Genomic DNA, 288,358 nt, shown 5'->3' on the forward strand with positions numbered 1-288,358 from the left:
TGGCAACTGTCATTTTTACTTTACACCTTTTTGTATTTTCTGGATTTATTTCTATTAATGTGCTATTTTCATTATAAGAAAAAATTAAGTTATGTTGATTTTGAGCAGCAGTCTAGTAAAGGAAAAATAAAAGTGAAAAATTTTAGGAACACACAAGAAAAATCTCCAGGGCAAAGATACCGATTGGCTCGGCTAACATTGGAGTCCAAGCTTAACTAACGGGCTTAGGTTCCCACCTGTGAATCAGGACTCTTCTTGACTCATCCTGAGCCAGCCGGCCACCCCGTTCTTGTATAATTATGCGAGTTCAGTGAGTTTGTCAACACCCTGAAGGCAATTCTTAGGCCTCTAGGTTTAGACCAGGAGTTCTAATCGTGGCTACACACTGGAAACACTTAGATTAACAGGGTGGGTCTGTTGGGTGCTGCACAACATCTCAGACCTTGGAATCAAACTGGACACTGCTGTCCTCATTTCCTGTTCACAGGAAAACCACTGGGTCTTGTGTGGTATTTGCTTTCTATTTCAACCACTCTGGAAAACACCTTTGCAAAGGTAGAATGCCATAGAAGGTAAGTGGTGTGATCCAATGTTGAAATTGTGAACCATTTTAAGCTAGCGATTCATGCGGTGCCTGAAAGATGTCCAGTGTCTCTGTGCCTTGAGCGTGGTACCCGTGCGTCTGCTACAGCATCTCAGCACGTGGAGCAGTTGGGGGAGGGTGTCTCAGCTGAGACGACTTCTTTAACTTCACCTCCACCCTCAGCCGACTCTTCCCATGCCACACTTGTCCTTGTCATAGCCTGGAATATCTTGACCTTTTACCCTCACGTTCCACTCCTTCATACCCTGATCTGCTTTTATCCATCACACACTCTCTCTCCTAATTCCTACTTTTACTTCATGAAGCTCTCAGAGTTCTTCACTTTTCTGTTTTCTACCTGTCTATCAACCTCTTTCTGCTTAAGCATTTCCCTGTTTAGCCAATCATTCCACTTCTCTGCTTAAGACCCCATCCTGCCGAACATGAAAAGCTCCACGTAACACACACTACTAGATATAAGATAGGTAACCAAAAAAGGACCTGCCGTACAGCACAGAGAACTCTACTCAATATTCTGTGATAACCTATATGAGAAAAAGAATCTGAAAAAGAATGATATACGCATATTTATAACTGAGTAACTTGGCTGTACACCTGAAACTAACACAACCTTGTAAATCAACTCTACTCCAATAAAATTAAAAAACAAAACAAAACTCCATGTAAATTGGGATCTGTGGTCTCCAACATCATCAAGATTCTAAACCTGAAGACCCTTTGCATAATCTTAGTGGCTATCCCAAAATGCTTCCAAACTTTCCCCTCATTTTTGGAAAGTCCCACTACGTTGCCTTCTGTCTTGTAATTAGCAGCTCCATGAACTTTACCAAGAAAATAAGAATCATAATCCTCACGCTAGAACTCACCCAGCTTCCTACCACACTCCCACAAATATCGCCCGTTGACCCAGGCATCTCCTCTCATGGTCAGGAGCTTCCCTTCCTCCTGTCAAGGCGAATCCCCCCACCTCTGCCCAGGTCCTCCTCCGTTTGTCCCTGCAGATACGCTCTCCCCTCTTCCCCAGCTGCACTCCGCTACTGGGCGGCGGCGGGGGGAACCACTCCCCTGCCCTCCGGCTTCTCCTGGAGTTTTGGCCAACAGGCCTGTGCAGAAGGCTGGAGAGGGAGAGGAGGGGAAGTTCGGCTGATACAGCCCCCTGGGCCCCTCCAGGCTGAGCCCTGAGTTGACAGTGGCCGTCTGTGTCTGTCAAGCCACAGCTGCTCCTGGGCGGCCCTGGCTTAGAGCTGGGACAGGTGGTCTCTAGCCACAGGTGGTCTCTGGCCCAGGAGTGCTCTCCTGGTCTCCCTTACCCCTCCCCCTACCATGGTAACTAGGCCCTTCGTTCGTCTCACTTGCATCACCACTTTTGACTGTGTCGTCTGTCTCCTGTTGGGTCCCTGGTGGGATACAGATGCAACTTTTATACATCTTTATGGCAACTCTTTCTAGAAAATGTCATTCTCTGGCTAGTGATAATGCTGATAACAAACTAATAATAATATAGCAACAACTACGGCTCACTGAGCAGTCGTGAAGCTCTCGACACCACGGCAACAGTGAGACACATGAGATCTTATTCAATTCTCACATTGAAACTGCTGCTGTCTGTTCCCAATCCCCTTTCACGATGTAGAGAGCTGAGGTTTACAGGGGGTAAGCAACCCTCCCACGGTCACACAGGGAAGGGGCAGGCTGGAACTGAGCCCAGGGCCATGAGGGACTCACCTGCACACATTCCTCACCATCAGTCCAGACGGGCTGGACTTGACCTCCCCCAAGCTGGAAGAGACCAGGAGAAGGTCCCATGTGGTTTGTGGTGTCGCGCTGATGATTTCTATGATTTTCAGGTTTTAAATTTGCTTCTTGAATCCCATGGCTTAAGAGGAATGCAAGCCAGCCGGCTCTGGAGTTGCAGCTTGTTCCTGCAGAGCTGGAGGGCAGTGGGGACGAAAGCTTTGTGGCTGTGAGCAGGGATGAGCCGAAGGACGAAGCCCATGGAATAAGTGTGCACACACTCCTCTCGCTTCTCGTTCCATCCGGAGAAGGACATTTGCACGTCACTGAGGACTTGCTTTTATTTTAAGCCCTGCTCTGCCCCAGCATGAAAAAACTCCCCGCACTTTCTGTGAGGTGTTTCCCTAATGAAGGGACTGAGTTCATCTCAGTTGGCAGCAGTGTCCACTTTGATTCCAAGGTTTGAGATGTTGTGCATCACCCAACAGACCCAGAAACTCCACGAGTAAGTAATTGTGTTATTTAAGAATACATTAAAATAAGTTTTTTTTCTTTCAAATTTATGTGTAGTACTTTTTTCAAATGGCTAAATTGTTCAGGTTTGAACACCTATGAAGTTGTTTAGATCTAACAATTTAGTGAGTGGAATTGTTAGGTACTACTCTTGGCCTGGGTGTCCCATACAAGATTTACTGGGACGCTAGGAATCTGTGACCTGAGAAAGTTTGCAAACCTCAATGCTAATATGTTTTCAGCTACATCTAAAAGAAAATCCTGTTCTTTTCCAAACTCCACGTGCAAAAGAATAACGTTGGACCTGCATCTTACACCATGTGCAAAAATGGATGAACTCAAGTTGCATTAAAGACCTAAAGGTAAGAACTAAAACTATAAAACCTTTAGAAGAAAACATAGGAGAAAACTTCATTTGGACGTGGATTTGGCAATGATTTCTTGGATATGACACCAAAAGTACAGGCAACAAAAGAAAAAAAGTAAATTGAACTTTCTCAAAATTAAAACTTTTGTCCATTAAAGGCCACTGTCAAAAGAGTGAAAAGGCAGCCCACAGAAAGGAGAAAATATTTGCAAATCATACATCTGATAAAGGATGCATATCTAGAATGTATAAAGAACTCCTAAACCTGAACAACAAAAAATTCAATTCAAAAATGAGCAAAGGGGGCTTCCCTGGTGGTGCAGTGGTTGAGAGTCCGCCTGCCAATGCAGGGGACATGGGTTCGTGCCGCGGTCCGGGAAGATCCCATGTGCCGCGGAGCGGCTGGGCCCGTGAGCCATGGCCGCTGAGCCTGCGCGTCCGGAGCCTGTGCTCCGCAACGGGAGAGGCCACAGCAGTGAGAGGCCCGAGTACCGAAAAAAAAAAAATGAGCAAAGGACTTGGCAGATGTTTCTCCAAAGAAGACAGGCAAAAGGCCAATAAGCACATGACAAGATGCTCAGCATCACTAACCATTCAGGAAATGAAAATCAAAACCACAACGGGACACCACTTCACACCCATTAAATGCCTACTATCAAAAAACCAGGCACAATTATTGGCAAGGATTTGGAAACACTGGAGCCCTTGGGCACAGCTAGTGAGAAGGTAAAATGGTGCACTGCTATGGGAAACAGTATAGCAGCTCCTCAAAAAATTAAGCCCAAAGCGGGTCCCATACCAACCCCTGAACAAATTTCTGGCAAAGGGAAGGGGCTTCGCTAGACTGATCAGCAACTTTTAGGTGCCTTGTGGGGAAGGTGGTCACCCAAACCAAAGTGTGGCCCTTTAGCAAGGAAGAAACAGGAATGCTGTTTCAGGATGGACAGTGGACCTCCAGCGTCAAAGCCAGTGCAACATAGAACGCTGAATGATCCATTCAAACAGATGTCGCAGGGGATCCGGGGGCACAGTGGGGTAGTGTGGGGAGATTGTTGATTACATCAGGAGGTTAGTAGGTGGCAGCAGCAGAGACACGTGAATGCTGCTGAAGCAGAAGATTATGAAAAGATGCTTCTGTTTTTGTTTATGTTTGGTTAAAATGGGCAAATAGTGGTCTCCAAGTGGTAACAGGCATGACAATGCAAAGTGCATAAAGAATCTTGTCACCCACCTTTTTCATAAAAACTAACATCACCCATGTTAGTAAGAAAGAAAGATGAGAGAATGAATACATGCTCAAATGTGACCCGAGTGGAGGAGGGAAAGGAAAGTTCTTTCAGGAGAAAATGGATGGAATGTGTCTTTTATGTAGTATTATCTTAAAAAAAAAAAAAAATCTCTCTGGGCTTCACCACCTCCCTGTCCAGCCTATTATAGTACCTCATCACCTCGAGGCTCAAGAAACTTAATCGATACCACACTCGCCTAAATTTAACGCCAATTATTCTTTTTCAGTCTTTAACGCACACAAAATACACTGTTCTTTTCCAAAAGTTATCCCACACAGGTCTCACAAAATCCATTTAATTGTATCCTGGAACAGTTAAAAGAAACCTCTTTGTAGCATTTCATGATGGTAGTACCAATCGATGAAAATGAACAATTCCTAGATTCGATTTGCAGGAAACTCAATGCAATACATTTCACAGAGAGGACTTGTTTGCTGTCTCCATTCTAGGGTTAGTGCAGTCCTGAACATTGATCTTTAGGGTATCAAGTTATTTTGATTAATCAATAGAGCTAATTATTTTTGAACTGATTCTAATATTCTAGCTAGTAGAACTTGGGATGTCAATACAATGGTGAGTTTTTACAAATCGATTAAATTGCTTTTTTATGTGAAGTCAGTCACATGACTTCTTTTATCCCAAGAAAATATTTTAGTCTTCTCATACACTTTGTTCATTTATTCAGTAACTGTTTATAATGTGGTAAGTATTCTTCAAGGAACCGAGGGCACAGCTCTCAGTGCTATGACTCTTAATTTGCTGATTCTTAATATTAACAATATATGACTCCTGGTCGGGGGTGGGGGTGGGGGGCGCCGGGGGTGGCTAAAGAGCTTCAGGGTGGGAGCTGGTTACCAGAAAAACTAACTGTGTGATTAGAGGGTTACAACTTTCAGCCCCACGCTCAACGTCCAGGGAACAGAGACGGGTTAGAGATGTAGTTCAACCACCACTGGTGATCACTGCGAGGTTTGCGAAGGCTTCTGGGTTGGTGAACACTTGGACATGCTGGGCAGGCAGTGCACCCAGAGGGGGCGTGGAAGCTCTGTGCCCCGCCCCCTGTAGCTTGCCCTCTTCCGTTTGGCTGTTCCTGGGTTGAATTTTTGATAATAAAATTTTTAGTACAGCATTTTCCTGAGTTCTGAGTTGTTCTATGGAATTATGCCACCTGAGGGGATGTCATGGGAACCTCCAACTCTGTAGTAGGCCAGGCGGAAGTGGGAGTGGCCTGGGGCCCCACTGGCAGCTGGCATCTGAAGTAGGGGCAGTCTTGTGGGACTGAGCCCTTAGCCTATAGGGTCTGTGTTGACTCCAGTACTGTCAGACTTGAATGGAATTGGAGGACACCCAGCTGACGTCAGAGAACTGGCGTTGGAACTATGTCATTTGGTGTCAGGAAGGAGCTCAGATATTTATGTTAAGTGAAATAAGCCAGACACAAAAAGACAGATACTGTGATTCCATTTATATAAGGTACTTAGAGTGGGCAAATTCATAGAAACAGGAAGTCGAATAGAGTTTACCAGGAAACGAGGGAGAGGTGAATGGACAGTTATTGTTTAATGGGTGCAGAGTTTCTGCTTGGGATGGTGAAGAAGCTCTGCAAATGGACAGTGGTGATGGCTCCACCATATTGTGAATGTACTTAATGCCAGCGAATTGTACACTTAAAAAGGGTTAAGATTGTAAATCGTGGTATGTATATCTGCCCAATAAAAAAGTAACAAAAATATATTTTAAAAATAGGAATCATATACATAAATACAAAAACACACGCAAGTTAACCCTGTAAATGTCTATTATTTCAATGGTTCATAAAATGTCAAAGGGTCTCATATTTAAATCACTTAAGAGTATATATGCATTATCCTTTAAACAAAATATGAACCTCAGATGATAGGTTGAGTGTTTGGGGGGTGTGTGTGGGGGGGTGGAAATTGGGAAGTTTCTTCTTACAATAGGATGCCAACTCATAAATGTAGAATAATAGAATAATAATAATAGGGTTTCACACGTTGAAACCCTCAGAGTAAGAATTTATCCCGGCAATACTCAGTTCAAAGATGCTAAAACTAGTGGGTGAAAGTTTGATGAGGAACAGATATTTACATATTCTCTCCATAAACATATTCATTACAAAGGAAATAATAACTTTACAGGGAAGAAACCTGGTGGGAGCCACTTTAACCAAGTGATCAAGTTACTATGATTACTAATGAAACAAACCAACATTCTATGCCTCCTGATATGACTCACTGGAAAGAGCACAGCATCATTTATGTAGCATTTCTGGAATAATGCATAACCTGAATCAAATCATGACGGAACATCAGGGAAAAACAGATTGAAGAGATGGCTACAGAACAGATAGTCTGTCTTCTCCAAAAATGTCAGTATCATTAAAGACAAAGTAGGGCTGGGGAATCATCCCAGATGAAAGGTGATTAAACACGTAGGAAAACTAAATGCAGTGTGTGGTCCTGCTATGAACCGTGCATCAGGAGGAGAAATTGATGCAAAGGATGTTATTGAGACAACTGGTGAAATTTGAATCCGGTCATTAGATCAGATAATACTATTATCTCAATGACAAATTTCCTGATTTTGATCATTGCTCTGTGGTTCCGTAAATGGACGGCCACATAGGAAGGGGCACGGTATCTGCATTTACCATCAGACGATTCAGGAGAAAACTTTATAGATATATATGTGGGGAGGGAGGAAAGAGAGGACAGAGAGAAAGAGAGAGAGAGAGAGAGAGAGAGAGAGAGAGAACGTATGAAGATAATAAAACAAATGTGCCGTAACAGTTGGGGAATCTGGGTGAAAGTATATGGAGTACTGTGCACAATAATTGCAACTTTTTGGTAGATTTGTAATTGTTTCAAAATGAAAGTTTTTTTGAAAGGGTATGAAAGATTTCCCATAAAAGTGGACCAAGTTCATGCTTCTGGAGGGAGTCCCTGGCTTTCATCAGGTTCTGACTTGAGGACTCATGTTTCAAAAAGCATGAAAAACACCCCCTCCTTGAAAACCACAATTTGAAAAGATATGCACTTCCCAGTGTTCACTATTTACAATACGAAATGGAAGCGACCTAAGTGTCCATCAGCAGATGAATGGATAAAGAAGATGTGGTACATATACACAATGGAATATTACTCAGCCATAAAAAAGGATGAAATAATGCCACTTGTGCAACATGGATGGACCTAGAAGTTACCATACTAAGTGAAGTAAGTCAGACAGAGAAAGACAAATATCATATAATACCACTTATATGTGGAATCTAAAAAACTGATACAAATGAATTTATTTACAAAACAGAAACAGACTCACAGACATAGAAAACAAATGTATGGTTACCAAAGGGGAAAGGTTGGGGGGGAGGGATAAATTAGGAGGTTGGGATTAAAATACGCACACTACAATATGTAAAATAGATAATCAACAAGGACCTACTGTATAGCACAGGGAACTCTACTCAGTACTCTGTAATGACCTGTATGGGAAAAGCATCTAAAAAACAGTGGCTATATGTGTATGTATAACTGATTCACTTTGCTGTACACCTGAAACTAACACAACATTGTAAATCAACTATACTCCAATATAAAACAAAAAAATTTTTAAGTGTAAGACAAAATGGTAAACAAAACAAAAACAAAGAAAAACCCCAACACCTCCTCCTTTCTATTATTACTTATATCTCTATATTTAGTCACATTCCCTCATTCTTCTAAATGGCATTTAAATTCAAATAGCAAAGATAGAGATCTTGCATCAAACAAGACAGAAAGCCTTCCTGTTAATCTGAGTATCAAAGAAGAAAAAAAGGTTTTAAGTAATGCAGTAAAACTTAAATACTGTAAAAAAATAATGGCTTTTGCTACATTAGCAATGAATGTTTCTTTCTACAGTTTTTAAAACTCAATAGTTTCCAAAAAATATTATTCTCGTTCATAGTATGATCATTTATTTCTTTGTTCCGGAAATATTTATCAATTTTAAACAAACACTGCTCACTGCTAGAGAGGGAAAAAAGCTGCAAATATCATTAGTTGACTCTTTTCGTTGAAACTCGAATTAAAAGATATTTAATACATTGGAAAGTCAGGTTTATTCATTGCGGCTGAGATTGATGAATATGATTGTAGGTGAGGAATACATAAATAGTAAAAAAAAATCAGTTTAAACTAAGAAAATGTCACATATGTAATCTCACAAGAATATGAACTTCAGTTCAGCTTCTTTTATTTTTATGCTGCTTTATTTTATATACATTACACGTATCATACATACATACTTGTTATACAAAAATTTATACAAAAATCCAAGTAATTTAATATCTTAAAAAGGGAGAGGGACATACTGCTTTTGATTCCTGGTACTATCGTGTTTAAATACTTTTAAATTCAGATTTCAAGGAGACAACAAATCGAAAGCCATTAATTTTTCAGAAAGACATGTTCACATAAATTCATTATTCAAGTATATTTTTATTGAAACAATAAACCATCTGACTGGTTGCAAAGTCAAGCTGAATAAGCCATGATGTTGAGCAAAAGCAGAGCTTTCTCTCTGTGCTTTCATCAGCCTAGAATCAGCTTCTAACATATGAGATGCAGGGCACAACCGTGATTTCTATCCTGACAGTATTAAATGCCATATCATAGGGCTGAGAATGCACACCCTGTACGGCTTGTCTACAGAGTCTCATTAAAAATATAATACTAGAGGGGGCTTCCCTGGTGGCGCAGCGGCTGAGAGTCTGCCTGCCTGCCTATGCAGGGGACACAGGTTCGTGCCCCGGTCCGGGAGGATCCCACATGTCGCGGAGTGGCTGGGCCCGTGAGCCATGGCCGCTGAGCCTGCACGTCCGGAGCCTGTGCTCCACAACGGGAGAGGCCACAGCAGTGAGAGGCCCACGTACCGCAAAAAAAAAAAAAAAAAAAAAAAAAAAAAAAAAAATATATATATATATATAAAATACTAGAAAGAATAATAACAATAATTAGAAATTTTACTTTCCCTAATTTCTTTTTTACTCAACTTGAAAAACAGTACATCATGTTCATTGTCCTTGGCAACTTGACATCATACCTGAAGGAGTAATTTAAACATCCTATGGACAAAATACATAAACTTCTAAAAGACGTTGGTATTGTTTAATTAATTCAGTTATAATTTCGTTCTACAGTTATCAATCACAGCAAATATAAAGAATTTAAAACAATATTCCTCACCAAAGTATTAACATGTTTTTAAAAATTGAATTGTTGAGGCATAAAAACATTATGTGATTTGCCCAAGGTCATGAGAGGAATGAGGGGCAGAGGAAAGAGCATTTTTTTTCCTAACTGAAGTGTCTGTACTAAACCCTAGGTTATGCCACCTTGCAAAACTAGCTCAGTGCAAGAGATACAGAAACTAGATGCATTATTTAGGAATGTTTGTTTAACCTCCATTGCTGTTATTAATAAACTTAACTTTAAGAATCTATGTTTATGATACATTATTAGGAAATTATAAAAAGAACCATGATCATTTTCTGAATAATTAGGCATGTAACGAGTTATTGTTTAAATCTGACACAATGGATTGCAGAAACAAAATTGACAATACAATGTTAAACGAGTTCAGTGAAAGATGCTTATTAACATGATTTTTTAAAAAATACTAATTACAGAACCCACAAAATTTTGAAGACAGTCCTACAGACATAGATGTATTAATATAAATGTATTAAAGAGTCTTCTAGTCGATCTTTTGTTTGTTATGAAAACGTTCTAGCAAAGCACTCATAATGTTTCCGGGTATTCTTTGGTGCTTATCAATCAAAGCTTGAACAGCATCCTTCGTCTATCAAGAAAACAAAAGAAAGGCCGTTATTCTTTTAGTTCTCAATGTAGATATGTAGTTAGTAAGGATTTTAATATACTATTACTTATGAGAAGTCTTCCCTAACTTAGCACCCATCACTACTCAGAATAAATGATTTCCTTCTCAGCATGCCCATAGCATATTTCTTTTTTTTTTTAAGGTAATACTGCTTATTTAACTTCAAAACCCTTTCAGCATTCTAAACATACAAAAAAGTAACAGAACGTTGCAAATTGTGTTTAGTACAGAAGGTTCTTGAACTTTCACTGATGCAGTGGTTCTTCCCTGTGCATAGCATATTTCTTATACTTACTTTATTACACTTGAATTACAGATACTGTCTGCATGGCAACTTTCTACACCAGGTTGTAAGCTCCTTAAAATACATCTTAGCATTTCTCCAGCACTGAGCACAGCAATGCCTTGCACATAATAAACACTAAAGAGAACTGAAGGGAAAAAAATCAGAAGAAAAATGTAGTAGGAAATTTTCTGGTAGGCAAATGGAAGTTTTCACTCCTTTTCACCCATTAATAAACTTTTATGTATTTGTCTTTCATGACCATACACACCAATCACATCAGGCAATGCGACAGGAAAAAGTGAGGAAAACTATGAACGAGCAGATGTGCTTTAGTCCTTTACCCCAATTTCTAGATAATTTAACAGGAATTTAAATTAAGTCATAGCAATGGAAAAGTCAATTAGGATATATCAAGAAATCTAAAACTATTTGTTCCCATTAAATTCATGACAAATTTCAACAATTTTTAATTTATTGTTTTTAATTTATTTTATTGAAGTATAGTTGATTTACAATAACAATTTTTACTTTAAATCAGCTTGTGGCTCTCTAAAAAACTTTTTCTGCGTGCACATAGTACAGGTAGGCACACCCGTACACACTTCTTTTCAGATGCTAACATTTATTAAGCCTTCTTTTTACAAATCTTGGACCTTCATTTATTTTTAAATATAATTAAGAAACCCTAGCCCAAAGATGTATTTTAAAAATATGCCTCTCTAATGCACAAGTTTTCACATCTGTGAGATGAGAACAATTTCATACGCTTACGATAAGGATTACATGAAACTGAAGCCATGTCTTCAGGCACTGAGCACAGCGACTGACACACAGGTTGTGTTCTCTGCCGTATATTTTAAAAATTTTATTCATTCACTCAGAAAATACTAGATGCTTTGGAAGCTATAACGTTAGTGAAACAAGTCTCTAATCTCAAGGAGCTCATAATAAGCATAATCAAGGACAAAGGAGTTAGAATGTAAGCTCATTTGTGAGCTGTATCATCTGAGACGTGAAAAGAACACATCTGAAGTTCATCGGTGGCCGGTGACCAGGGAAGTTTGCGTGGACGGGGTACTGTTTGGTCTCGGTCTCCCCCGGCCTGTGAGATTTCAATAGCAGTGAAGAAAGCAGCAAGAGCGAAAAGACCACAAGAAAACAGTTAAGCGACGGAGAGCTGGCATTTCGGGTATGTGTTCATTTGCTGGGCAGTATAAGGCTTTACAGGTAGGTTTCAATTAAATCACGAAGGGAGTTAAATACCAAGTGAAAAAGTAGAGACTTTGTTTGGTATGAATTGATGTATCAAGGAAGAACTTCTGGGTGGAGAAGTATGAGGTCTGTGCATTAAGAAAATGCAGCTCTCGCAAAGATCACTAATGACCCCCTTGTGTCACTAACTCCCACGGACATTCTTTTCATCTGATGTGACCATTGATCCTGCTTCTGGAACTCACACCCCTGGAGGAAAAGCTGGGTTTTCAGGACGCTCCCTTTGCAGATTTACACTCCCCAAAGCAAGCACTGACTATTCCTCCAGGGCTCAGGAAGCTTTCCACAGCGTAAATTACCATCCATTTGCTGCCGACTCCCAGATGTATATCTCCAGCCGCCCAGCCTCAGATAGGAGTGTTCAATATGACTTCCCTTGAATGTTTTAAAGGCACCTCAAACTCAACACGCTTCAGCAAACGGCCATGAATCCAGCCCAGTAACCCAAACCTGGGAATCATCCTTAACAATTCCTGCTTCTCATTCACTGAGAGTAAGAATCCGTCGGTGGCATCCGTTAGCTCGCCTCCCAGTACCACTCAAATCTACGCACTTCTCCCCAAGTTCCTTCCACCTTAATAGGACACGTATGTTATATATACCTGTACATATAAATAAATCTGTACTTAACGTATGTGTGGATGTGTGTATGCAGAATGCAGAGAGAGGCAGAGACAGATGGAAACAACAGATTTCTTTAAGACTGAGAGAACTTCAAGGCCGTATCCCAAGTGCCCTCTTCAGCATGAGTACAGTGTATTTTAATTTAGATTTAGTGTCTACAAAATGAATCATCTCCACAATCAAATGCCTGAACAGTCTAGCTCCCATTTCTTAAATGAGGTTTCATTTCTACCTTAATTTAGATGTTGGTAATTTTGAATTTGCGATAATCCAGGGATCATTATGCTACAGTTTATGCTTATATTGTAAACAATGGAGATTGGAAATTCATGCAACGTATCCACAAAAGGAAAATTTCAAGTATTCTTTATTTCGAGTTTACTTTAGTTCAGCAATGACAACTTACCATCAGAAATACGGATATGACAACTATATATTTAAGGAAATTCCCTCAAGAAATTTTACTAAACTATGCTTTCGTAGACAACTTCTGTTACTTTAAATACTGATAACAAAGTACATAAAGTAACTGGAGACAGTGACTGAGGTATTTCAATGATTCAGGAAGGCCTCTTCTTTTTACCAGTTTGAATTGGTAAATATATAAATATATATTTTAACGTCTAAAATATCTAACTCTACCAGTGCCATGAATATATTTCTCACTCATGAAAAATCAAGTCCCAGGAATTTAATGATCAGTAATATATTCTCCTTAACTGAGAAAAATAAGGGAACAGGATTCACTTAATTTTAGACCTGGACGAAACCTCTGAGATATCCATTTTAATCTCCCCATTCTACAGTTGAGGACTCTGAGACTCAGGGAGGAACATACCATTTACCCAACCTGACTCTGCTGCCTGGTGGGAGAGTTAGGGTTAGGACTCAGATCCCTAAACTTCCAGGCCAGTTTCTCTTCCCTCTCTCTCCATTACCTTGTATCTTAACCATAAAAATGGATGGTATTTGTAAAAAAGTATTCCTAACTTGCTCTGACCCAATTAAATCCTAATAGTTAGGCGGGAAAAACCTTTTTAAAGAACAAAACAGAGTTCAGCTCTGTGCTAAAGGAGAATGCATTTGTCAGGGAGCTGCGGAGATGTGGTACAGGAACAATAAAGTGTGTGGGCAGAAGCAACATGACAGGGTGAGGGCTGAGCCCTGGTGTCATCTGGTCACCACCGTGAGGCATCACCTGGGGATGGGAGAAGTGCTGTGCACAGAGCCTGCCCGGACTGGGAAACCAGTGTGGGAGGGGTTTCCTTTCAGGAAAAGGATTGCTACACTCTCTGAGTTAACTCACCTAATCAGTTAGTAGAACACCTAGCAGGAGGTACGTTTTCTCAGAATGAAGCTCACAGACAAGGAACATAAGGTATCATTAATGTTACCTTTGTCAAGCTTCCTACATACCCGCTGCTTGATGTGAACAGTCTCATCTGATGTGACATTCTAGCTGCCGCGGCTGGGCATCCTTTCCTAAGTGCCAGACCTTGCTGAGCCCTGGGCATTACAGGTGCTCGTCTGCTCGGCCTCTTCTGGGCCATCCCTGTGGAAAGGATCCTGTCCCGCCCCGTTAACGCCCAGTGTGGCTGTGTGCCTGCCTTGGCCAGTGTCACTGCGGGTGAACGGCTACTTCCAATGGCCTCTCCTAAACAAAATCCCTAGTCTGCTATTCACGGGCCGAAAAATAGAGTTTCCACTTACTTTTCCAGTTTCCTCTCAACCAAATGCTCGCTACCCACTCAGCTAGTGATTCCCCCAGTTTATTCCAGAGCTGTTATTAGCTGCTATTCCAGGAAAAACCAGGAGCTGGTTTTGGTCAGATGAGACTGGGCAAAGCTCTTTGAAACAAAGTTAAATAGACCTCTTTATTGCGGGGCTTCTTAGAACCTTCACAGTGTTCACATGCTTTGCGAAATTCCCGAAGGCGAATTTATTAGGCACCCTTCCCAACCTCACTCTCCTAGTCCTATCAGGCTGCTCTACACTGTTGGTGTGTGCAGTTAACTTTCCTACCACTGTTCCTCTGTTGGAACTCTTCCCTCCTGCCCCAAGTCCGCATGTCCAAGTCCCGTCCGTCTTTCAAGACCTACCACAAATGCCCTCAATTCTAGGAAGCGTTTCCTATTTTTTCCCTCACAAAGCAGTCTCCTTCCCTTTTGAGCTTCTCCTGGTCTCACTCAGACTCGGCCTCCCTACTGCTTCTAGTGATCTTTCTAAAAGCAAACCTACTACATCAGTCATCTGCTTTCAGTAGCTACCCCTGGCTTTCAAGAAACAAAATCAAGGATGTGCCTTCGTGGTCCAGACACTCCTATGTTTCCAGCCTCATTGTCTATACTCTCTATCCCTTTAGCTACCCCAGACCACCCTCAACTCCCTGAAGACTTTACGCCAGTTCGTGCTGCCATCCTTTCATACGCTGTTTCCTCTACCTCTCTACTCTTCACCCAGCGAATCCCTTTTCGCCTTTCAAAACTGAATTCAAGCATCACTTCCTTCAAGGAGGCATCCCTGGTTTAATTTAGATGTTTTTCCTTTGTGTTTCCATAATACCCTAAAACAGCAGGTCTCAACCAGGGGAGATTTTGTCTCCCAGGGGATAATGGCAACGTCTAGAGATGTTTTTTTATTGTCACAGTGAGTGAGGGATAGCAATGAGATGCTACCAGTATCTAGTGAGTAAACACCCTACGGTGCACAGAACAACCGCACAACAAAATACCAATAGTGCCCAGGTTGAGAAATCGTGCCGCAAGCACACCATTGTGCTAACGCGTCACCTTAAAAGCATCGATTTAGTTATTTACCTGCCACACTGGGCCACAGGTTCCTAGAGTAACAGCAGTAGCCAGCAGTCATGGAACACCTGCTAGAGGGCAGACACTGCTCTCAATGATGGATGTCCTCAATCGCATGTGACCCCCAGGGGTAACTCTGTGAGTGGGCTCTGTTCTCTCCCCTGCTCCCCTGCCCGAGCAAACACACAGTGGCACTAGAACAATCTGACTTCACAACCCACACTCTTAAACACGATTCCATGTTCCTCCCGAGGTATTTCTACCAGACAAAAGCAATTTCTTTTCATGGAGGTCAAAGCTTTCTTCTTCTGAATATCACTTAACGAAACCTTTTAATTAACGGTGCCAAGAACTTTAACCTCAACACAATTGGCATTTTAGAAAGAACGGTTCTTTGCTGGGGGCGGGGCGGGTGTCCTGTGCACTATAGAATGTTTACCAGCCTCCCCGGCCTCTACCCACTGGACGCCAACAGCGTGACCTCCTCCCAAGTCTCATCCGTGGTGACAATAAAAATGTCTCCAGACGTTGCCAGATGTCCCCTGGGGGGAACATCACCACTGATCCAGGACATGCTTGTAGAATTATTTAATTTTTAAAATAAAACCTGAAAGTACAAATGTGTCCTAAAACTAAGAAAGAAAGAATAATTTACCTTTTCAGCTAGTTCTTCTGCCGTGATCTTTGGATCGTACGGAATAGGGTCACCTAAATAGGTGCGTAACTTCACTGGAAAACCTCCATACATTGGGGCAAACGGATAACGGAACTTCTCATACAGCCACCTAAATAACCCTGTTGTAAAGAAAACAAAATCATTTTAATTGGCTAAATATTCTGAGCATGTAACTGTAAACTTTCAAATTAATTATGTAAGACTTAGAGGATGGAGGCAAACAGGATCACCTCCTGGCAATTAATACAATACTTTTTTAAAAGATGAGCTTTTCATTGATCGTAGCAAATGTACCACACTAATGCAAGATGTGAATAACGAAGAAACTGGGGAGTGGTAAGGTTTATGGCTACTCTCTATGCCTTCTGCTCAATTTTTCTGTAAACCTAAAAATGCTCAAAAAAATAAGGTCTATTAATTAGGGGGGAAAGATGAGCTTTTAAAAGTGTAAGAATTTAAAAAGGCAAACTAATTACTATTATTGAAAAACACAGCATAAAGATTGCAACAAAAAGCTAGAAGCTAAAAAGTCCAAAGACTCACAAATACGTGACTTATACAAACAAAAGAAAAAATGAAAGCATAAAATAAATTCAAGTAAACGTGAGACTAAAATGCACCAATAAACTAAGTAAAGGCTAAAAACATTACTGTAAACTAGGAAAAAGAATTGTTAATGCTAATGACCAACCATGAAATTTAGCAAGATTAAAAGTGGTAATAATGTAACATAAACTGACAGACTAAGACTAAGTTTAAAAAAAAAGAATCCAAAACATGACAAGCAACATGGAATACATAGTTAAGAATTGCACTGAGGGCCTCCCTGGCAGCGCAGTGGTTGAGAGTCCGCCTGCCGATGCAGGGGACGCGGGTTCGTGCCCCGGTCCGGGAAGATCCCACGTGCCGCAGAGCGGCTGGGCCCGTGAGCCATGGCCACTGAGCCTGCACGTCCGGAGCCTGTGCTCCACAGCAGGAGAGGCCACAGCAGTGAGAGGCCCGCGTACCGCAAAAAAAAAAAAAAAAAAAAAAAAGAATTGTACTGAAAGTTTAAAACACTTTATATATGGAAACACAGAATATACCATAAGACCCAAAGTAATACTCAAAAAGATATACCACTACACACCAACTTTTGAGATATTCAACTTTTAAAGTAAAAAAAGCAGTCAAAAAGAACTTTTTTTTTTTTTTTACGGTACGCGGGTCTCTCACTGCTGTGGCCTCCTCTGTTGCAGAGCACAGGCTCCGGACGCGCAGGCCCAGCGGCCATGGCTCACGGGCCCAGCCGCTCCGCGGCATGTGGGATCCTCCCGGACCGGGGCACGAACCCGCGTCCCCTGCATCAGCAGGCGGACTCTCAACCACTGCGCCACCAGGGAAACCCAGTCAAAAACAATTTTAAAACCACTTTACAATTAAAGAAACAAAATTAGGAATAATTTCTGGTATGCAACTTAAATTCTAAAGAAATGATCTGAGAGAAAATTAGAAGGATTAATTACACAACAAAAGTTAAACATCACATCAATCTGCCTTTCCATTCCAAATTTGAAGAAAAAGAACTAAAAAAACCCATAATGGAATATCAAGAATATACCAACACAGACATAAAAGGAACAACAGAAGTTTAAGGTTTTCAGGATGGGATTTGTATGTGGGTGGGAACACTAACAATATAGCACTAGGGATAAAACATAATCAATCAAATATAATATATAAACCATAGGGTACAAAGCAAACTATAAAACTAAAAAAAAAAAAGAGAGACTTTGCAAAGAGAAAGCACATTGAATTGTTATCACTCTTATAACTAGGTTCAAAGCTTACTTTGTTATCAATACATTAAAAGTAGGCAAAAAGAACTTTTCAATGTAAATCTATCATGGTTCAAAAAAAAACAAGAGGTAACCGAAATAAATTAAAGCAAATGATATCTCCTTAGGTTGTTAATCTTAATTCAATATTTTCTTGTCTAAGAAACTACTGTATAGCACAGGGAACTCTACTCAACACTCTGTAATGACCTATATGGGAAAAGAATCTAAAACAGAGTGGCTATGTGTATATGTATAACTGATTCACTTTGCTGTACACCTGAAACTAACACAACATTGTAAAATCAACTATACTCCAATAGAAATTAATTTTTTAAAATTTAAGAGATTTATGCAAACATATATATATACTTTTTTCAAGATAAATAGACTTTCAAATTCTGCCCCCCCAATTTTTTTTATTGCCATCCATTTTTACAGCTGTCACTTCTTCAGGAATGAGTTAGGAAGATAGTCTTTATTTACAAATAAGTACATTTGTTTTAAACCTCAACAACATGGTTTAACACAGTAAATTAGAAAATTCACTCTGTAATTTTAAAAAGCCCATGATAAATAAGCTTCAGTATATACGTGAGACTCTTAACAAAAATCTAACATCTAGAACCACCATTACTTAGAACCAGTTATCATTTAGAGTTTAAAGAGAAAAACATCTAAATAGTACATGCATTTTCTAAAGCAATAATTCAAAAAGTTTTCCTGTAGTGTTCAAAAGCCCAAATATTTAAAATATTACATTCTAAATATTACATTATAATTAGCAAAAACATATGAATCAGAACTTACTTGTTCCTCCGAGGGATCTAAATCCTTCTCGAATATTTTGTGTAAACATAGGAATAATGGGCTAAAGAGAGAATTTGAATTAAAAAGTAAATACGTTAATCCATTTGATGTCTCTAATGCAAACTTTTGAGGGCCTGTTTAAGTCACAGAACCAAGGCATTTTAAAAATAAAGGTATACTGTTATCACCAGTGTGATTTATCAGACTAAAATTAACATGATCATTTGTAGAAAAATATAAATTGAAAACACTACCTTCTAGTGGTAATACATAATATTTCATTTACCGACTTTCCTATCATTCCACATGAACTCTTGAAACTCAAAATTAAGCTTAAAGTGATCATTAATTTCATTAAGTAAAATGAGTGTGATAATTAAACTGGTTTCAGTGGGCTACTGAAGAAAAAGTTTCAAAACAAATTCTCTCTATGGAGAAACTTACATATGTTCAAATGACAAGTTTTAGCAAGATGCTGTCATGGAATTAGTGAAACACCATGTTTTTGTGAGCTTATTAAATCTAATAATGTTCAACATCAATGAAAAGTAAGTATAATACTCAACACCAAAAAAAAGTAAAAAAAAGGAAAAACATATACATAAAAGAATCCTTTCTATCATTATTTTGGAGGATGTCTGCTCAAAAGTTCATGGTTTTTATTTTTCCATGAACATTATTGGTTAAATATGATTTTTTAAAAATGGAGAGCTTATCTAAATGTCATGAAACAACGGATAAAGTAGCAAAGGATCATGCAAGGAAGTTACGCCACGGCGAAACTGAAGTAGATAAAAAATTGAATAAAACACTTTAAAAGGTACACAAAATATACTGAATTAAATGATGTTTTAGAATAGATAAAACTGGAAGGGGGGGGCGAGGATCATTTTACTTACAGTCTACTATCAGCATTTGTTAATACAGAATTACTTGCCTGAGTGAGCAGGGTTTGAAACATTTAAATAAGCTGACATTTAAAAAGCCGTTCCTTTTCAGCTTTGGAAACCAGTGAAATCTGGTGGACCAAAGGGAAGAGTCTACAGACACAGCTTTCTTCATAAAACATACTCCCTTTCAATCACCTAACTGATCATTTAGTTTTTATCACTCTCCCCTCACTAGAAGCAAGACCCCCCCATAGCAGAGACTTGGTTTCGTTCACTGCTGGAAACACCTAGAACAGTGCCTGGAATAAAGCAGGTACTAAAAGACAGTGTGACAGGTGAACTAAAGAAGGAATGAATCAACAGGACAGAGAGAAAATGCTTCTAAGGAATTAGCTTGTATTCTCTGAATACAAAGGGTAGGAAACAGGCAGCAGCAATTTTAAAACCAGAAAAGCCGGGTAAAGAAGCAGCAGTCCGATGAATAATTTAAAATCTGATGGAGTTAATTCATAAAGCTAACACCTAAGACAAAGTAGACTGACTCTTTTGTAAAAAAATTCAGATTATGATTTTCCTAAAACCACCACTAGTTTTGTAGAATAAAGTGATGGTTGGAATTCTAATGTTTTAAATACTTCTACTATGTCTTTAGAGTTGAGAACTTAAGATGCCCAGGAAGGAACAGAAAGCTTTCAGCTCATATATACACCACTTTGCCTTCTCTGATCAGTGCTGCTAGGTTTTTGTCTACTGACTGGCATGAACCCCGAAGTTAGTATTGAAGGCTGCACTTTATAAAGACTCTTCAGGTATATATATATCATCCTTTAAATGGCTAACTCTCCAGAAGCTGGGCATTTCTAGAAGATACTAAACCGGAGAAGGCTTACCCTACAAACTCAGTATTCCAGGCTATACCCTGGTTTCTAAATTTACATTCAAGCTTGCAGCCTTACAGCTGCAAGCATTACCTTATTACAACTTCATACTGTAGTTCGTTCCTTTGTTTGCGCACACTTTGTATAACAAGGTAGTTGCATAAGTAACCTAGAATCAAATTGATCACATGTATACATGTATCTCTGTACGTGTATGTACACGTGTGTGAAGAGGTAGAGAATGTGTATTTTGTTAAAACTATTCTTGGGGAATAGAGCGTGGCCTTGGAGTCTTAACTTTGCCACAAAAATTTAAGTGGGAACCATTGGACAGGTCACTAAACCTGTTTCTTCATGTATGAAATGACAATAATAATAATGATCCAATCTCAAGGTTTTTATAGATTGAGATAATACATATAAACAATTTTATTGAAACGAATGCTATTTTCTTTTACATCTGTTATTTGTTTTCCAATTAGAGTAAATGGGCTCATTTTTTTCCCCAAATTATTTAGCTACGAAATTACCTAAAAATTCTTAGCAGTCAGAATTCTCAGGAATTCACAAAATAAGAGTGATTTAGATTATATCAAAAAGCCTGTAACTTGCAGACGAGCCTTAAATATTTTCTGCCAATATTTTGTGAATTTCTGTTGATGACCTAGGTTTTCACTTGAATTTCCATTCCTTTGTTTCAATTTAAATGTGGTTAGTCTTGTAACAACAGTCGTAGCTTTTTATTCAAAGTTTATGATAATTCTGTGAGACCTAAGAAGGGCTTTTTCAAATAAGCTGCTGGTACCATTTACAACTGTATCCTCATGTGACTGAAAGGCTTCCCTCGCGGATCTGCAAGGCCCTCTAATCTTGGGGTTGGCGGACTCACTGTGCAGTGTACCAGCTGCCTGCAGTCCTGAACTGTAAGCTCTGCTTCTGACTTGCTGTGTGACAGGGTCCCTCCATCCCTTCATCTCTGTGTGCCTGAGTTTCCTCATCTGTAACACTGGAATAATTACATATGTCACCTACTTACTGTACAGGGGTACCAACATAAAGCCTTTAAAAGTGCTAAGAAAGGTTAGGGTGGTACAAGATTTATCAGTGATGCAGTGCTATTTTGTAAATCAGCAACGTTAAAGATTTTTGTTTATTAACTTGTAAAAGGCTGTTTATTAAATTTTCTCAAGTTTTGTATGAAAAACCTTAAATTATCTAGGTTATCGGGGGTTTTTTTTTGGCTGTGTTGGGTCTTCGTTGCTGCACATGGGCTTTCTCTAGTTGCAGCGAGCGGGGGCTACTCTTCGTTGTGGTGCGTGGGCTTCTCATTGCGGGTTTTCTCTTGTGGAACACGGGCTCTAGGCACATGGGCTTCAGTAGTTGTGGCACGTGGGCCCAGCAGTTATGGCTCACGGGCTCTACAGCGCAGGCTCAGTAGTTGTGGCGCACGGGCTTAGTTGTTCAGCGGCATGTGGGATCTTCCTGGACCAGGGCTAGAACCCGTGTCCCCTTTATTGGCAGGTGGATTCTTAACCACTCTGCTACCAGGGAAGCTCTGTCTAGGTTATCTTAATTAATTATCTAGAAACTCAGGGATTGATAAACGGGCTTCTTTCTCTATATAATTTTTTCTTTCAAGACTTCTTCCAGGCAATGGTCCTTAAAACTGTAACTTAAGGATGAGGAATTAGAATTCCATGATCAATCTGTGTGATTCCAAATCTATTTTTGTCACTTTTACCTTAAACCTTGGAAGAAATAATTCTCTCAAAATACAAACCTGAAGATTGAACTATCTTTAAGTTTTTAGCTGTTATCATTGCTTTAATGTACATTTACACTGATTATCCTTAATTTTGGAACAACTGTGCATATATCATCTTATATTCTACGTTATTCATAAAGTCTAAGGTTTTGTTTTCTACCTTAGTACATAAGACTTTTTGGAAAATAAAATGGGCTATAAATTAATTTTCTGTATCATTAATACTATTAACATAGACTTAAATTCAAAAGACTCCTTTCTTGTAGTATTTAAAAAATCAATTCAACAAATGCAGAGAGCCTACTAAGTGCTAGTCATTGTACTAGGAATTCAGAATATAAAAAGTGGCTTTGTCCTAAGGGAGTTTATAATCTACTATAGGACAGTAGTGTTTAAATTTTTATGTTGTCCATCATTAAACACTTGGACAAGTACATTAACTTATACCAAGATCACACTGTTAAAGCACTATAACGTACTTCTAGGAATTACATATACAAATATGTACAGAGAATAGAGCTCAATGTATTTTATTTTATTGTAACTCTGCAATTAAAAAATAAAGGGAAAATGTCCATTCTTCTTCAAATGTTGCTTTTGGGTTAGAAGGAGTCATCCATAATCCTTTCCTTTTTAATCAAAAGCCTGTATCTGCAAGATGGACAGGCAAGCTAAGGGTGCAGACTGGTGTCTATATGACAGCAGTGGAAACACACACACAAAAAACAGAAATGCGAAAGCATTAGCAGCAGTCCCTAACTAATTGGCCTGGAAAAAGAAAACCACCTTGTCAAGTGCTATGATTTCTTTTTCTGATAGACAATCTATAATGAAAACAAACAGAAAACAAAGAAGAAACATTCCATAAGTAATAAATGTTTCATAGGATAAAGTACAATACAGAGACCAAAAAGCTTAGATATACTTTCCAAAGCAAAAAAACAAGATGACATTCAGATTTTCCAGTTTACTAAGTAGAATAATTACAGTGAATCCCAGAGGAACACTTAATTTTATTGACAAATTCGTTCTTTTAAAAAGATCTAAATTACACCAATATCTCTTTCTCATCTTTATTCATACTATTAGAGAGCTGATCACATTTACTGATGAAAAATGGTAGGAACCATATATTATTTGGGCTCTCTTGTTATACAAATTGGTCACAAATGCAAGAATTACAATGAAACCAACCAACAGCCATCACTGAAACGTGCCAACTCAGTTGAACCAAAGGATTAAAATACAGAGTTGGATTGATTATACTTATGAAAAAAAGTATAAGTGAAGGAATACAAAAATTTTCATAAATCTGATTAAAAGAAGCTGGATTTTGAAGCATAAAATAAAGCTTTGCTAGATATTTGCAAATTTCCAGATTGAATTTTTTTATAAAGATGGCTTCCCATGCACAAGGAATATTTCTCTATTGTTATCTTAGAGTTACAGACACTAATTTTTAAAGCAGTTCAATGACAGTATCTAAATTCTGATATACTCTTAAGCTATTTAAGCATTTATTTTAAAGACACAGCTTTCCTTTAATAATCAGTTTTATACAACTCACCACTTTTGCATCAATTGCAACCTGAGCGAAGCCTTTACGATTACCCCACACGATGTTGTAGGTCTCATCGCTAATCAGGGCTTCTCGAACACCACCTGGTGAGATAGCTAACAAGTGACCACTCCGCAGAATTTCAACACATTTTTCTCTTGGTCCATGTATAGCACAAAATACATCAAGTAATAAACTAAACCCTGTAAGAAACATTAGCATGAAGATATATCTTAAGTACTTCTTGTCCAATTCTTCAAGAGCAAAAATCTTCACAACCTACATAATGTACTATCTATACTTAAATCAGTAAATTCTTTTTTTTACTTTTTTTTAAACCAACAACAACTCTTAAGGTTAACATAAGATTAATATTGCTGGTAAATTAATAGCTATGTCTCGCTGATTACTTTCTCAGTGATCACCTACTACTCTGGCTACATATTCAAATTCTTAATTAAAACTCATGGGACTTCCCCGGTGGTCCAGTGGTTAAGACTCCATGCTTCCACTGCAGGGGGCACAGGTTCGATCCCTTGTTGGGGAACTAAGATCCCACATGCCGTGCTGTGTGGCGGCCAAAAAAAAAAAAAAAACACCTGGGAAAATAGGGATTTTTTTTTTTTTTTTTTTTTTGCGGTACGCAGGCCTCTCACCGTTGTGGCCTCTCTCGCTGCGGAGCACAGGCTCCGGACGCGCAGGCTCAGCGGCCATGGCTCACGGGCCCAGCCGCTCCGCGGCATGTGGGATCTTCCCAAACCGGGACACGAACCCGTGTCCGCTGCATTGGCAGGCGGACTCTCAACCACTGCGCCACCAGGGAAGCCCAGAAAGTAGGGATTCTTATTCCCATTTTACAGATGAGGAAAGTTGACTCAGAGAATTAAGAAGCTTGCTGCAAGTCACACACCTAGCAAAGGGCAGGGCAGAGATTCCGGTCCAGGTATGTCTAGTCCAAAGCTCCTTCCACTGCATCTCATGGCCAAACACTGTCTACAGTATTTATTAGAGCAATCAGAAAGGACATCCCATCATCAATCACACATCTAATCTTCCATTAACCCTATAAGAAAGAGAATCACTCAAGAGAATGTGAGTCTGACTGCTCTAGCTCTACCAAAATTGGCAAGCCACAGTTAAAGCTATTGAAATTAAAAGTTAGATACTGCTAATTCCACAATAAAAATTTTTTTAAATCAACAATGATAGCAATATCATTAAGAGTTTTTAATAAAGTGAGTGGTTGGCTCAGAAACAATTAATTCCAGTCTTAATATTATACAGTTTTTCAAATTATAGCTATTTATGGATGAAAGAAATAATCCTATCAGTAATTAAATATTTTAACCAAATCCTAAACTGGAAATTTAGAGGACTGGTGTTTGTATACATTATCCCTTGAGACTGGGAAATATGGGGATGGAGAGTGAAAACTGTGCAGAATAATCCAACTTCTCACAGGTTTAAGGATCTGAAGCAAGATTATCAATATTATTGAGAAGAAATAATTCTCATCCTATACTATGTTAAAAGTTCACTGATTTCACTAGATGTATTCTCATGATAAATGAATAAACGGGAGGTTTAATAAATTACAAGATCATAAAGATCATAAAGGGGGAAATTTTTAAGTCAAATGCTAAATAAAAATATTCACATTTATTATTTATAAAAAGAAAAAAAAGTAAGCAACCTAATGTTCCATAAGAGAAAACTAGTTAAGTAAATATTTTAGTCATATATTTAAAATGTTATTTATAAAACATGGGAAAATGTTAATGCTACATTAAGTTTTTTAAAAAAGAACAAAACAGTTTGCATAACGTGAAGATGTGCAAATTAAAAATGAAGCAAAATAGGACTTCCCTGGTGGCGCAGTGGTTGAGAATCTGCCTGCCAATGCAGGGGACACGGGTTCGAGCCCCAGTCCGGGAAGATCCCACATGCCGCGGAGCAACTGTGCCCGTGAGCCACAACTACTGAGCCTGCGCGTCTGGAGCTTGTGCTCCGCAACAAGAGAGGCTGCGATAGTGAGAGGCCTGCGCACCGCGATGAAGACTGGCCCCCGCTCGCTGCAACTAGAGAAAGTCCTGGCACAGAAACGAAGACCCAACACAGCCAAAAATACATGAATGAATTAATTTTTTAAAAAATGAACAAAATAAATCAAAATGATAACTGGATATATGTTAGGAGGGTAAGACCATATAATGATGTTTTTCTTTCCTGTAGTTTCCAAGCTTATTATAAAGTGATCATATTACTGTCCAAAGAAATACATTTTATAGCCAATTTAGTTTATACACAAAGTACAAATGGCTTTTTAGTGGCCCAAGGATGCTGGAAACATTAACCATGTCTATGAAAGGCACTAAGAGAACTGTTATTTCATTCACTGTCTGGTGTTTATCTGGTTGACGGTTGGCTTTTGCTTTTACAATTCCAGAGAACATACCATAAACTTTCTTGGCTTGTTTCTGCTGACTTCCTGACAGAAGAAAATAAGATTTAATCTTAATGAGTTTACTTTAGAATGATATTTTTTAAAACTCTTATCATGTTTGAAACCATTCAGTTTATTAATCTTTTTAAAGAGGTACGAAGCCTTTATGAATATGAATATTTAAAAAAAAGTGGTCCTCAGTCTTAAGAGTTATAATTCTACCAAGCAAGTCAAGTATGATAAAAGACATAATAGGCTCTTTAGGTTAGGATTTCTGAGGCAATATTATATGATTATATAAAGACAAAATATATCCTGGTTAATTTTTTTTAACTTTGATTTGCTATCAAACTGACAGTAATCAAACACTAATTACTATAAAATTAAACTCCCAGATCAATATCTCATAGAAAAATTCACCATATGAAAAATCAACTACCTTCTATACCAAAATACAAATTAATTGTTTGGAAAAAGTTACAATTTCTTTTATGATTTAACTTCAAAAAATAATGACTACCTGTTAATAGAGAAAGAAATTAGATAACATTTTTGGCCATAATGTTTTTATATTTAGGTATATTACCTAAAACAGATACTAAACTCAAAGACATACAGACTGTCACATAGTTTGATCATGTTAATTAAACATTTTTATATCACCAGCTACAGTGAAAGTTTACCTGGAATTTTAAAAACAAAGTGATCAGCTACTACTCGGCAAGTTCTGCCTTTATGGATAAAAATTTTAGCCATGAAGTAGTAAAAATCGATGGGAATAGCTCCATGATAAAAAATGATCAGTGCTGGCCCTTCTGGTATTTTTTCCATCCCATGAACTTCATAACCTGTTAGAAAGACAAAATACAGATACTTAAAATGTATTTAATATTAGTTTATTTATACTAAAGGATGGTTACTAACTCAGACACTCAGTCTTTCTTTCGGGAGCACAAGCCCCCCTGTTTCCATCCACTTTCCCCTTCCCTCCCTCCCTGAATATATCGGTCCTACAGTGGTTGGGTGGGCCGGCGTGCAGTAGGTGCCTGGGTGGAAGGTGGCCTGCGGTGGGTGCTGGAGCCCAGGCAGGGCGAGGAGGGCATCCGTACAGGGTGGCCCGGGATGGCGAGTCAAAACCCAAACGGTCACGAGAGCCCACACACAGGAGAAGAGTCTAGAAAGGGTGCTGGGGCCTGGGCGGGCAAAGGAGGGGAGCCATGTGGCATGAGGATGGGGGTCAGAGCCCGAGTGGAGCAGGGTGGTGTCCCTGAGTGGCAGGGGACGGTGGCAGTGATGGGAGACTGATTACACCCAGGGGGACTGATCAAATCAGTTTACATATTAAGGATAATGTCAGCCTGGTTTCTCACTGTTGGAGAAGGTTAACAGTCGCAAATACAGAAAAGGAGAAAACTAAAATCAACTCTGCAGCCGTAAGAGAACCTCACTCCCACCCTAAGGAGAAGCAGCAGCACGTTAGAAAGCTGAAGTCGCTCTCTCAGCCGCGTGGGAGGGAGGGCGGGCAGGTGCCACAAAGTGGGAGAGAAGAAAACAACCAAAATGTTAACAAACACTTAAAGACCGAATGTGGGCGAGCGCTAGGTGTTGGATCCCCGGCAACCCAGAGACAAACAAGAGTCTGCACCCACTCCCCAGCCTCACGCAGGCCTCAGCGCATATGCACGAGAAAACCAGGGGCAGGGCAGGCCAGAGACTCACGGGAGACCCTGCTAAAGATTCAGAGAACAAAATCCCCCTCGCTTCCCGGAAGCTTCTCTTGTAAAAGCAAAACCTGGCCCAGGGAGAAGCGCAGGAAAGCCTTCCACCGCTTCTAAGAACCGGTACTTGCCAAAGGTACCTGACGCGGGCAGGGACAGAGTTCCACTCCCCCCCCCCCCGCCCACTACTGAAGGAATAAACTACTTGGTAATATTTCAAATGGGCTCAAGAGAATGTTTTTAAAAACTAAATTTAATGATATTTCAAGATTCTGTATGTGTCTATACTTTTAACATTTCTTCCCAATTACCGAATTCTAATTCAAATAATTCAATTTACTTAGAACAGTCACTGAAGTTGTCTGACGTTATCCAAAGGATCGATTGTCCCATCAGATAAATTTTCCAAGAAATAAAGAATACTTCTTTCAGGGATTCTATACAGCATATTCCTGAGGTTCTCTCGTGTTTTCCAGAATACTTTTTTTTTTAAAAAAAAGAATTGAGAAATAATTGTTACTTAATACCAGGTCACCTGATTGAAAGTAGAAAAATTCAATGAATCAATTCATTATTGACAAAAACTAGAGTTTACCATCGTGCCACTAAACATTAAGCCCCAATATTCAACTGTGTCACTCGTAAAGCGTGGATGTGGTCATACAGCCCCTCGCTATAAAAGCACCGGCAGATAATCACTCTGGTCAATGTCAAGGCCTTTTAGGTCCCAATTACCGATCAAGTGATGTCAGATTCTTTCGGTGTCACGTGGACTCAGGGCGCCTCCCTCCTCTGTGCTGCTCACGTGACCGTCTCTAAAGGAGCACTTCCTGTCCCATGTTTCCCTGTCGAGCAAAAGCAGAAATCCTGGGGCACGTTACCTGCTCCTCGCTCAGACTCTGTATTCCCCTGGTCACCAGCTTCTGTGCGTTTTACCTCCAAAAACTCTTAAATCTATCACTCCCTCTTCCCAGTGTTGGTTTTGAAGTGTGGCCCCGTCCTCTCCTGCCTACAGAACCCCAGTCCTGGGGATCTGAGAACGCAATCGGGACCGCAGCTATCGCCACCGTCCGTCCATCCGCTGTCCAGGGACGGGGAGCCTCCGTATGCACACTTTATGCACATTTCGAGCGGTCTCGGCCCCTTCAATGTAAACAGCCCTACCCTTGTGACGATTGCGGTTCTCTTATTGGATGCCAAGAGATGCGCATTTATTTACCTCCCCTGCTCTGTCCCCTGAGCCTCTCCAGATTCTTTGGCGAGGATCTGAAGGTCAGGGGAGCTCAGGTAGCCTCATCTATCTCCATAGCAATTCTTTATTATGTAAATGAGTTACTGCCCACTGGCTTTAGACATCAGCATCTTGAATCCAGATAAGGATGATCTTCTCCTAAGAGAGAGATCCTTTCTAAATTTGTCACCAATAATCCATTTTCAAGGCTATACGCCTACACATTATGGTAAAATAACAATACCATCCTTTTGAGTCTTCCTCCGGAAAGCACACAGAGGCAAACTACCTACAAAATAAAGTCAAACTCCTGAGCATAGCATTCAAGAGCCTTGAAAGCCTAATTTGTCTACTTCTCCAGGTTCATCCTTCCGCATACATCTCACCCATGAATGATTCATCTTCTGGTCCTGAATACACCCTGCCTTTTATTCAGTACTGAGGTGTGTGCATGTTTTAACCTAGGTAGTTTCCTATTAGGACTATAGCAATGAATCTCAGTTTTTCCATTCAACAACATATCTTGGACATCTATTTGATATACACATGTAGCGATTTTTTTTAATGATTTTTTTAATGGCTGTAAAGGATTCCATAATGAATTCCTATCACAGTTCATTTAGCCATTTTCCTATTTAGGGACCACTGGATTGTTTCCAATTTTTCAAATATTGGTTGCAATGAACCTTCATTTATATGCATCCTTGTGCACTGAATGTGTGAATTTATCACTAGACTGGATGCTAAGACAGGTAACTGTTGATCATATGGTACACGCCCATTTTAAATGATAACAGAAACTACCAAATCATCCTCCTGACTCGCTACACTACGGTACTTTCTCACATGCACCGAGTGAGAGTTCCCATCTCCACATTCTCATCCTTTAATGTCAACAAACTTTAATTATTTGCCAATCCTCTGAGTAAAAACGCTATCTCAGTGCAGTTTTAATGTGCACTTTCCGAATTACTAGTGGGCTTATGAATCTGTTATAATTATTGGCATTTATATTTAGACCATTTTTAGACCACATGCTTAGACCACTTTTAAGTTGGATTTCTTTTCTTACTAATTTATTATTTTCTAAGCCATGTTGTAAATGACTTGTGGTGATCTGCCCCATCTTTTGATGTGTCTTTTAGTTCTGTCTCTTTTGAACAGTTTTTGGTTTTTTGCATCTTCTTTAAGACCTTCCGTAGTTGGAGATCATCAAATATTTTCCTATATCTTTTCCTGCTGATCTGGAATACCACTTTTATCATTTACTAAATTCACATTTCTGACTTTTTAATCTGTTTGATCTGTTTGTGATGATCCTTTCCCTGTACCAACGCTGTAATTTTAATCATTATAAATGTTAATGGTTTTGATATGCTAGGGGAAAACTTCCTCTTTTGTTTTTTCAAATTTGTCTTGGTTATTCTCGTTTGCCCTTTTATATGAATTTTAGACGTTTGATGAAAACGTGTTAGAAGTCTACTGAATTGGTGAAGGAACTGGGAGTGTGGGCTGTAGAGCAACATCTCTACTACGCTGAGACTCTCTATCCACTTCACCTTTTCTGAATTCCATTTGTTTCTCCAGTTTCTCCATAAAGTTTTTACGTGTTTTTTGGTTAGATCTAGCCTCAAGTAGCATTTTTCCTTTCCATTTTAAAAATGATTATTGGTGGTATATGAGTAGTTACTAATTTTGTGTTTATCACACGCCCATTTCCCTTGCTAACTGATCTTATTAGTACTGATAGGTGGATTCACTTGGCTTTCAGGCATCTCTTCTCTTCTCGTCTCTGTACTTATTTCTAGGAGCTCCAGGACAATGTTAAATAGCAGTGGTGAGAGCCTCCTTGTTCTGGTCCCTACTTATGGGACTCGCTTTAATACTTCTCCACTTCTCCAATGTGGATCATCTTTGTTGAAGATTCCTGGTACATTCCCTTTATTGAAGTAGTACCTTTTAGTCTTCGCTTCCTAAGATTTTTTTTTATTATAACTATTGAATTTTATAAAACTACAATCTATGAGACTGACCTGCAAATCTCCTTTTTGTGTTCTCCTTCATTTCAATAGCAAAGTTCTGCTAGCTTTGCAAAATAAACTGTGTAGCTCCACATTTTCCCCTACACTCTCAAACACAGATGGGCATTATCTGTTCCTTAAAAGTTTAGTATAACCTGTGGGCTCTTGGCCCTTTGTGAAGGGAGGAGGATACAGACTGACCACTGTTCCAATTTATTTCATGATTACTGGTCTGTTCTGTTTCTCTCTCCTTCTTGAACCAATTTTGATCATTTCTCTTTTCCTGCAAAACTGTCTATTTAATTTTTAAACAAAATGGTGTGAAATAGTTACTCAATTTCTTTCCCACTCATTCTTCAAAGCCTTGTTCAAAAGTTACTTTCTCCATGAATAGTGCTTTCACTTTTGTCCCATAGAAACAAGAATGAACATTTATTGAGCATTCACCTGACAGGCACTGTATTGGATCCGTAATAACTATCTCATTTGGTCCTCACAGAATCCCTGCACTGATGAGAAAACCCAAGTAAGAAAAGCCCATGTAACTTACTTGAGGTCACACAGTGGTACCGCCAGGACGCAAGCCCACATGCATCTGACTCCACAACCTGTGCCCTTCCCCACACCACACCTCCTACTAGAGGTGTGCCCGTGCTAACCTGCACCTGTGATTTTCAAATGCTGGTTGCCATCACTCATTGAGTTATGCAATCACTTTAGTCAGTTATAGTCAGCATTTTTCTTTTTAAATAAGAGAGAGTAGAATAGAAAATAGAGCAGATCGCATGAAGACAGTATATACACTTTTGATGAAATAGTATATATCTGTATGTATATACTGGGTGGCAAAATGCATTTCTTCCTAGCAATAAGAATCAAAACTTTGATAGCCTAAAAATATACCTTGAAAATACTAGGAATCTTGAACATAGTAGGTGTGTGAAGTTGAACTTAATAGTGACCAAGAAACAAGTGATGTATTTTAGTGCTTTCCAAATTATTGCAGAAAGATGCTCTGTAATGGTGATAGCTAACATTTGTTGAACTTTTATTATGTAATAAAAAGTATTCTAAGTACTTTACATCAAGGCCCAGTGAATCCTTCCAACAACCCATTTTACAGAAGAGGGAAATGAAGTCCAGAAAAGTTAAGTATCTTGTTTGAAGAGAAGAGTTATTTACATAGTCTTAAAGGAGTTCTCCCAAGACATCTATCAATTACAAAGTAAAAAATAGCAACTTTGTGGTGGAGAAACCTAACAGACACCTCCTTAACCACGTGATCAAAGTCACCATCACCAATAATAAAACGTGTCAACATCATGAACCTCAGATACAATGTGCTGAGAAGGACCCACCATCAGAGGGATTCTTATCAAAAATGCACAACTTCAATCAATTTACGGAAAACATCAGCTCTAAATTAAGAGACAGTCTACAAAATCACTGAGCAGTACTCTTCAGAAGTCTGAAGGTCATAAAAGACTAAAAAACCCTCAGAGATTGGAGGAGACGTGACAACCAAATGCAGGATGGGATCCTGGTAAAAGGACACTGGCAGGGAAACTGGTAAGATGTGAATAAAATCTGCAGTTTGGTTGATAGTATTATACCACTGTTAATCTGATAACTATACAAACGGTTACGTAAGACGTTAACATCAGGGGAAGCTGAGTGAAAAATAGGAACTCTGCACTATTTTTGCAACTTTTCTTAATTTTAAATTTTTTTAAAATGAAGTTTAAAAAAATCCTAATTGTTGCAAAAGGAAGGGAGGAGGAGGAAGAGGGAGAAGGGAGGGGAGAAGAAATCAGGTAACCTGTCCAAGGTCCCCCCGCGGTGACTGGCAGGGCCTCGTTCGAACTCAGGAGTCGGACCCAGGAGTCCTTCCCTGGGGGAAAGACAGAGGAGGGGAAAGGAAACTCTTACCCAACTGAAGGACAGCAGGAATGTTCTCCTGAAATCCCAATTTAATTTTCCCATAAAAAACTCTACTACATATGGTTTAATTTATAGGACGCTTTTACTGAATAAAATATGTCCATTTCTTTAAAAATTAATAGTAAAATGTGAAGTAAAAAAGTCAAAATTTTTATAGTTTAAAGGCTGTAAGCAACTTGAGGGCAGGGGCTTCACTGACAGACTACCTAGAAATGCAGGTATCTAAGAAATACCAAATTCATGTTTCTTGATGTAGGAGAATCAGATTTTTTTGAAAAATGATAAAGCACTTACATAATATACACTAGAGGGTAAAATTTAACTTCAAAACAGGAAACACTGGATAGATTCTTATACAAAGATACTTACAGTAAACCAGTTATAAACAAACAACAGCTCAATAGGTAAGTAAATTAGTTATAGGATTTACAGAGTCCATATAGTCATTATAAGTCACGTAAGGAGGCTCAGTGACATGAAAATACTAGTCTGCCACACAAATAAAAAACAATAAACACACAGAATTCAACTGCATGGTAAATTTTAGGTGACTATTATTTTCTTCTTTATTTTTACTCGCCACATTTTCTAAAATGAACATTTTTATTAGTTAAAAAATTCCTCTGAAGACTCTTTACAAAGCATAAATTAAAACTGATCTGACATCAATACGAAATCCAAATACGCACACAGACGCCTTTGTGCGTCACCAAGGAGCAGAGTGAGGAAAATCATTTTAGAGAGCATCACTTATCTTACTAAAATACGTTAAATTATTATAAATAAAACACTAAAACATGGTAAGAACTATATATTTTACTTCCTCTGAGCCATAGGTGCATATTTTTAAATACCTCAGGAAAATAAATAATAAATACCTCAAAATTATATATGCTCCTACAAAATAAGTTTAACACTTGAATTTATCCACATTAAATCATGTCTCCCGAAACAGAAAAAAATTCAAATTCCTTACAACATATATTACCCTGAAGTATAGAGGGTTATAAGTGGGAGGGGGACATCGTTTCCCGAGTACTGTAAACGAGGCCACTGAATTTCTGTCTCACTGCTTTAAAGACAGTGAACGAGAGCAGTCCACATAGGCACGGTCTCTGGTCACGGAATGCTGAAACAGCATCCCACCTCCGGTGAACAACCACGAGCAGGTGTGAGAGTTGTACGGACTGGCAAGGGCATTCGTATTCATGGGTAAATACTAAGAATTCAACACATCGACGGCATGTGGTTCCTGTTTGCAAAGCTGCTGTCTGTCGACCGCTACACTCTGACCCTGAGCCCAACCAGGGACAAGCCTGCGGCACAGCACAGATCAGAGGAGCACAGGCCTGGAACCACGAGTCAGAGGCTGCATCCTGGCCCTTCTCCCTGGTGTCCTGGCGTGCCTCGGGCACCTAACAACCTCGCTGTTCTTCAGTTTCCTTATGGGAAAACTGTAAAATGGAGATAACACGTGGACTCTCTCTACAGCATTATAAGAATTATAAGAACTGATGCACGTTAAGCATTTGACTGTAATGGACAGTCAAGTGCTCAAAAAGATTTGCAGGCATATGTAGGATTAAAATGACAACATGTCAGCTGAATAAGTCACACAGCAAACGGAAAACGGGTACATTTTGGTATATATATTATATCTAATTTAATGTTATTACTATTTAATATTATTTTTCATTTTTTAAAAATCTCTACACTGGGGAAGTCAAACTTATTTTGAACAAAATGGAAGTAAACGCAAAATAAAGCAATTTCAAAACAGTTTTCTATACTGTTTTAATTCATCTCTTACTCTCTTAGATTCTTAACTATTAATTTTTTATTTGAGCTTAGAGTAATAGTCTACATTATTACGTGGTTCTTTGTTGAATGGAAACTAGTGTGCTCAGAAAAGATCATTTTAAGAAAGACATATATATGCACAATGCATGCAAACAGGTAACAGGAAATAGTAACTATCCCTTCCATTATATTTTTCAATATTTCCTCAATCAACAAAATGAAAGGGTAACACGGTTTCAGCGCCACCCACACGAAAAGGAGCCCAAAACTCAAAGTAATCTCGCTTACCGTGCCAGACGGCCGCGTGTCCATCCCACAGCGTTGCCACCGTCTTCCTGGCACCGTCCCATAAATTATGAGAGTAAGCTTCTTTTAATACATTCTTCCTCTTATAAATGTGTAAGAAAATAATAGTAAGGTAGAGAAGAAAGATAGTAAAGTAAGGAAGTATTAAAAGTATGAGTGGTGTAAAAACCCACAAGAGATAGTTTGCAAAATTCCAGTAGTCCTCCAGTTGCTCCACACCAAACCATTCTTCAAGTACGTGGATCAGACAAGTCATGGAGGGCATGGAATCCTGTCCTGTCCCACAGGTTTGATTTTTGTCTATCATTTTTCTTTAGGTGAAAATGACAAATTCAGTCTCTTTCTTCGACATCATGGCAGGTCTTTAATTTAGCCACTAAAAGGGAAAAAATAATCCAAAGTTATTCTCTTCACAGCTGAAATGTTAAATGTTTTAGCCTACATGAATACTGTGTAGTCCTTTCTTAATACCAAAAATGAGTAGATTGTTAACAAGTTAACTTTGTTGCAGATTTAAATGTGAAAATGGGTTTCATTTGTGAAGTGTTGGGTTTAGCTATTGAAATAACTCACAAGCTACAATTACAAGAGGAAAATAAAGCTGATGAATGAAATTTCAGATTGATCTTAATAATTTGACTTATATCTTAATGGATCATACTGAACGTTTGTATCTTAAACTAGGTTATGTTGAGATAACTATTCTTCATAGAAGAAAACATCAATATCTGATTCAATAAAAGTAACCTAATTCTTAGGAAATGATGACATACATTTTTAGATATTACCTTTTCCAAGCAAGTTTATAGAAAAGCTCTCTGTTCCTCTGACATTATACAATAATACAAATTTGTCAGTGTCATTTTTATCTTATAGTCACTAAAATTTCTCTTGTATCTTAAATGATTGAAAGAATACAGCATGGGGCTTCCCTGGTGGCGCAGTGGTTGAGAGTCCGCCTGCCGATGCAGGGGACAAGGGTTCGTGCCCCGGTCCGGGAAGATCCCACATGCCGCGGAGCGGCTGGGCCCGTGAGCCATGGCCGCTGAGCCTGCGCATCCGGAGCCTGTGCTCCGCAACGGGAGAGGCCACAACTGTAAGAGGCCCACGTAGCGCAAAAAAAAAAAAAAAAAAAGAATACAGCATGCAATTATTCTATGTCATTCTCTAAACCATTCACTTAACTTACCAGAAATTAGATAAATATCTTGTCCCAAGCTTCAATGTCTGTATTCTGAAAAACACAGTATATAAAAGGAAGAAAAATGATTTAAAAAAAGATAATCATTAATACCCAGAGATAGAATTTCCATAAAATAAATGGCAAGACACTTTCACCAATGTGTGACAATTATGCTTACAGCCCTATACTAGTGTATCACAATTAAAAATTACACTCACACTACCAGTGCTTTTAGTGAGGACACCTCTATATACTGTTTTAGTTCCACACTATAAAGCCCCACCTGAGACACTTTTTAAATTCACAGCTCTAGAAACTTCGCTTCTTCAGAGAAAAAGTATGAAGTTAAGATGTGTAACAGACTCTGTCTCTTTTTAGTCATTGCCAGATAACGAGCTGATGGGCAGACGTGATGTTCGATGGTGCGGCTGCATCAGCCTCATGATCATGTCCTCCTACAGAAGATTTCCTGCTTCCGTCACTATTTTCTCTGCTTCTGATTCTACCCTTAGAGATATTTTATCATTATTCCATACCATATAAACTTGATGAAAATCATCTCAAGTCCTTTGAGGATGAGGCAGGAAATGAAAAAATGAAAGAAAGGGATGGAGGGAGAGGGAGAGACAGATGTACAAGAGCAATTACATGTTGTCTTGAAGCCAAGATTATCTTGCTGATAACTAGCATGTTAGCAGGGCACAGAATTGACTTGTTCTTCCAGCGTTAGAGGATTTTGTCCAGTTTCCTTGTAACCAATAGCATTTATCTGTGAGAAACCTGGGCCTGTTACGGTAACAGAAGGTGGACACAGCACACATTAAGCCCACAACCTGTGTTTTATTTACATCACATTTTAATCAATCCATCTAAAGAGGCAAACTGCTAAAATTTACCAGTGTTTGATCATTTAGCGTGCAACAGAGCAAAACTTATTACTTTTTAAAATGAGAGCTTTCCTCACAAGGATGGCTATATTCAAAAAAAAAAAAAAAGGAAAATAACAAGTGTTGTTGATAATATGGAGAAATTAGAACCTTCATACATTGCTGGTGGGAATACAAAATGGTGCAGTCACCATGGAAATCAGTCCTCAAAAAGCTAAACACAGAGTTACCATTTGACCCAGTAATTCTAGTCCTAGGTATACACCCAAGAGAACTGAAAACATATATTCACACAGATATCTGCATACAAGTGTTGACAGCAGCATTATTCATAATAGCCAAGAAATGGACAACCCAAATGCCCATCCACGGATGGATAAAAATATGCTATACCCAGAAAACAGAATATTATTCAGGCACAAAAAGAAATGAAGTACTAGTTCATACTGCAATATGCATGAACCCTGAAAACATTATACTAAGTAAAAAAAAGTCAGATACTGAAGGCCACACCTTGTATGATTCCATTTACATGAAATACCCAGCACAGGCTAATCCACACAGACAGAAAGGTTAGTGGCTGCCAGAGGCTGGGGCAGGGGGCAATGAGAAGTGACTCCCAATGGAAACAGAGGTGCCTTCTGGGGATAATGAAAATGTTCCGGAATTGGATGGTAGTGATGGTTGTACGACCTTGTGAATATACTAAAAACCACTGAGTTGCACATTTTTAAATGGTGAATATTACGATGAATTACATATCAACAGAAAGAGCTTTCAAATAGTAATACATTAAAATTTATGATAGCCTCTCAAATATGTTAAAAGAAGCTCTTCCCAGGCCTGAAAACCAATCATTTTGGTGATTTGACCCTTACTGCTTAATACAATTGTCCCAATAATCTAGTCTCAGGACTTCCCTGGCGGTCCAGTGGTTAAGACTTCGCCTTCTAAAGCAGGGGGTGCAGGTTCAATCCCTGGTCAGGGAGCTAAGATCCCACATGCCTGGCAGCCAAAACACCAAAACATAAAACAGAAGCAATATTGTTACAAATTCAATAAAGACTTTAAAAATGGTCCACGTCAAAAAAATCTTAAAAAAAAAATCTAGTTTCATTTCCAATTTTTAATAGGATTGTAAAATCTTGTGATTTTAAAACCTTCTTTAGTACCTCGCCCCACCCAAATTGGTAAAAGAACTATACCTCTTGTCCATAGTTATGTTCTGATTTATTACACACACTTAACACACACAGTAGAGGGGAGAGGGGCAGTGCGAAGGCAGACACCCAGGGACAGGGGCTATGCGGACCACTCACAAGATCCTGCCGTCTGCTAACAGCGTCCAAGTGCTGCATGCAAGGACCTCCTCCAAAAATGATCAACCCAGATTTTGATTTAAAACCTTCCAGAACAGAAAACTCAAAAGGTGCCCTTTCCACCATCAGAACCGTTCATCGAAATGCTAAAAAGACCTTCCTTACACTTACTTCCCTGGAATTTTCCCCATAGACCTAGTTCTGTACCATTGAAACTCTTCCATTAGACAACCTCTTAAGTTTTAGGACAGCTATCACAAAGCTACAAAATCCTCTTTTCTAGTCAGAATCCTTATTAGTCCTTTCATCCACTCCTGGGACCTGGTTCCGTAACCTTTCACCACTCGGGTCACGCCCTGTGACTGACTCTGCTTATCCAATATGGAGCGGAGCAGGTAGAGTAACCCACCTGGGCCTGGGTTTGCTAAGATCTATAAAACTGGGATAACAGTAGAACTTAGATATACTACATTAGCTGATGGAGACGCCATGGAGACAACATCCCGCACACAAGGGGGTAAGGAGAAGGCTGCTACGTTATACAGCGTGGTCTCGGAAGGTTTCTCTAAAAGGATGTTTAAGCAAAGACCTGAGGACGTGAGGAAGCAAACCGTGCGGGCATTTGGAAGAGAATTCCAGCTGAAAGAACGGTGAGTACAAAGGATGTGCACTTGGAGGGGTCAGCAAAGCAGTTGGGTTGAGGAAGAGGGATGGGGCGGGGCGGGGGGTGGGGCAGTCAGAAGTGGGGAGCACTGCAGAACTCTGTGGGCCAGCTTTCACCTAAGTGAGATGGAAAAGGCACCAGAAGGGTGGGTTCTAAATGACTGCTGTGTTGAGAATACATTGCACAGGGAGCAAACAGGAAGTTATTGCAGTCACTGAGATGAGTGATGAACAGGTGTGCCAGCGTGCGGGCTGTAAGACATGATCAGCTTCTGGATGTATTTTGAGGATAAAGCCAACAGGATATGCTGGTGAATGCATGTAGAACGTGAGCGAGAGAAGTCCGGTATGGCCTCACGGTGTCCAGGCAACATGGGTTTGTATCCTGGGAGGCTCTGCCACTTACTGTGTGACCCAGACAAGTTACGTAACATCAGTTTCTCCCTCTATAAAATGAGAATAACAACAGTACCTTCCTAATGAGACTGTCGTGAAAAAAGCTCAGAAGAGTGCCTCCCACCATAAAGGCACTAAACAAGTGTTACTCTCATCATCATCATCATCGTTAGCCCGCTTGTGAGAGGATGGACTTGCCAGAGAACAGGTTTAGACACCCCAGGAATTCCTGGCCATCAGGAATTCAGGTCTGAACACGTTAAGATTCTACTGGACATCCACGTGGAGATGGTCAGAAGGCAGCTGGACACAAGCAGAGTTTAGCAGGAAGGTCAGGGCTAAAGAAATATACCCGAGATTCGGTGACATATAGACCAGTATTGAAAACCGTACAACTAAAGAAGGTCCCTTTAGGGAGTGAATATAAAATAAAAAAGTTTCCAAGACTGAGCCTTGGGGCATTCAACATTTTAGAAGCTGGGAAGCCAATGAGGAACCAGCATTCTCCTTCCAGGCGTGGCATCTTGGATGTCAAGGTAAGAAAGTGTTTCAGGAAAGGAGTCCTCAGCTGTTTCATGTGACACTTGGAGGTCTAGTAAGATAAAGATCATTGATCCTTGGATTTTACAACACAGAGGCACTGACAAGTCCTGATAAGACCAGTTTTGATAGAGTGGGGATAAAAGGCAGGTGGAGAAAGTTCAAGAAAGAATGGGAGGGAATGAATTGGAAATAGCAAATATGGACAACTCTTCAGAGAATTACTGTTGCAAAAAGGAACAGAAAAACAGGTGGGTATCCAGAAAGGAATGTGGATCAAGTTTGTTGTCTTACGATGAACAAAAATACGGCAGCTTTTAACACCAGTGATGATGTATCGATGAGAGAACAAGGAATGGATGACGCAAGGGAGATTACTGTTGAGGCCTAGGCCAGAGGGGATAGAATACAGTGGATAAAAAAGAAGATGCCCCAAAAAGACTTACATCACTCGGTTTTTAATTCATTTACTCAATAAGTATTTATCAAACAAGTATGTAGTTTGTGTTCGGCACTATTCTAAACACGGGGGATATGTCACTAGATAGATGGTTATGAGAAAACGTATGTAAAAGCAGTTAGAATACTATGCCTAGCACACACTAGCCACCTAACCAATGCTGGCTAACTAAATACAGATGGATGTAAACTATTTTCATCCAAATTTTGGACAAAAATGTGGACCAAGACAGTGTCCTAAAATCTGTCACTAGAGAACTATCAAAGGAATTTAAATAACAAGCTTTTGAATTGATAAAATACTTACTTATGATAAAATGGGAAAATGGCCTTAGAACTCAATGAATACAACCTCTTAATTTTGTGGAAAAGTTAAAAATAGAAAGCCAAGTTGACTTACCCAGTTACTAAATTAATTCAGTGAAAAACCAAGAGCCAAAATTAAAACCCAGTCCTCCTACTTCCTACTCTGATTTTCATTATACTTCAAGTCTCTCTCTCTCTCTCTAACAGAAAGGCTGAAAATATTAAGATTGCAATTTCTATCTTCCCTCTACTTCTGCCTGGCTCTTCTTCCCCTCCAATTTACCATAGGCTGTATGTGACTCTCTACCACTGTATTTTAATCCAATAAAAACTATAATTCTTAAAAGATGTTTTGGGGGAGATATAATATTTTAGTTACCAAAATTCTAGGTTATTTCCTAACCCCTCCCCCCCAAAAAATCTCCAGTGAAACAGTCCTATGCATCACATATTTTCCCATCTGGAATTCACGTAACTTGTAAGAAAAAGTTGACAAGCTGAAATATCAGCATGTTGATATTGATGGCAAGGAACATTTACAATAACTAACTTTATAGATGTTTAAAATCAGAATATTTCAAAAACGAATAAAACAGGATTTTTTTGTTTCGTTTTCTACAAAAACTTAAGGAAATAAATCTATTCCTTTTTTTTTTTTAACCATTACTGGTACTTTTGGCACCATGTATGGCAGCAGATTCATTTCTTACTTTTAGTATGTGAGCCACATTGAGGATGTGCTGAAAATGCCAATTACAAGAAATACTCACTGAAATCCAAATTAATTTTCCATTTTCCTTTGTGCAGATTTAATAATGGTTCAACAGGGCTTTTGTACTCCGTTTTAGTGAGTACACTCTACTTCAAACCATCAATGAAAATGAAGTTTAATATTTCAGTTATGATATCTGGCAAACTCAACCATTTTATCTCTAAAGCAATATCTTTTGGATTTCAAGCTTCGAACTCTAGGTTCTGAGATGAATTACCTTTCAAGGTGGTTTTTTATGTTGTTGTTTTTTTTTTTTCAATCCTAGAATGTCCTTCGACTCCTAGCTAGAATCTTCCACTCTGTTTCATAATTATTGTTCCACCCTTATTTTCTTAACTATCCTCATCCCCAAATGTTAACACAACCATACTGGTGTAACTGTGCAGCAGTCTTATCTTTCTGAGTCACTAACATGAGTAAGGCAGCAGCAAGGATGCGGGAATAAACATTTCATTTGAACATGAACCTTCTACTTCCACTCACCAGTAAATGCGGCCAAAATATTAGGGGCCATTCTAAACGTCTGGATTTTATCTTAGCTCTTACATATTCTAAAGGAATGCCAAACCAACTCCAGCATCCATCGCACAAGCAAAGTCCTAAGTGCCCCGACAACCTTCAAGTTTGAACGTGCTTCAAGAGGAAACTGCCTGGGCGATCTCAACCAATGCCACGCACCAAACACGGATTGCTGTTTTCAAATCCAGCAGCGCTGCTCCCGTTTTCGACATCCTGGTTTGTGCACATGTATCCTTCGTATATCATCAGCAGCTGGAGGGCTGAGCCCTGTTTCACAGGCTGCAGACTCCGGAGACCGAAACAGTGCCAGGCGCCTCCAGAGTATGGACCTACCCGGACTATGACCAGCACAGGTGAGAGGTTGGATACCCACTTCGGTCCTTCCAGCAGTCCGAGGAAGCAGGTCCTACGAATCATCCCTATTTACGGATGCTCACAGCGAGGCCCAGGAGGGTTCCGTGGCCCGCCTGGGTCACACAGGTGGTATAAAGGGGCATCGACCAGGACCCCCGCCGGGACTGAAGGGTGTGGACGCGACCCCCCTCCCCACGACCACCTTCGGCTTCACACAGTGGGCTCCATTCGCCTCCCTATCAGAGCGGCCCCGGGAAGCCCAGGGATCTGCAGGGACGGGGGAAGGCACCTGGCCCCGACCCAAGTGGAGGCCGCACCCGCCGAACTGCAGTGTTTGGGGCTCGAGGGGAGATGCGGGCCGAGGTGAATGGGCTCGCTGTGACCCAGGCAAGGCCTTCCCTCCCGGCCACTCTGGGGCCCCAGCCGAAGCCCGAGTCCTGCGGGAGGCCAGGGACTCCGCGCGGCCGCGGCGCCCCGGCCCCCGAGGCTGGCAGGGCGCCGAGGAGCGCGGGGAGGCCCAGGCGGGGACGACGCACCTCGGGCAGCAAGCAGAGGGGGCTCGGCTCGCCCTCACCCTGCAGCAGCGGCGGGAGCTCCTCGGTGGCTCACTCGGGGAAGCAGAGGCACTCGAACAGCCGTTCTCCCCGAGAGACCCGGAAGGAAAAAGCCAAGCGCCGGCTGCAGCCCGAGCAGCGTTGAATGTGACACCGCCCGTCGCCCCGTCCCTTCCTGTGTCCCCACCCCCGGAACCACTTCCGTCTGCGGCTTCTCTCGTGCTCCGGGGTGGAGTGCTCGTGGGTCCGTCTCTCCTCTGCAGCCGGGCGCGCCTCCAGTCCTGCCCTCGGTCCCCAGCAGCCGAACAGCGGCCGGGAGGCCTTCCCGCGCAATCTGCCGCGTGGCCGCCTCCTCTGAGGCGCTACGATGTACTGCGAGAAGTGGAGCTCCGTGGCGGAGATGTGTCTCTTCCTTGAAGACCTGCGGGAGGACTCCTGCATCCTCTGCCTCTGCTCCAGGGCGTTTGTGGAGTAAGTCGCACGCGGGCCTCTCGGTTTCCTGACCTGTAGGGGTTGGGGTGGCGATTGATCCCCGGGATCGGGGCCAGAGTGTCCGACCGTCGGGTACAGTGGTGCCTGAGAGAAAGGAAGAACCGTCCTCGGGCTTTACGGCGTGCTCGCCCACGGCCCTGAAGTGATGGAGTAAGTCTGCTCTGCGGGCTGTTAGGAGAGAATGTGGTGGCCCGTGTTTGTCATTTTACACTCGTCAACTGAGGGGACGGTCACAAGCTGCGGGGAAGTGAAATGAAAGCGATCTGGGATGTGATAGCACAGGGCGGAGGTTTGAAGATGAGTAACGTTTCTAGTTAACATCTTTTTTTAAACCTTAAGGTTTATTAAAGCACAAATGCACATAAATAGAACTTCTCATTACCCGGGAGAAAAGATTTAACTATAATCACATCAGTTTTTGAGCCGTGCTTATTTTTGGAAAATACTTGTTTCGGCCACAAATTGCGCTGCGTGGCAGACAGTTAGTGGGTAGGAAAGCACTGACTCAAGAATTGGATTTTAGGGATTTCTTAAAAAATATATATACATATATTAGGTGTGTGAGTTCCGCCACTTAATCCTTTTTTTTTTTTAATCTCTGAAACGGGTATATCTACCCTAATCCTCTCACTGGCTTATTGTTAGATCCAACTTGTGGAACTGAATTTTATGTGGTACTTTTAACATAGTTTATTTAGAATTATAGAATTAAGACAGAATTTAAGTTGGAAGGAATTCTTACTATTCGCCATGTGTTTTTGTGGAGTAATCGGCAAATTAATCCGGAAAAAAAATTAAGCGCTGTATTAAATTTAATGAAAAAATATTGTCGTCTGGGGACTTCCCTGGCCGTCCAGGAGTTAGGACTCTGCGCTTCCACTGCAGGGGGTTCGATCCCCGGTCAGGGAACTAAGATCTCGCAAGACACGGGGCTCAGCCAAAAAACAAAGCAACATACTGTCGTCTCTGTATTCATGCAGGCGTGTGTTCATTCAGCGAATTTTCTTTGTGCTCCGTCATGGTAGGTACTGGTTAGCACTGGGGTATCTGGCACAGCCCATCCCTACATCCTTAGTTTACTTTCTAGCAAAGGTGATCAATATTAAGACAGCCAGGTACGTAATTATTTGGTTAATTATAGTTGTAAGTACAAGATGGGAGAGAAGTGCCAGGTGCTCTTATAGCAAAAACCCAACCTTTTGCCATGGATCACAGAGATTTCTTAGAGAAAGTAGCATTTGAAAAGTGGCCCAAAAGGTGAGTAGAAATAAACCGGGATATGTTTGAGTGGGCGGAAGCATTCCCATCCAAGCAGAACTCTGTAAAAAGCCTCAAGGGAGCAAAAGAAAGCCTGTGAAAGGGAAACAAAATGACTGGGAAAGAAAAATAGAAGATAGGGTTGGTGAGATACGCAGGGTCTAGACATGCAGGACTTTGTAGAGGACAAGTTCAGATTTGCATCTCTGAAGATGCCTCTAGTAGCAGTGATGTGCGGGCCTAGAACGAATCTTGTGTACATACCAGCCAAGGCACATCCTTAGTTCTTAGCCTGCAGCCCATTTGAGTCTTGGTGCCGTCTTCATGAAGTCTCCTTCCCAAAAAAGAAAACGGGAGGGAATATAAGTTATAAAAAGTTGAGAAAAATACCTTACCTGTGGAAAACAATATGCAACTGGATTTCAATTAAAGCCGCTTTATTTAAAACACAATTGGGAGTTCCCTGACAGTCCAGTGGAACTCAGACTCAACACTTCCACTGCCGGCGCTGGGTTCAATCCCTGGTCGGGGAACTAAGATGGCGCAGCCAAAAACAACAACAACAAAGATAATTCAATTACCATATAAATCACCAGTTACGTTGCATTTAGTCTTTTTGAGCTAAAATGTGCATTCTTTTCATCACAGATAATTTCATACCTTTCTTAAAACTTGGAAGCTCTACTTCACTTTTTTAAACTACCTTCTAAGTTCAAAATAGATAAAGAGAAAAGAATGGCTTGGTCTTTTCCTTTAGATCAGTTACTGCTCAAAGTATAACCCTTTAGAACAAAAAGATCTTGGAGATACAGTCGTAGAATTGTCACCAGTAGTCACTGAAAAGTCCTTGGGAGTGGGAGACATGCTGGAAGCTCAGAGACTCGTGAGTATAACCCTGATTTTCTAGGTAGGGAAAAAGTCTGTTTCCAAACTCTAAGAACAATACATTTGATTGTTGGCCAACTTCAAATAGATTATTAAACTGAAAGTTCAGTACCATGTAGCAGAAAACAGAAAGTGAGCTTTAGCATAGGTGCCAAATAACTGCTCAGTAATTAAGAGATTATTTTCATACCTCCCCTCAAAGGCAGGAAATAGAACATAATATTGTAACTAATTTTTATTTTCTGAGGACATTACATTAACATACTGCCTTATGAGTTCAATAATTGGAGTAATAATTCTGTCTCATCTACACACTTAATTTTCTATACACTGTCTATATGAAGTGGACATATAATTACAGTGTTATAGGGCTGTTAAAAATAACCATTACAGGGCTTCCCTGGTGGCGCAGTGGTTGGGAGTCCGCCTGCCGATGCAGGGGACACAGGTTCGTGCCCCGGTCCGGGAAGATCCCACATGCCGCGCAGCGGCTGGGCCCATGAGCCATGGCCGCTGAGCCTGCGCGTCCGGAGCCTATGCTCTGCAACAGGAGAGGCCACAACAGTGAGAGGCCCGCGTACCGCAAAAAAGAAAAAAATAAATAATAACCATTACAGGACTTCCCTGGGGGCGCAGTGGTTGAGAGTCCGCCTGCCAATGCAGGGGACACGGGTTCGAGCCCTGGTCCGGGAAGATCCCACATGCCGCGGAGCAGCTAAGCCCGTGTGCCACAACTACTGAGCCTGCGCTCTAGAGCCCGTGAGCCACAACTCATGAAGCCCGCGCGCCTAGAGCCCGTGCTCCGCAACAAGAGAAGCCACCGCAATGAGAAGCCCTCGCACTGCAACGAAGAGTAGCCCGGTTCCTGTCTGAGCCAGCTACCTCGGAGGTTCCCAAAGAGCAGTTCAGTGTGTCCATCACTCCTACGTTTGTCAGTTAGCGTTCTCTGTGGAGCACTTTCCCTTCTCTCCCCGTTGTTTGTTCATTCCCCTATTTCTATTAACATGGACTCTGGACTGTTAATTTATTAATGGATATATTGTTACTATCATCATTTATTTTGGTGTTCCTTTCGTCTCAGATGGCTGGTGGGAGCCCCTTGAACTGACTCCTGAATCCTTTCGATGGGTCCCTGGCATTCTTTGAGCCCTTCCTAACCTTCCGGCACAATAATATAATTTTACAGCCTGCGCTCCAGCATGGACGTGCCATTTCTCCAAGGTGCCCTGGTCCCTTTGAGTGGAGAGCAGTGTTTAGAAACTAAGACTTGGGTCATCATTGTGCTCATTGCTGCTGGGTGTTCAGTGCTTCTCCACCCTGGGCAGACACAGCTAGGCAGGCTACAAGCGCATTTCACGTACATACACAAAGGTGTGTGTTGGAGAATCTTGGCTGTCGTTATCCTCAGTGCATTTACTTATTTGCTCGGTGTAACCAATCTTGCAACCATATTGACCCTCTTCTCCATCTGACACCTTCATGCCCATACCCTTGGGCACTAGCGGGCACACCGTCGATGCCCTTCTGTGGCTGCCCCCGCGCCCCAGGCTTCAAGTTGCTGGGGGTCCGTGGGCATGCTGCCAGAGCACATCTGCACTTCATCCCCTCCCCCGTTCATGTCCTGCTAAGTCACCACCTATGTTACGTTTTATAAAGTGTCAAAAGATAAATAGATGGGGGATATGAGATATATCAAGTACACAAGAATTTTGTTTTGTTGAATTTGTTGTTGCTCCCATTAGAAGAGTGGTAGTAGCTATTACTTGCAGATGGCCTTGTTATGGCAGTTATGGTGGAGTTTATTACAGCTTAATTTACCGGTAGGAAGATAATAGCAAAATTCCCCCCCTTCCCTTTATTTTAAGTGTTCTGTTAGGTTTATTTTGCTTATGAAATTCTTATCTTAGTAAAGAAAAAATTTAGAAGTAGATACGTAAAGAAAAGTTCAGCTATTCACTTTTTAAAACTCTGAGACTGAATTGTTTTATTTCGATTTATGTTTCGGTTTAATAAAATAAGAACTTAATTTTATGTTAGTCCCCAAAACAACCTTAGCTCAGACCATGAATATCTTATCTACTAGGCAGTGGATAACTTGGCCTATTTGCAAATGGACTAGGGTCTGCGTGTGGGTTTATAGAGGTGTAAGATAAATCTTTTCACGTTTATGCTCACTTTCTACAGCAAATTGAGAGAATATTTCACTGTTTGTATATCCCAAGGAGGATCAGATTCTTTCCCCAGTATCCAGAGCTGCCACTTAATTTTAATAAATTAGTAGTTATCATTATTGCGTGGTTTGCATGTGATATGTACCCAATGCTTTATGTGTGCAGTCAGTCCTTATTAGAACCCTGTGAGGTATGTATCATTACCTCTATATTACAGATAAGAAGAATGTATTAGCAGATAGCTTTTCTGTTTTTTAACCTTTTTATTAATCTATGCTGCCTTAAGCTTGTTTTTTCACTAAGTTTATAGTTTAATTTTTTTCAATATTGACTGTTTAATTTGCTTCACAGAGATCGGAAATTGTGCAATTTGGGATTAAAAGGCTACTACGTTAAAGACGATGGCAACAGTTCAGGTAATACAGTATGAAGCTACATAGCCCTTTTTTTGCTAAAACTAACCATGGTACTGTACAGAGGAGAGGCGGGAGCAAAGCAAGGAAATCACTTGCCTGGCCGTAGTTTGTGCAGCTGCCTTACTTGGGAGAGCTTTCTGGGCTGCTCGTGTGTGGCGGTTAAGCCCCGTCTCCTCAGGTCGGAGTTCCCTGGCCCTGGCTTAGGTTTTGGCTTGTTCGGGGAGGCCACCGAGGTATCAGAGCCACCCCGCGCTAACGGCCTCCTCGCTTAAATACTTCAACAGTTTTATATGTAAACCATTCAGGATAAACTCCAAGTGAACAGCCACAGCCTTTTGGCTGAAGTAAAGAGGCCACAATCTGGATTAACTTTCCCAAATAACCTACGCTTTGAGCCTCACCTAGTTACCTGGAAACCATCTTGGTCTCTGTCAGACTTCCCTCTCCGGGCCCCATTTGTCCTTTCCACGCAGATCTTTCATGTTTCTCCGGACACGGGGAAAACTGTGGCCCGAGGTGTAGGCTAAAATCAGCACAAGTACCGTGTCACGTTACCCTCGAAGACCCCCGCCTCTCACAATGGTGGAGCAAATCTCTACGTCTTCACTTACACACTGGATGAAACGTTTGGTTGCATTTCAGTGTTACATTGTACAAATAAGATTTCTCTAGACCCTGGGGCCCCACCTAACATAGGAACACATGCACACCACGAGAGGGGCACCAAGGTGAGCCGATTCATATTCCCTGCTCTGCTCTCTGCTGAGCTTTCCCAAGTTCATTCAGTGGAATCGCCTTCATTATTTAGATAGGTGTCTTTTTCCCCTCTTTCTTTTAATAGAATTTGTGCACTTAAGATCTCTTTTTCTCAGTCTCCATCTTTGCAGTGGGAAGATTCCCTGTTCTGTTGCCTAAGATCATGTAGCTGGAGTGCAGCTCAGCCCTAGTTGAGTATGCTAATATATAAAGTGTTCGTCTCCCATTTTAAAATAGAGCATTTGGATGGCATTTGGCCAATTAGTGGTATGATCTACTTTTAGATACCACATTAGGATAAAGTAAAACTTGTTTTGTTATGATAAAGCAGGTTTTCTCTAAGACCTACAATCAGAGAGCTTGAAAGGATCTTCCAGTTCAGTGGATTTCAGACTTTTAACAGCAGAACGTTTTCATTAAATGAACTTCCCCACAGAGTCCCAGGGTGTAAATCCAGTCATGACTGAAGTACCTGTGGAGGGCCTGAAGACCTACCTCTCATCTCCCGTGTTAATAGCTCCTAAAATAACTCCACGGGTCATCATTTTAAATCCACTGATCGAGTGCAGCAGTGCTGCAGATGGGGAATGCGGAAATGTAGACATTTTCCCCGGGGCTGCCCTGCTGTGTTCCCTCGTGCGTCCTCAGTACTGTGCCCAGTACCCAGCGAGAGGAGGTGCTCCGCGGAGGGAGCTGAGGGAGCAGTTGGGTGGACAGCGGCCAGCAGAGCCAGACTAGGGCTTGTTCTTGGTTCTTAGTTGGCTGTTTTCTCACAAGTCCATATTCCCATCAGTTCCTTTGTTTTTCCTTTTATTTTTCTTCCCCTTAAAAACTCACATTGACACACCTTTACTTCGTGCAAGTCATGTAATAACTTTGGGTCTCAGGTTCCTTTTCATTAAGATGAGGGGGATGAAAGCTGCGTCTAAATTTTCTCTGAAACTAAGCTAAAGTAACAGTGCTGTGTGTAGGAGAGCAAGCTGCAGAAGAGGAAGAGGGCGGTCGTTCCCAGGGCGCTGCAGAGTCCTGTGACAGCAAAGACGTAGGCCCAGATGAAAGTGAACTTGATTCTGAGGCTGAACTCATGAGAAGCATGGGACTGCCACTTCAGTTTGGTAGTGTGTCTGCACATAAGAATTTTGAGGTAAGTATTAGTTTACTTTGCTTGTTTCTGTTTCTTAGTTTTCTTTGTAAAATATCACGTGGAATCTTTTTATCCCAAATCTAATGCATTCATGAATCAGGGCACTTCACCTCTTCTTAAATGTACGTACGTATTTATAAGTTAACGAAAACTGCAAGTTGTGATATGTCCCATGTGTGGTTGTTCCTCCTCTTGGAAACGTAGATAGTAAGATTCACTTGTTGGTGTAACTGAAACCCAGGTTGGGGGGTTGAGGGTATTCTGTTTAATTTAATGTCAAAATAGATTTAGATTCTACCTCCTATAGTTTCTGAAGTGTAATTTATATTCAAGTTATTGACCTTTGTAGGCCTCTATGAATACTAGAAACAAAGTTAAAAGAAAAAAGAAAAAGAAAAAGCATCAGAAGAAGTACTTGGATGAAATTAAGAGAGAATCTTGGAGACGAGAATGTGAGGAAGGTGACATTTTGGCCTCAGATGATCCATCTTCATCTGAGAATGAGAACACCAGAAGGTATGAACTTCAAACCAAAAAAGACATTGACGGTGAGAATCTTCCTGCTGAAAATACATTACCTCCAAAGCTGGAAATTACAGAGCTCTGGGAGAAGTACTGGAAGGAATACGGGGGGGAACTGCTGTGGCAAAGCTGGCAAGAAAAGCATGCAGGTCAGACGCCGTGCTCAGAGCCCTGGAACGTCCCTAATACAAAGGCAGAATGGGAGCAGCATTATAGCCAGCTGTACTGGTATTATTTGGAACAGTTTCAGTATTGGGAAGCTCAGGGTTGGACTTTTGAAGCTTCACAAAGCTGTGATACAGATACTTGTGGGTCTAAAACAGAAGTTGACAACAAGAAAGACGAAAATCGCACGAAAGCAGATGAACTTTCTTCTGCATCTTCATCAGTGGGTAGCGAAAGCTCTAGTTCAGGTGATAAAGATCATAATGAAATTCTTGATGGACTTAGTAATATAAGCCTGAATTCAGAGGAAGTAGAACAGAGCCGATCAGATCCCTCTGTGAGTTGTGACGGACGTCAGCGTGAAGTGAACAGCAGAAGAGAATGCCCTGCTTCGGGCCAAAGTGAACCATGTAATGGAGGAACCAAGGAAAGCAGCTTGTCTGGGAACAGAAGCACAAGCCAACCAGCTCAGGGTAAGATTGGCCAAGATTCATCCTGCTGAGTAATGGTTACCAAAATTAGTCTATTTAGCAAAATAGCTAACACTAATCCTTTATGGTAGAGTTAAATAATGCCAGCTACATTTTATGGTGTAATAGTGAAATGATCTAATCCATCTTACTTTTATGTTACAAGTTATTATCCTTTTATGTAAATAAAAAGAATATTTGCATAGGGTTCTCAAAAGTATCACTCGTTCCTCTTGCACCTTGGTGGCCAGTGAATTCCAACTTGGAAATCCATTAAGAAATCTAGTTTTAGAGTGAGCTTGGAATGTCCAGGTTTCTCTGGAGCAACTAAGTTTATAGGAGACGTGCTAAAGAGTAGCTGTGAGCATACATTTGCTGTTAGGCAAATCTGAATGGGGGTTGTGTCTGGAATTCGTTCAGGACAAGTGCAGTCTTGCTCTATAGAGAGTCTCAACAGGGCATAAGATTATTTTGTAACTGAACGGATTGATTTCAGGATTCTCATCAAATATCCAGGATAGGGAACTTGGTTGACTCCTGCCTGAGTGATTAAGAAATAATTGTTGAGCAGACTGGTGCCACTGTCGGGACTAAAGAAAGCCAGTGAGAGGTGTGCTAGGAGAAGCTAGAGTAGGCAGATAAGAAGGCTTTTGTGAGGAGAAGGGGACCATCAACTGGTGCAGCAGAAAAGTGGGAGAGGAGGACGTTTTTATAACCTGAACTCCTGAAACCCACTGACTTGTTGTCTTGGCATCCTTGATGTTTGGTGCTGGAAAAGTCTGGTTCATAGCAACTTTCTTCTCAGCCTCATTCATATGTGTAAAGCAAAAGGTTTCGGCTTTTTACTTAACAAGTGGGTTTGCTTTGCTCCTCTCAGGTCACTGACCTTACTTCATCCTACAGTTTCCTTTAGAGAGTTACTAATGAGCTTCTCTGTCCTCTTACAATGGAACTTACTTCAGTATGGTGTTCTCATTCCTTTCTATTTTGCTGTTATTTTCATCCTTTTTTAATGTGGGTATTTTATGTTAGTCTTTTGATAAGTCCTGTTCTTATTTTGACCAGAAACCTTGGAGTGTGTATGTTGGTCAGTAAGTGCTTCCTGTCCCTCCTGTTGATCACGTCCCTTAGCTTCCTTTGTTAGACACAGTAAACCTCACAGTCTCTGCCTTCGTGTTGCCTGTTTTCTCAGGCGTGTGTGTAGACTGCTCCCGTTGCGTGTTCCCGTAGTGAGGTGTGTAATTAGACGTTTCTGCAGTTGGCTCCAGTGTGACCGCCCTCGGGATCAATTTGAGAATTCCAGGCTTTCATTTGTTTTGGATCCTCCTTGAGACCAAAACGTAAGGCATACACTGCATCTCCCCATATGTACGTGTTCCACTGTTTGTGGCTGGGGTCTCCTGAAATAGCCTGTCCTCGCAACACTAGAGCTCCCGCTGTCTCCAGGGTAGACCCCTCTCCACTTCTGGTCCCACCCAGCCACCTGGCTCCAGTCCGAAGGAATACAGAACACAGACACGTGCCTCAGCGGAGCCACCGCAGGTTATAATCACTCTTTGTAAATGGTGGTGTTTGTCTTTCTGTTACTTCCATTATTACTTTAAGAGCTATATTAGAGGCAGTTAGATGTATTTGCTTCTTAATAAAGAGAAGTTACTTTTAATCAAATGTGATCATGCCATTTTTAGAGTCATTTAGATTAGAATCCCATCAAAATGTGGTAGCTAACAGCTATCACAGAGGTAACTTTGTGGATTAATTTGTACAGATTTAGACAGCTGTGAGGAAAAAGTAGTTTTATCGTTCACTTTTTTTTTTTTTTTTTTTTTGGCTGCACCTCAATGCTTGAGGGATCTTAATTCCCCAACCAGGGATCGAACCTGGACCACAGCAGTGAAGGCATGAAAGCTCCGAGTCTTAACCACTAGACCGCCAGGGAATTCCCTGTAGTCCACTTTCTAAGTAGTTAGGTCATGGAAACTTTTAGACCTGAATAGACCGAGCTGCACACTCTGCACGTGGATGCGTGGAATAGATAGATGTGGTCTAGCATCAGTTCATTGCAGGAGAGGCCCCGGCGTACTTTGATTGCCTTTGCAAATGACAAGAGTTGTCAAACCAAGGGCGGAAATCAACTGCAGTACCTCTACCTCTTTAGATTCACAAGAGTCATCAGAAGCAAACACAGTCAAAGACAGCCCACGCCTCATCGGCACTGATGGAGATGAGAGTGGCGAAGATCCCCCTGAGCAGAAGCCAAGCAAACTCAAGCGGAGGCAAGTCTCACACTGCGTCTCTGTGCAGAACGTGTCAGCAAGCGTTAGAGGCTCAGTAGCTTAGTACATAAAAGCGGGCCTCTGCCGTGTGCCTTCCAAACGGTATATGTTGCTTGTTAACGCCTCTGGTTCCTACTAGTCCCTAGAGGCAGAGGCTCTGTGTGCACTGATATTCTTGGGCCCTTGTACGTTCTTGTGGGTCCTCCATAAACGTTCAGTGAGCTTAACGTAATTTGCAAGAGTTATTTCTCATCGTTTGCATTTGTTGCTGTTGCCCAGGTAGTAGGGATCACTAGAAGGTATCCCCCAAAGGTGGGGATTACTGAGTTACTTATATCACAACCTTCTTAACAATATTTTCTCTTTTGTAATTTTCTTGGTTGGGTTGATACTTCTCAAATGTTTCCTTGTTTGTTTTTAAGGAAAACCTCTAGAGATATCACCTAGGAGATTAGTTAAGGCTGCAGGTTAACTGGTGTTTTCCCGAAAGAAAAGGGGGAAATTTATATTTGTTCAGGAATAGAGATACTACTTGACGTGGTTTAAGATTTGAGCGCTTATTACTGTGTCCCGGACACTGCTAGGGAATTTATCTCATTTGCAAAATCCTGATTCAAGTACTCTTCTTCCTGTCTTCCTGGGTTGTGACCTGTGGTTGATTGTTGTGGTGGGAAAGTCTGCATGGGTTGACTGTATGTACCTTTTAATACTTGCCTGAACTGGTGGGCTCTGGAGATAATGACTTACCACTGTTGGCTTTGTTTATCTGTTTAGCCATGAACAGGACATCGATGAAAACCCAGATTCAGACTTTGATGTCGACGGTTCCCTTCTAGGATTCAAGCACGGCTCAGGACAAAAGTAATTTTCCATAAATGCCGTTGTCGTCCAGAAATCTTAACCACTTCAGCTATCCTAAAGCTCTCTGATACTCAGATAGCGAATAATGGTGATGTATTTCATAACATTTGAGGTGTTACAATTAAAACACTAACCCCTCTTGCTAGTAAGAATTGTAGAGCTATCACTGTACATTTGATATATTCACATGTATTAGCTCAGTTGCACTTCATAGCAATCTGATGTTTTTATTCTACAAAATTGTAATCATTTCTGTGTACTTCAGCCATATAGTCATTTAAGGCTAGAGTTCATAAAAGTTAATAATATAAAGGGTTTTCCTGATAACTGCCACATTTAAATCCCTGGCAGAATTTATTTCTACCCACACATAATTTTATTGAGAAATTACTTAGGTAGCTCTTGCTGGTATATACTCATAGAGATTTATTCTGTTACCTGGAATTTAACTATTCTTCTATTTTAGAGCACCCAATTTCACTTAAAAGAGAAGGATAAGATACACTTTTTATAAAGAAGTTTATAATATAGGTAGAAGATAACAACTGACATTTAAAACCAAACTGTTCAGAGTTTGTTTATAAGTGCTAAATTATATATTACACTGTTGGTCCCTAATAGTCCATAAGAGAGGCAATTAGTGAGGCTTAATAGAGTCAGCGAAGGCTTCATAGCAGACATATATCTTTTAGGACTGGAAAAATTCAGATGGTTAGATCAGCAGGTTCTCTAATTATTTTAGTAATGGGGGGTTTGCTTCTTAGGTTAGTTCATATTGATTTAAGAATCTAGTGGCCACTTTTAAGACAATTTGAACATATCCACATACGTGTTAAAAGAGCTTTGGCATCACCTCACTGTGAGAAAAAATTATATTTCCCCAACATGCATTGGGGTTATAGTTTCCTGCTGTTTTTTTTAATTACATTTTACAATGTAATTTCTCCTTTCTGTTATCTGTAAGATATGTTGATATTCCCACCTTTGGTGTTTCACATTTACTTGGGAATTAACATACAAGCTAGACCTTAAAAAGTCCTCTGCATTTTTCACTTTATTTCCTAATTTCCATAATTTAAAAAAATGAAATTAAAATAGTGGCTGCTAATAGGAAAATAGTGAAAACTGTTAGTTTTCTTGTCTTTACATATAAGGAAGCAGATTCTTAGACCCTGAGGTTTGAGTCCACTTCTTTTGCTTTGGTCACAGATATGGTGGAATTTCAAATGTCAGTCACCGGAGGGTCAGGTATCTGCACAAGAATGTGAAGTACAAGGCAAAGTACTTGGACATGAGAAGACAGATCGATATGAAACACAAACACATCTTCTTCACTGAGGAGCCAGGAAAAACTCTTCTCAAGAAAAGCAAAACTCTGAGTAAGGTATGTATAAGCTTTGCTTTGTATTTACAAATAGAGTCTCATTTTTGTGACCTTTGACTCCTTAAAGTTTCTGTTTGCAAACAGGAACCCTGTTTCTACCCAGATATAAAGGTACCTAAAATTCTTTTCCATTTGCTTCCTAAAGGCTTATCCTGTGTGAACTAAATTTGAAAAAAGGGTAATTGGGGCTGATATGAGAGGGGGATGTTTTGAAAGCTACACAGGAGTAGTGTATGGAACAATGAATAGGTGGAATCGCCCTGTGTGTAGTAACAGCTCGTCTGTTTCAGGCTAAGGGGGATCCCGGAAGTCCAATTTCTGATGCAGCGTTTATTGAAAGGCGTAATCTTGAGGTCTTCTAGAGTTGATCGATCAGACTTTGCACTATCGAGTTCATCCAAATGGCACGAGCCTCAAGGCTAGTTTAGTGATTCACATTGTTAACTGGGGTATTTATATCCCCTCTCTTAGACTTCGTTGTACCTGCCTTCTGTGTACCTGGAAAACAAAAGTAATTTGAATTACTTTTGTTCGGTTTGATGAGTGATCCTTCTTCATTATAAGAAAACAGCCCCATCCAGTGAGCAGAATTTTCTATCTGTCACCTCTCCAGCAGCTCTATAGAGCAATGGAACAAAGTCTCAGGTCCCGTGATGACTTTGTTTTACCCTTAGCGTACGTTATCCTTCCTTAACGTCACCGTTTTTCCAGAACATGCTACAAATTTATAGCTGGTCTTATTTTTATTATATTTCAGATTGGTTGGTTACTGGTCATATTTTAATATTTTAGTGGCCCTGGTTATATCTGGAACAAATTTCCCAGTATCAGTTCAGTCAGTCCGACGGGCCTTTTTATAATGTGTTGGATGTGATAATTCCCATACATTCATCTGTAGCTGAAGAGCAGAAACATAACTGCCGCGTAATTGCCGAGGAAGAAAGTTAAAGTGACTGTTGTGTTCTTAGGCGTCCCATTGATATACAGGCACAGTCCCCTCAAAGGAAGATTCTGAGCCGTGGTCCATGTCCATCTTCTGTTACTCTTGTCCTCACTTCCTGACTCTTAGGAAGGTCATGAAGATCTATTATGAAGCATATTCTTGTCACAGAAGGTTGCAAGGAAGTATGTATCATCCGACCTTGAGCCTTGTTAACATTTCAGAGAAGAAACTTAGTTCTTGGAATCATTTTACTGGCTCTACTGCTTCACTAGAAGGCAGCTCGCATTCTTTTCAAGATAGCACTGCTTTTACAGATTGGCACTAAATCTTCGTAGAGTTCATCTTCGATGCTGAGTACCATGCAACATAGATTGTATAGCTGGGGCCATTACAGAAAATTCTATATAATTTGAAAAGCTAAAAGCAATGGCTCAACAACAGGTAAGTACATTTGTAATGGTAATATATATTACGGTTATATTGTTAGAAGACTTAATGGAAAGTTACTGGCACAGTAGAGCTTTATCCTCTTAGTGTTAATTGCTAACAGGAAGGTCATAATCTTGTGTTTAAGCTGATGGTTTTTTTTCCTTTTAAAGAGCTCTTTAATAAGGTCATGGTACATCCAGACAACAAAGTGTAATTAGGTTGGAATTACTTATTCACATTAGCTTGTGTGATACAGTGTACTTATCAGAGCTAATACTGTGACACAGCTTGTCAAGTCACAAATGGTAAAGCAGGTGGAAATATTCTGTGTAATTGCCAATTAATTCATGCTTGTAACATCTTAAAATTTCAGGTAGAAAAATTCCTAAAATGGGTTAATGAACCAATGGACGAGGAAGCATCGCAGGAGGCAGTTTCTCATAACAATGTGCAAGATACGTGCACAAGCAGTGGTTCAGAGGAACAAGAAGTGTCTGTTGAAAAAGGGGATGGCCCACTGGAGACGAGTGAGCCGGAGCCTGGAAAGCGTCGTGCCGTGTCCCCAGCTGGGGAAGTGGGAACAGAGAAAACTGACAGGGACAGCACAGCAGCAGCAGTGCCAGATGAGGGAGACTGCCCCGCCCAGGCTGCACCAGACCGTCTTCAGGAAGAAGCCGAAGGTGAGGCTAGATGTGCTCCCGCTCGCTAACGGACTTCAGTTCCTTGTTTTAAGTATGTTTTTCCCTCGTTATCACTTACGAATCATCTATACCTAAGGATTCACTGCTGTTTATTCGTAAGTTGAAGGAAGGCGTATTTAGTATAAATGTGCTGATGGCCGTGGTTTCGCACCCAGAGCATCCTTGGCTGAGCAAGCATGATAAAAGAAAAGAGCAAAGAGTAGGGGGAGCTGTTTGAGCACCTCCGTCTGTGCCATTAAGACTGGTCTCTGCCGCCACCACTCTGTTCCCTGGGCTAAAGGTGCCAGTCCCTTTGATTCCTGTTGAAATCTAGTATTGCCCTGATTTTCTTTTGGATAATTGTTTTGTTCTTGTTGTTTTTTTGTGGTGATGGTGGTTGGTAGTGATGTTTGTTTTTTAGATGGTACATTGACATAAAAAAGTATTTACAGTAGTTGGCTATGATGAATGAAGAACAGTGTAGCATTTTCACTTTATGCCCTTTTGTAGTATTTGAATTTATTTTATAATAGTTATACTCAGTGGAACATTATGGCTTTTATAAGGCAGGAATTTTCATTTGACATAGTATTCATTTTTACTGATGAATTATTTCAGACTGGCCCTAATGAAACAATTATACTTGTGATGCTTTCTTATTTAGTATTGAGCAAAATACCTTATTTGAGTCTTGATTTTTTTTTTCCCGTGTGTGTGTGTAAACCTGTGATCTTTGTATTATATATTTCTTTGCCTTTCTAAACAGCATACTTAAGGTAGTTTAATATTTTTATTGCCATTGTACAACTGATGTTCACGTGGCACTTGGAGAGTTCTGAAATGAGAATCCTTATTCTCCTTTAATCTGTAAAGTAGCCCATTGAGATAGGTGAAATCATCCCTGTTCTATAAATAAGTAAAGCTTAGAGAAAATAAGAAATTCGCCCGACATCACCCAGCCAGTAAGTGGCAAAGCTAGAACTTGGTACCAAGTTGTGTGATTTCTAAATCCCATTTTTCCACCCTACCCTAGCTCCCTAAGCACCACTTGTCACGAGGCTGGTGTTCTCACCTGGGGTGATACCACCATCTCGGGTATTTGGAAGATGGGTTAGGTCGATCTGGGGGATTCTGGCATTTCGTACTTTAGATTACTTAATGTTAAGTCCTGTACAGGATGGTCTTGCACAATAAGGAGTTTTTGACTCAAAATCTTAGTGTCTCCTCTCTTGAGGAGCTCACTGCACTTGGCTATTGACGGCACCTTTTGCTGTTTGCACTGATCAGATGACCGTATTAGGACACAGTCCTTTGTTTGAGGACCGTTTCAATGTTTACTTTAATGTTTATTATTTGTCAGCATCAATTCTTGTCATCATACTTGGGTATGACAGCACTCCTGTCTTTCTAAGTTGCTGCATCTAATCTGCTCAGAACTGAAACCAAATAACCAAACAAATAAAAATCATTTATCTAAGAAAAAGTCAATGTGAATGAATGAGATCCTTTTCCATTGAATGGAGCTAGTGACCCCGGTTTCAATTTCTCAGAGCCTGTAGGACTCGTAGGTCATGGCTAGGTTCAGAGGATTGATGTGTCTGAGAGTTAGAGCTTAATCAGTCCTTGGGAGCTTTTGTGTTAAAGAAGGGAAGGGAAATGCTTGAATTTCCATAATTCACCCACTAAAGCAACTTTATCTAAGAAACACTTATGTAATAACTTTTATACCTATAATAGTACCTCTCCACATCTCCTAACAATCCTGTGAAGTAAGTAGCTGAAATGCTACCCATTCATTCATTCTTTTTGAGGAATTAAAAATTGGAACTTAGAGAGCCTGGGTTACTTTTCCAAGCTCAAGGAGCCAAGAAGTGGCAAAATGGAGGCTATAACCTGAAGCCAGTGCGTTTCCAGGTGCCTTCCACCCTCCGGCGTGTGGCTGCATACGTGTGCTGGAGCACAGTCCCAAACTGTAGCTATTTGCCTTGGCCACGCTTTAGATAAATGCACCTGTGACTTCCTCTTTCTATAGTGAGCATCTGTATTATTTCTATTTTTTTATTGTAGCTGAAAATAAAAAGAAGAAGAAGAAGAAGAAGAAAAGCAAGAACAGAAAGGGGATTGGTCTGCCTGCTGAGATCACTGCTGTGCCCGGGCTGGCAAAGTACTGGGCCCAGAGATACAGGCTCTTCTCTCGCTTCGACGACGGGATTAAATTAGACAGAGGTAAGGTGTATATGTAATTTTTAACTTCATTTTGAAATAATTTCAAACTTACAGAAAAGTTGCAAGAATAGGAAGAAATTTTCATGTCCCCTTTATTCAGATTGAGCTGTTTTTAACATTTTGCCACATTTGCTTTGTCATCCTCTGTATGCATGTATGTAGGTATGTTTTCTGATCCAGTGGCCCCTGCCCCTTAGTGCTTTGGTGTGCATTTTCTAAGAACACTGATATTTTTATGTCACAATGATAAAGTTACAAATTTCACATTGGTACAATATCATAATCAACAAATCAGTACTCTAGTTTCATCAATTATACTAATCATGTCCTTTATAGCATTCTTTTTCTTCCAGTATAGGGTCAGGTATCACATTTATTTTCATGTTCCTTTAGTTTCCCTTAATCTGGGATAGTTCCTGAGCTGCTTTGTCTTTTAGGACTTCGACATTTTCCAGAGAGCAGCTGCCGGTTATTTTCTACAGTGTCTCTCAATTTGGGTACATATGTGTTTTTTAAACTTCAGACTCGGGTTTAATCTGTATTTTTTGCATCTTAGGATAGATAGCAAAAGCAATTGATAGATTATTAAACAGAACATCTGATGTGCAGAAAGATGTAAGTAGATGAATTAACACTGGAAAATTCGAATTCTTTTTCAAGTTTTCCTACCATGACCTTGAAGAGCTAACTTAAACTCAGTTGCGCAAACTGAGGCTTGCTTTCATGCTGGGGCTATACCTAAACATTGGTCTTTATTTAAACTGTCCAAATCAGGAGGTATTGATCTGTGTGGAGTTTCAGGGCTTCTCTGAGCCTCTTAAAATTACTTGTAAAATGTTTTGTATCAGGCAGAGTACATAAGAGTTTGTTGGGGAAATAAGACTGGAGAAAAGCTTTTAATTCTATAAAAGGAATTTATGTTTTTATTCTTCCAGCAATGAGGAGCCATTTAAAGTTTTGATGAAGAAAGGGAACAGGAAAATCGGTGCATCATTTTGTTCAGAAAAATATCTTTCTGAAAAACGTAAATTCCTTCTCTTGGGAAAGAAGGAGGGCAGTGTCATTTTTTTCTGTGGAGCGGACATGGGACCTCATTTCTGAAAGTGATGAAGGCTCTGCTGAGCCTACAGCTCTGCAGTCTTGCTGTCACTTCCTCGCTTTTCTGACCCTTCAGACACGTGCAGATTTTGCTAAGTGTCCCGTACAGATGCAGTTCACTGCTTCCCCTCCAGGAATTAAATAATTAGGAACCTCGGTGACGTTTGGGGAGTTGGTCAATTAAAATAGCTAACTTTCCATTTTCCATGATAGGTAGTCAGTTGTTAATACTTCAGCCAGAAAAATCAGAATTGCATTCAGTTGTTGGAGGGATATTGCAAAAGAATCAGGCAAGAATTGAGGTGGTTGTTTCTGTGGAAATTGGGTCTGGGAATGATACTGCCCCTTTTATAACAAGATCCTTAGACCTTTTCCTTCAAACTAGATAATACATAATTTTTTGAAAAGAGAAACTGAGTATTTTCTCTTAAGCATTTAGTGTATAATCATGTTTGCTGTGTTTGTGTTTGCCTTGGCTTCTTGCCACCGAATGTCATAACAGAAACCCCCTCCCTTCGCAGAGGGCTGGTTTTCCGTTACACCCGAGAAGATCGCTGAGCACATCGCCGGCAGGGTCAGCCAGTCCTTCCAGTGTGACACCGTAGTCGACGCGTTTTGTGGAGTTGGAGGAAATACCATTCAGTTTGCCTTAACAGGAAAGAGAGGTAAGTGGTCATCAGCAGTTTATTCATTAATTAATTTCCCTTTATTCAGTAAAGGCTTCATTTTGCTTCAGCCTATCTCTACTAAGATTTAATCATTGATAATTTAATGCCAAATATTTAACAATAATAATTAACATATATTAAGCATATACTTTGTATACTGGTTTAAGTGCTTAATATGTATTTATTTAGTCAGCGATCTTGTGATATGTCTCTTTTACTACTATCTGTGTTTCACAAATAAACCAAGAAATAAAAGATGAAGCAACTTGCCCAAGATCACACAGACACAGCTTGGCGGAGCCAAGATTATAGCATATTATATAAAACTAAAAATATGAAAATGGGAGACTGTTCTTTGGAAGAAGAGAAGAGTAGGCAGGGACTCCCAGCTCTGCCCCTCACCATCTGGCTGACCTTGGACATCCTTTAGCCTTAACTGAAAGGAGACATTAAATTGAGAGAACCTCTGTGATACCTTTCAGCTCTGACATCCTAAGACACTAAGAACCTTTTAAATATTGGACTGTCCTCATGGTTGTTTGACTTCAGAATCACAAGAAAGAAAACCTCTGTTAAACTACTGATGTATCAGTATATATCTGCTAAGAGCTGTGTCAAGTAGGCAGAACATGTGCTGTTCCCAGGGGAAAGAAGGCTTTATGAAACTGGACAGTCTGTCCAAATTGACTTAGCGGAGTCGGGAAGCCAGGGCTTTTACTTGGCTTTCTCTGTATCTGATATCCCCTTTCTTTCTCAGTTCTTTTTGAAATGTAGTATAATGTGATATTTTAGAGATAGCAGCTGTTAAGTCATACTCTGAAGATGCTTTTTTTCACCAATGTCTTTATATATAAAGCTCCCATTTCAGTAGATTTCAGTTGTCTTATTGATTTATATAAAGTCCTTTATGTTAACTAGGAAAACATACGATTCTGGAAAGCATAATATAGGAGCTAGGAAATGATGAAAGGCAGCTCCACATTGATTTTAAGACCAGTGCTGATGGACTGTGGCCTCATGCAGTCACTCCGGTGCTCCGGAGCATCGTGACCTGTGCTGTCTGTGTGTGGTCTCCTGAGAGACTGGATGAAAGCTGTTTTCACATTTACTGGAATAGTAGTTACTTTCTTGTTTTTCCTGAATTTACTACTTTCTCTTAAAGTTCTTCTCTGCCTTTGCCAGATAAGCCATTCCTATGAGCTCAAATCAGTGTTTATTGCATGGAAATGATTTTTTCCTCCAAAGTTGTAAAATCTGTCTTCATTTGGCATTGTACTGTAACATGAATTAAAATATCTACCCTCTGATAAAACAGCAGATAGATCTGGAAATTGTTTCAGAATATTACAGAAACAGTCCATATTGTAGTTTTGTATTTCTACGAATACAGATCTGTTGCCAAGGCCCTCTGTAGCTTAGTGCACATTTGGTAAAGGAAAATGTCTAATGTGGGTCCCAAGCTAAAGAAGACCGCTTCTGCCCGACTCCATCACAGCCCCATCACTCACACCTGCAGATCTCCAGCCCCTGGGAAGAAAAGGAGGCACACCCAGACTCCACCCCTGCCGGGTGCAGCCTGTGAGCCGGAAGCTCAGGAGTCCTCAGTGTACTCACAGCGTGCTGTCCCGGGACCTTCTACCCGAAGCAGTAGGAGCTCACAGATGCTCTGACAGTCGTGGTGGGTGCTGCCCTAGTGTGGGCGAGCTGACTCCACTGGGGCAGGGAGTTCAAAGTACAGTTGTGTGTGTGTGTGTGTGTGTGTACACACATATGCATGTAATCAATTACTCTTTACACACACACACACACACACACACACTTGACCCTTGAACAATGCAGGGCTTAGGGGCACTGACGCTGCACGCCCCCACGTCAGAGATCCGAGCGTAACATGGTCGGCTCTCTGTACCTGACGTTCTGCATCCGCAGATTCAACCCCCCGCAGATCACGTGGTCCTGTCCTACACGTCTAGTAAGAGCAACCCACCTATAAGTGGACCTGTGCAGTTGCAACCCGTGTTGTTCAAGGGTCAGCTGTACACATGCGCGCATGTGCATACACATGAGAAAATGGCGTGTGCAGTCGGCACGATCCCTTTGTGTCAGACCGATTTCCACCCACATAGCTGCTGTCTATGCAGGTTCTCAACTGAATGGTTAGAGAATTCCCAGAGTTTGCATTTTGCTGTTAAATTTTTTTTTCCCCCTTTATATGAATTCCAGTGTCTCTGTATCAGGTCTGCCCATTAGGACTTCTGTAATGATGGGAATGTATCTGCACTGCCCAGCATGGTAGCCACTAGCCACATGTGGCCATCGAGCAATTGAAATTTGGCTGCGTGACTGAGGAGCTAAATTCTTAATAGTATTTAATTGGCATCGATTTAAAGGTAATATCCACATGTGGCTAGTGGCCACCATTATCGGACAGCACAGTTCTACGTAGTATCTACCAACATCTGTCAGCACTTCCTTCACGTGCTAGATTGAGTTGCTTGCACTCTCTTAGGCCTGACAACAAAGACGGCCTCCGAGGGGAGCGCAGATGAAAACTTGACAACTAACTGAATACATTTGGTGTTGAAAGTCATTTTTTTCTGTTGAATTTTTGCTATTGTCAGTATATCTTTGCATCTGTCTCTATACTATAAATGTAGCAGATTAAGCAGCTTAAAAAGGACATTTTTCTCTTTTATAAATATGAATTTTTTTTTTAGAACAGAAAAAAGTGTTGCAGATGCATGATTTTGCAACATGACTGGTGCTTATATTCACTGTTCAAGTGATTTATTTAGTGCATTATTTCTCAAAAGCATTAACAAATTTTGAAACCAGTATTTTCTGGAATGCAGTTGTTTCCTTGACAACCATGGTGTATGTATCAGGATTCCACTTAGCCCTTGCAGGTATAAAATATTGCCACTAACATCCTGGTGCACGTACAGGTGCACCTGAGTAATTTACTGCAAGACACGAGTGCGCCAGAATTAACTTAGGTTTGTGTTGCTAATTACGAAATTGCAATAAATTAAATGAAAGCCCGTGTGGTGAAAACATAACATCTGTTCCCTCTACCTAAAATGTCTCATTACACGTCACCAGCAGATGTTTTTACATCTCTTCTTCATAAGTTGGCTATATCGGTTTGTCAGAATGTGTTTTATTTTGCCTTTCAGTAGAAGTTGTCAAGTTTGGCTTCCTTTGGAAGTTGCCTCATTTTGAGGAAATTGGTCTTATCTGAAATCTTTTATAGGCTTTCCATGCAGCCATCGCCTTCCCAAGGGTTTGCCGCTCGGCTGTCCACAGCACAGAGCACGGTGTTGACCACAGACCGGGTTCAGTGGGTGCTGGGTGGCCACCGTCACTACTTGCCTCGGCCCAGTGGGCTGACTGACTGAGGCAGCTCTGAAGGCCACACCCTTCAGTCACATTTTCTTGGTACCACACAAGTGAATCTTTCTAGTTGTGATCAAAGTGTTTAATTCTTTCTCTCATATATATGGCCTAACCTCCCTTTAAAAAGTCTTTTAAAAAGGGTCTTGCACAGAAAATAAACCGACTGCTCAGAAGATGAACTAGTCTATATAACCAATAATCAGCATCATTTAACTCATCTTTCTTGTTCCCACTTTAGTGATCGCCGTTGATATTGATCCTGTTAAGATCGATCTCGCTCGCCATAATGCAGAAATTTACGGGGTAGCGGACAAGATTGAGTTCATCTGTGGAGACTTCCTGCAGCTGGCTTCTCATTTAAAGGCTGACGTCGTGTTTCTCAGCCCGCCTTGGGGAGGACCAGACTACGCCACCGCCGAGATCTTTGACATCAGCACCATGATGTCCCCTGATGGATATCCTTCGGAAGCCCTTAGAGTTTCCTCAAGCAGTGGTTGTGGAGAGGAAGGGTGTGTGTGTGTGTGTGTGTGTGTGTGTAAGACATTAGTGAAGAGGAGAGCTAGCAGCTAATAGCACTTGATAGATTCCAGTTTGTTTTGCATAAAAATTAACTGGTGAGTGATCTCCAAAAGTTACGTTGTATTTATGTAACTGCGAGGTTATGTTTCCATTGGTTGCTCTCCAGTTGTACCATTACAAAACAAGAACTAAAAGGCATTAATTGCGTGGAATTATTGTCTGGAAATGGGGGTTTCCTCAAGACCTGTCCCTAGAGTCTGGGTGACTATCCCCTAACTTTTCTTCAGCTCACACTGACTTGAATCCTCTGTGTCTCCAAAGTTTCCCTGTTACTCTTCCAGGACGCTGAAGCAAACCCTTGTTTCATAAAGAATACCATTTCTTATTTGTCCCTTTCTCTGTCTCTACTCCCCAGAGGAGTCAGGTATGACTCTAACAGGAATTGTGTTTTAAATTGCTAAGTAAAATTTAGAAAAATACAGTGGACAGAGTTACTTGTCTTTACTCTTTACTAGAAAGGGGGGTATTGTGCTTTCCTATTCTTCCTGTTGTCACAAAACCCAGGAAATGGCCAAAAGAAAGAATGTGTGTCTCCGGCTCTTGGTTTCCTACCACTAGGATAATTGAATAAATAGATTTAACCTCTAATCCCTGACCCATCAGGGACAGTATGCTACTTCATTCTCTTTTAGGTCCCATTAGAGGGTATTGTTACATATCGGAGTACATTTGGGTTATGATGTAGTAAGTGAAGAATATATCTCTGATCAGAAATTAACTACTGTTTTTGTTACTTTTCCTTAACTACTGTCCACCTTTGAAATTTTCAGACTTTCCCAGAAGATCACAAATAATATCATTTATTTTCTTCCAAGAAATGCTAATATCGACCAGGTAAGCCATTACTGAAGAACTTCTATGAGCCTCTTGTGTGACTGTTACAGAGGTTGGACCGAAAAAGATACAGGGTCTTTCTTTACTTGAGAACATGTTTATGAGAGGTCCCTGACTTTTTGACTATTATTAGAAAACTGGAAGTGCTTAGCAGTTAAGTCCATGCCTGTTTCATCCTGTTCGTCTCCACGGCTCCTGGCCTGCATAAACATAAACAGAGCACTCTGGGCTTTTCATTCCGTGTCCTGAAAGGATGAATGTGTTGTGTTTCACATGTGCACGCCTAGCCTAGCCGAGATCTCTTTACTGCAGCCTACCTTGAGAACAGGTTTTAGGTATTCCTCAGAATGGCAGCCTAGATAGAAATCCACAGACAAATAAAACCTCCATGTGTCCAGGAACAGTTTTAACCATAGGACACTTGACTAACATTCAGATGTCCTTGTTGCGTTCTTATCATAAACATTTATTTTAAACATGTTGGGTTTTTTCCCTAGAATAATAACTGCCTCACAAAGATTTGATGATGTCTTTATTTCATGCTTTTGTTGGTGTTTTTTATAAGCACTCATTACATGTCTGCTTTGTGCGAAGCATTCTACTGAAAACCTTTTGTCTTTGATATTTCAATTTACTCCGGTGCTGCTGGGCGCCGGTTTCTCCTTTCTCTCCCGTTTGGTACTTGAGAGCCAGCTCTGTCACTGAGCTTTGTTCATGCTTTGTTCTGGAGACATTATCTCCATTATCTGTTCAACTATGTTCTCACCATCTTTTTTCCTTTTTCGGGACATCTGTTACGTGGATCTTAGTCTCCCATAACTGTATTTTCTGGTGTTTTGTCTCCTTTTTCCTTCTGGGAGATTACCTCAGTCTGGTCTTCATTGCTCACATATATAAATTCTCTCTATCCCATCTATTGTGTTTTTTATATTCTTTACACCTAATGTTTCTGCATTGTGTTCTGTTTTCTTCTTTTGCACTCGAATATTTTTATTATTGTAAGAAGTTTAAATCATGAATCTTTTTTATCCTTTCTGCGTTTGATATAATTTCTAGGCCTGTTTGCTTTTCTTCCATGAAGTACTCGTGGTCCTCAGATGTCTTGTTTTAGTGCCTATTGGCTATTCTCGAGTAATGCAAAAGGAGAAAGGCCAGGCCAGAATCCAGTGAGTGTCAGACCTCGCTGCCCTTTAGAATCATTGGGCATTTGTAAAAAACTGACTCTCCGAGCCCCATCCCCGAAATCGATCTAACCAGTTTCTTAAGCTTCCTGGGTCATTCTGATGTGCATCCTGGGTTGCGAACCGCCATCTAAGGCTGTGTGGACCCCAGTGGCCACCTGCAGGGGTGGCGGTGGGTGAGCTCTGGGGTTGCTAACCCGCCAGCTCAGGACTGCAGTTGGGGAGGAGGCTGGGCAAAAGCAGCGATTGAAGGCTGTACTCCTTCACCACAGAGTGTCCGGCATCAGCCCGAGGATGTCTGGAGAGCAGGGTGGGAGGGGGCAGCTGCCAGGGCCGGGTCCCCACCTGCTTCTCGCAGCTTCTCACGTCAGAGCTTCTCTTCAGCCACCCTCGCTTTCCAGCTATAGCTCTGCAGGCACGGCACAGACGCTGTTGAGCTGAGGCCAGGGCGATGGGCGGGGAAGAGCGAGAGCAGAATTTCACGTTCCTTGTGTTCCTTCCTCCTGTTTTCAATTCCCACAGCCACTGCCTCCTGCCCCCGGCCAGAGGCACTGCCCTCTGTCCTACGCAAGTTCTCGTTCTCTCTCTCTCTCTGTCTCTCTCCCCCTCTCTCTCCCCCTCCCTCCCTCCCTCTCTCTCTCGAGCCACCCCAGGTCTCTCCATAGGTTTCTTTTGTTTGGTGGTTTCCCTCTGTTGTGTCTCCAGACCTGTCTTACAAGAGCCAGCAGGCGCGCTAGTTCAGCACCTTCTCCGGATTACAAGCTAGTGATAGCGCAACCTTCTCCTAAGCAAGGCAGAGATTAAAACGCTGGCTTTCTGCCGGATGACTTCAGGAAAGGCCCGGGATGATACATACAGCGGATAAACCAGACTTTAAGCTAAAGCAGACTTGGCTGGAGGAGTGGAGGAGAAGGTGTGGCCAGAACATCAGTGACGCGGAAGTGGGAGTATGTGGCTAATGTTCCGGTGATGGGCTGGAAAAAGAGGCGCTGAGAGTCAGACCCGAGTTTCGTCTCAGCCCTGCCACTTGTTGGTGGTGGTTTTGAAGAACAAATGAAATAAGGGATAAAGCATTTTTCACAGTGCGTCTAGCCCATAAACCCTCAAAAAGTCGTGTGTCTGTTACTTAGAAGATCCTGTCATAAAGTTATCGTGGAAAGAATGTAAACATTACTAAGATTCTGAAGAGGACCAATAGATGTCATGCTTTCTCTAGAGGAGAGAATAGACAGCTTTGATATTTGTAAAATGGGGGCTTCCCTGGCGGTCCGCTGGTTAGGGCTCTGCGCTTCCAATGCAGGGGGCGCGGGTTCGATCCCTGGTCGGGGAGCTAAGTTCCCGCAAGCTGTGCGGCACGGCCCCCACAAAAAAAAATGTGGTTTTTTTTTGTAAAATGACAGGATTTAATTTATAAACACACATCCCAGATTATAGATTTTTTTTCTCTTCCTCCTCTCAGAAAGCAGTAATACTTGTATTGGATGTACTCTTATTTTAATGTGTTACACTTTCCCGTCTTTGGTTCATCTGCTTAGTCTTTGGAACACTGGGTCTCTCTCAGATCTGGCTGCAAATTAAATCACCTGAGCGGCTTTTTTGTTTTTTTAATTGTGGTAAAATATACATGACAAAATTTACCGTAAGTCATTTTTTTTTTTTTGCGGTACGCGGGCCTCTCACTGTTGTGGCCTCTCCCGTTGCGGAGCACAGGCTCCGGACGCGCAGGCTCAGCGGCCATGGCTCACGGGCCCAGCCGCTCCGCGGCATGTGGGATCTTCCCGGACCAGGGCACGAACCCGCGTCCCCTGCATCGGCAGGCGGACTCTCAACCACTGCGCCACCAGGGAAGCCCTACCGTAAGTCATTTTTAAGCACACAGTCCATGGTGTTAAATACATTCATGTTGTTGTACAGCCATCACCACCGTCCGTCTCAGGACCTTTTCATCTGCTGAAACTGCAACTCTGCACCCATTGTACTCTAACTGCCCATCCCTCCACTACCTGCCCCTGACACCCACCATTCTACTCTGAGTCTATAAATTTGACTACTCATGCATACCTCATGCTTACATAGCTCATGTGTGTGGAATCGTACAATATCTGTCCTTTTGTGTCTGGCTTACTTCACTCAGTGTAATGTCCTTAAGGTTCATCCATGTTATAACACGTGTCAGAATTTCCTTTATTTTTAAGGCTAAGTAGCATTCTGTTGTCAGCGTACACTGCATTTCGTTTAGCCATTCATCCGTCCACGGACGTTTAGGGTCCATGGTCCACCTTTTGACTGTGGATAAGGCTGCTGTGAACATGGGTGTAGAGATATCTAGTCAAGTCCCTGCACTCAGTTCACTTGGTTATAGATTCAGAAGTGGAATTGCTGGATCACATGGTAATTCTAGTTTTAGGTTTTTGAGGAATCACCTTACCGTTCTCCACAGCAGCTGAACGATTTTACATTCCCACCAGCAGTTCCCAAGAGTTCTGATTTCTCCACAATCTCAGTAACATTTGTTACTTTCTGTTTGTTGTTGTTGTTCGGTAATAGCCATCCTAATGGGCGTGAAGTGGTATCTCATTGTGCTTTTGACTTGCATTTTCCTAAGGACAAGTGATGTTGACCATCTTTTCATGTGCGTATCTTCTGAGTATTAATCCATTATCGGCTATATGCTTCACCAGTATTTTCTCTCATCCCATGGGTTGCCTCTTTAGTTTTTTTTTGGCCACGCCGAGCAGCTTGTGGGATCTTAGTTCCCCGACCAGGGATCGAACCCCGACCCTCGGCAGTGAAAGTGCGGAGTCCTAACCACTGGACCGCCAGGGAACTCCCTCTTTACTCCCTTAATAGTGCTCTCTAATGCACGAAAGTTTTTAATTTTGATGAAGTTCAGCTTATCTGATTTTTTTGTGTGTTGCCTGTGCTTTTGATGTCATATCCAAGAAATTATTGCCAAATGCAATGTCTTGAAGATTTTCCCCTGTGTTTTCTTCTAAGAGTTTTACAGTCACAGCAGAGTAGCTTTTTTAAACTACTGAGACTCAGGTCTACTGAGAAAGGTTGTCTCTAATTTATTTTCTGGGATGAGACCCAAGCATAATTTTTTAAACCCCCCACGTGATTGTCATGTGCTGCCAGAGTTGAGATTCTCTGGGTTAAAAGAAAAGGAAATAGAATTAACGAGTCTGAGCCCCTGCTCTGAGTTAGCAGGGGCTGCTCTTAGATCTTACCCATGAGCCATTGCATCTAAACATTAGGTCTCTCAAATACTTTGTGCTGCTACAAGACAAAAGAAAAAGCACTATCCCCTTGCTTTTTGCATTTTTATATCAAATTGAATATTAAACCTAATATCTGCTACTCATATGACTCAGATCTGCGTTCTAGATTCCCAGATAAGGCTGAGCCTATTCCATAATTCTCTTTTTCTCGTATGTAAATATTATGCATCAAGAAAAGAAAAAAAAATGTAAAAAGAAAAAAGATATCATGCATCATAACTAGTCTCATGAAAGGCTAGATGATCCTTATATTAAACATTAGACGGGCATATTTGGGTACTTGAATGACAATAGGAAATTCACTATTTTTTGCGAAAGTTCAAGCGAGCACATTTTTTTCTAGTTAAATTAACACTTGCCCAAGGAGAAAGTTAACTTTTTTCCCTTCGTTTTGGTTTACTTCGCACCCCCGCCAGAATTCTGGCTTGTAGTGCATTCACATTTTCTGCCTCTAGAGGGAGTAACGACACTAGAGAATAATGAAAGTCAAAAAGAAAACTTAAGATTTCAAGCACATTATATTGGTATTGAATTTAGATCAAATTACAGTGGGAGATCACCTTTTCTTTTTATAATAAAATGAAGACAGCCTATCCATATGTAGGATTTCTTAAATGAGAGAAGAGACGGTGCTCCAAGATTTAGAAAGAGCAGAGGAGCAGAGGAGCGTTTAGAAGATCACAGCCACCTGAACTGACAAATGGGTTGTTGGGTTCTAAAAGTTTACGAATCTCTGCTGTTTGAGACTCAGCCTACATTCTTCTCATGGAAATGCCTATAGAGAACAGTTAAGTTCCCATCCAGGGAGATCTGTACTCTGGATAACATTTATGTTTAGGGTAGTTAAGCTGACTGTGGACTCAGTACAAATATAAGTTATCTTATAATCTTTCCATATAAGTAACAAGTCTCATTGTTTTCAGGATCTAGTAAAATATTTTTCCAGGTCGCCTTTTTCCTCAGCCTCTTATTCCCTTCCTCTGTTTGGGGTTCATTCCAGGACATGTGTGTCCCTTGTTATGCAGACTCTCACTGTCAAACTCAGGCTCTTTGGAGGCAAGGTATATCTCACTCATTGAAATCACTGTCGATGGAGTGCGGGATTATTGTATATTTTCTGCTTGACGCCTGTATCTTGCTGTGTTTTCCTTCATTTCTTTCCTTTGACAGCCATAGATTTGCAGCCGGTACTAGCTTTGGGTTTACCATGCTTTCCAAACATGAGAATCTTCTCTTTTAAGTGGTAAATGTATACAATGTGGATAGAGGTTTGAGCAGAGTAGAATGCTTAGTCTCCACAAAGAAGCCACACGGCAACGATTGTCAGACACCGTGTTTGTATGAAAGCCCTGCGGGTGGAACGTCTAACAGGAGGTGTCCTGTCTCCCAGACAGACCTGGGAACAGAGAGAGGAGTGGCTCCTGGTCAGTTTGTTATAGTGCCTCCTTATCCTTGTTTTTTTTGTTTTTTGTTTTTTTCATCCTTATCTTTGTTTGATTTCGTAACTCTTAAAATGTGATGACTCAGAAAAGTGAGAGCCTTTGTACTTTTCAAGTCAAGTTAATTTAAGTTACTTTTCCCTATAACTTGTTCATACCAGTACAGAGGGCAGGGCAACACTCAGCATCATCCCTAAGGGCTGTGTTGAGAAAATTAACCAGGGCCTTCCTGGCACCTGTCTAGTAGGCATGCTCCACCCTTCCATGACTTCCCCGATACGCTTCATGATAACAGGCCAGACCACACCTATTTCATTGCCTGATAGAGCAGGAAAATATTTACAGATTAACCCAACACTGTAGGTAAAACTTATCCTGCGATTATTTAAGTTGTATCTTTAAGTGTGGAAATTGACATTAGATTTCATCCAGAGACATTTCTAGTCAGCAGAATTCTTGAGGCTCCCATCAGAGCCAACACACAGTGTCTAGGAAGTGTCACAGTCATCGCACTTCTAATGGTTTATTTTGTGAGATAGGGAGGGAGGACTTATTTATAGGGAACACTTCTAAAACTTACCATATAAAAGAGTACAATTAGATGCATTTGAATAGTTAAAACTATTTATAGTTATGGAAACTATTAGGTAATTTTGTTATTTGGGGAAACACTTTAAATATAACAAAATTCGGTTCATTAGCATTTTTAGTGTTTGATTTTTGGCTGAATACAATAAAAGTTTACCACTAATTTCTTTGCAAATATTAGTTCTAAGCTATTATAGCAATCTGCTTATTCAATAAAAGGAAAATTGGGGCCTGACCAGTTTCTAAATATTAAGCTTGATAAGAAATTGGGTCAAATTGCTCTAAATGAAATTTCCATAGTAGAAATCTGGTCTGATGGCAGCACGTTCATGTAGCCAAAACTATATCCATATGGTAAATGTGATAAAATCACCCCAACAGTTGGAGGTCCCTTAAACTCCAGGTGTGGACCCCAGAAGCAGGAGACAACAGAAAGAGGGCTGAGAGCTAGACTGCGCTTCTGGTACATGTGGGAGTAGTAACTCTGAAACTGCTTTCCCTGAAAATGCCCAGCCTTTAAAACTCAGGGCACTCACCCTACAGAACTACATTCATCCTGCAAAGGACTGCCCCCTGCATTTAGATACAACATAGGAGCCTTGTCGTAGTGGCATGCGTACTTAGAGTTTGCAGCGTGCCCTGCGCGTTCCACTGGATCCTCGTGACAGCTCTGCAGCGAGCAAGCCAGGTCATCGGCCTGCCCGCACTGATGCGTGAACGAGGCACGTGAGGCATTTGCTGGTCTTTCTCGTGGCGCAGTTAGTGCCTTCGTGTCTCCTGCTGACAAGGTCCTCGTTACCAGTCACAGAGTTGGCCACCATGAGAGCGGGAGCCGAAGTTGAGGTGACAAGAGAAGCGAAGGGCATTAGAATTTTTGTGGAATCGGTTGTTTCACTCCTGACTGGTGAGACGGACGACAGGGGGCCAACACTTCACCTCAGAATGACAGCTTGCTGCCGACCTTTATCTGCCACAAGGATCCTCTCCTCTCTTCCAGCCACCGGCACCCAGGTTTCTAGACCAGCTCTGTTCTTAGTGAAATTCACTGCTGAATCCTATGTTGCAATTCAGGATACAACTGTTCAGCTTGTAACGTTTATCAGCCAGCCCTTCCCTTGGAAAGTTTGCCGCTGGACAGTCAGAGCAGTATTATTCATTCTTGTACGGCATGTACATTCTGTTTCTTGGGGGGGGGCCTGTGAAGCTGGCCTCCTAAGGCTAACTGAGAAGGTTCAAATGCTTCTGAACCTAAGCTTATATTTCCTTCCCTCCTCCGGATAAGTTTTTCAATAAAGGATGCCACACACAGAGCTGTATACAAGTCCTGTGCTGTTAACCAGGGGCTTCCTTGTTCTCTAGTCTGTTGTGCTTTAGAGAACTTGTTGAATTTAAGAACAGTCTTCCTGTTTCCAGTACCTGTTCTGGTAACGGGTGAGGGACGAAGCTTAGTGAACTCTGGTTATTATATCCTTCTCCTGAGAGATGCGTGCAGGTGAGCTTTTGATGCCAAGGAGAATTTTTTTGACATGCCACCAGTGTGCTCCTGTTGACAGTGATGGCTTTTCAAAATCTTATTTGTCTTAATCAACAAATAAATATTTGAAGGAAGAGAGAAACAGAGAGGAAATAATGTCTTTGAGAACCTGAGGTAGCATTCGAGTTATATGAAAAACAGCAAAAAATAAAAAATAAGATTTATTCACTTAAGCATAGAAATCTCACTTCTATTTACCATGTGCAGAGATATGGAACTAATTTCAATAAATATGCGTAAGTTTGAGTATTGCCTGGTTTTCCATTGATAAAAAAATACTTTTATTTCCCAGAGAACTGTTCATCAGAAATATTTTTGCCCAACCTCTATTTTTGTGAAGTTATTAGTTGGATGTAACAAAAGAAACTTAAGGACAAAAGGGAATTGTGGGTGAGACACTTGTCTGTTGGACATTAGGTTTCTTTTTTTTTTAATTAATATTTATTGGAGTAGAGTTGATTTGCAATGTTGTGTTAGTTTCAGGTGTACAGCAAAGTGAATCAGTTATACATATACATATATCCACTCTTTTTTAGATTCTTTTCCCACACAGGTCATTACAGAGTGAGCACTGAGTAGAGTTCCCTGTGCTATACAGTAGTCATTAGGTTTCTAGCCAGAGCCAATATTTCAGATGCTTTTTGCTTATGTCACTGTAATTGACAGAGCTCTATAGGCCCCATAAAAAGTACTCTTCCTGTTCACTTGGTGTAATTTGCTTCTAAGCAAGATTTTACATGTTGCAGAAGTAATCACTTCTCCAGTGTAGTAATAGGACCTTTTTTTCAGTGTTCTAATTGGTCTGTATCTTTCTTATAATAAAGTATTTATTATATATTTTTCCATGAGGATCCAGTTTAGAAATTATTTTCTCTACTTCAGTTGCCATATATTTTTACTTTCAATCAGTTTGCTTTTTTAAAAAGGGCAATTTTGAATCTTTATTGAACTCTTAAATCTTCTACACGGCACCTTTCATTTCACTAGTTATCACCTGTATTGTGACCTTTACCCATTTCTCTTTTCCCCATCCCCAAAGAACAGCCTTATTGCCTGACATGAAATCTAGTTGATGAGAGTTCATTCCTTAGTTCTAGTTCCAGCCCAAGCAAACTGGGATTTCTTTTGGTACATCTAGTATATTTAAGTACAATAGCAAAAATGTAGCGTGTCGTCCAGAGTTGCTGGCTTCCCTCCCTCCTTCCTCTTCCTCTCCCTCTCCTCCTTTCCCCTTTCCTCTCTCTCTCTCTCTCTCTCTCAATTTATTAAACTTTAAGAAAGGGGAAGAAACCAGATGACATTTTGTCAGTTAAACCTGCTAGTGAAAAATAAAGACAGCTGGAAATTGATGGCATTAAGTTTGCTTGAAACAAAATATTTAATGGCTTGAACTACATCATTTTTAGTCTTTCAACTCTAGAATTCTAACCTTGAAAATATATGTACTTGTGAAAATATTAGAAAAACGCAAAAAGGCTAAGGTTAGAAATTATTTTTAATTAGAACACTTGAAGTAACATATTAAGTTTGTTGTTTTTTTTAAGTTTCTTTCTAAACACTAGATAGGCATTTTCAATACTTGTTTTAATTGTCCATCATCTGAGTCTCCCGGCTAGAATGTACGATTCAGGAAGGCAACATTCTTTGGGTTTTTTTGTTGTTTTTGTTTTGTTTCGTTTTGTTTTGCTACACTCCACTGCCCAGAACCAAAACCTTTAAGCTATTTATTCAGTAGTTGTTGAATAAGATATTTTATTTTATATAATAATTTATAAATAACTGTTTTATCATAGACCTCAAAAACTCCCAGGTAAGACGTCTTCATTCCTTTTTCTATCCAAAGCACCCAAGTCCAGGCAACCCTACCTTCTCAGAGATTCGTTTTACTGTAATTCTATTTATGGCTTACAGGGTGCTCTTTTTACAGAGATGGGTAGCATTCCTGCTTTTTAGGTGTAGGAAGCCAAACCCTGTCTTAACGGCTTTCTATACTGATGAGCAAATTATTGGTAGAACTGGTATGTAACTTTGCCTCTGATTGCTTTTCTCTGCCCTCCCTGTCCTGGCAGATTTTCGCTGCTGCTTCACCCCTGCTGTGCTTCTCTTCACCCGACCTCTTCTCTCCTCCTTTCCTTCCTCTTCCTCTCTCGTTCCCTAACGCCACCCCCAGAGAAAACTTCTGCTTGCCAGTCTCACTTTCTTTAAATAAATCACTATTTAAAGGAATGGGAGAAATACTGCACTTAAGTTATATCTTAACTCATAGAAAAATTACTGTGAAACAATTATATTTTAAATATACTAGTCAAAACGCCTTTTATTGGTTAAAGACAGATTCTTCATTTTGCCCTTCCTTGTGAAAAATCAGACTGACATAAAGATATCAAAATAGAAAATAAAACACTTCTTCCTAAGAATTGCTGCTCTAGTTCTACTTGAATAATTATATGCCTCATTAGTAAACAGTGGGATGTATGTGAGCTTCTCATCCTTGTAACAGATACTGTGTTTCACTTCTGCTGTCATCTGTTCCTATTGGTGAAAACACAGCTGTCTCTTTTGCATCTCTTTGTGGGCCGGGTTGAAATTGACATTGTTACTGCCTTAGTGGGACAGCCTCTTTTTTTTTTTCTTTTAGTGTGTAGTATAGAATGAGCTTTGCTTCTTCCCTATTTCTGTATCTGTGACGTTTTTCTAAGAGGAAGTTGAAATGCTTTAAAATACATACTCATTGGTGATGTACAATAAATCTTACCTTCCACTCGATGCTGGTGGAGCATGTGTAATACCACCGAGATTAGATCTCTCACCTCCAAACCAAACTAGACCAACAACACCTCTCTTTGCAAACTACGCAGCTACAGTTTTGGCTGTTACAGTGACATAATTACAGAGGTGGTGTCTCTGTCATTGGTGCCGGTCCCTGGTACCTGGGGAGCCCTCTCTCCAACACCCCGTGTCTTCAGGTCTCTGAGTCCCCGGGCCTCCATGTGTTCCCTTCCACTTCATCCTCACTGCTGCCCTGGCAAACTGGTCTCTGGTGATGTAATCATGGGCAAGGAGAGAGTATATTTGCTAGTAACAGATCTGAGAGGTTGGATGAAGAAATGGTGGACCAGAACAAAACTTTTCTGTCTAAGAACTTCGGGCAAAGCATTGCTAATTTGAAGCATCCTTTTGAGGTTAAGTCTGTGGGGGTGGAGAGGGACGGTGCTTTCAGCTTCCAAATAACCGTGTTAGTCGCCGTCTACGGTAGACCTCAAAAAGAACGATGTATTTAACCACAGTAAAAACGGGGGAGTGGGAGACTTAGAACTACACACACACACAAAAGAGCAACGGGCGGAGGAGGTGCTACAAGCTGGGAGAACAGCACCAGAACCCACCTGGAGAAGTAAAAGGTGGAGGTGGTGGAGGCTGGAGCTCCCATGAGAGCCGGGCGGGGTCTGTCTTGCTCTCTGATGTATTCCATCTTAATAAATAAACCTGGTATTTGGGAACGATACGTTGATTTTCTGTTCCTCTAAGTTCTGTCCCTTCTGGCATCGGAGAGATTAGGTCTTATACAATGACGTAGCACTGTGGTCATACCCGTAATGTCAAAAGTGTCTGAAACGAGTATTTCTGCCACCAAGTACTGCATTAATACCCACCTGGAAAGTAACAGTGAACGTTTGGGATGCCTCCTTATTTGAAAGACTTAAATAAAAAGCCAGAGCTGTATTATTTGATAAAGCATCTGAAGGAAAGATTTCTTTTGAAACCATGCTTATGTATGTGTGACTTTCTTCTGTTCCCTTTTTAGGTGGCGTCCTTGGCCGGGCCTGGAGGGCAAGTGGAAATAGAACAAAACTTTCTTAATAATAGATTGAAGACAATCACTGCTTATTTTGGGAAACTGATCCGCAGATCAGCCTCTGAATCATAAGTGAGGTGACCAAAAGATCATAGCGGTCAGAACACTATTCACTTGGAATTTCTTCTCTGTATTCACTGATACTTTGTACCCATAGTCAAATGGGTATTTGTACCCCAATACACTTTTTCCCCACGTTGATGCAGTACCATCCGGAATTTACTTTTAAACATCCATTTATTTTATAAAGTTAGCGTTTCTTAAGTTTCTATTGAAAAAAATGTGAAATATATTTTGTAATATAGAAGTTTATATTCTTTTTCTATTAAAATGGCAGTGAAAGGAAGAAGAATATGTGTTGCGTAACTGTTCATCCAAAAGGTGTGTTCAGTCATTTTTAAAGTAGGTCAGAATTCAGGGACAGGGGACTCTTTCGCCACAGGGGATCTGGGATCTTTATCTTGTAATAATATGGGCATATTAAGCATGGTTTTGGCTGGGATAGAGCTGGTGGATTGAAATAAACTGGAAATTTTCCAGTAAGTATTAGAAAAAAAAAACCGTTAAATAAAAAACAACTTTGTTGGAGAATGGAGCAGTGCTAACTTTAGTCTCTTGAAACTTTACAAAGTTTGCCTGATTGCCCTGCAATACCGCAGCAATTGAACTGATCATTAAGGTTGGAAGTAATTTCTTATTATTTAATTTGCAACATCAAAATCTGTCGATGTTCTAGGTTTTTATACTTTTTCATCAGGTAGGATTAGTGTCTAACCCGTAAACTTGTCACCACTTTTTAAATAATGGCAGTGTTGGTCATTAACAGCTCTATACGTGGCCCTCAGCACTAGAATATGCTCACTTAGCCCCTTGGGGTGGGAGATGGAAGGGTAAAAGCAGATTTCCAAAATCACCAATTATTTTTTAGTTTTTGTCATTTAACTTTCATGCATATGCTTTTTTCCACAATACATTTTCTTGTATATTGTTAACATTAAAACTAATTTGTCTTCCTGAACATATGTGACCGTGTATAAGTAGAACAGGAAGCCTAACCAAGGTTAAAATATTCCTGCCCTCTAATGGCACAGATATAGCTGACTTGTAAAATGACTCATTTACAGATTAGTAGTGCTCAAAAGAACTTTATCTACTAAGCAACCCCCGTGTCCAAATAAAATCTTCCCGAGAAGCCAAATCCTGTTCTAGTCCAACTCGGTTTTATTTTCTTGTTAAATTATAAAACTTTTTAAAGACATTTTTATAAAAGTGAATATGTATTCCAACAGTTTAAATACAAAGTGAACACAGCACCCTCACCTTACCATCCGCCCCTGCCTTGAGCCCTTCCTCTCCATCCCCATCTCCCACACTTGCACTCCTTTTCCCAAAGGCAACCGCTATTGACACTTTGGTGTATATCCTTTAAGACACTTCTCTGCAGTATAAGCTTGTGCATACACAGTGGGATGGGGTGGGATTGGATTATATTATTTTGGCATTTGAGTTTTGTTTTTAATTTAATGTCTTACAAATTTTTCCACATCAATACGTATACATCTTCTAACAATCACATAATATAAATCTATGAGAATTTCTTTAACCGTTACCCAACTCTGAACACTTACATTGTTCCCAGTTTTTGCAATTGCAGATAGTACTATGGTGTATATTTTTAAGTAGAGTAGATTCCTAGAAGTGGAGTTTTCAAGTCAAAGTTCATGCTTATTTTTTTCTTTAATGTATATCATGTCAGGTTGTCCTCCAAAAATGTATATTCTCACTAGCTATGCATGAAAGGGGCCGGTTTTCCCCACAGCCTCAAAAACATATCATATTTTTTCACTTCTTACTGTTACCAATCTGAACAAACAATAAACTTATTTTAATTTGCATGTCCTTATTACGAGTAAGGTGTGAGCAATTTTTCATATATTACCCAAATTGCACGTGTTAGGCATCTCATGTTGTCACCAAATGAATAGCTAACTGCTACATCATTTTCTATCAAGTGAACTAACACTTCTCCATTAATTTGTTTTATGTCTTTCAATAAAACTTCATCATTTTAATTGTATAAATCTTACATTTTTTTGCCAAGTTTGTTGCTTGATATTTCACACCTTTTGTTTGATTTTGAATGGGGTCTTTTTTGTTGTTACATTTTCTAACAGGTGTATTGTATGTATGTAACAGTGCTTTTAATTTCTTCCTTGCATGCAGTCACCTTACAGAACTCTTTTTAATGGTTCTAATAGCTTTTCAGTTACTTCACTTTGATTTTCTAAATAGGCAGTCCCGACATCTGCCTGAGTCGTTCTCTTTGCCAATGTGTATACCTCTTCATTCTTATTCTCTTCCTATTGCATTGGTTAGGACGCCAGGAATGTTATGATAATGGCATTTTTTTACTTGCTTTTTATCTTACAATGAAAGATTAGAAGCATTTCTTTTGAATGTTATTGCAGCTTGCATTAAAATTAAAGATGCTGCTTTTCTTTCCTAGAGTTTTTTGGTCATATTTAATCTAATAAAGTACTAAATTACTTTTGAAATTTCCAGTTATTCAACCATATCTGCATTTTATCTTTAAATCCTGCTCTATCATAATGTATTATTTTAGTTCACTACTGGATTTCACTTGAAGAGTTTACTTTGTTTTGTCTTGTTTATGTTTGTTTTTTGTGCACCTTGCTTGGTTTTGGTGTCAGAGTTAGACTATTCAGTCAGAATGCTCTGGAAAGGGTTTTATTTTTTGTGTGTGCTAAATAACATTAATCTTTTCATTCGGGTTTTTAAAAAATGTCTTGATAAGTTTTTTTTTTTAACTTATAATTCCCTGGAAAACATCCATTTACTTAGATGTTGGTTCATGGTTTATTGATATAAAGTTAGTACATTTTCTCATATTTGCTTTCATTCCTTTTTTTTTTTTAATGTTTATTTATTTGGTTGCATCGGGTCTCAGTTGTGGCAGGCGGGCTCCTTAGTTGCATTGCTTTCATTCTTTAACTTTTCATTCTTTAGTAATTACTGTCATAAAAAGGTTGAAAAACTAGCCCCAAAAATTTTCATACACTGTTTACTCTTCTTCCCAAATGTGAATATCTTATCTCAGACTCTTCATAAATGGACCCAGACAATTCTGGAGGAAATAGCAGAGGGATCTAAGGCAACATGAAATGCTCCCGTAGCCCTAGGGGTTAGGTCACATCCTAACCAGCCAGAGGCAAGACTTTAGCCCGGCCAATGCTTCCCAACCTGCAGACAGTTGTCTGCTACCATGATGCTGCTGCCACATCTGTGTCAGTATGTGCTGTTAGTTCTTTATTAACTCAGCTAATTTTTTAAAACAAAATTTATTTGAAAAAGAATTTCAAATACCGCCATAAATGAAAGATCACCATGCCTTTATGTATTAATATTTTCAAAGTTCATCCACTTACTTTCTAAATGCTACGTACCTGAGAAGCAGTGGAATGGATCGTGAGCGTAAGGATGACGAAGAGCCATTCCGTCCCTCAGGGAGCTGGCAAGTGTGACATGGCCTGCTTGCTGTGCCGTGAAAGGCCGCCCTCTGGACAGCAGGGGGACACACAGGAGTTTTCCAGGTTAACCAGTTGGGACAAGACATTCCAAGAAAGGAAACAGCATCTAGAAGGCGCGAAGGCAAAAGAATGACGAGTATGTTTAGGCTTCGGCGAATGTCAGACTCCTGGAGAAGCTGCTGAAGAGTGAGCCAGCGTCCTGTGCCGAGTGAGGGCGCGCAGGCTGCTCTCCGAAAACAGCGCGGGCCTCGATTCTTGACACGCTGGGTACCAGCGACCGCAGCTTCCGAGCAGTGATGCATGTAAACGGCCTCTCAAGAAGCGGCAGCAACTGGAATGGTGCATGAAAACAACTAAGTTCCTATCGGCGGCAGAGCACAGGCACTGCCAGAAGCGTGCTCTTGTGCGATGTTTGCCGTGCGCGTTCACAGGCCGCCTGAGTGCGCTCCGTGGTCCCGGGGAGGAGGCTTCTCCCACAGTCAGTGATGTGCACCCGGGCCGTGAGTGAGGGCCGCGGGGAGAGGCAGACCTGAGAGGTGTAGGAAGCAGAGCCCGCAGGGCGTCACCGCTCACTCGCTCCTCCCGATGGGCGCTCAGCTCCCAGAGTCCCTGTAAGACACACCCGTCTTTTTTCTGCACCAGAGAAGTGGGTTAATTCCCCAGCTTTGAATGGGGAAGGCGTTCTGTGACCAAGCAAGGTGCCTAGTGGAAATGCTGGAGAATATCGGTGGGAATCATCTAGAGGCACATGTGGATAGATACATGCTCAGTAGAAATATACGAGCCACAAGTGTAACTGTAAACTTTCTAGCAGAAAGAAGAAACAAAAGCGGGGTGGGGTGGATTGGGAGATTGGGGTTGACATACACGCACCACTATGTGTAGAATAGATAACTAATGAGAACCTGCTGTAGAGCACAGGGAGCTTTACGCAGTGTCTGTGATGACCTCAATGGGGAGGAAATCCAGGGAAGAGGGGATATATGTATACATATAGCTGATTCACTTTGCTGCACAGTTGGAACGGACACAACATTATAAAGCGATTATACTCCAGGGCTTCCCCAGTGGCGCGGTGGTTAAGAATCCGCCTGCCAATGCAGGGGATGCGGGTTCGAGCCCTGGTCCGGGAAGATCCCACATGCCGTGGAGCAACTAAGCCCGTGCGCCACAACTACTGAGCCCGTGTGCCACAACTACTGAAGCCCGCACGCCTGGAGCCCGTGCTCCGCAACAAGAGAAGCCGCCGCAATGAGAAGCCCACACACCGCAACCAAGAGTAGCCCGCGCTCGCCGCAACTAGAGAAAGCCCGCGCACAGCAACGAAGACCCAACACAGCCAAAAATAAATTAATTTTTTTAAAAGCAATTATACTCCAAAAAAACCTAGATTACAAATTCCTCAAAAAACAAAAATAAATAAAGGTAGAAACAAACAGGTGAAGTTAACTTTAATAGTATGTTTAACTATATTGAAAATATTATTTGAACTTGTAAATGATACAAAAAATTAATGAGACAGTTTACCTTTTTTCTTACTAAGTTTTCAACATCCAGCGTGTATTTTAAACTTAGAGTCCATCTCAGTCTGTACCAGCTACACTTCAAGCATTCGGTAGCCACATGTGGCTGGTTGCTAGTGGCGCCTGCCTCAACAGTGCAGATGTAGATTTCTGGAGAACAAAAAGAACACTTCTTTTCCATTGTGAGGCTTCTGGCAACTTATAATTCATTCTAAAATGCTTAGGAATTTATAGATTTCATCCTTAGGTGACAGGGAGCCAGAGGACTTTAAGCTGGAAAGTGAAATGACTAGACTTGCATTTGTCAGCACAGGACATGACACTGTGAAAGTCTTCCTCCTTCCAACTAGAAACACAGAGATCAGTCTTTTACAGTATTTCAGATAAGCAAGTACTCAGCAAGTCCTAAATTAACATTGTTCTTGTTTGATTGGCCCAACTGAAGTATATTCAAGACTTTTTTAATCCTTTAGATAATTAAGAATTATATAACTGAGATTAAAAATAGTAAATGTATGCACTGAAGGTTTTTGTTGTAACTGTGTCAGCCACTTGTTCCTGAGCCTAGACTGCCTGTGGATCTTGGATGAATTTGAATTCTTTCATGCCTGATAGCCTCTCCCTGGGAGGTAATGATTCCAAGAGACGTGGACCTGCATTCTGGGAAACCCCTTCTAAGGGACAGGAGAACCATTAACTCTCTTTTAAGACATATGCTTTCTTCATTCAAATTCATTTCTTTAAATGATTTTTCTAATAAATAAATAGGAAAAAAGCATCTGCACCTTAATTTACATGAGGAAATGCAAATAGTATGCAAACACAAAAAACAGATTTATTCCCTAATTATCATTTATTAAACAAATAAGAGTGCCAGGGACTGCTAGACTTTGGGGCTTCATAGCACCAATCAGTGCAGGCTTAAGATGACAGTTTACAGCTCATCAGTTAGCAGTTTAAAAATAGTAATAGCCAATGCTAGGCTGTGAGGATAAAATAGTTCCCTCATTCACTGGCTGTTCAACTTTAGCGCCTTCTGCAGAAGCAGGGGAATGGAATCTGAGGAACTCCAATCTGGGTCTTTTAAACCCAGAACCAACACTCAGTTCCTGAAGTGGAGTCAAGGGTCTCAAGTCAGCACTTGAATTAAAAATCCCTACACAAGTCAGTCCATGATAAGGGCAAGGTGGACTTGGAGTGTTTTAATTTAAGCTCTGCCTTGAAATTCCCTAAATTGCTCTGTGAAGTACAGTGTCCATGGCTTTGTGTCAATAACCCATGCGCTATCACAGAGGATATTATTAGTGGCTACCAACCTACCGGTCATTCCTAACGGGTCCTGAATTTCCCTGCCATGGTTTGTGTTGACGGCCCGTCGGCCCTGTTCTCAGGGTGGGCCCTGCGTAGCCAGAGCTAATCAGTATAGTCCCATCTGCCCTGTCACAGCAACTGGATCAGAAGTGTACACACAATCTAAGTCACTTCAATCAGCAGGAACGTAGGGCTTGCTGTATATCAGTGAGAAGATGTCAATAAATAAGAAGCTCTAGCCCTCGGGGTAGAGCAGCCATCTCACTGCCAGGGCTAAACCACGGCCAAGCATCTCTGGGCCCACAGGCACCTGAAACCACATGGCCGATGAGCTCTACCTTAGTACTGAGTTCAACTGCATCAGCTTTGTTTCCTTGCAACTGAAAGCATCCTAACACAGAGTGGCCGTCGAGACTTGATCCATGAGACTGTGCCTGTCGGCAGCGAAGACCAAAAAACAACTAGCTGGGGCGACTCTACTGCTTCTGCCGTCAGCTGGAAAGAGTCCAGAAAAACATGATTAAAACAATAAATGAGGGCTTCCCTCGTGGCGCAGTGGTTGAGAGCCCGCCTGCCGATGCAGGGGACACGGGTTCGTGCCCCGGTCCGGGAGGATCCCACGTGCCGCGGAGCGGCTGGGCCCGTGAGCCATGGCCGCTGAGCCTGCGCGTCCGGAGCCTGTGCTCCGCAACGAGAGAGGCCATGACAGTGAGAGGCCCGCGTACCGCAAACAAACAAACAAACAATAAATAAATAAATGAGAAAATGGAGGGGCCCACCAAAGGGGAAGGGGCTTCTGCCTTCTTCTCCTGACTACTCTTTCTTTAGAGGGGTGACTGCTATGCTGTAATGACCTCCCATTCTCCCTCTCTTAGGACAGTCATCCCTCTCCTTTGCCACTGTTTCCCTGTCCCAGAGTACCCTACCCTACTCCCCACGTGAAAAAACAAAGATGGTGTATTTTTAAAATGAAAAGGAAGAAAAGGGAGAAACGAAGAAGAGGTAGTGGAGCATGTGGGCACTCCTCACTCACGTGCAGAGTTCCTGGTGCCCCAGCTGCATTTCTAAATGTAAAACTGTGTATGATTTCACCTATGAGAGGTCCCTACAGTGGGCAGATTCATAGAGACAGAGTAGAAGGGTGGGTGCCAGGGGCTGGGAGGGGGCAGGAATGGGGAGTTATCGTTCAGTGGAAATGGAGTTTATGTTGGGGATAATGAGAAAGCTCTAGAGAAGGAGAGTGGCGTTGACTGCACAGCATGTGAAAACACTTAATGCCACTGAACTATACATTTTTTAAAACGGTAAACTGTATGTATCTTTTAGCACAATACAAAAGTATATATATATATAAATATACATTGTCACAGGTATGTAGTATTTATTACATAATTATACAGCTATAATTTTTTTTTTTATTGCGGTACACGCGGGCCTCTCACTGTTGTGGCCTCTCTCGTTGCGGAGCACAGGCTCCGGATGCGCAGGCTCAGCGGCCATGGCTCACGGGCCCAGCCGCTCCGCGGCATGTGGAATCTTCCCGGACCGGGGCACGAACCCGCGTCCCCTGCATGGGCAGGCGGACTCTCACCCACTGCGCCACCAGGGAAGCCCCTACAGCTATAATTTTTACTGTGGCCTTACCTGTGTCACTTCCTCATCAAGCCATTTGCCAGCCCAGCCCTGGATTATCACGGGGAACCGACTAGAGGAAGTGCCTGCCGTCAGCATGAGGCATCCTCGGGGCGGGGACACATCCCCACAGGATTCACTCCAGCTGTGGTAAAACAAAGTAATGCAGGGCTCACAGTGGGCGGAAATGGTTCCAAATGCTCTGTGTGGATGAACTCATCCAACACAACAGCTCTGTGATTTTTGCAAAGCAAGAGAGCGAATTACTGGAAGACTGCAATTCACCAGTTTGAATCAGGTCAGAGGGCTTGGGGCCAGGGCCAGCCCTGGCTGTCTGGTACTTGGCCCTGGTGATCAGGGCAGGTGGCGACGGGCCCTGACTGTGAGCGGTGGGGTATAGACTCTGGGTTGGTTGGTCTGCATTGAAAAGCCCCTCCTCGCATGGTGTTATCTCTCAGGACTGGCTATCTGGGCGGGGCAGACGCTCCAGGGTCAGCAAGGCCCCGGATGTCCAAGCATCCAAATACAGAAATAAATAAAAGAAAAAGGGTTATTACAGATGGGACAACAGGTCAGCAACCTGGCTTAAACCGATTGAAGGAAAAACATCTTTTAATAGTACCTGCAACTCTTCTGTAACTTTATTTTGAAATTTAAACAAAACAAGAGAGAATGATTTACAGGTGCGCCCACTTTCATTGCACTGGACTTCTGGGGGGCCAGGGGTGTCTTACGCTGCATCCCCCAAGGTGTCCAGAACATTCTAGCCTCTGGCATGTGTTGAACAAAAGAGCGTATGTAGTCATGAGCACACAGAAAGGTCTTGCTGGTTGCGTTTGGCAGGTGACCTCATCTGATGCTTCTGATGAGAGTTTCAGCAGGGGATGCTCTGGCGTGGTCCACGGCCGGGCTCGAGTTCCGCCTAATTTGATGTGTTCTCCACGTGTGCCCGTCTGAAGCCCCTCCCAGACCCTTAGCAGATGGTTTGCTCTGTGCTGTGTTCCGGAAATGACACTTTTGACCACTTGGAAAAGAGATGGTCAGTTATCAGGAGCCACATCTGTATTAGGGTGTTGCTGCCTATTTCCTTGTGACTCTAGGATCAGGAACTGCCCCCAGACTGCACTGCACCATCCGTAGCTGGTGTAAATCTAGTAACCCACAGCCTTTCCCGATACCTACACACCACTTTCATAAATCTAGAGCTGTCTTTATGCCAGACCCAAGCATTTGAGTGAAGAGTTAAAACATTTCATCTGTTCTTCAGATTTTTTTTTTTTGGTGTAAATGAAATTGACCATTTGGATGTCCCCAGGACCCAGCTGTTGAGTATCATGCAGGCCGATCTTATGATCTTGGTATTCCTCTCTCATCACTTACCAGGATTCTAACCCCTAAAAGGAGGAAAAATCTTATCCCTCGGGCAAGTCATAGCACAAGCATTATCTTTATAGGCACTGTAAGAATGTGAAGTTAATTTTCCTCCTTTATAGGCACCAAAAGAATGTGAATTCGATAGAAATCTAGATGAGATTAGGCCCAGATGCCCGGCTCCTGGATCAGCGTTGCTTTCTCTGAGCTCTGCGGCAATGGGGAAGACACAGCCTCCATCTGTTAGTGAGACAGCTGTCCCACGTGACCTGCGATGCTGTCATGTAGACACGGCCAAATGCTTAGCCTGTGTCGGTAGGATGGGGCTCTTAACTGCTCAGCCCCGTATGCCACATTCTCCTTGGGGAAGACCTGCGATGGATGTGTGGTTATAGTGGGGCAGATATTAGAATTCTCGTAATAGGGCCTGGGGATGCTGAATGGTCGAGTCGGCCTGGAGGTGACAAAGCCATTCCTCCCGTGTGTCAAGATGGTGTCCTGTCTGAAGGGTCCCATCGTGATGGTCCGTTTGGTTACCTGTGCTTGAGGTGACTGTCTCCGACTGAAGATGAGAATTGAGCAGGAAGGCAGTGGGAGGCAGGGGACACAGTTAGAGAACTTTTGTCCCTGACGGTTGCAGAGGAGTAGGCCCGTCTCCTGGAGGGGCTCCTGGCGGGCTGGCGATAAGGCCATTGTTCGGCCATGGTGCTGAATGGAAATATAATGCCAGCCACATATATCACAACGTTCTAACGTTAACTTAGGTGAAAAGAAGGTGAAATTCAGCCTAACCGTATATTTATTTACCCCCCAGTATCCAAAATATTATCATTAAACACGTAATTGATACAAAAATTATTAAATGTATTTTGTACCTCTTTTTTGGTACTAAGGCTTTGAAACCACATGTGTGCGTTGCACAGAGAGCACATCTCAATTCGGACCTGCCCATGTTTCTAGTTCTCTGTAGCCACGTCTCCGGGCTGCCCACTGGACAGCGACGCCCTGCAGACTCGCAGGGAGCTGAGTGGGTGGTCCCGGACCCCAGCTCGTCCTCTGCAAGCCGAGGTCCCTCAGCAGCACTGTCAGAAACCTGTTTCTTTCGGACCCTGACTGCAGATACTCTCTAAGTAGTTCCTTCTTTGGTCGCTCATCCCTTTGATTTATAAACGCCAGGCTGCTGTGTCACGTAGGCTAACTAAATCCTGGGGGTTCACTTGTTTGAACCCCTCATCCATCGGTATACTTAGAATAATGTAAAGAGAAGTGGCCTCGAGCTGAGGACAGAACGATGGGTGACAGGGAATCACAGAGAGATGCTGGAGGAGGAGGCTGCCTGGAGGGTCCCGGCTGCCTGGCCCACTCCATGCCCTGCCTTCCAGCACTTTCTGTGCTGTGGCCAGGACAGCAGCAGAGCCAGGGCCCTAACAGGGGCTTGTATATGTGCGGCCTGCAGATCGATGGGAATGGAGGGAAGAGGGAATGAAATAAAAGGTGATAGACAGAAGGTATAGATTAGAAACGTCAAGCTGCTGTTTGTAACTCAGCGCCTACAGAAGCCACTTGCCGTGATTGCCCTCCACGTGGTCCAAACGATAGAGTGTGTTGCAAACCTTTGGAAAGAAAAGAGACGAGTAGATCAATAATTGCTATAGAAGACACACACACACACACACACACCCGGCCGCGCAGGCCCACGCGGTGGGTGGCGGGATCCGGTGGCCTCTCAGTGGAAACACCCAGGATTATTATCATCGCCAGTAATGAAGGAAATAATTACACCCATCCGTTGGTTTGGGCAAAACTTTTGACACCCCTCTGGGAATCAAAAATAGTGTCATAGGTAACTGCACGTGTAAAAACAGAACATTGACAAAGTATGATCCTGTTGAGAAAGAAGAGCCTTTAGTCCACACTCGGCTGCAGATCAGGCACTCGACAGGGCGTCTTACTGCGTAAACGGTATGTAAAGGGCCCTGGGGAGCAGGCGTTGGGATTAGAGCGTTTCCCAGAGCACCTGCCGCGCAGAGCCAGCTCCTGGGCGGCCGCCTGCGCCCCGCCGGCCGGCCGGGGGCTCCCCGGGAGGAGGTTTCTCCAGCCTTGGGTTCCAGGGAACTCTCCGCCGTTTCCCTTCTGCCAGGAGCAGCAGGGCCTTCGCCCAGCGGGTCACAGTGGGGAGCTGGTAGGGGCGACCGGGAGACCCTGATGGGGGTTCCCTTGGGAGTCGTCCTGGGGCCTGAGGCCGCTGGCTGCGAGCAGGGGGTGCGGCGCAAAGGCACCCGGAGCCCGGCCTGTCTGGCTGCACGCCGGCCCTGGAGCCGCCGAGGCTCGGGGAGAGGAACCCGTGGGGGGCAGCTGGAGCTGCTACCGCACCCTCTCTACCTCTCCAGCCCTGCCCTGGATTCCTCCCCACTCGGCCCGGGCTGCTCCACGAGGGACCCTTCCTGAAGGTGCATTTCTGCCCAGTTCAGATGGGTGTGCCCCTCCAGATTGACGAACTAGCTTCCACCTCTCTCGGTGTAGAGCAGTCGGCACCCAGCGGGCATCAGCCCTCCCAGCCCTCCCACAGACCACCTGCTCCGGGGGCTCTGTTCACCCCCGGACGTTGGGGACCCAAAGACCATGCACCCTTCCCCACCTAGCTCGGCCTTGAAGGAACCAGCTCTTCATCAAAATAAGGTCTCCACGAGTTACAGGGTTCAGTGTGCCCAGAAAGTAAACAAATCGGGTTGGAGAGCCAGCCGCGTGGCACATTCCCGTGTGCAGCGTAGCTTTGGTGAGCGCCGCCTTAGACGATCAGGTTCGAGCTCTGATTAGGGAATATGGTGGACGCTTTCAGTGAGATGCTGGAGAGCAGTTGGGGAGTTTTGTTTTTTGTGTTTTCTTTTTGGGGTACGCGGGCCTCTCACTGCTGTGGCCTCTCCCGTTGCGGAGCACAGGTCCCGGACGCGCAGACTCAGCGGCCGTGGCTCACGGGCCCAGCCGCTCCGCGGCATGTGGAATCTTCCCGGACTGGGGCACGAACCCGCGTCCCCTGCATCGGCAGGCGGACTCTCAACCACTGCGCCACCAGGGAAGCCCGGGAGTTTTGTTTTTAAGAAACTTGCAAGGTCCTTCATATCGGGTCCTAGAGGTTGAAGCTTGGAATCTAGAAGGTAATTTAATGATAACCTAAATGGCTTTGTTCAGATTAGGAAGGAAACCCAGCCATACTGGGGGAGGGGCAACCACCTTGCTATTCCCTGCACGCAGGGAAGCGGGAGCAGCCCGGTGCTGGCTCGTCCAGCACTGCTTTCACTTTGCATCACCCCCCACCCGACCCCAGCAGGGAGGCGGTGTGGCACTAGGTCGTCCCTGTGCCCTGGGGGGTCCTGTGCTCTCATTCCAGGACCTGCCCCAAGGATGTCATTTTCATTCATTTTCCCAGACAGTTAACTAATTTATTGGAGAGTAGAAAAATCCCTTCCTTTAGCATATAAATCCTTCCTTGCTCTAGGTGTTTAGCAGCTCATGTGTTTAGCAGCTATTACTGTATTTACCGAGTTTTTTTTTAACATCTTTATTGGAGTATAATTGCTTTACAATGGTGTGTTAGTTTCTGCTGTATAACAAAGTGAATCAGCTATACATATACATACATCCCCATATCTCCTCCCTCTTGCGTCTCCCTCCCTCCCACCCTCCCTATCCCACCCCTCTAAGTGGTCACAAAGCACCGAGCTGATCTCCCTGTGCTATGCGGCTGCTTCCCACTAGCTATCTATTTTACATTTGGTAGTGTATATATGTCCATGCCACTCTCTCACTTTGTCACAGCTTACCCTTCCCCTTCTCCGTGTCCTCAAGTCCGTGCTCTAGTAGGTCTATGTCTTTATTCCCGTCTACCATATGACCCAGCAATCCCACTACTGGGCTTATACCCTGAGAAAACCATAATTCAAAAAGAGTCATGTACCAAAATGTTCATTGCAGCTCTATTTACAATAGCCAGGACATGGAAGCAACCTAAGTGTCCATCGACAGATGAATGCATAAAGAAGATGTGGCACATATACACAATGGAATATTACTCAGCCATAAAAAGAAATGAAATTGAGTTATTTGTAGTGAGGTGGATGGACCTAGAGTCTGTCATACAGAGTGAAGTAAGTCAGAAAGAGAAAAACAAATACCATATGCTAACACATATATATGGAATCTAAGGGAAAAAAAAAAAGGTCATGAAGAACATAGGGGTAAGATGGGAATATTTACCGAGTTTTTGAGGAGGGGGAAGAGGGCTTTGCAGCCTCAAATAAAGACTGGCCGGACCCGGGAGAGCCGGCCTAGGTGCCCTCCGGGCTCCCCATAGATGGAGCAGAGTTAAGTCGGGAAACAGCCCTCCTGGCCGGGGTGCATTGTCAGGTCTACAAAGAAGGGCCAGCTGGTCAGCCAGGAGGAAGACCAGGAAATGGAGAAGTGAGACCGTTTCAGCATCGTAGCTAAGTGCACAGCCTCCCTGACCCTGGCCGGAAAACCGCAAATGGAAAAAAAAAAAAAAAAACTGCTCAGAGAAACCTTTGAGAGCTTGCAGTAAGTGCACTGTATCGGCACCACGTCTGGGTTCCCTCACCCGAATTCAAACAAACAAACAAAAACACTTTTCTTTTTCATTGCACAGCCCCTCTCCCGGGCTGGTCCAACGTTCTGTATCTCGCAAAGGGCTGAGTTGAAAAAAGCAAGAGTTGCAGATCCTCTTGGTTTCCAAAGAGGGTGAGTTTGGTGAATGCAGTCTAGCCACGCAGGGGACTGGGACCCCTCAGTCCATCAGCCTGGGCCCTGGAGCCGGACTGCTGCTCTGGTTCTGGGGGACCCAAGATGCGTGCTGGCTCTGAGCACCATGTTCTCGTCTGCACGAGCAGCCAATGGTGGCATTTCTCTCCCAGTCATCGTGAAGAGCAAATGAGATTAGGTCCAAGAAAACCACTTGGTAAAGCCTTCAAGCACTAGTTCAATCTTTGCTTAATTATTAACTAAAAGAATCACTCACATAGAAATGTCATATCTCCCCTGTACTAACTTTCCCCCTCTCGTTTCTCACTTCTTCTTTTTTCATAGAATCAAGTTACACATTTTGTTATTAGGTTAAGTCAATAAACATCTGGTGAGTTCTACAAGGACACTGAACTAAATAGGTTTGGGTTGAAGTGTCCTCAAGAACCATCTAGATGGGAAAAAAACCAAAAAACATAAACACAAGCTTTTCAATGGTACTCATGTCAAATTACAAAAGAACTTGGAAGAGGTCTCTCTCCCTAGTGCATGATTAATTACTGTGTTAGTTTGCTAAGGCTGTCATAAAGTACCACAGACTAGGGGCCTTAAACAGCAGAAATTCATTTTCTCACCGTTCCGGAGGTTGAAGGTCCAAGATCAAGGTGTTGGCCGTTTCTCCTGAGACCTCTCTCCTTGGCAAGTAGGTGGCTGTTTTCTCCCTGTGTCCTCACATGGTCTTTCCTCCATGTGTGTCTGTGTCCTAATCTCTTCTCATAAGGACACTAGTCCCTTTGGATTCAGACCCACTCTCATAATCTCATTTTACCGTAATCACCTCTTTAAGGACCCTGTCTCCAAATACAGTCATATCCTGAGGTTCTGAGAACTAGGGCTTCAACATATGAATTTTGGGGAACACAATTCAGCCCATAACGATGACCAAATGAAAGGCATACAATTACTAAATAAACAGCAAAGACTAGGGGTTCAAACGCTGCAGGGGATGAGCCACAAAGGGATTTCTTACAAAATCTCAGACCGATCCCAACATGCAGCTCTTTCTTTGGTTCTTTTGATGATGAGCTGCATGAAAATGTGTGCTATTTAAATCATTTATTATCTTCCAGTTAAATAAGTTCAGTAATTCCTCGTTTCTTTTTCTTTTTTTTCTTTTTTTTTTTTTAAGATTAATTTATTTTTGGCTGTGTTGGGTCTTCGTTGCTGCACGTAGGCTTTCTCGAGTTGTGGTGAGTGGGAGCTACTCTTCCTTGTGGTGCACAGGCTTCTCATTGCGGTGACTTCTCTTGTTGCGGAGCACGGGCTCTAGGTGCGTGGGCTTCAGTAGTTGTGGCTCATGGGCTTAAGTAGTTGTGGCACGTGGGCTCAGTAGTTGTGGCTCACGGGCTCTAGAGCGCAGGTTCAGTAGTTGTGGTGCACGGGCCTAGTTGCTCCGCAGCATGTGGGATCTTCCCGGAGCAGGGCTCGAACCCATGTCCCTGCATAGGCAGGCGGATTCTTAACTGCTGAGCCACCAGGGAAGCCCCTCGTTTATTTTTCTGTCTACAGGATATTGTATCAAACATTCAAATCAAATTTAAAAGTTCAAATAATCATTTGAATAAATGACTACCTGTGAAAAAGAGTAAATAAGTTTATTGCAATTTAATTATTTTTATCTCTCCCCTCTCTCCCTTCCTTATTCCTTTGGAATGGGGAGGATCCAGCCTGTGGAGACTTTTGAAAGTCAGGAGGCCAAGGTAACACGGAGGTGGATGGTCAGTGCTGAGCCCAGGGGCAGGAGACATGGACAGAGACGTGGGGACATGAAGTCTCTTTATAGAGGGGATGGCCCTTAAACTGGGACCCTGTGTGGATCAGTAGATCAATAGCTCCAGGTCTACCTGGCTGTTGTAACAGCCCTTCTCCACTGAGCTTCACATAGTGTGTCTACACTACTTCTACGGAGTTTTTTGTAGTATTTCTCTAAGTGTATGTACCACAGTTGGTTTAACGATTCACTGTTTTTGGATATCTAGGCCATTTTCAGTCGTTACTCAAAAGAGCACTGCCGTGAATGTTTACATTGTGAGTTGTATTTTGCCTTTAAATTCTTTCTCTCCTGAAGCCTGGCTCTTTTTAGTGTTACACGATCCGGACCTGAGATGGCATTGCTGCTTGCTTCTGGTGTTTAGTCTTCAGAGCTGGGTGGTTCATAACACTCTCTCTTTCTCTCCCAAGTCACACACACCAATGACTCGTTTCCTCCTAAGGGGATGCAAGGCAGAAGGAAGGAGCAATAAAATTAAAGGCTAACGCATCGCTGGAACCTGGAGCGGTTCAGGAAGCATCCAGAGACTTGTGAAGAAAAGCCTTTGGGAGTCCAGGCAGGATTTAAGCTTGTCACCGTGATCTCACCTGCTTTGCCACCAAAGTAAAACAGAGAATTGTGAGGAATTATTTCAACAACTCCTGCTACAATCTTGACTAATTTAGCTGGAGGCTTTAATTCCATTTTTCTAGTATCAATTTCAGCTTAGGGCTTATCCTAGAACAATTGTTTCTTCCCTTTTTGAATAAATATTTCAGAGACCATTACGGGTTAGGGAGTGCCCATTAGGCACTTGGTTTACAGAAAAAAGATTATTTTTGTCATGGTTTTCCCCTTCGTTTGTATCAGTTCCTAAATATTTACAGATTAAATTCTGACTTATGGTGCCGCTGGAAGATCAGAATTTGTCATATCAAAATGAAAGGATCTCTTGTTTTGTTTATTCATTTATGTTTGCTAAACTGAATGGAAGGGGAACCTCCCACTAATAGTGAAGCCCTGCCTCCCAGCCCCAAAGCGGCCAGAGGAAGTGTGCCAATGCACTGTGTTCTAACAGAACTTTATTTATAGACACAAGAACTTGAATTTCATTTTCATGTGTTATAAAATAAAATGCTTTTCTTCTTTTTAAAAACTATATTAAAATGTAATTTATAAATGTAAAAGCCACTCTTATCTGACAGGCCTTCCAGAAAAGATGTTGAGCCCTATTTGGCCTTGTGGGCCATAGTTTGCTGGCTTCCAACCCAGAATAACTGAGACATTTCCAACAGTCACCACGCCCTTTGGTTAGTCATGAGGAATTGAAGGCCAGTTGGTACCAGGTAAGTAAGATAAGGTATAGGGCCAGGGAATGGACCTTTCTCACTTTAAATATTTCTCAAAACTGGTCTGGCCGTCTGGAGATTCTCTGGATCAGCCACTCCCCAGCCCCACACCGAGTCCCTCCTACTCACCTCCCTGGCCCCGACCCCACTGCACTGGCTGCTTGCGGCAGGATGGCTTCCACCAAGGGCCACAACATGTTTTGAATGAAAAAACACCTGCTTACGATGCAAACCAGACTCAGAGGCAGAAAGCGTAGCAAATGAAATCTTTCCATCCAAGCAGGCTTTTCCGGTAGTGAAACTAAAAACGCAGCGGCACGTACTGATGAATCTGTTCTCACCCTTGTACCTGAGGGCACGCCGTGGTGAGCACACCTGGGAACCCCTCCACTGCGAGATGCCTGCTGCACAGGAGAAACCGGCAGACAGGTAGCTGTCCCGTGGATGTCTCACCAGTGCCCCCAGAAGTACCTTTAATGTCAAAGCTTAGGACTGTAAATCCTTTTCTAAAGAGTTGTTCAGGAAGGAGCAGCAGCCGTAGCCTGAATTTTCTTAGCACTTTCATAGCACTACGGCATCCTCATACTCGTTCTCATGTGTTGAGGCGATGCAGTGTCTGGAACAATGCCAGGTGCTCTCAGCCCTGTAACAACCCTCATATGTGCTCACATCCATTTTACAGTCAAAGCAAAGGAGGTTCAGCAAGACACTGGGCTATAAACACAGGTGTGAGTGACCTTATCTAAGACCTTATATATTAACCACTATACTCCACTGTCTCTTAATTTATCCTCCTGATTATTTTGTGAAGCCAGAATTGTTATTTCTATTTTAATGAGCACAGAGTCAGAGACGCTGAATGATTTGCCCAAACCTCATTAAGTTACCATCTTATGACCTCAAGCCCAAGATCAACACTTCTATGTGGTTAAAACAAAGTGATCGGGAAGGTGAGGATTTTAGGTTTAAAAACGAGAAGACAAAAACTCTAATATTCACGCCTCTAACTTCACTTATTTGCAAAATAAAAAAAACAAACCCCACAAAATTCTTAAGAAGGCAGTTTGAAAGCCTAAAATAAAAGGCTTCTCATTAACACCCTGACAAACACCTTTTTAAAAAAAGTTGATTAACTGAAATCTAACATTGTCTTAGTTTTAGGTGTACAACGTGATGGTCTGCTACATGTATATATTGTGAAATGATTACTGCACTAAGTTCCATCACCTCACAGAGATACAAACTTCTTTTCCTTGTGATGAGAACTTTTAAGCTCTTCTCTCTTAGCAACTTTCAAACATGCAATACAGGATTATTACTGTAGTCACCATGCTGTACAGGACTTATTTATCTCATAATTGCAAGGTTGTACCTTTTCACCATCTTCACCCACTTCACCTATCTCCACTAATTTTTTTAATTGGATTGTTTTTGTTTTCTATTGAGTTGTATGTGTTCTTTATATCTATGGATATTAACTCCTTGTCAGATATATTATTTGCAAATATTTTCTCCCATTCTATAGATTTCCTTTTCGTTTTGTTGGTGATTTCCTTTGCTGTACAGAAGCTTATTAGTTTGATATAGTCCCACTGGTTTATTTTTGCTTTTGGTGTCAAATCCAAAGAAATCATTGCTAAGATCAATATCAAGGAGCTTACCCTGTGTTTTCTCCTAAGAGTATTATGGTTTCAGGTCTTATGTTTAAGTCTTTAATCCACTTTAGGTAACTTTTGTGTATGCTGTAAGATAGGGGTCCAGTTTTATTCAATGCACATGTGCAAAAATGTGGTTGCCCAGTTTTCCCAACACCATTTATTGAAGAGACTGTCCTTTTCACACTGTATATTCTTGACTCCTTTGTCATAAATTAGTTGACCATATATGTGTGGTTTTATTCCTGGGTTCTTATTGTGTTCCATTGATCTGTGTGTCTGTGTTTATGCCAGTACCATACTGTTTTAATTACTGTAGCTCTGTAAACTGTTTGAAATCAGGAAGTGTGATACCTCCAGCTTTGTTTTTCTTTCTCAAGAAAGAAATCCCTTTGTTTACTTGGGGTCTTTTGTGGTTCCATACAAATTTTAGGATTGCTTGTTCTATTTCTGTGAAAAATGGCACTGGAATTTTGTTAGGGACTGCACTGAATCTTCAGATTGCTTTGGGTAGTATGGACATTTTAACAATGCCATTTCTTCCAATCATTAGCACAGAATATCTTTCCATTTATTTGTTTCTTCTTCAATTTCTTTTATCCATGTCTTATAGTTTTCAGTATACAGGTTTTTCACCTCCTTGGTTAAAGTTATTTCTAGGCATTTCATTCTTTTTGATGGAATTGTGAATGGGATTGTTTCCTTGATTTCTCTTTCTGATAGTTGTTATTCATGTATAGAGATGCAACAGATTTTTGCGTATTGATTTTGTATCCTGTAACTTTACTGAATTCACTTATTAGTTCTAACACTTTTCTTGGTGGAGTCTTCAGGGTTTTCTATATATAATACCAAGACATCTACAAATAGAGACAGTTTCACTTTTTCCTTCCTGATTTTATTTCTTCTTGCCTAGTTTCTCTGGCTAATACTTCCAGTACTATGTCAAATAAAAGTGGAGAGAGTGGGCATCCTTGTCTTGTTCTTGATCTTAGAGGAAAGGCTTTCAGCTTTTCATTGTTGAGTACTATGTTACCTGTGGCCTTGTCATTTATGGACTTTATTTTGTTGAGGTACATTTCTTCTATGCCCAGTTTGTTGACAGTTTTTATTGTGACAACCATCTTTGATTCCTCATTTTTCCTCAAGAATAATGATGACTAATACTAGCTAGTCCTTGCCACATACCAGACGGAGTACCTTATAAACATTAACTCATGTCACCCTGGTGACCACCCTATAAGATAGATGTCATTATTATCTCTGTTTTTCAGGTGGAGAAACCAAGGCATAGAGAGGGAGGCTCCATTTCTAGACCCATCTGTATCCTCATTGGTCTAGGGCATAGGGGGTCCCCAGTTTGTTAAGTCTTATATGGGCAGAAGAGTACAGTAGTTCCTGAGCCAGAATACCTGGTTAATCCTGGCTACCTCACTTAGTAGCTCTTTGAACTTGGATAAATTCCTTAGTCTTCCAGTACCTCAGTTTCAGCAAGACGTGCTCTACCTCACAGAGTTGTTATGTGTGTTGAATGAGTTCATACACACAGAGCATTTAGAGCTGTCTACTGAGCCTGATAACCCTGCCTTACCTGTTCCTCAAATGGAAGCCACAGGGAAGTCTCTTGCCCAATTATCCCTCTCCCTCCCTCTGCCCCCCTCATTAACCCTGGTGTCTCCCATGTGGACTTGCATGCTGTGCCCCCTCCTCTTGGGAGCTGTGAGTAACAAACTATGTTTCCTTTTTATTATTTTATTTTATTTATTTATTTTTGGCTGTGTTGGGTCTTCGTTGCTGTGCACATGCTTTCTCTAGTTGCGGAGAGCAGGGGCTACTCTTCGTTGTGGTGCACGGGCTTCTCGTTGTGGTGGCTTCTCTTGTTGCGGAGCACGGGCTCTAGAGCACAGGCTCAGTAGTTGTGGTGCACGGGCTTAGTTGCTCCGCAGCATGTGGGATCTTCCTGGACCAGGGCTTGAACCCATGTTCCTTGCATTGGCACATGGATTCTTAACCACTGCACCACCAGGGAAGCCCACAAACTATGTTTTCAATGGCATGGTTTTTCATCTCCTGATCTGTTAGTCTTTCCATACCTAAATAAGAATAAAACCGCTATTAAACCACAATCACCCCCCAATACTTCATGTATAATTCCTATAGAACCACAAACCACTGTTAAAATTTGGAAATTAATGTTAATGCGTTACTACCACCTCATCTTCAGGCCCTATTTGAGTTTTGCCACTTGTCCCAATAATGTCCTTTAGAGCAAAAGGACCCAGACCAGAATCACGTGTCGCATGTACTTATCAGGTCTCTTTAGTATCATTTAGACCAGAGCAGTTCCTTGGTCTTTCTTTAACTTTCATGACCTTGACCCTTCTGTAGATTACAGGCCAGTTATTTGTAGAAAGTCCCTCAATTTGGACCTTTCTGCTCTTCCATCTCATGATTATGCTCAGGTTCTGCGTTTTGGTGGAATGTCACAGAAGCAATGCTGTGTCTTTCTCAGTGTATTCTAGCAGGTCATGATGACGTCAATTCACCTCATTACTCTGGTCACTTGATGAAATTGGTGTCCGCCAGGCTTTCCTACCGAACAGTTACTCTGTATCCCTTTATAATTAATAAGTATTTTGTGGGGAGAAACTTTGAAACTATGTAAATATCTTGTTCCTCATCAAAATTCAATTTACATGCCAGCATAAACTCATCCTTTCTATTTTATTCAATAGGTTAGAATCTGTTACCTAAAATTCATTGTAATTTGTTATACTCACTATTTATTTTACACTCAAAGTGACCCAGATTTGCAAGTGGTTGCAGTGTCATTTTGACGTTTCCACCATTTTTTGAGTACTTGCCTGCTTTCTGTCTCAACAAGATGTTCCAGCCTCATCTTGTACTTTCCTTGCCCCAGCCTGAAACTGGCCATTTCTCCAAGGAGTCCTGTATCTTCTTAGAGGAGAATGGTATTTAGAAGTCAAGATCTAGGCACTGGGTGTGTTCATTTTTATGGGGATGTTGCTGTCCCCAGGCCCCCTTGGTGAGCAGAACGAGAGAATATTAGGATGTACTCCCACACATGCATGCGCTTGCACGCACACACACACACACACTACAGACACACATGCACGCACATTACGTTTATATTTATTTCTCTGTCCATATCTCCCTAACATGTGATTCTATCTTTGGAGCAGGAAGCAATGGGGGGTTGCTGACACTAGGTTTGGTATCCTGAGGATTTGGTTCTTTCCCGGCTTTTGTTTGTTTATTGGTTGGTTGGTGTATGAGTCTGCCAGGGCTACCATAACAAAATACTCCAGACTGGGTGGCTTAAACAACAAAGTTTATTTTCTCACAATTGTGGAGGCCAGAAGTCGGAGAGCAAGGTGTCCAATGGGTTGGTTTCTCCTAAGCCCTCTTTCCTTTGCCTGTGTCCTCACATGGTCTTCCCTTGGTCTGTGTATTATGTTCTAGACTCCTCTTCTTATAAGGACACCAGTCATATCTGATTGGGCCCACCTGTATAAGCTTATTTTAATTTAAATATCTCTTGAAAGGCCCTGTCTTCAAATACAGTCACATTCTGAGGTACTAAGGGTTAGGGCTTCAATATATGATTACAGGAAGGGGGGGCAGACTACAATTTAGCCCATAACAATTAATTTATCAGAAAAATCAGTATGCAGTTTGGCAGAGGTCTATATGTTCTAAATCAAGAGAAGTCAAGCTTTAGCAAGACAAACAGTAATCAAGATTTTAAGAAACAAACAAGATCATAATTCCCCCTCTTTGGTGGGGAAGCCATTCCCAGGCTTCAGGGCCTTTGTTCTCCATATCGTTTGTAATGTAGTTATATTCAATTTATAATTTTAATTTTACTTTTAATGTCCTGAAAAATGCCCTTTTAGAATTTGTTCATTATTTAGAATTCATTATTTAAGACTGACCCACAAGCTAAGCAAAAACAATGTAAGAAATTTCTGTTTTTCAAATACTTCATTCTTTGTTTCACAGTATTACCAGTTCTATGTTTAAGCAGAAGTTTCACTGTTTTTCTTAACAACTAAATTGGAGCAAAACAGAAACAAATCTCTCCTTCATTTATTTACACCTCACTGTTTTACAAATTCGGCACTCATTGGACCAAAACTTGCCACCAACCTCAAAATCAACCAGAAAGTTATTTTTAGGAAAAAAAAAAGTGATTTCATCTTATGAAGAATTGAAAACTTAGTTTTATGGTTAACCAAAGATTGTGGTCCTTTTCTTCTTAGTCTCTCTTTTCTCCTTCATGTGCCACAATCTTCGAAAAAGACCAGAGAATATTCCCTCGCACTTTGGTTTCAGTGTTCTAACAAGGCAGCTTTTGGGTAGAGAATGTTCTCCAAGGTAGATGAGCAGGCATTTTACACTGGAAAACACCTGTGTGTTATTTGGTCTTCTGTGGCCAAGGGTAATTTACCTTTGTCGTGAGGGCTTTTCACAATGCTTCTCCCCTTAGGCTCCATTGAACAAGTGGGGGGAGGGTGGCCCCGTCTGCTGAGCTGGGCTCCGTCTCCTTCCAGCTGGACTCTTTGGGGCAAGACTGCTGATCCAGCTGAGATTCTGTTTCCTCTGCTGTAAAATGGGGACCGTGGCCAGTATCGGGGCTCCCAACACATGGTAGATGTTCAATAATACCTTAGTGTTGAATAAATGTGAAATTAAAAGGAGATAATTGTGCAAATACTTTAGCACACTGCCGGAAGGATACAAAAACTTCTGCAAAAGTATTTAGTAGTTCAGGAGAAGAGTCAAGAAAAAGGCAGTAGGAAAAGAGACATCGGTGGCAAGTTTTCTTCTTCCTATTTATAGATGGATAGGGAGAAGTTTTGATTGATTGGTGTAAGAGCCTGAGTTAAAAATGAGAGTAACTGAAACCCATCACCTGTGGACGGACCAGCCCACGTCCTTATATCGATAGATCAATGTAGCAGATCACACAAGCCATTGTCCTTTCCACGCACTGCATCTTGCGCCCTGGACTGGCAGGCAGTCTTCAAACCCAGCTCTTCCTCCGGGAGACGCATTTGCAAGTCCCCCTAAATGTCGCGGGAGCCACCCCTCCCCTGCCTTGGCAGTGAGAAGCAGGCTGGGGGGTGGGGACGCCGTCCCGCGCGGACAGAAGCGCCCTGTGTCCACTCCCAGGGCGGCTCCCGGCCCCTCCGCCGTCGGAGCTGAGCTGGAAGGTTCACTGCACGCAGCCTGGAGATGCTCAGACTTCCACGCTGCATTAGACGCCGTGGAAAGAGTTTGAAACGTTGAAAACACAATAGTTGCTCTTTGTCGACCAAATCCAAGCGTTCCTTGCATTTCCAGGAGTTTCCTCGTTTCTCTTCTTCTCCTTCTCCTTTAATAACATCTGCTGAGAATTTCCCAGGAGCCACGCCATGCCGAGTCCTTTACGAGCTGTGTCTCCTTGAATCCGAGTCCTATGAAGTCTTGTTCTTTCCCTTTAAAAACTCAGCACCCGAGGTCCAGTGAGGTCAGGAACGTTCCCAAGCTTGGATTCTGGCTGAGGGACAGCCCAGCCCCCGATCCCCAAGATGTGACCCCTCAGATGCTGAGGATCAGTGTCACCCTTCCTTCACCGCGCACGACACGCCCCTCACCCTCCGATGCCAGGCCCTCAGTCGCAAGAAGCAGCAGTTCCCTAGAGCAGGTCCAGTGTCACCGCCCCACCCCTGCTAACTGGACGGCGACTCCCCCAATGCAACTCCCGGCATTGGAGCTGCACCCGCTGACCTCAACACACCTGTCCTTTATTTTCTAGACTTCCAGCAACCCCTCCCCATGGCTGACCCATTTTTCAAAACTTCTTCCCCAGACATCACACTCCCTACACACACACACACACACACACACACACACACACACACACACACACACCCCTGCACTTACAGACATGTGTCTGCATGTACACAAATCTATACACATGCATATAATACACCACACGCATCCCTGCATACCCACGCTCCTGCATAAATGCACACAGATGTGCTTACACACAACACACTACTGCACACACACTCTTATTCACAAATACCCCTGAGCACACACACACATACCCTCATAAATGTCATTACATATGCTCCCCCCTTGCCCACACACACATCTGTGTACATACACACTCCTATGCACACACACACACCCCTACACATGTACAAATACCATCTACACATGGCCCTAAATACATCCCCTACACGCACACACACACACCTGCATTCGCATACACAGCCTACACACACATGCACACATATCTGAACATGGATGAAAAGTGGACAAAACGAGGGCATTTTGTCATTGACAATCCCAATGAGGGGACTGAGGGAAATTTTCTTTCTTTGTTAATTTTTAAAATTTATTTTATTGACGTATAGTTGATTTACAAAGTTGTGTTAATTTCTGCTGTACAGCAAAGTGACTCAATTACACACACATATACATTCTTTTTTGTATTCTTTTCCATTATGGTTTATCCCAGGATATTGAATATATATTGAATATAGTTCCCTGTAGGACCTGCTTAACTTTTTTTTACATCTTTATTGGAGTATAATTGCTTTACAATGGTGTGTTAGTTTCTGCTTTATAACAAAGTGAATCAGCTATACATATACATATGTTCCCATATCTCTTCCCTCTTGCATCTCCCTCCCTCCCACCCTCCCTATCCCACCCCTCCAGGCGGTCACAAAGCACCGAACTTTTTTAAAGAATATGATTTGGCAATAAATGTATACCGAGGAGAAAGGTCCGTTGAGGTAACATAATCAACAAGTCTTTGGGAGATGCTGCTTTGGGAAAGATCCTTACTCGCTGAAGGTGATAATAAATAAAAAATCCATCTTCTCCTTACTCGCTGAAGGTAATAATAATCCTGCCTCCTCCTGACCTTTGGCTTGGTTGTGTCTTTTGGCTCGACACCCACCAAGAGGCGAGCGCAGTTTATCGGGTAACACTCTTCATAGTATTTCTCCTTCTAACATTCTCTATAATTGATTTAGTTTTTTTACTGCTCATCTCTCCCCCGCTCCATGGCAATACCAGTCCCAGAATGCAAAGCTTTTTATTGATCTCGTTCACCACTGTATTCCCAGTGCCTAATACAATGTCTAGCCCATAGCTGCCACTTGATAAATATTGGTTGAATACATGAATAAAAGCTCTTCTTCCTGGAAAGAAAGAATTCTAAAACATTTCTTACGAAGAAGTTTTTGTGCAGGGGAGACATTTTAGGTAACTTACATAAGACGGTGTAAATAACTGCAAATAAAAAAGAGGAAGAAAAAGACACCTATATGTGTCTTCATTTTGTTTTTCTTTTTAAAGGATTATGGAATTAAAAGCATGTCATTTGTTTTGCTTCATCATAATGAGCGTTGCCGTCCCTTTTTATGTGAAGCTGTTATTATTACTATTAGATTACTGGTGAGTTTTTGCAAGACATCACTTTTTGTTGTTGTTAATTTTTTTTTCATTTTTCTTTTTGCAATACATCGCTTTTGTATGGTTCAAGGGCTAACGAAGATTTTTTCAGTTGAGCAAGTGCTATCCTAGCTTTGCAGAACGGTGGTAAGACATAGAGATTCAATCAAGAGATATCTTCCTCATGGCATTTATTATCAAGAACTTGAGAAGAGGGAAGTACCAAAGCTTTCAAGAATTCAGAGAGAAGAGGCCAGACTTGATGCTGCCTGTCCGTTCTGGGTTATCATCATCTCTGTGTCTAAAGTTCTTGCAATTCAAAAAGAATTATAGCAGATACCTTTACATGAGGACACACGTTGCTTGTTATCCTTGAATCTATGTGTTTCACTTTTATGAGGAGTAAAGTACCACACACAATAAAAGCATTTCCGATGTGTCAAGTTTTATAGTGACTCATGCGTCTGTCTCACCAGATAAATGTAACAGGACATCCTGTAGTCGCTGTGCAGTTTTTCCAATGCTTCTAATTTTTTCTTTTCTCCCTCTCTCTCCCTCTCTCTCCCCGCTCTGCATGACATGTAAAAGCAACCATATATATATTTTAAACATCTTTATTGGAGTATAACTGCTTTACAATGGTGTGTTAGTTTCTGCTGTATCACAAAGTGAATCAGCTATACGTATACGTATATCCCCATATCCCCTCCCACTTGCATCTCCCTCCCACCTTCCCTATCCCACCCCACTAGGTGGTCACAAAGCACCGAGCTGATCTCGCTGTGCGATGCAGCGTCTTCCCACTAGCTATCTATTTGATATTTGGTAGTGTATATATGTCAAAGCAACCACATTTTAATCCAATACCCAAACATCTTATAATTGTAGTTGCAATTGCATGCAAAAAGACAGAAAATGTTAAAGATACTATTGGATGAGTACTGTACCTGATAGCATCCCTGCAACATGCATTTTCATTTGAAAGCAAGAATCTCCTTTCTATTGCTTTTTATTCCATCATGCTTTCCTCTCCCGTCACTCCCACTCTCGTCATGTGCTTGGTTTGGGCTGTTATTTTTTGCTTTTTCTGGGAATTAAGGAATGTCTCTGAAAGACCACAGGATGTATAATTTTGTTTCGGTGACATGCTACTTCATACAGAGTTCCCATACCTACTTTGAAATGATTTTGTATTTCTTCCAGTGGAATGGAGAGACAATCACCACATCAAGTAGACAGCAGCAGAGCAGGCCACCAGTTAAAATGGTTGGGGATTCGTAAGAATAGAACAAAAGTCAGCTCATATGTATAAAAAGGTTGAACAGTTAAGAAATTAGTCAATTATTACTTAGGTTTTACTTAAAGAATAAAATTTTTTCTTTCTTCAGCTAATAATGATAACAATGACCCTTCGTAAACATTAACAAATTAAGTTTGTTTGGTTTTCACAAATGTCCTGAAATTTCTTAAGCATTGTGTTTCACCAAGAAATTTAGTCCAACTCAAGTTATAACAGAACACAAGTTACAATCCAAAGGGTAAACATGTAATAAGTTGAACTTGATCAAATGTTTAATTCTAGGTATTAACATATTTACACAAAGGTAATGTATGGCTTTGATAATTATTCTTTCCTGCCATTTACTGGCTGTGTGATATTGGGCAAGTTACTTAGCCTCTCTGAGCCTTGCTTTCCTCATCTGCAACCTAGGGATTAACAATACCAACAACAACTCACTGTTGTGAGAAGTAAATAAAACAACTTAATGGCACTTGTTCTGCTTAGCACGGAAGGGAAATTAAGCAAATGTGAGATGGTAGAAGGACCACAAGCACAGAACTTGAAAAGCCTGGGTTCCATCCCGGAGACGTCAATTTACTAGTCTAGTATCACACAAGGATTTTCTCTTTTCTTCCCCTCCATATCCTTGTGGTGAAATGAAACAAAAACCAGCCTGTGAAGCCCCTTGGACCCTCCAGGTCATTGCTAGCAGCTACTAGATTCTCTTTCCTGATCTTTCCGGGCTCTCTGATCCTGTCCTATGACATTAAAGTGAAAAAATAGCAGCAAAATTACTGATTTTTATTGGGAAGGGAAAATAAGTAGAGATATTACCATATAATAGATCAGCGGTCTCCAACCTTTTTGGCACCAGGGACCGGTTTCATGGAAGACAATTTTTCCATGGACCGGGGTGGGGGCGGGGGTGATGCAGGTAGTGATGCAAGTGATGGGGGCGGCAGATGCCGCTTCACTCTCTTGCCTGCCGCTCACCTCCTGCTGTGCGGCCCAGCTCCTAACAGGCCATGGACGGGTACTGGTCTGAAGCCCAGGGGTTGGGGACCCCTGTAATAGGTGATTTCAACCTATAAGAATGGCTGAGTTTCACAGGCTAGACCACAGTTTTATACATATGAAGCATATATTAAAAATAGGTGACATCTAAGAGGTTTTGTGAGGACCGTCACATATAGAAAGGGGTTGACAGCACTATAGCTGTCATTTCCATTTTATCATTAATCATACAGACAGTTTATTAACCAACTCAACATCATGTATGTTGGCTGGGCCACTGTTTCTTTTCTTTTTTTTTGATTTGAAATTTATTATATTTTAAAAATTTTTTTATACAGTAGGTTCTTATTAGTTATCTACTTTATACATATTAGTGTATATATGTCAATCCCAATCGCCCAATTCATCCCACCATCACCACCCACATCACTTTCACCCCCGCTTTCCCCCCTTGGTGTCCGTACGTTTGTCCTCAACATCTATGTCGCTATTTCTGTCTTTGGGCCACTGTTTCTTGATCAGAGCAATGCAAGGTTTGCAAGATGGATAAAATTGATGGAAAAGCTGGAAACAATCCAGTTTCAGAAAGTTCATCACATCTTTAAATTCCCCTACTTCTTGACAGAGGGGCTCTGTCACGACCATCTTGGACTTAAAAACCTGCTGTTTGTCAAATCCAGCTGAATCCTCCAGTTGCTCCCCACAGAGCCTTCTGGGGGCGGGGGTGGCATTTCTTATTCCTGTTTCCAGGCTTATGTCACATGTATGTCATAATACGGCCGTACATACACTTGCACATATATATGTACAATTATGGCCTCTTTAACTTCACTTCATGATCTGTCCTAAAATTGGAATTTTTTCTCGATCTGTCTGTAGCCTAATGTGTTTGATTAATATAGCTTAATTAGTTCTCAATCATTTCCTGAGCTTTTTTTTTTTTTTTTTTTGAGCGCTTTTCTCTTAGGGTTGAAACCCAGATGCTGCCAAATAAGTAAAAATGGACGATGACCTCTCGCGACCATTGTCACTCTTCCAGAATTTGCCTTATCCAGCCGTGTACATCAGCTGTGTACATCAGCTGTAGTCTAAACCTTCAGGTTCAGATCACAGAAGGTCTGTAGTAAAAGGACTTCAGAAGATTTAGTGTTGGTTTTCTAGTCATTGTAAAGTTTTCTTTCTTCCTGTTTAACAGAAGCATCTAGTTGGACGGGTTTATAAACGTTCATGATACTTGGTGAGGTTTAAGTTGCTTAATACTAACGATCTTCTTACCATTTCTTTTGTATATACACGCCCCTCAAATGATCTTCCTTATTGAAACAAAAAGATGCTTCCGATTGGCCTAAACGAAAAATACTGCTTTATACTGTTCAATTAATTGCTCCAGGTCACAATGAATTCTTTTCTTGGGTAAAATGCCCTGAACTGGCAATGAAAGTCCTCACAGGAAGTCACTGTCAGAAGCATAGACTCTGAAACCTGGAAGTTACTATAGATGCCATGCAGACCAACACCTAAGTTTAAAAATGAGGAAACCCAGGTTTCATAGCTCATAAATGGTGGAGCTGGGGCCCAAACTGAGATCTTATCATTTCTGGATAACATTCTTTCTATCAAAGAAAGGTTATTTTTTACTGCCAGCTGACAACGTAGGCTTTTTTGATGCATAAAAGCATAACATTTTTTGTCTATAAAATCGATTTTTTAAAATTGATACAGCCACTATGGAGAACAGTATGGAGGTATGGAGGGTCCTTAAAAAACTAAAAATAGAACTACCATATGACCCAGTAACTCACTACTGGGCATATATCCTGAGGAAACCATAATTCAAAAAGGCACATGCACCCCAATGTTCATTGCAGCACTATTTACAATAACCAGGTCATGGAAGCAGCCTAAATGCCCATCGACAGACGAATGGATAAAGAAGATGTGGTACATATAGACAATGGAATATCGCTCAGCCATAGAAAGGAACGAAATTGGTTCATGTGTAGCAACGTGGATGGATCTAGAGAGTGTCATACAGAGTAAAGTAAGTCAGAAAGAGAAAAACAAATATCGTATATTAATGCATATATGTGGAACCTAGAAAAATGGTACAGATGAACCAGTTTGCAGGGCAGAAGTTTGAGACACAGATATAGAGAACAAATGTAAGGACACCAAGGGGGGAAAGCGGTGGGGGGGGTGGTGGGATGAATTGGGAGATTGGGATTGACATGTACACACTGATGTGTATGAAATGGCTAACTAATAAGAACCTGCTGTATAAAAAAATAAATAAAACAAAATTCAAAAAAAATGTAATCAGGTTGGAAAATTTTTTTAAAAAATTTATTGAAGTATAGTTGATTTATAATGTTGTATGAATTTCTGCTGTACAGCAAAGTGGTTCATACACACACACACATACATATATATATATTTCTTTTTCACAGTCTTTTCCATTATGGTTTATCACGGGATATAGAATATAGTTCCCTGTGATATAAAATTAATTTTTAATCCACCGAGAAATCCATTCATCTAACAAACATTCACTGAGTGTCTTCACATCCCTGATGCTGTGCTAGTAAAAGTGAGTAGGACACCGTCCTCAACTTAAAGCAGCTCAGGACCCTCCTGGCCCTGCCTGGAGATGTGGCCACACGTCATCTGCATTGGAGGATGAGGTGGGTCTTCATTGAAGGATGGCAGGATACCGGTAGGATGCAGCCTAGTTCTGGTTCAGAAGCCCTGAGCGGACCCCAGCTCTCCTCTCACCACTCATGTGACCATGAACAAGCCTCTTCATTTCTCTCCATCACACTTTCCTCATTTGTAGAGTGAGGGTCTCGTCGACTGTAGGACACAGCAAGCAGCACGTGTGGCAAACATAACTGTGAGAATTACAGACATCGTGTATATAAGTGAGCGCCCAGCTCCCGAAACAGACTGTGGACTCAAGAACTAACTATGTTAGTTTACTAGGGCTGCAGTAACAGAGAACCACAAACTGGTAGCTTAAACAACAGAACTTTACTGTATCATAGTTGTGGAGGCCAGACGTCCAAGATCAGGGTCTGGTTGACAGGGCTGGTTCCTTCCAAGGCCATGAGGAAGAACCTGCCTCTGTCCTAGCTTCTGGGGGTTTCCTAGCAACACGAGGTGCTCCTTGCTGGTAGCTGCATCACTCCAGCCTCTACCTTCATCTTTACATGTCTTCTCCCTGAGTGTAGGCATGTCTACCCATGTCCAGATTTTCCTCTTTTGTAGACAGTCATATGCATTTGGGGTCCACCCTAATGCCCTCTCTTGACTTGATAACCTGCAAAGACCCTGTTTCCATATAGGTCGCACTCACAGCCCTGGAGATCAGGATTTCAGCATCTTTGGGTGGAGAGAATCCAACCCATAATGACTGATGCCAGGTCTTCCCCACAAACCAAGGCTGGACATCGCCTCCCTGGGCTCCCACATTGTGGCGGCAGCCTCGCACTTTATTTGGCAAACTCACTGCAGCTCCTGTGCACTGTGCTGGGAGCTTAGAGTAACAACAACCAACAAACACAGAGCAAGAGACATAGCCTGGATCTTCCTTCATTCCACCGTCTGGTGCAGGAGCGCCATGTATCAATAGATAAATAACAGCATTAGAAAGGGTGGAAAGTGACGAGTGTCAACAAGAGGTAGGAGTCACTTTCTGTAGGATTTCAAGGGAGGAAGAGAAGCGATGAATCTAATGAAGTCTTCCTGGAGGAGGTGGCACTTGAACTGGTCCTTGAAGGATGGGTAAGAGTTTACCATGGGAAGGTGATGTGTGAACACAAAAGACATAAAGGTACCTGTCGGTGCGGCCTAAGCCACATAGAAATACCTCCATCCCACGTCCTCAAAGCATTCGTTGGGTTTCTATTCCTCCTTCCACCTCTTCCCCTCCCCCACCCCCAGTGCCCCAGGCCATCACTACTTTATGCAGAGATTAGGAAAACTGGTCACTTCTCTGCCTTCACAGTACTTGTGTGAGGCACATGCGACTTGCTTTATAGACAAGCAAAGAGTCAAATTAAGTACAGTTTACCCAGTAATCACAGAAGAACCTCTTCAGACCCTGGGGTCAGGTAAATGAGCAATTCAGGTTCCAAATCATACTCATTCTGTCAAAGCTCTCCCACTGGGTGGTGAGGTAAATATCATTTTAAATTCTAACTTTCCTAATGCGACAATTTTTCTTTTGTAACTGTGAAACCTACCGACAATGAGATCTGAATAATCCCTGAGTAAGAACCAGATGGCTCACGGGACAGTTGTATATTTAGGATAGCAGTGTTCTCGGAGCTTAACAATAACTAATCAATGTAAACAGGACTTCCAAGGAACAGACACACATAAACTATTTAGATCCGACAAAAAGACACACCCGTAAACCCACCCTGGAATGACCCACCCTTCAGAGGGTGGTTGAGATTTTACTGAGCGACCTGGAGGACTACTCTGCACTTCCTGGACTCTTCTGGAAGGGGGGTTAAGGAAAGGAAGATGATTTCCATGGAGCCGCAGAGCTCTCCCCTAACATCTGAGCTGAGTACAAGAGGCCCCTGGCTCGTCGGTCTGACATGCTCCGTGGAGACAGGCCAGTGGGGCTCATATTAACACACACCAACCTCTCTTCACACAGAGTTAGAATCCAGAAAGTCCGATGGTGGCCAAAGGTGTACAAGCAAAGGTGGCCATGTGTGTACAAGAAGTGGTAATAAACAAACCGTGTTATCAGGCTGACTCTGCAGAGACCCGGGGGGTGGGGGGGTGGGGGGGGGGTGGGGGGGTATTCAGTTGATGCCTCCTACCAGGGCAAACAACAGAAGCCGAATTCATTTGAGGCTGAGATCCTTCAAAGGCAGCACAGACAGAAACAACATCCAAGACTGTCATCAAACTGAATATACACCTCTGTGCGCAAAAATGATACAACACTAAGAACTTACTGTATAGCACAGGGAACTCTGCTCGATACTCTGTGATACCTGTATGGGAAAAGAATCTAAAACGAGTGGATGTATGTATAGGTATAACTGACTCACTTTGCTGTACAGCAGAAACTAACACAACATTGTAGAATCAACTATACTCCAATAAAAATTCATTAAAAAAAAGAAAAAAAATGATACAACACTGGCCAATGCAGATAAAAAATATCAGAATACAAAAGTCCTTAACTTTACACAAACATCCTCATCTGGCGTGTCTTCACCAGATACTGTGTTTCTGGAATCGAGTTCAGAGCGCCACGTTGCTTCTGGTCCCCAGGAGGATATGCAGGCTGACTGAAGGGGTCGGTGGGTGAATGAGGGGTGATGGCCTGAGTCAGACCCTGAAGGGCCCCTGACAGTTCACCATGAAAGGTCACGTGGACAATTCTGTCAGCACAGAGTGACGTAAAGCTCTGGGGAGGAGACCGGGTTTGTTTCATGCCGGGAAAGCAGTGCAGACACCCACGGGCAGCCCTTCCACGCTCACAATTTTAACTACTTTGTGGTCACGCCTATGACAGAGGCCAGGGCAGCAGCCCCATCTCAAGGCCTCAGACGTGACCCCTGCCAGCTCTGAGCAGCGGGGAGGATCTCCACCGACAGGAGCATATCTCCACGCACTTATCACCTGGGTCCACGAGGTGGGACACACACCGGAGCCCCTGCCTGGAGCTCCCACGTGGAGCCTCTGAGACTGGGCACAACTCAAGGTCCCCAAATCAACGTAACCAGGAATACTTCCCCATGGAATAGCTACTTATAGGAGAGCTTAAAAGAAGGTGGAGGGGCTTCCCTGGTGGCGCAGTGGTTGGGAGTCCGCCTGCCGATGCAGGGGACACGGGTTCCTGCCCCGGTCCAGGAAGATCACACATGCCAGGGAGCGGCTGGGCCCGTGAGCCATGGCTGCTGAGCCTGCGCGTCCGGAGCCTGTGCTCCTCAACGGGAGAGGCCGCAGCAGTGAGAGGCCCGCGTACCGCAAAAAAAAAAAAAAAAAAAAAAGAAAGGTCTCTGATTAGACTACATCCTGAAGCCGCTCTGAGAATCAAGTGGTTTGTGCCGTTCTGTTTGATCCTTGCCACCTGTTTTTCCAAATTCTTCCTACCTCCTTTGACTGACACATCCAGTTCCAGAAAGTTCATTTTGTTCAAAAGTCATAGGATACAGCATTTGGCAACCATCACAGTGACCATCGACTCAGGCAAGAATTGTCAATGGACGCTTAATGGGGAAAAGTCTGACGAAGACTAGAAACCTTACAGTAGACACAGAGCACGGATACGGTTCAACATGGACAGTCAGAGAATCTGGCTGAAGGCTATCTGGTGATGCTTTGTGTTAAGTTTGGAATTTTGCTCTAAGTCTGAAATTATGAAAAGCTAAATGCATGAGTTCCTAGAAACCAGAGGGGCACCCAGAAAACGGGTTTGGCACCTCTAGACATGAGACCAGGGGACAGGGCAGATCCTCCGGTCCTGCGACCAGCTCGATTGGAGGGGCTGAGCATCCTCCCTGAGGGTCAGAGGAAGGAAGCAGCGGGAGGTGGTCCTGGGGACCCCTCCTCAGAGAGAAAACAAGTGAAGCAGTTCTTCCCCTTACCTCTGGGCGTTCCCTGCTAGACCCTAGGAACCCCCATCTGACTATAGGAGACAATTTCTTTTTTTAAAAAAATTTTATTGTATTGAAGCATGGTTGATTTACAGTGTTGTGTTAGTTTCTGGTGTACAGCAAAGGGATGCAGTTGTACATACATATACTAGTTTGCATCTGTTAGCCCCAATCTCCCACTCCATCCCTCCCCCTCCCCTTGGCAACCACACGTCTGTTCTCTGTGTCTGTGAGGCTGTTTCTGTTTTGTAGATAAGTTCATTTGTGTCATAGTTTAGATTCCGCATATAAGTGATATCATATGATATTTGTCTTTCTCTGTCTGGCTTACTTCACTTAGTATGATACTCTCTAGGTCCATCCATGTTGTATTTCATTCTTTCTCATGGCCGAGTAGTATTCCAAGGAGAGAATTTCTTATGCATAGCTGACTGTCTTGGTCTCATTACCATGGAGAACAATCTTGCGTATCACTGAGGAACAAATTAACTTTGCTGTGAATTTCATAAGCTTCCGATCCCAGTTAAGTTATTGGTGATACTGCTTTTACTGTTTGTCTCAGTTTTAACAATTTCTTGTTCAGGTAGCTTGGGTCTTCCTTTATACATGTAAAGGAAGGGAGAAAACTCGGCCTCAATTTCTCCGTTTGCTTCTGGGCGCGCTGTGCTCTGTCTCGGGTGTTTCAGCCTGAGAAGCCTGAACTTCGTAGGGAGACTTGGCATCTAAGGGTCCGAGCTGGGCTTTGATGTCAGTCAGACAGAATGGGGTTCAATTCCAGCTCCCGCCACCTCAGCAAGGTGATTTGGAAATGCCCTGCTGTGAGATGAGAAAGTGGGGGTGAATGATGTATGTTATTTATTTTATTCAATTTATTTTTTGACCGCATGGCTTGCAGGATCTTATTTCCCCGACCAGGGATCGAACCCATGTGCCCTGAAGTGGAAGCGCGGAGTCCCAACCACTGGACCGCAAGGGAATTCCCTGAATGATGTACTTTAGGTTGAGGTTCTAGTAAAATGTTTAAGGGACATTTACATCATTTTTATGATGTCCCCACTTCAAACAACTGTTTGATTCATCAGTGCCAAATGCGTCAGATGAAAGGCTCTCCAGCGTGTTTTACTAGGAACACTGGTGGGAAGCAGAAATCCATCTGTCTGGCAGATTTGTCCCATATTCTCCCAGGATGTCCGGCTGGGGGTCCTTCCCAGTGGCTCCCCATCTTGGCTGCTCACTGGTACAATCTGGGGAGATTTGAAGTCTCTGAAAGTCTCTGATGATTGGGACCCCGAATCCCACCCCCAAGACTTTAGTTTAAAGACCTGGGAAGGGAATTCCCTGGCTGTCTGGTGGTTAGGGCTCCGAGCTTCCGCTGCAGGGGGCACAGGTTCGATCCCTGGTTGGGGAACTAAGATCCCACATGCCGGGCACGGCAGCCAAAAGTAAATAAATAAATTTTTTAAAATAAATAAAAACCTGGGAAGGGCCTGGGCTGGTGATTCCCAGGTGCCGCCAGCTTGAGCTCCACTGTTCTGCATCATACGCTCAGGTCTGTGGCCGTGTTTTCAAGGGTCAGATGGAGAGTCTTAGCCTCCGCTCTGCCCCTCCCCGCAAAACCAACCTGGGGGCTTCCGCAGACGAGCCGTAAGAGTCCCTGAGCTGCACTGAGGAGCCTGAACCCCTGGAGGGAAGCTCCAGAAGGGCACTGGGGACAGTCCACAAGGTGGCAGCGGGTGGGCTGCAGGTCAGATGGCGAGGTAGGTGGGCTGACATGAAAATGTGTGCAGAGATGACCAGTCTCGGCTGTAAGTGCCGTGACCGGGAGCGGGAAGTTGAAGGTCGTGATGCAGGAGAATCTCCGTGAGGTCAGGCCTTTCTTTTTCCTCCCACTGAACAATGGGCTGTTCCTACACACGGTAAGTTCTCATTATTCGCGGGGGTCTTGGTCTCGACAGTCGCCACAAATAATGAGTTAGCGAATACTGAGCCACTGTTCCTAGGAGGAATACAGGGTTAGGTGGCTGGGAGCCTCTGGCTGCCACATTTTCATCAGTTGATTGATAGATAACGTTGGTTATGTGTCTCTGTTTAAAGACACCTTATGTAACATATATTGTCGACTCAGTGACACTGAACTCACAGCCAACAGCACGGGTCACGTCCAAAGGCAGCTCATCTGCTACCTTGTTTCCTCCATGAAAGCACATTACAGCCTTCTTGCGCTCTGGGCACCAGACAGCACTTTAGCACTATGCTCGGGGCTATTTTAAATAGTGAACTCACCAACAAAAGGCACAAAAATGCAAAGAAGTTGCACTAAGCAGATCGCATAAGAACTCATGCTTGTATAACAGAGCTAAAAGGAGAGGGCAGAGAAACACCTTGCTTACCTCAGCTGGGAACAGGTGAGTCAGGCGACTCAAAACGCTCACCACTGTGCTCATGTCCACCAACGACTCTGAAAGCGCTGCCTGTATACTGACTTTGGGGTTACAAGTGAACGTTGATGAGTAGGTGAGTTTGCAAACATGGGATCTGAAAAAAATGAGGATCGACTATACCTAGCTGACGCCATTTCCACTACTTCTCCTGTGTCTCCCCGCCACCCCCCAGTCACAGCCCTCATCTCCTTCAGAAGCCCACTTGCTCGTTAAGGGGTCTTTGCTGATTTGCAGCTGCCTCTGATCATTCCATTCTGCGATCAGTTCTCAACAGAGAATCTGTAGAGACAACTCTTCCCATCAAGCAATGAACGGATCAGTAGTACTAATGATGTATTTCAAAGCACCTAACTGAACTTTTGAGAGTGACAGGAGGAGAGAGAGAAATACAAAAAGCAATGCTGGGACTTCCCTGGTGGTCCAGTGGTTAAGACTCCATGCTCCCAATGCAGGGGGCCCGGGTTGAATTCCTGGTCAGGGAACTAGATCCCGAGTGCCTCAACTAAGATCCTGCATGCTGCAACTAAAGGATCCCGCGTGCCACAACTAAGACCTGGTGCAGCCAAATAACGAATGAATGAATGAATGAATGGATGGATGGATAAATAAATAGAAGGGGTGGAGCTTGAGGAGGGGTATTTTAGGGGTAGGGAATTTAAAAAGCAAAAGGGATCATTAAGGGATTAGAAAAAAATCATGTGTGTGAAACTTTTGAAAATTGTGAAGCACTGCAGAATTTAAAGGAAATTTCATTCAATAGAAAATAAAATTAAAAATACATAAATAAATACTTCTGGGGATCTCTTCTGGAGATCCTTACTTTTATTACACAAGAAAAGCAGTGGTGGAGCCTGCCGCAAGCCCAGCTCTGCCTGCTGGTCTGTCTATTGCTCCAAGAGCCCTTTCACCATAAACACTGGCAGGACCTTCCAGATGGATTAGTCTACCCCAAACATTCTGTGTCCCATTCTTACTTGCCAGATGCCTTTAGCCAGGACCTCAAGGGCTCATTGGTAATCGTAGATATTTTCCATTAAGGCCAAGATATTTAAGAGGTCATTCTGAAGAAAAGTCCAGGAAACGGGCCCCTCAGGTACTGAATTATTCCATAGGATCCATGACATGATCAACACTTTCCAACAGGCAACGCAATCCCTCCTCTTCAACAGGAAACTAACCAACTACACACCAGGGATCATCACAGGTAGAAACCATCCTACTTTGTTGTTGCTGGTTAAGGCAGCAGTCTGCAGACCGTTTCCTCTGTTACCAGTAATAAATGACTGCTCCCTGGGTCATGTTATAAGACGGCAGACTGGACCGCTGGACTATGGCTGTAGCCTCAGGTGGGCCGGGCTCTCGAGAACATTGTTAATGAAAGGTCATCTGTCTCACGAGCTTGGGGCCGTGTCTGGCACCCGATAGGCCCTATGTAGGTGTCTCCTATTATTAACACAAAGTCCAAATCTCCTACAGGGAGCTGTTTATTTCCTCGTAAATGCTACCCTGCAGTGCAATGCTGAGATCCCAGCGAGTGGAATCTTGCTTAGAACAAGACGGATCATCTACCTTGGGTCCGTACGTGGCATTTACTGAGTTGGACCGTGAGCTTGAAGATGCAGTCATTCTTTCAACAAACAACGGTCAGGCACCTGCTGTGCGCCAAGCACCGTGCTACACGCGGGGATGAAGGTGTGCCAGGCACAGGGCGAGCCCCTTCCATGCTCCCAGTACCCTGTCTCCATTTTTCCGGGAGGAGATTGAAGTTTTGAGGAACTGAGGAACAGCCAGGACATTTAAGTCCACGACCACCCCCCACCCCTATCAACCCCCTGAACACCCCCGTGTATACCCTCAAGGAGCGACTCTACTGGTTAAGAACTCAAGGAGACCCTGAGCATCCTCTCTCTAGAGAACTCCAAATGTTGGGGGAGCAGAGCGCGCCCCTCTGCTGCCAGGGGCACCCCGCTTCCTAACACTCTAGGGAGTAGGTTGGAAGGGAAGGACAGGAGACGCGAGGGGTTCCGTCGCTGTGCCAGGACGCCAGGCGCCAGAGGGTCTCCGGAAAGATCCTTCTGTCCGCCTCCGCCGGAGGAGGTCGGGCCCGGGGCGGCTCCACGCTCCGGAGCTGCGGGCTGGGACGCAGGTTTCTTTGCCTTCAAAGCTCGGCGCGACGGCCACGCCAAAGCCCCAAACCTTGGGCAGGGGCCAAACGGTCACTTCCCCGCCCTCCAGGCGCGGTATGCAAATCCGAGCACCAGGAAGTAGCTGGGACCTCCCGGCCGAGCTCGGCGACGGCCAGTTCCTCCGCCGCCGCTCAGGGCCGCCGCCGCTCGCTCCCGGCCGTGGCGCCTCGGGGCCGGACGCGCCGCAGCCTCCAGCCCGCGGCAGGCGGGGCGGCCGCGCCACCCCGGGCCCGAGCCCGCACCCCGAGCCGCGCGCCCCCCGCCCCGCCCCGTCGCGGCCCCCGCTCGGACCCCCGGCCACCGTGGAGTGCCGCCGCCGCCGCCGCCGCGCGCGACTCGCACCCGGAGCTGGTGAGCCGCGGGCGGGAGCCGGGAGGCGGGGGGCCGGGGCGGGCGGCTCCGCAGGTGTCTCTCGGCCCGGGACGCAGGGGCGGGGCGCGGGCTGCGGGCGGGGGCGGGCGCACCGCGGGTCCCTCCGGCGCCGCCCCGAGGGCCGGATGCTGTCCCCGCGCGGGCCTCTCCCTGCGTGGCGGGGAAGCCCCTGTCCACGCGACGCGCGCGCGCGCGCGCGGCGGAGGTCCCGCGGAGACTCCTCGTTGGCACGGTCCGGCGTCCCCTCCGGGCCTCGGGTCCCCGAGGTGAGCGATGCGGCCCGGCCCGGGCGCCCTACGAGGCCGGCGGGCGGCCGCCCTCCCCGGTGGCCCGGCGGGAGCGTGACGTCCGGGCGCAGCGGCGGCGGCGGGGGCGGTGCGCACCCTCCCGCGGAGCCCGGCGCCTCCCGGCCTGCGGGGCGGCGGTCCCGAGCCCCCGGCGGCCGAGAGGAAGCGAGAGTTATTTTAAGAATTCAGGGGTTGCCTTTCCTTCGCCTGGGGGGAAGGGTGTGAACGTCATTTCTCACTTTCCTGCGTTATCTCCGGCGTGTGTGTGTGTGTGTGTGTGTGTGTGTGTGTGTGTGTGTGTGTGTGTGTGTGTGTGTGTGTGTGTGTGTGTGTGTGTGTGTGTGTGTGTGTGTGTGTGTGTGTGTGTGTGTGTGTGTGTGTGTGTGTGTGTCTGAATTACCCCAACTTCTTTGCCATCTCAGTAACTTGAGTTCAACCCGGGTTTCACAGTTTCCTAGCTGAGTGTGAACTTGGGCCTGTTATTTGAAATTCTCGGTTTGGGTTTCCTCATCTTTAGAACATACCTACCTTCTGAACTGTTTATTGCACGTAAAGCCACAAGCACATACTAGGCATTCCATAAACGGTGCTGTTATTATTGCGAATAATTTTGTCCATAACAACGAGGCTCCCTGGTTCTTTGCAATTTGATGGTTTTTACACCCAAACCTGCTTGTCAGATTTAGCCACCTGACCTTACTAATAAATCTGCAGAATAAATACACCGGAGACGTGCTGTCCCAAAGCAGCGCCCCGGAGTCTGACTCACCCTAAGAACTAGCCAATGAGGAGATTTGACTTGCTTTTGATTTCTTGGCTACCCCGCAGCCGGCCGTAGGGTTCAGGAGGGCAGGGGCGTTCTCTCTGGCCAGCACCACCTAAAGTTGTGGGGAGGGGAATATGCGCTGAGAGAATACGGGAGCTTACTGAGTACTCCTAAGTACGTCCTGATAAGGTAAGCCCTGCTGGAAAAGGGTAGGATTCAGGTAGCTCTTGGTTCTCATTTGGAAGTAAGGAAGTCAAGCCGTTTTGAGGCTTGAAGAAATTGAATTTGATCACAAGGGGCTTTTGGTGACTGGGCCTCTTTGTGTTGTTTTTTTACATCTTTATTGGAGTATCATCGCTTTACAGTGGTGTGTTAGTTTCTGCTGTACAGCAAAGTGAATCAGCTATATGTATACATATATCTGCTGGGCCTCTTTGGATGCAGAATGGGAGAACCCTCTTCCTGAGTGAAGGACAGAGGGCAGCTGACGTAAAGAAGCCAGGAAACCCGAGTTTGGGTCTCTTCCACCATTTATCAGAGCTGTGATTTGGGATCAATTATTTGGGCCATTTATTCCGCCAGTATTTCCTTCACAGCAGTGACTAGAGTTATATTATGATTTGCCCATATGTGTATAGTCTGCTTTCACCACTACAGTGAAATCTCTGTGAAAACAGCTTTGCCAGTCTTGTCCAAAATGCTAGCCCTGGTGCCTGTCACGTGGTCGAGATTGCTTGGAAGAAGGAAGGAAAGTCTGCTCCGAGCCTGGCCCTGTGCAAGGCCAAAGAACAGGCTGGCCCCTAAGGCATCTGTAGCTCACTGGTCCTCTCTGGCCTGGATTCTAAAATGGGGACTTGAGGAACTTTTTTGACTTGTCAAGTTATCCCAGCACTAGTGTTGTAAGTGGGCATTTCCACTCAGGACTGGTTTCTGTGGTGTATCACTGGGAGAGAAATCTTGATTTGGAGTGGTAAGAGGTAGCCTGCAAAGACCACATCTGGGTAAGATGTTGCCCAAAAAGATGCACTTTATCTTACAGTCATCGGTATTGGACACTTCTGTAGAGAACTTGTGATATCTGTGTCCCATCCCCACCCATGGCATTCTCTTAGCAGAAAAGTGATCCAGTGGGGTTGTGATTCAGTGACTTCCAAAGCCTTTAGTTCCATTATATTTGTATTCAAAAATAAACCACTGAAACATTTGAGATGCCAGCTGGTTCAAATGAATATATGGACTTGTAACTTACAACATTAAACCATGTTATTGGGCTTCCCTGGTGGTGCAGTGGTTAAGAATCCGCCTGCCAATGCAAGGGGCACGGGTTCGAGCCCTGGCCGGGGAAGATCCCACATGCCGCAGAGCAACTAAGCCCGTGCGCCACAACTACTGAGCCTGCGCTCTAGACCCCGCGAGCCACAACTACTGAAGCCCATGTGCCTAGAGCCCGTGCTCCACAACAAGAGAAGCCACCGCAATGAGAAGCCCGCGTAATGCAACAAAGAGTAGCCCCCGCTCACAGCAACCAGAGAAAGCCCGTGCACACACAGCAACGAAGACCCAACACAGCCAAAAATAAAAATCAATAAATAAATTTAAAAATACACAAAAATGTGGGACCATATTATCCATAAACAAGCCCATATTAATTTAAAATCTGTATAAATAGGAATATATGTCCCCATCATGAAACACTGTTACAGCCCACTCACACTGCTGATCTCAGCGACCTCTGTGTCCTCAGGCATGGACAGTGCTGACATGGAAAGGTCATCACAGTCATTAGTTGGGGCATTGATCAATGACACATTGATGGCAGAGACAGCCTTGGACCTTTCCTGGGCTCTTTCTGGCAATGATGGTGCTGATACCTTTTGCTTATCCAGGGCTCTGAAGCCTTCTGAACTGTGATTTCATTTGAACCTCTCATGACCCCCCAGGGTAGGCAGGGACAGATACCAAAAAAAAAAAAAAAAAAGAGTTTAGGCATATCCAAGGTCACAAGCCTGGTTAAGTGGCATCGCTGGGCATAGTAGGTATGTTTTCTGGCTCCAACTCTAGAGTTTTCCCCCTTTTCTGCCTTTGGACCTGTAGCAGGTACTCAGAAGTAATTAACCTATCATCTAATAAACATGTCTAAGACAGAATCACGAGGTAAATTTCTTCTATCACTCGGAAATTGTCTGAGCTAAGGGGCTGTCAGAGCAGATGAGCAGGTGTACTGGCACGCAGGGTACTTAGGCTCTACTGGGGAGCTAAGTTTCTGTGCCTTTCAGCTCGGCTTCCTGCTTGGGGCTGGGGGAGCTCTGATAGCTGCCTAGGTGACACCTATCCTGGCTGCTGTCACAGCAGCTCTAGTGACTGCCTTGGGGGCTCTCCAGTGCTTACTGGTCACTATAGAAGTACCCAAGTAATACTTTGTAAAGGAATTCCCTTCAGCCTCGTTATAAACCCTACGAGCCTCCTTGTGTGGTTGTTATAATAGGGAGAGTCGTCACTCGAGGGCAAAATATAAAGTAAGGAGAGAGGGCCCGCGGGATGCACATGGAGACACGCTGCCCATTTCCGGGGTACCTGCTATAAACAAGGCTCGTCCTACGCCCACACTGCTACACTAGATAGACATCCCCTTCCGTCTTTTAAGATTGATTAAGAGCCGGACAGGGAAGAGGAAGTTGGTCAGAAGTACTGAAAGGTTTCTTACAGCTGTCTGCTTTCCTGATACTTAAGTTGTGAAACTTTGAGCTCACCCTCTCATCATTTCTGACATTTATTTTGAGTAAGTTCCCATTTGGGGGAGAAGCCCAAGTGTAGAAAATAGTAGGGAAATCTGCCCATTGAGGGATTCGAATTTTTGGAACAGGCCAGTTTAAAGACTTGAACCTTATTTTAGATACCCTTGGCTTCCGTTAGCTGGAAGGGCTCCCTTGTAATTTAGAACAGCAAGTTTCAGGAATTACTGGGGACGATGTGTTTAAAAGGCTTGTCCATGCTAACAGGTTGCAGGGTCCTGTTAACAGCCTCGGTTCTTAATTCTTGGGCTGCTTCTTCAATCTTGTCCTGAACTTTACTTTCCCTTAGTACTGACTGAGCATCAGCATTTCTTATTTGCTGCCAAGCTATTTCGTGAAAGTTGTATTTATAATCAAGAGACAGTTTCCATTTGTAAAGAACTCCTCCAAAGTGTTGGTTATCTCACTGTGCTTTATTTGCATTTTATTAACCTCAGTGTATTTCCAGTCTCCCTTCTCTAACTCCTCTCTTCAACTCTTTCCCCACTATTGTACAGAGCCTTCAAGTCACGAGTTGATAGGAGTTGACCGTTATTGGTTGATCTCGGTGTAACTGTGTTCATTCGTCATCACGCTAAGATGTATAAGTGATGTTCCACAGAACGGGGATACATTAATAGAGTCCATCGGGGTGGGCGTTTCTCAAGGCTGGGAGCTCTGTCTCCTCCTGGTGAGCTTTCGGACACAGGGAAGAAGTCTTCATCATGAGGCCCAGGGGGTCTTTAAGTGTGTCTCATTTCCGTTTCACACTTCACACTCGAGACAAAGTCAGGTCCTGCTGGGCCTGGCCCCCGTTTCTGTGAGCACCTAAGGGCACGCTCTTTACTGACCCCGAGTCATGCTGGTTGGAAGCCCTTCGCCCCCTCTCCCCGGTTCTCCGCCGTCGCTCTGTGGGCCCAGCGTGGCTCCGCCGTGTCGTGCTCGGGCGGGGAGCCGTCGTGACTCTTCGGCGCTGGTGAGAGTCCACGGTGAGGCGGGCGACATGGGTGTGGACACGATCCGCCTCCAGCCGGGTCAGGGGCGCCCCCCACCCCTTCGGGCCTTCGGGGTGGCTCCGGTCGCCTGGTGAATGTTAACCCCCGGGGGCGGGGAGGCGCGGGGTGTGGGGGGAAGCTGGTCCAGAGAGGCCGTCTGGAGAGGGAGGCCCACTTCTGCTTTCCACGGGGAAGCTGCGGCACGGAGAGCAGAAGTGCGGCGGGAGGCCCGCGGGAGGAGGAGGCCGCCGGAAGCGATGCCCTGGCCTTCGGCACCACCCCGCGCTGCTTTTGCTTGCGGGTTCGGGCTCTTTCTACCACCTTCTGCTCTGTTCCTTTTCAGTTTGTCCTTGGGGGGTGGGGGGTGGGGTGGGGAGGGGAGAGGAGGGGAAAAAAGAATGAGCCTAGCCCTCAGGGTGGAGCCTCTTCGGGCAGAACCGCGTGGCGGCCATGCTGGAGTTGTCAGCCACAGAAAGATGGACGTTTTGAAATTCTGCACCATGGAAACTGTTACAAAACTCTGAGTGGACGTTTTGAAATCTTTTTATGTTCAGGCATTGTAATAATTTCTTAATCCTAACTACAGTGTTCGGTGCTATTTTTAAAATTCCTCAAGCTATAGCCTCTTGTTAAACATTTGGGATAGATCAGTGACTTTCACACTTCTTCACCTTGATCCGTAGCAAGAAACATCATACTTTATCTTGGATCCAAATGCGCACCCATCTGTATGCCAAAAAGAAAAAAGAAAAAGAAAAGAAAGAAAGAACATTTGGTGAAAAGCCCCTCCTCCCAGCTTGTTGGGGGAGTCTGACCCCAGGCAGTCCTCTGAGGCCAGCTTGGTGAGATGGGGCAGAGTTTAAAATGGACAGAGGTGGGACTTCCCTGGCGGTCCAGTGGTTAGGGCTCGGCTTTCACTGCTGTGGCCCGGGTTCAATCCCTGGTTGGGGAACTAGGACCCCACAAGTGGAGTGGCCAAAAGTAAATAAACAAGTGAAATAAAACGCTCAGAGGTGGTCCCAGCAGTTCCACAAGCTCCAGTCCGGTGACGGGGTTTATTACGCAAACATAAATTAAGATACATCCATACAATGAATGGTATACCTTATAAATGTCTTTAAAAATAGAATTAAATTGTACTTATCGATATGAAAGATGCTTTTAAAAAGCTGAACACAAGCTGAGACGTAATATATGTGACCATTTCTGAACTAAAATATTTCTGTGTGATGCATAATTATAAGCTATGCACGTGAGTAATTATTTTATACTGAAGTTTTCAGTACTGATCATTTCTGGGTGATGGGCGAACGCTGATTTTTCTTTTTTGTAGATCTCTATTTCGTTACAAAGAGCATGACATACGATTTTAGGACAGCGGTGTAATGGGCGATGACGTGTAATGAGCCAGGGTGGCGGCAGAGGGGAATTGGAGCGATCAGGAAACTTTGGGGCAAAAGTAGCCCTTATGATGACTGTGTGGATATCATTTCAGGCAGACCCGACTCTGGAGGAGCTCATGCGTTGCAAACGTTGTAAGCAGCCAGGATATTTTCCTAAAGAAGCGTCCACTTATATTTACTTATATTTAGGGCTGAGTTTCTTGAGAACCTACCATGAGTCAGGCCCAGCATCGGGAGGAAACCCCGCAGGGGAGAAGGAGCCGCGGGGGGCCGGGGGAGGAGACTGGTTCCTGCAGCATCACTGGGCGGCCAGGCAGGGGTGGGGCTGTTCGCGCAGGCGCCGAGGACCCTTGTCCCCAGGACTCAGTGTTGGATTGCACTGTGTAGACGGAGGTGAATGGTGGAGCCTTTTGGGGGGCAGCCATTTTTTTCCCATCACAATCAACTTCTTGCCTAGACTCTTCCGTAGTAAAGTATTGGTGATGTCGCCCAAAAATGAAGAGACACTGAGACACTCATTGTGTGCTCTGAAGAGGAGGATGATTAACTCGGGGGAGGAACGGGGACTTCCACAGAGGTTAATCCGGGGCCAGAAAGTAACATTTATTGCTACGTTACATGACATCAGACTACATCATTTATAGTCAGTAGCGAGGAGGAACCTGATGACTGTCCCGGATGGTGATGAGCTTGTCCAGACATTTATCTGAATCTTCTTGATGAGGCAACACTGCTGAAGAAATCAGTTCGGAGTTGAGGTCTAAGTTTCTGTGGGGTTATCGGTATTTTCCGTCTGATTTAAATGGAGACTATTTATTGTACGGCGGCAGCTCGGTTGTGGCATTGTTCTTACCACGTACAAATTAGTGTATTAAAAGCATCGCCGTAGTTAGGAATGGCGACGGCTGGACAAAATGGCATAATTTGGCAATTATGCGAGGAACGCCCTCGCATAATCAGACACGGCATGTTGAATAGCTGATGTATTCAGTGCCCACGAGGGATTATTCATTTTAACCTTGAGAAGAGATGGTATATCATATGGTGGAAAGAAGACGGACTTCCAAGTTAGACAAACCTGCGCCCAGTCTGCGCTCCAACACTTGTGACTTATTCTCACCATTTCTTCATTTATAAAATGATGATAACAGCACCACACCCGCTTCTCAGGTGTGTGGTGGGGATTAGCAGAGTGAATCCGTCATCTCTGACACAGTTTCTGGTACACAGCCGGCACATAATAGTACAAGGCTTAGACGCTGTCTCAGCGTCCGTAAAGTTCAGAGTCTAGCGGGGGAGTCTGTCATAGGCCATCCTTCCCAGCACGGTGTTTGCCCTGGGCTGGAGCCTCCGCTGTCATGGGTCAGCTGAATTTCTGATCTGCCTGAGGTACCAGGAATTGCCGGAGGCTACAGGGGTGAGCTGGATGGCCTCTGCATTCAAAGATGCCCTCAGGAGTGGGACACGGGGGCATAAATGTGGTTTTCAGAGTCTGCTCAGCGCTGCCCTAGACGTGTATGTACAGAGTGCTCTGCAAACAGAAGCACAGGGCTCTTGGTGACAGTGAGGGGACGATGCCTGAGCCGTGTAGGATAGGGGGAGAAGGAATTCACCAGTCGGAGGCGTTAAAGGGAGGCATCCTTAAAGAACAAGAGACTTCATAATCTGAGGAGCGACATGGGCGTAGTGGATGCGGTCCCTGCTTCAAAGAAAGTTCTAATATACAGTTCATGGTCATCAGGATAATCAAACAAGCACCGAAAGAGTTAGTTTTTGTCTCTCTGGACCACATCGACTTTTCCAGTTGTTTCAAATTTAACGATGCCAAATCTATTTAAAAAAGAAATTCAACAAGTTGAATTTCATAACTGCCTGCGTATATATTTCACTTTATGGTTTTCAGTTATTTTAAAAGCTTTAAATAAATGAAAATAACCACTAAATGAGGATTTAATTGTCATTTGCCATAAATTCCTTTACCAGTGGATAACCTTTCAAGAGTCTAGGAGAAAAAAAATTTCTGGACGTTTTGGTAAATGACTCAAATGTTACCTTATTGCTGTAGTTAATGTCTTCAACTAAGGCGGCCTAGTACAGCCCAATTTAACAAATGACGTGTTCTGCCTGGCGTCAAGTGTCAACCACGGGGCTCTTGACATCACCCATCTACCTTAGTATCAAGCATGAGAAGCACAGACTCTGAGAGAAGGAAGAGATTTTTGTCAGTGTGTCTCACACATAGTCACTTTCCCTTGAACACTGGGTCTCAAAAGTTAGGGTCTGTCCCGGGTGATTCCGACGCAGGTAAGGAGGTCATATTGTGAAAAGCACCGTGACAGGGATATTCCTGTTGCCCAAAGCAGCCCGTTTCATTTTTGTCCAGCTGTGGATATTAGAAACCTTTTCTCTCATGCTACAATGTTTTATTTCCATAGTTTCTGCTTGTCAGTTCTAGTTCTGCACTGTTTTTGCACAGTTGAAGCCAACCGCTGTCAGATTGACTGAATATCTGTCCACTGTAAGTACAGGATGTGTAGGGACATGACTGTTGGCCTGTCTACCCAGCACTATTACTCTGCCTGTTTTCCCAACAGAACCCAGATCACATCAGGATCCATCTTCTCCACTGAAGTTTCTGCAGACGTTTTCTGCGTCCCCATCTACAGGGTGGCCCTGATTGGTCAAAACCTCTTATTCTTGCAAGTGATTGGTTCATGAATGGTGTACTTTGGGTTGGACGGTAATCAGTAAAAAAAATAATGCTCCATAGATGGTCCTAAGATACAAACAGAAAAGGAGTGGGGGAGGGAGGACAGAAGGGAAGTGAGACATGGATAAAGGATAAAGAAAGAAAAAGCCTTATGTGAAAGTCAGGAAATTGGAAGGAAGATAGTATAGGTTATCCTGATTACTAATTTGTGACGTACACAGTAGGTGGTTGTCTGCTCTTTGTTTCTCCTAGTCACACAGACCGGTGTGGCATTAATGCTGATAACTGGGCTTCTGTAATCACGATGGATTTTTGAAATGTATATTTATTGAGTACTGTGTGTTAGTCATTGTGGTGGGTGTAAACCTTAATAAGTGTGAACTTCCTGTCCTAAAGAGTTGATCGTGCTCTATTCTCTCTGGGCTGTTCACACACCAGAGGCTGACAAGCTAACTTGCTGTGGTCCTGGGTGTAACCATCACCTTGCTCGGGAAATCCCTGGGCATCTGAATCAGTGCACAGAAACAAGTAGTTCTGGTAAGAAGGAAGGCAGTGTGTAAGTGGTTACAGCACAGGATAGGGAGAATATGGAATTAACCAGAAAACCAAACACAGAAACAAAACCCAGAAAATAACAAATGTTGGTGAAGCTGCGGAGAAATTGGAGCCCTTGTGCACTGCTGGTGGGATTGATAAAATGGTGCAGATGCTGTGGAAAACAGTCTGGCAGTTCCTCCCAAAATTAAACACAGAATTTCCTTTTGATTCAGCAATTCCACTTCTGCGTATAGACCTCCCGAAATTGAAAGTGGGGTCCTGAAGAGATATTTGTACACCCATGTTCATAGCAGCATTATTCACAATAGCTAACTCAAGTATCCATCAACAGATGAACGGATAAACAAAATGTGGTCTATACATGCAAGAGAATATCATTCAGCCTTGAAAAGGAAGGAGATGCTGACACAAGCTACAGTACGGATGAACCTTGAGAACAGTATGTTAAGAGAAATAAAAGGACAAATATTGTATGATTCCATCCACATGAGGTACTTAGAGGAATCAAATTCATAGAGACAGGAAGTAGAATGGTGGTTGCCAGGGGCTGGGGGAAGGGGAACGGTAGTTGTTCGTTGGATCTGGAATTTCAGTGCTGCAAGATGAGAGCTCTGGAGATGGATGGTGATGGTTGCATGAGGTTATGAATATACTTAATTGTACACTTAAATATGGTTAAGATATAAATTTCATTATGTGTATTTTATTACAATTTTAAAAATGAGTTTTAAGAAGTTTGCTCGATAAGCAGAAGTGTGTACAAATAGATGAGGGTGGTCTGGAGGACATTTCATTGAGTTTGCTGAGTTGCCCTTATTCTGACTGGGGCACCTAGCTAGCTGACTGGTGCTCAGTGGTTCGCAGGGACGGGGACAGGGTCTCTAACTCTGTGTTAATCCAGGGCCAAGTGGATTGATGGCTGACAAGATTCTGTAATGGCTGTGGCGTGAGTTTATAATGGAGAATTTTACCAAGGCAGGGCTTGGGATTGGAGAGTAAGGAGGAACTTTCTAACAATCAGAGCTGCCTGCAGGGGACCCAGCTGGGGTGTGAAGTGGTCCTTCTCCATTACAAGTCAGAAGTTTGTAGGCGCAGGCTAAGTGACTCTCTTGCAGGACCTTTCAGAAAAGGTGAACTAGATGGCTCTGAAAGGTGCTTTCTGATTGGCTAATTCTGTTATTTCTAGCCACGGACCCCCAGTTCCAAATCACATAATAGGAAAGGATATTTCTAGTGGAGTTCTTCTTCATAGGTGTGAAGAGGAGGATAGTTTTTATGCTTTCCCAGTGTCGAGGTGGTTTTTTTCTTCTAATTTAAGTGTAACGTACATGTAGCAAAATACAAACACAGAGGTAAGCCTAGCTCCAAGCAGACCCTCATGTAACGCCCCCCCCAGACGGAGAAGCGGAGCGATGCTCACACGCAGCGTCTCCGGTTGCACCGCCCCTCACTCTCTCTCCTCAAAGCATCTACATTCCTGTGTCAAGTTTTAGTTGAGTTTCCCGTGTTGGCTTTTTCACAATAAAGTGTTAGAAATTGAAAAGCAGTACAAAGCCATTTGGTTTGGCAGATGAACAGCTTTTCAAGCTGTGGGTTTGGCTGGCATCGGCATCTCTGTGTTGAATGACTGCAGTTCAGTGGGAGGAGGACAAGTCCTGGTCTGGTTTTATACCCTGGCTATTCAGTTGCTAAAATTCTCACACTGGGTTTGATCAGAGCCTTATTTACATACCTGTTTATTCAACCATTAGTTAGTAAAATTAGATGGCGCTCGCCATACATAGCTTGTTTTTCTACCCATCTCTGCATAGCTCAGTAAATGTATAAATGCAAATTTAGAAACCTGGGTGTGATAAGGGTGGTTTCCAGTGACCCACAAGTAATCAAACATCCTGCTGTGTGACACAGAGCCTGTGCGCACACAGACATTTAAAAGCACCAACTGGCTTTGTGAATTCAGTTGTAATGGTCTTCATAAAATGGGACTCTCTTTTTTGATGTGAAGAAACACAGTACCCTTATGACTGACTGTTTGTTCTGCTTCTCGTAGTTTTGACATTTATTTTTGTTGGGGGTGAGAGAGCGCTGTCGTTTGACCTGCGGAATGCATTAGCCCATGAAGTAATGCTTCATCTATTCATGATTCAGAAAACGTTTCTTGGACACTTGCCGGTCATGAATATGCATGCATTTGACTTGCCCTCCCATCCATTATTCTGAATGGTCGAATTGTTCCAATATGCTCAGGAAGTTAAAATATTTTTTAAAGTAGGACGAGGAGTATAACTTTCTATTTCATGTGAAATACGAAGAACGCACACAGGCAGCAGAGTACGGAGGTGCCCATCTTCCTGCAAAGGAGTCACAGTTGTGGTCCAGAGGCCAAGGCTGGGAATGACCCCATCCCGGGGGGGGGGCGGTCACTGAGCCCATGGTTTGACTGCCTGCAGTTCTGGCCCCAGGTTCACCTTCCTCTGGCCACAGGTGCTGATGCTTGCTGTCTGCGTTTTCACCGTTGGATGACCCGGAAGATTGGAACCGGGACGGGGGTGGGGGGAAGCTGGGGATGGAGGTGGGGGGCGGATTAGCAAGGGGACTGGCCAGAGCAGGGCAGGTTTCCAGTGAAGAAGTGTGTTCCTCAGCTGAGAATAGAAAAAGAAAAGATGGGGAAACAATTTAGCCGGCTTCCTTACCCATCTGCTGGAGATGGTGAGGTGTGTGTTGGTAACAGTCTAGCAGCTTGTGTAACTGTTGCTCCACGGTTACCTTGAGATGCCTGAGGAACAGGATTACTCGTACTAGTTATTCTCTTTTAGCTCTTCTACTTAAAAAAATAAATAAAGGTTCTCTCCAGCAGCATCTTCCAAGATGGTAGGAAAGGGCGGTGTTATTAAGCCTGGATGGAAGTTACTAGGGAGGGAATACTGGGAAGCAGAGTTTTAAATTCTGAGGGTGAACTGTGGGCATTTGCCATGCTGCATTCTGCTGCCTCCCAGCCTGCCCCCCCCCCGCCCCTGCTGCCCCGGGGTGATGGCATTGCTCTTAACCCCCAGGTTTACCTTGCGGGAGCCGTGTCTGTGAGCCCCAGCTCCCCACCTGGAGAACAGTCATGACCATAGCCTCTTGTGGGCTCTCACAGGGCTCAAGTGAAATGGGATCATTTGACAGACAGCGGACCTGGTCACATGACCTGGCTCCACCTTCGCAGGTATGAATTCTCACAGTTATAATCTTGGGCAAGTCACTTGACCTCTCGACATCTCCCTGTGGCCACGTGTCGTGTGAAGATTCATAACAGGAGGTCTTTTGAAGTTCATCTGTGATTATTTATGTGGATGTACTTGAAACATAATAGAGGCCTAACAAACATTTCCTATTTGCTTTTCTTTTTGCCCAAGTAATCAGTTTTTGGCCGTCATCGTCTTTAGGGAGCTTATTCTGTGCAACGATATGGAAATGACTGAAAAGATTTTGCAAAGGCTGTGGTCGTCTGAACCTAGATGCGCACTTGGACTTGAGCCCTAAGTGCATTTTGAAATGTTTGTCCAAGCTCAGAAGCACCGTTTGTCGCTAAGGGAAAGAATGTTTGGATGAACGATGGACGAAGGAGGGACCACACCAGGATGACTTAACTTTTCCATGCTGCCTGGGCTCTGCAGGGAGCTAAAGGACCTTTCTGGATCATAGGCCCCCAAATCTAGACTGTCTTACTTACTGAAGACTGGATAATGATGAGCCTCACGATTCAGACCGAACTCACTTTCTTCAGACCAGAGACTGATGTCTGAGGCTCAAGGAGAAAAGGAGCTAGGAGTGGTTAGTTTGTCACAGAAGGGAAAGCCAATGTCTTTCTTTTCTTTTTTTTAAAAAATTTTATTTATTTATTTGTTTGTCTATTCATTTATGGCTGCGTTGGGTCTTCGTTGCTGCACGCAGGCTTTCTCTAGTTGCGGCGAGCGGGGGCTACTCTTCGTTGCGGTGCGCGGGGCTTCTCATTGCGGTGGCTTCTCTTGTTGCGGAGCACAGGCTGTAGGCGAGCGGGCTTCAGTAGTTGTGGCACGTGGGCTCAGTAGTTTTAGCTCGCGCGAGCTCTAGAGTGCAGGGTCACTAGTTGTGGCACACGGGCTTAGTTGCTCCGCGGCATGTGGGATCTTCCTGGACCAGGGCTCGAAACTGTGTTCCCTGTATCCCGGCAGACCGATTCTTAACCACTGCGCCACCAGGGAAGTCCCCAATTTCCTTCATAATTGGAAGAATCGTATTGGGTTGGCGAAAAAGTTCATTTGGGTTTTTCCATAACGTCTTCCTTCCTCCCTTCCTCCCTTCCTACCTTTCTTTCCTATTTTTTTTTTTTTTTTTTTTTTTTGGCTGCGTGGCTTGTAGGATCTTAGTTCCCCAACCAGGGATTGAACCTGGGCCATGGCAGTGAAAACTCCGAGTCCTAACCACTGGACCACCAGGGAATTCCCGGAAGGATCTTATAATGACGCCTGCACAGTTATTACTTGCTTGACCTTCGTACCAGGCAATAATTACCTTTTACAGAAAACATAATAAAAATAGCATTCATTTATTGAGTGTGTGTCCTCTGTTAGGTGACCAATTCCTTACAAGGTGTGTTATTGATATTCTTGGTATTGATAAGGAAACCAAGGCTTAGAGATAATACTTTGCTCTTTTAGCTATTAAGTAAATGCGATGCAAGCCAGCTTGACTCCCGGGTTGATGTGTTTTATTTAACCTTGAAAGGTTATTTTTTAAAAAAATAATGATTATAGCATGTGGAAGGTAATTTCCATTTTATTTTGAATTTTATTTTATTTATTTTTTTATACAGCAGGTTCTTATTAGTCATCTACTTTATACACATCAGTGTATACACGTCAATCCCAATCTCCCAATTCCTCACACCACCACCCCCAGCCGCTTTCCCCCCTTGGCGTCCATATGTTTGTTCTCTACATCTGTGTCTCTATTTCTGCCCTGCAAGCCAGTTCATCTGTACCATTTTTCTAGGTTCCACATATTTGCGTTAATATACGATGTTTGTTTTTCTCTTTCTGACTTACTTCACTCTGTGTGACAGTCCATCCACGTCTCTACAAATGAACCAATTTCTTTCCTTTTTATGGCTGAGTAATATTCCATTGTATATATGTACCACATCTCCTTTATCCATTCGTCTGTCAATGGGCAATTAGGTTGCTTCCATGACCTGGCTATTGTAAATAATGCTGCAGTGAACATTGGGGTGCATGTGTCTTTGTGAATTATGGTTTTCTCAGGGTATATGCCCAGTAGTGGCATTGCTGGGTTGTATGGTAGTTCTATTTGTAGTTTTTTAAGGAACGTCCATGCTGTTCTCCATAGTGTCTATATCAATTTCCATTCCCACCAACAGTGCAAGAGGGTTCCCTTTTCTCCACAGCCTCTCCAGCGTTTGTTGTTTGTAGATTTTCTGATGATGCCCATTCTAACTGGTGTGAAGTGATACCTCATTGTAGTTTTGATTTGCAATTCTCTAATAATTAGTGATGTTGAGCAGCTTCTCATGTGCTTCTTGGCCATCTGTATGTCTTCTTTGGAGAAATGTCTATTTAGGTCTTCTCCCCATTTTTTGATGGGGTTGTTTGTTTTTTTAATATTGAGCTGCATGAGCTGTTTATATATTTTGGAGATTAATCCTTTGTCCGTTGATTCATCTGCAAATATTTTCTCCCACTCTGAGGGTTGTCTTTTCGTCCTGTTTGTAGTTTCCTTTGCTTTGCAAAAGCTTTTAAGTTTCATTAGGTCCTATTTGTTTATTTTTGTTTTTATTTCCATTACTCCAGGAGGTGGATCAAAAAAGATCTTGCTGTGATTTATATCAAAGAGTGTTCTTCCTATGTTTTCCTCTGAGAGTTTTATAGTGTCCCATCTTACATTTAGGTCTCAAATCCATTTGAGTTTATTTTTGTGTATGGTGTTAGGGAATGTTCTAATTTCATTCTTTTACATGTAGCTGTCCAGTTTTCCCAGCACCACTTATTGAAGAGACTGTCTTTTCTCCATTGTATATCCTTGCCTCCTTTGTCATAGATTAGTTGACCATAGGTGTGTGGGTTTACCTCTGGGCTTTCTATCCTGTTCCATTGATCTATGTTTCTGTTTTTGTGCCAGTACCGTATTGTCTTGATTACTGTAGCTTTGTAGTATAGAATGAAGTCAGGGAGTCTGATTCCTCCAGCTCCGTTTTTTTTCCCTCAAGACTGCTTTGGCTTTTTGGGGTCTTTTGTGTCTCCATACAAATTTTAAGATTTTTTTGTTGTAGTTCTGTAAAATATGCCAGTGGTAGTTTGATAGGGATTGCATTGAATCTGTAGATTGCTTTGGGTAGTATAATCATTTTCACAATATTGATTATTCCAATCCAAGAACATGGTATATCTCTCCATCTGTTTATATCATCTTTAATTTCTTTCTTCAGTGTCTTGCAGTTTTCTGCATACAGGTCTTTTGTCTCCCTAGGTAGGTTTATTCCTAGGTATTTTATTCTTTTTGTTGCAGTGGTAAATGGGAGTGTTTCCTTAATTTCTCTTTCAGATTTTTCATCAGAATGCAAGAGATTTCTGAGCATTAATTTTGTATCCTGCAACTTTACCAAATTCATTGATTAGCTCTAGTAATTTTCTGGTGGCATCTTTAGGATTCTTCACGTATAGGATCATGTCATCTGCAAACAGTGACAGTTTTACTTCTTCTTTTCCAGTTTGTATTCCTTTTATTTCTTTTTCTTCTCTGGTTGCCATGGCTAGGACTTCCAAAACTATGTTGAATAATAGTGGCGAGAGTGGACATCCTTGTCTTGTTCCTGATGTTAGAGGAAATGCTTTCAGTTTTTCACTTTTGAGAATGATGTTTGCTGTGGGTTTGTTGTATACAACCTTTATTATGGTGAGGTAGGTTCCCTCTATGCCCACTTTCTGGAGAGTTTTTATCATAAATGGGTGTAGAATTTTGTCAAAAGCCTTTTCTGCATCTATTGAGATGATCATTTGGTTTTTATTTTTCAAGTTGTTAATATGGTTTATCACATTGATTGATTTGCATATATCGAAGAATCCTTGCATCCCTGGGATAAATCCCAATTGATCATGGTATATGATCCTTTTAATGTGTTGTTGGATTCTGTTTGCTAGTATTTTGTGGAGGATTTTTGCATCTATATTCATCAGTGATATTGGTCTGTAATTTTCTTTTCTTGTAGTATCTTTTTCTGGTTTTGGCATCAGGGTGATGGTGGCCTCATAGAATGAGTTTGGGAGTGTTCCTTCCTCTGCAATTTTTTGGAAGAGTTTGAGAAGGATGGGTGTTAGCTCTTTTCTAAATGTTTAATAGAATTCACCTGTGAAGCCATCTGGTCCTGGACTTTTGTTTGTTGGAAGATTTTTAATCACAGTTTCAATTTCATTACTTGTGATTCGTCTGTTCATATTTTCTGTTTCTTCCTGGTTCAGTCTTGGAAGGTTATACCTTTCTAAGAATTTGGCGATTTCTTCCAGGTTGTCCATTTTATTGGCATAGAGCTGCTTGTAGTAGTCTCTTAGGATGCTTTGTATTTCTGTGGTGTCTGTTGTAACTTCTCCTTTTTCATTTCTAATTTTATTGATTTGAGTCCTCTCCTTCTTTTTCTTGATGAGTCTGGCTAATGGTTTATCAACTTTGTTTATCTTCTCAAAGTACCAGCTTTTAGTTTTATTGATCTTTGCTATTGTTTTCTTTGTTTCTATTTCATATATTTCTGCTCTGATCTTTAGGATTTCTTTCCTTCTACTACCTTTGGGTTTTGTTTCTTCTTCTTTCTCTAGTTCCTTTAGGTGTAAGGTTAGATTGTTTATTTGGGATTTTTCTTGTTTCTTGAGGTAGGCTTGTATTGCTGTAAACTTCCCTCTTAGAACTGCTTTTGCTTCATCCCATATGTTTTCGATCACCGTGTTTTCGTTGTCATTTGTCTCTAGGTATTTCTTGATTTCCTCTTTGATCTCTTGGTTATTTAGTAATGTATTGTTTAGCCTCCATGTGTTTGTGTTTTTTACGTTTTTGTCCCTGTAATTGATTTCTAATCTCACAGCATTGTGGTCAGAAAAGATGCTTGATATGATTTCAATTTTCTTAAGTTTACTGAGCCTTGATTTGTGACCCAAGATGTGATCTATCCTGGAGAATGTTCCATGTGCACTTGAGAAGGAAGTGTAATCTGCTGTTTTTGGATGGCATGTCCTATAAATATCAATTAAATCTATCTGGTCTGTAGTATCATTTAAAGCTTGTGTTTCCTTATTAATTTTCTGTTTGGATGATCTGCCCATTGGTGTAAGTGAGGTGTTCAAATCCCCCACTATTATTGTGTTAGTGTCGATTTCCTCTTTTATAGCTGTTAGCAGTTGTTTTATGTATTGAGGTGCTCCTATGTTGGGTGCATATATATTTATAATTGTTATATCTTCTTCTTGGATTGATCCCTTGATCATTATGTAGTGTCCTTCCTTGTCTCTTGTAACATTCTTTATTTTAAAGTCTATTTTATCTGATATGAGTATTGCTACTCCAGCTTTCTTTTGATTTCCGTTTGCATGGAATATCTTTTTCCATCCCTTCACTTTCAGTCTGTATGTGTCCCTAGGTCTGAAGTGGGCCTCTGTAGATAGCATATATATGGGTCTTGCTTTTGTATCCATTCAGTGAGCCTGTGTCTTTTGGTTGGAGCATTTAATCCATTCATGTTTAAGGTAATTATCAATATGTATGTTCCTATTGCCATTTTCTTAATTGTTAATGGGTTTGTTTTTGTATGTCCTTTTCTTCTCTTGTGTTTCCCACTTAGAGAAGTTCCTTTAGCATTTGTTGTAGAGCTGGTTTTGTGGTGCTGAATTCTCTGAGCTTTTGCTTGTCTGTAAAGCTTTTGATTTCTCCATCGAATCTGAATGAGATCCTTGCCGGGTAGAGTAATCTTGGTTATAGGTTATTCCCTTTCATCACTTTGAATATATCATGCCACTCCCTTCTGGCTTGTGGAGTTTCTGCTGAGAAATCAGCTGTTAACCTTATGGGAGTTCCCTTGTATATTATTTGTTATTTTTTCCTTGTTGCTTTCAATAATTTTTCTTTGTCTTTAATTTTTGTCAATTTGATTACTATGTGTCTCGGCATTTTTGTCCTTGGGTTTATCCTGATTGGGACTCTCTGTGCTTCCTGGACTTGGGTGGCTATTTCCTTTCCCATGTTAGGGAAGTTTTCAACTATATTCTCTTTAAATATTTTCTCTGGTCCTTTCTCTCTCTCTTCTCCTTCTGGGACCCCTATAAGTAAATGTTGTTGTGTTTAATGTTGTGCCAGAGGTCTCTTCGGCTGTCTTCATTTCTTTCCACTCTTTCTTATTTATTCTGTTCCACAGCAGTGAATTCCACCGTTCTGTCTTCCAGATCACTTATCCATTCTTCTGCCTCAGTTATTCTGCTATTGATTCCTTCCAGTGTATTTTTCATTTCAGTTACTGTGTTGTTCATCTCTGTTTGTTTGTTCTTTAATTCTTCTAGGTGTTTGTTCTTTAATTCTTCTAGGTCTTCGTTAAACATTTCTTGCACCTTCTCGATCTTTGCCTCCATTCTTTTTCCGAGGTCCTGGATCATCTTCACTATCATTATTCTGAATTCTTTTTCCAGAAGGTTGCCTGTCTCCACTTCATTTGGTTGTTTTTCTGGGGTTTTATCTAGTTCCTTCATCTGGTACATAGCCCTCTGCCTTTTCATCTTCTCTGTCTTTCTGTGATTGTGGTTTTTGTTCCACAGGCTGCAGGATTGTAGTTCTTTTTGCTTCTGCTCTCTTCCCTCTGGTGGATGAGGCTATCTAAGAGCGGTAATATCCTTGATAGTTTATCACGTTGACTTTATACATGAACTTAAATGTAAACACAGGAATGTGATTCCTCCTGGGAGACTAATAATAACTATGGGGCAGAGACGTTTACTGGGCACAGGCTGTGCGTCACTCATTATTCTAAACACTTGCTAAGTTTTTATTCGCTTAATCCTCACAACAACCTTATGAAATCGATACAGTTACTATCCCCTTTTTTTCAGGTAAATAAAGGTTAATGAACTTGCCCAATATCATGTCTCTGGGGGGTGGAGCTCAAACTTGAACTCAGGAAGTCTGGCTTTCAAGCCCAACTCTACTACTACATGAATCCAAGGTGCAACCTCTCTGACTTGCGGGAGAAAAAAGGCCTGACACTCAAAACCAGTAGCAGAGCCAAAGCTAGAAAGACTCCACCCCAGTTCTGACAACTTGGTGTCATTCTTACTATCATCACCGCTTGCAAAGACAAAAGAAAAAAAATCTTTGAAATCGCACTGAAAATCTAAACATTAAGAGTTTAAAGCATGATCAGGATGAAGCCAGTTGGATTTATGTGCATTAGCTTCAGCCGGCAACTCAATTTCTCCCTATTATCCTGGTCGCCATTTGTTGGGAAAGAATGATTTTCCTCTGCTGTCAAAGCAAAGCAAATCATTTGTTTTATAGCTAAGTTTGAATCATGATTGGATTAGCCTTTTCTCCAGAAGTTACCCCACATTTTTCTTTTGCTCAATACTTATCCAGCTTGTGTTTTTCTTCCTATTAAGCGTTCTCTTACATTCTCATAACTCTAAAAAACAGCTTCAAAGCTGTATTTGAAAGGTTATTAAGATTGTACTTAATAGATCGCTAATGGCAAAGGGTCGGATAATAGGCAAAGGATGTACGGATCAGGTGAGTCATACAGCTGTCCTCGGCCCACTCCCTTCCTCTGTTCTTTGTGGCATTTGCAGCAATGAGTTTAAGATCATCGATGGTTAAGCCGGGGCTAAACCGGTTTATTCCCTGGGAAGCACGTCAACTATCCAGCCAGTGTTTTCACTCGGCACTTCGGTACCCCTTGCCCGATGTCTCCTGCATGGCTCCTGAATGACTATTTCCATTTCTGAATGATAGCTCTCTGAAAAGAAGTGAAAAGTGGATAAGACTTTAACTTTTTCTTTAGAAGGGAAAATGTATTAGGATCCCTCTATGTCCTTTCATTCCTGGGGTGTCAGGTGACTCTCTAAGTGAAACCCCAGTTTTCTCTGGTCTTGATGAAGTTGGTATAAGCAGAAGTGTTTTGACGTTGACTTTAGCATAAACGTTGCTGTTTACTCTCTCCGTCAGTCCTGTGCTCATTCTTGGGCCTCCACAGGATCCTCTTTTGGGCCATCTTGTGGCCTGGCTGGAGACACTTCTGGGGATTTCCCAGAAGTCCCCAATATGGTACCTGAAGGCTGGGCGTTGGCAGACGTGGTGTGTCATTGTTGCTTTCTGTGGGGATGAGGGTGGAGCCGGCAGAGTCTTGTATCCATATTTTCCATGCCGATCCAGAAGGAACATGGGTCATACACGGAAATAAACCCCGTTGCTTGACAGTTTGGACCCGTTGCTAGTCTTGTAAGAACCTTCAGGCCGTAGAACCACTGCTCCATCCAGGACCAGCCACGAACTTGAGATCTTTCAGAGGCTGGGCTGGATGCATCAGGAGAGAACCCCTAGCTGAGTAGCTCGTGCCAAGTCTTTGTCTAATTGCACTTCCTGGCTCAACCAAAGATAAACAGATGAGAAGAACCTAAGCCAAAAAGGGCATTAGGACCATGATTTAGGTAATAAACTACCCCAGGCTCGTAATGGACTCATTCCTAGACAGACACAGGAATGAATCTGGAGTGAGAAAAGCCAAATGAGTGAGTGATGGTGTGTCATCATTTTAAAACATGTCTCATCACGTTTGTACGAGCAGAAGAGCAGATGTTAGATGGAGCCCCTCTTTGACTGTTTCTTTAATATCTTCAAGAGAACAACCTGAGCTCGTGGGGAACAGGGAAAATTACTAAGGCTCTTGTGTGCCAGACTTGTGGGGTGAAGTTGAACAAGACGTACTAAACCTCAACAAGAGAAGAATAATGAATTGAATTACAGTTGAGCCTCGAACAACATGGGTTTGAACTGCATGGCTCCACTTGTACCTGGACTACCTTCAGCAGTAGCTACTGCAGTACCGTGCCATCTGCCTTGCTTGAATCCGAGGATGCAGAAACACGGACATGGGGTCTGACTGTAAAGTTACCGTGGATTTTCCACTGTGAGTGAGTCAACAGCGTTAACTCCACGTTGTGCAAGGGTCAACTGTACATGTGTTTTTGATCGTCGGTGTTTCATGAAATAAACTGGTTAAAAGTTTTCTGCTGTTCTAAGTTTTATCTTTAAGATCAGGGGATAAATTATTTCCTAGGAAGCTGTTCTTTACTCTCTGTTCTTTCTATTTCTGTGTTGATAGTCTCATCTGAATTCATTGGGTTTTTTGAGACTTTCACACTTGTAAGTGATGATTAACCTGACTATTGTTTGTTTATGTAGAATTTATAGTGTTTTATCCTTTCTGTAGATCTTGGGGTTGGGAACTTGAAGTCGTATTGCTTTATCAGTCATAAACATTTCTTCTCTGAGTGCTGATTATAAACAATAAGGTAGAATGACTCTTGAAATAAAGGAATAAATAGTGATAGTTTTGTAATAGATAAACCTGAGATAAGTATAAGTGAATTACATTTTTCATAAAATGTACCCCAAAGCTAATACTTTGTAAATACTACCATTTTCTTTATGACTAGAGTGTAACCAAATCCAGGACTAAATAACTTTCTATTTGGGGCCATCAGGTTTATAGAACAAAAATACTGTTCACAGAAGCCTAGTTATGATAGGAAGGTCAACTTTACTGCACTAGCAAATTTTCAGTAGTGGGTTCCATTCGTCAGTCAGAGCCTTTTCTTCCCCCTCCAGAGCATTTTTTTCTGGTTTGAGTTGGGTATGGGGTTCGGTTGGCAGTGGATAAATTCCAACGCCACTCTGGCATAAGGGCATGGAATTGTAATTACATACGGGATAGCTTGTGTCACACTAGCCAACAGGGCATCTGAAGTTAAACCGTCTATGACACGTCCATTGCTATGATTCCAGTTCTGGCGAGGAGTTCAGTATTTGATAAAAGGATCCCAACACTGTTGGATTGTGAATTCTTTTTCAGAGCAGGGCTTTTCTAGTGGTCCTCAGCCCTGGCTGCTCACTAGAGTCAATGGGGGAGCATTGAATCCTCCCCAGGCCCAAGCTGCACCCCAACCAATGAAATGGGGACGGTGGGGGACCCAGGCATCACTGCTTTTTAGAGCTCTCCTGACACCCCGCTTGTGTACCAAGGTTGAACCGTTTGACCAGATCCAGCCGTTGTGGAGTTTGTGGGCTGTTGGGGATAATGTTCAGATCGGTGAATTTGGATGGTCATCTCAGAACGTCAGATGTCCCAAGAGCCGGTATGTGCCCAGAATAGCTCCCCGTCCCTTGAGGAGAGGCGACCACACTGGGTACCAGTTAGGAGGGTGGCGAATCTCCTGGGGTTAGAGGGCCTGCTAACCCCAGTCTCCTCCCACACTTGAGAAGCATCTGGGCGGGACGCCCTACCTGTTGGGAGAGCCTCAGCCTCCAAAACAGCATGTCTTGGCTGTGTTGTGAGCTGTGTCGGTACACAGAGCCCCTCCTGCTCCGGTGGGGGACCTCATACTCAGGCCCGGAGCATCTCCCTTGTGCTGGGGGACCACTTACCTCTCCCCGGGACACAGAGGAGGTTTCAAGGGTCGCTCGTGACCTCTGCAGAGCTGAGGGTCCATCAAAGCCACCCACGAGTGAGAAGGTAGTACGTGGTAGGAACCGGGAAGTAGCATGGTGCCGTCATAACTCGTTCAGTTGTTCAGTCTTTTTCTTTTTACCTCCAGATCGACCAAAGTCTCAGAGATGGGGCACCTGTTCAGGCAGAGGGCTGGGATGGCGAGGTCTTCCCTGTGAACCCCGGGTCAATTATCCCGTCTTCGAGCTGCTCTTTCGCCATCTGTTAGAATTCTTATCAGGATTGGTTGTGAAAGAGTATGCGAAAGTGGTTTGTTAAAAAAAGAAAAGGAAAGAAAATAAATGAACCCCATTAAAACTCCGGCTGAGCCGGGGGTGGTAGCCCTCCGGCCTGGATGGAAGGAGCAGCCCTCCGGGAAACCAGTAGCCCTGTCCGAGGGCCGTTACCCTTCTCTTGGCATCATCCATTGCTGGTTCCGCGAGCCATCACGGTGCGTTAAAAAAAAAAATGCTGACGATCCCAGCGTGCTGGCGAGATTGTGGGGAGACTGCAGTGGAAATGGTCCAGCCACTGCAAGAAGCCCCTCGGCGATTTCTTATAAAATTCAACATGCCGATGCCTCACAGCCAGGCCTTTGCACTTCTAGGTATTTATGCAAGAGAAATGAAAGCAGATGTCCACAAAAAGATGTGTACAGTGATGTATACAGCAGCTCTTTTCATAATATACGTATAAAAACAAAAACCCTAGAAATTCTCAAATATTCATTATCAGAAGAGTGGTTCAATAAATCTGGGTGATGTATTCCTAAAATGGGACTACTTGAACCAGAAGAAGATATTTCTCCACACAGCAACTGGTTGAATCTCCAAAACCCTATATTAAGTGAAATAAGTCAGACAGAGAGAAATATGTCTGACTTCCTTTCTGTGAGGGTCGAAAACAGCGATCATGGGGAGTGCGTGACTTGGAAAGGGACACAAGGGGACTGAGGTGATAGGGCTGCTTTGTGTCTTGTCTTGGAAGGTGGGAATGTGGGTGGAGACATCTACCAAAACCCATCTCGTACAGTACTCAAGATCTGTGCATTTCACTGTGTACACATTTTGGGGAGGGTAATAATTAAACTTTATTTTTCTTGTTTGTTTTTATTGTGATGAAATAGACCTAACACAACATTTACCATCTTAACCATATTTATCTTTTTAATTTTTTAAAATGTTTTAATTTTTATTTTTTTGGCCGCTGCGTGCGGCGTGTTAAGATCTCAGTTCCCTGACCAGGGATCGAACCCGAGCCCTCGGCAGTGAAAGCGCAGAGTCCTAACCACTGGACCACCAGGGAATTCCCTCTTAGCCATTGTTAAGTGTTCTGTGGCATTAAGAACATTCACACTGTTCTGCAACCATCATCACCATTCATCTCCAGAACATTCTGTATGCATTTTGCCTCAGAAAGAAAAGCAAACTAAAAACACTGTCATATGGTGAGGTCAGTTCAGCTGGAACTGAGGCGTTGGCCTCATGTATACGGGAAGCCAGTCTGGGCACGCAGGACCGTCTGCTTCCCTCTGCGGCCCCGAGGCGCACGGCACACACCTCGGCTGGGCACCTGCCCCATCAGAGTCAGTGTCGATTTGCCTGCTTCTCCCACTGGCCCCGAGCTCCCGAGGATGGAGACGGTCTTACTCATTGCCCTCCCCCAGCATCCATGGGAGGAAGGCTTTCGTGCACGTGTGCTGAACGCCAAGTGGTCCCCATGTGAGGACTCGGCCTGGTCCATTTCCAAGCTTTTCTCAAAGAAAATAGGTGCCTGTATCTTTCACAACTCTGTTAGATGGTTAAAGAAACCCTGTGAACATTTAGAATCTTGAAGTGGGGAGCATTTTGCACGACTTCCTGGAACGATTGCTTCTAGTTAGCGTGTGTGTTTGCGTGCCTTCTTTCTTCTTGCTGGAGTCAGCTCACGGGTTCTCCCACCCAACACGGGGCCTTAGGCACTTCCCTGCCTCCTGCGTCCTGTGGTTTCCTGGCCCGCCTTCAAATTGCCGATCTAAACAAGCCAGAGGGCCTGGATGACCACTGCCAACATTCTACTCCTCCAGCAGCCCGGAAGAGTCCAAACGAAAACTTCAGGTTTTTCCTCTTCAGAGACTCGAGCAATTGCCAGGAATCAAGAGGATTACAAAGTAACAGGAGGGGTCGTCGTACGCCGCAGCATGAGGACCCGCTGCCTTGCTTTTCAGCTGTGCCGCAGACGGTCCGCAGCAGCTCCTTCGCCCTCTCCTGAGCCCGAAAGCCAGAAATAGAGTCGTATGTGATAAGGGCTTCCATTCCCGGACAGCTGAACAATTTGTACCGTTTCGAAGTTACATATTCCTGTTTAGACTCAGTTATCAATATACGTTCAGCATTTCACCCATGGTCTCAAGTTGCGTGCATGTTCTTCACAATAAGGCGATGAGCTTGCACCAAAAAGAGGGTTTTGCTTAAGGCTGAAGAGTCCTTGCTTTCAACCTACCTTGTAATTTTCATCTTGTTGCTTTTTATAGCATTCATATCAACACCTCGGTCTTCTGACTTTCCGCTAAATTTTTTTTTAGTTACCGGTTTAAAATACAATGAAACACTCAAGTAACGCACTGCACTGGGTACTGACTGAGACAGGGCTTCTGGTGACTGAACTTGGAGGGGCAAAGCAGCAACACCATGCAACTGTGCATTCGATTTTTGATGGAGAAAAGTCTGAGTCTGGGGCAGGAAAGGTTGTTTAGGGATGTCAGCCTATTATTATGAAAGTTGAACATGCCAAAGTGAAGACCGCTTAGAATGTAAGGAACTCTCATTTCACAGGCGGGAAACTCATTCATTCATTCATCAGCAATAGGTCTTAGAGGGACGATTCAATGCCAGGTTCAGGTCAGGTGCTCTGGAGACAGGGAACAAGAGACAGGCTCTGCTCTTGAGGTGCAGGCATTGCCAGTCAGGACAAAGAGACCAGACACCAGTAACTGCTTCCAGGTTAGATAAAGGGCTTTGCGGAAAGTTTAAGTACTGCGATGGAGGGCGCACGGGGGTCGGGGGTGCTGCTTTGGCTAGGTTGCCAGGGGAGCGTGGGGTTTCTGGGCTGTGATGAAGAGAGTGGGAGACACCCAGCGGGGGAGGGCTCTAGGCTGAGGAGACAGCAAGTGCAAAGGACCTGAGGTGGGGATGAGCTTGGGTGTCTGCAGAGAAGAACGAGGTTTCTGATGGCCAAAGCATAAGGGTGAGAGAGGGTAAACAGGCAGACAGAGGGCGTCTCCAACCTCTCCTGCCTTCTCCAGCCAAAGGCCCTGAAGCCCTCGATAAAGAATTTAAATCTTATTTCTGAACAAAACTGTGGAAGGACTTTAATCAACAGATAAAGATCTGGCCCTGTAGGGAATGCGGGGGCAGACAGGGTCACCAGATTTAGCAAATAAAAATACAGAGTGCCAGATTAAACTTAAATTTCAGGTATGCAATGAATGAAGTTTTAGTATATCTCATGCAATATTGGGGACATACTTATATTAAAAAATGATTAGCCATTTCCATGAAATGCCAGTGTAACTGGATGTCCTGCATTTCCTCTGGCAGTGAGAGGCCATGGTGGCGGAGCAGAAGGTGGGGAGACTGGGGACGGGTGGTGAATGGCCATGGGGAGACTTCACTGATGAGCTGGATCTGGGGAGAGAGACAAAGAGGAACCTCGGGTGACTTCTGGGTTTCCAACCTCAGCACCTGGGGGGCCCTTCACTGGGCTGGAGAAGATGAGGGAGGGAAGCATGTGCGTTGTGAGGCCGACAAGCCTTATTTAAGGGCGTGTAAACAGGAAGACGTGGACGTTTCTTGGTGCCCCGTCCAGGCCCACCCCTCCGGCCGTCTCCCCTCCCCCTCCCCTGTTCTCTGCTCCAATGGAAGAGAGATATAGGCAATTCCGGACACAGTGTGACTGGGACAAGCTATTTTCTAGATGAATATTTAGACCCCAGCTAAGCTGCTGCTAAGAGAAACAGTGGAAGAAAGAAATGTACTTCCTAGGAATTGGACTAAAGAATATTTCTATTTCATTATGTAACAGATTTCTGTGTGCCTCTTTTGCAATGTGTCTTTAAGGATCCGTCGATAGGCATAATGAAACAAGACAGGTTTTGCAATGAAGTGGTTATGTGGGCGACCAAGGACAGCCGAGGTAAACCGGACACAAAAGTGTCTTAGTCGCCACTTTTATAAAACCCAACATTACAATGAGACCCAACATTACAATGATAAGATCCAACATTACAATTAAGTGCATGGCTGCACTTAAGTATCTTCTGAAATTTTAGCCTAAATATGAAATTCTATCATTATGAGGGGAAAACAAGAGTACACGAGCTGTGATATTACATTTCCTGATTAAAAAAGATACATCTTTAAAAAAACGGGCTACAAGTATTCTAATTTCTTTTAAAGCAGCCCCTGTAAAAAGTTCATTCACCTTGACTTTATTCTTATATAGGAAGAAGCCGCTTGACCAGATAAGTATTTTGATTCCAGAGGGTTTGGCTGTAAAGTGGCCTCATAGCCAGAGAATGTTTTGCAAAAATCAAAACCGGGCCTGTCCCATGACTTTTTCTTTTTCTCCATCCCTTCTATTTAAATCTTTTAATAAAGCATTTTACCAGAAATTCACATTAAGGTATGAATAGTCAATAGAGTTTACTATGTTCCTCTCTTTCCAAAGCGGCTCACATTTTAGTCGGGGGCAAAATGTGCCCTTAGTCAAAATCAGCATAAGAATTACCTGTACTGTTTGCTACAAATGCCCACACTGTCCATGTGGATTCGGATTCAGGGGTCTGCCTAGAGCAGGGCCCAAGACTCTGTATTTTTAACAATAATCTCAGTCATTCTTGTGAACTAGCAAATCTGGAAAACACTGGCTTTAGTGAAAGAATTAAAACATAATCGTTGGGACTTCCCTGGTGGCACAGTGGTTAAGAATCCTCCTGCCAGTGCAGGGGACACGGGTTCAAGCCCTGGTCCGGGAAGACCCCACATGCTGCAGAGCAACTAAGCCCGTGCGCCACAACTACTGAGCCTGTGCTCTAGAGCCCGTGAGCCACAACTACTGAGCCCGCGTGCCTAGAGCCCGTGCTCTGCAACGAAGAGTAGCCCCCACTCGCTGCAACTGGAGAAGGCCTGCGTGCAGCAACGAAGACCCAACACAGCCAAAAATAAATTAATTAATTATAAAAAAAATAATAATTGTTGAATTGCAACTATCTTGAAGGTGTGAGTGAAAGAGCCTTTTGAGAGGCTGAAGGGGAAATAATTGGACGTAAATGATTGTATGAGTTATAAATAGTTCATCAAAGTTTGTTGAGTGTTTGCTGATGGGCTTGGCAGCGTCCTGCGCACTGAGGGTGCTACTTGGATAAGAGATGAGGCTGGAGGGATGGGCAGTTCTGCCTGGCAGCTCAGGACAGCTTTACACACAGGACGTGGGATTTGAAATGCTTCATGTGAAACAAGAAGAAGGAGGCTGCTTATGGGGCGGGCGGAGCGGGGGAGGGTGGGTGTTATTCCAGGAAGAAGCAGGTGCGATGGTTCAGAGGAGGACGGAGGCCTCAGGGTTGGGTTTCCATGGGGCTGGTCCACAGGGTGTGTCGGGGTGATGCAAGCGGCTTATGAAGCCCAGGATGTAGGTTGTCGTGAAAGGCGATTCTTGCCAAGCTCTGTCCTGTGAGGAATGAGGAAACGGGGGAGAGCTGTCGTTGTTTTTGGAAAGGTAACTGGAAATAGCAGCGTGCAGCATGGCGGATGGTGTGTGTGTGAGTGCGAGTGTGTGTGTACTTGAGTGTGAGTGTGTGTGTGTGTCAGGGGGTGGCGGGAGAATGGTAAAGGGAAAGCAAGAGGAAGGAAAGCCAGGTTGGAGAGGTTTTTTATTTTATTTTTTTTCTTTATTTTCGGCTGTACCACACAGCATGCGGGAGCTTAGTTCCCCGACCAGGGATCGAACCCGTGTCCCCTGCAGTGGAAGCGTGGAGTCCTAACCACTGGACCGCCAGGGAAGCCCCTGGAGAGTTTTCAGTTCAGCTCTGTTGGTAGTGTAGGGTTCTGAGGTAAGTCGGGGGGTCCAGGCCCTAATTCTCAGGGGCTCGGGGAACACTGAGTGTGTCCTCAGGAGGCCAGCCCTCTGCTCCCTGTAAGTGTTTTATGTCTTAACATGAAACCTGCTGGGATGAGCCCATTCCTTAGGGAGCTGATGTTCCCTTCAAGTGACAGTGGAGAAGAAAAAGCGCGAGTGCCCCTGTTTCCACGTGTGAGAGTGTCAGGCCCCTTTGGGGCTCAGAGAGGGAGGGACCACGTGCACGGGTCAGGCCGACCAGCAGCCTTGACTGGGCCCTGCCGAGACCGTCTGCAGGCGTCCAGCCACCAGCCCAAGCCCTGGGGCCCTGGGGCCTCCGCTCCAGATTTTACTGGGAATCCAGACAACAGCCTCCGTGGTGGTTGTGCTGTTTGTACCTCTTTCCCGCCAGCCTCCCTCTCGCCTCCCAGACAGGAGAAAACACCATCTCAGGACAAACTCCAGAAGATGCACCTACTTGGCGAAGGAAGAAAGGTCAAGGCGGTTGCTGTTTTGTTTGTTTCACCCCCTGACCTTGTGCGTTTTGTTTGTAACAGAGGAGCTGTTTCAAACAGATGCAGAGAAGGTGAACAATGGCAGTGGATTCGTGTCGGGGGATCCAGGGCCGCTGGACTCGGAGGGGCTCTCGGCCCTCTGTGTGCCTGAGGTTTCTCCTGCTTTGAATTGCGATAATTGAATGGCGTCCAAATAGACAGGGAGTAGAGATGGGTTTGTTAATTAGATGAGAAGATCCATTTTATAACTCGTATATTAAACATGGGTTGACTGAGGCTGTACCTTGACTTAAAGCCTAGTCTGTTATCTGTTCTTCCTTGTGGAAGTGTGTGTCCATCACAGTGCACTGCGGCTGTCCGAGCTCTGAATTCTAGAACTGGACGCTGCCTGCTTTCCACTGCAACTCTTACCGTTCTTTGCCTGATCTTTTACGATTTCGTTCTGCCGTTCCAGACATCCTCAAGCCTCTGGTTAGAAATGCCAATTCCCCCCCCCCACCCCAGATCTGCATAATCAGTCCCTCTGTGGGTGGAACCAGCAACCTGAGGTCGAGAAAACCCTCCAGCAATTCTTACACCTGCTGAAGTTCCAGAACCACTGATTCACTAGTCCAGCCTCCTTGTTTTATAGACGAGACAGTGATGCCCGAGGTCCAGCTGGGAGTTGGCCATTCTAAGCCGTTGCCAGGAGATGCTGAGGCTGCTGGCCTAGATGACTCCTTCAGTCCTCTCCAGCTCAGAAATGTTGACTCTGTCTTCTTCTGTAAAGCATCAGGAGGGGACTTGTAACATTTCTTGAGTAGATGTTTGTATCCGCCCATTTCTGCCCTGAACAGGTGTATTCTGTAATCGCTCTTTCCTGCTCCTGTCCTCTGCCAGCCTCACCCCGCCCACTAAGGATCCCTCTACCTGCCAGTATCTGACAGCTGGTCTCACGCACTCCCGGAGGACAGCCATTCTGGGTGGGCAGTGGGGCGCGGTGGTCCCTGCTTCCACCGCGTGTGCTCAAAGGTGGACTCTCGGGATTTCTTGGGCAAATGGTGCTTACCCGAAGCGAGCAGGTCAACTCTGGCTCCATTGTTTACTGCCTCTGTCACCTTGGAAAAGTTACTTTACCTGCCTAAGCCTCAACTTTCTCATCTGTTAAATGGAGATGATAGTAGTACATGAAGGATTGTCCTAAGTACTGAATGAAACAGTCCACGTAAAGTGCTTGACACAGTACCAGGTACACAGTAAAAGTTAAATAGACGTTAGCTATTTAAAACCAGTAAATTAGAACGGATGAGGTATGCTCTTTTCTCATTTAAAAATCGTGCTTCTCAGGAGAAACTTTCTGCTTCTTCTGGACATTATCAGATTACTTTGGGTGACTTTGAAAGATTTATGCCTGATTTCCAAACATGACATCACTCAGGAAGGTGTGGGCAGAGTGCAGATCATAGAGCAATGGAGCCGTGCGTTTACATCAGAGGGCGGCAGTGTAGACACTTACACTGGAACAATGGTTCCAAATGGGTGTCCTGCCTTTGATGGGATTCCTGAGCACCAGATGTGAAGGAAGACGTAAATCCCTCATCGTGTGCTGAGTGTCACGATGCCCCACCCCTGAGAAACGAGCACACACTGACCTCTGTCTGGCTCTAAACTAGAGATGTGGGGATGGTAACAGTGTGTGTGTGTGTGTACAGACAGAAAAATAAAAGACCAGGTTTTGGTAATTTGGGGTGATGACTGAGGTCGGGGAGAGTCATGCTTTGAAACTGCTCTTTAAATGTTTCTACACAGTGCATACACTAATAATTTTTTTTTTTTTAAAGAAGATGATGGGGGTAGGAGTTTATTTATTTATTTATTTATTTTTGCTGTGTTGGGTCTTCCTTTCTGTGCGAGGGCTTTCTCTAGTTGTGGCGAGCGGGGGCCACTCTTCATCGCGGTGCGCGGGCCTCTCACTGTTGTGGCCTCTCCCGTTGCGGAGCACAGGCTCCGGACGCGCAGGCTCAGCGGCCATGGCTCACGGGCCCAGCCGCTCCCCGGCATGTGGGATCTTCCCGGACCGGGGCACGAACCCGTGTCCCCTGCATCGGCAGGCGGACTCTCAACCACTGCGCCACCAGGGAAGCCCCACACTAATAATATTTTATCAGACTTGTGAAGTTGAGGGAGTGTGGGAGGGGGAGATGGTACGAATGAGCTGGTGACATGAACTGAAGAAAGAAGGGAAGAAAAGAGTTCCCCGAGTATGTGCACCCTGGGAAATTAGCCTCCGCGTACCCCAGGGCTAATCCCCTCGGCTCCTTGGGGAGAGGCCCGTGTCTTGCAGGTATTTGTGCCTCCTATGTCTCTCCTACGTTAGATTCAACAAGTGACAATGACCCCAGATGCACAGAATTTGAGCTGGAAGGGATGGGTGTTTAGTTTGACCCACGTGATATACAAGAGAGGAGGAGACGGAGGTCCGGACAAGGTAGAGGAATACACTTGGGATACTCGGTGGTCTAGGCTGTAACACATTCCCCCAGATTTCCTGATGTGAAGTTCCATGTTTGTCAACTACGACTCCATACGTAAGATGAATTTAAACTAAATAACCTGTGGCATTCGTAGAGATTCTTTGGGTTTCCATGGAAACCTCCTCTGGCTACAGTAAGCAGAAAGGGGGAAATACTGGAAGGAAGCTGAGGGGTTGCACAAAAGTTGCCCCAAGTTGAAGGAAGGGCTGAGTAAGCAAGTCTGCAGTGGGAAGCAGCCAGGGTGCTCGGGGGACACGGCGCTTCGCCGACTTCCCGCCTCTGATGCTGGGTCAGCCCAGCCCACCGCCCATTCCGTCTCTGATCCGCGTGCGGGACTCCGCGGGGCCGTTTCCTTCCATGGGGTCCTCAGCTTAAGCATGTTCTCACACAGACCTGCTCACCCACCATCCGTCCCTCCCTCTTCTGCTACCCTGCTTTTTCTGCATCGCCCTCACCACTACCTAAAAGTCTTAGAGTTACTTGTTCACCTGTGGAGACTTTAAAATGCTGCCGCCCAGGCCTGACCCCCAGAGATCCTGGTTTAAATGGTCTGGGGTAGAGCCGGGGCCTTTCCCCCAAAAGCCCCCATGGTGTCCTAATGCTTAGCTCACGTTAGGAACCGTGGCCTAATAAATGCATTGAGGACCAAATACAGGACATACTGCTCTCGCCAGCGCAACTGAAAATATGTTTAAAGGAATTAAGAGTGACAAATGCAGAAAGGATTCTTTGGGAAGAATCAGGCAGTTGTGGGTAACCGCACATAAGTGAAGCTGACAAGAGCCCTCCCAGAGTGGGTGCCCTGGGGACCAGCTCAGCTCACCCTACTGTGGCCCTGGGGGTAGGGGGCAGTGGCCTCAGTTTCCAAGTGAGTGCACTGAGAGGCAGAGGGAAAAGAAAGTGTGATTTTTGTCTCTTTAGGGAATTGAGATATAATTTAGTGTTTGCACTTTTAGTGTTTTGGTGAGAGGGGGCAAACAGAAACATGACTGATCTGTTAATATGGTATTTTTCATCAAACTAATGGCATAGAACAGGCTTCACTGGGGAGAACAGAAAGCCCCCCCTGTGTCCGGGTGGTTTGGAAACAGACTGCTTTTAACAGCGGGGGATGGACCACGGGACTGTGGGTTCTTGCAGAAAGAATCTGTAATCGTTTTGGGTTTGACCATTAGGCAAATCAAGCTTCCTGGTTTCAGAAAGAGAAAACACACCCAAAAGAGAAAAACCCAGGCCCGTGGGAACAAGAAACTTCCTCCTCCTGGGGCTGCTTGAAAGGCCGAATGTGCCCGTCCTGACTCTCCTGCTCAGCGTGAGACTGGCTGGAGGGCATCCCGGAGGCGGAGGGGTGATGGGCGGAGAACAGCCACTTTGCTGGAGGAACTCGGGACACGGAGGCTGCACTGACAGGCTTGGGCCTCGGCCCTGAGGGCACCGAAGCTGGGTAGAGGTGGCTTTATCCTTTGGTGTAAACCTGGGGAGTGGAGGACCCAGGACTGAGTTGCGTTCCCGCTCTTGGCTCCTTTGTTCCCCTTGGTCCTTCAGCCTAACCGCCTTGAAGCCCAAAATAGAATCCTTCAGGTTTTTACCCTGTCGGTGACAAAATCCGAGAAAAGACTCAAAGCCAACTGAAAAAGAAAGATCTGCAGATACGGAACTCGTTTGCCTGCCAAGTAGGTGAGTGAGGCTGTAAAGACAGTCAAAGAACTGAGCGGACTCATTGAGGGGAGCCCAGTGTGAGATGGGGAGAGGTCTGAAATCTGGACCACTTCCATTTCAGTAACGGGAACAGAGGGCCGGGACGGAGTTGGAGGTGGGGTTCCTTCGAGGTCGGCTGCAGTGCTGTGGAAACTGCAGTGCTTTAGTTGTCAGTGGAATCCACACTCCTCAGCTACGTGTATAGAGCTAAAGCCTCCTTAGCAATTTTTATTTAGCAATTTTTTGTGTGTCAAAAGTCACATGAGCCCTTCTTCACTTACGTGCGATAGTGTCACTATAATCTGGTTCTCGCTGTTTTGGGGGACAGGGAGGGAAAACGGGAAGTAACCGATTGTTCCCTTTTTTGAGGCGGGGCATTTAACTTAGGCTCCTGCGTTTAATCCTTACAGTAACCCTTGAAAGAGGAGTGTTATCTACATTGTACAGATGAGTACAAGAATGAAGGCTTTTTTTAAAAACAGATTGTCCCATTGGTGCTAGATTTCGTGTTTTTTTTTTTAATTTATTTTTGGCTGCATTGGGTCTTCGTTGCGGTGTGCGGGCTTCTCATTGCGGTGGCTTCTCTTGTTCCGGAGCATGGGTTCTAGGCACGTGGGCTTCAGTAGTTGTGGCCCACGGACTTAGTTGCTCTGTGGCATGTGGGATCTTCCCAGACCAGGGCTCGAACCCGTGACCACGCGTTGGCAGGTGGATTCGTAACCACTGCACCACCAGGGAAGTCCCAAGTAGAATGAAGTTTAAATAAGTAACTTGCTGATGTTTATATGGTTCTTAATAAATGCAGGAACCAGATTGGACCCAAATTTCCTCATCCTAAAGCCCTGGGCTCCTTCATTTTGGGCAAAATTATTAAGTAGAGATTTCAGCCCAAATTCTTTAAATGGTCGCAGACTCTCAGTGAATGGGGGCATCTTGGTGGCTGTCATGGTCTAGATATGTCTGAAACTAAAACAGTTTGGGGCACTAACATTTTTTGATCATCTGTTATAAACCAGAGAGGTTGTGGCTAATAAAAAGAATGGGATCTGTGTACAGAACTGCTTCTGACAGCAAACTGTAGTCCATGGGGTTTCCAAGCTCAACTTTAATTCAACAAAGGTGTGTTGCTGCATCATGGTGACCAGGTAGGGGGACTGCGTGTGTCTCGGCGGTGGAAGCAGGGTGAGAGGCAGAGCAGATATAGTATCTCAAGGAGTTTACAGTCTCCATGGAGGAGAGAGCCACCTACACATTAACAGGAGCCAATGCAAGCGTTGCAGAACCACATGAAACAGGACCGTCAGAGGCATCCCGGGGCTTGCGGCTACGTCCCGCATCGATGATGGAGAGAAGTAGTCTGGGAGAGAAGGATGTAGACAAGACCTGGTGTGAATGCGGCTTTGGAGGGTCAGTTGGATTTGCCTATACGGGGAAGGCAGTGTGGTGCCGCCATGTCAATAAATACAAGTTTCTGTCCTGGACACAGTCGGTGTCGAGGTGGACTGGAGCCGGGCTGTGAGGGGCAAGTTGAATATTTGAGATTTTATCCTGTTGGCAGTAGGAGAGGTGTTGGTAGCAGAATTCGAGGCGGTGGTATAGTAGTGATAATAATGCCTAACACTTCTTGAGCCTTTATTCTACGGGGCGTCCATGTGATGATGAACATGTATAGCGCATTTCCAAGCGCCAAGCCCTGTTCTCTGGGCTGGCGATACAACAGGGTACAGACCTGTCAGAATCTCTGCTTTCATGGGGCTTGCAGTCCCGCAAGGAGAGACAGACGGATGATAAAATAGATCTTGTAATCTACATTCACGTCATGTAAATATAGAGAGGTGGGCAGGGAGGCAGTGAGTGAGAGCACAGATCCGTTTTGAAGCTTGGCTCTGAGTATATGTATGTACTCATTCATTTAATCAGGTAAATAGTAGAAGGCAGCCTGAAGGATTTTGAATCTCAATGATACGATGACATGATAATTCACAAACGAGCAAAGAGTGGGGAGAAGACCGACGCCACAGAGACCGGCTAGGAGGTGACCACACCACCCAGGACAGTTATACTTAAAGTGGACCTTTGAGTCAATTATATCATAAAGTAGAGAAAGAAGACTAATGTAGGGGAAAACGGTCAGAATGACACTGTTTATCTGGTCCACGCCTTTCCCTAAGCCTAGAAACCCAGCATGGTTACATTGTGAAGATGACAGGGCTTCATGGAGACCTGACTCCAGAGGATAAGATGGGACCTGGATGTCACAGAGATGACAGAGCTTTTGAGCCTGGGTGATGAGGGTGGTGAGAAAAATGTGAAATTTGCACCAAGAATAATGGAAATTCAACAGAAGAGCCATCTTGCTGTCCAAGTGGTGTAAAATTTTCTAAAAGTGACCAGGGGCATCCTCTCCAGTGTCAGCACTTCCTGGGAATCAGTGGTTTCTCCTCAGAGCAGGGTAGGCAACGTGAAAGGCAGACCGCCACGCCCCCCTTCCCCCCAAGCGCACCTGCAGGGGCCGCACCCTCTGCTCTTTCAGCCTGGCAGCTGCAGCTGACAGCACCCACCTGCTCTGTGCTCTCCTGGTGCTAGACCCTTTATAAAGGTGCAGGCTCGTAGGTTCCCAAAGCCCCTTGGTTCACAGCCAATGAAAATTACATTCGCAGTAACTTTCTCACAGCAATCCTAGAGCAGAAGAGGCACCAAAGAGTTCCAGTGACTAGGGAGGTGGATCCAAACCACTTCACCTGCATTTGTTGTAACAACGTAATACCATTTGCAAAAATGATACGCACCCACCGAAAGCAAAGACAGAACAGTTGTCTGTTCTCCCACATGGACATGACTGACGGGGCGTGTGTACCTGTGCCACACGCCCTCTCAACTCTTGGCATCTTAGTTGGATCCCACCATCCTCACTTTCTGACCCAGGTTTATCTTCATGGGATAGCTGCTTTTTTTTTTTTTTAACATCTTTATTGGGGTATAATTGCTTTACAATGGTGTGTTAGTTTCTGCTTTATAACAAAGTGAATCAGTTATGCATATACATATGTTCCCATATCTCTTCCCTCTTGCGTCTCCCTCCCTCCCACCCTCCCTATCCCACCCCTCCAGGCGGTCACAAAGCACCGAGCTGATCTCCCTGTGCTATGCGGCTACTTCCCACTAGCTGGGATAGCTGCTTTTTATCACAGCAACCACAGAGAATCCGCTTTCAGGCAGATGTGAGGGGGTGCAGCACAATCTAAGGTAGAGCTAGTAGTTCTCACAGTGTCCAGCAGAGGTCCTTGTGATTCCCTTGAAAATGTGAACTATCCCCCAGGAACGCGGGGGGTTCGCCGTGGCGCCCTGGGGTGCCTCGGCACACCGTTTGGGAACCACGGTGTAGGCCTGTTCTCCGCCTTCTCTTTCTTCTCCAGCTTATGATACTTCTGGGCCACACCTATTTTAAGAAAGTAACTGTGGACCCAGCCCTGGCCTCAGTTTCTTCTTTTGCACTTTTAAACTGCTGGAGTGAGCGTGCAGTGATCCTCTCTGCCGGCATCTGGGCTCTTACACTATTCTGGGTAAGTCAGGGCTTTGTCCTCAAGCTTATTAGTCCAGGGAATGGTTTCCAGTCCTCTCTCTTCCTTACTTCTTCTGTTTAAAGAAGCCTTGGCCCCCGTGACCTCTGGTCTCCCAGGTTAGAGTCGTGGCTGGGCTTTTAGCCATCACACTTTACCACCAGCTCGGGGCGTGAGAGTGGGAGCCAGGCCACAGGAAGGAAGGGCCTTCTGGGCCTTTGTCTCCCTGGACGCCCCTGAACTCCAGCCCAGCCCCGTGGGGATGATGCGATGCCTCCCCCACTGCATCGGAGGAAAGTGAGGCGGCCCTGCCATCCGGGCAGCAGGACAGAAACTGCACCTTTGGGGCCGCTGGCCTCCCAGTTCATGCAGAGTCTATGAGGCCCCACTGCATGGAGATGGCTGGCGTAAGTAAGTGGCTCTCTGTGTTTCATGTTGAATTCAACCACTGTATTTTTAATTAATTAATTCGTTAATTAATGTATGGCCACACCATGCGGCATGTGGGATCTTAGTTCCCTCACCAGGGACTGCACGCTTGCCCCCTGCAATGGAAGCACAGAGTCCTAACCACTGGACCCCCAGAGAAGTCCCTTTTTTTCTTTTCAACCACTATATTTTTATGAAAGTAAAACAGCGTAGCTTGTCATAGCTACACTGTTGGCAATGGAGAGGGAGAAAAATAAAAACTGACCATAGAAGTGTGAAAGTGTCTTTATTTTACTTTTGATTTATTTTTTTTAATTTCTAGAAATTAGTTTCTTTTATTGTAATAAGCAAGTGTTTTTAATTTGTAATTTAAAAACCCATCACCTATCATAACACTGTACTGATTCTCCCCCCATTTTGATTTAATTTGATTTCCATATTCCTTTCTAAACTCTTTTCTACTTATGTGATCACAATGTAGGTTAAATTTTAACCTCGCTTTGTTAAAAAATTACATTATAAACATTTTTTAAAAACTTAGTCACAGAATTCTTTTAGCCATCCTTAAAAATGAGTGCATAGGGAGGGTGGGAGGGAGGGAGACGCAAGAGGGAAGACATATGGGAACATATGTTTATGTATGACTGATTCACTTTGTTATAAAGCAGAAACTAACACACCATTGTAAAGCAATTATACCCCAATAAAGATGTTAAAAAAAAATGAGTGCATATCACTTTCCAGGGGATACTTGCACATAATTTAAAAAGCAAAACAACTAAAAAGCTCTAACATGAAACATCAGACACCTACCCCTCCTTCCTAGCATCCCTGATCCAGTTTTACTCACCAGATCCAACCACTTTCTTATCCTCAATTTCAGTGGCCCTACAATAGTCCCTTGAATGGTACCATGTAGTTTACGCATCTGCCACCCATCCTACTTTTACTTAATCGACTTACTGAACTACTGGTTGACAGAGGTGCTTCTGCAGGATTACTAATTTCTGATAAAATCCTGTTCACTATGCAAATATGTGTGTGTACTCAGGGCTACATTATCAGATGGTCTCTGCCTGCCGTTTTTTATGTCTAAATCAGTCGTATCTTGCATTTATCGTAAATGGCTACAGGCATATTGTTAGGAATACCACTTCATTATTAAACATTAATAGAACTTCTACCTCTTGCCAGTTATTTTTCCAAGCTAACATTGTAGAAGTTTGGGAATTCAGTCAAGAAGATGGAATGAAATTCGATTGTGTTTTACATCACAATGATCAAGGCAGAGCAGGTAACAGCCTGCCCTTGATCATTGTAGAGAATATTGGGTGCCTGGAAGGGGCACATTGGAAGCTGCGTACAACTTTTCTCAGCAGAAATATTTTAAGGCAATAGTCTTCCCAAAATTGAGGACACGTTTTTCTGAAATACTTACTCAAAAGTATGTGGCTTGACGCTTATTCTATCACAATATACTTCTTAAAAATTAATAGACTTTATTTTTTAGGGCAGCTTTAGGTTTCCAGAAACACTGAGTGGAAAGTACAGAGGGTTTTCCATGTAGTACTCACCACCCCCTTGGTTTCCCTTAATTATTAACATCTTGCATAGTGTGATACATTTGTTACAATTGACGAGCCAGTATTAATACATTATGCTGAACAAAAGTCCACTGTTTTCATTGGGTTCACTCTTGGGGCTGTACATTCTGTGGGTTTTGGCAACTGTATGATGACATGTGTCCACTATTACGGTGTCATATAGAATAGTTCAGTACCCCCCAAAATCCCCTGTGCTCCACCCATTCAGCTCTCCCTCTCCCTCAACTGCTGGAAACCACTGAACTTTTAACTGTTTCCATAGTTTTGCCTTTTCCAGAATGTCATAGAGTTGGAATCATGCAGCATGTAGCCTTTTCACATTGGCTTCTTTCATTTAGCAATACGCATTTAAGTTTTCTCCATGTCTTTTTATGGCTTGATAGCTCACTCCTTTTTATTGATAAATACTATTCTATTGTCTGGATGGACCACAGTTTGTTTCTCCAGTCACACCAAAGGATGTTTTGGTAGCTTCCAAGTTTGGGCAATTGTGAATAAAGCTGCTATAAGCACCTGTGGGCAGGTTTTGGTGCGAACCGAAGTTTTCAGTTCATTCGGGTAAATACCAAGTAGTAGAATTACTGAGTCATATGTTAAGAGTATATTTAGTTTTGTAAGAAACTACCAAGCTGTTTTCTGAAGTGGCTGCACCATTTTTTGTTCCTTTTGCTCTGCCTGTTCCCCAGCCTTGGGTGGTGTCAGTGTTTTGGATTTTTGTCACTCTCATAGGTGTGTGGTGGTATCTCATTGTTTTAATCTGCATCCCCCTCGTGACATATGATGTGGAGCATCTTTCATAGGCTTATTTGCCATTTCTCTGTCTTTGGCGAGGTGTCTTTTCAGATCTCATGCTCATTTTTTGATTGGGTGGTTTGTTTTTGTATTTTTGAGTTTTAAGAATTCTTTGTGTATTTTTGGACACGAGTCCTTTGTGTTTTGAAAAGATCTTCTCCCAGTCTGTGGCTTGTCTTTTAATTTTCTTAACAGTGTCTTTTGCAGAGCAGAAGTTTTTAATTTTAATGAAGTCCAATTTATCAATTTTTTTCTTCTATGGCTCATGCGTTTGGTTTTGTATCTAAAAAGTCATCGCCAAGCCCAAGGTCATCTAGATTTTCTCCTATGTTATCTTCTAGGAGTTTTATAGTTTTGCATTTGTACATTTAGTTCTGTTATGCATTTTGAGTTAACTTTTGTAAAAGATGTAAGATCTGGGTCTAGATTAGTTTTTCTTTTTGCATGTGGATGTCCAGTTTTTCCAGCCAGTACTTGTTGAAAACGCTGTCATTTCTCCGTTGAATTGCCTTTCTGCTTTGTGAAAGATCAATTGACTATATTTCTGGACTCTTTATTCTGTTTACTATCCTTTTAAATGAGGGTTTATTTTTGTTCCCTTCAGTGAAAATAAAATCTATTAGTAACTAATCTTGGTTTGACTTCCTTGAGTCTTAGTTTCTTCGTAAGAGGGGGTGGGTAGAATAGATCGTTCTTACTGTTTCTTCTAGCTTTATCTCATGAGACTAGTTTGTCTGTATTTAAGTATAGCGTCAGGGTGATGATTTTCTCATAGAAAGTTTCTGGGTCTAGTCCGACAAACACCAGGTCTGTGTGCGTGTGTCTTTGTGAGTCTGTATCTTTCTGTGTGTGTAAGCAGAGTGGCAGACATCTATTGAACAAGAGTTCTGGCTATGCCCTTTACATTTTATAACGGAATAGTAAACCTACCTTTCACTGATGACAAAGCATATTGTTCTGCCCCACTCTGTAACAGAAAATATCTATACTTAGGATCATTACCAGTTATTGAAACATCAGGTTTCCTGCCACGCAGCTTTCATCGGGGACATTTGGCAATGTCTGGAGACATTTCTGTTGTCATACCTGGTATCTTGTGGGTAGAAGCCAAGGATACTGCTAACTACCCCACAGTGCACTGGACAAACCTCACAACAAATAATTTTTTGACTCAAAATGTCAATAGTACTGAGGCTGAGAAAGCCCGTTGCAGGGAAGCAGATGTATCCACGGCATGTCTTCATCTTCGGTTTAGCCTCTAGAAAACCTAAACTTCTGGAGACTTGTGGTCTGTATCTAACAATTGTGCAGAAACTTATGGTAAGAGATAACCTTCAGCTTCTTTTCGCTGTCTTGGGCTTAGTTTCACTTTTTCTCAATTTCATAATCGTTTCTATTTTTTGTTAAATCTATTTATGTAAACCTGACTGACCTCTTAAAGTAAAATTTAAATATATCATTTTATATACTTCTAAAGATAGGTGGCTGGATCATTGATTATAAAAATCTGAAGCTAGAAACAGAGTTGATGTTTCTTCCACTTCTTGGGTTGTAGTACATAATTCAGACTCTGCTTTGAATTTCCTCTTCTAGTCCTTTGAATGATACCTTTCCCTGTGATACCTAAGTTTCCATGAGCTCATCTTGTTTTCATAGTGTTCCCTTTTATTTTTAAGAGAAACAAAACCAAAAATCCCCTGCTTGTTTCATCAATCCCCCGTGTCTTCCTCTGTGTGAAGTTGCTCAACTAAGAGTTATGCAAATGGGGATCGGCTTTGTGCACATCGATTCCGGGGGCGTCACTGCATCGTTGGTGTATTTGTTGTCATGAGAGCGTCAGGACCCTGGCCTCCTCTCTTACAGTTCAGCCCCTAGCCTTCCCCCAGCCTCACCAGCTCCTTCCCTGCCCCTCACCTCATTCCCATCATGGATCTGGGCACGACCTTCCAACTTTCTTGGAGTCAAAGAGAAGGGGGCTTGTAGGTATCAACTGAACCTGCCTCTTCTGTACACCTGGGGACCTGAGTGCTTGTTATCTCCTGAGTCAGCCAGCAGGCCCTTGCTTCCACCCAGAGCGCACTTGGCTGCATCTCCTGGACACTGAGCCGTTTTCCTGAGGTCTGTAACCGTCTTCATGATTGACATTTCTTTTCCTAGCAATCTTAGCAAAGTTGACGGCTCCAGCTACATCCTCCCCAGATTCTTTACTCTCACAGATTAACAGGGCTTGAAGGACCTTAGGCCATGGGTTCAGATTCTCTTGTCTTAAAATTTTTATCCATTTTTGTACAAGTTTATGTATGTGTGTGTGTATTACGTTTTATATATATACATATATATATAATAAAGACACGTATATATGTGTGTGTTATATATACATATATATAAGTTACACAAAATGAAAAACATCTTTTAAAATTTTAGAATAAGGGTAATTAATTACCCTTATATAATAATGGGACCTAAGGTCCTCCAGACTCTGATATGTGTGTGTATACATATATATATCCGTGAATAAGAAATTATATATATGTATATAAAATGTGTATATATATATAATTGTATATATCCAAATATATATAATGTATATATATAATTTCCTATTCACAGATATATATATGATAGGAAGATGAAAAGGGCAAACCCCAAAATACCTGTAGCCCATCACCTGTAGATGAACATTGTGATATTTTAGGATTTTTCTTCCTAGACTCTTTTCCTGCCTATTTATATCTTTTCCCCTCACAAAAATGGTATTATGCTATATGTATTGTTTTTTAGCTTAAATATATTGTGACTATCTTTTTATGTCAACAAATATAATGTACAGTATTTTAGTGACCACTAGTACTCTTTCGTGTTGAGGTATCATCTTCTAGATCAATTTTACAAAGGCCAATTGCCTAAAGGCCAATTTGATGAATTTATCAAATGTTTCAATTTACCAGAAGATGTGTTTCTTTTAACTACTTGAATATTATTTCTATTTTTTAAGGAAACTTTATACATTTTTAATGTTCTCCTGCTAGTTCTTCAAATGGCATATCAAGTATGAGCGTTGTGCAATTAAACTACAATTTTAATTTAAGTTTAAGTTTAAATTTAGAAGCATCAGAAAGAAATTGGAAGTGATCAAACATTCCCAACACATATAGCTGCTAAACCTCTGGATCCTATGGAGAAATGAAGCTGTGTTGATCTGTCCGCTGTTTGTAAAATCATTTGATATGAAAGGACGGGACAGCTTTGAGATGCGGAAAGGAAGTGAAGGTGTGTAGAGGAATTTCTAGAAAGAAGCAGAAGACTTGAGCCTCAAACATAACCAAAAACATGTTACTAGGGTCAAAGAATTTTTGGAAATTAGCTTAAAATCCTAAAAATGTAAAGATAAAGTTAAGAAATGAACTAGGAAACTACAGAAACAAACATATCTCCTATTACATTTAAGCTACTAGTTACTATTTCTAAAATTACATCCATAAACATTTTAATTTCATTTCTAAAAGATAGAGAATCATTTTTCAACATAAATTTAATACAATTATTAAACGTAACAATAATTCCTACTGTTATCAAATATTCAGTAAATGATCAAATTTCTCCGGTTATCTCATAATTATTCTTAATAATTAGGCTACTAATTACTAATAACTAAGGCTAATATAGTTCTAAGAAGACTCAACTATCCTTAGTTTCTAAAAATAGAGCATTCCTTAAAAAAGCATCATAGATGGACCTAGAGTCTGTCATACAGAGTAAAGTAAGTCAGAAAGAGACAAACCAATACCGTACGCTAACACATATATATGGAATCTGAAAAAAAAGGTTCTGATGAACCTAGGGGCAGGACAGTAATAAAGACACAGACAAAGAGAATAGACTTGAGGACACGGGGAGGGGGAAGGTAAGCTGAGACGAAGTGAGAGAGTAGCATTGACATATACACACTACCAAATGTAAAATAGATAGCTAGTGGGAAGCAGCCACATAGCACAGGGAGATCAGCTTGTGCTTTGTGACCACCTAGAGGGGTGGGATAGGGAGGGTGGGAGGGAGACGCAAGAGGGAGGGGATATGGGGATGTATGTATATGTATAGCTGATTCACTTTGTTGTACAGCAGAAACTAACACACCCTTGTAAAGCAATTATACTCCAATAAAGATGTTAAAAAAAAGCATCATAGAAATCTTCAAAAGCTTTTAAAACAATTACATTTGATAAGAATTGTTATACCCTTAAGCTGATGAAAACTAACACAAACCGTCAGTAAACTAAGCTGTTAAAACATCCCATCAAATTATATACACCTCACAAATAGTTAAAAGATACAAATTTTGATAAACTGATCATCTTGTAAAATGAAAATCCTCAGAAAACTGGCTTTGGGTGAAATGAATTTCGAGAACTGTTCTACCTTTATTTAACCAATGACCTATTATTTGGCAAACAAGTCTATTTTTTCTTTTTTTAATTTATTTCTTTTAATTGAAGTACAGTTGGTTTACAATGTTGTGTTAGTTTCAGGTGTGTATATATATATATATATATGTATATATATATACATATATTCTTTTTTTTTACATTCTCTTCCATTATAGCTTATTAAAAAATATTGAGTATAGTTCCCTGTGCTATACAGTAGGTCCTTGTTGGTTATCTATCTTATAAATAGTAGTGTGTATATGTTACTTCCAAACTCCTAATTTATCTTCCCCCAGCCTTTCCCCTTTGGTGACCATAAGTTTGTATTCTAAGTCTGTGAGTCTGTTTTGTAAATAAGTTCATTTGTATCATTTTTTAAAGATTCCACATATAAGCGATATCATATGCTATTTGTCTTTCTCTGTCTGACTTACTCCACTTAGTATGATCATCTCTCCATACTGCAAGTGACATTATTTCCTTCTTTTTTAAGGCTGAGTAGTAGCCCATTGTTTACACGTACCACATCTTCTTTATCCATTTGTCTGTCGATGGACATTTAGGTCGCTTCCATGTCAAGCAATTCTATTTCTAATTGGATGGTATTACAAACAGTCTCACAATAAAAATCCTTTTCTACAGAGCTTTGTGTAACTGCCCAGTTATTTTCTTAGAAATCACTTATTTATGGAGGTGAGGATTTGTTGGGAAGTGGATACATTTTAAAGACCTTGATAAGTGTTGTCAAGGTGAAGACTGTCACTTACTCTCTCCCGCCAGGCCCAGCAATTTCATTTCATGGTGAGGAGGTTAGAGGCCAGAGACGGGAGTGGTTTTGTCAATCATTATAGGACAGTCCAGGCTGGACCCAGCAGTCAGGTGTCCCAACTCCTAACTTCCCTGCACTTCTCGTGACCTCTCCACTCTCTCTTCCAGGCAAGAGCTGAGTTACTCTTCCACTTTCTCTGTCCTGGATGCCAAACCTCCAGGTGTTTGAACCTCATCTATCTCTGGAGTTGTCTTGCACTTCTTTTCTGGACTTATACTAATACATGTAGTGATTAAAACTGTACTGGTTTATTAAAGTTCTAATAAACGCAGTCAAGTTGCTGTATTTACGCATCATTATTTCAAAATATCTTCGTGTCAGGTTAGCTTTACATTTTTATGCTGCACATTCATGTTATAGTTCATTCCTAACCCCTGGGTCTTCCTGCAGCCGTGCCTGTGTCTTAAAGCACATAATAAAGAAATGGTTTCAAACCAGATAAAGACATCAGCAAACACGAGATAAATTAAAATGTATCAGATTTTGATCACAAAGGCATAAAGAAAAGTTAATGAAGAAGAAATCAGCCATACTGCAGTGGATCTCTCATTTCCGGTTGGGGGGGGAACTTTTTTAAATTAATTCTTTATTGATACACTTCAGATACCATCAATTTACCCTTTTAAGGTGTGCAATTGAGTGGTCTTCAGTGTATCCATGAGTTGTAACACCATCACCACTATCTAATTCCAGAACCTACTGCATCTTGTGTGTAGCAGGCATGCAGACTTTACAGTTACAATTCAGCTGTGCAAAGAAAGCAAGAAAGCAAGCTTCACATTGTCTAACTCTTCTCTCTCCAGTGCTCTGAGTAGCAGCAGGTGGAAAAATGGCCTTCAGTTTGCCAAGTGGGTTCCGATCTTTTCCATTTTAAATAGTCTCTTTTCCATCACGACTCTATTCCTTTAAGAGAAGAGCTTGGTCCTTCACATTTCTTCTGCTCCTTTCCAAGATGTAGGTAGATGCAGGTTTCTCTTGTGTTACTTGAGGAGAGAGAAGCCATAGATTCTTTCCATGTTCTTGGTGTGCCTGCTAATAGGACCGGCACTGCTGACTGGGGGGAATGTTACACTGACACCCGCCCCCCAAGCAAATGGATCACATTAGGACAGTCGGAAACACCTGGATCTCCTTCAAACCTTCAACAGGCTGAGTGAGGGGAGGCTTGTCTTGACACCTCCTTTCCTTCATGCTCCACCGTGTGGGAGACCCAAAGCAGGGAGGGGACCTGGAACCATCTAGATAGTCTTAAAGCCACTTCCCACCCCACCCCCTTACCCAGCTGGTTCTTAATAGGAAAAGTGGATGTTTCCTACATAGAAAACAAACTTACAGTTACCAGGGAGTAAGGTGGGAGGGAAAAACTGGGAGATTGGGATTGACGTATACACACTACTATATATAAAACAGACAGCTAATAAGGACCTACTGTAGAGCACAGGGAACTCTACTCAATACTCTGTGACGACCCATATGGGAAAAGAATTTAAAAAAGAGTGGATATATGTATATGAATAACTGATTCACTTTGCTGTACCCCTGAAACTAACACAACATTGTAAACCAGCTATACTCCAATACAAATTAATTAAATAATAATAATAGTAATAAAGAGGGCTTTCCTGGTGGCGCAGTGGTTGAGAGTCCGCCTGCTGATGCGGGGGACGCGGGTTCGTGCCCCGGTCCGGGAAGATCCCACATGCCGCGGAGCGGCTGGGCCCGTGAGCCATGGCCGCTGAGCCTGCGCGTCCGGAGCCTGTGCTCCGCAACAGGAGAGACCACAACAGTGAGAGGCCCGCGTACCGCAAAAAAAAAAAAAAAAAATAGTAATAAAGAAATGACATAGAAGCAAGAAAGCCAGAGATGCTCAGTTAAAAAAAAAACGTGGATGGGGGGTGGCTGCCCCCTTGGACACTGATTCAATACCAGTCCTAGTCTTTCCAGTGCTCTCCTCTTCAGACTCCTGTTTCTCATTCTTGTAAATCAAGAGTACTTCTTTTAAATCACATCGCCCTTCCTTCAAGGGGGAGCCCGATGGCTCAAACTTAGTCACAGACTAGAGGTGAAATTCACGCCACAGGAGCAGCTCTGTGGGCCAAGTGGTCAAAGCCTTGCTCTTGGTATGGAACCTCAAGGAGAACTGGGAGCTGGGGATTGCCAAGTACCGAAATGACGTTGACTTAGTTGCCCCAAGACAGTGTTCTTGTTTCGTAAGGTATTTAGACCTTAGGGAGGGCTTTATAGTAGAGGCTGGTCAAGTAAGAAAGCCAGGCTCTGCGCCTCTGGAGCCCGTGCTCCGCAACAAGAGAGGGCGCGATAGTGAGAGGCCCGCGCACCGTGATGAAGAGTGGCCCCTGCTCGCCGCAGCTGGAGAAAGCCCTCACACAGAAACGAAGACCCAACACAGCCAAAAATAAATAAATAAAATTTTTTTAAAAAAGGCAAAATTCCTTTAAAAAAAAAAAAAAAAGAAAGCCAGGCTCTGGAGCCAGGTGGACCTGGGTTACCAGCTTTCCAACTGTGTTGACAATGGCTTTCTGGGTGATTTTATTGAGGAAAAATATCAAGAATGTATGAAAATGATTACCATGGTGTATAAGAAACAAAAACCTTAGTTGCCTAAGTAAAGAGAGTCTGGCTATACCCTTTTCAATTCTATCTCTTGCAAAAGGAATTTAGGAAAATTGACAAAAAAAAAAAGACAACTACTTAGGTTGGAGTTGATGGCATTGGTCGTGGAATTAATTCTGGCACTCTCTCCTCTTCTGCCCTCCCACGGACACCTGTGAGTCCTTTCTGACCCCTTTCCTTTCTGATAAGTAGTTTGGAGGAAACATCGCAACTCCTCCGTGGACTTTGCTTCCCCAAAAAAGCCTCCAAAGTCTCATCCTTGAAAGTAAAGTAAGAAGGAAAACAATCAAAGGGTGTCTAAAGGGTTTCTTTTTGGGTGGGCGAAGTACATCTCTTGAGTCATGCAACTGGTTGCAGACTGCATGGATGAGAACTGTTTTAGGACGAGTCCCTGTGAACGACCCTTGAACCAACTCAACCTACTTTGGAAGCTCAAGGCCACTTTTGTCTGGGGGATCGTTACCACCCATCTCCACGGCCTTGGGGCTTCCTGTCTCTTTCTAGGCCCCCTAACTCAGAAAACTCTTTTGGGGATGAGCTCGCTCCACAGTCATGCAAGAGGCTTGGGTGGATAGAAGTGCAGCTTCAAGGCCGATGGGCCAAGGTCCACTTTAACGGGGACCTTTGATCACCGGGCACAGGTCCATCTATCGGAGTAGCATCCTGGTATGCGCTGTGCCAGGCTCAGAGCAAGCAATTCCACCTCCTTCTCTTTTTTTCCCGCGCGCCGCCTGTCTCCTACCCTAGAGATGTTTCTCGTTACTCCAGAACACGACCGCTTGATGTTGCAAGGTCAGGCAAGAGAAGGGCGGTGACAGGATGGATACTTCAGAGCCTGTGGATGAGTCATTCACTTGCTGCTGGGAAAACGCAATGCAAATTTACAAACTCAGCTTGGGAAGTTGCAGTGAAGTGGAAAAAAAATGTTTTAAATTTCTTTTTGGCTGCTAGGATAAAGGCAGAAAATGCATCAGTCGTCAAAAAACAAAACGCATGAGTCGTAATAAAAATAAAAACAAAAACACTTTCTTTTGTAGCACTTTGTAAAGGCAAGAAATTTAGGTTCTCGGGGGTTATAGTCTAGTACCTTTGTTTTTAAATTTTAAGGTCTAGGATTGTGTGAAATAGCTGTTAAAACGTGGATTCAGATTTTATAGGGGAAGTGGCATCCAATTTCCTGTTTTTGATTTCTTTAAGCTCTCAGAATATGAGAAATCGGTGATTTAAAAATCTTTGTATAGCCGAGAGGGAGGTGAATTTGTATGGACTTCAGGTTGAAATAGACATGATGGAATATCTTTTAAACTTGTGAAACTTACGATGAATAACAAAATATTACCCAAAATGTATATTATACAAATCCAAACTCAGGAACCACTTTCACTACACAATTCCTTCGCTTCTTCCTTAATGACAGAGTAATACACACATTTACATTCAGGTCATCATGTTATAAAAGTGGACAGCAGAGTAACATGGCATATAGGGTGCCTTGCCCCAAAGAGGGGAGGGGCCAGAGAGGGAGAAAATGCAAATGGCCCATGTGTCAGCCTGAGGCTGAGATGGGAGATGTGCTTCTGCCGTTCCCTGTTTGGGGTGAGGTGGGGCTTCCTTGTGCTTCTCATCATGGGATTGTTTCTCTTCCAATGTTGGAGGGAAGACTGGCATTTGGACCACATTTGTTTATGTAGTTAACAAAGATCTATCTAGCTCTTACTGTGTGCTGCTTTAAGTATACTTCTAAGCACTTTACAAATATTAACTGATTTAACTCATCTAATCCTCATAACAACCTAATGAGCTCAATGAAGTTATCTCCATTTCTTCAGAAGGAAACTGAAGCATAGAGGTTAGGCCACTTGCCCAGGTTCACACAGTTAATAATTGAGGGACCCAGGATCTGAGTTTAGCAATCCAACTTCACAGTCCTTTACTCCAAAATATTTTGCAAATTGTGGTGTCTTCCTTAGGAATTTTTAAGAGAAAATTTCTGTATACGATTGTGCACCTTACAAGTGGGCTTCAGAACCCAACCAACACAGTAGTGGGTATCCTTTCAGGCTTTTTTCTGTGGACATTCAATATATATGGGTATGTGTGTGTGCGTATATATGTGTATATACTGATTGGTTATATAAATTGATTGATATATATGATTTTTTTCCAGTCAATAATGATTGGTGGTCAAGAACATCCAAATTATACAAATCTCTCTTTTTACCCCACTTCAGTCTCATAATATGTCAGTTTGGTCTCATTTAATGGACTCGCCCCTATTGATGGACACCTCGTCTCTGTAGTATACATAAGACTGATATGAACATTCGTTCACATTCCCTTTGTGACAGAGGGTTGCCCACTGTCTCTGTCTCACTAGATCACCTACTCGGGCTTATGTGTGAACATCCCAGGGTTGTATTTGCATGTCAGACACTCAGGTGTTATTATGAGTAACTCAAAGTCTCCACATGTAAAATGTGCCTTCATTTACTGTTAAACAAACAAACAAAAAAATTGAAGACGTTGTCATCTACATCGTCCACAGCACTTTATGTAAAGCCCCTCATACACGACTTTAGAATTCTCATGCCGGGGCCGCCCCGTCTGGTGAGGCAGGTCAGCTTCCCCTTTCCCTGGTGTAAGCACGATGATGCGGGCTTTCCTCTGGTTCCTCCTGCCAGGAAGCCTGCTACCCCGCAAAGCTGGTGCCCACCTGCTTCCGCATTTGCATCCTCCTCTGCTCCTTGCCTCGAGTTCTCTGTTTCCAGTTTATTAAACTCACTTTTTGTAAAAGCATTTCAGATCCTTTTGAGAAAGAAGAGGCTATAACAGCAATCTCTTTAGTATTATTAATAAGGAGATAAAATGCCTGTTTCAAAATAGCCATTGTTTGGCAACATGGTAATTTAAAAAAAAAAAGAAAAAGCACAGACTTTAGGCTAAAACTATGTGAGTCCACCATTCACTTGTGCAATGACTTTAGGCCAGCCATTTAACCTCTGCAAGGCTCAGTTTACTCCTCTGTAAAGTGGGGTTAATAATACCTGGGTCATGGGGTTTCTTCGAGGATTAAATGAGATGCTCAGAAAATTACAAATGTTTAATTGAAAAATACTAAGGTGTGAATCATTGTAAAGCGTAGCTCCTGTCACCTGCAAACACATAACTGTGCTCTCAGTTTTTGTTGGGGGTGCATGTGTTTTGTGCTCTTCTGGTACCTTTGTACAGTGAAAAGAATCGAGGACCTGGTGTGAGCTGGTGGTGTGTATCCCCTGACGCAGCAAGATGCTCTCTGAGCTTTTTTGCTGGAGTGTTTGAATTGCAGGGACCCAAACTCAAAGCTCAGTGCTAGTGGGTTAGGGTCTTCCTCTACAGTACGTACTTCTGGTTCTCAATTATCCATGTGATGGGGGAGGGGAAATCATGACATAAGCGTAAATAAACGATAATCTGCAGATTATATCACCGCCTCACACATCCACCTGCTTTTTATCTTCATTCTCCGTCTTTCTTCCCACGGAGCGGGCCCTCGGACAATCGCCATCACCCCTTCAGAGGTCTGGGTCACCGATTCCTCGCTCTGCGCGCTGTAACGAAGACCCACAAAGCGCTTTTCTAATCTCATCTCCTGCCTTCACACGCAGACGCGTGCGCGCACACATACACGCTACAGGGGTTCCTAATATTTTGGAAAAAAATTTTTTTTCATAAAGTTGTTCGTACCATCCTCCTATTTTCTCCCTTATCCGACTTTTTAGTTTGAAAATTTCGAATCTACAGAAAAGAAAGAATACCCTCACCTAGATTCACTAATTTTTTTTTTTTACTGTTTTGCCACATCTGTCCCCTCCTCTTGTTCCCCTGGCCCCCTTTCTCTTTTTCATTTTGGCGGAAGTGTTGAAAAGTTGCAGATACCCTGAGCTTGCATCCCTACCCGCCTTGCGCGCATCTCCTCTGATGTGGACCTTCTCCTGCGTGACCGCAGTACCGTCATCATGCCTTTAAAGCGCGCAGTTGCCCATGATCACGTTCACACGTATTCAGGTTTCCCCAAGGACCCAGCCACGTGTCCTCCCCCCTCCCCCCATTCATTCAAAGCTCATTCAAGATAGAGCTCCGCCCCTTCTCCTCCCTTGTCCTTTTTTTTTTTTTTTTGCCATATGCGGGCCTCTCACTGTTGTGGCCTTTCCCGTTGCGGAGCACAGGCTCCGGACGCGCAGGCTCAGCGGCCATGGCTCACGGGCCCAGCCGCTCCGCGGCGTGTGGGATCTTCCCGGACCGGGGCACGAACCCGTGTCCCCTGCATCGGCAGGCGGACTCTCAACCACTGCGCCACCAGGGAAGCCCCTCCCCTGTCCTTTTTGAGGCGCCCAGCTTCTGGCACATCGTGGATTTGTCTGATCGTTTTGTTCCTCTAACCTCTGTGTTCCCTATAAACTAGAAGTTAGTGCTAGAGGTCTCTGTCCCTCTGTCTCTAATAAGAACACAACGGCCAGGGCGGGGGCGCCTCCTTTCCTTTTCCTCGCCCACCTTGAGCAGGAGCGGTTGGGATGAGCATGCTGGAAGCCCCGAGTGCTTGTTGGTCCCTCCATTCCTCCCGTGAACCCTCGGAGCACCTGCTCTGAGCAGGCACATGGCAGTAAAGCGTGAGGAGTGGGCAGAGGGGTGACCTTTTCAGTAGGGTGGCTGGGAAGACCTGTTGGGGAGGTAACATTTGGGTCCAGATCTGGAAAAAAGAGAGTGGAAAAGCGGGCGCGGGGAAAGCCGGGCTGCCCGGGCCGGGCGCGCGTGCGTCCCGGGGATCCGCCGGACTCCTCCTCTCGAAGCTCGGGGCGCAATCGGGGGTCCGCGCGGGGTGGCCTTTTCCGCTACCGAGTTCCCTCTTTCAGGCATCACCGTTTTAATGCGGATGATTTAAACACAGCTGCTTTGGAGGATGAGGGTGGGACTGGTCCGAAAAGAACTCCCCTGTTTGTTTACAGATCCACTAGAAAACCCATCTCCATTTCAGAAGCTTTAGCAAATGAAAAAAAAACAAAAAACTGTCCTATTTTGAGTCAGAGGAGTACTTGCTTCCCCTTTATTTTGGGAACTACAGCTCGCTAGTTTCCGAAAGGGGTGTGACTGTCCTTAGAGGCTTCCTACGCCAACCAATGAAATGATAAACAAGGTGAAGGTCGCAGACCTCCTGGAAGCCTGCAGGACCAAATGCAGGATGAGCTAGGGCGACAGTGCAGAGAGGATGACAGTTCAGAGAAGAGCCCCTGAGGTTTCTCTGTACAACAGGAGGTATTCCGAATTCCCACCGCCCGCCTTCCCCACGCGGAACCATCCGTCTATCGTCCTCTAAAGTTCTAGGCAGGGGTCCGCCTTGGTAGTGTTTCAGAATGGCACAGATCACTGGGGAGCACCCGCCCCTCGCCCCCCTCCGCGGGCCCAGGAGAACTTCCTGGACTGTGTCCAGGGAATCTGTTCTGGGAGCCTCGACGATTCTGGTGTGCCTTCACGTTTGGGAACGCTGCCCTCTAAGACCTTCTAATGGAGCTCATAAGAGATTTTGTTTTGTTTTCAATGTATAAATTTGACCATGAGGCTGTACTGTGCGGCAATATTCATACCCGATTTCAGTTTTAAAATCATCTTTGGATGCTTTGGGTGGCGCTCTACACATGCTAGTGTTAACTGAACAGACGAATAAGAGTGTAGCATTTAGAGGGGTGGCTCCGCCTGTCTGGTTGCCCGCACAAGCTCCCCCCCCCACCCCGCCCCGTCGGGATTCTTCCCTGAAGCCTTAGGCTTGCTGATGGTACCCTTTTGTGCCTCTGGCTCGGACATCTCTCCTGGTTTCCAGGCTCACTAGTCTCACTGAGAGGCGTACAGGATGTGATGGTTTGGGTGTTCCTGCAAGCATCTTCTCTCCGTACCTGTGCTGCCTCTATTATTTCCAGTCTCGGTGAAGCCCACCTCCATTGCCCCAGGCCCCAAGCCGCTTTTGGTTAGAGCCAGATTCTGTGCCCTCTGCCTCTTACTCACGCTTGCCTCTGAAGCCCCAGGTCCCCTCGCTTCACCTTGCACGCGACATTTGTCTTCAGCTTTGCCTCCCTCTCCAGCCCAACTCCCGGACTTCCCTCCTTGTTCCCTGAAGGGGTCAGCTTGAACTAGTTCCCTGAAGGGCTCAACTTGAACTAGTTCCCTTAAGGGGTCAGCTTGAACTAGTTCCCTGAAGGGCTCAACCTGAACTAGTTCCCTTAAGGGGTCAGCTTGAACTAGTTCCCTGAAGAGGTCAGCTTGAACTAGCTCCCTGAAGGGCTCAACCTGAACTAGTTCCCTTAAGGGGTCAGCTTGAACTAGTTCCCTGAAGGGACCTTGTTATCTCAGGCCCAATACTTTGCATGTGAAGTTCCTTTTTCCTGGAATCCCTTTACTGACTTTGCCACCTGGCTGACATCACTCCCATTTTGACTCACAGAGCATTTCCTTCATGACACTTCCCTGCCCACATCCTTTTCCTCTTGCCTGAGCGCAATGTCTTTTCCTATGTCCTGTGCAGCCTCTGTCATTGACTTGCCACATTGTATTGTAATTTTAATTCACCCATCTTTGCCGCAAGAATATGAGTGTCTTTAGGGCAGGAATTATATTTTGCTGACATAAAACTGATGCTCAATAAATAGTTTTTGAATGAATGAATGAACAAATGTATGAACAAGCAGCCAGTTTGTGAACAGTATCCACCTTTGAGTTTGTTAAACCATCCGCAATGAAGAATAAAAGCGTATTTTTTTAACTCTGCGTTAATGGAGAGATTTGGGTGTCTTGAAGCCAGTTCTGGAATGGTAAAACAATGCCATGGCTTTTGTATTCCAACAGGAACTATGGGATGTATAAAATCAAAAAGGAAAGACAATCTGAAAGACGATGGAATAGATTTGAAGACTCAACCAGTACGTAATACTGACCGAACTATTTATGTGAGAGATCCAACGTCCAATAAACAGCAAAGGCCAGTAAGTAGATAGTCTCAGGGGAGCATTCCCACAGCAGGATCAAAGCATGGCTGCGTAATTTAAACACCAAATCTGTACCATGTGCATGCAAAAAAAAAAAAAAAGAAATCATGTCAATTACTTGGGCCTCCAATAATTTTTGATATGCTTTGTAACTTAATCCTTTAAAGAGCTTATAAATATTTTCAGGATAACCGGGCCACTTAATGTACAATCAAGGGGCCTTTGGTCACCTTCTTATGTGTGGAGATAATCACCTTTCCTATCCCTGGTGTGAAGACCCACTCTTTATATATAAAGATATGTATCTGAGCTGGTGTGACTTAGGATAGGTAGTGAGACTAGAAGGAAATGCTGGATTCAAGTCAGAAGCCAAAACAGGCCCTTTGGTGTATCATACTTTATCCCATCTCGTTGTTCTTTAATTAATTCAAAATAGTACAAACACTGAAGTTGTCATGACTTATTACAAAGGATTAAAAGACTGTTTTTTTAAAAAAACGCACAACTAATTCCGCCTTCTAACCTCACACAGATGTCTGTACCGACATTTTTATATGAGTGATGTGCTGTTGGATGCATCTGAGAAATGTTTGGCAAATGAAGGACGAATGCCGCATTTCAGGGAGAGAGGAACAGAGTTTTGGATAATTACAACCTTAAATGCACTTTATTTCACATTTTATATCCTCTCCATCTATTCACTCACTATACGTATATATGTATATCTCCCATTGCCTGGTTTTTATGGAATTCCTCAGCATTTAAGCTGGAGGTAGCTTATTCCATGTTAGCCCAAATGCCTTCATTAAGAGTGTTCATAGTTTCTCTAATCTGACATGTTTCTGAATGCCTTGGCATTCCAGAAGTATGTTATTGTTGTCACGCCCTCTCTGCCAGCCCTCTCCCCCTCATTCCCCATTATACTGCAGGTTGATGTGTGCCAAAGTCACACGTCACCATTGAAATTGATCAGTCACTGTTGGCCTTCTTAAAAAGAAGTGGAGGGCTTCCCTGGTGGCGCAGTGGTTGAGAGTCCGCCTGCCGATGCAGGGGACATGGGTTCGTGCCCCGGTCCGGGAGGATCCCACGTGCCGCGGAGCGGCTGGGCCCGTGAGCCATGGCCGCTGAGCCTGCGCGTCCGGAGCCTGTGCTCCGCAACGGGAGAGGCCGCAATAGTGAGAGGCCCGCGTACCGCAAAAAAAAAAAAAAAAAAGAAGTGGAGATGAAGAGTGAATACATTATGCTATTAATTACCATACTTGATATTTCTAGACAGATACATTAACATTGTAATTTTATATATAGAAACTCAAAAGGTATAAGATTATTGATAACTTTAATAATTTAGTGATCATAAATATATAAATGTAATATTTAAAAACATCGCATAAATAGGTATAGATGTGGAACTGTTCTATGGAAATATGACTAATAGAAAGTGAAATGATACAGGAATTGGACTCACAAATAGTTTTCTTATTATAGACTTCAAAATTCTCATAAAAAGGATCTGGCTTTTTCTGGTATCATGTGCTATAGCTTTTACATGCTTTAAAACCCCCATTTTTCTTACGTGATGAAAGAAGATGTCCTGTATTCAGAAAAGCAAAGGAAAACAGTACAAACTTATGCACCATTTTCCCTCTTCTTAAGAGTAAAGGAGGTTAAAAGTTAAGTTAGAAAGCAGAAGTAGTAAACATGTTTGAAACCTCTCGGTTCCGTCCCACACACCGGGAGCGCTTCCTTGTGCCTTCTGTGGTTACAGATGCCCTTGTTTATGAACCAGACAGTTGGCCTTATTCCATAGATAACACTCAGCTCCGGCCAGACGTGCCCAAAATCCACCCCTGGACTGATTGCAGGCGGTGTGGTGTGACATCAAGGTTGAACTGATGCAACTTCAACAACACTCTAAGGAAAAGACATTTTAAAGAAAAAGAGTGATGATAGATGAGCTCCATACACGTGTTTTTGTCTTATAAAAAGTGTGTTAAAACATTTGTCAATTAAGGACTCTTTGATATTTGAAAATCACTTGCTACTTTCAAAATGATTTAATCAGTTTCTCATCTTGTTTCCTCTAATAACTCATTGAAAGTTGATCGTGCATCCTAATTTTGCACATCTAAATGAGTTTAAAAATCAGTGTAAAGCTTCTTGAAATCAACATTGAAGGATAATATGGACCCAAGATTTTCTAATACCAGAAGAACGTAATGCCCCCCACTCCCGGAGATATTATGGGCTGACTTTCATCAGAAATTTAAGTTTCAGTACAAACTGTTTTGGTCCGCATTCCACCAGATCACTTTAATCAAGGAGGAACATGATTTGTGGGTGTAAGCCTCTGACGGTACCTTCTCTAAAAGAGGCTCAAGAGATCTTTACACATCCTCCCCACGGTCACTGAGGGAAAAAGGGATTTGATTTAAAAGGTGACTGAGGTGGGCTTTGTGCCACCAGACCCTTCCTGATAATTCATCTCTCAACTAAAATAACAGGGATGCCATCTGTCCCCATAACAGAATCAGGGTCGGCCACAGGAAGCCTGGATCTGTTAGCACTTGTTCTCAGCTGCTAGAGACCGAGCCCTGACTGCAGTTTTTAAGACAAGTCTGGGAGTCGTGAAGATCTGCAGTCCCGGGCCGGTGGCCGTTCCACAAGGTCACCAGGGCCCCAGGTGACCCCCAGGGCCCCTCTGTATCTTTTTCTCTGCTGTCTCTGGTGACTGGTTTCCATATTGCTGAGACCCCCGTTCGTCACCTTCTTCTAGGCAGAAAGAAGAGGGCCAGGGGATACGAGAGTCAGGCCCAAAGCCCCACACGACCTGCTTGCAGATAAACTCCTTCCGCATCTGCATAGAATGCTAGAGAATCAGAAAGCATCACCATTTAGCTGGGCACGTTGCCTCCCCCAAAAATATTAGGGGTCTGGTACCAAATCAGAGGGAGGGTGCTGATTGGGTAAGCAGCTCGCAGCCACTGGCCAGAGCCCTGGTCATTTCCTGCCGCCAGGCTTGTGGCCGCTGGAGAAGGAAAAGCCGTTCCCTGGGCTGCGGAGGTCAGGACGCAGCTCCACAGCACTGCTCGTCGGTGCTCCTTCCTGGCTTAATGAATTAACAAATCTAAACCCCATTCGCTTCTGTTAGAAAATGATGCAACATTCAACACGAATGTAAGTGTCAAAAGCTAAACATAAAAATGTATTTTTCTAACAAATATTCTCTCGTAGGTTGCAGACTCTCAGCTTTTACCAGGACAGAGGTTTCAAAATAAAGGTATGTTTTCACGGCATCTTGGACGTTTCTTTACTGTTACAGCCTCTGCAAAGTAGTTGTCCTGGGTGTTTCTGTTGATTTTTTTTCTATTGTGAAAAAATATACATAGCCTAGAATTTATCATCTTAACCATCAAAGTGTTCAGTTCAGTAGCACCAAGTACCTTCACACTGTTGTGCAACCATCACCTCCATCCATTTCCAGAACTTTCCTTCATCCCAAACTGAAACTCTGTGCCCATCAAACATGGAACTCCCATCGCTCCTCCTCCCAGCTTCTGGTAGTCACTATTCTGCATTCTGTCTCTATGAGTTTGACGACTCCAGGAATCTCGCCTAAGTGGAATCAAGCAGTATTTGTCCTTTAGTGGCTGGCTTTTGTCACTTAGCATAATGTCTTCAAGGTTCATCCATGTTGTGGCATCCGTCAGAATTTTCCTCCTTTTTAAGGCTGAATAATATTCTGTTGTATGTATAGACCACATTTTGTTTATCCATTCATCACAGTGTGTTTGGATTGTTTCCTCCTTTTAGCTTTTGTAAATAACTCTGCTATGAGCATGGGTGTATCATTTCGTAAACCTAGAGTTGGAAGTTATTGTGGTCGTAGGTCTATGTGATTTGAGATAACAAACACTGTACCGGTGTGCGCAGTATATGACCGACCATGGACCGCGTGGGCCCCGAGCCCCACTAGGAAGGAAGCAGGTCTTTATTCCAGCTGCCCGTCTCTCAGTGCCTCACTGCATCCTTTGTGCCCCATGACACGTGAATTTGTTACAACATTTCTGCTGTGGATTCTCAAAGGTCTTCGCCTGCATTCTTCATTTTCAGATCCAGAGGAGCAAGGAGACATCGTGGTCGCATTGTACCCCTATGACGGCATCCACCCAGACGACTTGTCCTTCAAGAAAGGAGAGAAGATGAAAGTCCTGGAGGAGTAAGTGCGCCCAGGCATCCCCCACCCCCGCCTGCTGCCCTGGCTTGGCCACCAGCAGCACAATGCAGCAGACACCCCTCTGGGGTGGACATGGGGCCCCCAGCCTCCTTGCTGCCCGAAGGAGCAGGGGTAGAGAGATTTTCCTCTTAGGCTTTGCTGTGAGCACTTCCCAAGGGTTTTCCCTTTCTTTCCTTATCCATCAGTGCTGTCTTTAGAGGTTTGGTTCTATGTGGAGTTTGCATGTTATTTTAATTCCATTTCTAAAAAATGTTTACTTATTTATTTACTTATTTGGCTGTGTTGGGTCTTCGTTGCTGCGTGCAGGCTTTCTCTAGTTGCGGTGAGCGGGGGCTACTCTTCGTTGCGGTGCGCGGGCTACTCATTGCGGTGGCTTCTCTTGTTGCGGAGCACGGGCTCTAGGCGCGTGGGCTCAGTAGTTGTGGCTCGCGGGCTCTAGAGTGTGGGCTCAGTAGTTGTGGCGCACGGGCTTAGTTGCTCCACGGCATGTGGGATCTTCCCGGAACAGGGCTCGAACCCATGTCCCCTGCATTGGCAGGCGGATTCTCAACCACTGCACCAACAGGGAAGCCCCTTACCATTGTTATTTCGTTATTTTACTCACATTAAGACTGGGTGTATGGGTCCAACTGGGTGTGACTCTTCAGGGCGTGGTGCTGAAGCAGTGGTCGTCCCAGGAGAGTCCCCACTCAGCATTTAGCGTTTCTGTGAAGATGCTTGGACATCATTTCCTTGACCCCTCCAGGCTGACTCACACACCTGTGGCCCTGCTCAGACCGCAGGGCTCAGCACTGTGCTGGGAATAATGAACTCCAAGAATCCTAGTAATCTTTCCTATGGTGTCACCTTGGCCTGCCAGCTGGGGCACCCTTGGCTGGTTGCAGGAGGAGGAGGAGGGAGACCCTGGTTAAGTTCATGGTGTTGAGTGGCTGGGAGCAGCTGTCAGTTCCTGGCTGAGTGTGAACTTGAGCCAGATCCTGGCCCTGCCACCTGATAGCTGTGTGACTTTGACGAGTCACTTCAGCTCTACACCTTAGTGTCTTCACTTATGAACCGGGAACAGCAATACCTCTGTCATGGGGTTGATGTGAAGGTTATGTGTGTACATATATATAAACACGGCACAGGCATGTAGTGGACCGCAGCCTAGTGGCAGCTGTAATTGTCCTTCACGTCTTGCAGACGAGGGTCCCGTCTGGGTGTGGGAATCTGATGGGGAACATAGTTGAGGCTCTCACAGGGACCCGTCCATTCCTCCCTCCCCAGCCCCTTCCCCAGCTCCATGCCTCTCACAGAAGATGAGAGTGTGGTGACGAGGCCTGTAGCTGCTTGGGATTATTTTATGGTTTTCTATTTCTTTTTCCCATGGCTTGTGTCTATGGAAATGAGATGTTTTAACAAGGAGTTTATGTCATAGGAACTATGGCCCTTTATTCCCTTGACTTCCATTTCTGTAAGGACCCTAAAGCGTTTCTTAGATGTGAACTTTTTGTTTCTGCAAGATGGGAACCATTTTCACCAACCCCCGTTTGGCAGCTCTGAGCACAGCGACCCGCACTTCAGTCGTGAGACTGTTTTCTTTTGCTTCCATCACTAAACGTATTTATGTTTTAGCAAGAAGTATGAACTTTCTCTCTGGATTCTGGGTTTCCAGGGGTCTTCCCCGCCCTCCCTCGCCCTGCAAGACAGACACATTAAGACAATTGCTCTTGTAGTTCTTGAGTCATTGAAAACAAACCCTTTTGGATGTGTGTTTCTATCCCAGGCACGGAGAATGGTGGAAAGCTAAATCCCTTTCGACGAAGAGAGAAGGCTTCATCCCCAGCAACTATGTAGCCAAAGTCAACACCTTGGAGACGGAAGAGTGAGTCCTTTCCCGCGTCGTCTGGGACAGTTCTGTGTGTGGCTCTGGGTTTCTTGTTTATTTTCGTCTTTTTCCTTCCCGGGATTAAAACGCCCATGAAATGTTAATATGTCTTTTCAGGTGGTTTTTCAAGGATATAACGAGGAAAGATGCAGAAAGGCAGCTTCTGGCACCAGGGAACAGCGCTGGAGCTTTTCTTATCAGAGAAAGTGAAACATTAAAAGGTAGGAAGTGACATAAGGCCTCTTATAAAACACTGTTTAGGAAATCATTCTTAGAAACGATTCTAGAATCCTGAAAAAAAACAAAGAATTTTTTTGGAAAAAAAGTCAATTACTGGCAGCCCTCGTTTTATTGGCTTCCCTGTATTGCGCTTTGCAAATACTGCAGTTTTTTACAAACTGAAGGTTTGTGGTAACCCTGCATGGAGCAAGTCTATTGGTGTCATTTTTCCAAGAGAATTTGCTCACTTCATGAGCAAATGTGTCTCTAGGTCACATTTTGGTAATTCTTGCAGTATTTCACGCTTTTTCTTTATTATTATATTTGTTATGAGTGATCTGTGATCAGTGATCTTTGATGTTACTGTTATGACTCACTGAAGGATCGGATGATGGTTAGCAATTTTTTGCAATAAAGTGTTGTTTTAATTAAAGTATATATGTTGTTTTTTTTAACTTATGCTATTGAACACTTAATAGACTACAGTACAGTGTAAACATAACGTCTTTAATGCACTGGGAAACCAAAACGTTTGTGGGATTTACTTTATTGGGGTATTTGCTTTCTTGAGGTGGTTTGGACCTGAGCCCACAATATCTCTGAGATATGCCTGTACTATGTTCTGGTAGTGAAAGTTTTATAGTTTGATAACAAATAACAAGCTCAAATTATTAGTTTTGCTACTAAAAGTAACATAAAAGCAGACATAATTATGGTTATTTTTTTTTACCATGCTTTATGTTAACTGAGCCTCTTAAATTATTATTTAGTATAAACCTTGAAATTTTAAGAGAAAGAAAATCAAAATAACTTTTCAATTCAGCAAAATAATTTTTAAAAAAACCCATCACAAAGAAGAAAAAGTGTGTTGGTAAAAGCTTCACAGCAAACAGAACACTAGCTTTGTTTGTCAAGTAGACTTTTTATAAGACTCTAAAGTTATGCACTATATACATGCGCGATTTATATTTTGCATATTTTTATGGCAAAATGTGTCCACAGTGTGTACAATACCAACCTTTAAAAAATATTTTATTGAAGTATAGTTGATTTACAATGTTATGTTAATTTCTGCTATTACAGCAAAGTGATTCCATTATACATATATATATTCTTTCTCATATTCTTTTCCATTATGGTTTATCACAGGATATGGAATATAGTTCCCTGTGCTCTACAGTAGGACCTTGTTGTTTATCCATCCTATACATACTAGTTTGCATCTGCTAATCCCAAACTCCCAATCCTCCCCTCCCCCATAATGCCAATCTTACTTACAAAATGTAAGTGTAACCTTTGCTTGTACTTCTTCCCCCACAGGAAGTTACTCTCTGTCTGTCAGAGATTATGACCCCGTGCATGGTGACGTTATTAAGCACTACAAAATCAGAAGCCTGGACAATGGGGGTTATTACATCTCCCCACGAATCACTTTTCCTTGTATCAGTGACATGATTAAGCATTACCAAAGTAAGTGAAAATGCAAGGTCAGACAAGAAAAGATACATCTATTATGATAAATATATGGTGTCAAACATTTATATTAAATTTTTTTGTATCCTGAAACTTAATTGAGTTCCTTGATGAACTCTAGTAGTTTTCTAGTCGCATCTTTAGGATTTTCTATGTATACTATCATGTCATCTGCAAACAGTGACAGTTTTACTTCCTTTTCAATTTGGAGTCATTTTATTTCTTTTTCTTGTCTGATTGCTGTGGCTAGGACTTCCAATACTATGTTGAATAAAATGTTTTATGTATCATATTTCTTTTGGATAAAGTTGGAGGGTGATGTTCTATAATTGGTTCTAAATTAATCTATAAGTACACATTCAAAGTCAGATTTGATCTTTGTGAATAATTATCCTAGTCCTTCCCACCTAGTTTGTGCTGTTTAACAGTTAACATTCCAGAATTGCAAAGAGAAAAATGGATATTATTTTCGCATAGTACATATTTTTACAACGCATCTTTAAATATCTGGAATAGGAATGCAAATTTGTAGAACTGTGTCCTAGTGTATACATGTCTATGTGTGTGTAAAGTACATACCACGAGTATGTATTACTCTTGGTAAAAGAAAACAGAAATAACAATAACACCAAAATATTTAGAAGTGGCCTGTCCGTGGTCCTCTGTCGCCAATCTGCTCTACAGCCTGGCTAAGCTGAACCCACGACTGTGTGTTGGAGGCCAGTTGTAGTGGGTAACTCTTGTTACGGCTTATTTCTTCAACCTGCTCCAAGGGATTACACATAAAATTTGCTGAGGTCCCAAAATATGGAGAGAGCAAGTACCCCAGACTTTGTGGAGTCCTCCTTCCCTCTCTGTTACCCCCATCCACTTATCCATCTGGCACATGTGTTGAGGGCTTGTTCTGGCACTGGGCCCCCACGGTGACGTGACCAAGTTCCCGCCATTGTGCCCTGGAGAGCTTACATGGGCTCTGTAATTAAAATTATATTCTATTAAGTGTGACAACATGTCAGCCTTTGTTTATCTGTTCATTTTGTTGTTTTTATTTTTATAGGTTAGCATTACTAATGAATAAAATCAAGTGTGTCTTAAATTGTCTTTCATTTAAGAATTTCAAAAGTCATGATTACGCAGAAGATAACCCTATAAGCATTTTAGGTTCGTAGACCTTGGCAAGTTGAAAATGATAAGACTCATAGTCCAAATTCCCCTATAGATACTGGTAAAATACAAGGGATGACTTTTTCCACGTTTATTTTCTCTTTCAAATTAGAGCAGTCAGATGGCTTGTGCAGAAGATTGGAGAAGGCATGCATTAGTCCCAAACCACAGAAGCCGTGGGACAAAGATGCCTGGGAGATCCCCCGGGAATCCATTAAGCTGGTGAAGAAGCTCGGCGCCGGGCAGTTCGGGGAAGTCTGGATGGGTGAGTGTGCGGCTCTGGAGCCAGAGTCCCTCCTGGGGGCGACAGCAGGAGAAATTAGGGCTCCAGCCGATTTCTATCAGTTTTCTCAGAAGCATCGCTGCTTTTGTTTTCCTCTGTCCACCTGAGGAAGACCTAGCCTACACAACCTACGTGATTAGACTCTTCCTCTTCCTCGTGACTTAGTAGTTCTCTGTCAGGATGAATTGTTTTTTTCATAAATTTATTTATTTATCTATTTTTGGCTGCGTTGGGTCTTCGTTGCTGTGTGCGGGCTTTCTCTAGTTACGGCGAGCGGGGGCTCCTCTTTGTTGTGGTGCATGGGCTTCTCATTGTGATGGCTTCTCTTGTTGTGGAACACGGGCTCTAGGCATGCAAGCTTCAGTAGTTGTGGTGCACGGACTGAGTAGTTGTGGCGCACGGGCTTAGTTGCTCCACGGCATGTGGGATCTTCCCGGACCAGGGCTCGAACCCGTGTCCCCTGCATTGGCAGGCGGACCTTTAACCACTGCGCCACCAGGGAAGTCCCAAGGATGAATGTTTATAAGGAAGGGGGCAGTGGGCATTTATCCTGGTGGTTCTGTCTACTCTTCCGTGATTCCCTCATCACCAGATTCTCTGGACACAAGTTAAGTACAGGAATGTGCTTGTATCTCAGGGAAGGGTACACTTGGGTTAGGACCATCCTTACTAGTGGGCCTAATAGGAAGCCTCACAGGTATTGCTGTTTCTCACCAAGAAACTTTCTAAAGATACTCAAAGTTCCATCGTTAGAGAATCGTTCCTTACTGTTAAGTACTGCCTTCTCAGGCTGGCAAGAAAAGCACCAAAATGATAACAGTGGCTTTCTCCAGCAGATACTTTTCGCCCACCTGTCTTTTCTAAAGCTTTTATAATGACTGTGAATTCCTTGTTCTTTCGTAAAAAGAAGTTTTTAAAACGATTTTTTTACTGCATCCTGGTTTCCACGCCAGCTTTGTGTGAGTGAGAGCAAACATGATTTCTAAAGAGAAGGGACAGACAGCTTTTAAAACCCATCCAGCCCCAGCCCAGCCGGTCTGCGAGGGAGAGGTTTCCCTCCAAAATCTCAGCCCCTGGGATCACAGCTTTGCCCATTTTCTCCTGTTGTCACTGCTTTAGCCAAAGTATCGTTTAAATATGCCTCTGCATTCTTCCTGCGCCGTAAGTCTTTGGGAACATGATAATGGAATTCAGGTAGATTATGAGTACACAACCTCACCTTGCTCACCGGGGTCTGCGTGTGTACCTGGCACTCTGTTTCCGGTCGGGCCCGCAGGTCTGGGGGCGTGATCTTGCTCTAGGTGTGTCTTTGCCCACCCTCTGCGGCCCAGATCGTCACCTCCTGCCCCCCCTTGCTCTGTCCACCTTTTTTTTTTAATTGAAGTAAAATTCATGTAACATAAGATCAATCATTTTAAAGTGGACAACTCAGTGACATTTACTGCCTTCACATGGTTGTGCAGCCACCGCCTCTATCTAGTACCAAAATACTTCCATGACTCCAGAAGGAAACACTAGACACTCCCCTTCCCCCTCGACCCCGGCCCCTGGACACCCACCCTTCTGCTTCCTTTCTCTATGGCTGTGATACCCTAGGGACCTCATGTAAGTGGAATCATACAGATGTTTGTCTTTTTGTGTCTGGCTTATCTCACTCAGCATGGTGTCCTCAAGGTTCACTCACGTTGTAGCCTGTGTCAGAATTTCTTTCGTCTTTTATGGTTGAACAATATTCCATTGTATGGATGTACCACAGCTTATCTATTTATCCGTTGATGAACATTTGGGTTGTTTCCATCTTTGGGCTATTATGCATAATGCTTCTTTGAACATTCGTGTGCAAATTACTGTGTGGACAAATGTTTTCATTTCTCTTGGTTATATACATCCTCCTAGGAGTGGAATTGCTGGGTCACGTGGTAATTCTATGTTTAACTTTTGAAGGAACTGTCAAATTGGTATCTGCTCTTTTTTTTTTTTTTAAATTGCAACTTTTCCCCCGAGGTATTTTCAGTTACTTCTTAATATATTTTTTCCAAATCCACAGAATAGGGGCAGGTATAATAAACACTGTATATTCTTCACCTAGATTCACCACTTAATATTTTGCTGTATTCTCTACACACACACACACACACACACACACACGTACGTATCTTATTGTTATTGTGGAGCCACATGAGGGTAAGTTGCAGAGGTGATGACTTTCACCCCTAAGTACTTACACAGGTGTCTCCTAAGAAGGCCATCAACTCCCACTGCACAGCGGTCACGTTTGAGAAGCTCCACGTTGGTCCACACTGTCTAGTGTAGCGTCTACATCCGACTTCCCCCCATTGTCCCAGTGGTGTCCTCATGGCTGTCGGGATCGTGTGTTTGCATTTAGTTGACCTGTCTGTAGTCATCTTGAATCTGGAACGGTCCCCCAGCCCACCTCCATCGTTCATGACAGGTCAGTCACTTTGAAGAATCGCCCCTCGTTTGGATTTTCTGATTTTTCCCGTGATTTGGTCCAGGTTACGCCCTTGGGCACGAATAGCATCTAAGTGTTAAGCGATGCCGTGTCTTCCTACGTCCATTGCGGCGCAGAATGAGGGTTGGTTCCATCATGGCCAATGTTCTGTTTCATTTTAAGGAGGACCACCAGATTTCTCCATTATGACTGTGACGTTTTAATTCCCTGTTGTAACTAATGAATCATCTGTAGGGAGAGTCTTTCAAATTGTGTAAATATCCAAAAGCGCTTTCCCCAGATGCTTTCAGCATGACTCGCTCATTTGGATTCTCATCCCTCTTAGAGGCCGTAACTTCTCTGAAAGCTGCAGGCGTCTGTCCTCTGACCACCCTCCCCTAAACGCGGCGACTCCAACCTCCAGCTCAGGCCAGGAACCAGGGACTCTGCCTTCCGTCCCTCGCCTCCCCTTTCCAGACTTGTGTCTTTAGTGAGCTTATTGGCAGGAAAATACACATTCATTATTACATTTCACTGCCCTCTAGGTCTCCAAGTCCATCCTTCCTCTCTGCACGTGACTGGGGAGGAGATGAGTGTCCAGGGGGAGGGTGGGGAGAAAAGAATGTCCCAGCTACACATTCCAAGTGCATTTTCATCCACTGTCTCACATACTCGCAGCAGTAGGGCTGGAAGGGAGGAGTCACCGTCACCATCGATGAATGAGGGCCCTGAGAAGCAGGGAAGCAGCTCACCCAGAGTCACTCAAGGCGAGGAAGAAGCCAACTGCTGCGGCCTCCCAGAGCCTCGGACTCGCTCGCTTGCTAAGCTACCTACAAGTTAGTTGGACCTCCCTGGCCTCAGTTTCCTCATCAGGAAAATGAGCAAACAACTATCTCATCAGTTGCTGCAAGGAAGAAGGAGATTATGTACCTGAAGTGTTTCCTGTAGAGTCTGGCTCTATGCGTGCTCTATTTTTATTATTATTTTCATCTTACCGTGTTTGACTATAGTCACTAGAAGCTATATTTCAGTGGATTTTCCCCCAGTTTTAATTATGAGTTCAAACTAAAAATAATCCAGTTAGACCTTCCTATGGAGATTTGGTGATGAAGGAATTGCATATCTGTCTTGAGGATAAAGTAGAGGGAGCTTGCTGGCGTGTCCTCGTCGGCTCTGAAACAGTAGCCCTGCGTACGGAGTGCTCGTGTGGAGGTCTGTTCCACCCTCCCTGCGTTCAGCTGTGAAGTGGTGTAAAGGCATTGAACCGCATGCTGTGTGCACCGGAGAGATCAGATCGGCTGGTCTGAGAAGTTACCAGCTTCAGGGGGAAGAGATTGTGATAGCCTTCTTGTGTTTTCTTAAAATTTTCCCAAGGGCTACTAGCAAGTGGAATGGTAAGCTCTTTACCAGCTCCACCATGGGGGTGCCCACCGGTGCCATGTGCCAGCCCAGCTCGTACAGTCCGAAGGCGCTGAGGGTGTGAGCTCACAGGCCCTCACAGCAAGGCAGCAGGGAGGGCCCACGCCTGAGAAGACCTGCTCTCAGCCGGGTTCTGAGCCCCTGAGCCAATTTCTGTTCAGCGGCTCGAGGCTGTGCTGAAACTGTCACCTGGAGCTCAAGCCACTGGTGCTTTCTGGGATGGAGAAAACCTCTTTGCTTCCAATTCCAGATGAGCTAAATCCCCTTGCCCACCCACCCTCTCCCATTCATGGGCTTCCACGTGCTCAATGTCGATGCTAATTTTAGAGGAGTTTTATTTAACGTGTACCCAGGTGGTTGCCTGGGAGAAACTGAGGTTTAGAGGAGAGGAGAATGGGACCATGGAAAAGATATAATTGGTCTCTCCAGAGTGCTACTTTTTATTTAGACTGTTTGAAAGAGGTTAAAAATCTTGGGAAAATTCAGCATTTGGATAGGTTTGTTGATCCTGTGCATGTGTGTGTGTGTTAAAATTTACCACCGTAGCCATTTTTAAGTGTATAGTTCAGGACTGGTATGGACATTCACGCTGTAAAACCAATCTTCAGAACTTTCATCTTGCAGAACTGGGGCTCTAACATCGTTAAACACAACTCTCCTTGCCCCCTCCTCCCAGCCCCAGGTAACCCCACCACTCTACTTTCTAGCAGCGTGACTACTCTAGGGACCCCGAATAAGTGAAATCATACAGTTATTTGTCTGTGTCTGTGTCTGTGTGTGTGTGTGTGTGTGTGTGTGTGTGTGTGTGTGTGACCAGCTTATTTCATTCAGCATAACGTCCTCCGGGTTCATCCCTACTGTAGGTGTATGTAAGAATTTCCTTCCATTTTTAAGGCCGAACAATATTCCATTGAGTGTTAATTATACAGTAATGTAGATGACTATATAGTAATCCATAAACAATGGATTTCGGTTGCCCGTTCATCCACTGATGGACACTGTTTCGGCTGTTGTGAATAATGCCGCCGTGAACATGGTGCAAAAGTATCTCTCTGAGACCTTGCTGCCACTTTTGGCGGGGTACACGCCCAGGAGTGGAATTGCCGCATAATACGGTAGTTCTATGTTTATTTTTTGAGGAACCTCCATACTGTTTTCCTTGGTGACTGCATCAGTTTACACTCCCACCACCATCTCCACATCTTCCCCAGCACTTCTCATTTTCTGGTGGGTTTTTTGTTTGTTTGTTCGTTTGTTAGTAGCCAGCCTAGTGGACGTGAGGTGGTGTCTCATTGTGGTTTTGATTTGCATTTCCCTAATGATTGGTAATGTTGAATATCTCTTCATGTGTTTATTGGTGATGTGTATATATATCTTCTTTGGAAAAATGTCTGTTCAGGTTCTTTGCCCATTTTTAAAAATTAGGTTGTTTGTTTGATTTGCTAATAATGTTTGAAAAGGGAGAGATAGCAGAGGCTCACTTGAAATGGGGGTTATAATAGAACCTAGCCTGTAGGGATGGTATAAAAATTGAATGAGATGATGCAGGTAAGCATTTAATACAGTTGACAGCATTTAAGAACTGTTGTAATTATTAAATACTTAATTTTATTATGAAGATAGTATGATAAATTAGAGCAAAGGCTATGAAATAGAGACGAGATATTACCCAGGATTCCCCCCTCAACACAAGCTGTTTCTTGCTTTTTTTTGGTTTTTTTTTTGCTGTACGCGGGCCTCTCACTGTTGTGGCCTCTCCCGTTGCGGAGCACAGGCTCCGAACGCGCAGGCTCAGTGGCCATGGCTCACGGGCCCAGCCGCTCCACGGCATGTGGGATCTTCCCGGACCGGGGCACGAACCCGTGTCCCCTGCATCGGCAGGCGGACTCTCAACCACTGCGCCACCAGGGAAGCCCTGTTTGTTTTTTTTTTAATTAAACTTTTTGAGATAACTATAGAGTCACATGCAGTTGTCAGAAATAATACAGAAATGAAAACATCTGTTCACACACTTTTACACAAATGTTCATAAATAAGAGCATTATTCATAATAGCCAAAGAGTGTAAACACCCCAAATGTCCATCAGCTGATGAATGGATAAACCAAACGTGGTGTATCCATGCAATGGAATATTACTTGGCAATAAAAAGAAATAAAGTCTTGATACATGTTACAACATGGACGACCCTTGAAAACATGATGATAAAGGAAAGAAACCAGATACAAAGGACCATGTATCATGTGATTCTATTTATGTGACATGTCTGGAACAGGCAGATCTGTAGAGACAAAGTAGATGAGTGGTTGCCTCAGGTGGGGGGATGGGAGGATGGAGACGTGATTGTTCATGGGTACAGGGTTTCTTTTGGGGCCAGAAAAATGTCCTAATAATTGATTGTGGTGATGGTACCACAAATCTGAATATACAAAAGCCAGTGAGTTGTATATTTTATTTTTAAGTCATTATTTAAATTTATTTAAATTTTATTTATTTAAAATAAATTATTTAAATTTATTTTATTATATTAATATTTTTGGCCATGCCATGCGGTATGTGGGATTCTAGTTCCGCAACCAGAGATTGAACCCGTGCCCCCTGCAGTGGAAGTGCAGAGTCTTAACCACTGGGCCACCAGGGAAGTCCTGAATTGTATATTTTAGATTTATTTATTTATTTATTTTTGGCTGTGTTGGGTCTTCATTGCTGCATGAGGGCTTTCTCCAGTTGCGGCCAGCGGGGGCTACTCTTGGTTGCAGTGCACGGGCTTCGCATTGCGGTGGCTTCTCTTGTTGCGGAGCACGGGCTCTAGGCACGCAGGCTTCAGTAGTTGTGGCACGGGGGCTCAGTAGTTGTGGCTCGCGGGCTCTAGAGCACAGGCTCAGCAGTTGTGGTGCACGGGCTTAGTTGCTCCATGGCATGCGGGATCTTCCCGGACCAGGGCTCGAACCCGTGTCCCCTGCATTGGCAGGCAGATTCTCAACCACTGCGCCACCAGGGAAGCCCCGAATTGTATATTTTAAATGGGAAAATGATATGGTATATGAATTATATTTCAATAAAGCTATCATATATATAAAAGAAATAATACAGAGAGGTCCCATGTAGGCTTTACTCAGTTTCCACCAATAGTAACATCTTGCAAAACTATGGCATAATATCACTACCAGGATATTGCAATCGAAAGTTGTTTGTTTTTTAATTGTGCCTTTCTCCTTCTAGTTTTGTATTGAAGAAAGGGAGGGAAGGGAGGAAAAGAAAGAAGAGAAAAGGAAAACAGTAGAAAATTTTGATCTGGGATCTCGTGCAAGCATGGGTCTGTGATTCTGGCTACCAGCCAGGGAGCTCTTCCTTAGCCACTGAAATTACGTCAATTTGTTGAATGCATTTAGCAGAGGAATGCTGGGGAATAAAACCAGAAGAATATTGGTGGGTGCTGTGCTGCGAAGCAGGTCACAGGATGCCCCTCTCCCGTGTGTGTCCGCACGTCTCATTCTGACCGAGGGACCCATGAAGAGCAATGTCTGTGCAATTTAGAGCTGCTAGAATTTAGTTTTTACTTCTCAAGGAATAAGCTGGCTAGCTTTGCTCATTGATAGAAAAAGGACAACAAATTAAACATTGTAACCCTGCTAACTAAGTCAGTGAATATTTTCGTCAAGCGTGAAAAGTGGCTCATAGACTCCCAGGCACACTTCATTGTGTGGGTGTTTTGGTCCGAAGCACCGTAGACAAATAGGAGGAAGTGGTCTGTTGCGGGGGGGGGCGGGGGGTGGAAGTGGGGGGCGGGGGGGAATAAAAGAAAGGAGTTTCTCCCTCAAGCTGTTTCCTCTTGTCCCGGTGATCCTCTGACATCTAGCTCGGAGACACGTTTTCCTCAGTGGGCTGTTGGATTCCCAGGGAACTGACCCATCTGTGACACGAAGGGTGATGTTTCCTGTTGCCGCTTGGTCTTTGAAGAGACTTTGGGAAAGAAAGGAAGCTGATTTTGCGTTGAATTTTGCTTGATCAATTTCCACAGGAGCCAGCTGCGTTGAAATGGATCACCAGCCACCTTCTAAAATCAGCTCCACGCATCTTGTGTAAAACCACCCTCCGTTGTGTGGTAGTTCGGCTCCTTTGTGCACGTTAGTCACACCTGGAGTTGGAGCTTTCTCGGCCTTCCTTACCTGTGGCAGACAGCAGTACCCACACGAAATTATTTACTACCTTCAACAGATTTTTTAAAATCGCTTTGCAACTTCCTTTTTATTTATTTACTTATTTAAAAAATTATTTATTTTTTATTGAAGTATAGTTGATTTGCAATGTTGTGTTAGTTTCAGGTATACAGCAAAGCGATTCAGTTACATATAAGAATCGTTTTCAGATTCTTTTCTCTTCTAGGTTATTACAAACCATTGAGCAGAGTTCCGTGTGCTGTACAGTAGGTCCCTGTTGTCTATTTTATACATAGTGATGGGTATGTTTCCATCTGTAATGACAATCCAAATCTCTGTGACTGGTGTGAACCTGCCACTACCAGGGACTATCTCGGTAAAGTACAATTTGATCCTTAGTGCTGAATAAAAATCATGCCTTTAGTGCAGGTGGAAACCTGCCGTATCGTGCAAATGTCACAGCCCTCAGAGGCCGCAGGGCGGAAGCTGTTGCCATCCTGGAGCTGTGTTTGACACAGCTGTTTTATTCACTGTTCATCTCAAACTCTTTATCAGCATTTTTACTATCTTTAGCAGCTGCAGTATTTCCTGCTAACTTTTCCCCCTACGCTTGGAAAGCATTTTTCTCTTCATCCTTTACCCATCATTTTATTTTATGTGAAAGTCTGAATGAGTCCCATGGCTTTTATGACAACGAAGGGAGAGCAGTTCTGTTCCTTTCTCTTTGGTTGCCATGTAATGTAACAAGCAGACAGAAAGGTGCATAGCACACAAATGTTGGATTTCGTAGCTAATGGCAACATGAAAGCCTGTGTGGTGACCACTGAGGTCGCAGCCCGAAGCGCCCACTCACCCCCTGCCACTCACAACCCCGCCTGTCCCCCAAAGGCAGCCGCTCTTCTGACTTTGCGGTAATTTCCTGACTTTTCTTTGTGGTTCTGCTATTTTTGAATATCGGGCTGTGTGTCCACCGTATAGTTTAGTTTTGCCAGGTTTTGTACTTTATGTAAAGGAATCCTACCTATTTCTCACTATTTATCGATGGCATTGGAGTCGCTCCCACATTTTGGCTACTATGAACAAGGCTACTGGGAACGTTTTTGTGCTGATTGGTGTGAGGGAACATGAGTTTCTCTGGATGACCAGGAGTGGCTTTGCTGGATCACAGGTGTATGAATCTTCAACTCCACGAAATGCGGCCGACTTAATTTCCAAAGCTCTCGTCCGGGTTAGACTCTCACCAGCAACGTACAAGGGTCGGCAGTGTTCCATTTCCTGACAGCACAGTGGTACTGGGTAGATGTGGGCCCCGGGTCGGCACAGCCCGGGTGGGTGGTCACTCAACACAACTGCACTAGAAAGGAGTCTGCTCTGTCTACATCCTCTGAGGGACCTTGAGGGTATTGTTGGAGACAGGAGCTTTACAACTGAATGTCACTGATGCTCAGAAAAGAGCCCAGGAAAGGAGCTGCAGGAACTGCCCCAGCTCCCCTGCCAAGGGACCGGCACTTACCAGCACTCAAGATTGTCAGACTTGGTCATTATTGTCTTGCCGGGTGGTGGTTTCTCCCTGTGGCTTTATTTGCATTTCGCTGATTACTGATTAGATTGAGTTTCTTTCACAAGTTTGTTAGTCATTAGAATTTCTTCTTTTTAAAATGCCCATCCAAGCTTTTGCCTATTTTTCTTATTGGTTTATAGGAATTCTTTATATATTCTGGACACTAGTCCTTTGTCAGTTTTATATGTCAAAGAGGGTATATTTTCTTGTTACGCCTTGCCGTACTTTACCATGGATATATCGATGTAAATGAAGACCTATTTATGAACTCTTAAACAAATTATAATGGAACCTTTTTGATTCAAATGTAATATTAAAAGGACTTTTTGGGTTTTTTTGCGGTATACGGGCCTCTCACTGTTGTGGCCTCTCCCATTGCGGAGCACAGGCTCCGGACGCACAGGCTCAGCGGCCATGGCTCACGGGCCCAGCCACTCCGCGGCATGTGGGATCTTCCCGGCCCGGGGCACGAACCCGCGTCCCCTGCATCGGCAGGCGGACTCTCAACCACTGCGCCACCAGGGAAGCCCCTAAAAGGACTTTTGTTGGTGGGATTTATTTTAAATTTACTCTTTACAGCCATGAAAGGTCGTACTGTTTGTAATTATGCATTGAGATGGAAATCAGTTTAATATATTCATAATTCCATTATTTTGTGTAGGTTGTGATAATGAACTAGAACAATATTTTGTCAGCTTTATATTACTGTCTTCTCCATATGTTCCCACGCTTACTTTATTTTATATACTGCATTCTTCATTTTTCTGTAAGGCATGGAAAGCTTCTACTAAGTACAAAGCAAAGGAGAATATAAAAGGAAAAGTTTTAGCAGAAGAAGCTGTATTCACGATAAGAAGAAAAATCACTAACTAGAGTTGACTGTTAGCTGTAAACTAATATTTTTTTTTACCCATTGGAAGGTGTGGAAATAGAAACATACTTCCTTTTCTTTTTAAAAATAATTCCTTTTGTAAAAAAAAAAAAAGGAAGATATATACTCATTCACAAATTTAATCAAAATAAAAGAGAACAAAAGAAAGTCAAAGCCGCCCCAAATTCTGCCACCCAAAGACCAACCAGCATTGTTGATCTTCACTGAGCGTAAGCTGTGTATTTGCTAATAATCGTGTGACCTGAAAAGGGATTGGACATTTTCACATCACCGTTCCTTAGACTTGTGTCTTTCTTGGGGCAGGTGCTATCAGGCTGTAAGCCACCAGGTAGAGGTGAACTGCAGGATGACTCGTGGTGGTGACCAGCCGCCACTTCCTCCTTGCTCACCCTTTTTTGTACTTCTAAGAGAACTATGGAAACAGAAAGGAAAGGAAAGGGGCATGTGATTATCTCTACTTCTGCTTTCCAAACTGAGAAAAAGCTTTCCCAACCACTGAGAAAAAGCTTTCCCAGGAGAAAATCAAGCTTGAACGTAAGCACATCATTGAGGCAGGTCCCAGAAAAGTGGTACCTTGGGGGCAGTAGGTTAAGTAGAGGCAGTATTTCCCGAAGTACGTTCTGTGGGGTGTGAAAAGGTACACGAAGAAGTGTTCCGGGGTCAGAAGTGTGGGGAATGCTGCAGTTAATCGACTCAGACAGGCATCTTCCCTGATGGACTGTCACACTCGCGCTGCATCTCCTGGCACAGCGGGTGGGGCGGGCCGTGGTCCCCACACAGTTCAGCCCAGAGCCCTTCGTTCACGCAGAATCCAGTTCTCTTTGAAAACTTTGGGAAATGTTTATTTGACTCTAGTGTATTGTTTGTACTTTAAAGTTAGTACTTTTTTTTCAAGTGCAAAGCTTTTTCTTTTCTGATTATAAAAATAATACATATTCATTGCAGTAAATTTGGTAAAGAGTTAAAGGTATGGTGAACAAAATTTAAATCACCCATAATTAAGCCAGTCCTCGGTGTATTTTGGTGTATTTTCTTCCAGACCACTGTCAGGGTTTGTGTGTACGTAGGAGTATATAGAGCTTTGGTGTGTGTGGTTTTTTGGATAAAGAACATTTTATTAATTAGAGAAAATGGTGCAGTGCATATATGGAGTTTTATTTTACCATTGTTTTATAAAAAACCTTTTGATTTCAGAATCATCCTAGGGATTTTTTGGTAAAGATAGTACAGAGAATTCCCATCTACCCTTTACCCAGCTGCCCCTAATGTTACATATACAGGTTTTAGATAATGTTAACACTGTAGAGTTCATAGAAGTTTCTTCTGTCTATAACTAAATATCCTTCTAAGTCTGCATGAAGTTTTTGATAAACCACGGCCTCCCTTCTCTTCTCTCCCTAGGTTGCTATAACAACAGTACCAAAGTGGCTGTAAAAACCCTGAAGCCAGGCACAATGTCTGTGCAAGCATTCCTGGAAGAGGCCAACCTCATGAAGACCCTACAGCATGACAAGCTGGTGCGGCTGTACGCCGTGGTCACCAAGGAGGAGCCCATCTACATCATCACCGAGTACATGGCCAAGGGTGAGCGCCACCCACCGGCACCCCTGCTTGTGAAGGCCAGACCCTCAAAAAGGAAAACACCTAAACGTTACGAGAAGACGCAGATACTTCCAATTGTAACACGGCAGGCTCACTCCCAAAGCATCAGCACGTATAGGAAAATGAAGCCTTTTCGTAAACCACCGCACTGGAAGTCATCTGTTACAAAGTGGATCTGTCGTCTTCCTAGTTTCTCTGCACTTGTCTCCACATACATATTAGCTCCAAGAGTCGTACCCCATGCCTAGTCAGCCCCCAGGATAAGTAAATATGGATGTCAAGTAAGAGTATTATTGTTATAGGTTCAAAATGTGAGTTCTCAAAATGTCAAAACCAGTTCCATTTCCTCTTTAGCGTCATCTAAATGTTCAGGATGTCACTTCAAAATGTGAATATTTTTAAAGCTTGTCAGGGTCAAACTCCTGTGTCATCACAGAATCCCCGAGGAAGAGGTTTCAAGCTACCATCTTTTCTCCCATTGTTGTCACCTTCAGATGAGGGTGACACCATCCTTCTTCCTCCAGTTCAGTAGAAATACTAATAAACTGCTAAGTGATTTCTAAAGAATCTTCAGCAGGAATGAAGGAAGAAGAGACACATGGGCCATAATCCAGAATTAGCAATGTTCTCCTGCAGAATGGAGATTACAGCGTATGTCATAGCTGAATAGGTTAGATAGATGATTATTACATTTTCTTATTCAATATATGTTAATATTTCAGAATATTAGTCCCTCAGAGTCCTTCCAATAAAGAACATTGTTTTTAAAAAAGCCCAATTGCCTGTGGCTTAGGTTGCGACAACCCAGAAGCCAGGCTCAGGATCAGACATTTAAGCAGGAGTTCAGTAGATACTTGTTGGATTAAATAATTAATAATATTTCTTAATCATAAATGTAAACATGAGTTTCTCCGGCTAACGGTGCCTACCTTGTATTGAGCAATTACTATATGTCAGACCGCTCTCGGTGTCTTCCCTGGGGGATCTCACTCAATCTTCCCAGCAGTCTGAGGGCTAAGTACCACTGTTCTGAGTTGTGGATTTTTTTTTTTTAACTTTTAATTTTATATTGGAGGATAGTTGATTAGCAGTGTTGTGTTAGCTTCAGGTGTACAGCAAAGTGATTCAGCTATATCATACATATACACGTATCTATTCTTTTTCAAATTCTTTTCCCATTTAGGTAGTTACATAATATGGAGCAAAGTTCCCTGGGCTATACAGTAGGTCCTCGTATCCACTGTAACCTTGGACAGTAGGTTATCCATTTTAAATAGAGCAGTGTTCGTTGTGGATTAATTGAGCGCGTGCTACCTGCCAGCTCCCTGGCACGTGCTTTAAACCTGTCCTCCCGCGGACTCTGATAGAGCTCCTGGGACCTACCCTCTTGACAGGGACTCAGATGAGGTACAGAACTTGCCCAAGCCTACCCTCAGGTTGGCACTATAAGTTCCAGAAGAAGAAGGAGGCCGTGTTTTAGAGATAAAGCCCCAGGAAGCAGGAGACTCTGCCTGTGGGCACACGCCCCTTTAAGTAAGGTCTCACTTTCCTCCAAAGCGCAGTTGGTTCATCAGATACTCGTTGGGCACCTGGGGCATGGCTGAGATCCGTGCTGGACACGGAGGGCAGTAGCCCAGCTGAGTGGCTGCTGTGGACACAGGCAGGCCGCCTGGGAGGACTGGCTGGTTTCTGTCCCAGAGAAGCTCTGGGGATCAGGTGCTGCAGGATGTGTAGCGTGGTGGCAGGTACGAAGTGCTCAGTAGCAAGAAAGCAGCGTCCACCGTCACCTTTTCTTACCTGGAGCTCAGGTACATTTCACATCAGGTCAAAGGAGACAGGTTAAAGGGGACTGGGTTTGACCCACGTCAGGAAAAGGCGCCTGTGACCACACAGATTTACAAAGCAGTCGTTTTGCGTGGTCCCCTCGCCCCACCCTGCCCTGCCAGTAGGAATGATCTTTTGAATTCTGTCTGGATTTTTTTCTTGTGTGTTTGAACTACACTAACGACCTTCCTCTGTCAACAGGCAGTTTGCTGGATTTCCTGAAGAGCGACGAAGGGGGCAAAGTACTGCTTCCAAAGCTGATCGACTTCTCTGCTCAGGTGAAGTATGAAAAAACCGGCATGCCGTAAGTTTGCGAAACCTCCCTATTTCAGACTCGGGATGGAATTGCACTTCCAGGGAGAAGGCCTTTGCGTCGTGTTTCCCAGTAGCGGTGATAACAAAAAGATCTCCCAAAGGATGTGTCTTTGGAGGCGGCGATGGGTGTTGCCCTTGGAATGTGTGTGCGCACGTGTCGAGTGTTGACTTGGATGCCCTTGTCTCCGACCCAGGTCCACCTCTTTATACTTGTATTCATTTCTGCACGAGAGATAGGAACAGCACGACTGAGCTGATCACTTTGCGGGCATTTTGGAGAAGAACTCCACAGGGTGGAAGCACAGCACCTTCCAAGTGCTGCATCTGTGGTGTTTAAGTTACTGATCTAAAGTACTGACGCTTTTAAGTCCTCAGTGTTCCCGACAACAGAGGAACTGTCTTCCTTCCCTCTCTACCCCCTTTCACTCCTTCTTGTTGGGTGTGTCTTTAGGATTCTGAGAAATACTCATTTATAGCATTTCTAGTACTAGCCTAAAAGTTGCAGATTTGTTTAGTTTAGAATCACATGATGTTTTCTGAAGTGTATTTAAGAGGAGAGGGAAGTTACCCAGAAACCCAGCCCTGTGCCTGGCGTCACAAGGAAATGCACATTTGCATGTTGCCAGCTACTGACTTTGCAGGGTTTCGTTGTGTCCGTCAGTCATGTTCAGCGATTTGCTTGTCGCTTGATATTGGTCATGGGTGGTTCATGCTGGGAAGACCACGTACCATAAAGCCCAAAGGAGCATGAGAAGTTTCTAGAAGTTCTGGGAAAGGGGGGTCATTATGGTCTACATTTCTTGTGCCCATTTCTTCCCCAGACCCTCTTTTAAAACTTGGGAAATTGACAAGGCCTTCTTGGGGAGATGAGGCTGAAGGGATGAGTTAGTCCACGGGTAAAGCACTTTGAGGAAGACCCAGAACACATACTGTGCAGCAGAGGGTCCGGGGCAGAGCCGGAGCCCAGCGTCCCGGACTGGAGCTGGTGCCGAGGCTCGGCCACTTGGTAGCTACTGTCAGGAAGGCCTTTGCCTCCTTGTGTCAGTGTATTCGCTCGTCCGAGGAGCACGGTCATTGCTGCTTCAAGGGGATGTGCTGAGGGTTAAAGTCAAAGCTTGGGTCACTCTTGGCACCGATGAACGAGGCCCTCCGCTCGCCCTGTTGGATGCGGGCGTTGAGAGGGTGTGGTAAAGGCTCCCCAGAAAGGGAAAGGGGCTGACAGGGGTGTGCAGGAGTGGGGCCCGTGGCCTGGAGGCCTGAGTGGTCATCCCCGCCCCAGTCCTAAGGGTCCGATCTGTGCCTACCGTTCTGTAGGGTGGAAATTAGCATGTTGGGGCATGTGCTACACCTGAGTAGGACTTCATCTTGTCATGTGGGCATTTTGTATTTGATTTTGTATAGCTTATCTCATAAAACCTTGACAGCTTTGGAGGTTTTAGGTTCAAGTCAAGGCCTCCGTCTCTAGTCTTTAACTTTTAAATTACTTCTATTACTACAAAGGTTAACTTTTTCTAACAGAAACGAGGTGGGGGGGAAAGTTGCTTTTTAAACCTTTGTAACTCGCGAAGTCAGTTATCACAGAGCCTGGCACTGACCGTGACTTTCAGGTTGTAGGTTCCAGGAAGGGCCGGGTGACTGCCGGGTACAACATCTAGTTTTAAGTGCAGGAGTGTTGAGTGTCCGTGGAGAGGCCGCTGCACTCAGAAAGGCCCTGGCAGGTGGGGTCGGCACGAAACTCATGGTCTTTACAACAGAATCCTTGTCCTTTCGAGTCTGTCTTTGTTCACTGTGCAAACCTTGCCCAGACTCTTCCCCAGCCCTTCCCTCAAGGGGGAGCGCGTGAGACCTGCTGCCCCTTAATTATCATCTGTTTCATCTGCTTGTGGCTTTTCTTATTATAATACTGGACGGGCCTTGCACCTTGGCAACGAGGGCGGGACCTGTGCGCCCGGTCTCAGTCTGAGATCATATACCACGCACATCTGCTCCCCCGTTCACCATGCCCGCTGCCCCATCCCACTGGGATACCGCCTGTTCCCTTTATGACTGGCAGTAACCAACACTCCTCCGTCTTCATGTGCCTTTCTGAAATGATCTCTATACAAAGAAAGTCATCTCTGAATTTTTTCTCCTTTTCCTCTCCATCCTGTGCCGGTAATTAACATTGTAGCTTTCCCATAGTGAATAACTCAAGAATAGTAAATACGAATAAAGCTGGCCCAAGGTGATACAGGACAGGGACTTCCCTGGCGGTCCAGTGGTTCAGTCTCCGTGCTTCCAATGCAGGGAGCGTGGGTTCGATCCCTGGTGGCGGAACTAAGATTCCACGTGTGTGGTGTGGCAAAAAATAAATAAATAAGAAGGTGACACAGGACACCCACATACCTAATAATCCAGCCTTTCCTACCCCTTTTCTCCACTTGACTATTTAGAGTGGAAGTAGGGTAAAGCAGAAGAATTGGTGAGTCCACGTGGTGTTTGAACGCTAACAATTAGCAGCCTGTAAAATACGTTTACACTTTCCTTTTTCCATTTGCATTGCCAGTAGCATCAGAGATTTGGGAAACTGAGTGTTCACAAGAAACTGTAGTTCAATGCAGCAGGTTTTCGCAACGGGAGACTGAGAGTAGAAAGAAACCAGTCGACTGACTCCCAGCTCCAGAAGAATAAGGAAATGGGGGAGATGGGAGCGGGGAGGGGTATGGGAGGGGCAGCGCTGGGACTTTTCCCAGACTCTCCTCCGGCCTCTTCTTCCCTCTGGCCACCACCTACTTCCCCATGCTCCTTTCCGCTCCCTGTTCTCCCTGAGGGCCCATCGAGACAGGAAGGAGGTGAGGGCACGTGATCGTTCACGTGACAGCTGATTTCATCACTTCCTGTCTCAGGATGAGTTCTGAAAGGCTCTTCGGAGCCCCAGTATAATCTGCACCCCCCAAGCCATGTCTCAGGCCACGCCCGCCTTCCTCTCCACTTAATGGAGATTAAGAAATCCCAACTCAATCAGCCCTATCCAGCGCCTTCCTTCCTGTAGTAAATGAAGCCATCTTGGCTCTTGGCCTTTCTGCGCTCAAGTAGGAAAACGGCCCCTTTGCAAAGAAAGTTTGATAACTTCAGAGCAGAGAGACTTTGCCTAATTCCCTTCCAGCCCTTGCCTCACGTGAGAGAAGAACAATGAACCTGGAAAGAGGAGGGGGTGAAATCTATGGGAATTCCCTTCAGCAGAGGCAGAAATGGAATCGTAGACTTGTCAAACCGAGAGGAGGAAAAGTGGGAAATTCACAGTTGCAATGTGGAAGTCAGATAAATCATGTTGTAATTCAGGCCAGGGAATCAAAGCATTTCTTGGTCTCTGGAGGCAACATCCCTGACGTATAAAAAGTACCAAAAACGAAATGGACAGTTAGGTGTGAGTAAAACCGTAATAAAAACGGGAGAATCAGAGTTGTTATAATCGTGGCAGCAGGTAACATTTCTTGAACTCTTTCTAGATGATAAAACACTTCTGCTTCCGTCATTAAATTGGAGCCCAGCAACCTTGAAAGCATTTATGTTGTTACTGAATACATTTTACAGATGAGGATACATTTTAATACATTTCACCTTGGACTTGCCCAAGGTTACAGAAAAGTGGGTAGAATTGCTGGGCTCCGTCGTGGTTCCTCTGACTGTAGATCGCTGCTTCCTCTGCACCCCGCTGCCACTCTGTGGGCAGAGCTGTCCCTGTGACGATTTTGCACCTGACGCTATGCTGATGCACATTTCCCCCTGTTACGGAGTTTGATTATCAGAATTAATAACGTCTTTAGCACTTTTGTCCCCCCAAAAATCTCTATTACCAAGATGTAGATTTTTCTATCACAAAGTGGTCACGCTCAAGATACAGTTTGCCCCTTAGTGTTAAAGTTTAAGCCACATTTAAGTTGGAAATTGGGAAAGCAAGGCGGGTAGGATACCTCAGTCTACCATCCTGTGATTCTCGGCCAGTTTAGTACAAAGGCCTTTGACATCAGAGCTTCTGGGTCCGCCCTCATTACGGTATCTACTGACCAAGAAAACAGCATATAGCCTGGGGATCCCTTGTAATAACTCTAAGTTGGAACCCACCAGTCTGTTGGCGGTAACTGGGGTCTGAAGTGTCTGGAGGGGGCTGTCCTGGGGAAGTTTCTGGAGTACTTGCCAATGAGTGGGTCTCCTCATTCTGTCTGTAAAGAATCTAAAAGATAAGTTAGGATCTCATTGGCCAGCTGAAGGCTCCCCTCCATACCTCCCCCCACCCACAAATAATGTCATAATGAAGCAACTACCTTATTTTCAAAACCTTTACTGGTATTAACCCCTAATTAATAGTGTCATCACATTTAATCCAGCTAAGCTGGAGGAAGGATCACATCGAAGTGCTGGGTCAGGTTCAGTGGCATGTGGAAACTCAAGTGACAGACTTGGTTTGCGTCTCACCCGGGAGGCTGGGTCCCCTCTCCACCTCATATCTGATCTCCCCTCTTTACACGGGAATTCTCATACGTGACTCTAGGGAGGCCCACGTTCTCAGCTCTTCTTTCAACCACAAGACCCTCCTCCAGGGGAAGCGGCCAGCACTGCAGAGACAGTTAATTCCACAAAATCGCCTGAGCCGGGTCCGCCCTGCTGAGGGGTCACACGGCCATCAGGACACGGTTGGTCCCTCGCTGCGTATCATTGAGCAACCACTGCTTGGAAGCCATTCCCAATGTAAACTGTCTTATAGACATGGTGGTTCTCTCTTTCTACACAATATGAGAAGTATCAGTGTCATTTTGTGAATGGAGCTATTGATGATGTTAATGGTGGAGAAAGCATTGAGCTGAGAGTTGGAAAACCTGCTCCAGCCTGGGGAGCATCATCCCTTTGGCCCTGGGGTCCTCCTCTGTGATAGGGTGTCACCAGTCAGCTTTCCTGTTGCCTCGGCTCTGATGTTCTACGACTAAGAAAATCTCCTCCTACTTAGAATATGTGTCAATTATCCCCTAAAAGTTAAAATGAATGCTTCTGAGTATGTTCAGAGGATGCTGATATAAGATTTTGACATTGCTCTAAATAAAGGAATATGAATGCATCCTATGAATGTAGTACCCGGGCGACAGGCATGTAAATCCTCTATTATCTTTTCTGAATAATGAATTTTATGTCTAAGACTTAAACTTCAGCCATGAAAACTTACAAGATGGACAAATGAAAGTAGAGTTACTGTCAGCATTGCAAAACTGATCGTACGCAGCTTCCTTCTGAAAAATTGGAAGAATAGGAAGCTGTCATTTTAAAATAGCGTAAAGGGCTTCCCTGGTGGCGCAGTGGTTAAGAATCCGCTTGCCAATGCAGGGGACACGGGTTCAAGCCCTGGTCCAGGAAGATCCTACATGCCGTGGAGCAACTAAGCCCGTGCGCCACAACTACTGAACCTGTGCTCTAGAGCCCTTGAGCTACAACTACTGAAGCCCGCGAGCCTAGAGCCCGTGCTCCACAACAAGAGAAGCCACCACGATGAGAAGCCTGGGCACTGCAAGGAAGATTAGCCCCCGCTCGCCACAACTAGAGAAAGCCCGCGCGCAGCAATGAAGACACAACTCAGCCAAAAATTAATTAATTAATTTTGAAATAAAATAAAATAGCGTAAAACAGGAACAGTTTTTTTTTTCTGTTAGGCAGTTGGGGTGTCTGGCATATTTAAACAGAGGAACCACGACTGGTTGTTTAACATAGCAGAAAAGGCAGAAGAAGTTATTCTTGCTTTAATTTTGACTGGAAACCTTTCTAGCACCAATAGGAAGCTTTCAGCTCATGTCCAGGGGGAGGTGGTGGGACTTCTGGTCTACGTGCCAGCCCTGCCTCTTATCTGGTAATGATTTTATCCAGGCGCGGCGATTTCTGGTCAGCATGACTGTAAGTCACAAAATAATTTCCTCTTCAAATACTCATCTTGGAAGCCTGCAAGGCTAGAACCAAAGTAGTTTAGGAGCAGGCAGGGCTCGTTACCAGATGCTCTTTTTTTTTTTTTTGCGGTACGCGGGCCTCTCACTGTTGTGGCCTCTCCCGTTGCGGAGCACAGGCTCTGGACGTGCAGGCTCAGCGGCCATGGCTCACGGGCCCAGCCGCTCCGCGGCATGTGGGATCCTCCCGGACCGGGGTACGAACCCACGTCCCCTGCATCGGCAGGCGGACTCTCAACCACTGTGCCACCAGGGAAGCCCCACCAGCTGCTCGGTTTTAAACGTGGACCTGAACGCACTGGGGTGGGGGCTGCAGAGTCAATTCAGTTGCTCTTTGTCTTCAGCGCCTGGCTCGCACTCTCCGTGCTCCCCTCACCCTCTCGGAACCCCCCACCCCTTTTCACCACAACGCGTGCTGCGCACAGCCAGGCGTGTGCCAGGGACAGGATGAGCAAGGCGCGTGCCTGCCTCAGGGAGCTTATGGCTTGGTGCAGGAGGAGAAGTAGCGGGGAGGCAGCGGGCAGCGCGCTGCGGACATGGCCGGGGCGGAGCGGGCCGCGCTGCCGGCTGCCTTCGGAGCCCGAGGCGCAGGGTGGAAGCCAAGCGTGGCGGGGGCGGCAGGAGGGCAGGCCTCCTGGGCGGTGAGCCTCGGAGACAGGGCCAGCCCTGCCAGGCCGGGCAGGGGCGGATGTGGGGAGGCGCCTGTGGCTGAGGGAACTTGGCGCTAAGGGCGCAGGAGACGGGTGGCGGGGAGTGGGGCCCTGAGCGCTAGACGCGGACGTTAAGGAAAAGCGGAAGCACTGGCAAGCCCTGGGTTCCGTGGGAGGGGCAGCGAAGTGCTTGGTAGGTGACCGAGGAGATGTATGTACTGGAGAAAAGCGAAAACTGATGATACTCAGCAGACGGCCTCTCGGGAGTTATGCTTTACCTTTGAGGAGCCCGAGGGTGCTGTTTGCATCTACCGTAACGTGCACTTGGGCCTCCCCGCTGGCCTCTGACCGACCCCCGACCGAAGTGTCCGCTGTGTTTCGTAAACCTGAGGCCGGGAAAGGTGGAAGGAGGGGGCGGGGGCGTGTCTGTGCTCCAACCAAGCTCATCTTTAAAGGCAACACCGTGTCGTGGGCAGGAACCATCCTGAAGCTTTTCCAGCAGAGCTAGATTTCTCAGCACCCCGGCCTCCTCCCCACCCCCGTGTCCCCAAACCAAAGAGCACTTTGGCCTGGGAGCCTGAGACCTGAAGAGGCTGAGTCCGGAGAGAACTGAGCCCCCCACCCGGAGGCTGCCCCGCGTTGCCCAGGAGGCGGCTGTGGGAGCCGAGGCGCGAAGGCGGGCAGCTCGCTTCTCATCCTGGGAGCGATGGGGCCCGTGAACGTCTAAGCAGGAAGGCGATGTGCTGAAATCCGCACGCCCTGCGTTGCCCCGGGCACAGCAGTTTAGAGGAGGGACCGCGGCTGGAGCCCGGGTTCCCGGGAGGGGGGTGGGCCGAACGGAGCCCCGCCCATCTCAGGTGTGCGGGAGCGGAAAGCGAAGGCGACGCCCGGTGTCTGGATGGGCAGCTGAGCGCCTGGCCCCGTGGACGCCGGGATTGGGGGCCGCTGGGGTCGGTTTTGCTGTGGGGATTGAAGTGTGGGACACCCAGCTGGACATGTCCCATTGGGCCAGGGACTTCACTGCGGTGCCTGGGCTTGGAAGCGCGGCGCGAGCTGAGAGGCCCCAACTCCTTCCCCGCTGTCACTCTGACCCAAGTCGAACACTGTCTCAGGACGAATGACCTTGTAGCTGCCGAACTAGCCTTGGGCTTCAGCTCTGCTTCTTCCAGAGCCCGTCTGTCACACAGCAGCCAGAGAGCTGCTCTAAGACCTCTTTTTTTTAAAAATTTTATTTATTTAGTTTTGGCTGTGTTGGGTCTTCGTTGCTGCGCACGGGCTTTCTCTAGTTGCGGTGAGCGGGGCTACTCTTAGTTGCGGTGCGCGGGCTTCTCATTGCGGTGGCTTCTCTTGCTGCGGAGCACGGGCTCTAGGCGCGCAGCTTCAGTAGTTGTGGCTCGTGGGCTCTAAAGCACAAGCTCAGTAGTTGTGGCATATGGGCTTCAATAGTTGTGGCCTGCAGTCTTCAGTAGTTGTGGCTCGTGGGCTTCAGTACTTGTGGCTCGTGGGCTCTAGAGCGCAGGCTCAGTAGTTGTGGCTCATGGGCTTCAGTAGTTGTGGCTCACGGGCTTCAGTGGTTGTGGCTCACAGGCTTCAGTAGTTGTGGCTCACGGGCTTCAGTAGTTGTGGCTCACGGACTCTAGAGCGCAGACTCAGTAGTTGTGGCTCGTGGGCTTCGGTAGTTGTGGCTCGCGGGCTCAGTAGTTGTAGCTCGCAGACTCTAGAGAGCAGACTCAGTAGTTGTGGCGCACGGGCTTAGTTGCTCCATGGCATGTGGGATCTTCCCGGTCCAGGGCTCGAACCCGTGTCCCCTGCATTGGCCTGCGGATTCTTAACCACTGCGTCACCAGGGGAACCCCTAAGACCTAAGTCTTAACTCTCTAATACAGTCTGATAGGTCAAACTTCATATTTCCTTGTTGTAATTTGTGTTTCTTTAATATAGATGAGGTCATGCATCTTTTCCTATATTCCTGCTTTGTTTGCAGTTTATTTTTCTGGGAACTGTTTCTTTAAGCTTTTTACCCATTTTTTGTTATTGGTTCATCATTATCCATCCCTTCTAATTATCCTTTTCATTACACATTAGGTTTGTACCGTATGTGCTGTTTTGTAGGTATTGAACTGAATATTACAGCTTTTCATTTTATCGAAAACCCTCCATAAACGTGTATGTACCTATTACAATATAATATTCTATTCCTGTGACTGTATCGTGATTTCCTTACCATTCCCTGGTAGATGAACATTTGGAGAATCTCTACTTTTTCACTAATGTAAGTAACAATACAAAACATTTCTGTGGAGAAAACTTTACTTTCTGCGTGTATGTCCTTAGGCCCCAGTAGCCAGATAAGAGGTCAGAGTAGGAATGTTTCTGAGTTACTTGGCAGTCACAGCTTGTTTTCACCGAGCAGAATTGCACGTTTGTGCCCAGTGACTTGTTCCTCAGCTGGAGGTGTGTGGGGCGTACCCAGTCAGGCCACATTCCTCCTCAGAGGCAGCACTGATCCAGCCATCACACATCCTCTCTCCTGCAAAAGACTGGACAGAAGTGCCAATGGCTTTCCTCTTGTTTCTCCATCCCCAGCATAAGTTGAGAACATTCTGCTTCCTTCTTCTCCTTCCAGGGTGATAAGCATGGTTCGTTAGCTGCACATCAGGGGTAGGTCATCTAAATATTTATTTATTTGGCTGCACTGGGGTCTTTGTTGCGGCACACAGATCTTTAGTTGCAGCATACGAACTCTTAGTTGCAGCATGCATGCGGGGTCTAGTTCCCTGACCAGGGATCATACCTGGGCCCCCTTCATCAGGAGCACTTAGTCTTAGCCACTGGACCACCAGGGATATCCAGGGGTAGGTCATCTAGATGACAGTAGCAGCAGTGAAATTGATGCAGAAGAGGGGAGAATAAGCAAAGGAGATTTCTAATCTTAGTGTAGGTTCTTGACTGCCCTGTCCTGGGGGTACAGAGTGGGGAGTCCTCTCCCTGACTGGCGGGGCGCATCCCTTTAACAGCCTCAGGCAGCCGGTATCAGGGAACCCCGTCAGCGGATGCAGAGTCTGGATCCAGCTTCTCCTAAGGGTGGCGGCAGCCGCTCAGCAGAGGGGAAGCAGTGTGCCTGAGGCTGCATTCGGACACCTGTGGGCAGCCTCCCACCTACAGCTCCTCAGCTCTGAGAGAGCAGCCCTTCTGTCAGTTCACCGTGATGAACCAGGTCTGGATGTGGGTCTTCTTGTTATGAATAGTAGTGGTATTAATATTAGTCATAGTGATCGTTCATCTCCATCATGCACTGAGCAGCCTTGCATTCTCCTTTTCAGTCTCATCTGGACTCTACCAGGTTGACGCTATTCTTATCACCACTTTGCAGAGTGGAAAACTTGAGATTTTGAGAAGAAACTTGCCCCCGTTTTGTATAAAATCCAAGATGACTCATTGTAAGTCTCTGATCCACAGTCACAAGTGTCCAACTGTCTTCTGAGGCATCATTGGTCTACTTCCTTCTAATCCCTACTTGTGTGTTCACGTCAAGGCTGGGTTTATTTGAGGGTGGACTGAGGAGTGGCCCGGGGTGGAAGTGATGCGGGAGGAGGCCTTGACCACTGCCTAGTGTGGTTTGGTCCCCCAGGTGTGCATGGGCGTCCCCACGCAGGGTGCCCGAAGCGTTTCCTTGGTCGTCAGCACACTGCGCAGGGGCGGGTGATGGGCGTCGCCCGCTCTCCCTGTGGCCGGCAGCCTTTACCACCTCTGCTCCTGCTATCCTACAACTGGAAGCGCCCAGTTTTATTTTTCAGTTGTGATAAAATACACATAACATACATTTCATCCATTTTTTAGTGCACGGTTCGGTGGCATGAAGGACATTCATGTTGTTGTGCGGTCATCACTACCAGCATCTCCAGAACCCTTCTCATCTTGCAGAACTGACACTGTGCACCCGTTAGGTCCCCATCCTCCCTCCCACCAGCCCTTGGCAACCACCATTCTGCTGTCTGTCTCTGTGAATCTGATACTCCAAGTACCTCGTATGAGTGCAATCGTACAGTATTTGCCCTTTTGCGACTGGTTTATTTCTCTTAGCATATTGTCCTTAAAGTCCATCGATGTTGTAGCCTGTGTTAGAATTCCATTCCTTTTTATGGCTGAATAATATGCCATTGCTTGCAGAGACCACATGTTGGTTTTTTTGTTCATCCATTGATGGACACTTGAGTTGTTTCCACTTTCTGCTTTTGTGGATAATGCTCTTATGAACAGGGGTGTGCAAATATCTGTTAGTGTACAAGTGTGTACTTTCGGTTGTTTGGGCTATGCACCCAGTGGTGGAATTGATGGGTCACATGGTAATCCGATGTTGAATTTTTTGAGAATCACTCATTCTGGTCTCCACAGTGGCTGCACCAGTTTACATTCCCACCAGCAGTGCACGAGGGTGCTAATTTCTCCACTTCCTCAACAACACTGTTTATTTTCTGGTTTTTTGCTTTGTTTGTTTGTTTGTTTCTATAACAGCCATCCTAATGGATGTGAGCTGGTCCAATAAGTTTTTGCAAGAGAAAGTCTATGAGAATTAGTTGACAAATGGTTCTTCCTTTGCCGCTAATGAAGGTAAACCTCTTTCATGGAAACTTACTGGTTTAAATATGATTATTCAGTGCAGTTTTCTATGTGGAAATCATGTCTCCCCGAGACTCCGTGGGTCCTTGCATGCTTTTGGATTGATTGAATTTTGATCCGTCACAAAAGCCTCACCAGCCCTAAGTTTGTACGTGTCAAGCTCTGCCCTCATCTTTCAGCTATGAAGGTATTACAGATTGCAGACTTTAACATGGCCACTTTTTAAATGATCTAGTTATTATTTCTCCTTTCTCTCCTTTTTCCTGATGTCAGCTTGCAAACATTCTACTATTTGTAGCTCTTTTTATTTATTTATTTTTTTTGCGGTACACGGGCTTCTCACTGTTGCGGCCTCTCCCGTTGCGGAGCACAGGCTCCGGATGCGCAGGCCCAGCGGCCATGGCTCACGGGCCCAGCCGCTCCGCGGCATGCGGGATCTTCCCGGACCGGGGCACGAACCCGCGTCCCCCGCATCGGCAGGCGGACTCTCAACCACTGCGCCACCAGGGAAGCCCATGTTTGTAGCTCTTTTTAAAGGAAGAAGCTAGTATAGATAAATAGTTAAGAGCACAAGGAGGTGGGACCAGCCAGATTTGGATTCAAATCCAAGTCTATCTAGGAAAAATGTTTACTTCTCCAAGACTCAGCTTTCTCATCTTTACTGTGAATATTGGCTACTTTCATAGGCTTGTTTTAGGGCATATAAATGCCTGGCAAGATGCCTGGGCAGGGTAACAGCCAGTACGTGGTAGCTGTCATCATCGTCATCGTCACTGTCATCACCACCATCACCACCACCATCGTCATCAAAGCAATAAGCTCCATTATTTCTTAGAAGTTTTGCTTTGAAAAGAGGAATAAAGAAGAATATTTTAATAACCCAACAAAGCTAAAACATACTAGGAAATTTGACCTCCAAACATAGCAAGGAACGAGCTCTATGCCACCCCCTCCTCTATACAAATAACGGATTAAAGAGTGTAGGGATCCAGCATGGAGGAGCAAAGAATATTAATAGATAGAAAAGTACGTCTATAGAAACTACCAAGTACTGCAAAACAGAGGCTATCATATTTGGAGTACCGAGGAGGTGTGTTCTTACTTTAAACTCCCTGGGTTTTTTTACATTTTATTTTTGTGTTGTAATTAAATGGTCTTTTTAGGTCCGTTTGGGATTGACCCCAGGGGTGATAGAGAGGACCTTTCAGAGAGGCTTGAGACCCCATCAGAGACACTGTAGGTTTAAGCCATTTGTTTGGTTCCAACTTATTACTCTTAGCATTATTATTATTTTGTAAGCTTCCTAAGGCTTTTGAAAGTAATTGATTATTTGAACTCTACAAGTGTAGGAAGGAAATACGTAGCTAGAGAGTGAGGCAAACAGTGCCTCGTGGAACACGTAGAACCACAAGAAAAACAAAATTCAGTCTTTCCTGCTTTCTGGCAGGTTTCTTGTTCAATCTCTCTCACTGCTTGTCTAAGTGACGAATGTTTTCCAACTGGCCAATTCTAAGACAGATTGGGTTTTCGGTTCCAGTTTCTCATTCAGGCTGGAATTTCCTGGGGCAGATTTTAGCTTTGCTTGAGAGATCACATCGAGTCCCTCAATTAGGTTCCTTTATGCCTTTATTCCCTCCGTCATCTGACTCACATGTGGGTTCTTCTCATTAAAATTTTAAAAATCACTCACTAAGCAAGATAGCCTGTCACTTGCCCGTTTCTCAGAACAGCGGTAGGAATTCGGGTGAACACAGAACGCTAAAGCAAGACTCACACGGCAAGGTCATCCATGCAAACACTCCGTGGTGTGTCCAGAGCATCCTTCGTGGTCCTTGGTGACACCTGCGGGGTCCGTGCACTGAGCGCATGCATGGGAACAGGCTTGTTGCTCAGAGCCTCAGCCCCGGATGGAGGGAGCCTGCTGGAGGCTGGGGCAGGCTGGGTGGAATGCCGGGCCCACAGCTTTAATTGGGCTTCTGGGAAAAACAGAAAAAGATGCGTGACCTCTGTGGCCATTGCTAGCAGGGAAAGTCACTTGCAAGGAGGATTATTTGAGTCTCCTTGGTCTGTAAAACTTGATTGAGATTTCTTCTCCAGCATTGTATTCCACATAAAAGAAGTCTGTCTTGTATATACCCAACGGGCGTTGGTGTTAGGTATTTCCTGCCCTAAGCATCGCCATCCTGCAAGCCCCAGATGGTCCCTGGCAACTCCCTTCTCAGTAAATATATTTGATGACCAGAGAGGAGAGTCCTGGGTTGCCTTCCTCAGGGCAGTGCGGCAGGGGTGTGTGCAGATGTCTGCGGAGGCCGCTCCCAGGGTCTCATCTGGGGAACGGGAACACAGACTTTCTACTTCAACGTGGATATTGGAGAGGGAACTTAAAGGAGTATGCTCACCTCGGATGCTTCTGGAAACTTTGTTCTGGTTAACGTTTCTGACCTCATACCCCAGGAAATACCCATCTGCAAAGCATTCTGCGTTCTGTCGCCACCCTGCCCATCACAGGTGTGTGCATATGTAAGTGTGCGTGTTGGGGGGTTGGGTAGAAAATGATAGGCAGAGGAAGCAGAAGGATAATGCTTTATGGAATGCTGGGCTCTGAGAACTTCCCAGAAGTTTGTATGTATCTGCGTGGTGTGTATGCATGTGGGTGGGTGTAATATCACGTGTGTGGATACTGACGTACTGAACAATAGACACACACTGGCAACACTGCCATAGAGAGGGAGCGTCCGTGGTGATCCTCCGAGGTGCCCCACCAGCTGGGGATCTCAGATGCCGGGGACGGATGCCGTGCACCCACCAACCGGTGAGGCTGGGTCTCTTCCCCTTGGAGGAGGCAGTGCCTGTGGGTCCCTGAGGGTGCGTCTGTGGGAAGGTTGGCGCGTTGCCTTCACACCAGCAGTGGGAGAGGCAGAATCCCCAGTATTTGGGGTCAGTGTCCTCTGTGGTCACACGTGTGTTTCCAGCCCTTCAGGTCCCCAGCTGGGAAGCTGATTGGTGGGCGCCCGATGGTCATGCCTTTCCTTCTCACAGCACATTTGAAAGACCTCCCTGGAGGATGGCCATGAGGCTGGGGGGTGGCTTATTTCGCACCTGACAAGATGAGGTTGGCCTCTAACTCAGAAAACATCATTTTTTTTAAAAAAATTATTTATTTATTTTTGGCTGTGTTGGGTCTTCGTTGCTGTGCACGGGCTTTCTCTAGTTGCAGCGAGTGGGGTATACTCTTGGTTGCAGTGTGTGGGCTTCTCATTGTGGTGGCTTCTCTTGTTGTGGAGCACAGGCTCTAGGCACGCGGGCTTCAGTAGTTGTGGCACACGGGCTCAGTGGCTGTGGCTCGCGGGCTCTAGAGAGCAGGCTCAGTAGTTGCGGCGCACAGTCTTAGTTGCTCCGCAGCATGTGGGATCTTCCCGGTCCAGGGCTCGAACCCGTGTCCCCTGCCTTGGCAGGAGGATTCTCAACCACTGCTCCACCGGGGAAGCCCAGGAAGCATCATTTTTAATATCTCCTCTGTGCCTAGAACTTTCACTGGGTACTAGATGCCTGGGATTTCACCAGAAGCCGCTCTGTTACTGGCTCAGGTTGGGATCCCAGTGGGTCACTCACTTACCTAGTAGTTCCTGTCTGTCCTCCCAGGACAGCAGTGCATGCGTGTACACGCACACATGCACACACACACACGCACGTAGAAACATCAAACAGAGAACATGTCACCATATGTTTCCACTGAAGGTACAAAAAGAGGAACTAGGAAATGTACGCCCGCCATGCTATTTGGGCTGAAGAGCTCAAGAAACGACAAGCACATGTAACCCTAAATCAGGTAGCTTTAAACCAGGAGTACAGACACTTCACTAAAGTTAGCTCCTTGTATGATTATTCTCATTTTAGGTAATAGGGCTGCTTTTCTACTTCAGATGCCCAGTAGCTTCACACACAGACCCTCTAATACAGAGTTGGAAATTAGCACATGGAGACGAGACATTTTTAGTTCTTCTTTAGTGCTGGCAGGTGGTTTAGAAAGTCAAGGTTTTCTCGTGTTTGTGCATCACTGAGCCTGATGCTGGCATGATGCTGGTGTGGCCCAAGAGGTAGAGAATCCCCTCAGATGATTTAAAGCTGAAAGATTCAATTCAGTTTCCTAAGCCCTCTAAGTAGCGCCCGGCCCCAGAACCATGATGTGGAGAAAGCGCTTCCGGATTCCCTGCCTCTGAGCTGTAAGGCTGGAGTCCTTCTCCCTTAGTTACAAGAAAAACAAAAGCTCAGGACACACGTTCTGAGCTGCTGATGTGCGAGGACTAGCCCGCATCCCCGTTCTCTGGCCCATCGCCCCCCCCCCCAGCTTCAGCATGGCACCCGCCTCTCCCCACCTGGGCTTTTTCCTGCTGGCTCTGCCCATCTTTGCTCCTTCTTTTTCTTCAGCTGAGTTGTTGGGGAATTCCTTTCCCCAGCGTTAGGAGGACCACAGTCCATCTGCTCGTGGTGTTGAGACCGAGATTTCATTCCAATCTGTCTAGAACTTTAAATCCTAAAATAGCTGAAGTTGAAAAGCATTGGATCTATCACAGCTCTTCTCCAAGTTCGTGTGCGTACAGATCTCCCAGAGAGCTTGTTAAAATCCGGGTTCTGATCGAGTAAATCAGGGTCAGAATCAAGCTCCCAGAAGGTGATAAGGGACAAGGGCCATTCTCCACCCAGACTGCAGGTCACAACCACCTAGGGAGGCCTCGCTCCTAGAGATGCATGTTTAGGTGATTTAGGATGAGACCCGGGTTAAGATAAGATGCCCGGTACACAGCCAGAGTTAAGAAATACTGGTGTAAGGGTTTAAACTTCATTTAACGGCTACATGCACAGAAGGGAAATTGAAGTCACTTCCAAACCATTGCCCTAACCTGTGGTGTGACCCTAGGAAAGTAATTTCCTTTTAGCCCCATCAAATTTCCAAAGGGAAAGACATTTATTGCTTTTTTTTGCAATATATATATAGGGCTATTTGAATGAAAGAATGTTGTCCTGCTTAATTTTAGCCTGGTTATTTTCATTCTGACAGAGCCTTAACCTCATTCAAGCCCAGAATAGGTCATCATCCATCTTATTTCTCTCTTTTGAGTCATAGGGCAAAGTGGGCTTTACACCTTCTTTGCTCAGTTTAGCTTCTTCTAGACCAAGAAATCAAAATGGGGCAAGTTGCCCCCAAGGGAGCGAAAATTGGTTCTTGGCAGATGGGAAAATCTTAGATATTATGATAGTTTGTGGCCCTCCAGGGCTCAGGCCTACCTGACAAAATCCTATTTCTTTGTATTTAATTTTTAAGTTAAAACTTTCTCCTTAGGAGATGATAATGGAAAAAGGTTGAGAAACCCTGTTCTAGACAAAGACAACCCAAACCAAGCTTGTATGTCCTTCCTGAGATGGGTATCCTGAGCTCTGCCTGGGGAAGGTTTGTGGTAGCTTTTCTGAGAGGTGAAATTTGGGCTTAACAACAGTGAATTCCAGGAGGAAACTTCAAAAGCATTTTTCTCTCTTCTCAGTAAAATAATATTCTCTCGATGAAAAATTTGAGTTCCAGAAGCATCTAGTTATGAGCTCTCTTGCTGATGGAACATTCTGGAATGTGATCTGGCGGTCAGACACTCTTGGGTGTCAATCCTGGCTCTCTCCTTCCCTCCTGGCTCTCATCAGGTTCTTGTACCTCTTTAGGCTTCATTTGCGTGTGTACAATGGAAATAAAACTTACCAGATAGAGTTGTTATTCAGATGAAACGTGAATTGGGTGTAATGAATGTAAAACAGTATCTGGTACATAAAAAGTGCTTCATTAGTGGTGGGAGAAGTAGTGGTTATTAATGTCTAACTATCCATCTATATATCTACCTACCTACCTATCAATCAGCCACCTACCTGTTACCATCATCATCTAAGTGAAATATCTATGGGCACAAAGCAATCTCCTGAATCAGACTGTGTCCTCACCAAACCAGAGCGACTCCACATAACTCCTTCACAGATCAGCCTTTCTTTTTTAATTTTTTTTATTTTTATTTTGCTGTGTTGGGTCTTCGTTTCTGTGCGAGGGCTTTCTCTAGTTGCGGCGAGTGGGGGCCACTCTTCATCGCGGTACGCGGGCCTCTCACTGTCGCGGCCTCTCTTGTTGCGGAGCACAGGCTCCAGACGCGCAGGCTCAGTAGTTGTGGCTCACGGGTCCAGTTGCTCCGCGGCACGTGGGATCCTCCCAGACCAGGGCTCGAACCCGTGTCCCCTGCATTGGCAGGCGGATTCTCAACTACTGCGCCACCAGGGAAACCCTCAGATCAGCCTTTCTGAGCTAATGGGATTAACGGATACACACTACAATATATAAAGTAGACAAAGAACAAGGACTGACTGTAGAGCACAAGGAGCTATACTCAGTATCTTGTAATAACCTGTGATGGAAAAGAACCTGAAAAAGAATACATATATACCTATGTATAACTGAAGCACTTTGCTCTACACCTGAAACATTGTAAGTCAACCATAATTTAGTTAAAAAGAAAGTAGGAGGTGAGCACTCCCCTCTCCCCGGGTCCCCGAGGATGGCTGAGCCTGGGGGGATGCATTTATGCAACAGCTCTTTCTGCAGTGCTGACAGCGGTTAGACTAAGTGGCCTGGAGAAGCAAGAACGTATTCGTGCAAGCGAAGTTGGTCCTAGATCCCATTAGCCAAAGTGGCCTATGATTTCTTCCTGCTGTTGCGAAATAGAGAAATAGAGTTGGATTTACTTTAGCCAAAGTAAATACAACAACCAAAAAAAAAAAAAAAAAAGATTAAGGTTTTAAAAAGAAAGAAAGAAACCAAGAAAGAAAAATGCATATAGACCAGGGAAATAATACTTTTTATATAAGAAGAGAATTGTAGTCTTTTGTGACCTCAAAACCAGCCCTCTCCGAAAGCTTTTATTTTGCTCTCATATCTATTGTTTATTCTACTTGGCAAGCACTGTTGTTTAGAAACTTGGTCTTGGTGAACGCTATTATTATTGTTCGGAATACGAGCCCCTCAAAGCACTGTGACGTGGAAAAGAAAGCCAAGCTAAGCTGGGCTTGCTGCAAGTCTGTTATTATCTCAGAGAATCATGTTCAAAAATGCATTCGGGTTTGTGTAAATGCAGAACTCGGGTGAGTGCGATAAAAGCCTTACCCGCAACTTCCCAGGACACTTGTATTTATTTATTTATTTTTAATTAATTAATTAATTTATTTATTTGTGGCTGCACTGGGTCTTCGTTGCGGTGCGTGGGCTTCCCATTGCGGTGGCTTCTCTTGTTGCGGAGCACGGGCTCTAGGCGCACGGGCTTCAGTAGTTGCGGCTCGTGGGCTCAGTAGTCGCGACACGTGGACGTGTTGGGATTGCAGCCAGCTTCGGCTCTTCCCGCTTCCTGGCCCAGTTTGTCTAGAATCATTGGGATGTTACATGTGGGCTCAAGAACAGGAGTGTGCCCTAAGGGGTTTACATTCCTGCGATGCCTAGGTGAGCAGGGGGCCCTGGGACCACACACACTGGAGGAGAAGGAGGGTCAGGGAAGGCCTCTCAGCAGGGGCCATCTCCCCTGAGACCTGCGGGATGAACTGCCCTGCGACAGGGGCTGCAGGAGCCAGGATCCTGGAGGGAGGCAGTGGTGGGAGGTAGAGGATAATGGACCAGTCACCAGGGCCTTGGGAGCAGCGCTAAGGGGTTCAGACGTTATCTGGAGGCTAGTTTTATGCAGGGAGTGACCTGGGTGGTCTTGCGTGAAGGATTAAGGTATTCCTGTCGAGGGATGCTGTGTGAGGCTGGCCCAGCTATCCAGGCAGGGGCTGGACCCCGAGTCCACTCAGCAGGTGTCGCGTGGCCTGGGTCTTCTCCACTCTACCGGCCCGGCCTGCGTGCCACACACGTTATTCTTGGTCATAGTCAAGGTGTACGTTATCACAGTGTCGTTTCTACTAAAGAAGATGCTCAGACCTCTTCTATTCTTTCGGATTTATGATGTTACCTGTTCAAGACTCTTTGGGGCGAGTCCCAGGCGAGCCCCTGGGCTGCCAGGACTTTGGGACTGAGCTGCTGTATTCTGATTATTATATGGCAGATTTTCTGGCCACAGAAATAGCAGCTGGTAAATTCCTGCAGCAGAGAGCGAACAGCATAGCATCCTGGTGATATTAAAGACCCAGCACGCTCACCAGAGAACTTCCTTCGGCTCTGAGAAGAGGGGAGTGACATGGCTGAAGCTTCCAGTAGATACATGTGAGAACAGAAAAGATGTAAGGTGGCTTCTCCCTGGTGGTGTTTGCTGTCTGGATGGCAGGACAGCAGTAAGCACCTTAAACAGCTTCAAAATAATGGCAAAGCTGTGGTCAGTAGGTGCCAATGGTTTTTGTACAAATTGACCATGGATGGTGGGTGTAGAGTGAAATTATCCAAGAGGAGTTCAGGGAAGGCCCTCTGGCCAGAAGGAAGCCTAGTGATTGGCCGAGAGGGGAAGCAAGGCGTTCCAGGCGGAGGTCAGGAGAAGCACCCCCCATAGTAAGGAGCTAAAAAGCTTTCGCTGAGCCACAGGGCCTGGCTGAAACAGCGGCGTTTGACTGAGCCAGGAGGATGCTGTTGAGGATGGGGTGTGGGAGTACTCAGGTCCTCCACGCTGAGCCACCTGGAATTCAAGGTAGAATCCGCAGAATACATTCATTCCTGTGTGACACAATCCTAATTAGTTTTCCCTCTAACTGCTCACCAGACACAGCTACTTGGTTCCTCCCTCCCTCCCTCCTTCCCTTCCTTCCTTCCTTCCTACCTTTCCTCCTTCCTTCTTGATTCTTATCTTTATAATTTGGTAATGTTTTCCTTAATAATCCTATTTTGATTCCTTAAAAACCCGATTTCCTAGCAAGCGAGGAGTAGCAGTTTCACCTCCCCTGCTTTATCATTTTATCCCTGCTTCGCTCCTGCTGTCAGCTTTATGTCTGGGTGACTCTGCTCATCCTGGAGGGACTGTGCGGAGAGAGCTTAGAGCCCGGGTCCTGTGGGCAGTCGACTGACCCGACAGCAAGGATGCTGCTGGCCAGGGACAGCCTGTTCTCGACGCCGCAATAATGTATTTGTGTCGGTACAGCACTTCCCTGGCTCTCTTTCCTCGTTCGAAAAACTGGGATACAAACATCTGTGTATCTACATGCAGGAATTTCGTAGGATCTGAAGAAAAGTCTCCACGCATTTAAAAAAGGATGAGACATGTAGCTATTTAAATAACCATGTTGAGAGTGATTACCATCGTTGGAGGTTTGGGGGCAGCTATTTTCGAAAGGACTCAAAATGGCGATTGTAATTTACCCACTGTTTTAAATTTTTGAATGATCGGAATATCGTACATGAAAGGATTTCAGGAACTCAGAAGTTTTCTGGTTTTCCTCCATATGTCCCTATATGGGCCTAAATGGAACATCTAAAGGAGAGCCTTCTTCTGTTTCCAGATCGCGGAGGGAATGGCGTACATTGAGAGGAAGAACTACATCCACAGGGACCTACGAGCCGCTAACGTCCTGGTCTCCGAGGCCCTCATGTGCAAAATCGCAGATTTTGGCCTTGCTCGAGTGATTGAGGATAACGAGTACACAGCCAGGGAAGGTACGTTCCCGGAACGACCCTTAGGTGTTTGGTTATTGTTTCATTTTATTTTGTTTTTGCCTGGTTTTTTTTTGTTTGTTTGTTTGTTTTGCGGTACGCGGGCCTCTCACTGCTGTGGCCTCTCCCGTTAGCGGAGCACAAGCTCCGGACGCGCAGGCTCAGCGGCCATGGCTCACGGGCCCAGCCGCTCCGCGGCACGTGGGATCTTCCCGGACCGGGGCACGAACCCGCCTCCCCTGCATCGGCAGGCGGACTCCCAACCACTGCGCCACCAGGGAAGCCCGTTTTTGCCTGTTTTTAACAAAGTAATTACAATAGGCATCATTAGAAAAAGAATTCATTTGGTACAATACTCAAAATGTACCATAGTTGCTGTTTGCAGTTTATTCTAGTAATTGTTTTGAAAAATTACTCTCTTGATTAGCTCTGCAAGGTACTTTTATAAAATTTACAAATGCTGTCGTTTGTATTTCGATTAAGCAAGGCAAAACAAAATGAGATTTGACAGGATCATGATTCTTTGTTCATATTACTTGTTAGAGCTTTTCACCAGAACAGTGAAGTATACTTTCCTTAACTATCGAGAAAATATTTGTAACAATAAGTCTATACTCTATATTCTGGCCTTTTAACTACAAATTAAAACATGGAAATTATCACACACACAAAAGTAAATATAACACTACAACAATACACTCCTTTATTTTCCCACCTTCCATATTATATATGTAAACCAAAAAACGTACAGAGTAAATCTTCGAGTTCCTGGCCTGTCATTCTGGGGCCAGCCCTGTCTGGGGCTGCACTGACCTTTCCTGTTGCAGATTCTTCTCTGTTGCTTATGATCTGAGGATTCTGATGGTCTCACTCGTGAAAGTTGAGTGGGTTTTTTTGCAGTGCTTTCTCTCTTCTGAAAGAGCCAAGCACTTTCTTCGACATTCCTAAGAATTGTTAAACAAGGATTATTTTAACTACATGTGTGTTATTTCTGGAAGGTACCCACAGAATTTATAGAGGTGACAGACAAATTGAAACTTGATTGATTTGATTTGTCTAGCATCTCCTGCATTCGTCATACTTACGGTAGTTCTCCTGCCTCAAGTTTGCATTCTCTTAGGTGGATTATAATTTATCCTTGGCCTTAATTATCTTCAGCAAAGTGGCAGGTCAAGGAAAATAGTCTGAGGAGAAGTAGCTAAAAGGTAGTGAGCATCTGCAGGGTGGCAGCGGCTATTCTAAGTGCTTTCCATACATCATCTCATTTATCTTTGCAATAACCCTATGTGATAAGTAGTATTATTGTTTCCACCTTATAGATGAGAACAAAGGAGAGGTTCAGAAGCTTCTGAGGACCCATAGTAAGTGCTAGAGCCAGGACTCAAACCCAGGAGATGTGGCCTCAAAGTACATGAGTCAGAATTTATTACATCGGTTTTGTAGAATTTGACAAGCCTAGAGTCTCACAGAAATAACCGTTCTCGCGAGAAACAGGTGGCCTAATGCAGAGAGCTCGGGTCCTAGATCGAAACAGCAGGTCACCTCAGGGCAAAAGTCAGGATATTTACCCTCACTGGTATTTCCTCTGTGCCAAGCATGCAGACCCACCCACTTAACCCTGATGGCAACAGGGGAGGTTCTGCTGTTTACTCATTTCATGGATGGAAGTGCCAAGAAGGTTCCGGGGTCATACCTGGCTGGAAACAGCAGAACCGGGAGTCAAGCCCCCCCAAGGCCATGCTGGACCCCAGGCTCCACCCAGCCACGCCCCACGCATAGGCCCCGCCCCACAGCCCCGCCCTTCCTGGCCCCGCCCTGTGCGCTAGGTCTGGACTTCACAGAAAAGTCTAAAGCAAAGACATAGTGAAGGCAAATGTATGTTAAAAATTCTATAGTAGTTGGTGGAAAGCCCTTGCCTTTCCAGGGTGCAGGAGTGCCCGAGTCCCCTGCTTCCCTTGAGGTGACCCTGCGAGTTCCCCGGGGCCAGGCTTGCCTCCCAATGTGACCCGGCGGCTAAGTCGACCTGAGCCTCACCAGCTTCTCGTGAGAAACCTAGTTTCATCGTCATCTCACTCTGGGCAGATCATCAACCTACGCAGTTCCTAGAAGAGTAGTAATGTTTGGTCCTATCAAATGAAAGCTTGGAGTAGCAGCTAAAATCCCCGTTGGTACAGGCTTCAAGAGATGTATCCACAAGAATATACACATCGAGATACGTATATTCCGTATAAACATGCTCTGGGTCATTAGAGAAAATGTGAACACGAAGGATACACGCTGTAGAAGGCTGATGTGTTGGGACAGGTGTACAAGCTGAGAATAGATGCCTTTCCATTCGGTGTCATGTTCTCACGTTTCAAGTGTGCTAGTTGTGATTTCGCTAAGACAATACACAAGAAACTTTGCTTCTTAAGAGGGGAATGCCCGCGAGGGAAACAGAGGGAGGCAAACATTCTTAGTATGACATTTTGTACCATCTCTATTTTCTACTGTGTGTATGTGTTAACCTGTTCAAAATCATTCATTAAAATTTTCCCCGCAAAGGAAAGTGTGAGGTCACACGCCCATGACTCTTTTGTTTCAGCTCAGAGACCCAAGTAAAACACCTGTGTCTTCTGCTCTAGGTGCTAAGTTCCCCATTAAGTGGACAGCTCCAGAAGCAATCAACTTCGGATGTTTCACTATTAAGTCTGACGTGTGGTCCTTTGGAATTCTCCTGTACGAAATCGTCACCTATGGGAAAATTCCCTACCCAGGTACCAGTTACTTACCTATTTCCATTCACTTGGTATATATGAGAAAAAAGGCAAGTGGCACGAGTCATAAAAAGATAAACTTATATCCAAAAGCAAAGTAAGCCCACGGTGCCAGAACTTTATTTTGACTGTCGTTCCTGGAAGCTGTCCTAAGATATGCTTAGAAACTTCTCTGCCCTCTTGCCTGATGGAGCGTATATTCTTTTGCTTCGCTAATCAATTCCACCCCTTGCTGCCTAGAATGTGCCTGGCACCATCACAGGTACTGCTGATAAGGATGCATTAGAGGATGAGACACAAGTGCCCCTCCCAAGATAAGGCTTTTACAATTCTTTCTCGGTCAGTTTTGAAACAGAAGTTCACACAAGGGACTTTGGAGTCTCTGCCTCGTCAGGAAATAACCACCCCTGTGTGTGAGTGACAGATTCTTCAGATCTTTGACTTACTGGACGTGGGGACATCGTTCAGTATTTCCGGATTCCTAACCTCCTCGGAGCCAGATTCTCCCAGCTCTCCCTTTTTCCAGGATCCATGCTGGAATGTGCAAGAAGAGGGATTTTTCCCCAAGCTGTCACATTCTTGTTAATGTTTGGCTTTTAACAAAATGAATGGATACGGCCAATTTTAAATTAAATCTTTAATGTTTAAGTCATTCCCTCGTTCAAAAAATATCTGAGGGAGCCCAGGCCCTCACGAGGTGCCCGGATGGAGCAGTCCCAGCTTTTGCCCTTGAGAGCTAATACTTGAGGAGGGAGAGACTGATAACAATCACTAATAATAATCACTGGTAATAGGGCCAGTGCGTAGGATGGGAGGGGCGCCATGGAGGGGGCACGGTGGTGTAGGAATCGGGGGGTGGGACAGGGCTGCAGGTTCTAAACAGTGATCCTGGCAGCAGCAGGGAACTCAGGGACCTGACAGAAGGGCCTGGGTGGCCCACGGGGTCCCGATCAGGGGCTGGAGGCACGGAGCTGGGCGGGAGCGGACGCGAGCCTCGGGCCACGCAGGGGCTTCGGGAGCTTTGGGACAGAGCAGCCGCACGGCCTTTGCGCTCCTCGTCACCCTCACTGCCCTTCGGGGTTGAGGCGTAGAGAAGCTGGGGCCCGGGGGGCCAGCCAGAGGGGAAGGCCTTCAGTGGAGCCTGTGCAGTGGGCTGACTGTACCATGAAACCCCTCTGGTGCCCGCATTTCATATTCTGATGGCCGCTCTGTTCTAGACCCTGAAGTTCATGAATAGCACCCCTGCAAAATGGGGACAGTATTTCCTGATCAGCCCGGATATCTGACATTATATATCTATAACCTATAACCTATAGAGAAAGATTTTATATATATATATATATATATATATATATGACATCTGATCAGGTAAACATACAGCCTCACACGTGTTGTGTGGTATGTGCTGCATGCTCCACAGTGATGTGCCAGACGAGGCCCTGAGGCTCTGAGAAGGGGACTCTTGCCCAGAACTGCATCACGAGCTCCTGGCAGAGCCGCTGCAGAATCCCGGCCTTCTCAGTCTGACCTGCTGTGCTCAATGCCCACGATTAGAAAATGCTCGGGGTGAAAAACCATAAAAATTATAAAATAACCAGGAGAAAAGCAGTGAGGATCACACACACACACACACACACACACACACACACAAACCTGATAGGACCAACCAGAGAGCATCCGTTGGTCTATTCTGCGGTCTCCCAGGGATGTGTCATCCTTCGGGAGTTCTGGGTTGATGAGGTTTCCCAGTCACAAGCGTTGTATGTTATGAGAGCCTCTAGCATTAGGACATGTGAACAGAGCGGACAGTCCTACTTACTTAATTATCAGAGGACTCGATCCATAGAGAGCATGGAAACTGGTGAACATAGACAGTACATGCCAGTCCCATCACTGTTATAAAACTGCTTCCGACAGGCCCACTGACAATTAAGTTATCGGAGAATGCTTTCTTTACCCGGAAAAGCGCTGGATATGTCTCTTTTTTGTGTGGTTTAGAAGCTATAGGCCCAGCTTTGCAAAATAAAAAGGCACTAAGAGAAAGAAAAGGGGAATAAAAACAGAAAAGAAATAAGAAAGTCTCCTATAAAATGAACAGAGGAAAAAAAAAGACTAAAAGGTGTAATATATCAAAATGTTACTATCCTTGAGCAATGAAATAACAGGTTACATTATTTTTTTCTTGATAAATTCCTGAAGCGGCTAACTTTTTACAAGTATGCTTTTATTAAATATTTTACTTCTTGTCTAAAAAATATATTTAAAAAATCAGGTGGTGCAAGAGGCTTCTGATGGAAACTTGCCCCCGGGGCCTCACTCTCGTCAGCTCCTGAGACGCACTGGCTTTTGGGAATCCTGGCTATTTATCCTAACATTTGCTGTTCATAGTTCTAACTATTATACGCAGACTGTTCTTTCCTAGGTCAAGATTTTCCTCCATTTTAGTTATTATTAAATAAGAATATGGTCACACGGTTCTAAGTCCAAGAGGTACAAAGAGGTGTAAGGTGACAGGTGCGTCTGTCTGCAGCCACGCAACCCCTGCTCCCAAGGCAGCCACTGTTCTCAATTTCTGGTGCATCCGTCAGAGACATCCCAGGAATCTCAAGGCGTATATAACTAGAGCTGTACCAAGTACACAGAGTGACTGGATGCCCAAACGGATAGCAGCCACAGAAAACAGACCCTGGGAGTGTGAGAAGAAAATGTACAATGTTGTTAGTAAACTTATCAAAACTCTGGTCGTCAAATACGAAGTAAGCGCTAGTGGAGCACGAGAGTGTCGTTTCCCATTTGCAGTCCTACTCGCTGAACAGACGCTTTGAACTGGCACAGCTGGCGCCGCGAACTTCTGTGCAGATGGGGTGTAATGCAGAAAAGGGCTTTTCCGTCACCTGCTTTTTAGGAAAGGGCTTTGCACCTAGTCGTTGTATTGGGGGCAAATCTCAAAACTCCTTTGTCTTCGTTTACTGTTAGTCCATTTCAACCCTATTTTATTGTTATGCTTTTAAATATGCAGCCCTAGACCGAAAGCTCTTGCCGTGAAGCGCTCTCCCCTCGTGGGTGGGGACGCCGAATGAGTAAACAGATCACGATTGTTGCGTGCTCGACTTTGGAGACTGCCTCGTGAAAATTGGAGGCATCAAAGATAATATTCTTCTAGTTCGTACCTAGACGATAGACTCCGCTCCAAATAGGACTTCTTCTGGAGAGACTCGTGCCCTAAATATACTTAAACAGCTAAATAAGTCCAGTTACCAAACTTGTTTATGTTACGAACGCTAGTTCACCAAACGTCCTCACCTAGAATTTTAAGCAACTTCTTCCACTGACCTCAGCTTTCCGAGTGGCTGCCCTGAAGGCTGATGGCTTCTGTACTATCTCCTCCCTAGGATCCCGTTTCCTCTATGGAAGCATTCGAGATCCTTCTTTGTCCCTGAGATTTATGGCCATGTACCTTGGTGTGACACTTCTGTCATTTTTATGTCACGCTCGGTACCTGTTTTGTTCTTTTGATTTGGAAACTTGTAGCCATAGATTTTGGGAAGTTTTCGTATATTGCTTCTTTGAAAATTCGCTCCTTGCCTCTTTCCAAATCACTCACTGGTAGGACAGTAGACCTCCTGGGGTGATCGTCAGAGCCCCCTGTCTACGCTTCTGTCCCTGTCATCGTGTCCTCTGTCCTCCTCTGAGGCTTACCTTCTCCCCTTTGCTTCGGTGAGACATCTTGTGGAACAAGGGCCTCTGGACCACCGGGCTTACTGTCAGCATCCTCACCCGGCAGTATCTTCAGGTCTGTTCTCTGGGACTGTTTAGTTCCTTCTGAAGAGGATCTTCCAGGCCCTGCCGGTGGGAGCACCGCCTGGCCATCAGCGTTCCGGAGGTGCCCTGGGGAGCGGACATCAGTGTCTTTCTTTGCTGTTGTTGTGGGTTTTCTTATTGTGGTAAAAGAAACACAGAATAACATTTACCATCGTAACCATTGTTAAGTGTATGGTTTAGTGGCATTAAGTACATTCACAGTGCTGTGCGACCATCACCACTGTTCATTTCCAGAACTTTTTCATCTTTCCAAACCGATACTGTGGTCCTTCGGGTCATTAGACACTAAGTCCCCATTCCGCCTCCCCCCCCCAGCCCCTGGTCACCTCTGTGCTACCTTCCGTCTCTAGGAATTGCACTGCTCTCGGCGCTCCTGTAAGTGGAATCGTACCGTATGTGTCCTTTTGTGCCGGGTTCATTTCACTCAGCTTGGCGTCCTCAGGTGCAGCCCGGCTGTGGCCCGGGCCAGGTGCGCCTCACTCTCCTTGCTCCCAGTGTCCTCCACGCCCCCTGCACCCCGTCCACTGGGCCTGGAGCTTCTCTCCTTCCATCCCTCCGGCGTTATCCTGGGCACCTGCGAGGCGGGTTCCAGGTCCAGGCCTGCCTGCAGCACCGACCTCAGCCCAGGAGCGCCCCGTCCCAAGACGTGGTGACCAGACATCCACTGCTGACTTCTCTCTGGCGGGCGCTCGGGTCACGTTCCTCCTCTGGGCTCAGACCACTTCTGCCTCTGGCTGACAGGTGTCTCCCGATTACATCAGAGACGCCGTTCTTCTCTTTCGTGTTCTCTTTTTGTTTGGGAATGAATTAAAGGGGAAAAGGGAGGTGGGGCAAAAAGATCCTTCACTATCTTAAAAGCAACACTGTAGTCATACTTGTATAGCAATTTTCTAAAGAGACTAGAGGGGACCTTTGTGGTTGGGGGTTTGTTTTGCTTCGCTCTTATAAAGAGAAAGGAGGTTTGAAAAAGACAAAGCTTTCGGAAGCATCGTGTCTTTTCTGGCTGCTTCTTGCCAGGTATATCTATAGCATCTTAAGCTATATGTGAACCAGAATCAGGAAACTCGTCGTGCTGCAAATGCTCCGTCACAAGCAGCGCTCAGAAAAAAATAATTTGCCACTGGGCGGGAGCCTGCCGGTCCCGGGCCGGCTGTACTTCCTTTGCTCACACATACAGGCTCGCTCTGTCGTTAAAGATCGTCCTGGTTCCTGGAGCGCCCGGGCTTCTGTCTCCTGTCGCTAACCCCCGTCCCTTTTCTCATCTCTGCTCTACTGCGTTCTTCTCCCTCCCTTACTCCCTCACCAACTGTTAGTCTCTGCCAATTCCTACCAACTCCAGACGTCACCTCCTGCCCACCCCCCAGCTCTGCCTCCTGAGCTGGCTTCCCCACTGGGCTGTGTGCCATTTGAGGACAGGACTCTGTCTTAGTCATCTTTGTACCTCTCGGAGCTTAGTGCCAGCTCATGACCCGTAGGAAGTACTCACTACACGCCTGTCGAAAGGAGGGAGGATGGAATATGCAGTTGCTTGCCTTTAAAGATCGCCAGCCAGTGGGTGTTTGCCTTCTTCAACCTAACAACAGACCGGCACCGGGTTTAATCTTAGGGTTCAGTCAAGGTCTCTCTCCTCTCTTTCTTTCTTCCATCAGACTTGTCCGTTGATAGCCGTATTTTGTTGGTAGATTTACTTGTACATAAAAAGACAGACTTCAGATTTCCTTCTTTTTATTCCTCTTATCAAGTCAGATTCCCCAGGCAGGCTGGAGCGTGCCTGGCCTTCCTCTGCATCATTGAGAGAGTTCTTCGGAGTTAGGAGAACATATAAGAACAAGGAAGAAAGAAATCTGCCGTGCAGCAGCGTGGGCCCTAGAAAGGTTTATTTATCTTCTGTGGGCACGTTCTGACCTTTTATGCAACTGGGGCTTCTCCAGGAAGGAGGTGAAAGAGGTATTCCTACCCAGCCTTGCAGGTCCAGCGGCTGTTTCCTTTACCCTGGATATTAATCCTCCTGCCAGGACCCCAGAACTTTCCCCAACGCCCATGTAGCGGTAAACACGGATCTTTCTTCAGAAATTTATCCAAGTGAGCTTGGCTAGTTACAGAAGCCAGAGCAATGCTGAAGCCACATAATTTATGGAGACCAGGAGCCCAATTAAAGAAAGCGATGCAAATCAGCCCCTTGGCTTCAAGCAATGAGAAGCAAATGAAGTGTTCCAGTTAGAACATTCCCGTTACACAAATATTTGAAGATGATGTTGCAGAAGTAGACTTGAGCAAAATTAATTCACCCTGTAAACAACTTTCAAGAGATCTTAACAGTTATAAGGTTGGCTTGGATCTTCCCATTTCACAAACAAGGGCTCTTCCAAGACAGAAATAGTCGTGTCTTTTTTCAGGGGTTTAAATCCAGGCAGGGCCCTTCAGTCACTGTGTCCTTAGAAGAAGAAAGGTTAGTTAAGGGCAAAGGAGTTCAGAGGTCACTGATTATGACCCACAGTAAGAAACAGACAGAAACCCATTCCATATATAAAACAAAAGTTTCACAAGACCACACTGACCTTTGCCATGTACAGCGCACTCTGATCTTTTCTAGTTTACTCAATTATATTGGTAATTTATATTTTTAAATACTGGTAGCTCCCCCAAAATCAATTTATTGATCCCAAATGGGTGGTGATGCACAATTTGAAAAACACGGATTTGAGAATAAATTCAAAAGAAGGTTCTGTTTCCAGTCAAGTCAAAGATGTTTCCCCTAAACTGTCTAGTTACCTTTTAGGATCTTTCCAGTGACCACTAGTGGTAAAATCTATGGCTATGGAAAGGAGATAACTATGGAAAGGGAATGGCTGGGGTGAATGGAGCCCCCCGTGTGCCAGATATTATATGCATTCTACGCGTGAAAGTATTCCACATGAGGTACAGCTCCTCACTAGAGGAGCCCATGTCCCTACAGAATAAGGTAGCCACAAAATAGGCCAAACACCCAGCTGTGGATAAGTCCTGCTAGAACTGCCAAAGGAGCATGTCTCGATATCCCACTTTAGCACTGGAGGAAAATGTTATTAAAATGACCTTTTTTTCCTTAAAGCTATTCTCAGTATCAAAGATGGACAGTTCAGCGTCTGAACTGCCCTGAGACACGTGACCACAGTAGAAGCCATCCTCCGTGGTCAGCTCTCTCGCAGAGCCCCGTAGGAAGAGCGGGCAGCCTGCTTCCCCCGCCGGCTGTTGAGATGTGCTCTTTCCCACAGCCTGGCGGACTCTGCCTCTTACTGTACTGAAGGCCGGGACCATTTGAGGAGTGGGGATTAAACAATTGGTCCGGCTGACTTAAGGATCCTGACTTCTTTAAGTACACTTACGATGAAAAGCTAATTTTGAAAAAGTATTGGTAGGAGATACTGTACGGGAAAATGATCTTTTTGGTATTACAGGTAGAAGCTGGAAAAAAAATACTACAAAAGAAAGTGAGATTAAGTGTTAGGATTGGGCTGTTCATTCACAAGGTCTGTCAAGTCCAGTGTCCTTTGTCATTAGAACTCACTTTGTCTTCCGTTTACCACGGTTGCCTGTTTTCACTTTGGCAACTGAATGGTGCCTTGATCGCCTTCGTACTAACATTTATTTCATCGCTTACAGAAATTTCCTTAGCCTCTGTACCAGTTTTCAGAGCTGCCAGCACAAAATACCACAAACTGAGTGGCTCAAATGACAGAAATTAATTTTCTCCTGGTTCTGGAGGCCGCAAGTCCAAGATCAAGGTGTCGGCAGGCTTGCTTTCTCTCGAGGCTTGTCCTCGGCTTGAGACGGCCGTCTTCTCCACGTGTCTCCCCCGACCTTTCCTAATCTCCTCTTCTTACAAGGACACCAGTCAGAGGCAGTTAGGGACCACCCTAAAGGGTTCATTTTGACTTGATCACCCCTTTAAAGGCCTTAGCTCTAAATGCAGTCACATTCTGAGGTCCTGGGGGCTAGGAGTGCAACCTAGGGGTTTGCAGGGGAGGGCATGGTGGGAACACAGCTCAGCCCGCGGCAGCCTCCGAAGCTTTGCTTCAACCACAGAGGCAGGAGGTGGGGACCACTGCAGCGCGCGAGCCTGGGTCAGGCTTCTAAATGGTACCTGTGGTTTCTTGGCCTCAGGGAGAACGAACGCCGACGTGATGACCGCCCTGTCGCAGGGCTACCGGATGCCCCGCATGGAGAACTGCCCGGACGAGCTCTACGACATCATGAAAATGTGCTGGAAAGAAAAGGCCGAGGAGAGGCCCACGTTCGACTACCTGCAGAGCGTCCTGGACGACTTCTACACAGCCACGGAGGGCCAGTACCAGCAGCAGCCTTAGGGCGCAGGGGACTCAGGCCACTCACGGGACGGCTGCCTCCTTAGGAAGGAAAACGTAACAATCCCTGCTCACTAGTTATTTCCTGTGCTGGGGTCACCGGCCACCCCTGCTTCCCACACACAAGGCTAACACTCAGGAAGAACACCCCCCATGGGAAAGGATTCTGCTCGCAAGGGCCACTGCCCACCAGTGCGTGGCCTGGCCTGCTCCCCGTGGGCAGTCCGGCCTCGCTAGACCAACCTCTGGACACGGGCTTCTGAGAAGACAACACCTGTCCCACCAAAAGTGCACCCATGTCGGCCTCATGTTTACAAGGGGGTGTGTGACTCAGAGGTTCAGAGGCCATTTCAGTAAATCCCAGACAGGAGCACAGCTAAACTCATTTATGAAAGTAAAATAACATATGCCTTTCATGACGCTTCTTTGTATTTTCTCTAGGCTTTAGCTTCTCTGTTTAAAAAAAACAAATTTACTAATCCAACCTGTTAGATTTTGCAGGTGAAGTCAGAAGCTTCAGTGTCGTTCCCAGATTTCAGTGATCTCCCACCCCCTGCAATCTGAAACTGTTCAGCGTTTCCTTCGGTGGAGGCCGCTTAGAACCCCAGCTGGGAAAAGGGGGTCTCTTTCCTTGAAAGTGTCACCTGCAAACAGACAGGGCAGCCGTGTTAAGCGACATGGACCGCCCCCCGCAGCAGCCGGGGTTTGCCCAGACCACCCTGGAAAGGCGCTTTAGAAACTGCTCTGCCATAAGAAGGAATACTTTTTAACGGTTCAGCTTTTCAAATCCACAATTTCCTGTATCCAGACTTTTTTGGACAATGTAGTTTGGAAGAACAATAAGATTCTGATCTCTGCAGAAACTTCTAGGGCCTTACAAAACATCAGAATTTTCTTTATTGCTTCAAGTGATTTTGAATATTGTTTTAATGATCAAGTATTCATTTTAGTCAAACTCTAGAAAGTAACAATGCCATATTTGGGGGCTATTTCTGTGATTCAGCAATCTTTTCTAAATTGTGTAAGGTCTGTGTGAGACTATTTATATGAAGATATGATGGAAAATAAATGAGTCAGGAGGCTCCACTGAGCCACTGGAGCAAGAGAGACGAGAGGTTTTGTTTATTCAGTTTTTCTACTGTAAAAGCTTTGAATGGAAAATGCTATATCACATCACATTTCACTTATGCTGTTGTGTATATACCTAACATTTCAATTTTTAATTTTATTTTAATACACCTGGCCCAGTAACGCGAAGCTTTTCACTGGTGTTTAACATTTCCTACTGTCATCAATATACAAATGAGTACCAGGTGGTGGGGGTGGGATGAGAGGTGATTCCATTAGATACATCCTTTAAAAAATTGTATACAAGTTCTACCTCCATCTTTTGAGTGTTTTCAGATTGGAGAACGGAGGAGTTGCTGGGCTGGACAGCTGATTATCCCTTTATGGGGGCCCAACAGGATTTGTTTTCAAACAGGCTTAGCAAGCACCATTACAATTTCACTTTGTTTGTGTTGCCTAGATGTTGGGTGCCTGGGGAAAGGGATGGAATATTTTGCTTTCCCTAAATTTTAACTTCTTTTCCCGTGTGATCTTTTTTTAAAACAAAAACAAAAACAAAAACAAAACGGTCCTTTCTAAAACAGTCTAAAATTCTCAATTCACAAGAGCCATCTCCACACAGGTGAACTATTATCATCTAATGCCTGCATAGCTGGTCACCTGATTCGCCACGGCGCATCTTCTGCAAACACCCACCTGTTCACGCTTTAGTTCAGAATCACACAGGTGACCCAGCGTGGAGAGAAAGTGTAAGGAATCCCTAAAGCAAAAAGAAGTCTCTAAGAAATTACTAAATTCATCTTCACCGTGTTTTTCTCCTCACAATTCTGCTTCCTTTGGCCATTTTACTTTCCACTGTCCCCCTCGGTCAAGTCTGTGCTCCTTTGCTTCCAGCATCTCCTCCGTCACCTCGTGCCTCCTGACTTACTCTCAGCCTGTGCCCATACACAGGGTGCTCGGTGGACAGCACGCACCGTTAGGGTTCCTGGCAGGCAGAATCAGGGGCTGGGTAGGTGTTTGTTTAATCTCGGTGTGCAGAGGCGTGCAGGCTGGCTTACATCTTCACGTCCCAGGTCACTGAGAACTTGAAAACCGGAATCCTCCCCCCCCACCCCTAGACACTGACTCTGTTGTTCTGCCCTGGGGGAGTGGGCAGGGGATGTGTCAGTGTACTTGAAAAGCTTCCCAGTGAATTTAAGGCTAGTATAATGCGTGCCCAGGCTTGAGAGCCACCCCCCAGCTTTGGCCCATCTTGCAAAGTGATCTGCTCAAAAGAACCTTCCCTTTCCCCAGATAGTTCGGTTTCCCTGAGGACGATGTAGTCAAAGAGGAGGAAGAAGGAGGAGGAAACATGCCTTTTTCCTTCCTTAGGTACGGGAAGCTCACAGAACCTAAAGTAAAGCTCGGAGGCCTGACGACACGTGTCCCAAGGAGGAGGGGACACTTGGTACTTCTGTAGCCCCTCCAAGAAGGCCTCCCGAGGCGCTGTCAGAATCCCACTGGGAAAGCATGTCCAGGCCTTCTTTTAGGGGACACGCTACATACACCACAGATGCCTTGACTCCTGTCCCAAGAGTGTAGAAGGGGGTCAGTTAAAGGAGGAGCCGTATTTACTTGCTGACACAGTGGGATAGATCAAGGGCACTGAAACACAAGTATAAGCTCATTTCTCATTTTGCCTGTGGTGAAGGCTTTCCCTTTGCTCAAACAAACTACATCCTGGGCAGTAGCTGCTGAAAGGTGCTCAGTAGCAAAACACCAGCATCTGACAGCCTTCACTGAATTAAAACAATTGCTCAGCCCCCCACCCTTATGATTTTAACTGCCACGTTCCACATCCAAGCTTCCTGCGTTCTCTGCCCAGAGCATCTCTCAGATGAGCTCACACCACCCACCGTTCCTCTCTGTATCTTCATTTCTACTTCTGCCGGTTGAATGAGACTTCAGTTCTCTATCTCTACACTTTGACTACCTGATGAACTGAGGACACCTGGCCATTCTTCCTGATGGGAATGATGACTATAAATACACAAAGATACCCATACACCCACCAACCTCTCCTTGTTCTCTTCTGTGCTTTGGCTCTTAAAAAAGTTACCTTGAACTCACACAATCACTCCTGAAGTTCTGAATGGTACTGTCACTATTGCATGGCTGAGAAATCAGAGGCATTCAGGGCCACAAAAGGAATAGATTGGCTTCTCTTCATGTTTTCTTGCAAAATAAAACAAGTGAAATAACTTTACCGTGGAATAATCCTGACTCAGTTGGATAATCTAAGTGGGCAAAGGAATTACTTTAAAAATGCCCCACTGGAGTCCACACAGATGTGAGAGGAAACTTCTTCTAAAAATTTTAATTTGGGGAGAAAAGTCACGCAATAATTTAACTCACCATTCACACTTTTTAAAAAGACAACTTACAGAGACTACGCTTTTGAATAAGATGCTTTGATAACACTTGTGCTCCATTTCATATCATGAAGCTGTTTTAAACTGATAAAATTTTATCCCAGAAAGTTCTAGTATGACAAATGTGTAGGAGGAAAGCCTTCCAATTTAATTTCCTGTGTTCTTAAGAATCTACATTCTTTGAGTAGGAGCAAGTGCCAAAAATGTCCCAAGTCTCCCGAGATGGTCACCGAGTGATAGTGAATGTTTCCCTTAAATCTGGAAATGATGGGGGCAGTCTTGGTGGCTTCCATCTCTAGGCTGTTGGAGAGATTTGTCAGATATAATCTGGATTGGCCAATGTGCAATGTTAATACAGAACTTCTAGAACCAAAGGTGGCTCTATTTACAGCACCAAAAGTCAATACCATGCCACAAAGCAAGAAAACAATCTGTGATTTTTTTTAAATTACACTTATGCTGGGGCTCAGACAAGTCCTTAAGCCCTCATCTGCTACCCTCAGGGTCAGATGTGTTTTTGATTTAAGGTTTGTTTTTTGTTTTTGTTTTTATTTAAGAGGTTAATACCATGAATATTTGGTGGCAAACCCTCAGTGAACACTAGAGAAGAAACCATTAATCAAATAAAACATTTCTGCAGGGAAAAATGCCTGAATTCACAGGAAGTGGGATGAATAGAGCCTATAAATAGCTCTGGATCAGGTTTTACCACCAAATGCATTCTTTAAAAACGTGGTTTGGAGTATTTTGGGCTTTTGTGGCGAAGGGGACAGGCCAGAGGGCTTGGAGGGCAGGCAAGACCTTTCAGCGTCAGTGGTGAGTCCAGTTCAAATAGATGACGTGGGGGTTGTGGTTACTCAAAACTCATCTGATGCAGCCATGTTCCAGGATGCAAAGTATTTATGCATCTGTTAGAAACAACAGAGTCATCAACATACTCTCTGATCAGACGCATATCAGGGCGGTCTGAGACTTCACAGTTCAAGTGAGGAGAGGCGTCTGGTGGTTTTAGTCGCCCACAGAGCCGCCAGTGAGCTGTGGTTGCTGAAATCAAGAGTGAAGTGGCTGGCAAAGGACCACGAACAAAAAGAGATGCGCTTTCACGAAAGTCAGACCACGCGGGAGCGTTCCATTCAACTCTGAGCGCTAGATGGCGGACTCCCAAATCTAAGTGCCCTGAGAGAGTCTCTCTGATGTGGGCAGGCGGGTACATGTGACAGAACTGGGAACACAGCAGACACGGAAGCCTTCAGACTGTCGGTGGGAGCCAGAGCCCAGATGTTTGGATGGGAGAGAGAAATCATTTTCAAACAATTGCCCTGTTAAAGGATTATCTTTTGAATCCTTCTTTGTAAGACATTTTTTTCCCAAAGTGAATCATCACTCCTAATCTCTTTTTTGTCCATGTACTTAGTTTTAAAGAAGGTTTTCCATGGGTTAATAGTAGTCATTCAATACAGTGCTTTGTTGAACACAGTCCTGAACACAGTCTCAGATGGCTGGCTTTAAGGGGACAAGTGCAGTGATGACAGTGCAAGTGCAAGAAAACTATTATAAAGAAAAAAGTAGGTACAGAAGGTGAAGAAGATCCTTCTGAGGAGAGACCGCAGGGCTGGTTACAAGAACAGGCACGGAGATAAAGCAAAAAGCCTTCCTAAAGAAGGGACACTCGGGACTGGCTCTGAAGAGGGACCGAGCGCCGGTAGCGGAAGAAGAGGCCGCAGGGAGTTTCAGAGAAAGGCTGCAGCGAAGGGGGAGGTGGGGCCGGGAAGGCGGGGGGCTTCAAGGACAGAGCCCCCCAGGCGGGCGGAGCTTGGGCACGAGTCTCAAGCTTGAGAGTGTCTCCGAATCGCCTCCTTATCACAAATCCCTGCCTTCTCATCCCCACTGAGCTTCTGGTTCTGGGCTGGAGGTCTGGGGAGGGGCCCAAGAACGGCAGCTGATACGCCTGGCCCTGGGCCACCTTCGCTCTGCAGGCGGTGGGGGGCGGGGGGTGGCGCAGTCCACGGGGATGAGGCCCCATGAGGAGAGAAGGTGGAGGCCCAGGTAAGCCATGCTGGCAGCACTATGCATTTGACAGCCTGGGGGCGGTGCCCTCCTGGCCCAGCTCTGCTCACTGAGCTCAGCTCCCAAATAGGTGTAAGGTCAGAACTCACTTCCTGCGGTTGCTACAAGCAATGAGTGCGGTAACATCTCATGAGTCAGGCACACAGTGGCGTCAGTGTGTTCATGAAATAAAGACGTGATAAAGTCCAGTCGGCCAGCAGTGTGAGGGATGGATGGACAGGAAAGCCCACGAGGAGGCTGTTACGGCAGGAAAGTGGAGAAAGGCTAAGCTCCCAGACTCCCCAGGGCTGCTCTGGGGGCACTGTGGACGCAGACCACCCCCCTGACCCTTGCCCGGCACCCAGAGATCGGGTTTCTCTAGATTGGGTGGGTTTTTTCTAATTTTTAGCAACCTCTCCCATCTGTGATATTGATTTAAATATTCAAATTATAACCCTGAGAAACTAAACTAGGGAATTAGATTTGGGGGTTGGCAACAGTTATGGGTTGACTTGTGTCATCCCAGAATGGTATGTTGAAGTCGCAACCTCCAGGACCTCAGAATGGGACCTTGTCTGGAAACAGGGTCATTACAGATGTAATCAGTTAAGCTTAGATGGTGTCCCGGGTACCAGACCATCGTGGGAGGAAACAGAGCACACACAGAGGGAGGGCCACGTGAAGACACCCGGGAACACGGCATCTGCAAGCCAAGGAGAGGCTGCTCAGAGCTTTCCTCATGGCCTCAGGAGGTCCTCCTGGTACCCTGGGAGGAGACGGCATCACCCAGAGCTGCCTGCGCTGGTCACCTGCTGACACCAGAAGCTGTGCCCTGGTCACCTCTGGGGACGCTCCTGCCCCGGCCCGGAATCTTCTGGGACCTCTATCAAAGTCAGTGGTTAGTTTGCCAGGGCTGCTGTAGCAAGCACCACACACGGGCAGCTTAAACAACAATCATTCACCTCTCAGAGTTCTGGAGGCTGGGAGTCCAAGATCAAGGTGTCGGCAGGGTGGGCTCCTCCTGAGGCCTCTCTCCTGGGCTGGCAGACGGCCGCCTTCTCCCTGTGTCCTCACTTCGGCTTCCCTCCGTGCACATCTGTGTCCCAATCACCTCTCCTTATAAGGACAACAGTCACATCAGATGAGGACCCACCCTCACAGACTCATTTTAACTTCACTACCTCTGTAAAGACCCCATCTCCAAACACACTGAGTTACTGAGGGTTAGGACTTCACCATACGAAATTTTGGGGGACACAAACCAGCCGTAACACTCAGTCTTGGGAAACAGAGAACACGAGCTAGAAAGGTGGACAGATGACACCCAGCTGCACCCAGTGCGGAGGCAGGTTATGAGCCCAGGCTTCCCTGGGACACGTCAGAGCTGGCTCAGCACGTGGGCCCTTCCTGCAGGTGCCAAGGGGCCGAGGACCCCGCACAGCCTGGCCTGGCGGCTGGCACCACCCATCCAACCTAACCCCGGACGCCCACGCCTCTCAGAGCCTTGGCTCCCCCAGCCCTACCCTGCCGTGAGCACGGGGCCATGGAGGCGAGCACATCCCAGTCCGCAGTGGACTGTGTGCTGGGGTCAGCAGGAAAGGCTGTCACCAGAATCACTGCACAGACAGACCACGCTGTGAGCCAAGTTTACCAAGACGCGGGGTGTGGGGCTTGGCAAGAGAGGGCAGGAGAGGCGGGAGAGGGCGGGAGAGGAACAGCCCAGGGAGGGAGTGCCCGTTGAGCCCACCCAGGGCCCAACAGCCCCAGAGGGAGGAGCAAACTGGACAGAGTGGGCCCTGCAGCCAAGGTGATAACCTCGGGGCATCTTTGCTTCTCGTGATGGGAAAACGCAAGGAGCACGTGGGTTTCTGTCCACGGTCACATGCACACGCACACACACAGGTAGTAGTTATCATGGGACGCCGTCATCTTCCACTGCATCTTTACTCCAAGGGACATGTAAGTATGCCAAGCTGTTTTTTCTTTTTCGAAACATGGCTATTTTGGGAGACAGAACACTTTCCTATTATTTTTTGCCACAGTCCTCAGAAACTGTAGTATTTTGTTGTTGATGTCATCATTTAAAATGAGTTCCTTTTCCTAAAGAAGCCAGAACTCGTGGATGGGAAATAGGATGAATTAATCTCCACTATGGGAAACGTATGCCAATAAAATACCAGCCATTCATTCACGTATTCAATCAATGGCTAGTTATCGATTACCTGCCCTGTGCCGGGCACCATGCTGGGTGCTAGACTCGTTGGAATGTACTTCATTTTGAGGACACTCGGACCAGAACATCCCCCCACCCCGCTCACCAGAACGTCCCCCCACCCCGCTCACCAGAACATCCCCCCACCCCGCTCACCAGAGCATCCCCCCACCCCGCTCACCAGAACATCCCCCCACCCCGCTCACCAGAGCATCCCCCCACCCCGCTCACCAGAACGTCCCCCCACCCCGCTCACCAGAGCGTCCCCCCACCCCGCTCACCAGAACATCCCCCCACTCCGCTCACCAGAGCATCCCCCCACCCCGCTCACCAGAACGTCCCCCCACCCCGCTCACCAGAACGTCCCCCCACCCCGCTCACCAGAACATCCCCCCACCCCGCGGTCATTTACGTTGTCACTTACCTCTCTGAAGAGCAGCTCCCCATCTGCCAACAGCTTTGAAAATGTCCCAGCCACACTCCAAAGGGCTGCTCGGGCCTGTAGTAGGAAATAAAGAAAAAGAGAGTGTGAAAAACTTAAAAATCAGAAGAAAACTCTCAACTCCAAAGAATCAAATCAGGGGCTTCCCTGGTGGCGCAGTGGTTAAGAATCCGCCTGCCAATGCAGGGGACTCGGGTTCGAGCCCTGGTCCGGGAAGATCCCACATGCTGCGGAGCAACTGAGCCTGTGCTCTAGAGCCCGGGAGCCACAACTACTGAGCCTGCGTGCCACAACTACTGAAGCCCGCACGCCTAGAGCCCGTGCTCCGCAACAAGAGAAGCCACCGCAATGAGAAGCCCACGCACCGCAACGAAGAGTAGCCCCCGCTTGCCACAACTAGAGAAAGCCCGCGCGCAGCAACGAACACCCAATGCAGCCAAAAATAAATAAATAAATAAATTTATATATAAAAAAAGAATCTCATCAGGATAAATATTTTTCTCCTTGTTAGTCAATAGTGTGCCAAAGAAGCCCTTTGAGGAGTGAATTCACACATATACCAATTTCTGGGACAAGAGCTGTGGATGAGAAAATAGGGTCCCCTCTCCAGGAGGACAAAACTGAAGCAGGAAGAAGTGGAAACCCCACAGGCTCCTCACGGGAGAATCAGGGGTGAGGATTCCCCGCCAGACACACGGCCCCGTCGACAATGTGCATGGGGCTTAACATCTGAATGGGAATCCCCATAATGAAACCCCCATGTTTATTACACCGTGTAATGCAAAACAACGGCTGGACGCTCTCCTCTGAGAGGAAAATAACTTTGAAACAAAGAGTGACAGAAAGAGATTTCTTTTCATTCTTTTAAGGTACAACCTCCTTTCAAATGTAGGAGTCTAGCTTCTGGTGTTTTCAGGTACCTGTGTTAACTTTTTAATGAACATTTTGGATAGCAGTGTAGTGTAATTAAGCAGAGATCTTAGGGAAAAATATGAATTCTCACTGTTCTGCCCACTTATGAGAGCTCTTGAGAGGTTTAGGTGACGAGTACCCCTCAGGATGAGGAGGTCCCCTCCTCCCGTCCTTTCTTGAATTAAGTCGGTTGCCTAATTTCTCAGTAAAGCAGTGAGAATTCATGCTGAGAAGGGTGACACCCAGGCTCTGAATCAGACGTCATTGCTACGAAAAGCTTTATTTCTTAATAATCGGCTCATTTTTTTTAGCTTCTCAACCAATGACCCTTGCCTTATTTGCATAGTCTGGACAGTACCTTCCCCTTTCTTTCCCTGGGTTAGCGTCATACAATTTGCCCAATTTTGTAAAATCTAATTATGAATCAAGGGCTTCAAAAATATTGCTGCTCTTATCGGACCTAGTTCAACTTCTAGAATTCTTAAATATGTGAATAATGTAAAAGTGCTTAAAGACCTTATAGGCTCAAGTGTACTCATTTCATCGCTATATATAATTGCAAAATATTGAAACAGATCATTTCAATAGATAACTTATTCAGTCCCTATGTGTTAAAGGCCTGCTCTGCATCCAGAATTATGCACTGAAGATACTTACGAGCCAATTCAACGCTAAAGGCAAGGTTAATCAAACGATGGAGGACTTTTAAAGTGATACGTACGTAATAAGATAGAAAAATATCCATGATGTATTGTTAAGTAGAAATAATCAGAATACGAAAGTATTTACAAAGAATGAGTAGAGCCGTTTTTTAAGGAGGAAATGTCAAAAAGTATGCGGGCTTTCCTGGTGGCGCAGTGGTTGATGCAGGGGACACGGGTTCGTGCCCCAGTCCGGGAGGATCCCACATGCCGCGGAGCGGCTGGGCCCGTGAGCCATGGCCGCTGGGCCTGCGCGTCCGGAGCCTGTGCTCCGCAACGGGAGAGGCCACAACAGTGAGAGGCCCGCGTACCGCAAAAAAAAGTATGCAAAATAATAAAAATGAGAAAAGAAACACTTTAAGGGAACACACGAATAACAAAGATTGAATTGGGCTTTTTCCTTTCTACTTTCATGTATCTTTCAATTTTCATTATTAACATATTACTCCAATAATGGAAAAGAGACATGCTCACAGAATAACGGAGCTAAGTCCTATTTGTAGACTGAACAGAATCTATTTAAAAGTTTAAAAGTTGCTTAAAAGAAAAAAACCACACTGATGGGGATATGTCAAAGGGACACAGAAGCCAACTGAAAGATCTCCCAAGGGCCAAAGCTGGAACGATTTGAGTAACAAAATAAATAAAGTAGTACTGGGTTATAAACCAGAGGGTAAAATAAATAGTCATGAGTCTACACTGGTATCAATAAATAATTCTGTGAATAAATGGAGGAGAAGAGACATTTTTCCCACGCAGAAGATTTCCAGACAATGAATGTAGATACTTGGCCTTCGAAGAGGTGAAGCACCACATCCCCCCCTTAAGTGCTCACTATGTAAAGTGACTTGCTTCCAAGGAAACAGTATAGGAAGGGAGGGAAAAGGTACCTTGATGGTGGGGAAACCCGCCAAGCACCCCTTCAGCTGGGTGACCAAGGTCAACACGCACAGTGATCGGTCATATCAACTGCGTGACACCAGGTGATGAAACAGCCCCGCACCTCTGTGGTCTTCCGCCACCAAATCCATAACCCGGCTCGACCACCAGAAAAGCGTCAGACACATGCAAACCGAGGGGCATCTTAAAATATTCGCAGCCAGTAGCCTCAGAACCGTCAAGGGCATCAAGAGAAGCTAGAGGAGACAGGACGGCCACGTGTCCTTCAGTCACCTGCATGGGGTCTTGGTACAGAAAAAGGACATTAGGGAAAAACTGAGGATATCGGGATAAAATCTGGACTTGAGTTAATAGTAAGTTATCAACATCAGTTCATCGGCTGTGACAAGGGTTACCAGATGTTAATACTGAGGAACTGGATGCAAGGTGTACTAGCTTTGACATGTTTCTGTAAATCTAAAACTGTTCTAAAGTTTATTAGCAACAACAACTGAAAGGTAAACAAGTTCCTTGAGTCTTGGTACCCGGAAGCCATAGTCACCAACCTGTCATTTACTCAGAGTTGCGTTATTCAAGAAGTCCAGTTTGTTACAAGTGTAGGTGCTTATTCATAAAGTTAACACTTCACTAAGAACAGAAAGTGAAGGGAGTATTTTTATCTGACTTCTGGAAAACACAAAGTAACACACATATCCCTGACAAATGGGTTTAAAGAGACGCTTGGTCAATTCTAGCCAATTCCTGCGGAAGACAGCGCCACCTCGTGTTCTGTCACATGAATGAACCAGTGGTGGTTCTGGTTACTTCTCTTTCGTCGGCTGTACGTTACCTTAAATCCGAATTCAAAACTGAAAAGATAAATGAAATGGAAGCACATTTCCCCCATCCCTCCCAGAAGTCCTTTTGATACCAAATGACTTGAGTAATCAAACTGCAATAACTTGGTTTCATTTATAACCTCAGCCTAGAATCTTTTTTTATAAGATAAAGGCCTGATTTTCAAAACTTCAGTCCACTAATAATGAGCATGAAAGAGATCATATCAGAAATACAAACTGATGAAAAAGTGTAATAATATAGCTGCTTTTAAAAGTTACAAAATAACTTAAGCTTTATAAGATAGCAGCTCTCAATTCCAAGTGTCAGTTCTAAAAACCATAAAGCTATATGTTAATATTGTGTCATTGAACCCAACACTTACATAAAGTTTCCTTGTTTAATAAGTCCATGCTTATATTAACATCAAATTGTTATTCATAAAGTTATATAAAAATGGGGTCGATTATGGTCTAAAACGTCTCAAGGGAAAAAACCTCAAACGGTTAATTAACATATATTGGTTTTAAACCTGAATGTTTTTTCAAAACGTGTCATAGCAAACACAGCTGAGATAACTGGCACCTTTCACCTGCAAATAACCGAAGTAGCAGTTTGCCTAGAATATAAACGACCAAAGTTTATTCCCCACCTTAATTTCCTATGTGCTTCGCATGCAGAATAGATGGAAAAAACTCCACTTCACTTATCAATTTGATTGACACTCTTTGCCCTCTTCTGACCACAAAGACATGTTAAGATAGGCCCCTGAAGTGATTATTTCTGTCTGTCATACCTTAGATTAAGAGGTATGTCCTTGGGTTAAGAAGTCATCTTCCGTAATGGAAAAGAATCTGAAAAAGAATATGTGTATATGACTGAGTCACTTTGTTGTACACCTTGGAACATTGTAAATCAGCTGTACTTCAATTTAAAAAATAAAGAAGAAGTCACCTTCCAGTTAAGATTAGTTTTTGCTTTTGTTTTTCAGATTTCACTACGATTTAGTTAAGAGAGAACTTAAAGGCCCTGTTAACAATTTATCCAGGTTATAATTGATTCTAGCTTTTTCCGTTTGTTTTTTCACACAGAAATTTCCCTGAGCTTTGGGGCTTAATCATTTTCCTGACACCAAGCCACTGACTGTCCACCTTCAAGGATGGTACCTGAGGTGTGATGCAACAGCTGGTAATTTACCCCATCGTAATAGCTGATGTCTTTCCCGCTGGGAATATTATAACTAACCAGCTACCAAACAAACAAAACCCAACAGTGAAATGCAAAACACAGAGCAGAGAGGTGTGGGTTATTTTCTCCTGAAGAGAGATTTCAGCCTGCATGGTAATACAGCACAACACAAGGATTTGGGCAAAACCCTGAGGCTCAGTCGGCCCTGTGATTGCTGGGAACTGCCCCCCTCTTCCCGGGAAGCGTGTGTGCCCCACAGGGCACCGTGGCTCCTGTGCGGGGCCCTCACCTGGGATCCGGCTGCAGAGGCCCAGCCGGAGTCTCCCCATGCCCTGAGCCCACGCCAGGTTCTCTGGGCTGCATCTAACCCGGTGACACTCAGGAGATGAAACAGAGGCGGTCTCCCCCTGGTCCAGAACGCTTTTCCTGGCGAGAGAAATGAACAGAATGCGAAGCTGCCTCACCCAGGGATGAGTCTGGAGCAGAAATCAGGAGTTAGGAACAGAGTCAGAGGCCTGATCCCACAGCTGCTCTGGCCTGGGCTGGGCACCTGCCCGCTGGGCTTTAAACAAACAGCGGGGATTTGGCTAAAGAGGAGACCCAGGACCAACAGGTGAGCCGCGACAGGGCGGCGGGCAGAAGGCCCCAGAAGCTCTGGCCCAAGGGGCCGGGTGCTTCCTCCTGCCAACACGCTCTGGGCAGTTATTTGAAGTCCTTCGGACACGTTTTCCTTTCACGACAGGAACGGATCAGAACAACCATCACATTGGGTCCATGGCTGAAGTGAGCCAAGGTCAGCCGGGAGACAAGACTGGCCCCTGTTCCATGAAGGAAAACACCTTTGACACCCAGGCCCTAGAGGAAGAATACAGCCTGGGTCTTACAATGATCTAAGACGGACAGACGTTTATTTTATGGCAGTACAAGTTTTATGATTCTGAAGATTTTGCTGTTTTCTCCTCCAATTCTAGGACGTTACAAAGACAGCACTGGAGCTGCTGTTACCTGTCTAATAAAAGCTGGGAATCCGTGTGTTCCTTTCAGGGTCTGTACCGTGAACGCTCTGCACTGTGTTGCTTTTCACAGATTTGAGGGTCTCCTAGCATGAGAGTCTCAGGACTTTGAGAGGGTGGGAAACAGGCCCCAGACAGGCCGAGCAGAGGCGGCTTTTCCCGGAACAAAACACAAGGAGGAGGGGCTGCCTCCAAGATCACCTCCAGCAAAAACAGACACAGAATGACCCTGGCCGGGGCTTTAACAGGAGCAGGCTGGAGTCTTCGTGGTGCTGCGAAGGAACAGCCTTTCGCTGCGCTAAGATGTTCTCTCGCAGGATAGTGGGTCCTCAGTTAGGAAGACAGAATGCATCCCTCTGTGTTCTCCTGAGAGAGTGAGGTTTCAACAGATACACCCCTCCCTGCAGCTGCCAACAGCAAAAGGGATGGTGAGTTTAGTTGAATTTTCTGAGAGACGTCCATTCACAATGATTATAAGTTGATTTTAAAATAAATGAAAATTAGAGACAATAAAAACATTTCCGTTGATTGAATGAAGTAGGATTTCGGTTTTCATGCAACTCCTCGCCATTTTGCTGTATGGCATCTTCAGGAATTGTTCATTGATTTTGCAGAATTGTATACGTCACTGTAATTAGAGTAGATTTGAACCGTTTTCATGCCTTTCAGTGCCATCTGTAGGTGAGTTGAGGTCACAGAGATTTATAATTGAATCGAGTCTGGAGTACACGTCACCGCAGGTGTGAACACAATTCCCCATCAACTTCCCCGGGGAAAGATTCATGACCAAGGGGTTATTTTATTAAATTTTCAAGTAAAAAAAAAAAAAAAAATCCCTCAGGAATCTCTTCAAAGTTGCAGTAAAATTTTGCAATGCTTTAAATTCGCTCTAATAAGTTTCATGCCAATCCTGAGTCCCTGGGATTGATAAAAACACATAAAGATATATTGTGCTGTGTTCTGGAACCTTCTGGAGAACGGAAGGGACGTTCTCCAGGAAGCAGGGTGGGGAGAGAGGGCAGAGAGGGTCCTGAGGGCTGGTTTAAATATTCCCGCCAGCTTGGCATCCCGTAGCTTCTGCCCCAAGGAGCTTTCTGGTTATGACCAACTCTCCAGATTTGGGGCGGACGGTTTGCCCTGGGGCTGCACGTCTCAGATGGGTGCAAGGAAAGTCTTCGATTTGCCACGTGTCCAGCTTTTTCTTGTCATAGGAGGGGAATAACGACTTCTGAACTCTTTACCTGTCAGAGCAGAAATCACATCAGCATTCTGGATCACCTTGGCAAACACAGCTCTTAACTAAGGCCGCAGCTAGGAAATTAGAAAGAGAGAAAGAGGAAAATCTACTCTTCTGGTTGCAATTGATTTTCATAAGGCCCATCTGAAGAAACATTTGAGAACCAGATGAAGAATATCTTTGAAGTGGATTTGGAATTAAGCAAAGCAGAAAGGAATCTCCTAACAGTAGGGTGACCTTATAATTTAGCATCCAAACTCGGACATTTTTGAGAGTAAAAGGGAGCGGTTTCATTAATTACATGGGGAAAATTCGTGCATCTCCTTGGATTTTAAGTGCTATGTACATTTATTTAAAGATGAAAAATAAGTTAGCATCTGTTATTTGCTAGAGCTGCTTTCTAACAAAAAAAACTTGTTTTATTGAGTGTTACTAGATTCTTCACTGTAGCCACTTTCAAATAAAAATCCTGACACTTCTCCAAGCTTGTCAATGCCAGTATTCTCAGATCTTTAGTCAGGATTAAAACAATAGAGTCCTCTTATAATCATGGAGTATAACACAATTCCTACTAATGGTGCTGTATAGTCATGGGAGGAAGTTAGCATCCATCCATTCAGGATTAGGGGAAAACTATTTCTCTTTAACATAATCATAGAATTCTAGAATTCAAAGCTGAGATCTCACTTAGTCTCAACCTTTATATACCAGGCATCTGAGTCCCAGAGAGGTCAAATCACTTGCTCAAGGACAAACAAGAAGGAAGAGCAGAACTGGAACCCACGTCTCCTGATACTAAGTCCTGTGCACTTGTCAGCTCCACGGTGTGTGCATGTTTGCACATATGTAGTCACGGCGTACCCACTGCTGTGAGATTCTCATCACAGACTCTGGCTTTCATGCTGCCTGGAATGTAATGACCAGAATCTTCCTTTTTTGGACATCTTCCATTTGTGGATTTCTTGGTCTATCACTTGGTAATATTAATTACAGTAAAAAGACTCTGTATAAGATCTACCCTTGTAACTGATTTTAAAGTGTCTGATGCAGTATTATCTATCGGCACAATGTTGATCTCTAGAATGCATTCATCTTGCATAACTGACATTTTATACGTTTCACTAGCAACTTCCATTTCCCACTCCCCACATCCACAAATAGTCACAATTCTATTCTTTGCTCCCCTGCGTTTGACTGTTTTGTTTTTATTTTTATTCTGATTTTACTTCATGCCAATACCGTGGAATTTAAATATTTTATGTCCGGTCTCTGACGTGATTATCTAGTTTTGTTCCTTGTTTCCTGTGTTTTATTTTTTGCAACTTGTTCCTGTTTTGAAGGCCTTGAAGGCATTGGGGCTTGGGGAAAATCGCTTCTAGTATAGAGTCTGATATTGTGAGGGAAGCTTTTCACATCCAGACAGGGATGTAGCTGTGGTTGAGGCTATCCAGTACCCCTAGAAATGGTCAAGCCCTACCGTTTCTACTGCTTGGAGAACGAGGTGAACCTGGGTCTCCTAGGCCACTGGGGATGCTAGCGGGATGTGCACTGGAGATGAACAGGACTTCCTGTCCCTTCTATTCCAACTGGAACTCATTTGAATGAAAAAAATGTCTGTGTGCCAGGCACTGCGTGAATTGCTGCCATGGATCAGATGGAGTAAAACACATGCCCGGAGAAAGCACAGTCAGCTGCAGTCCACTGGCGGTAGGAGAGGTGGGAGACACCCAAGTTAACTCAGGACCAGACTGAATGTGCCATTTACCCAAGAGTGCTAGCAGGGGTTCAGTGAGAGCGCGTCTCAGTTCTGACGCATCAGTTATCAGGTTGTCATACAATTCACCTGTTGAAGTGTCTCTCTCCCTTCCAGACACAAGCTCGTCAAGGCCATGTCTGTGCATCCTTGCCTGGCACAGAAACAAGTGCTTCATAAGTGCTTGTGGCTGGAGGGGCGAGGTGCAAGCAGTGCTATGGGGATTCAGAGGTGGGTGAGAACAGGGCGACGTTGGGCAATCAGGGAGGGCTTCACAGAGAAGGTGTTCTTTGAGACAAACCTCGAAGAAGTGATAGGATCATAACAGACCCAGATGGGAAAGAGAGTAAGTATAGGATACAGGAGCAGGGAAGGTCACTTGACCAGAGCTGATGGCTGGAGAGGAGGGCCGGAACCAGATTTTTATTGAGATACGATTAACATAGAAATTTATATTAGTTTCAGATATAAAACATCATGATTCGATGTTTGTATCTATTGTGAAATGATCACCACAGTAAGTCTAGTTAACATCCATCACCTCACAGTTACCAATATTTTTTCTTGTGATGAGAACTTTAAGATCTTCTCTCTTTGCAACTTCTAAATATAAAGTATAGTATATGAACTACAGTCGCCGTGCTGTCCATTACATCTCCCTGACTCACTTGTTCCATGACTGCAAGTTTGTACCTTTCGCTTCCCTTCATCTATTTTGTCCACTCCAACCCCACCCCCACCTTCTGGCAGCTACCAATCTGTTCTCTGTATCTATGAATTCAGTTTTTGTTTTTGTTTGTAGATTCTACATACAAGTGAGATCAGCGTTTTTGTTTCTCTGTCTGACTTATTTCACTTAGTGTAATGCCCTCAAGGTCCATCCATGTTGTTGCAAATGGCAGGATTCCCTTCTTTTTCTTTGACTGAATAATTTCCATTGTGCCTGTGTGTGTGTGTGTGTGTGTGTGTGTGTATAATACTATCAATATACTGTGTGTGTGTATATATATAATGTATAATATATATAATGTCTTCTTTATCCACACATCCACTGATGGACACTTAGGTTGCTTCTATATCTTGGCTAGTGTAAACAGTGCTGCAATGAACATAGGGGTGCAGACATCTTTTCAAGTTAAGTGTTTTTTTTTCCTTTGAATAAACACCCAGAAGTGAAATTGCTGGATCTACAGTAGTTCCATTTTTAATTTTTTGAGGAATCTCCATGCTGTTTCCCGTAGCGGCTGCACCAATTTACATCCCCACCAACAGTGCACAAGGGTGGCCTTCTCTCCACACCCTCACCCACACTTGCTGTCTTTTGGTTTTTTGATGATGGCCATCCTAACAGGTGTGAGGTGGTATCTCACTGTGGTTTTGAATCACATTTCCCAGATGATTAGTGATATTGAGCAACTTTTCATATGCCTGTTAACCATTTATATGTTTTCATTGGGGAAAAAATGCCTACTCAAGTTGCTTATTTTCAAATTGGGTTATCAGGGTTTTTTTCTATTGGTGATATTCTTGATATTATTCTCCACTCCCTTGTCATGTCTTCCACCACTGTCATGACCTGACAAACCCCAATCCTGAATCAACATAACCATTTGCATTCCCGTTTTTAAATCTTGATCACCAAGGGCACCTAGAGAAAAAGTAATAAAATGGCTCAGATTGGTGCCATTATAAAGTCAAGGTCCTACTACCCTAGTAATCCTTTGTTTTCTGGTCAGCTCTCTCTCTCCTAGTCTCCCTCAAGCTTTTTCACTTTCTCTTCCCTTCCAGTCTTGGATCCCACCAGTTCCCTCCTTACTCATGTGTTCATGATTCTTTCTCCAACTCACAGAGACACTAGGAATTAACGTTTGAGAAATTACTGAACTTCAGGACTAAACAACTGAACTTACCTGCCAATAGACCATGTCCTTACCTCTTTCCTTCTACTTACAATAGAAAAGGGGTAAGGTGTCCCCCCTCTTCTTCGAATCCCTCTGTCTCTGAATTCCCTCCCACCCACCTTCTCAGGACCATCATTCCATTATCTCCTCCTCCCATGATGATGTCACCCATCATCTCCTCCCCCATGATGTCACCATCTCCTCCTCCCACGATGATGTCATCCATCACCTCCTCCTCCCATGATGTCATCTATCATCTCCTCCTCCCGTGATGATGTCATCCATCATCTCCTCCTCCCACGATGTCATCCAGCATCTCTCATCCCATGTGTTCAGGTCTTGCCTCTCTACTGCCTCCTTCCCAGCAGCCTTTAAACATACCTTAAGTTCTTCTGAAAACACACAACAGTCCACTCTCAACCACCACTGCTGTCCTCTTGCTCTTTCTCTGTTTTATCTCCTTTAGAGCCAAACTTTCCAGATTTGTCTGTGCTCACTGTCTCCGTTCTCTCACACTCCTCTCCCTCTGCAACCTTCTATAATCTACCTCACATCCCCATACGTCTGTGAAGCTATCGTTTATATATTTTTGCTAAATCTAATGGACTCATCTTATTTGGTTTGTGTCTTATTTGGTCCAGTTGACACCTCCCTCATTCCTGAAATAATTTTTTTTGGCTTCCCTCATTATGGTCCTTTAGTTTTCCTGACCATGCTTATGGGTTCCCCTCCTCTCAGGACCTGTCTTCTCCAGGGCTCCCTCCAGCCCATCTTGTCTCACTTGACTCGTGCTCCCTGGACCATCTCATCTATCTCTATAGTTGCAACTACCGTCTTCGTGCTGAAGTTCCCACGTCTGCCTCTCCATCTCAGACCCCTCTCCTAATCTTTAGATCCCAGCTATCTACCAAGTATCTGCACATGGATGTCACATGGCCACTTCAGCATGTCAGATCCAGCCCTGCAAACCTCCTTCAGTGTTCTCTGTAAGCACTCTGTCAGCTATTCAATGCTCAGGACACTGCTTCACTCTTGATTTACCCTTCCTCCCAGGCAACCTGTTCACAACTACAGGAGAGTCTTCCTTCCGAAAATTCTCATAGTAATAGAACTTTCTCCAGTCCCAGTCCCTCTACTTTAGTTCAAGCTGCATTCATGCCTTGGCTGGACACCTGAAATGGTCTGCCAGCCTTCAGGCTTCTCTCTCCCTCTCATTCTTAACAGTGTATTTCATCACCTTACGCCTCTGACCAAACCCTCCAACGTTCTACCCTTTGCTGGAAAATGAACTCTACATCCCTTAGCACAGAGTAAAGCCCCTGCGTGACCTGACTTTTCTTCCCTCGCCAGCCTTACCTCTCTCCTCACATGAACCCCAGACTAGATATTTCATCCACACCTAACTTCTCTCGGTCCCTTCACCACGCCGTGTGCTCTTTCTCAGCTGTGAGCTGGTCCTTCTGCCTGAAACATTCCTTCACCTATTTTCTTCCTCCTCCTTGGCACTTCCCCCACTCCCCTACCTGCTGCCCCTATCTACAATCTAATTTATTCTGACGTTTATTTCACATGCTAAGAGGCTCCTGGCAAACTCTAAAATCTGATTAGGTGAAACATCTAGCTTTGAGCCGTGCAGGTCATAAAACAAACACTTACTGAACTGAAACCACGATTTTATCACAGCCACATTGAAATTTACAGAAAAGCATAGGATTTACCAAGCATCGCCGTCGGCACAGAGCTCAGCCCTCTTCCTCGTGGGGAACCAAAGTCTTAACATACTCTTAAAGAAGCAAGTCTGCATTAAAAGAAACAGACCAACTTCCAAAAACCTGCAGGGAGATTACTCGAGGAATAAAACTTCAAAGTTTGCATTTAAAAATCACAACCCTTTTGAAGTTTTATAAGTTTTCATTATAGGACATAAAATTATTTTTCTATAGATACAATGAGATCTATGGTTACAACAAGGCATTACCTTTAAAAAACCAGTAATATGACGATTGCTATGAGCATTTCCTTAAGAAGGTTCACAGTCAGCTCCAGTTGGGGTCATGTTACGGAATTGTTTACCTCCTAATCTGCTCCGTTCCTATTATATCTTGTAATATCACTTTGGATATTAATAAACCTTTACTTAGTGCATCAGTGCATTGTTACTCTTTTGGCGGTTAACTTTTCTATCAGATTTCCAGCTGTCCTTAACAGATCCTGCAAAAAATAATCGAAAAGAGAAAGTGGAGACATGGATGATTTGTTCTAGAGCAGGATCGAATGACACATCCATTGGTGAATGGGGGCCATTCCCCTCACACTCTGGGCTTTGCACTTATAACACTTAACACTATAGAGACTGCATTTATTGCGGCAAATGTTAACATACATTTCATGGAGAAACAAGTACAGATAATCCATAAATATATGAAAATCTTTAAGAGAATAAATAAATAGCAAAAGTAAAAGACACAGCCTTCACTTATCATTCAGGAAAATGTTCAAAAGATAATCATAGGGGCTTCCCTGGTGGCGCAGCGGTTAAGAATCAGCCTGCCAATGCAGGGGACGTGGGTTCAAGCCCTTGTCTGGGAAGATCCCACATGTCACGGAGCAACTAAGCCCGTGCGCCACAACTACTGAGCCCTCGAGCCACAGCTACTGAAGCCTGCGTGCCTAGAGCCCATGCTCCGCAACAAGAGAAGCCACCGCAATGAGAAGCCCACGCACAGCAACAAAGACCCAACTCAGCCAAAAATAAATAAATTTATTTTTTTAAAAAAAAGATAATCATAATATCCTGCACTGGAAGGGAATGAGCAAAAAGGCACAGCTATATGTTATGCAAAATTATATGTACAAAGATATGCAGGGCAGCATTGCTTATGACCCAGAATAACTGGAATAAGAAATCTAAATATCTATCAGTGGGGTGCCAGATAAATAAATTGTGGTATAGCCATACAATGGAATCTTATGTGGTTATTTTTAAAATATTAGAATAGTTCTATAAGCAAAAATAGAATGATGTCTATGATACATAAGTGAAGGAAAGCCAGGGGCAGGGCCTGGCACAGAGAGCACTGTAGCTTGAGTGTGATGTACATACTTGGGTGCCTCAGGGGCTCATTCTATAGAGGCAACCGTGGCAATTTATTCTATCGGTTTGTTTATACCAGATGCTCATCTCAGACTGAGCCTGTCCAGAAGACTAATTACCTCACTTCATCACCTCTTTTTCTTAGGAGTAAGAGGGGTAACATCTCAGCTCATCTCTTTCCTTCTGAGAATCTGATGAAACTGTTGGATCTTCTTTCCAGAAAGGTCAGGCATAAGCACATGCAAAATTCTGTCTATAATTTCAAACTGAATTCACTGGAGTCCATCCACAGATGTCTAGAGATCCAAAGCTCCTAAGCAAAGAGCTCTCTGTCAAATAAGAGCTCATAGTACAGTATCATGCAGAATGCCAGGAAAGCCTTATAACCAGACCTAGATGGGCGGGCACACTCTCTGGAGTTCAGTGGGTGCATAGCACCTCACATACGCTCTCAAAGCCTTGGAAGGGCAGGTGATACAATCATATGGGTACAAGACCGACCAGAGACCTAGATGGGTTCCAGTCCATTCCTACTCAGCCTACTGGTACCTTCCATCTGAGAGCTAGGGTAATTAAACTTTGGCTTTATTCTTTCCAAAGAGTAGCTTTTCCAGTAGGCATTGTGCCACTGGAAAGACAGCCTTGAGGAGCTTTCCTGAAAGAAGAGAAGAACAGCTAGAGCAGCATCTCTTTAAGTGAATTCAAGAGCCCCTCGTGGTGCAGTGGCCCTTGAGGACAGATGGTCTCCTAGCATCTGAGGTACAGAGTGGTCCGCCTAAACAATTGATATATTCTATTTAATAAAGCAGGGGAAAGTATAGCACATTTTAGAAGAATTCCACCAAGAATGAATAAAAGAAAAGCTCTGGAAATTAAAGGATTAAACTTTATCTGTAAAATTATTTTTCTGAATGCAACATTCTCTAATTGAGGTATTTCTGAAACACAGAAATTATAAAGGATGAAAGGGGACTTCCCTGGTGGTCCAGTGGGTAAGACTCCGTGCTCCCACTGCAGGGGTCCTGGGTTCGATCTCTGGTCAAGGAACTACATGCCGCACGCATGCCGCAACTAAGTCCGCATGCCGCAACTAAATGATCCCACATGCTGCAACAAAGATCCTGTGTGCCGCAACTAAGACCCGGCGCAGTCAAATTAATAAGTAAATAAGAAATTATAAGACGAAAGTGTGCGATTCTTCGTGGCAGCTGTAACTGCCCCAGGTAAGCAAGTGCTTGCATCTTGTTTCTGCCAGAAGACACCAGTCTCTCCTCAGATTTGGTTAGTTGGTTGCCTTAAGACTTCAGCTCCCTGATGAATTTGAGAAAAGTCATGAACTTGAGGTTTAGCTTTACTTATTGCTGTAAGGGCGGGAGTGACTCTTTCTAGTCCTGTACCTCCCAAGCAGAAACTGGAAGCCTCTATTATAGAAGTTGAAACAGAAAATTGCCATGATCTGTTTTAAATATTTAAAAAATAACTAACACTCATGAAAAAAACAATGAACCTGGGGGTGGGGACGAGAGTGAAAGCAGGGAGACAGAGCAGCAAGGAGGCCACTGCAATAGCCAAGGTAAAAGTGATGCTAGACCACGTGGTCCAGCAACGCCACCTCTGGATACTTATCCCAGAGAATTGAAAGCAGGGTCTTGGGAGATATTTGCACACCCATGTTCACAGCAGTATATTCACAATAGCTAAGAGGTGGAAACAACCTAAATGCTCACTAATCGATGAACAGATAAAGATGTGGTATAGGTACAATGGAGTATTATTCAACCTTAAATAGCAAGAAAATCCTGTCACATGCTACAACATGGATGAACCTGGAGGGTGTTAAGTGAAATAATCCAGTCACAAAAGGACAAATACTGTCTGATTTCCCTTATGTGAGGCAACTAACATAGTCAGACCCTGAGAAACAGAGTGGTGGCCTTGGGAGTGAGGAAGGGGTGTGGGAAAGGAAGCTGTTGTTTAATGGGTATCGTGTTTCAGTTTTGCGAGATGAAGAAGTTCTGGAGATCTGCCTCATTGCAATGTGAATGTATTTAACATCCTGAACCACAGACTTAAAAACAGTTAAGATGCTAAATTTTGTTACAGGTGTAAAAAACAACAAAGTGACGGTGGCATGCACTAGTAGTTACAGGGGTCACAGGAGGACTCCCTGTGGGAACACGCAGTTTGCCATCTGTGATGGTAATTTTATGTGTCAACTTGACTAGGCCGTGAGGTGCCCAGGTGCTTGGCCAAACATTATTCTGGGGGTCTCTGTGAAGTTGTTTTTGGATGAGGTTAATAGTTAAATCTGTAGACAGTAAAGCAGATTGCACTCCCTAACGTGGGTGGGCTTCATCCAGGCAGCTGAAGGCCTGCGTAGAACACAAAGGCTGACCCTCCTGGCAGCAGGACTCTTAGCCTGCCTGACCGCCTCTGGGCTGCGACATGGATTTTTCCTGCCTTCAGACGTGAACAGAAACATTGGCTCTTCCTGGGTCTCCAGCCTGTTGGTCTTCAGAAACCTCTACCGTTGCCTCCCCTGTTCTCAGGCCTTTGGGCTCAGACTGGAGCTACACCATCAGCCCCCCCGGTCTCATGCTCCCCAACTCACCCTGCACACCTTGGGACACGGCAACCTCCACATCACACGAGACAATTTATCATGCATTTCATACATTTCAATAAATTTCATATTATATGTATATATATATAATTGGTTCTATTTCTCTGGAGAACCCTGAATACATCACTACAGAATATAAACCCAAATTTCATAACCTATAACTACTTTAAATGTTTTATACAATTTACGCATTTCATTTTTCAGTTTGGGCAAAAGAGATTGAATATCATTTTGGGGTACACACATAAAATGTTTAAGACCGAGTGAATAATCAGTCAAATATGACCACTTTTTAACCCTTCAAAATATTCCTGACATAAACGGAAAGGTATTTAAAATCTGTGATTCTGCTTGGAATGCCTTCATGAACTGGGTTCGAAGTTGTCTGCTACAATTCACGTTTAGACAAATACCAATTTCTCTAGACTATTTAAGGCTCTTCCTTCTATTCTTTCCCCTTTATCCCTCTCCCTGAGCAACTCAGCCATGGGTGCGACCCTCCACCCAGGGAGCAGGAGCAGTGGCCTGCTGCAGCATGTCGTGCCCGCGCGGGAAGGTCTCAGTGCAGGAGGGAGGCACACTTGCAGGAAGCAGTCCTGAGTGGTGCTGCAGCCTGAGCAGGGTAAGGCAGGCGTCCAAACTACAACGCCTGTAGCCTGCACAAGTGCCAAGGTCATGAAGGTCAAAGGGAGACTGAGGAACAGGTCTGGGCTAAATGATACTAAAGAGGCCTTTAACTCTGCAAGATGCCTGATTCTGGTCTGGATACCGTGCTCTAAAGAGCAAAATTAGGACACCTGGCACAACCTGAATGAGACGTGAGGATGAGATCAAGGTGAGCGCCCTAATTTTGGTGGCTGTATTACGGTTGTGTGTGGGGGAAACACACACCCAAGTATTTGGATGATGATGTCATGTTGATAATTGTCACCCAAATGGCTGATGAAATGTTCTCTGTACTGTTCTTGCAGCTTTTATACAAGTTTGAGACTGTTTCAAAGGAAAAATAAAAACATCTCTAAGGACCATGCATCTGTCAACATCATTTTCTGACATCATGGCAACAACTGACTGAATTGGGATCAGTGAGGCTTCCTAATTTTAGTGTAGCTGGTTTATTTCTCCTTCCTGTTTTAAAAGACAATTTACTTCTTGCTCTCGTGGGTTTTCCCTCATTTTCTTTAAAGGAAAGTTTTATGGGATTTGTCCTTGAAAAAGACTCCTGCTCAGTGTTGATGCCTTTAGAAATGAAGACACTTGAGACTTGATGATGTACAATATGCACAATCATAAGTGAATAACATGATTAGAAACACCTGACAAGCGCTTACAGGACAACAATGTCCATGGTTCTTTTTCTGTTTGATACAGCTTCGTTAGAACTTTTGCTGAATATTTTATTATGGTCTTTTTGTTGGGCTTTAAATAGGTAGTGTTCTTGCTTTCCCCCAGCTCTGACTGAAGTACTGTGAGAATGCAATGATTACCAAAAATAGAAGCAAACAGATGTTTGGAATCGTGTCACCGAGTTGCCTTTGCTGTGTCTCTTCCCTCTCTTCGCTGGCTGTACGATAAATTCATTTTAATTGCTACTGCGATGCCTGTGTGGCCTGTCAGGGACACACTTAGTCCTTCAAACTTATACATTTACTTCCTATTAACCACCTACTTAAATGCAAAAGCAGTCACCACGGAACCTAGTTGATTTTTAATCAGGAAAAAAAATTTCTTAAACCTCCTTGTATTCAGGGAACTGTTCCAGATGTGGAGACAAGAAATTAAAGGGGCCTATTTTCAGATCCATTTCATTTCTTGAAATTCAAAGCTATTCATTTTCAAACACTTAAACAGCTCTTACTCTGTGCCAACCACTGTCCTACGTATTTTCAAACAATTCCATGAGGCATTTTCTACTACTGTTATTTTATTGATGAGAAAAGTTAAGATACAGAAGTATAAATAACTCACAGCCTCAGCTAGAAAAGAGCAGAGGCAATTTTTGAGGACAGACAGCCTTGCTTAGGAGCCTCTACCCCACACCACGTTACTCCACCTCTCTTGCTAACGAGGTGTGTCCTGGATGAGGAAGAATCTGTAAGTCGAGTGACGCCTGGGAAAAGATAAAGTATCAAGTGTGACCAACTGTTGCTCTTCACTTAAGGGGTGTCTGTTGTGAGGGTCCCCAGTATAGCAGTTGACTCCCTATAGGTGGACCCTACTGGGAATTCCAGTCCATGGAAATCCTTTTAATGGTGAAGAAAGGCATATCAGAGAACCAGGTCCATCTACATAGGAGGGAAAATCCAGACCAGTACCAGAAAGAAAAGCTTAATTATAATTCTTAATTACGAATAAAAGAAAACAAAGATCCCCATAGTTTCAAAAGGAAAAGCCAAAGTAAATAGATAACTGACCCCAAGAAATAAGAGATGCTTCTAAGACAAGTGCAGGCTGCCTTGGCTTTGCAAGGTTCTGGCAAGCACGAGCTTTGCTTATCACCGTTGAGGGAGACACCACCCGTCCCCACGAACACAGTTCCTGTTAACAGCTACTACAGTATATCATTTGTGAATAACTGCACAGAGGATAAACTCTGTGGCTAGCTCTTCAGTCCACAATTCACCGAGTAAATAACACACACACATAGAATGTCATTTCTTTCACAGTCTAGTGATTGGTCACCAAGCATGTGTTATTCAATCTTCACAGAGGCAGCAAAGACAACAAAGCATGTAGTTGTGTTGCTGCTGTGTCTCCAAGCAATAAACCCATGTGACATTTTACAAAAATGGAGAGCTAGAACAGGAAACTGGCCAACAAAGACAAAAGCACAGCAAAGGAACAAAGTGTGAGAACGATGGAAGTGACGTTTGAATCAAATGTAAATGGGGTTATGGAACAAACAGTGGGCCATGGGCGTGTTGACAGTGCAACACTGAGAGGCTCAGAGATGCAGCCAAAGGGACTTAGTGAAGACAGACTTACTGAGATGAATAAGGAAAGCTGTTGTGATGAGAAGGACGATGATGTTCCAGAGGAGGGATACCATTAAAAAGCTACACATTGAAAAGAATCCAGAAATATTTCATGACCAAAGTTAGAAATATGACAACTCACCAAGGCATAGAAAAAAATGCTTGTAAGTTATGTGATGAGAAGACAAGCACTGTTCAAATCACGATTAAGTTTGGGTTTTTGTTTTTTGCTTTTTTCTTTTTTAACAAAGACACAGAATACTTTAATTCTCAATATTACTAATATTTCAGATGATAGTATATTAAATATAAGTTCTACTATTTTACATTTTCCTTTACAGTTATAACTGAAAGCAAAAGACTTAATATTTTGTAAAATTTTATAGGCACAGAACAATCATATTTTTTTCCTATTGATTATTAGGACCATTTTGCATGTTTTCAGCTTGCGTGTTTATTTTCTCTGGTCCCATGCAAAATGAGGCCTGTGTGTATTTAAATGATTTCTTAGATGAAAGGGGAACCACTAGATTGAAAGAAATTTGAGAAACACATCAATCAGTTAGATCCCTATTCAAATAAATACGCAATAAAACCACTCAAGGAAATTTGACTACTACTGGATATTTAAGGATATTGAGATTACTGCTATTTTTAGTGGTAACAATGATATTTGATTATATTTCAGCAAGAGTCCTTAGGGTGACGTCAGCGAGACAGAGGAATAGAAGCTCCAGACCCTCATTCCCAATCAGAGACAACGACCTAGCAGGGATACACAGACCAGTGTCCTTGTGAGAACTCCAGAATCCAGGGAAGAGGCTGCAGCACCAGGTGAGCACGAAGCCAAGAAGAGCCACACAGGATGTAAGAACATTCCTCGCATTTCGCCTGCCCTACTCCCTCCCACTCCCCCAGTGAGGACAGAAGACCAGAAAACTCCCAGCTTCTCTCCTGGGAGGGAAAAAAAAGAGTGACACATGAGTCCAAAGTTTTGGCTTTTTGAGGGGCTGCCTAAGAGACTAGTTTCTGTCTCTCTGACTCAGGACACTGATGGGAGGGATGCCAGGTTGGGGGCCCTTGAGAACAGTCATGTTCTGTCCAAGTTATACCGTGGGGAATGCAGTACCACAGACAGACACCAGAGGGAGTAAGAGACTGCAGGCTCCTGAGAAGAAAACAGTGGCAAGTCTAACTAGGAAATCATACACACAAGCCCAGAAAAGATGCATCGCCAGAAAAGGGTTGAAAGGTCCCCCAAATCTCTGGCTGAGATGACTTCCCCCATACAAGGCCAGTCCAGAGACTGGGAGAGGTGGCTGTTTTTCCAAATGCCCAATTCCCAATAAAAGATTACATGGCATACAAAGAAAAGGGAAACACAGCCCAACCACCTGATCGGAATAAGTCTCCAGAAGCCAACCCCAGAGAAGGAGAGATCCATGAACTACCAGATAATTCAAAATAGTAAAGGGTGGTCGATGAGCTAAAAGGGAGCACAGATAGGGCTGCCCTGGCGGCGCAGTGGTTGAGAGTCCGCCTGCCGATGCGGGGGACACGGGTTCGTGCCCCGGTCCAGGAGGATCCCACATGAGGCGGAGCGGCTGGGCCCGTGAGCCATGGCCGCTGAGCCTGCGCGTCTGGAGCCTGTGCTCCGCAGCAGGAGAGGCCACAACAGTGAGAGGCCCGTGTACTGCAAAAACAAAAAAAAAACAAACAAAAATAAAAACCAGAAAATAAGTGCTGATGACGATGTGGAGATACTGGAACCCTTCGTGGGAATGTAAAATGGTACAGCCACTAAGGAAAACATTAAGGTTTCTCAAAAAATAAAAAAATACATTATACCTTATGATCCAGCAATCCCACTCCTGGGTATATATCCAAGACCTGAAATGATCTTGAAGAGATATTAGTACTCCTGTGTTCACTGCAGCATTATACACAAGTCAAGAGGTGGAAGCAAGCCAAATGTCCATCGAGGGATAAATGGATAAAGAAATGTGGTGTATGTATGTGTGTATATATATATGTGTGCAATGGAATTATTAGCCTTAAAAAAAGAAAAAAATCTCATGGCACAGGGATGAACCTAAAGGACATTTTGCAGGATTCCACTTACATGAAGTCGGAAACACAAAAATTAGAATGGTGGTTGTCAGGGCTAGGGGGAGGGGAAAATGGGCAGTTTACTGGGTATAAAATGCCAGTTTTGCAAGGTGGAAAGTTCTGGAAAGCTTTTGCAGCAATGGGAATATACTCAACACTACTGAACCGTTAAAAAAAAAAAAAGAAGAGTCCTTATGTTTTCGAAGTGAATACACTGAAAAATAAATGTGCATCAAAAATATGTCTGGGATTAAGTTCAAAATAATTTGAGGGTTGATTGGGGGAGAGGATGGAGTTATACATGAAATAAGACTGGCATCAGCTGACAATTCTTAAAGCTGACTGGGTTCATTATACCATTCCCTCTACTTCTGCATACGTTTGAAATTTTCCAGAATAAGGGAATTTTTTTAAAAAAATTGACAACATGAAAAAAATCAATGAAAGTGCTAGGTGAGAAAGTCCAAGAAATGTCCCACACAATAAAAGACTAAAAGAGCATATGAAAGAAAGTGACACACAGGACCTCCAGAAGGGTTATCCAATCAATAGGAGCCTCAGAAAGAGAAAGTAAACAAATGGAGGGCAAAGCTAAAATAATGAGATTGTCTTTGTCCAGCAGATGGACATCACTGCATTTCCACTACTGGTAGGAATATAAATGGGCAGTCATTTGAGGGCATCCATTTGATAGTATCTTAAAGTTTCTTTTATCTAACCTAGAAAAAACATTCATATACACACCCACAGTAAATGTTCTTTAATACCTGACTTTCTAATTCTTTTATATCAGCCACTATATATAAATATCTACAATTCAATCAAAATTCAGAAATTCAACTTCCAGGAACGTATCTTACATAGTTGTACAAGTGAACAAATATTAAAAACGTATTTACTGAAGTGCTTTTAATAGCAAAAAAGCGGGAAGTGTCTATTAAGTCCATCAAGAGTGCAGTTAAATGAATAAGGTGCACTCACACAATGCAGTACTCACTGAAAGAAATGAGGTATGTGCAGATATAGAAACACATCCCAGATACATAAAGACAAAAATAATTTACAGAATGTTCAGTATTCTCATTTGTATTCTTAAAAAGGAGATATAGATTTTATATAGCTAAGAGGAGATAGATAAAAATCACATACACTATATTCACGTGAAAAGTTCTGAATATAGTATTAACAATACCTTTTGGGATGGGTTCTATATAAAGAAAAGCACTTTATAGGACAGAATGTACAGAAGGATCAAGTTCTTTCATTCTGCAAGTTTAATTTGCTAAGAAAGTGAAATATACTGTTCAGAGAATGAAGGAAGTTAAGAACTGACTTAGCTCCTTACTTTCAAAAGGCTGAAATTTTGGCGCTGCCAGGTTCTCCGGTAGAGTTAGACCAGCTTAGTCACTTTTTTGGTGAAGAAGGATGCAGTCAGAAAGGCCAGGCCCCTGGGGATTCAAGTACACTTCTCAAAATGCCCTTGTAAGTAATATGACCAATACCACTGTCAGCAGTGTACCACATATCCTGGGGGAATCAAGGTCCCCGTGGGAGAAATCTATGCACTTGGCAAACCAGTCTTCGTTTTTTTGGAAAATGTCTCCCAGAGAGACAAAGGAACACCCAACACACCCTCGAGACAGATACAAGTACCTTCATTTTGCACATGATAACTGAGGCTCCAAGAGGTACCTTATCAAGCCCACATATCCAGGCAATTACGTTTGGAACAGATTTGACAGCATGGCCAAGAATTCTACACTCCTGCCCATTCACTTGACATCCCAGATCCTGAACATACATACTTAGGGATGTCAGGTGAAAAAATCTGATCTAGCAACGCACAGCCTTATGTTCCTGCCACGTTTCGTGTAGCCACCATGTCTAGAAGAGAAGTACTCTGTGACCCTAAAGGGAATGAGGTAAGGACCGCAGAGGCCTCCCATTTTCAACCTTCCTCTCCCTCCCTAACCCATACAAGCTGGCCTACGACACAGAATCACTGGCATCGTCGCCACTACGTAAACTACCTTTACTTTGGTTTGCTACTAGTAACACTCAAAGGCCCTGTAGGGGTTTTATTTCCAAGCAGGCATTTTGAGTGTTTAAGGGATTGAAGATAATAGTTCCCCAAATCTTAAGTGCCGTATTTTAGCTGTATTAAAGGCCCTAAGTATTGCTTACAGCTTAAATACAACTCCAACTATTTGAGTGTGATAAATTACAATTTGTGAAGCATCAGTCACTTTGGCATGCCATCGGCTAAACTCCAGAACTGTATGAAAGCCTTTAGGCTGTTCTTTCAATACCTTCTGACTTAATGATGGCACATTTTGCACAATAATCTACTCTTTAGCCGTAAGTAGCTTAGTTTTCACAGAACTGAGATCTTTTTACAACCAGTTCTCAGGATATTGATCACATATTCCAAAGACTTCTGAGTTGCAATACACTTAAGAGTACTGAAACAAGCTTGCTGGAATTCCCATCTGGGGCCACACATTACCAGGTACTTGATGTTAAAATGATCTTAACCACTACCATAACAGCTCTCTTTGCACTTCTAGTGCAAAGAATCCTGAAAATTGGGCTAGAGGACAAGTTAGTAGTTTCGCTGCCAGGCTGATTATTTTCTTCCCAACTTCTAGAGTTAAACTGAGAACACCAGCTTCTCTAGGAAAGGAGAATGGATCGCCGCTGGCCTCAGGAACCGAACCAGACTCCTGTCTAACTCTTACTGAAGTCTTTACAGCCCAATGTCTATAGAACAGTTACAATGAAACTTCAATTCTTCCTGTTTCCCCAAGCTAATTAGTTTAATAAAAGTTGATGATCTGGCTTAATGCTGTTACAAATGGTTAACCTTAGCATAGTTCTTCCCAGGTTCTGCGCCACTGAAATCCCTTTTCAAAATCCCGTATTTTGTGGAGACCTGCTAAGAGAAAAAATTAGAATCAAAAGGACCTGGACGTTGGAAAGAACAGCAGGGGGAGGGTTAAGGGATGAGAAGAGCCATTCTGAGCGGCCGTGTGGCGCGTGGTGGCCAGGCACTGGGAGAGAAGACAGAACAGGAGGGTCTGTGGGCGCTGAGGTGCTGGTGCGTGGCACACAGCCGGATGTATACAGAAATCTGAACACTGCACAGATGGTAACTGAAGCCAGTGGACAAGGCAGTCCAAAGTGGACTAGACCCCAGCCCAGAGGAAAGGCGGGAATCTCATTACTGTGATTCTACTAAGAGTAGCAAATGGGAGGACATTTTCTGAGGAGAATTTTATCATTTGTAAAATGCTTATATACTTGTCAGAGATACTTCTTGAAATTTTCTCTAACAGAAAAACACGTATTTAGCAAATCCATCGGATTATAAACTAATAGCAAAAATTTAATACTTTTAATGGGACATCAAGATGGATTCTCAACCCATGGGCCCACTGAAATCTCAGCTATGCTATTAAGCCTAGGACGCCGGGCAAGTTTAACCTCAAAACCAGTTCCTATATCTACACAATGGGAACATTCAAGAAGATGTAACATGTAAGCAGAGCCCGGTAGTTAAGCAGTGTCATCCGCTACTGTGCCAACAGGGGCCTGAATAAACGGAACGTGACCTATGCGATGTGCTTTTCGGGCCTAAGGCTGACGTAAATTTATGAAGCTAATGTCTATGTGCAAACTACACGTTAATGTAGCCTCCTACTGGACGACCTACATACATTCAGTGAAAAATAATTCCAGAAAGATTATGTAAAGCTCGTCTACAGATGTAACCTAACATTAATCTAAGCACTGGGATCGTTTCTATTCTAATCTAAAATATCAAGGCACCGGCGTCTATAAAATTAACAAAGTTTCAAAAACATTTCGAAATCTGCCAAGTTTAAAAGGAGCCATGACCACCGGGCAGAGCCGGGGCTGGAAACCTAAGGTGTTACCTTCCCCGAGCTACTTGTCCTCCAGTGCGTCAGGCTCTTAACCATGGCTGTACACGCGAAAATCGCCCCAGAAACTTTTGACAGTACCCCGTATCTATCAAGTCAGGTCTCCCAGAGTAGAACGCAGACACATGTTCCTGGGAAGGGCTCCCACAGGCGGCCAGAGCTGTGCGTACTCACCTCCAACGCAAGGTCTCACACGTTCTGTAGCTAATGCAGTTCAGCGTTCAAACGTCACGTGCAAACTGACTCAGTGGGCCCTGCAAGATGCAACGAGGAAGAGCGGAACCCAGGCTACCCACCTACTTCTCGTCACCCTGCTACAAGGTGCAATGAATTCCGGAGTACGACTCCCTCCCTAAGGCCCGTCAGGGTCAGGAATGAGAGCCCACGAAGCTTAACGGCCGATTATCAATTTATTAGAACCGCTGGCTCAAGCATCTGCAATGGTGACTTCCACCTCGACCCCGGGCTCGATGCTGATGGAAGTGATCTGCTTGACGATCTCGGAAGGGCTGTGCAGGTCAATGAGGCGCTTGTGGATCCTCATCTGGAAACGGTCCCAAGTCTTAGAACCTTCCCCGCAGGGGGTTTTCCTCGTCGTTATTCTCAGGGTCTGCAGCAGAAGACAGAGGACACCAGGCACCCAGGCTGCGGGAGCGCCGCGCTCCGCAACCCCCCGGCGGGGCGCTCCGAACAGCAGGGCTGCGCGCTAGGCCCGAAGCCGCCCGGCGGCCCCCCGCGCCCCGGAGCGCCAAGGCTCTCACCTTGGTGGGCATCCGCACCGGCCCCTTCACCTTGAGGTTCTTCTCCTTCGCGCCTCTGATCAGGTCGGCACACACTACAAGCGGGGAAAAGCGTCTGGGCCCTCGCTCACGACAGGGGCGGCCTTACCGGCCTCCAAGGCCGCCGGCTCAGAATAGCGTACGCGACTATCACCGCAACTCAACCCAGTAAGCATCTCCTCATCGCCAGCGGCGGGGGAAGGCGCGGTCCACGCCGAGGGGCCGTCCTTGCTCGGCCTCCTCGAGCCTCACAAGCCCAGCTCGCCGCTGCTCCCGCCAGAGCCCGTCCCCCGCCCCCGGAGCCACCGCACTGACCCTTCTCCAGCGACTTCACGTTGCGGCTGGTGAGAGTGATCCGAATCCGGTGGATCGCCACCTCGGGCTCCACGGGAGTCTTTCCGGTGTCTTTAAAAGCCTGTTGCCCCACAGGTGAGAAGATAAAGAGGCACCTTGGAGGCAGCCTATCACCTCCCGGGTACGAGCGCGCTCACCAGCCCCCTTCCCCGGACAAGCGAGTCCCGTCTCCTCCCGCCAGCCCGGCACCCCCCACACCCACCCCCCGAGATCCGACCGGGACGCCCTCGACTCACCATGGCTGCGGTGCGGCTTCCTGACCGACTTGTTCCTCCGCGAGAGCGAACAGCGGTGAGTCAGGAGCGGGGGCCGGAGAGTGAAGCCCGAAACTCCCCGACAGCTGCTACCGCGTCTTCCTCCAAGAGGCACGCGTGCGGCCTGCCGGGCCCTTATATAGCCGCGCTCGCGTCTGCATCCGGGTCCCGCACGCCCCTCCGCGCTGCCCCGGAAGAGGAATCGCCTGGCGGGCTCTAAGGCGGAGGCGCGAGCAGAGGGGCGGCCAGGTGCGGCCGCGCGCGCTCCCTGTTGGCCCGGCGGAGTCAGAGCGCCGTCGGGTGAGGCGCAGCCGCGGTCCTCAGGGCACCTGGCGGGGATGATGGGGAGACTGCGACCTGGCCTAAAACTCCACAAACTCCTCCGTCCTGGTTCGCCGACCGCCGGCTTCTAAGGAGTCAGAACGACTCCTGTGCTTGTGGAGTCTACCCTGCAAAGCTTCTTCCCGTACAAACCGAATCACTCGTGCTCTAAACAAACGGGTAACTCTTCTGAGTTAACTCACGTGGATATTAGGGGAAATGACTGATAACCTGGGTCAGTTTTTATTCTTTAAATTAGCAGTTATTTTTCATAACCTGGAACATTCCTTCGCGGTAGTTCATCTTCTGGCTTCCCAGACCGGCAGAAGCATGTGCGGTCTGTTTCTGAAAAGCACCTGAGCGTGGTTCTTCCCCCTCCCGGGACGCGAGGGCGAACACGCCGGGCTGCCGCGCCTGCCCCGGGGTGTGTCGTGCAACCCAGGCCCCGCCTGGAGACACCGGCTCTCCACCTAATTCGAAAGCGTGTTATCTCCGGATAAAGTGATGTTGCATGAGACCCTTGAGGACCTCCCTAATACTCCTTAATACTAGGACAAAGTACAGTGGACAGACCGAGAGCGGGCAGCTGACCTGGGTGGCCAGGAGAGATGAGGACACATATCCTTAAAGATGACGGAGTGGTTACGTAGGACGAAATAGGTGAGTTGGGCTTTGATACGGGGCAGAAGCAAGAGTAAATAACGTCGTATGGTTTTACAGGTGAACCTGAGGGCAGAAGAGTTATTTGTTCAGCGCCACAGATCTGACCCCTCCAATTAGGGGCCTTTCTTGAGCCTTTCACTTCTGTTCCTTGGAGAGGAATTATACTTAAAACGTACATCAAATAATACCGTTGACTTACTTATTTGGAGATGATCAGGCACAGCTAATACCTGGCTTTCTTCGGCTCCCAAAGAATATCTACTAGATTTTGCTTCCATTTAACAAATAACTTAGGGCTTCCCTGGTGGCGCAGTGGTTGAGAGTCTGTCTGCCAATGCAGGGGACACGGGTTCGTGCCCCGGTCCGGGAAGATCCCATATGCCGCGGAGCGGCTGGGCCCGTGAGCCATGGCCACTGAGTCTGCGCGTCCGGAGCCTGTGCTCCGCAACGGGAGAGGCCGCAGCAGTGAAAGGCCCGCGTACCGCAAAAAAAAAAAAAAACCTTAAATGTCAAAATTTGGATATTTTCCAGTTCAGTTATTTTAAAATGTCATGCATTGGCTGTAAATACTTTATGAGTAGAATTTGCAGCAGAAAGTCCGAGAACCAGCATTCTTGTTTTACTAGTTGTAACCTCAATGAGACTTCAAAACTTACGGCTTTCACGTCTTGGCATGGCTACCAGCCACAGACAGACGAAAATGCAGTTGCCCAAGCGCCCTGGGCGGTGATCGACCCCCGCTGCATTAATACCGAGTACGAATCTTCAGAGAAAGCTTACTTGAGTAGCATTCAGGTTTTACCAGTGCTCAAAAGACAGCCAGAAATTCAATGGTGGAGTGCTTGAGAAGTACATTTGTGGGGTTTTTTCAATAACAGATCTGGTGCATCTATTCTTAGGTTTCCTTGATTATAGAAAAAGAACTTCAGCGTAGTAAAAGGCAAGAGATGGCCCAGCATTTATGGGAAAAATGATTGATGTGACTAGCACTAAGGAAACAGCTGATTGAGATATTAGACAAATGCAATGAAAAGATCATTATTTTGAAGTTCATATAAGATTTCGTTTCAAACATTTTGTCATATTTTCCTCTTGAAAGTTATCAACTGCAGTAGTCCCCAGATTTCAATTAAAAATGTAATATTCTAACATTAGATGGGAAATATTCACTGGAGAAAAATTAAATATTAACAATAAGCACAAAAGAAGATTAAAACGCAGAACCCCGCATTTAGAGATAAACCACCTGTTTACACTTTCAGATACATACATATCCCTTTAAAATGTGAGCTTATACTGTATATACAGTTTGGTAAGCTTTATCCACTGAATATTTTGCACAGTAAATATGCTTCTGCAGCATTCCTTTTAATGACTGTACCGTATGGATGGGTCATTCATGATTTATTGAACTAGTCCTCTGTTTTTAGACACTTAAGGTGTTTTCCCCGCTTCACCTCTTACAAACAGTACCATGAGGTACATGCTTCTAGACCAGGATTTCTCAGTCTCAGCACAGTTGACATCTGGGGACACATGAGTCTTTCCTATGCATTGTAGGATGTTTAGCGGTATCCTGGCCTCTGCCCACTAGATGCCTGTACCAGTCCCTCCCCTTCAGTTGTGACAAACATGTCCCTAGACATTGTCAAATATCCCCTGTGGGGCAAGACCACCCCCAGATGAGAACCACTGCTGTAGACACATCTTTCAACTCAGCCTTAATGCCTTAGATCAATGACTAGATACACTTATTCTTTGGTGGCTTCATCAAAGCATAAGCATATTTTAAATACTTTGGTATTAAGTAAATTGCCCTCTGGGAAGGTTACGCCCCAATAGATACTTCTTCCAGCAGTGCAATGAAGATTTCAGTGTGAAAAATAGAACTAAATTTCTGTCTCATTTTAAAATTTAAAAATATTCTTTAAAAAATTTTTATTTAAGTATAGTTGATTCACAATGTTGTGTTAGTTTCTGCTGGACAGCAAAGTGATTCATAATATATGTATTCCTTTTCATATTCTTTTCCACTATGGTTTATCACAGGATATTGATTATAGTTCCCTGTGCTCTACAGTAGGACCTTGTTGTTTATCCATCCTGCATATCATAGTTTGCATCTGCTCACCCCAAACTCCCAACCTTTTCCTTCTCCACTCCCCCTTCCCCTTGGGAACCACACATCTGTTTAAGAATTATTCTTCAGACCATTGCAAAGTCTTTGTTTTCAATATCTGTATCCATATCCTTCCTTCACTAATTTTTGTAGTTCTTTGAAAATTATCTTGTAAAGCCTTTTACTGCAGGTATTTGTGTCTTTCTGTGGACAGCCATCTACTGGTCTTTCGCTGCAATGACAGTGTCATCAAACGATTACACTTCCAAAAGGAAATTAACAGCAGTTAAAAGTGACTCAATTCATGGTACCCATGTATATGTGTATGAAGAAAATGCTAAAGACAGATTGTCAAATGAGTCTGCTTAGACACTATTTTTTTGTATAATTTTTGATCTAAATAAAATTGATGGGAATACTCATCAGTGTGAACTTTCAGAATAAAAGCCAGAAAGAAAAAGAATAAGAACTTTCTCTTGTGCCCACCCGTGCCATATGCTAAGGGGGTGAAATGTAGAGGCAGTTCATTGGCTTTCCTAGGGTTACAGGTGAGGATTAGAACATAGGATAGCCAGCACCGTTGCAAGTGGACTACCTGTGTTAACCTCAATCTGTTCGATCCTCGCATCAACCTTGGATTCATGTTTTGTATCTATGAGGAAGCTGAGCTTAGGTGACAGGAAGGTCACAGGAAAAGCCAGTGTCTGAACCCCAGAGCCTGCGTCTTGGCCACTATGCTAGACTATTTCTCAGTATATGTTAGGTCTAATATTTATCACTAGTAGTATTAGTATATCTGAGAGGTTAAAATCCTATTATGTTAAATAAAATGACATAGAAGGGCTTTATAGATTTCACTTTAGTTGGGATCAGAACTTTCACTGAGCTACTAATATGTGTTCATTTTAAGGTAGAATCCCCATTTTTTAAAAAAAATTTTTATTGGAGTATAGTTGATACAATGTTGTGTTAGTTTCAGGTGTACGGCAAAGTGAATCAGTTATACATATACATGTATCCACACTTTTTTAGATGCTTTTCCCATATAGGCCATTACAGAGTATCGAGTAGAGTTTCCTGTGCTGTACAGTAGGTCCTTACTAGTGATCTATTTTTTATATAGCAGTGTGTATATGTCGGTCCCAATCCGCCGATTTATCCCTCCCCACCCCGTCCCCTGCTGTCCCCCTGGTAACTGTAAGTTTGTTTTCTAGAGTTCTATCTGTGACTCTATTTCTGTTTTGTAAATAAGTTCATTTCTTTAGATTCCACATGTAAGTGATATCATATGATATTTGTCTGTCTCTGTCTGACTGACTTCACTCAGTATGATTATGTCTAGGTCCATCCATGTTGCTGCAAATGGCATGATTTCATTCTTTTTTATGGATGAGTAATATTCCATGGTATATATGTACCACATCTTCTTTATCCATAGAATCCCCATTTCTTAACTCTTTCAATCTGAGTTTGAAGTTCCGTAGACCCACAGTCAGCTTAACTCTATTTGCTCATTAACATTGCTCACTAAAGTGAGCAATGGAACAAAACCGGGGACGCAGGAAGATCTTTCCACTGAGAGTGAGTCATGTGCAGCCTGCATCGGGGGTGGTACTTTTCAATCATATTTAACTGCCGAGCTCCCGAAATTCTCTGTAGGGGTGGAGCTGAATGTTTGGCCCTCTAGGCCTCCTAGTACTGTCCTCCCCCACTATAATCCTCCTATTCCCAGGCCTGCGGGCCTAGAGATTCTAAGGTTCCTTGAAATATACAACCTGAAGAATTACACGTGCCGTTTCCTAGCTTTCACAGGTAAAGTGCAGAGGATTTCCGCGGCCACACTTTTTGATTCTGATGTCATGCAGGGGAGCCAGGGCTATATTTATCTATCAGCCACTTTTTCCCGGACTTCTGCTTCCCATGTTATATAGAATTCGTACCATTTTTAGAAAAGATTTCTACCATTTGCCGTCCTTCGTGAGAAGTTCGGAGCCCCTGGTCTTCACCACACACAAATTCTGCCGCGCTGCTCCTGTGTGGTGGACACCCTCAAATGCGACCCCATGCCTCCACCACCTGTGATTCCTGTCCTGGTGATTCACGCCCTCTTCTTGATTGTGGGAACCTCGGACTTGCTTCTAAAGACTAGAATTCAGGGAAAGCTCTGGGCTGTCACTTCCACGAATAGATTAACTGAGATGCTGACCCCTGCCCGGCTGGCCGGCCCCCCCCTTGCAGCATTGGTGGAGTTTCAATTTGTTCTTTTCCAAAATTGTTTTGGTTATTAGGAGTCCCTTGAAATGCCCTATGAATTTTAGGATGAACTTTTCTATTTCTGAAAAATTCCCATCTGGATTTTGATAGGGATTGTGTTGAATTTGTAGATCACTTTCAGTAGTGTGGACATTCTTAGCAATATTAAAATCTTCCAATCCATGAACATGAGATGTCTTTCCATTTACCTGTGTCTTCTTTAATTTCTTTCAGCAGTGTTCTGTAGTTTTCAGTGTACAAGTCTTCCACATCCTTGGCTAGATTTATACCTAAGTATTTTGTTCTTTTTGATGTATTATAAATGGAGTTTTCTTCATTTCCTTTTCAGGTTGCTCACTGTTAATCTGTAGAAATGCAAGTGATTTTTGTGACTATTCATTTTTAAATAAATGTTTATATTACAAAGAATTTTTAGAAATTGGAAAAAAAGAGAAGTTTAAAAATGAAAGAACTAAACGAGACATCCACAGTCCCCCAGACAAACAAAACTTTGCTTTCAGTCTTTTTCTCTGTATGTTTTAAGAAAAACGTGTTTATTTAAAAAAGGTAATAATCAAACTGATACAAAGTTTTGGATTCTGCCCTGTTCAGTTAACAATGTAGTACAGGTATTTCCATGTTATTACCACCATCATAATATTTTAAATCAACTGTGTGTTGTACTTTATTTAGTCATTCTGGACGTTTACCTTGTTTTGAATCTTTCTCCAGAATAAATGACCCTTAGTGAACATTCTGTTAATTAAAATGCTTGTTTTGTAGTACTTTCTAAGATGGATTTCCAGAGACATAATTTTTGAGTCAGTGAATATAAATGTTTTCGAGAATCTTGATATATGTTGCCAAACTGCAGCTGCTTTCCAAAATATTGTGTTCTGTAGTGTCCCCAGCAGTGTATGGAGGATCCTGTTTTACCACAACTTCATTAGCATTAAGAATTTTGTGCATGTATGTACTTTTAAGACACCCTATTTTTAATTTGCAGTTCTTAGTACTTGTGAGATAACATTTTCCTCTTTTTCATATTTGTCCCCTAAATTTGTTTTCTTTATTGTGAATTGACTTTTCAAGATTTTGTTTTCCATTTCTTTATTAGGGCATGATGATTTTTCATTTTTTAATTTTTTTTTTTCTGTACGCGGGCCTCTCACTGTTGTGGCCTCTCCCGTTGCGGAGCACAGGCTCCAGAGGCGCAGGCTCAGTGGCCATGGCTCACGGGCCCAGCCTCTCCGCGGCATGTGGGATCCTCCCGGACTGGGGCATGAACCCGTGTCCCCTGCATCGGCAGGCGGACTCTCAACCACTGCGCCACCAGGGAAGCCCGATTTTTCATGTTTATTTGTAGGTGTTCTTTATAGAAAGAACATTAACCTTTTTTTTTCAGTCACATTTTGGCTAAATATTTTTCTCAGCCCATTGTCCATATTTTATTTATTCGTATTTTAATATCCAGAAGTTATAATTTTTATATAATTAAATCTGGCAATCTCCTTTATACATTTTTTCACTGCTTTTATAAGAGCTAAGAAATCCCTTCCAGGGACTTCCCTGGTGGTGCAGTGGTCAAGAATCCGCCTGCCAATGCAGGGGACATGGGTTCAAGACCTGGTCCAGGAAGATCCCACACGCTGCAGAGCAACTAAGCCCGTGCGCCACAACTACTGAGCCTGCACTCTAGAGCCCACGAGCCACAACTACTGAGCCAGCGTGCCACAACTACTGAAGCCCACACGCCTAGAGCCCGTGCTCCGCAACAAGAGAAGCCACCACAATGAGAAGCCCGTGCACCGCAACGAAGAGTAGGCCCCGCTCACTGCAACTAGAGAAAGCCCGCATGCAGCAACGAAGACCCAACGCAGCCAAAAATAAATAAATAAATTTTAAAAACCCCAAAAACTGCTTAAAAAAAAAAAAAGAAAAACAAAAACGAAATCCCTTCCTCCTGCAAATTTGTATTAACTATTCAATTCTATTTTCTTCCAGTTTTACAGATGCTCTCTAATCCATCTGGAAATGATTTTGGTATGTGGTATGTAAAGTATTTATTTAAAAAAATATATAGTTTTAGTAAAACTGTTGGTGGTAGGCTAAAAGCTCCTTGAAAACAGGAAGCATGACTGATTCACTCTTTGGTTTCCTCGACTTTCCCAGACAGAAGAATCACCAAACACAGCTACAGTCAGGAGAGATGGTCACCCCCTTCCCTCTGCTGGGAGACACTGGCTGGCTGTCCTCTGAGTGTCCTGACACCTCTCCAGGGGCTGCCCCCCAACAACACCTTCCACATTTGCAGGCAGGGAAAAGAGTACCCCAGCAGTTAGCCAGCAGCTGTTCTGAGTTCAGCTCTTTGTACACCCCTCCACCCTCTCCCCTGGCAGTATTTCCCGGAAGGCGCCTCCACAGAGCTTTCTCCTTCCGTCTCTAGGGTAGCCTAGGCTACTTTGCCCAGACATCCTCTTCAGGGTAAATTTCTTTTCCATTTGAACAGCTCCTCCACAGTTAAGGAGAAGCCATTATTTCCTGGTTACCTTTTTGTCTTTTTGATGGGGAGAGGCAGAGGGATTGTGGGAGGCAACCAACTAATACTCCCAACTTCTTAGTGATCTCTTCCATGACGGCTTTGAGCCTTTTTTCAAAGGAAATACCAATGGGGGCTCCTACTACTCTCATGCGTGCCTGAAGTTGTGAGTTCCAACTACAGGTCTGACTCTGGGACCCTCATTAAAGAATTAAGAAAAAACAAACAAACAACAAAAAAACACCTCTTTAAAATTGGATTTTTATTGCCTAAGGAGGAATCTGCAAAATAAGGAGAGTGGGGAGAATGCAGATAAATGTAATCTAAAAGCTGTCCTCACATCCAATTAAAGCCAGTACTGGATAGCGGACCTGTTAGAAAATAGAAGAATAAACTGTTGAATGTCTCTCCATCATTTTCTCTCCTAACGCCCTAGTGGAGGGGCTGATAAGTACCAGAATGCCCAGAATATGGACAGCAAGAAAGCTAAAAGAGAAGATGCTAAACAATCCACTAATTGCATACTCAAGCCTGAATTTAATCGACTCTGTTGCAGAAACAAATTTGTCTTGGTAATTAATGGGTTATTCTAGCTCAAGTTACAGTAGCAGGAAATTCTGCAATAATTGTGGAAAGATACACTCCAGTGGACAGTGAATGATAGTCACGTGATCTACCCAGAGTAGACCAGCGTGACCCTTGTCATGACATTCGTTTGAGAAAACAGGCTATTTTCCTGCCTTAAAAAAGATTCTTATTGTTCATATTGTGTCAGAATTGACATTTCTTAAGGACTTAAAGATTACTCAGCGTTTGACAAATGTTTGGTCAGACTGACTGAGGAGCGTGTTCTGATATGATTCACCATTCCTGAAAGGGGGAACATCTACTTCCAGTTCTGAAGTCCGGGAAATTCTGTAACTTGAGTCCTCTGTAAGGGGACTTGCTCCTGGCGCCATTATTCTGTCAAGCATTTTCCTCCTTTCCCTTTAAGTTTCTTCTGGCTGCGCTCTATTATTCCATAGACCTTTAGGTTTTCCCTCTTTGTAATTTGATGCCCTATTCAGCAGTGTTCAGGAAGCTGTCCTGCCTTAGTTTAGTCCTTCTCGAAGGACTAAACTAAGCTTCTGCTTTCCTTAGCTGAATGGGGGGCTTGTTTTCTTTCTTTTAGGCTTTTGAGGGAGATGGTATTACTTTATTACTCTAGTAAAAAGAGAGTATGGATTTTCCACAGTGAGTTGATGCACACATATCAGAGTAATCAGAAGGAATATTTAGTTCAATCGCTTTGATATTGTTTGTTTCTTAAGATTCTTTTCATAGAGAAAGCACATTAAAATATGTCCCTATCTCCACCTTCTCCTAAGACACAGCCACACACTCAATTTCTTCTTTTTGTTTTTTAAATTTTGTTTTGATTTTCATCAGTTATACATGAATGTCAGTTGAAGAGTCAAATAATCGCACTAGAATTATTGCCCCCCAAAATCCCTCTAGGATGCCACACCAACTCTTAGAGTCTTGTTAACCACTTTTAACTCTCTTTTGCTGTCGGTTTTGGTGTCTAAGTCTCTGCATCTCTAAATAGTGTGCTTATGCAGAGACTTCTTGATTTTTTTAGTTTTAGGTATTATTTAGTGGTTTCTCTCTTTGGAAAATTAGGATTTAGTTTTTTCTCACTCCTATTCCTGTTACCTATAGTCATAATTCCCCTCCATTGAACCTTTCATCGTTTTTACGTTATAGCTTTTGTTAGATCAACATACAACATTGCATTATTAGAGCTATACACAGCTATTTTAAACTGAATCATTTCTTATGCAGCATTTGCTTTTCTTGTGTTGCCCAACTTTTCATGTCCCCTAAAGTTAGTAAACTTTTTGTTTCATTTGCCTTGTTTTCTCTGTACTCATCATTAAGTTAAATCCAAACTCTCCTCAAATTGTGGAAATGTTCCTTCAGTCCATTCAAACACAGATATTCATTTGTTTTATCATCTTTGAGTCTTCGGACCTGCTCTAATCTGCACTAGTACACGATTGACAGCTTGTCATCATTCCTCACCATCAGCCTTGGAGACTCCCTTTGTCTCTGTATTGTATTGATTTCCTGCATCCTATGTTTTCTTCTTCTTTGGTTTATACTCTTGCTTTAGTGGAGTAAACCCTCAGGTAGTTTCCTGAGAAAGGGTGCATAGTAGTAAATTTTTGAGACCTTGCATGTCTGGAGAGGTCTTTAGTCAGCTTGTCTATTCAACTGATAGTTTGGCTGGGTATAGAATTCTAAGTTGGAAATGTTTTTCCCTCAGAATTTTATAAGTAGTAACCTCTATTATCTTTTAGGATCCTTATCTCTGGTATGTGATCTGGATTTTTAAAAAATTTTCTGGAAGCTTTTAGGACTTTCTCATTGCCCCTGCTGTTCTAAAATTTTATCGTGATATGCCTTCTTGTAGTGTGTTTTCATTCATTGTCTGGGAAATCAATATTACATCCTTTCAATCTGGAGAGTTTTGTTTCCTAAATTGTTGATACTTTTCTCCTATTTTCCATGTTTTCTCTTCCTGGAACTTCTAAAATTTGGATATCAGACTTCCCAGACTGAGCCTCCAATTGCCTTGTCTTGCTATTTTCAATATTTTACTTTTCTTCTCCTTTCTGAGAAATTTGTTTATATTTATGTGTCAATTTTTCTAATGAATTTTAACTTATATTTTTATTGTAGCTTTAACTTCCAAGCACTCTTTACTGTTTTCTAGGTTAAAAAAAAATGGAACCTTGTTTTTTTCAAGTAGCCAATAGCTCCTTTTATATGTCTCTAAGGATAGTTAAGATTTTTTTGATCTTCCTCTTTCATATTAAAGGCTTTTTTATAAAAGAAATAAACCAAGCTGCCTGCTCCTGTTTAATAGTGGGGCACTAAAAAGCTGACTGGTAACTGTGCACATGTGGATGTACCTTTAAGAATGAAAGCCCCACTGCTGCAGGGTATTCTGCCTGTTTTACTGGGGAATCTCCATTGTCAGTGTCTTGAGGTCTAGTTCCTTGAACTATTCATATTTCCCTGCCTAGAGGGTATTAGCTTGGTTGGCAGATTCTGTGAACTTAAACAGCCAATGCTAAGACTTTGGGGTATTCTGTGGTATCACTCAGGTGGCATCTCAGGTTCAGGAGAACCTGAGATGCTGCCTCAGGATTAAGCTTTCTAAGGCATACTGAATTCACCAGCTTCCCAAATTTTGTTTCTGTAATTTTCTCTCTCATCCCCTTTGTCCTTGTGACTAAATGCTTTGAAAAATTTATCTGCTGTCACATATGAGGATATTAGGAGGGAGAAGAGAGAGATAAATGAGTATTTTTGCCCTTCATAATTCCCTGGACATTCCAACATTTTCCAAGACTGTCAGGCAATTTTAAATTTTGGAAATGTATTTAATATTATCAGTAATGAAATTGGTATCTACAACATCTTAAATTAAATTTAGTTTTGCATGACCTCTTCAACTAGAATGTAACATCGACTCTTGGGTCTATACTTCTGCTTCCTCCTGCTGTGCCTGGAGTGGTGCTGAGGATATGCTGGAGATGAAATATATGCATGCTGAATATGTGCATAAGCATTATCTTATAATCAGGTTTATGTGAAAGAAAGGAATAAGGACACTCTATAACTATCTCCTCTTATCAGCATTGGGCACCACATTATTTTTCTCAGATACCTTTTCTGTTTCCCTTTAAAAATCATCCCCAATGACACTATCCTAATATTTGCACCAAGTAATGCCCTCCAACAGCAGTTTCCTTGGTTGACTTTTATGAATTAGATAAAATACATCGTTTAAACATTTGAAATAATGAAGCTAAGAGTAGGGTATTCCCTGACATCACCACCATCTTATGTGGCAGAGTGGAATGGTGAAGGACATGGGTTCTGGCCCAATCACTTAGCTGTGTGACCCTGGGCAAGTTCTTAACCTCTCTGTGCTTTTCTCCTCAAATTTAAAAAGGAAATAATAATAGTAAATATGGGCTTCCCTGGTGGCGCAGTGGTTGAGAGCCCGCCTGCCGATGCAGGGGACACGGGTTCGTGCCCCGGTCCGGGAAGATCCCACATGCCGCGCAGCGGCTGGGCCCGTGAGCCATGGCCGCTGGGCCTGCGCGTCCGGAGCCTGTGCTCCGCAACGGGAGAGGCCACAACAGTGAGAGGCCCGCGTACTGCAAAAGAAAAATATAATAATATTAATAGTAAATATGATAGGGTAGTTGTGAGGATTTAATTTGATATATACGTAAAATACTTTACAGTTCCTGGTACATTATACTCAATAAATTTTAGCTCTGATGATGATGACTTTTCTGAGCAGCAAAGATAGTAATTGCAAGAGTGATGAGAGCTGTGAAGGAGACAGAGAGTGGAATCTGGATGTTCATCAGATGGATGTAACTTAACCTGCGCACGTTTGAGTCTTTTTCCTTCAAGGGCCACAGCCCAGTCAGCTGCTCTCTGCTTTGAACCTGAGAAAGGTCAGACAGAAATGAATTTCCCGGCACAGTGAAAAGCATGTTTAGCATGATTTAGCTGGCCCGAGGAAAGCTGGCTGAAGGTAACGACAGGGCTTTTATGTACCCGAGACAGGAGCTATTGGAAGAGAGGATTCAAGGTGGTTTAAGGAACACTTGTGCAGATTGAGGTTTGACTTCATTTTTAAATATTTGTTACTGTTGAATTCTATTAGTTTTGAATAGGCAATACATTCGTAGGGTTCAAACATCAAATTACTATAGAAGATATGAAGCGTAAACTCTCAAGAATATTCCCGCCTCACCCACCTCGTTTCCTACCGATAACCACTTTTATTTCATTTTTGTTTTTCCTTCTAAAGTTCTTATGCCAATACAAACAAATATGAACATGTATCCTTATTTTCCTTCTTTCTTTCACGAAAGGAAGCATAGTGTAGCATACTCATTTTCCTTCACCACTGTCTTACACGTTGCTTTTAATTTTAAAAATACATTATGCAGCTTTCTCCGTAACAGTAAAAGCCTTATTTATTCTCTGTGTTCATGTGCACTGTGTTTTATTATATGGATGTCTTGTCATCTAACCAGCTCTGATTGATGGATACTTGACTTGCTTTCAATCTTTTGCTGCTACAGAAATGCTGCAGTGAATGAACGTGTGCATATACCCATGAGTATATCAACAGGACAAATTTCCAGAAGTAGAATTACTGGATCACAGGATAAATGATTTTGTAATTTAAATAGATGTAACCAAATTACTTTCCATAAAGTTTATAGCAACTTGTATTGTAATTAGCAATATCCGGGAGGGCCTAATTCCCCATGTCTCACCAATTATACCTGTCAAATTTTTAGACTTTGGTGATGTTTTCATTTTCCGTAATGGGTAATAGTATCTCTAATTAGTAGTTCTTATCTATTTAAGGATTATTCATGTTTCTGTTTCTGTGAGCTCATTGTTCGTGCTTTGTCTTTTCCTTATCAAATTCTAAGAGCTCTTTTTATATTAGGGAGATTTGCTTTTTGCTATGATTTGAAGTGCTATGATTTGAAGTACAAATAGTCTTCCCCTAGTTTGTCGTTTCTCTTTGACCTTACTCGTACTGTTAATTTTTCTCCACGCAAATATATTCCCTCTTTTTGTAGTTGAGACTATCAATTGTTTCTTTTATGACTTTGGAAAGATTTTCCCACTCTAATGTTAAAAAGAAATTTCCACTTTTCTTGGTACTTCCCATGACTTCATTTTTACACTTAAATCTTTGACCTATTGAGAACTTATCCTAGTGTATGTTGTGAGATCTAATTTTGGTTCCAGTTGGCCACACAGGTGTCCCAACATAATGCCATTGAAAAGTTCATCTTTTCTCCACTGTCTTTCTTATATACTAATTCCCATATTTGAGTGTTTGAGTCTTTTTTCTGAACATTCTGTTCTGTTTCAATGCCCTGTGTATTCATTTCCATTACTTAGTTTTTATACTACATACATATACTACATATTAATATCTGATAGAGTTATGCACCTTTATTGCTCACCTATTTCTGAATTTTTCTGGCTCTGTTTCTTTATTTTCCATATAAATTTTAGAGTCAGTTTGTCTGGTTTCCAATTAGAGGTATATTTTACATATACATATATAGTTTTACATATATATAAAATTGGAATTTTTTTGTTCTTTTCCTAACTTTGACTCATATGCTTAATTCATTTGTTTTTATTCTTTCTTTTTTCAGTTTTACTCGAGACTACACATTTTCTTTGACTTTGTTCTCCCATGGGTTCCAATATAAGTGTTTTCATTATTGTTGCTCTGGAGGGGACCTGCAGTTCTGATTAGCATTTCATTTTGACACACAGTTACTTAAGAGTTTTAAAATCTCCAGAAAAAGGATCTTCTTCTTTTCTTATTTTGTTAAAAGTTTAATTTTATTTCTGTTTACTATTTTTAGGTTTTGGAATTTGAGGTTTTGTTCATGGTATAGGTCAGTTTTTGGTGGGTGCTTGAAAAGAAGCTATAGTTATCTTTGTAGGGTCTTGAATGTCACACGTATCCTGTTGATTTTGTAACAATCACATGTATCCTATTGATTTTGTCAGTCTTCTGCATCATCCCTTATTTCATGCCCATCTAATCTGTTTTGGACAGAATGAAGGAAATGAGTCTCCTACGAACAGTGTTTCCATTTGCCCTTACACTGCTTGTTATTTCTAGTCTTTGAAAATTGTTACTATGGTATTTGGTTCACAGTTATTCCTTTTATGTCTTTATTGTGAATTGCATTCTTTAACATTATTAACTCTCCTTCTTTGGCTTCAATTCCATTCCATCCTAGGATAAAATCGTGGCTCCTACTTTTGGAGTAAAAGGAGTTTATCTCACAGCACAGAGCTTTTCTTTTAATAGATGAGTTAAGCCATTTACAGTTAATGAAATCTGACATTTTGTATTATTGTGTTTATGGTTTATAGTGTTGTCTTTCAGTCTGTGTTTGGTTCTTTTGCCTTTTGTTTTGGTACTTCTGCTTTTGAGGAAGCATGTTTGTTGTATTTTTGTTCTGTTATTTCCCTGTCTGTAATGTCCTCAGACTTAGACCATCTCTGCGGGCTTACTTGTATGGACAGTGACAACATTGATGACTTGTGTCTGTTTCCCTCTCCCCTCCTCCACCCCAGTTTAAGTCAGTGGTATTTTTAATACTTCTCTTTGTTCTGTTAAATATGCTTTTACCTCTGACTTGATTTGTCTACTTTAGATAATTTCCTGTGACTCAGCATTTCCAAATGCACAGTCCATGGGCTTGTTCTGCGTCCTATCTGGGTAGTCTTCCTACACCTCAAAGACCTCCTTTCTCTGCAACCACAAAGACCATATTTGTTTCCTTGAAAAATGGCCTTTTTGTGGGTTTCTCCAGGCAGCCACACCTTTTTCTCCCTCCAAGCTAACTGGGCTCAGGAGGCTTCTGTGTCTCGTGCCTCCTGCCCCACACCTGGTGACCCTCTCATTTTGCTACATGTTTCCGAGTTCTGCCGTGGCTAGACCCTCCTCAGCACTCTTTGTTCCTTCTTTCCCTCCCAACTCTCGTAAGCTCAGCCCCATTTGATCTCAGGAGTTTCACCCCAACTTTTGCACTCCACGTGGCCATCTGCTCTTCAGAGAATCTATTTTGCTACGTCCTTCTGGGATCTGCCACTGATAGGACCCTGGGTCCTCCCCTGAGCTACCCACACGGCTCCCTGCGTTCTTTCCCTACAGGGTCTCTCCAGTCATTAGGCATCACTACTGACATTTGGAATCTGTACAGTTTCTGTGTCTCCTAGTGTCCCTGACTATGTGGTTTACAAGGTCCCTTCCCTTGTTCTCTTTGTCACTCTGAATGGTTCCCAGGAGAAGGGAAGATATTTGAGTCTAAGCTTTGGCCATGTTCATTCAGGGAAGTGAATTCTGGACTTTAATATTTTTAGTAGGGATCCTTCTATAGCTGTCAGTCTGGAATGAGATATTCAGCATAGTTAGAATCTTCTTTTAACACACCTGGTAGAACAAACTGACCCACTGTGATTTTTTTTTTTTTTTTATCCATTGTATTTTAAACTTGCCAACATGAACTCCTGTTGCTACAGTACACAGAGGGAAGCATTTGTTGGTGTTGGTCTATGGCTGGTTTGTCCCCAGCTTCATAGACAGAGCTGGCAGCACTGTACCAATATTATACACAGTCATGACGGCTCCCTTTTGCTTCCCTCAAGAACAGTTCTAAATCATGACCTCACTCTGTAGACCCTCTACCCTTAATCACTCTTAACTGAAAAACAATAGAAGTCCACAGATGAGAACTTCCCCAGTCCCCTTCTTCCTGCTTAAAATCTTACCTGTGGTAGCAGTTGTCCTGCCCTCTTTTGCTCACATCCAGGAGGAGATGCTTTCTCTCCAAGGCTACAGTCTCTTTCCCTGGGCATTACTTTTCATTTCTTCCACAAGTTCTTAAACTTCATCAGTTATCTGTCTCCTCTTCCTTCTTTCACAGATAAATTCACTGACTTTATCCTAAAAGTAAACTAAACCAAATCAACAATTTCAAAACATTTCGGTGTACCTTACCCTTTTAAAGGTTTCTGCTTCTCTCTTCTCATTAACAGTCCAAACACAGCTTCTACATCAAGCCCTTGCTGAAAGTGCTGTTGCCCAGTGGAAGTCAGCTTTGTCCTAATGACAAGGTCCAGGCAACTCATTCTTTTAAACCCATGTACCAGCAGCCATGGCCTTGATTTCTTGGGTGGGCAGTCTGGCTCTCCTTTTCTGCTCTCCTCCATCCCAATGTTAAATTTTACTGTTCCTCGGGGTCATCATTTCTTCTCACATCATATAATCTTTCCTTGTTGTGTCATCTACTTTTGTGTCCAAATAACAGGAAAAGGGACCCAGTTTCGAAGTATTTTAAAGTATATTTAAGTATTTTATTTTAGCAAAATGTTTCTACTCATGGAATGTACAGGTGCAAAATATCCCAAGAACTCATTAAAAACATTATTCCTTTAAAAATAAATTTATCTCAATTTGTAAATTGTTATGTGTGAAGGTCATTACAAACAAGTAGCTGTTTTGCGGGGGGAGGAGGAGGGAAACAAATCTTTTTTTAAAAAAGTTTTTACTTATTTGGTATGGGAGCAAGTAAACTGTTAATCGTTTAAATTTAGGTATGGAGCATATTATTCGAACTTACAGAAAATTTTGGCATTTTCCAATTCAGTTCTGTTTTGGACAAAGTGGTTTTTATCAATAACAGATTTGAATAAGTGCAATACTATGGAACTGTTGAAGTATCTGTAAAGGGATAAGGTTAGGTGCTAAGTACCACCAGGACTACTAGACTTGTAGCTCTGCTGTTTGTCTCAGAAAAAGCATTTGAGACGAAAGGAGTTTTTAGGAACTTTATTTTCTAAAAATTCATCCTACTATATGTTTTTTCGTACATCTTGACTTCGTTAAAAATGAATAGAAACAAAGACAAAGGCTTATCTGGATGCAGGTTTAGAGTCAGCCCAATTCAGCTTTTAAAGCGCGAAGGTCCACCAGCAGAAGTTCGGCACTTGGCCGCTGCGAAGCCCTGGCCCCCCAGCAGCGCTGGATGATGTTCTCCAGCTTCTTCCCGGGGATGGAGGCGGTGAAGACGGCCGCCGAGAGGGCCGGGCGAAGGTCGTAGGCCACCACGGCGTAGAGCACGTGCTGTCGCTCCCCCGAGTAGGGCGCCTCCCGGGTGGTCATCTGCCAGAGCGTGATGGCGAAGGAATAGATGTCCGCTCGGGGCGTGACGGGCTCTCCTTTCAGGAGCTCCGGCGCTCGGTGGGTGTAGGTGCCGCCCAGGTGGTGAGGGGCCCGCAAGCACAGCACATCTTCTAGCCTCGCGGAGCAGCCGAAGTCACCGATTTTGCAGACGTCCTGCTCGCTGATCAGAATATTGGCCGGCTTGAGGTCCAAGTGCACGATGCTCTGTGAGTGAAGGAAGAGCAGGCCGCTGACCACATCCAGGGAGTACTTGAGACACTTTTCCAGCCCCAGCTGCTCCCCGGCGCCGCAGGCAGGCCCCTGGTCCTCGGGGCAGCCGGTGGCGCCGTAGATGACCTGGTGCAGAGTGACGTCGCCCCCGAACTCCATGATGATGGTCCCCAGGCTGTCGAAGCCCGCGGGCGCGCGCGTGCTGGCCGCTACCACGCGCACTATGTTGGCGTGGCGGAGCCGAGCGATGTTGAGCTCGGCCCAGAAGCTGCGCCGGGAGGCTAGCCGGTTCTTGGTGCGCTTGCTCACCTGCTTGATGGCCACGGGCACGCCGTGGTAGGTGGCCTTGTACACGGAGCCGAAGCCGCCGGCTCCCAGCCTGCGCAGCAGGCGCACCTGCTCCCAGTCGATGGAGCACCAGGCCAGCCGGCGCGGGAGGCGGGGGGCCCGGGGCGGGGTGCCCCCCGCCAAGAGCCTGCCTGCCGGCCCCGGGAGCTCGCAGGGGCTGCTGCAGGGCCGCGAGTCCCCCGACGGGGACAGGTCGCCCGGCAGGTGAGGGCGCCGCGGGAGAGGCGAGGGCATCCCTCCGGCCGCGTGGACCCCGCCGGGGCGCAGGTGAGCGGGCAGGGCAGAGGAGACCCCGCGGGCCTGCAGGCGTCGCTGGCTGCCGCCGCCTCTGCTCCACTCCAGCGTTTGTCTCCTCTGTCTTCCCCAAATGAGCCCCATCTGTGCTGGTACTCAGCGAGGGATTTTATCAGATGGGGAAACAGCCTGAACGAAGCACGACAATCCCATTCAGATGAAAGCATTTCCCTTCAACGCTTAAAGTGCATTCGTATAAAAAGAAGCCCTGGAGAAGGGTGCACCGGATAAACCGCCCCGAGCGGCCCCAGGCCTCACCCCTCTTTTACACAATTTCTTTAATTATTATAAAGCAGGCTTCTTTCCCCCAAGTCTCATCCGCTGAGCGTCATCAGTCCTCAGACTAAAGAGACCACAACAGTGCAATGAAATGTTTTCACACTTTGCAGGCTATAATGATTGTCAGTTTATTCTCCAGCTGCATTAAATCACTTCCAGCAGTTATCGACAGGAAGAATTGAAACACGAACAGCTGACATTTGTTGAACCGATTACAGGGAAAATTAGGTGCAACGTTCATATAGGGATAAAAAATGGTAATCTGAAAGTAATCGATCCAAACAGAATCACTGATACAGGTCAAAACACAAGCCCCCTAAATTCATCGGAGAAAGGAAAATGCAGCTTACGTAGCAAATTAGCAAGATTTTTTTTCCCACATCTTTATTAGAGTATAAATCCTTTACAATGTTGTGTTAGTTTCCGCTATACAACAAAGTGAATCAGCTATATTCTTAGCAACCTATCAACTCCCTAGCAGCCCTTCAGGTCCACCCAGCCAGCTCACTTGCAGAAGAGATTCTAGGCTTCTCAACAAATGACTTACAGAAGTTTTGAAGCAGTTTTGAAGGTAGAGGAGGAAAAAGCACAAAAATGATTCAGAGCCATGACCAGAGCTTCAAATAATAACAAATATGAGAGAATCCCAGGAGAGGAAAAATCCGAAGAAATAAAAGCGGCACAGAATCATATAATGTGGAAAACCAGATGTTGAAATTAAATCCAGGGTTGTGCTGTCCAGCTGTAAGTTCTTCCGTTCTAATTTTTATAATAAAAAAAAATTTTCATTCCATACCTTTGGAACGAAGACTGACAATGTTACCCTGTTCGAGAAAAAACAAAGGAAAATGAAAGGATCTACCTTTTGAAAAATCAAATGGTAAAGTTCTGTCCTGACTTACTGCACTTAGAGCATGTAGGTGATGTGTAACCACATTTTTCTAATGATAGGTCTATGCTTCTGAAGTATATTTGTTCCAAGAAGGTGTTAATAAACACAGTCCATTTACATAAGCCATTGAAAGTCCTTTGAGCCCTAGGATAAGATTTCTGTTCTATCAATATGTTACTCCTCTGACTTAGCATGTGTTATCACGTATAATATTCAACCTGTTTGAGCCTCAACCTTTTTACTTAAGAAATTAGGATAATTATTAAAGTAAACTTTTTTATTTTGGAACAAAGTTTGGGGAGCCCTGTCTGGAGTAATAACAAAAAACTAAAAAATGTAAACTATGAAATATTTTAGTAGAAATACAGTTGTGTCAAACCTGACATATGAAAGGATGGCAGTGAATAGAGTAAAATAAGAAAGTAACAAAATTATATTCTATAAGTCTATATTGCAAACTCTATTTAATAGCCATCGTATAGTTGGAATTATAATCTAGGTCTCTGAAACTGTTATATGGTATCGGGAATGCTGTGAATATTAGCCAGATAAGAGCAGTGGAGTGCCTTAACCTTCTTGGTATTACACACAATGCAAAATGATGTGACTTATTATAATATAATCTTTATTTTTAAGATAATAGCATAAACAATTCATTCTTCACAGTTTGACTTTATTATTTACATAAAATGTAAGGTATTAATGAAAATAATGGTACTCTGTCCATTCACAAATCCCAAGTTCATTAGCTCCATCATCTGCCAATCTGCCCAAGAGTATTTAATTGAATATCCAATCTCTGGGGCCAAATGGCCTGGGTTTCTTACTGTCCCCCGGTTTCCTTGTCTGCAAAATGAGGAAAATATGCCTACCTCAGGATTGTCGTCAAGATTAACAGAGTTCCAAATACTATCAGGGCCTGATTAGTAATACCTAAATGCTAATTATTATTTATGAAACTCATAAAAAGATGTATATGGGATTATAATAATAAGATCTGTCAGACAGTATTGGTTTAAAATGTACCCTACCAGGGCTGAAGTAACATCATTTTATCATGTTAAACCAATTTAAAGTTTAATTAGAGTATTTTTTTCTGCACTTAAGTTTTGTTTGAGGTTAAAGACATAAGGGCATGTTGCCTTATTGTTATACACTAAAGATTTGGAGGGTTCACACTGATCTGATCAAATGCAGTAACTTTGTCATCCTGAAATAAATTAGGCAAAGAATAAGACGTGTTGAAAACAGAGGATGCACTGTCTCCCCTAGAATTGCAGATGAAACACAGGAAAGTCGAGGGACTGGGCACCTACAGGTAAGAAAAGGCTCTCAGGTTCTAAGAGTAAATAGAGGCTTGACATTTTCTGCTCTTTGACTGACAGCCTGGCTGTGAAGAGATCCTTCAGCATCTGGCAAGTGACAGCATATTTATCACAAGATGTGACAACAGGTGACAGAATTAATAGCTTATTGAATTTGATTTCAATCACAGAGACTGAGGGCAGCGCTGGTTGGAGGAGTGTCTGCATACAAATATTACATGCTTTAAAGATTTTGTTTTGAGAACCTCTACTTGGGGTAAAAATTCTGATATCATTTTGTAAATAATAGTTATTATATATTATCTTATTTTTTTAAAAAAATTATTTATTTATCTGGCTGCTCTGGGTCTTACTTGCGGCATGCAGGATTTTTGTTTCCACCTGTTGAATCTTTAGTTGTGGCATTCGGGATCTAGTTCCCTGACCAGGAATAGAACCCGGGCCCCGTGCATTGGGAGCGCAGAGTCTCTTTGTTTTTGAATTTTTTGAATTTAATTTTATTTATTTTTTTATACAGGAGGTTCTTATTAGTTATCCATTTTATACATATTAGTGTACATATGTCAATCCCAATCTCCCTATTCATCACACCACCACCACCCCCCCGCCACTTTCCCCCCTTGGTGTCCATATGTTTGTTCTCTACATCTGTGTCTGTTTCTGCCCTGCAAACCGATTCATCTGTACCATTTTTCTAGGTTCCACATATATGTGTTAATATTTGTTTTTCTCTTTCCGACTTCACTCTGTATGACAGTCTCTAGATCCATCCACGTCTCTACAAATGACCCAATTTTGTTCCTTTTTATGGCTGAGTAATATTCCATTGTATATATGTACCATATCTTCTTTATCCATTCGTCTGTCAATGGGCATTTAGGTTGCTTCCATGTCCTGGCTATTGTAAATAGTGCTGCAATGAACATTGGGGTCCATGTTTCTTTCTTTTTTTTTTTTTTTTGTGCTATGCGGGCCTCCCACTGTTGTGGCCTCTCCCGTTGCAGAGCACAGGCTCCAGACGCGCGGGACCAGTGGCCATGGCTCACGGGCCCAGCCGCTCCGCAGCACGTGGGATCCTCCCAGACCAGGGCATGAACCCGTGCTCCCTGCATCGGCAGGCGGACTCCCAACCACTGCGCCACCAAGGAAGTCCCCCATGTTTCTTTTGGAATTATGGTTTTCTCTGGGTATATGCCCAGTAGTAGGATTGCTGGTTCATATGGTAATTCTATTTTTAGTCTTTTAAGGAACCTCCATATTATTCTCCTAAGTGGCTGTATCAATTTCCATTCCCACCAGCAGTGCAAGAGGGTTCCCTTTTCTCCACACCCTCTCCAGCGTTTGTTGTTTGTAGATTTTCTGATGATACCCATTCTAACTGGTGTGAAGTGATACCTCATTGCAGTTTTGATTTGCATTTCTCTAATGATTAGTGATGTTGGAGCATCCTTTCATGTGTTTGTTGGCAGTCTGTATATCTTCTTTGGAGAAATGTCTATTTAGGTCTTCTGCCCATTTTTTGATTGGATTGTTTGTTTTTTTAATATTGACCTGCATGAGCTGTTTATATATTTTGAAGATTAATCCTTGGTCCGTTGATTCGTTTGCAAATATTTTCTCCCATTCTGAGGGTTGTCTTTTTGTCTTGTTTGTAGTTTCCTTTGCTTTGCAAAAGCTTTTAAGTTTCATTAGGTCCAATTTGTTTATTTTTGTTCTTATTTCCATTACTCTAGGAGGTGGGTCAAAAAAGATCTTGCTGTGATTTATGTCAAAGAGTGTTCTTCCTATGTTTTCCTCTAAGAGTTTTATAGTGTCCGGTCTTACATTTAGGTCTCTAATCCATTTTGAGTTTATTTTGTGTATGGTGTTAGGGAGTGTTCTGATTTCATTCTTTTACGTGTAGCTGTCCAGTTTTCCCAACACCACTTATTGAAGAGACTGTCTTTTCTCCATTGTATTTCCTTGCCTCCTTTGTCATAGAATAGTTGCCCATAGGTGTGTGGGTTTATCTCTGGGCTTTCTGTCCTGTTCCATTGATCTATATTTCTGTTTTCGTGCCAATACCATATTGTCTTGATTACTGTAGCTTTGTAGTATAGAATGAAGTCAGGGAGTCTGATTCCTCCAGCTCCGTTTTTTTCCCTCAAGACTGCTTGGGCTATTTGGAGTCTTTTGTGTCTCCATACAAATTTTAAGATTTTTTTGTTCTAGTTCTGTAAAAAATGCCATTGGTAATTTGAAAGGGATTGCATTGAATCTGTAGATTGCTTTGGGTAGTAGAGTCATTTTCACAATATTGATTCTTCCAATCCAAGCGCATGGTATATCTCTCCATCTGTTTGTATCATCTTTAATTTCTTTCATCAGTGTCTTATAGTTTTCTTCATACAGGTCTTTTGTCTCCCTAGGTAGGTTTATTCCTAGGTATTTTATTCTTTTTGTTGCAATGGTAAATGGGGGTGTTTCCATAATTTCTCTTTCAGATTTTTCATCATTAGTATATAGGAATGCAAGAGATTTCTGTGCATTAATTTTGTATCCTGCAACTTTACCAAATTCATTGATTAGCTCTAGTAGTTTTCTGGGTGTCATCTTTAGGATTCTCTATGTATAGTGTCATGTCATCTGCAAACGGTGACAGTTTTACTTCTTCTCTTCCAATTTGTATTCCTTTTATTTCTTTTTCTCCCCTGATTGCCGTGGCTAGGACAAAGCTATGTTGAATAATAGAGGCGAGAGTGGACATCCTTGTCTTGTTCCTGATCTTAGAGGAAATGCTTTCAGGTTTTCACCATTGAAAATGATATTTTCTGTGGGTTTGTCATATATGGCCTTTATTATGTTGATGTAGGTTCCCTCTATGCCCACTTTCTGGA

General features: G+C 43.8%; 5 protein-coding genes, 2 long non-coding RNA genes and 1 other non-coding gene across 26 annotated transcripts; 2 read left to right on the top strand and 6 right to left on the bottom strand.

Annotated features, from left to right (window-relative positions):
* Window positions 1–8,646: 8,646 nt before the first annotated feature.
* On the bottom strand, window positions 8,647–43,319 carry TMEM68 (transmembrane protein 68). 10 transcript variants are annotated; one of them, XM_060286934.1, is made up of 9 exons: window positions 43,186–43,319; window positions 36,441–36,485; window positions 35,234–35,627; window positions 33,024–33,095; window positions 26,918–27,082; window positions 23,801–23,994; window positions 18,701–18,761; window positions 16,053–16,192; window positions 8,647–10,369 (listed from the first exon to the last, which is right to left on the bottom strand). In XM_060286934.1, the coding sequence occupies exons 3-9, from the start codon at window positions 35,556–35,558 to the stop codon at window positions 10,265–10,267; spliced, it is 1,062 nt and encodes a 353-aa protein (XP_060142917.1). In that variant the 5' UTR covers window positions 35,559–35,627; window positions 36,441–36,485; window positions 43,186–43,319; the 3' UTR covers window positions 8,647–10,264. The 10 variants fall into 10 exon arrangements, with proteins under 10 accessions (XP_060142917.1, XP_060142918.1, XP_060142919.1 ...); XM_060286935.2 differs by lacking the exon at window positions 43,186–43,319 and adding an exon at window positions 42,629–43,058; XM_060286936.2 differs by lacking the exon at window positions 43,186–43,319 and adding an exon at window positions 42,455–42,575.
* Window positions 43,320–43,341: 22 nt separating this feature from the next.
* Window positions 43,342–81,253, top strand: TGS1 (trimethylguanosine synthase 1). Its single transcript, XM_030859737.3, has 13 exons — window positions 43,342–43,674; window positions 48,360–48,424; window positions 50,152–50,324; window positions 50,674–51,484; window positions 53,640–53,757; window positions 54,532–54,618; window positions 55,828–56,002; window positions 57,748–58,054; window positions 60,122–60,280; window positions 61,900–62,043; window positions 65,681–65,897; window positions 66,777–66,855; window positions 78,684–81,253. The coding sequence occupies exons 1-13, from the start codon at window positions 43,571–43,573 to the stop codon at window positions 78,804–78,806; spliced, it is 2,562 nt and encodes an 853-aa protein (XP_030715597.2). The 5' UTR covers window positions 43,342–43,570; the 3' UTR covers window positions 78,807–81,253.
* A 32,916-nt stretch (window positions 81,254–114,169) lies between these two features.
* LOC132593732 (uncharacterized) lies at window positions 114,170–118,321 on the bottom strand. 3 transcript variants are annotated; one of them, XR_009559511.1, is made up of 3 exons: window positions 117,496–118,321; window positions 116,471–116,615; window positions 114,170–114,896 (listed from the first exon to the last, which is right to left on the bottom strand). It is a non-coding gene; the product is annotated as an uncharacterized lncRNA (long non-coding RNA). The 3 variants fall into 3 exon arrangements; XR_009559513.1 differs by having other exon boundaries at window positions 114,170–116,076; XR_009559512.1 differs by having other exon boundaries at window positions 115,557–116,615.
* Window positions 118,322–118,933: 612 nt separating this feature from the next.
* Window positions 118,934–230,801, top strand: LYN (LYN proto-oncogene, Src family tyrosine kinase). Of its 7 annotated transcripts, none has more exons than XM_030859726.3 (13): window positions 118,934–119,058; window positions 174,293–174,429; window positions 177,664–177,709; window positions 178,543–178,648; window positions 180,432–180,530; window positions 180,651–180,754; window positions 182,073–182,222; window positions 183,502–183,654; window positions 195,557–195,739; window positions 197,783–197,859; window positions 218,625–218,778; window positions 221,400–221,531; window positions 229,497–230,801. In XM_030859726.3, exons 2-13 carry the CDS (start codon window positions 174,298–174,300, stop codon window positions 229,697–229,699), a joined length of 1,539 nt encoding a protein of 512 aa, XP_030715586.1. In that variant the 5' UTR covers window positions 118,934–119,058; window positions 174,293–174,297; the 3' UTR covers window positions 229,700–230,801. The 7 variants fall into 7 exon arrangements, with proteins under 7 accessions (XP_030715586.1, XP_030715587.1, XP_030715589.1 ...); XM_030859727.3 differs by having other exon boundaries at window positions 118,935–119,058; window positions 174,293–174,366; XM_030859729.3 differs by lacking the exon at window positions 118,934–119,058 and adding an exon at window positions 119,205–119,345.
* Window positions 219,140–241,984, bottom strand: LOC138842396 (uncharacterized). 2 transcript variants are annotated; one of them, XR_011376866.1, is made up of 4 exons: window positions 240,492–241,984; window positions 237,858–237,932; window positions 221,050–230,340; window positions 219,140–219,927 (listed from the first exon to the last, which is right to left on the bottom strand). It is a non-coding gene; the product is annotated as an uncharacterized lncRNA (long non-coding RNA). The 2 variants fall into 2 exon arrangements; XR_011376865.1 differs by lacking the exon at window positions 240,492–241,984 and having other exon boundaries at window positions 237,858–240,484.
* A 21,445-nt stretch (window positions 241,985–263,429) lies between these two features.
* On the bottom strand, window positions 263,430–264,565 carry RPS20 (ribosomal protein S20). Its single transcript, XM_030859736.3, has 4 exons — window positions 264,408–264,565; window positions 264,133–264,232; window positions 263,800–263,873; window positions 263,430–263,648 (listed from the first exon to the last, which is right to left on the bottom strand). Exons 1-4 carry the CDS (start codon window positions 264,408–264,410, stop codon window positions 263,466–263,468), a joined length of 360 nt encoding a protein of 119 aa, XP_030715596.1. The 5' UTR covers window positions 264,411–264,565; the 3' UTR covers window positions 263,430–263,465.
* LOC115855089 (small nucleolar RNA U54) lies at window positions 263,940–264,006 on the bottom strand. The gene has a single exon (XR_004040278.1). It is a non-coding gene; the product is annotated as a small nucleolar RNA U54 (small nucleolar RNA).
* A 17,320-nt stretch (window positions 264,566–281,885) lies between the features above and the next one.
* Window positions 281,886–282,926, bottom strand: MOS (MOS proto-oncogene, serine/threonine kinase). The gene has a single exon (XM_030859725.1). It carries the CDS (start codon window positions 282,924–282,926, stop codon window positions 281,886–281,888), a length of 1,041 nt encoding a protein of 346 aa, XP_030715585.1.
* Between the last annotated feature and the right edge of the window lie 5,432 nt (window positions 282,927–288,358).

Source organism: Globicephala melas, chromosome 17 (assembly GCF_963455315.2).
Source record: "Globicephala melas chromosome 17, mGloMel1.2, whole genome shotgun sequence".
NCBI lineage: Eukaryota > Metazoa > Chordata > Mammalia > Artiodactyla > Delphinidae > Globicephala > Globicephala melas.

Coding starts and splice junctions, on each gene's coding strand:
- TMEM68 (XM_060286934.1), bottom strand. CDS start 35,558: ATGATAGACAAAAATCAAACCTGTGGGACAGGACAGGATTCCATGCCC. Junction 16,193..18,700: donor TAGATCCCTCGGAGGAACAA/GTAAGTTCTGAT, acceptor TCTTTACAACAG/GGTTATTTAGGTGGCTGTAT. Junction 10,370..16,052: donor CAGAAGAACTAGCTGAAAAG/GTAAATTATTCT, acceptor TTTTCTTGATAG/ACGAAGGATGCTGTTCAAGC.
- TGS1 (XM_030859737.3), top strand. CDS start 43,571: ATGTACTGCGAGAAGTGGAGCTCCGTGGCGGAGATGTGTCTCTTCCTT. Junction 56,003..57,747: donor AAAGCAAAACTCTGAGTAAG/GTATGTATAAGC, acceptor TTAAAATTTCAG/GTAGAAAAATTCCTAAAATG. Junction 62,044..65,680: donor TGCCTTAACAGGAAAGAGAG/GTAAGTGGTCAT, acceptor TTCCCACTTTAG/TGATCGCCGTTGATATTGAT.
- LYN (XM_030859726.3), top strand. CDS start 174,298: ATGGGATGTATAAAATCAAAAAGGAAAGACAATCTGAAAGACGATGGA. Junction 180,531..180,650: donor AACACCTTGGAGACGGAAGA/GTGAGTCCTTTC, acceptor ATGTCTTTTCAG/GTGGTTTTTCAAGGATATAA. Junction 183,655..195,556: donor GTTCGGGGAAGTCTGGATGG/GTGAGTGTGCGG, acceptor TTCTCTCCCTAG/GTTGCTATAACAACAGTACC.
- RPS20 (XM_030859736.3), bottom strand. Junction 263,874..264,132: donor CGTGAAGTCGCTGGAGAAGG/GTCAGTGCGGTG, acceptor CCCCGCTTGTAG/TGTGTGCCGACCTGATCAGA. Junction 263,649..263,799: donor CGGTGCGGATGCCCACCAAG/GTGAGAGCCTTG, acceptor CTTCTGCTGCAG/ACCCTGAGAATAACGACGAG.
- MOS (XM_030859725.1), bottom strand. CDS start 282,926: ATGCCCTCGCCTCTCCCGCGGCGCCCTCACCTGCCGGGCGACCTGTCC.